Source organism: Drosophila tropicalis, unplaced genomic scaffold (assembly GCF_018151085.1).
Source record: "Drosophila tropicalis isolate 14030-0801.00 unplaced genomic scaffold, ASM1815108v1 contig_845, whole genome shotgun sequence".
NCBI lineage: Eukaryota > Metazoa > Arthropoda > Insecta > Diptera > Drosophilidae > Drosophila > Drosophila tropicalis.
In genome coordinates this window covers 29,444-317,801 of record NW_027173338.1, presented here as the reverse complement: position 1 = coordinate 317,801, position 288,358 = coordinate 29,444, and the positions used below count along the sequence as shown (strand labels likewise).

Below are 288,358 nucleotides of genomic sequence, written 5' to 3'. Positions count from 1 at the left end.
AGTTCCTTACCAATTAAAAATCGCGATCAGTTTCATGTTCCATTTGGCCTGTTATAGTAATGTAAAGACGGTTCTTATGTCAGCCAATTAGGATTTACAATCCTTTGTCCATGCAAAGAATGCAAAGGGTTCCATAACCGCCGGGGAATTAAGACCTACAGGCCTGGATATAGTTCGTCAATATAGTTAAATATTTCACTATGTGTTGTTTTCATAAACATTTAAATTATCCAACAAAGTTGTTCTATGAATTAATTGTTGCCAGTTGTTGTTTTAGTTTGCTGTTCTCGTTGGTTTTAATTAGGAAGCTTCCTGCACTCCCCGCTGTCATTTTTGACAACTTTTTGCAAATTTCTATTGGCTTAAATGGGTATTTAACATATATTATCCAATTTATCTCTTGACTGAAATGACAATATTATCTGTTGCACAAAAATTCAATGGTAAACATTGACAGCTGCACATTTCAATTTGTCGCACAAAGGGAAATAAAAACGGCAAATTTCAAATTGATTTGCATATGAAATTCGTTTAATTTTGATTGGTGGCAACAATTCTGTTTAGAATTTTTGGTAGAATCGGCCCAAAAATGGCAAAGTTTAATTTAAGCATAATTATCTTCATTTTATGTTAATTATCGAGCCAACAGAACACAAATAAAGTAACTTTGGATATTTACATATATTTCTGACAATGGTTCAGAGAAACAATAACGATTTTATCCATTTGGATCCATATGGGATCATCTAATATAATGACCATGACGGTATGGAATAAAGTAACAAGCATCGAGACGATTCCTTCTTTTGATTCAGACAGCTATCTGTTATATCCATTTGATTTTGATCAACTTAAGCATAATTACAAGATAAGTCGGAGCTAAAAATTATACACCTTCGATCTCTATAAAATGTTTTTAATGCGATTGCACTGATCCAGACAGCACCGAGCGGCTTTATACAACCACTTGGTTCACACATTCAGAGACTCTACAATACCCTTGTAATAGGGCTATCAATTTCAAAATTAAAATGCAACTACTGAGAATAAAGGAGAGGAAGAAAAACTAGTTACATACATATATCTTTCAACGAGTCGGACACGTTTCATCTCCAGCTGTGATTGAGTGTAGGCCACATGACTGTCAATCATCTTGGAATGAATGAATGAATGAATCCAAACGAAAAGACAACTCTATGCTATGAATTCTTGATGTGGGACCCATGACAATGACGAGCAATAAAAACTAACAACAACAACAGCAATGCGAAAAGGCTCTATGAACAAGAGAGATTTTCCTTCTTTAGACGATTTCTCGACCCACCGTTGTGCTCTTTTTTCATGGCTTCATGGTAATTTAGGCACTTCCGCTTCTGCACACACATGTACCTACATACATCCTTATATGCACACAGAGATACACTTATACACATGCTGTCTCTATCTTTTGGGGTTTTTGTTGTTGAATCACTCGCCTGGGTCGCATTAATTTCGCGCTGTGCCAATTGGCATATAAATTTCAACAAGGTTGCCATTTTTTCTCCTTTTTTTTGTGGTTTCCTCGGGTCAATTTGCATATGAAATGTGTGTCTAAATATGGAAATTTTCTCGGGTACTTGAACGTAAAGCGCTTTTCCTTCTGGAGTGAGCTGCAAAAATTGTTTAGACAAAACGGCATACATACATATGTATATATGGATGTGTGTAGCTGTGTGTGTGTGTGTGTTGCAAGCTTTTAGTCAGCCACTTAAGGTGCAACATTATTTGGAATTTTATATGAGATGCCAACAAAAAAAAATTAACACAAATGTTGATAACATGCTGAGAAAATAATAATTTAAGCTTGGTATATGGTATGATGGGTATTATGGGGTATGATTGAGTTTCAATCCTAGTACAATACTACCTACTGTAGAGCTTAAAGTTCAAACTATTGCAGTTTCAAAGACCAACGCTAAGACTGAAGACACAATAAGAAGACGACGATTTCAATAGGGTCCTAAAGTGATTTGGAAGACTTTGTAAAGTGAAGAAATCGTTTGCAAAGATACAATTGCTCTCTTACATGCCGTGACAAGTGAAGTGAAGTTGAGGCAAAGTCAAGCATCAGTTTAATTTTAGTTTCTAATAATTACATTCAGATGATATGATCCAGTCAGTTAGTTCTTTGCACAGTTGACTGACTTTTTATTGACTTGCACCAGAGCAAAACGACACAAAGGATTCAACATTTACTATTCCCCACTACCCGTTCGCCTTTTGCCATTTGCCATTTCTATTTCCATTTTATTTTTATCCAGACAAATATTTAAACATCTGACTTAATTGAATTGTCGCTGGCCAGGACAATCGTGACTCACTGACTGAGCGCAGTCATTGTTTGTTCTTTAAATTGTTTAGTATAATGCACTTTACTTATTACATAATTTTATTACGCATACGCACCGTTTGCTAATTACAAATAACAAAAAAAGGGAAGAAAAATAAGTTGGAAAGTTGAAGAAAAAATTAACTTTGCAAGCAAACTGAAATGTGAAACTTTGTCTTGCTAAAAAGTTTATAGAAATTTTCTTATCATCTGGCTCGACAAGAAGCCAGAAAGTTACGCTCGAGTGAAAGAGCCATGACAGATGCAGTTTTCTTGGACACACGAGGGCAGTTGAAAAACTAATCTATATAGAAAAACAAGAAAACAACAAAATGCCTTTGGGCAATATATATTTTATTTATTGTTTATTACTATATAGCAAATTTTATAATTCTGGATATATATTCTGATTTCATTGTATTCGTTTAGACAACTGCTTTAACTATTCATTGATTGAAAATCATTCTTTCTTTACTTTTTAGAGAGAAATCCATTTTCTTGCTTAAGAAACAAGCAACCAAAATAATCCATCATAATCTGAAATGTAAAGATTTCAACCTGCCTTCGTAGACGAATACTTACTTTACTTTTTATGGAATTTTTCGCTTATGTTAAATACTTACTTTAAGCTGAAACTTTGTAGAATTTTCTTCATACAAACATTTAGGAAGCGGTAATTATTTACAGCCTGAAAGAAAAAAAGAAAAGCCATAGGGAAATATGCAAAAGCAAAGCATTTTTGGTATTAGCATTAAATGAAAATGGAAGCAAAAGCCATCATCATCATCATCATTATCATGATGAATACAATCAGCATCAGCATCTTCATCATCATCATTATCGATTACAACAATTCAAGATCATACGAGGAAAGGATTCGTAGCCAAAAAAAGGAGATTTTGGATGGGATTAGTTAAAAAAAAAACACAAGCAATATTTTGGTTTTGTTTGTTAGTTTTTAGTCTTTTTTTTTTGTTTTTTTTTTTTTATAGAGAGGGTAGTTTTTCTCCGCTAAGGATTTTCAAAGTTTACTTTTATTTAGAGAAGTTCCTTTAATGATAATCATACTTATGGTTTTTGGATTTTTCTTTGCTTTTGTTTTTTGTTTTCTGTTTGCCTTTTGTTTTAAAAGTTGTTGTTTTTTCTTTGGTTTGTTTTGTTTTTGTTTGTTAAATAGTTGTTGTTTTAACAGCTAAATACATTATATGTTAATATATTTGAGTTAATGTTTTTGACCTTTGGTGTAGTTTGGTTTTTGCTGCGTTAAAATTCACTTACTAACTAGAATTTACTTTTTCTTCTAAATTGTAATTGTTTTTTTTTTTTTTTTTGTTAAGTTTGTTTTTTTTTTTTTGGTTTCTGTGGCCCTCGGATGTTGTTGGGGCACACTTTTTGGTTCGCATTTTGACAAGTTTAAGAATCAATCAATTTTCTATAATTATAATGTTAATATATTTATATGTATATAAATTTATGTCCATATACCTTAATAATTACGTCACTTAATACCCTAAATTGTAACAATAAAGTTTTTTTTATATTTTACTTGTAACTTTTACACACATATTTCAATAATACACATTTAGTAATATTTGAGTTATATAATCCATTAAACGTATGTATATTGTATATATATATATATTTATATATCATATTTGAATTTACTTTAGAATGAACTGTAACGCCATCTTATTTGCTATAGAGTATATATTTTTCGGTCTACTTCATTTGCCTTCTTTGCTTGTTGGCTTCAATGTTGGATTTCTGACGTGTGATTTAGGCCTCAGGTGTGTTAAACTTTTGGCACAGACTGTACAATGTACATACTTATGTCGTTTCGCAACACTTTCTTATTTGACTAGACTTTGGTAATTGAGTTTAAGATGTCCTTTTGTTTGTTTCATTGTAATATATAATAGATTTTCTCATTTATATAGATGTTATAATTATATATGTATGTATAAATGATTATTATTAATTTTTTTTTAACATTTATATAGGTTTCGCTTGCATAAATATTTTTTTTGTAAGGAAAAATCACTAATAATATTATAGAATATATATATTTTTTTTTTAATAATCCATTTCATTTTTTTTCTTCACATACTTTCAAATGACCCTCAACATTAAATATTTTTTGTTGTTTTTAATTTTAAGAAGAGTTTTTCACTTTTTTAATTAACATGTTGTTCGATTAAATACTGAAATTGTATTGCAAGTGCTTAAAGGAATATTCAAAAGAGACAATTACAGCCGTTTCATAATTTTAGTCCAGACAAAGTTGTATTGTGGCTGGAGAGGGGAAGAAAAAGTATGACTTTTCGGTTTTTTTGTTTTATTATGAGGAGACTTCTCAATTGGAAATCAGATTCAATTTCATTGGCACCCTCACACCCGTTTCAGATTCTGAACTCATTGCCAGAAGCTTACTCAGCGTGCTTAATGCGCTCTTGAATCGTCAAAGAATTTTTGGAAATTTTTCAAAAGTCACAACTCTGTCTGGACTAAATTTATTGAAACGATCCGAGCATGCTCAAATTGGTTATCCTCGCACTGCAACACATTTTTTTTTTACATCTAATAATTTATCTTGAACTTTATACTTTGATTTCCACGTTTCAATCAGACAATCAATCGTTTACTAGATTTGAAGACACAAGAGTGCAGCTATCTGGCAACGCTACTTGTGTTTCATATGCCATAACGTTTCTCTAATCGTCTGTTGAGAACTGGCCAGGCCTAGTGTCAGTCCTGGTCCAGTTTTCAATGCCTTTTTGATTATACGTTCCCTGGTTCTAATTTTCTGTGTTGCTAATCATTTTAATTTTTTTTTTTTTTTTAATTTAACCACCAATACCTTAATTTATATGTCTTCTGTGTAGGTAGCATATTCTTGTTTTCTTTTTTTTCGAAGTACAGCATTGTTTAGCTTCTTTAGTTGGTGTTTGTGCTTTCAGATAGCTAAACATCTTCCATGTAAGTCCAGAAAAATGGTTCGTTGTTGTCTCAGGACCTTTAACATTTCCACTACATAATATTAATTTAATCTTTTTTCAATTTGCTTGCTTTTTTGTTGTATTGAGTTCCCTAGACTTTGTTGTTGTTGTTGTTGTGTCCATAATGTTTCTTAAGATTTATCACTACTTGTTGTTCTATTTGATCTAAGTTCGTTTCGGGATTATGCCGCCGCATTAATTTCATCTTTTAGCTGAAATCATCTTGTTCCTTGCTTGTATTCCATCGTTCCATTGTATTAACGGTTCGTTCTATTCCATTCCATTCCACAATAATCGCGGCACTAGCGGGTTGAGTTTCGGCTGCTTAATTTTAAATACTTTTACTTCATTTATTGGAATTACTTATACATAATTAGCTTCTCGTCCTTTGTATCAATTTGCTACATAATTGTTGTTGTTGTTCTGAGAACTTAAGTTTAATGTGCTTTGCTTTGTCGCTAATTTCTTGATATTTTTTGTTTTGTTATTTCTTTATGTATTTTATGTGTGTTTATTCATTTGTTTGTGATGATTTTGTTCTTGTTTTTGGTAACCTCAGTGTTTGTTTTGTGTTAATGTGTGTGAGTTTTTTGTTTTGTTGTTGTCTTTTAGTTTTTCTTTTTTGCTAAAAACTAAATCACTATATGTTAATGAAAATTATATTTCTTGTAGTTTATTAATTGAACTTAGTATTTTATTAAACGTAAACCTGATTTTTACTCGTTTTCCATTTCAAAAGCAGCTGAACAGCGTCGTTATTATATTCATTTCTTTAAACGGCTACTTTCGGTTTTAGATCGCCGATTTTTTCGTCAATATAAGTACATATATAATAATAGTTAGTATATAGGTTTCTTTTATCGTTTGGTTTCCGGAAATCAGCTTCTCAAGTCCATTTTGCAGAGTTTTTATTTTGTGTATTCGGTTTTATATATAACATATAAAGTTTAAGCTGATTTCCATTTTCTTGTTTATATTGTTTCCTTTTTTTTTTTTTTTTTGGGTTTCTTGTTTCTAAAATATTTTCACTAAAGTTTTCAACTATTTTCCCATATAAATATGTATGTTTGCTACTTCAATAGTTAGTTGCTTATACTTGTTTGTTTGTTTTTTTTTTTAAATCGAGTGTGTATGTTTTTGTGTATTCTGTTCTTGTTGTTGTTGTTGTTGTTGGTGTTTGCGTATATAATAATATCTTTTACTAGGTAATCATAAAACTAAATAAATATTTATCATCAAGTAAACTACACAGCGTCTGCCTTTAAATAGTTTCATATTACGTTTTGGTATTCATTTTCGTATTTTTATTTTTCCTAACATATAATTACGCATATTTGTATATGCATGTTGTATATAAAATAAGTTAGTAATTTTAGTAACTGTTAACTAAAGCGAAAATTGTAAATTATTTTCCATATACGAGGATGCTGAATATTTCTATACAGATCGTATTGGTATGCAGCTTTTCTTTCGTTTCGATATTTCTGTTGGCTTTTGAGTCAAAAACTTATTTTCATTTTTTTGGCAAACTTAAAAACTGTTTGTGTGGTTCATTCGTTTCGATCCACATGGTGTGGATGTATGAGGGAAATCTTAATAAAGTAAAATTTGCTTGCTAGGGTTACCAAAAATTGGATGGTGGGTTACATTGATAGAGGCTTAGTACATTTAGAAAAGGTATTACTCATTTCTGGCTGAATGAATGATATATATGATTGACTAGTTTTCTGGTATGTGTTTTTGGAATAGGAAATAATGGCGATGATAATAATAATAATGATGATGATGGATGCTGAGAATGCTGGAAATGTTGTAGATGCCGAAAAAGGAAAATTGTGTTGTTGTTGAAATACAAGTAGATATGTCATGCAAGTTAAAGACTACGAACAATAGCTAGAAGAAAGAAACGTTGAGCTGAAATAGCGAGGAGCGAGAAGTAGAGAGATAGTGCGATATATATATGTATACAGAAGACGATACAAATAGAGTGTACGAGAGTTTACAAAGTTTAAGATAGACGATCAACGACAACGATGAGAGCGATGCTAGCGATAATGAAACGAGTTGATAGTAGCGAGTAATTTGTAGCTTCTAACGAGTAACGAGTACACGTTAGCTAAAGAAATTCTTATCCCAGAGTTAGAGTTTTTGTCATGCTGTTTTCATTGGTTTTTCTCATTTTTGTTTTGGTATTAAGCAGCATAAATTTTGATTAAATTTTATTAATGTGATTCAATTTTTTTTCGGTTCTTCTTTTCTGTTTCTCAACTTAAATTTAGATCGCAACCTGACCACGCCACGCCCATTCTTTCGTCTGCACTCCACTGGACAACGCGTCCCCATGAATTCCCATCATTGTCATCTCACTCAATGCCAACGTCTTCTATGCATCACTTGCTCGTTTACGATCTGCCAGAACTTGCCATGCAGCCAAACAACAAGAATCACCAATTGCATTAGCAATGGCCATTGTTGCAGTTCGTATTGGGTTCTTCGCTTCAATTGCTGCAGGCTACCAAACTTGAGAAGTCCAACGCCTCGGCCTCCTCCTCCGCATCCTCTGCTACTGCCTCTGAGATAGTAATCAGCTGGTGCATAGCTCAGATTATAATTGTAGTAGTAGTAATAGTTGTTGTTATAATGCTGCTGTTGTTCTTGTTGCAATTCTACTGGAACTAGTTCTAGGGAATTAATATTATTGTGGTTATAGTTGGAAGTTGATTGGCTGCTACATCGATTGTTGTTGTTGCTGCTGTTGTTTATATTGTTGTGGGAATTGGTAGTATTTAGACAAATCTCATTATGATTTTGGTATTGATCTGTTGCTGTAGTTGTTGTTGCTGTTGCTGCTGTGGTTGTTGAATTGGTTTTTATATTGCTGTTTGGCTGGTTATCATAGCTATTACGGTATTTCTGTGGTTTACGATAATATTACATGATAACACATTTGCCTTTTTCAGCCCACGGATTGTTCTTCTTATCCGGCGCATTTATCAACGGATCATTCTTTTCATTCTCCTCAATGAAGGAGCGCATTCTGTAAAAGTTGAACAAAAATCACAAAATTAAACAAATTCATTTTAATTTAGAAAATATTGTAGATAGAAAGATTGTTTTTTAAAATATTAAGTTGTACAAAAATCACAAAAATTTTCTTAAGGATTTGATAAGAATCTTTTTCAAATATGGATCATAAACGTAGCCTTTATGTAAATTGAAATGTTTAAAGGATGTCAGAGATGTTAGCTGAAACTGAAGAATGTCGAATAGCTAGTGATTTTTGATAGTTGAACTTATATTTAGTACAAAGAAACATATAATGAACACCTGCGTGCTGCGTGTCATTCGGAATATGACGAACCACTTAGAGGGTATCGTAAACCATTGTCCTCAGTTCGCTCATTAGTTAATCCTCCACTTTGTCATGAAATAAAACGTTGTAAGCTCCTCGGGACTAGCAACAGAAATCAAGCTATTTTGAGAAATTGCAAAGATGTTGCCCATTGTAGTTAAAGCTAAGCAGACATAAACCGACGCCCCACGTTCTTGGCTGGAAGGATCTCTCAGAAAGGGTCACAATTTTCAACCATCTCTCTCGTACAAGTACAATGTAAAGAAAAATAGAGAAACGTGGGAAATTCGCTGAAGTTGAAGCTTTTATGCTAATCCACACGGCAGATGGACATTAAAAATGTTGAACGCTTTACACGCGCCACAGACAAACTAAACCCGATATTCTCTCCCCACTCTTTATTTTATTCACCCCATTTCTATCTCTGTTTTCTTCCATTGCCTTTTCCCCATTCTATCGCTGTTGTTGTTGTTGCTGTAATACACTTATCCTTCGAGCCATAAAAATGGCTGTCCTGTCGTTTGCATTCTCCCCATTTCCATACTTTATTCGGTCTGCTCTATTCTGACTTGGTTTAGTCCTTTTCGTTTCTGTTGCTCAAGACAAAACATTCAGCACGTATATTTTTATATCTTTTTTTGCAAATTTTGCAAGAATTTATTCAATTTTTTTTTGTTTTTTTTGTTTTCAGTTCGTTTTTCAGTTCAGGCGAAGTAGCAGGAGAAACAAAGACACTCAGTCGAATAGACAGACAGACGTACAAGCTTTGCATTTCAATTTGTTTCATTTTGCTTTAGTTTTTACGCTCCTGACTCTTAAGTGTATTTATACACTTAAGAAAGAGGGTATACTAATTTACAACAGTTACTTTGCTAGGCACCTAATTGACTGATTCGAATTATATATATATATATATATATATATATATAGATCCTGTTCTTGATATTATTGACTGTCGAAGTAATTTTTCGAACATCATAATGCTTCTCATTTCATATAAACAAATGACAAATCGCAAGTTATAAGCAACTTATCAAAGAACTAACATTTTCTCCGGCAACGAAGAGATTACTGTCAAAGAACAGCTCATAAAAGTCTTAATTTAATTAGAAAGAGCAAAGATTTATTAAATACTCTATAATGCTCCTATAAATTATAAATTAGTTGATCACTAAGTTTAAAAGGCCGAAAAAAAGAGTTAGACAATAAAAAGTTTAGTTAATAACTTATGAATTTCTGTCCAACTTATTTCACTTTTCTTAAGTGAATGTAATTCAAAATTTTAGATTTGAATTTATTTATTGTTATTATTACACTTAACAAAACATTTTGTAAGTGAGAACTTGACCAACATTTATTTTATTGTTTTTAAAATTGAACAATCCAAAAAGATTTAAACCTTGAAACTTCATTTTGCATGTGTAAACAAAATTTATTTACTTGTGATCCTCAGATGGAAATAAAATTGTGTTGGTTGGTGTAATTTATTGAACAAATGTTTATTCGCCTTTCTACATTTGCGGGCTAGCCAATTGTTTGTATTGATTGCATTTGCCTTTGCTCTTTCATTTGTCTATTTGCTTTACAGTTTGCCGCAAAATTTGTTCAGAATAAAGTGTGTTGTTTGTTTGCGAATGAAATGAATTGTATAATAAGTATTTATTGAAATAAGTTTATGTACGTAGAGTGGAAGTTGTTTAGGTATACGTGACCCATAATGGATTGAAAATCTGTTGGGTTGAACCCTTTGTAATTGCCAGTTGGTTTCTCAATTATCACACGCAAAAGGTGTAGGCCCCAGTCACGCCTTATCCCACACATGTCTGTACTTTGTTGGCGGGGGGTCACTCCGGGAAAGTGGGGCTTGCCATTTATGCATAATTTAACTAACAAGACCTTGTCAACAGTGATGTCCTTGTTGCTTTGTGTGCATGAGCCTTTACTCTATTTCCATGCTCATTTTCCGCATCAACAGAGCAAAAGGCAATGTCATGCTGTTGCTGATGGGAGGAGAGAAAATTGTGGAGACTGAGCCGAAAACTGGCTAAAACAATACCTATGCCCCTTCTCTCTTACTTTTTGGGCCATGCTAAATGGGCTTATGACTTTGCGGTTTTTTACCGCAAAAAAGGAAAATAAGTGTACTATGTATATACAGAGATGTATGTGTGTGTTTGTGTGTGTATAGCTATATATTTTTGTAGTTCGAAAACAAAAGGCCAAGGGTTTTTATGTCCAAAAAAAAAAAAAAAAAAATTTTATAGATAAATTTTAAGTATCTTATAACCAAAAAGAGAATAAGAAATAAAAACAAAGACACCCAAAAAACCAAAAAAAAAGACACGAAAGCTTCAGTCACAAGACCAGACAGTAAGAAACAAAGAGAACGAGATAGAGATAGCTAAGAAAGAAGGATGGTCGGATAAATGGGGGGTAGAGCAAAAAGTGTTTGGCTTAGGGGGATTTACATTTTGGGTTTTCGTTTATTTTCTCGCTCTCTTCGTTTTCTTATTGCTGCGCTTCAAGTCATTGTATTTAAAATTTATTGCCTACATTTCAGGGCTTGTTTTTACTCTCTTTCGCTTATTCTGTCTTTAAAAAGGGTTTTCTGTTTGGCTTAGAGCTGTCAATCTGGAATTTATAAGTGAAAAGTTGGGTTAAGAGCTTGAATTATTTAAAACCAATGTGTTCAAGTTGAAACGCTTTGATGTAGAATTGTTTCTTAATCTCCAAATGATTACATCATTTCATCAAGTTTTCCAACTTTTGCCCATAGGAGAACAAAACTTTGGATGGCAGCAGCTGCAGCTTGATTGAAGTAGCCATTAAAATTGGAAAATGGTAAAAGAGATGCCCGCACAGCAACACATTGAAAACTAATTCAAAACCGTTAATTAAATATGTACACACACACACGCAGACATAATAAGAGCCACTCACCATCAACGAACCGCATACAAGGACCACCCTGTGCTTTTATGTGCTAATTAAAAGCATTTCCGTTAAACAGAGATGGCAAATACATGCCCTTACATATATTTTGTATACGTTTGAAGAGCAAGAGAGAAAGATGAAATGGAATTGTAAGTCATTTCAACGCCATCATCAAGTGGGCCTGACAACATTTTGCTTTTAGAGTTGGGTAATTTATTTCATAATGTTTTCAGACAAAAGTGGAAGTGTTAGAGGCGAAGTGTTACGCCCCTTTTCCTAATGGCAAACAAATGGAACATGTATAAATCTACCCGAAAAATGTATGCCAAATTTGAAATGAAAAATAAAATCAAGTCATTTAAACCAGATGCCTTTCTCACCAAAAAAAGTGCTAAACGATGAAAAATTCCAGCAAAAAGTTTAATTTAAATCGATATTTGAATTGTTTTAACTAGAGGAAAATAATCTAGGATCTAATACTCTAAACATCTTTTGAGGGCAATGAAAATGTACTTTTAAACTGAGAGTATGTTTATTATTGATCCTATTTAGATATAGACATAACTTTAGGGTAAGTTGTTTTGGGACAAGAAAATATTCGCAAAAGATGTTAAGCCAACAAACAAGGGAAATGTTTCTTACATAAACAATATCCTCTTTAATCAAAATCAAAATATCCTTATATCCAAACTAACTTTTGACTTTAAGCTTAATAACAAATTTACTGTACTTTCTTTTTGCCTGAGCCTCGGCAAATGCATTCGCTGTACTCATTTAATCTGCACAAACCAAGTAGGCAAAAAAATTTGCATATACCAGCACATGCAATTTATTTATGCTGAAAGCGAGAAAAAAGGGGAGGCAAACAATTTCAGTATGCCCTATCTCTAAAGGATGTTAGCACTTTATGCAGGATGCTTAAAACACAAACAAAATTATCCAAAGTATATATTTTATTGAGTACATGGCATGACAAAATTGGAACTTTCGTTGAAACTACAGAAAACTTTTGCTTATAGTAAAACAAGTGTGCAAGAAGTTTGCGGGACTTTCACAAACTATCCTTTTAGAACTCCTTTCTTGAGAAGTTGGTGTGAATTTAAAATGGCAAATTGTTATTTCAAAATCCAACGAAGGAATTAGTATTACTTTTACCATTTACTGACTAGAAAAGATGATTGAATTATTATTTACGGGTTTTTAAGGGTATTCAAATGATGACACACCTAAAGTTAGTTGACAGCGGGGAAATTTTTTTTGTTATGCATAATTCCTTGTGGAAAAGCTTCTTAAAGTATGCAATGGCCAGCTAAATAATGCGCATTAAAATGCAATTAGCTGGAAGCACCCATATATAATATGGGAGACAAAGCGAACGATAGTTAAGGTATTCACAACTTGGCAAGTGACGAGGAAAAAAGGAGGGAAAGAGATGGGGGGAGAGAGACACATATGTGTATGCAAATTATGGCAACTTGTGGCAAGGTCTTTAAGCTTTAAGTGGCCCAGTTGTTTTGTTGGTTGTTTTCTTCTTGTTTCAAGCTAAATTTAGCAAAGACAGAAGGCCGCGAAAACAGGCAAAGGCAGCAGGGGAAATGTGCAGAGATCGAGGGAGAGATGAGTTAGTTTTGTGGCTTATGTTTTGTGTGAAATGAGCTAGAAATTAGTTTATGACGAAGGTCAGATACAAATACATTCATACATATCTACATATATATATGCATACAGATGAGAAAAGCGGAAAATAATTTTTGGTATTGGATTTTGGGCCTTCGCTTTGTCCGCCCTGAAGCAATTATGTGCAAACAATTTTAATGGGCTCGAAATGAAATTTTAAGCCTTACCCATTTGTGACACATGAGCGCGACAAAGATAAGCCCCCAATTTCTTTACCTATATATAGAGACATATATGCACACAAATATATATATATATATAGCAAAGAGCATAGGGAGAGAAAGAAAATTGACATGCTGTCGCATTTTGTTTACACAAGTTGAATATGAAATTTATGTAGACTGCCACCTCCATCTAATGTCTAATGTTGCCATCGATAAATAATGCCTTCCAGCCAGCTTATGATTGCGTGTACACATGTGTGCGTGTGTGTGTGTGTGTGTGTATGTGTGTTTTTTTGTTGTCATAAATCAACATTTACATTGTGTTTATGTTTTCCTATTGTAGGTAGCCGACAGACCGGAAAAAGGTAGAACTAGGCACCTTAGCCTGCCGAAAAGGTAAATGATTGAACACACACATTCGAACATTCGTGATAATGGTTGAGTTGTGTTTGAATTAGTAAGTGCTTGGTGAAGGTATTTAATTATAAATATTTCCGTGTATTTTACCAATTAATCCATGACTCTTGAAAATCCTGCATGTTCACATTAGACTACAAGAATAAATTTTGTCATTACTTGATTAAATCTAAACGCAATTGGGTCAGCCATTTGGTTTAATATCTATATATATGATATATTACAATACAACTTGTATCTCTGCTTAATTGACTACATTTTCATTTTGATCAACTGCAATGAAAAGCAAAAGGTTAATGCCCTGAAAAACCTTGAATTCAATTGACCTCTTCGAGAGAACATTTATGGAATTCCAACAGAGTGAAACAATGATAAATACCTAAATCAATTATAAAGAAGTTAAGTCGTTGTTATTGAAATATATGTACAAAATCTTTGTCAACAGAATTTCCAGGTTTATTATTCTCTAAACTAGTGTTGCCTTGGCTATGAATTTTAATTAATTTTAAATTATATATTTCGGTGCTGTTTTCGCTAATGATCAAGAGGCAAAGTTTGCTGGATAGGAAAATCCTTTACCTTTGGCATTTAATCAAATATTTTAGCCTTGCTTGTTCTAATAAATTTCAAATTTGTTTTTCTCATTTGAAAAATTCATCTACATAACTGCCTTCTTAAAAAAGGGCAAATCACTTTCAACTGTAACCTTCCATCGTATTTATTATTTATGTTCATTTTCTGGTCGCCCGGTTCACTCTTGCTATCTGTGAGACCAGGCTGTCTCTCTCTATCTGTTTTGCATACTTGAATATCCTTGCAGTCCGGATGCTTGTCACACGTCATTTGATTTGCTACTTTTTCTATGTTTTTTCTTCTTTTTTCTGTGAAATGAACACTGAATTCTATGGCCAGCCTAACCTGAGGCTCAAACTTTGAGAAACACTTGAAAGGACTTGATGTCGTCGACGACTCAAACTGGAATTGGGACTGAGACTTATTCTGAGAGAACTGAGAAACTCAGGCTCAAGTGTTTTTTGCACAATTTCTTTTCAATTCAGCAAAAGTGGACCAGAAGATTCTGTGTGTAGTGCAACCAACCAACCTTTTGCCATGCTAAACATATTTTTTTTATTTTTTGTTGTTCTGCTTTTTGTTTTTAGGGTTTCATCATCATCGTCATCATCATCAACATCATCGTCATCAACGTAGTTGGTGTCGTTTTTTGTATGCATAGAACTTGCGGCTTTTGGCCGCCCTGACCCCACCACAACCGCCTCATCACTCACACCCCGCGCAGCAACCCAAGAGGCGCCTTCAACGACCAGACTGAGGGGATTTTGTCTTTTAGCCTGATTTGTTATTCATGAAAAAGGCAAAAGCAAAAGAATGCAAAACTAGTGTTTGGTGAGAAAGAAAAGAAGAGATAGAATAGACGAATAGTGGGTGAGACAAGAAAATGGTTAAGAAAATGCCAAGCACACTTTTGTGGTTAGAATGAAGGGGGATTGGGCCTAGAATGAGGGACTGCATAATAAAGATGTTTGCTTGTCTTTTGAGGGCATTTCTTTTTTTTTTTTCTTCCTTCTTCTTTCTTTCGGTGGGTTTTGTGGTCCATATTCTTGCCGGGCCTAACGATTAGCAGACTTTAGTTTTGGGTCAGGAATCTGCACTGATTCCCTTACCAATTGAAATGCAAACAAAAATCACTTTGCCACAAGACAGACAACTGCAAACAGAGCAGATTTCATTGCACAATTTGGGGATTTTTCACTTCCTTTTTATTCATTTTCATTTTATTTTTGTTGGATTTTTCTGATTGCAAGGGCGAAACTCACTTTCAGCTCGAGATGGTTTTTTCGATGTGTAAATTGAACTGATTTTCAGATTCTAAAAAGCACTAAAGTGTAAGGTAAAACAAAATGGTCAGCTCGATGGTTCGAGATTTAAAGCACTGAAAATAAAGCAATAAAATGTTTCATTTCCATTTCTCAAATTGTAAGCAATTTCTTCGGCTTAAAAGCTTAATTGAAGCATATTTAAAGATTGGAAAATATAAATTCAATACGTGTTGTAGAGTTGTCGACTTTGTGATACCCTATATGAACTATTACTGAGAGCAAAGCTATGTTTTGCTTGTCATATGAAATCTTAACAAATTTATAAGACTCAAAGTGAATAAGGCTTAGGCTAAGATTTTCTCGTTTTTCTTACCAAATATATCTTTTCCAACTCTTAGCCATCCAAACATACCCCATTTTGTGTTTATGTTTAGAGGGTAAAAGTAATATAAAATGCGAAATTTTCCATTGAAAAAATCAATGCAAAATGCAAACAAGCTTGCCACACGTATCATCATATTGAATAACGACACACGCACTTGGCGTAAAGGCCAAAGTTCTCCAGGGTTTAATCTATATATTTTCCGAATCCCCCCCCTCGCTTGCCTTCTACAAACTGCTGTTCCCCTTTGGGCCATGCCTAAGTCATTTGCTGGGGAAAAAAAAAACCAATTGAAAAATTTTTTTCTACTTACGTATGGAGAAATAAAAAAATAAATATATAAATGCTTAGCATATGAGTTGGCTGGATGTTTGCTTATTCATTACCGTATGCCAAGCACGCAGGATTCGTGACTCCTGCTCACCTTAAGCACATAATTCCCACAGCTCCATCACCCTGCCTTTTCTCTCGCCCTCTCCCTTTTTTGGGTCTGACTGCTTCTGCAATAATTACAGATCGGCAAAGGTTTTTGGAGCTAATGCAAATGCATATTGAATGGGTGGGGTAGAGGGGATGGTGGAGATAAATAAATGTGAGGCGGAAATTTAATGCCAGAAATTGCAAATTTCCTGCTATCAAAAACTTGTCGAGGATGTCGTAGGATGATGATGATGATGCCGTTGACTTCTGTATGAGCCATGCAGTCCCATCCACCTAGATACATACATAAGCACATACCTCCATGTACATAGAGGAATGAAGAACACATGGGTTTGAATGGATGGTTTTGATGGTTTGTCAAGTTGTTGCCGTTGTTGTTTGATATTTGCATATTTGATTTGCAGTTTGGCTTGAAGTTATGTTGTCCCTAGTTTATCTGTTTGCCTGCTGTGTGACACAGTTTTGCACTTTGCAATACAGTTGGTACAGCTGTGTTCGACTTTGGTGACTTGCCATAGGAAAGCTCATTAAAATGGCATAGCCTTGTAAATGGTTTAACCTCAAATTATGACATTCTCGGACTTCAAAACGCAGCTGGCAAAATGTTAACCGTCATTAGAGCACATACGAAATTTCATCATTAAAACATGCCCTTACATATTGTAGGACATCTCTCCGCCACCCTCTCTCTTTCTCTCTTTATATCTATCTCTGTCGCCTCATGTATATTTGATGGTGATTTTGGAAACTTGTGTTTATTAACTGCCAAGCGAATAGTGGATTAAAATTTAATTAAGCTGACATTTCCAATGTAAGAAGAGAAAATTAAACAATAGCTAGATGAATGATAAGTATGTAAATTTTCAACAAACCAAAACAAATTACGGAATAACTTTTAATGAACATTAAATACTTAGCGAGCGTCAGAGACAGTTAATTTATTAAAGAACTTGTGTATGTACACACAAATGCGTCATCAATTATAACAAATTGCAGAACAACCTAATTAATTGATGAAATAAATCACCGCAAATTCTGCAATGTCTCCAATTTAAATAGGGCTATCCGTAAGTTGGACCTAAACTTTAGTCAGGTCTTACGTGATAGATGAAGCCAACTATTAATCTATTTGAAAAAAAAAATCGATATCTGGCAAGGCAAGTGCACTTTTCAATAAACTTAAACCTGCAGCATCTCCCACTTTTGATATTAACTTAAAAAAGTTGTCAAAAGAATATTTAAGTTAACCACAAGAAACATTTTCCCACACTCACTCATTGCTATTCATTGAATAAATTTGCTCAACAATGTCAATTGGAATTCTCAAGACCTCCCACCGCATTTTGTTACAAGTTCAAAATGTTACACAATGTAAATACATTGGAATGTCTAGAATTCGTGAATATGGTTTTTCAACTATTCCTTGTTTCAATTAATACCTTAATGCTTGGTTTCGGATTTTATACAAGTTGGCAATTGTACAACAAAATGCAAACCTCTCAATAAGAAGGGGGAAGGAAAAAAATATCCATTGAAGAGCAATCGAACTCAAGTTGCCTTTTGTTTTTGGCCACACACTTGACTAGTCAGTCAGGCTTTTGCTTGTGTCGCCTGAAAGCCCAAAAAAGTAGGCTAAGCATTTTCTGCCAGCGACTGATTAATTGAAGTGGAAAATTGCAAAGCCAAGCAGCAAGTGGGCGTTCGGCCAGTCAGCCAGGCCCTATGATTGATAGTTTAAGTTGGGTTTAATGAGCCCTAGAGCTTACCCAGCACAAACACATACATATAAAATCAGACACAAGAGTCGTTCGTTTTCCATACCCTATACCCTACACTCAATGCACACACTATAAGAACATAAAAGTCTTTCAAAAGTGTGCATCTATTAAAATTTATATATTTTCCTGGCTAACCAAGTCATTCAGACTTTGCATTTCAAAATATAAACACAGAAAAAAAATTATTCCCTTTATCTATAACTATGGGCCTTAACCGCCCTGTTACCCCCAATCCCTCCTACTCTGATACTCGACTACTTCCTAGGTATACATAGTTAAACATCAATCTTGAAAGTTTGGCAAACTTTGTGAGTATCACATTTATAATCGGGAAACCGTTTTTGTGTTCCATCATCTTTCAAGCAAACAAAACGCAAATATTCAAGTAATTAAGTACAAACTTCGGGAAAAAGCAAACCAAGTCCAGTGCTTTGGGGTTTTTACCTTCTTTTTTTTTGCTAAACTTTAAGTTGGCCTTTTTGGTTTGTCTTAACGAGCCAACGTCACGTTCGGACTTTGTTATTAATATTTACATATTTAATTACATTCGCAACATCAAAAACTTAATTAAAGTTTTCTGGGAAACATCGTAAAACCAAAATCCAGTGGCAAAAACCAAAAAAAAAGGGGGACAGAACCGTAAATATGCTAATATTTATGCATGCAATGCGGTTGACAAATTGCTGGAGAGTTGGAGCAACGGAAAACCGAGCAAAAGGCAATTTTGCGGCAAAATTCCGAAATGCAATTTTTTGGGGTTATTTGTGACAATTAATTTGTGCAAACTGCAATGGCGGACATAACTGTACTTAGTTAGCATGGCAAATGACAAGAGCGTGAGTTTCTCTCCCTCTCTTACCCTCATTCTGATTCCCTCACACTACTCTTCTCCCACTCGCCCGCTTGTTGGCTATCTTTTCTGCGGTTGGCATGTTTAAACATTATATTTTTGCTCTAGATCCCAGCGCTTGAAAACTTTTTGCGTATCCTTTTAGCGTTAACTGTACTTTTTTGTTAGTTGTGTTGTTGTTGCTCTTGTTGCTTGTGCTCTAATTCGCCGTTAAGTGGCTTTTGGACATTTGTTGCAAAACTTTTCTACTCTCCTTCGACTTGCTAGCAAGCCCCACCACCGTACGCCCTGTTTCTTTATTGCCCTTGCTTTTGTCGATACTTTTAGCATTTGCGGTTTAGCCCAGTGTTGGTAAATATCAAGTGAGTGAGTCCTCTGGCAATAAACCAAATGATTGACAAATTAAAGTTGCGTTTAACGTTCTCGTTAATGGCTAGGACGGGCGGAGTAAGCAAAACTTAAATGCCACGTCCTGCGAGATTCCTTTTCCCACCATATCGGCCTAATTTCTTTACAATGCTTTTCTTTTTGTTTTCCTCTTTATATTATGCCAGCCTTTATCCGCTTTCGTAACTTGCACATTATCTGCAATCGCAATCACAGTTTGATGACCATTTCGTTTTCATAAATAAACCAATAATTTCATTTAAAGCCCCGCACATACAGGCAGGACCCATTGGATCAGTACCTGCACCTGAGCAAGCATTTCATGCTGGGGGCTATGAATGCCAAATTGCAAATGGCCAAAATGGAATGGTGGATGCTCTCTCTCTCTCTCTCTCCCTCACATCACAACAATCGTTCATTCATATATATGAATGTGTGGGGTTAGATGTATGTGAGTGTGTGTGTGTGGGTGTGGGAAAGTCGTAAAGGTTTACGAGCCAGGACGAAGACGATGACGACGAGTTTGCTTCATTGTTATGGACAATGATGCAGAAGACAGCGAATGCTGGAGATTTTATGACGCAAAATTTTGATGAGCAAAAGAAAGAAAAATAAGAAAAACAGGAGAAAATAAGAAACGAAGAAAAAGTTGTTTTAATTACACTCAGACACAGACGGACACACTCTCACTCACCTCGAATCCACACACATATGTTGGCAGCATCTTGTCCGTATAGGTGTCTATAGATAGCTACGTGTACAGTCCCAAAAAAAGCCTTGGCATGACCATTACGTATGCAAAATTTAATTTCACAAATGAAAATGTGGGCCGAAGTGGGCCAAAACGTTCTTCTTTACTATATGTCTGACTGTGACTGGCAAAAGTCAGAGCTTTGCACTTAAAATTAAAATCGCCTAGACCCCCACCCCTTTTGCCCCAGCCCCGAATCCTTAGCCCCTTCCATATGTGTTTGGTCTTTTCTCTTAGCTTTTCTTTCGACATTGTCTGCCTTGCAGCCCTTCATTTTCACTACAGTTTCTCTTTTTTTTTTCATTTATTTGGTGTGGGTGACGAACAGGCCAGACACAATTTAACAAATTAAAAAAAAGATAAAAAAAAAAGGAAAATGGCAAAAATGGAAAACGACTTTTCGACAAACGGACCAGGAAGACTACCAAACCGGAAGGGACACTGAAATGAAACGACCATGACGATTTGCCAGGCGTTGAAAATATCTGAATAAAAATGGGTCAGGAAGAGCAAAAATAACACCCACTTTTAGAGCTCAAATGCCTCTGAGTGAACATTTTTCTCTTTAACAAGTCCTTTAAAGGCTTTCAATTGGGTCGAGTAATCAGTTTTTTCTTGGTACAACTTACTTCATCGTTTATATTAGCATTCTAGTAGTTGTTTATTTCTTATACTCACCTGTAATAAAAAGAAGAAAAATAAAATATTTATGATTAATAAATTGTTGCCACATATTGCATCATTGTTTTTGCTTAGAAGTTTAATGCATTAGAAGTAGAATTTAAATGATTGGAGATTTAAATCTAAACAATTATTTGCATTTCAGCAATCCCTTAGTTTGTTTTTGGGGTCTTAAACAATAATTGATAATCTAATTGCACTTGAACAAAAGTTAACAAAGAAACATTTAATAATTATATCTTTATAATTACAACTGAACATCCGAAACGAAATATATTGAATTTCTTTCTACATTTATGTAAATAAACTCAAATATATTTGGTTTCAAAATAAATTATTATTCTCGACCTTCCTCACTGTAAATGGAAATTATGACTAAACCACTATCATCAGCGCTCATCATAAATTCCAAACCAGAGAAGAAAAACCCATTAACTAAATTCCCTGGACAATATTTTTCACCATTTCCTAACACACTGCAAACTTTTTGACCCTTTTTCCGGTCGTTCTTACGTTACATACACATGTTGTATATATGTATGTATATACAGATATAGATATAGTCGGACATCGAGGGGATTTAAACATGCTGGTGTATATTTCACTTTTTTTTTGGATTTTGTTGTTTCAGTGCATAATTCATTTGATCGGGGACATGGGCACATAACATCTGAGGGCTTTAATACGGTATTAAGTCATTTCATTTATTATTTAAGCCACGAACTGTGGGCTGTCAAAATGCAGCGGAGAAAAAGAACAAATGGCAGAGCTTTATACAGAATGTACTTGTATGCAGTGAAATTCAATTACGCTTCTGATGCTTGATATGTTGAAACGAAGCGGAAAGGGGTCGATTGGTTGCTAAAGAAGGGTCGATGCTGTGGGGCACCGGGTGGGGGTGCGGTAACGAGACGTAACCTTTGTTTGCACATAAACTGTTTGTAGTTATGTCAATAATGTGCGCCAATGCCGATGCTCGCGAACACACGGCAAATGGCAAACAGCGAGCAGCAGTCGACATTTTGCTGCCATGTGTCAATGCAAAAAAAAACAAACAAAACAAAACAAAAACATAAACAAGAACAACATAACTGGAAAAGAAAAATGAAATTTTTCAATAAAAATCATATGATTTATATAGTTCTCGACTCCACGATACCCTTTGCAAGGCAGTTTAAAATGTCCTAATCTCAATTTTATGTAGACCATTCCCCACTTTCTAAGTTTTAATTTCGCAATTTGTTTGTTAAGCAATATGGAGACAAAATATTGGAAAGTAGATAAGGAACTATTGAAAATTGCTCTTTCGGAAGTTCTAGAAATAAAAAAATTACTAAATTCATTACTAAAACGTTCAATAATATTTTACTATGATAATTCCATATATCAACTTAGATTTTCTTCAAAAGTTTTTCTATTAAAAGAACTCCTTTTACTCATTTACATTACGAAATAAAGGAGGATTTCTCTAAGCAGGATACAAGACATTCGAAAAGAGTCAGAGTCATAAAAACATTAACACTCAGATCAAGCAATTATATACATTCGTATATACCCGTTTCTGAATTCAAACAGAGTATGTCAAAAAAAGAATTGAAACACTGAAGCATCGCAATTTTCCAGGGCAATTTATGTATGCTCGTTTCTCCCTCTCTATCTCTTCTCCACGCACTCCAACTCTCCTCTAGCTCTCTTTCTCTGTCTTCCATATGTGTGTATGTGTTCATAATTTCTGTTTTTATTAACAACAATGCCAAGCGGTTGCAAGAGAGCATCGGGAGAAAAAAATGGCTGGCACCAGCAAAAAAAAATTGTATAACCAACAGAGAAAAAGAGAGAACGCAATAATATTGTACAAATAATGCCATAAATATTTGAAAAATATGGCGTAAGCACTGTGTTTGGCAAACCCAACGAGAGTGGTTCGAAAAGTACATCGAGTGGGTACTGTATGAAACTCGTTTGATTCTAAAAGATAGGTAAAGAAGTTTGTTAGTGCATCTTTACTCAAACTTCTTTTACACAAGTTGGATTACGAAATGTTGTAACTTATTTAAATAAGTTAATTATCACAGTTTCTTTTTGCTGTGTCTTTTCTTCAAGGAGCATACTTTCATTGTCAATGACCCTACTTTCGAGTGTCTAAGTTGTTCATAACTTTTTAATTAACGATGACGCATCCTTTATACTCGGTTTCACTCGCTCGTTCTTCATCTCCCGAAGCTTTTATCCACCATCCATAACCATCAACTAATTAACTGTCAATTTTAATGCACATTTTGCCAATAAGCACTTTACAATTGGCTTGCTAATTGCCACTTTATTACAATAAAAACAAAACATAATAAAAAGAAAAAAAAAAAACAACAAATTGGAAGAATTTATGACTCAATTGAAATCAAACAAAAACAGCAGCAGTATTTATTTTAATAACCCCAAAAGACTAAGAAGTAAGAGAATAAAAATGAAAAGGGAGAGGAAAAGAGAAGGAAACTTTTAATGAGCAGCAACTATTTGTCCCACCAATGCTTTTCTTGACAACCTGCTAATGTTTGCAACTTAATAGTTATTTTTCTCTCAGTGTCTTTTCTTCTTGTCTATTTGCTGCCATGCTGTCCCTTCCCTCTAGTCAATTGTTCAATCATTCACCTAATCAACGTTGAGCTAATGAAGAAGGCGCTTCACGTGGAGCAAGGGGGCGAATGAGCGGTTAACTGTAATTGCACTGGGGCCGATGGGCGTGGCATATTGGCGTGCAGCATGAGATTTCAGCTAGACTACTGCTTAATTGGCTTTTGCTGGTGCACACGAATCTGTAGCATAGCTCTGGGCGCTAATTGAATGTTTCTGGTTTGCTCATTGCTCCATGTCCCAGATGATGGTGGTTTGTGGAAGAAGAGGGCGATGGAATTCCTTAAGTGTTTTCCTGTGGCATGCAATGGCATGTTATTTATCAAAAGTTAACTTTGCTTTTGCTGCCCGAAACTGGAAACACCGTTTTGAGGTTGATTTTGATAAAAGCGCCGCCTCAAAGTATGCCACAACTAATTGAATGTGAATTCGGTCTGCCCTCGAAGAATGCCACAATAAGCTAAACTCAATTTAATACACTTTACGTGCGACAAGATATTTTCATCTAATTCAATTTGTTAGTATAATTCCAAGGCAGCATTATAAGCAATTTACTGAAATTCAAATTTACATTTCGATTCATGCAGTCTGGAATGGACAGTAAGTTGATTTGAATGAAATCAAAGAAGAGTAAAGAAACAGCTCTTAATAAAAATAAATCAACAGTTACCTAAGCCATCAGAATACAAATTACGCTTAAAATAACTTCACTTAATCTATTGGAAATGCAATAACAGATTGAACTTTAAAGAAGAAGAAGGATATTTCAAACTTCATTTACCGACTCTATCATCGAATGTCTGAATCAACATTGAAATGGAAACTAAGCTCCACGGTTATTCCTGTTCCTTTTTTCAAAACTGTCGCTGAGCTGTGGCTACAATAAATGGGAATAGACTAAACATATTTTGAAGTGAAATTTTGTATGCCCAAAGAATGCTTTCGCCTTGATGCCTGTCAACATTTGCCATAGCAATTAAAGTACATACAACCACACGGATAAAAGTATGACAAACACCTGCTGATTGCTTTATGTTCTAACTTCCACTCACTCCAGATCCATCAACATCGCCTTCACCTTCTTCTTTTTTCATAAACTCATCCTTCATCTTATTTTTCCTGCTTCCCATATACCCAATCACCATTTGCCGCTGTCTTGCGAAGCTATTTATGAGCTCTTTTTCGCTTTTTATTTTGCATACGCCAAGGCGCTTGGAACGTTTCATTTCGTTGTTGCTTTTGCTGTTGTCGTTATTGTTGTTGTGTTGTGTTGTGGTTGTTGCTTTTGTTGCTGTTGACACTTTTAATGCTGATTAATGGCTGGCCGTGCTGTTCTGCCAAGTAAGTATGCCATAAAGTATGCAATGCCATGCCACATATAAATGAATTGTAATGTGGCAATTCAAGAGATGGCAACAAAATGTATTCTATATATATAAAAGAGCACATAGTTTGCTTATCAGCTGTTTGTGTGTCCGTCTGTCTCATGTTTGTGTCTGTACGGGTGTGTGTCTGTGCGTGTGTATGCTAGTGGACACATTAATCTTTTGGTATATGTGAGCTACTATGAATTATGAGACTAAAGTCTAAACGTAGGCTTGCGAGCCTTTTTTATAAATACCTCTAAAAAAAAATACGAGCATATTAAATGATAACGAAGAAGACTTCACTTCAGAGTAAGGTATTACGACTTAACAAGCAATTTAAAGCATACTTTTGGGCGAGAGAAAATGTTTGCAGTCATACAAAATGTTTATTTTCAAGATTACTTAATAAGTTTGGACAAAATGTTAAAAAAATTTAAACAATCTGTTTCATTTTTTGAAAAGTTTTCCTCAATGAAACGCATTCTTCGACTTTTGAATCTAGGATTAGAATCTCTTCACAATTGATAGAATAAAAATTTAAGACCTTTCCGCATAGTATGAATATGGAATCGTAGGAACGTTCTCACTAAAGTGTTATTAAGCACCAAAATTGTCCTTTTCTTTTTATAAATTTTCTTACATGAATGAAAAACTTCTTTACTTAACTAATTGCGACACTAAAAAAAAAGCTTTAAGAAATTTCAATTATGAGAAGTACTTAAACTATATATTTACTTTATTAAATAAAACATTATCCACTGTTGCTGACGTTCTGTTTAAAATTTTATGCTTATGACAAATTCCAGTGAATTTTTTTCAACAAAAGACTCATTTTTTTCACAGGGTATTTGAAAGTCAGTGACTCGGCATGACGTCTTCCGTTTTGGTTATACAACGCAGAGTCAGCGATTTACAAAATGTTTTGCATTTAAATTAAATTGAATAAACCGCTAATCCAATTCACTGGCCACACACTCATCCACAGCTTCGTTCTCTCTCCGCCCACTTAGAGCTCTGGCAATAAGCCCGAGACAGGAGCATTACACACAAAGGCCAAACCGAAAGCCAAGGGTATAACAGAAACAAGAACAATCACCATTTTCCTGTTCTGTTTCCCATTGTTTGGCCAAGCCATGGCAATTAATTTGCATACGAATCAATTTTAAAGACATTCACTGAAAACGCATTTTCAACGATTTTTCGCTAGCCAAAAATTCTTTAAAATGCCAATCAGCTGTGTGTGTTTAATGCTCCATGACAACAAAAGGATTGAGAGCAATTCCTTTTTAGCCATTTCGACTGCACTCACACAGACACACAAGCAGAGAAAAGAGTGAAAATGAAACAGAGAGAGAGAGAGAGAGAATGGCTAGATGGTAGATAGAGAGAATGTCAGCCTGAAAGTTAATCAAACTTGATTGTTCTCCATTGTTGTTGAGCATTTTGGCGAGCATTTCTTCTCGATTTCATTCAAGGAAAGCTTCTTGGGCAAGTGGCCAAAATGAAACAGAATTGAAAGGAAACTGAGAAGCCATCTTTATCGCAGAGATAAGTGCACAGAAAAAGTGAAAAAATGTCAACTACCATCAGGTTCTTAAGACGAGCGAAAAAATAAATAAAATTTAAAGTATTCATTAAATTAAATCACTCCATTTTATTTGTCAAGCCAGCCTAAATCTATTCAAATTGTATTTAATCTAAAACGCATAAAATTTATGGCGATTGCAATAATGCCACAGGGATGCATTAATTTAAAAATTAGTTTCAAATTATAAATCGATAATACACATAAATTTTGATAATTTATTTTTAGATAGCTCAAATTAATGAAAAACAAAACGCAATTGTCCTTGGCATTTACCCATTTAAGACTTTTATACGATTGGCTTAGAAAATTGGCTTTAGATTAGAGATTTAAAACATTGCAGAGGACATCTCTTTGCATAAGCTTAAATAAAAGAAGGTCCTGTGCTAGTTCCATGATATCAATAAATTGGAAATGGAAACGCATTTGGAAGTATCAGAAGAGATCTTAATCACAGTTGATGATAGATTCTTAAGCCTGTATGTATTTTTATCGTAATGTTTAATCCTGGCAATATTTTTGCCCATTTCAAAGAACATGTTGTTAAATTTATTATAGGGGGTCTATGTTCAATCTAAATGACCTGTTGGGGTTTTTATTTTGCATTTAAAATACTTTTTGATTAGAATGTGTTCATATTCCTTTTGAATATTTTAGCTCGAATAAGTACATACATGAAAGCAACAGACTCATCAATATCATAATATTATATTTTGAGTATGCAAAGATACTTGAAAAACAAAATATTATTCGAGAAATGTGAAATAAATCTGCTTCGGACTCAATCAAGGGGACAATTGATGCTTGTACGTACACACACACACACGCACTCACACACACACACACTCACACATAAATTGCAAGTCTCTTTTGTATACAGAAAATTTCTCATCAAAATGTATGCACTTTATAACCAGACATAAAATATGAAACACCATAAAGATGTACAAAAAAAAATATATATATACATATATATACAGGCCAGACCAGGACGAGGCAGCAAAAAAGCCACAAAAGTAACATAATTTTCTGCCTGAAATGGCGAGGACGGGGCGAAGGTGAGAAGATGGGAGGAATATGTAAGTACATATACAATACATACATAAATTCACAGTAAAATTAAAATGCACAACAAAAAGAAACAGATTTATATGCAGGAACTCAAGGAGTTGAAATTTATTTGATGTTGGTTAGGTAAAGTAAAAGTTTCCGTGTGGTCGGCCACCTGGGGCTCCCAAGAGAAAGTTTTGCGCCTTCAGGTAGGCAACATTTTGTGGTCGAAATCTGAAGGGCTCGCATCGCCCATTGCAGGATATGTGGTGTGGACACACAAACGGAGACGAAAGTCAGGAAAAAGGAGAGATGGCACACACACACACACAAAGGTTGTCAATCAATCAAGGATAACAGCAAAAAGTGGGAAGTGTGTGTTGGTTGAGTTTCGGTTTACGGTTTTCGGTCCTCCATTTCAACGTTTCGCTCGGCTGCAACAAATCGTCGTAATGTGCGGTGTTTGCTGCACTTAACGAGTACACACTACCCATCAGATACACAATCGGACAACCACCACCCACCACCTCCCCAATCACCCGTCACCGCCAGTTCATCCGTTTCACCCATTCATCTGGCCAGTACAATTCGACCATCAATCATTGGCTCGGCAGCATTCCGTTTGTGCCTCCCAAAATTTAATTGACTTCGATTTTGTAAAGTTTATCTATGTGTGTGTAATTTGCTTGCCTTTTGTAGTACTCCTGGCTGATTGAGTGACAAATGTTTCAGTTTTGTTGAAATTGAATCGATGCTTGTGCGAATCAAAAACGACAAAAAAAGGAAATCAAACTACTAACAAATCTCATTTGTCATGCTTTCATTTTGTAGTTTTATATCGTTATCGATACGTTTGTGAATCTGTCCATATGCTTGTTGATTAGTCCTGATTTTCATTACAGATTTTGCACAACTTTTGTGAGCTTTATTATGCAATTAAGACCAAAATTTGTGTTAACCTTTCAGTTTTCACATGAAACATTTATTGCATACAATGGTAAAGATATTCATGTATATTTAAAGTTTATATTTTATTCAATTTATTCATAAATCCTCTTTTTATGTCAATGCAAATGGCTTGTGCAAAATGACACACAATAATGCAATCAAAGAAGGCAATAAATTCATGATGGATGGGTTAATTGGTTTTGGGCCAATAAAACTGTCTAAAAGTGAAATAAGATGAACTTAAGAATTGTTCTTAGAGTGTTGTATTATATTTCATAATCTACATACATGAGATATATATATGTATAATAAATTGAGAGATTTATTTTCGATAAAAAAAAGAATTAAATCATAAATTGGAAAACCAATTTGTTTTACTAGAATAGAATTTTCCGCTACGTTTTTAAATTGAACAAAAGTAAATTAACAATTAGTTTTCTCTTTCTCTCTCTCTCTCTCTTTCTCTCTCCCTCACTCTCCCTCTCTTTCCCTCTCTCTCTATCTCTGACAGATTTAAGTCACTTGTCTTTATCATTGCGCACAAGGTTTAAAAGAGTTTTCTCTCGAGATCTTCTTGTTTGAGGAAATTTAAGTATATTTAAATTTTGTTGTGTAACAGTTTGTAAAGACATTTGTTCATTAGGAACTTTTTAACTTCATTTACTGGAAACTTTTTTGCCAATTTCTCATTTTCCATTTAATAAGACACTTACTACGCCTCTGACTGTATCTCACGTTGGCATCTTTATCATGAGCATTATATGTAATTATGATAAACACATTTGCCTTTTAGTAATTAACACCTGCAACTTTTAAGCCCAGCCCAGCCAAGCCCAGGCTCTGATTCAGTTTGTGCCTCCGTTTGCCCTAAACCTAAACCAAGAGACCTGAGCGAGTTAAGACCGAGAGAGAGAAAGATGGGTGAGAGAGATGAAAGAGAATGAGAGAATGCGTTTGGGGGCGATGTCTCGTCGGCGTGTTGCTAATTAGTAAACAGAATCCCAACTGCACATTGGCACAATCTGTGTGGGTGGTGACGGAACAGGAGGGGGGGGAAGGGGTCAGAATCTGGGGTGTTAAATAATTTATGAAATCTGCCGCCGGCTCATACACATTTGAGCCATGTTGAGCTTCGAGGTGAGCCACCAAGTTGCCAGAGCAAGAACGAGAAGTGCCCTGTTTCATTTGTGTGCCAATTAATTATTCATAATTAGCTGCTGACTAAATGTTTAACTAAATCGCTGGACGCGTTTTTTTTCCTTTGGGCCTCTCTCGACTTTACTGTATTTATTTCAAAAAAAAAAATCGCTTTAGAAAACTAATGACAACGACACTGAAACTTTGGTGGGAGAACGACCAAGACCATGAAGGCCACATGTCATGACAATGTTAAACGAGTCTCTGGATAAGATGACTAGAGCCATCATAACCACATCCAGGGTCTAATCATGGCAAAGCATTTTGTTTGAATTTTCGCTTGAAACTAAATTAAATCGTTGGTCATTACCCGAGTCAAGCATTAATTGTGATTTATGTGGGCGCTGTGAACATTTGGGCTAACCACAATATTATAAATATAAATAGGTAAACATTAACACAGCCACGTCCAGGACTGACAATTACTTCGCGTTTTTTAGATAAATTTTTACATTAGGAATTTGGCCTTTCATTGGTATTAATGATCGAACTTACACTCTTATGCTATACCACATATTGGTCCCAACTGTGGGAAAAGCCAATAGTCAACTCTTAAGAATGAAGAATGGAGACCGACTGTGTTCTATACAGCTCAAAGCTATGGTAAATTGAATTGAGCTCTTATTTTTATATTTACCTTATTACCACAAACATTGCTTAAATAAATGAAACATTTTCTTAATGGTTTGCAAGATGCTTTAATAGAAAAGTGAAGGGAAACTCAACGGTTGCTTCAATGCCATGAGTTACAAGAAGTTTTCTTACGACAAAATGAAGCGTCACTCAAACTGTTTAGGCGTTATCGAGATAGAACCGCGAACTAAGTAGTTTTACTACTATAGCAAAACGGTTAGTAGCTCATCGCTACTTGCTAAACAATGTTTTACCAACTGAAGGGCTATAACTCCAGATTCTAGCACAGATGAAAACAGGTAAACATGAAAAATAAGACCGAGCATCTAGAAACACTCCCAAATAGCCGATTTGAACCCATCTTCTACATTTAGTTCAAGTTTCATTCTTAATTGTTAGTCAATTAAGTGTAAGTATAAATTTCCTTGACTGTTGTGACTAGAAAAATGGAACCTTTGCGTTCAGTCGGATAGCATCCCTCCATCAAAGAAGTAAAAACTTACAGTTTTGGAATTTTTAAATATTAATTTATAATGTGAGAGGTATACAAGATTAATTAAGCCCCAAATGTAAGTATTTGTCGGGACTATTAGCTATAATTAACAAAATGAAATGCCAGGTAAAAAGGATTCCAATCCGTTTTTTTAAGAGATGAATATCCTTAGTACACAGCTTTACATAAATGTAAGGAACATTCCTTTTCAGTTGAAACCTTTGACAAGTCAACCGAAAACCATTTTGTATGTTCGGACTTTAGTTTAAGCCACAATGTCAGTAATATAATTGGTTAGATAAATATATCCAGTTATTTTTATCTCAATTTTGACAACCACAACTCATTGTTACTTTAATATTAAGGGGAATTGTGTTTCTTAAGTAATTCGAATATAATTACATTTTCCATTTGTCCTTTTTCCACTCTAACGCCCATGTCCTTACGGTGAGTTAAGCTATTTTTGGAATTGACAACATCAAAATTAATTGCCATTCAAGAAATTTTCATTCTCGCAAAATCAATTTGCCGCCGGCAGCAATTTATTTTGTGAAAGTTCTTTGCACCTTTTTTAGGAAATATGTTGAAAGGATAAACCTCAAACAAATTGCTCGAGAGAGTAATTTTCATCGGCAAGATGTGAAATTTGTTCACTGTTTTCTTTTCTATAAACTGTTTCTTTATTTTGGAACGGAACCAAGTCTAGTCGATGTCTACACACAGACACTCAACACACACACACACACACACGCACACAAAGAACGCGAGTCACTCCTTGAAAGGATGGGCAACAACCACCAAGAGCAGCAACTTCATATTTATGCAAATATTTTCCAAACAAACAAAGGTAAGGCATAAACTGGGGTTGAGTCAGCTTACGGAGGTTTCGCATAGAGAGGATGGTGCGAGGTGGATGGTTGGACGGATGGATGAGTGGCCAACAGAAAGGGGTGTGTGTGTGTTGGCTTTAAGAGTCTGCTGGGCCATTTTGGACACGTGTATGAATATTTTACTTAGGCACTGTCAACTTGAATTCATACTTGCACTTGAGACAGTCAAGTCGGATAATCAAAATCAGAACGGGGTCACAGGTCACGGCACATGTTTTTCGTTTTTTGCATTTATTTTAAAAATTTTTTTCTCATTTTCTCTCATTAAACACTTTTTATAAGAATTAAACTTTTTGTTTTAATATTTCTTTTTTTTTTGAATTTTTAGTTTCAGTTTTTTTTTTTAACAAATGTTTTGTACTCACTCTGCAATGCTTTTAGATAACGGCCAGCGCTCCATGGAGGCCTGATATTTCATATTCTCGATTTGCTTTTTTAATGCGTCTCTATCCATGTTTTGAAGAGCACTGGGATCCATTGCCGCTAAAATTTATCCACATGCCACCCCTGCAAAGTCAAAGCCAAAGAAATCAGTTAACAGAGATACAGAGACTGAGAGAGAGAAATTATATGGGAGATAGAGAGAGTTTTGCTATAAAAACTGTAATGCTGCAAAAGTAGTTCTCGCTCTCTCTCTCTCTCTCTCTATTCTTTTTGTGTGCTAATTTCACAAACACACAGAGATGGATCAGGTTAGAGGTGCAAAACAGGGTGTTCGAAGAGTGAGAGAGATTGAGTGTGAGAGTGAGAAAGATGGAGAGTCTGTAAGTTACCCCGTTCTATAAGTTTCCCGGTCAGTTTTCTGCATCTGCGCTTTACTGCCAAAACAAATCAATACTGAGAGAGTTTGAGAGAGACAGAGAGATAAAGAGAGCGAGAGAAAGTTTGCGAGAAAGTTGACTTAACAGAGCCGCCATAAAACGCTGACTTCTGTTAACTGTTTTGTTTACAACTGTCTGGCCAACAAGAATGGCAAGAGGCTATAGCATATACCCCAAAATAGGCTAGGCAAATCGGGCTCTCAATATAAAAAAGGGCGCGCCCCAAAAACTTAAAAATGCAAATCAAAAGCAAAATAACATAACAAAGAAAATACTATAGAAAAAACAGCTGAGTTAGACTAAATTCTCTTTCAATCTCTTTCGCTCTCTTTCTCCCTCTATCGCTCTTTAAATGCTCTCTCTCTCTCTCTCACTTTCTTGAAGCCGGCTTATGGACAGCAAATTTATTAAACCTTATTCTCCTTTTATTATGTTTATTTAGTCACAATCGTTCTTTTCGCTTCCCTGTTTGTCTATCCTTCCTCTTGGACGTTTTGCTTTCTCTTCCATTTTTTGTGCGTGCTTTGAAGCAATTAGTTAGTTTTTTTCGGGTCCCGATCTTTGTGTGCGCTTACTTCTTAGCCAAGTTAACGAAATGTTTAACTAAGCGTATTTATTGCTTGTTTCTGTCTTTGTAGATAAATTAAAGGGCATTACAAGGCAATGTTTTGTTACGGCGAGACGAGGGTTGAACAAACAAAAAGGAGGCGTGAACGTTTACAAGATATATTGGGTGATATAAAACGCTTCCAAGTTAAGATAGTTAATTGGCTCATAATCTAATAAGCAGCCAGGCGGTAGAAACTGAGAGTACGAAACTTTTTGCTAAGGAAAAGTAATTGGCAAAAAGAATAACAGGGTCATTTGGAAAAATTAATTATAAACCAAGTGGTCCGTAAAAATAAGGAAACTTACTCTTCTACGCATTTTTCAATTGTCAAAGGAGGCGGACATAATTTTATTTATTATTTTAAGCCATTAAATTTAAAATTTTGATCCAACTTTTGATAGGATTCGGTTCTTCGAAAGGAGCGTCTAATATTTACCTTCCAGTTGACTTCTTATTAATCATTTTTGAATATGAAATAGTTTTAATTAAATTTAAAAGGTCATAACGATCTAAATGTTATTAAATTTTGAGTACTTGATTAAATAAAATTATATTAACTAATAACAAAAGACTTTCTGCTAGTCGCTAGAAGAAAAACGATTCTGTTTTACCACATAAGAGTTAACAGAGCTCTGTTATGAACAGAATCTCCCACTGTTACTTGTAGCCCAGACACAAACCATGGGCCGATGAACAGCGTTAATTTATCGCATGCTAGAAATGTAACAGAGTAAAGGACAATCAGAAACTAAAAGAGAATGTGGCCATACATATGAAGAACTAAATAACCACAAGAGGTTTAGTTGACAAGGATAAAAACCGCAAATGATTTCCTCCGCCCCCGAACACAAGAAAAAAAATGAAAATGGGCAGCAGCCAGCAGTATGCCAATGATCAGAACGAAACATGACAAGCAAACGATGAGAATGAATAAGGTTGTGGCAATAAGGGAAGCGATGAGAATGAGTATGCAGCACAGCTGTCGCTTTTGTAGGTGTAACTTTAAATACAAAAAGGACGAAGCGAACTTGTCGTCCTGCGACCCACCCACCTCCTGTCCACTTTGATACATCATTTTTTGTCGCTTCGCTGGTCAAGTCTGACAAAGGTCCCACAGCCTTTCACCGCCCACACACACTCACACACACAGAAACAAACAAACTCACACACAGCTGTCAGGATGTTAAAGGATTTTTCAGGCTTTAACCGACAGTTGCTACTTTTTGGTCAGCTTAAAGCTTGTGCGACACTTTTTGCTGGCCCAAATGTGCTAATGGCAACATTTTGTTGTATAAAAATACAACAAAAAATACATTTGGGCTCTTCCCCTTTAAGCATGTTGAGCATGTGTCCTGTGTTATCCTTGCTAGCCATGTCATCAGTCGGGCCAGCCATGAGTTGACCAGCTCAGTCACCAGGAGAAGCTTAAAGTTGGTTTAATTAAAACTTTCTTTATATGCGGACCTTTTGAAATTGTAATATTCTCTGCTCTAACTAGTTTCACCCGTTTTTGCTTTGGCCAATAAAGCAAATATGTTTTATGGCTAACTAACCATGTTGAAAACTTGTTCTAAGGAATTAAATGTAAAATATTCGAGTGTAAATTAAATGAAATAAATATAAAACATTTTAGTATAAAGTAACCATAAAAAGTTATAAATTATTCTAATCAGAGTTAAACAGAGTTAATAAAGACCCAAGGATTAAATAAATAACATATAAAGTAGCTAAAGATAGTATAGAAAAGAAAGTCACTTAAATAGTGTACTTTCAAATGATTCACTTACTTTAAAAGGAAAAACATATTAAAGCTTTCGTAATAAAGAAATTTATAAAATTATTTGCTCATTCAATAATCAATAATTTAATATTTCTGTCATTGTATTGGTCTGTGGGAAAGGATACCTTTTTATCTTGTCTCAGACCAATTTATCAATTGCTGTTTGCCAAGAGCCTTTTAAAGTGCATTTCATCCCCTTAAGAGACAGAATCTTTCCTACACGCTTCCCCACTTAACATCGACTAATCCCTGTCATCATCGTCCGCAGATGTTAAAGGGGGCCCAGGCTACGCTGTCTTCAACTTGAAACTGCATAGCCAAACAAGAAAAGCGTTTCCATTTAACCTCCGTGGGTAAGACTCTGCAACATGGAACTAAACTAATTGCTTGAAGCAATTGCCGGGTTGTCTAGTTAGAGGAAAAGAAGCCATCGACATTGACTGCAGGAGCAGAAGCTGCAGGATTTGCCATCGCTGCTGTTGCTGTTGCTGTTACTGAAACCCAATATGAAAGCGATGCACCATTAAGCACACCATGCAACAGAAACTCAACTGGCTGAAAAAGTGGCAGGAATTTATCTCTCTAAGCGGACAGCATGAGGAAGATCCGAAGAAGTACATAGAAGAAGGTGGGGAAAGAAGGAGAACAACATGCAACGGACATAAATCGTTAGCAAAATGTTTTTGGCGGTTACAAGCAGAAGCCACAAACCGAAGAATGGCGGCATGTTGCCCATTCCCATTCCCCAGTCTCAACCCCGCCACCCGAGTGTATCGCGTGTGTGCGTAGGGGTGTGTGTGTGTGTGTGTGTCAACAGGCATACAAGTTTTTCGTTCCCCTTCATTCCTCTCCACCCCGGAATCCACTAAACCAAAAGTAAGCTCACTCATAAAGCTCAGGCTCTTTCTGCTGCAGACAAGGACAACTAGCAAAAGTCAAGTGATTTTGCTTTCTTTTTCTGTCAGCTTCACACTCAAAACAACAAAAGCAACAACAATAGTCACCAACGAAAAAACACAACAAAAAAGTTACAAATTGTCAACCAAGTCAATCTTTTAGCGTTATATATATACATTTTTTTATGGATACATATCTATGTACTTATTTCTGCCTTAATACACATCCAAGCATTTGAAATTTGATGGTCTAACAATTTTTCAGCAATTTACTTTGAAGTATTTTTTTTTTTTCCTTTTTAGTAACATTTTGATTATGTTGTTACCATAATTGGCATTGGCCAAAATGCTTCTCAAATGTTGTTAGCCTAATTGACAAAAACAATTTACGCTTCAGACATTAGAAATATTTGTTAAATTTTTGTTTTTTGAATGAAATAACAAATAGAATGAGATAGATTTCTTTGGAAATTATGAATAAATTCATTTAAATAGAAATTCAATTTAACAACTTTGATTAATTACAAATTACCAACAATTTGTTTAGTTTGTTTTAAAATTAAAATTCTCGCTTCTTGTTTAACTCCTTTTAAAGAGCATCAGAATCATGGGATTCAAAAACTTAATGGCAAGCCGATGTACACAAATTATTTGACATCTGTTTATAGTCTCATTCACATAAAGTCAAAACACCGATTAGATTGAGTGTTGACTCGTTTTTACTTTCAATCATTTTCTCTCTGTTGCTCTTTCAATCCCAACTTGGCCTTGTCTCTGTTTCCAAATGTTTTCTTCCTTTTTCTTATTCTCTGTTCATTGAAGCAGTTAACAGTTATCTCGTTTTTTTCCCCCTTTTTTTGACTTTCCCTCACACTGTGCTAACTATTCATCATTGTCTTCGGCATCGGTTCGATTCAGTTCAATCTACCTCAACCTAGACATTATGCAATTTATATCCTAGAGGGAGGAGGCACAGAGCAAATAGATCTCTGGTCGGGCAAATAGAGGCAAGAGAAAACTGAAAAGTGGAGCCTGAAATGTCACACGAAACGATTTTAATTGCATTTTTGTAGTCTCGTTTTACACTTGGCATCGAACACAGTGAGCAAACGAGCCAAACAAACAAACAAGCAAACAAACAAATAAAACGAAACGAGCGATAAATAAATAAAAGGGACAAAAAAGAACTGAAATGATTTCATTGCAACGTCGTAAATTTCATAGCCATTGGCTATGGAAGAAAATGTGAGGGAAGAACTTCTGAACCTTCAAAGTATTATCAAATTGTCATTTAGTCTATCCATGCACACACACACACACACACAGACATGAAGAGAGACATCTGTTCTAAACATAAATCACGCATACGCCGTGTTTTGTGCGTGCCAGTGTAAAATGCGGTTATTCTCTCCATTTCCATGGCCTCCCATTCGAGCACTAATGATACATTTCAGACTCTGCTATTTAGATGGGTGAATTGCTTACATTTTTGTGGCCAAATAGGTGCATAAGCAGATTGCCTAATTATTGTTTCTCAGAGTTAAGTATATTGCTACCAAAACGTTTATGTAAATGGGCTTTCAGTTTACTTTCTCTTTGGCTTTGGCTTGTAATTGTTTGTTTTTTGCAGGTCAATTTGATCTAGTGCACGCCAAATCAATTACAAGCCTGCTGATCTCAGCAAGATATATAAAATTTGTCTCCACTGTGAAATAATTTATTTGCGCTATTTTCTGGGATTTTGGTAAACATTTTTAGATAAATAAATTTGTAAGTTTTGCCAACAGTTGGAAGTTTTTAGTTTGAATGATTTCGCGCACAACTTCGCTGCCAATTGAGTTAGCTAGAGTCAGTTAACAAAATTATTTTTATATAATTATCAAATTTGAAATTGTTGCCGTTTCCTCTTTGGCTGCGTGATCCAGTTTAAAGTTTTGCAATCAAGTTTCTTCATAAACTGTTTCAACAAGTTATTTAACAACAAATAAATACAGCCTAAGTTGTCATGCCAAATGTCTTCAGTGTAAAGAATTCAAATCTAAATAAGTTTGAATAAGTCTTAGTATTATTTATATATTTAACGAAATTTTATTTTTTTTGGCACTGTTTTTTTAATAAGATGCGCAGTGGACACCTAACACTGGAAGCCATAGACTCCTTATAGTGTCTATGACTTGTCTCCAAGAAATGACCAAATTAGACCAATAGAAATAGTGTCGAACCGTAGGCAACACGGTTTATAGATTCACATACACACATCCTTTAAAATCTTTTTAAAAATTAAAGTGAGCTTTTTCCTGAGCCTTGCCTGAGCAAATAAAGAGCCACCAGGGGGACATCGAATAGATAATAGGAGCATCATTCCTATGACTCTTAAAAAACAAAGACAAAATTAAATGTAATGCCAGGACACAAAACCCCATTAAATTTGCATTAAAATATTCAATTCAAACTTAAGAAAGAGATAGGGCAGGAGAAGAAATGGAGCACTGGAGAAAGGAGTGGGACCAAGTCATTTGCACATTTCATAGAAGGAAGTTTTTGCTACTGTGGCACCGACAGGGTTGAGGAATAGAGAGAAAGAGGAGACTCGTGTGCTTGAGTGTGAGCTTCATCAAAGGGAAACCAGCAGACAACGGCAACTTTTATGAGATGACACATGGCTGCTCAGCTCGCTGGTTTCCTGTTCCTCTCTCGTGATCCTCTCCAGCGGCTGTCTATAGCGTCGCTTCTTTTATGCTTTAATTATTTGCAGAATGCAAAGTTAAGCCCCCCACACTCGCGCACACACACACACCCACACACACCAAGCAGAGACAAACATTGGGCAAGGTATTAAGTTGTAAATATGTACGAGTAAAAACAGCAGCTGAGCTTCAGTTGCATCTGCAGCTTTTACTTCCATGTCTTCAACGACGGCGCCATCATCTTCATCTCCATCGTCATCGTCTTTCTGCAGCTATGTGCGTGTGTCAAAAATGAATTACATTGCAGTATTTTCCTCTGACTCTGCTTGCCTGGCTGCGTACATGTGTGTCTGCATATTTAAGTGCGCCACAAAGTATGCACCAAAGTACAACAAACAGCTGCCTTTCAGACACAAGCGTAGGGCAAAAAGGGAAAAACATTTCGAGTTCAGTAAGATTATTCAAGTTTTTTCTTCTTTTTGTTCTGTTTAGACGATGTCACTGTTTCTAGAATGCATTTCAACAGCCATCATTTAGGTTCAGTTCTATTTTGTGACTTTATTAAGTTGTACTAAGTTATCCTTGAACGATTTCGTAAGCAAACCAATTACTTGACCTGTCCAAAACACACCTTTTCGAATTGAGTAAGAAGATAGGTCTTCTTGAAGATGAAACAAATTGTTTTAATGCACAAACTGCTTTTGTCAGTTGAGTTTGGATTAATAAGAAGAAGAAAGCATTGAGTACTGGGAATAAGTTAAAAAAGAAAACAAATATTTATCCAAGATAGATAATAGGATATGAATAGTAGTCTAAGTACTCTGACAAAAATTCTTGAACATTTTCAAACATCCATCCTTACCTACAAGAATATTTTTAGTCAACTTTTGTATTATTTTGTAAGTATTTTAATAGGAATTAGATCTAATGAATAAGACCCCCACTTTCACGGGACTACGCCCAAGTCTTAAGTGCAGCATTGGCTCCTTGTGCAGTTTGCTTTTCAGATTTAGTTGTGTTTCTCTTACCAGCACACACACACACAGACACATACATATAATGTCTATCTCGCTCATTGCCATTTAGTTAGTGGTCTGCTGGCCGCTTCTTGAAGTGCTTAGACTAAAATCCTATATACTTTACTTAAAGCTTTTACCATAAATTTTAGCATATCACCCGCACAGACACACACGCACACCCACACCCACACCCACATAGAAAAACATCAACACACTTTTTGTAAATTTTTCATTAAGTGTCGGATATTGTTTTCTATCCTGTGTGCGTATGTGTTTCCATTAGAGTAAAAGTTCTGTAAGCAATTGTTGTTTTAATTAAACTAGCAATCTTTTATAAAAGTGCATCTGAGATCTAGGAACTTATTTTTAAGCCTAATCTTTAGTTGATTAAAAGAGAACAATTTCATTTCATATTATTTTCCATTCTTTGGTTTTCCTGAATGTAAAAATATAAATTCATTTTTATTACTTTTAAAACTTTCAAAGGCTTACTGTGAAATTTTTAAAATGATTATCAACTGATTGAAAACTTATTGTGAATTCGGCTTGAATATTTGAATTAATTTAGTGCAAATAAAGTAAATCGACTCCTTAAAAAAGGTTTAGATTTGCTATTAGTCGAAGTCTAGCGTGAACAGGTCGCATTCAGTTTTAGAAACTAAGTAGAAATGAACTGAACAACTTGTTTTTTTAACACTACAAAAGTTTTGCTTGGTTTTTAACAACTTTTTAGTCTGTTGTTAATAGTTTCCATTACTAAACTGCGATAGAGATTAAAAATTTAAATAGATTCAGTTAACGAAACAATTTTTGAAACAGTGATTCAGTTTATACAACTACCTTAAGATATTTATTATCTGATAAACGTCTAGTGCACATCATAGTCATAGTTCATTTTCTATACTCTTTCATAAAGAGTGATCTCAGTGCTAAGAGTAGCAAAACGTCAAACTTTAAACTAATAAATTCTTTGATCTACAGAAAATCTTACAACTAGTTATTATTATTCGTTTCTATGTTGACATCTAAAGTAAATATAAAGTCAGAAAGGTTTATAAAACAACTTAGAAGTTTAATGATTCGTTAAGATCATACTTTGATTAACTGTTGACAGATGGTTTCAGTCAAATCTATCCATTTATTTTGAAAACCCATCGATGTAAAAAAACTGAAATCCTAAAAAGCTCATTTGATCACTAATCAATTACTGTGTTTTCTCATTCGTTTACTAAAATTTATAGAAACCTTTCCGTTGAAATGGCCAAAAGACAATATTAAACAACCACAGAATAATAAATCGTTTCCGCTTTAGCCCTCTCTAATTAAAACGATAAATTTCGTTGGGCTTAAATCCATTTGCCATTTGTGTTTTTTCGTGTTTTTTTCCTCTTCGGCCTTCTTTTCTCATTTATTCAACTGCATTTGTAATTGCCATTTGTGCAACATATTAAAACGATCCAAATGTACCACCAAAAGCAACTGCAAAAATAAAATTCCTAAAAACCATAATTTAGCATCAACAACGCCTTCTTCACCCAAAAGAAGGACGAAAAGGCAAATACATAATCAGGGGGCGTGTAAAGAAAAAAAGCGCCAGATATTGCACCAAATAAAAGAGAAATGATTGTAAAAATGTAAAGAAAAGGAAAATCCGCCAACTAGTTGCAAAATTATACGACACACATACACAGAGAGATCCATGCAGATACATGAATGTGGGCGAAAGGTTGTGGGTGGCCTTGCCACTGCTGCTGGTCCAGGTGGGCATGGCTGCCGCATACATTCATATTATGTATAGAATGTTCCTATGTGTGCATGCTGCCTCTGTCTGCCTCGACAGTCTATAGATAATTTCCTTGCCTTTTCTACAACATTGCAACGAGCAGTTTTCCCAATGTATTTTTCGCAAAGTTTCCGGTACGCTCGGCAGCTAAATTTATTGAACCATGAAATGTTTGTGTACGTGTCTGGGTCCAGGATAAATTCCGTCTAAAGAAGGCGCCACCGGGCGGAGGTGGTGGTGCTGCTTGAATGAAGTTGGTTTCGCCAACCTGAACTGTGTGTGGGCGGAAGGATATTACTTGTTATTTGCTGCCCCCTCTCATGTGTACCCTAGAAATGTAGACTAAGAGACTTTTGGGTATGCCTCAAAGTTCTCAAAACCTTGATCCCATTGGCATATGTAAAAACTTTCAACATTACTTGTTAATGCAGTTTTAAGAAATATATATTTTTTTTTGTATTTGTCTTAAGACTGACACCTAATTCTCACCCATCTCAAGGTTGTCTTGGCAGGTTTCCAGAAAAAAACATTGGAATTTCCACATAAAAGCAAAATGTAAGATATGTTTAAACGAATCTTCTTGAAGACCAAAGAAAATAACTTTTCAGTTGCACAACATGTCGTATGAGCAATTTTGTGATGTCATATGGTTTACATCAAAAAATGTGGTACATAAACTTTGGAAAACAGTTTTTATAGACCCAAAAGATGATTTGGTTTCCAAATTCTCAAAAATAAATTTAATAATCATAAAATTTTACTCATTGGCAGATTTATATGTTATTTAGTTTTTCTTCACACTTGTTTTTCAAATGCATTATAAAGTCAAATATTAAACAATTTCTAAATATACTGAGTAATGTTAATAAAATTTGTTCACTTTGATAGAGTAACATTTGAATCAGTTGGTTCATGTGTTCGGTAAAACCAATATTTTTTTAATATTCAAACATTTACCTCAAAATGGAAATAACACAGTTATTAATTCTATAACTACTTTTGGACCCAATTGATATTTCATTAGGTAAAACTATATTGGGCTATCAAGGAGTTTAAGTCTAGGTGGTCGACCATTATTACCTCTATTAGGCTTTTGTTAAAACTCCCTAAAAATCCGTAACATTTTTAACTACTACATCTATTTCTCACCTGTAAGTTGATCTTACTGCAAAGGAAAGCTTTTTGAGCTTATTTGCTCAATCAATCTAATGCATTTGGGTAGCAATCTTACAAGGAAAACTTTCTTAAGAAGCTATCCAAGCAGGGTATTGCATATTCGACTACAATTCACAGCGAGTTTCTTTCAATAAGTTTTCACTTGTTGGTTCTTGCTGTTGGATTGAGCTTATTTGCTCAATTTTCTCCACCTAGATTCGGTTCCCCCTCTTTTGTGTATGTAAACTTTGCATTACATTTGCCATATCCACCTTCTCTCCTTCTGGATGGTGAGCATCAGCTTTGTTTTTAGCTTTGGAAAATATTTAGTTGAACTTTTTATTTAACGCATCAATGGCCACTTGGCCCCATAGTCGGTAGCCATTCTGTCAGTTGGTTCGATTGTCGATTGGAAAAGCCAAAAGGGGTTGGCCGCACTTTTATTTGTTATTGTTATAGTTGTTGTTGTTGTTGGTGTTGCCTGTTACTGCCACATGGCTCATAATTTTTCATTGCTATCTGAGTTGCTTTTTATGGTGGTTTTCTTTTACCCCACTTTCTCTCACCCTTTGCCTTTTCTTTTCCCTACTTTTTTTTTGGTTATATTTTTTACTTCTAGCTGCTTTTACTTCTGTTGCTTCTGTTCACCATGAAAAATTGATGCCGGTTTCGATTTGATTGGATTTGAAATGCTATCGAAGTATATTAAATTGCTTTGCCAATACAGAAATAGAGAGAGAGTGAGATAGAGAAGGGACAAACGTAAGGAGAAGAGGGCAGACCGTTGCATTCATGGGTTAATAGCTATCCGCTGACGTTTAAAATTCTCAGATTTTTCGTACATTCCCAGCTGGCGAAGGGCGAAGGGTTTAGCAATTGCATTTAAATTTACATTCCCGCTTAAAGCCTTTGAGCTAAATTGTTGCATACTTTTAGGTGATTAATATTCTTGCACAAGACAATTGATTGAATTTGTTGCTTCTGCTGAGTAATAAATTGAGGTGCAAAAAGGAATGGTGTGTGTTTGTGTGTCTATGAACATGCAAATTGTGTTTATGCAGGGAATTCCAATATCGATGAGAAATTGATGATGTGTTGGGGGCGTAACAGCAAGTGTATGTGTGTGTGTGTGTGTAAATGTGTACTTGGAATATTTTGTGACAAGGTGTCACAAGTTCAAGAAGGTGAAACAAATTGATTTTGATAAACGGGGTAAAATCCATTGAAGTGTAAAGGAAATGAGATAAATTGTAATAGAAATATGTAAGTATGTTTATACACTTGAAATAAAGGCTAAAACTAAATATACCCTAATCAAATTGAAATCGGAAGGTAAATATAACCTTAATAAGCATGACATAAGGAATTGAAATAATTTATTCCTGATCACTTTCTCGCTCAGTACTCAATTCAGTTTCTGCTTGCCCTAGGACTCTAGTAGACTTTTTTTTATTATCCTTCTCTGAATAACCGTAGACTGGGGTCCTGCTTTAACCTGATTCTTAAAACAGAAGGCACATCATAGAGAAAGTACTCAATGGTTTCTCTGAGTGTAGGACAGCACTTAACATATCTTGATTTAAGTCAATTGATGGAGGGGAATTCCAAATCAATTTGCATAGCAACATCAATGTTCATCGCTTCTGCCAAACAACAACAACAACAACTGCTGACAACAAGAGCTATTTGGAAAATCTCAACTAACTTTTTAGCAACTATTTGAGCGCCATTTATTCCCGACTAACCCCGACTAATTGAATTAAATGGCTTTTTTTTTCTGCCCGCGCGCTTTTTATAATTGAGTTTTAGACTCGTTCACCTATTGATCGCTCATTTAATTATTTGCCATGGCATTCAGCCGTAAATTGGAAGCTTTCTCTCACTTTGGCCCTCACCATTTTCCTCTCCGTCGGTCTTGGCCAAAAAATGCCAGACAAAGGCGCCAGTCGAACCCCTGCAAAGCTGTAAAAAAAAAATTCGGAAAAATAGAAGCAACCATTTGGATGATGCAACTCGGCATTTCTATGGATGCCTCGACTAGGTTTTCGTGGCATAGCTTGGCACCGCTTGGCCACCTTCATTCCCCTCCTCCTGTACAAGCACCCACCCACCGGTTCCGTCCACTTTGCAGTGCGTTGCGCTTTTGGTGTGCTCCAATTTTCCAATGCGTGGGTACAGAGAAGTGCAGATGAAAAGCCGAAGCTTGGCCAAGGGCCGAAAAGTGCCGTAAACTAAATTCAATTAGAATTTTCTCTCGTGTGTGTGTGTGTGTATGTGTTTTTTTCTCCGGTTCATTTTTCTTCTGTTGGCTCGTCCATTTGCTGTCACAATGGATTTGCATAGTCCAATGGTCGTGGAATTGCTTCCAAACATTTTCCAACATGTGTAAAAGAGAAAAATTGATTTGATTAAATGTTGCCGCAAGTGAATGACTGACTTTCCGGATCATGGAGTAGACGAGGCAGCGGTCCTAAACTGTCCAAATTGGGCGTGGCTGTCTGATGACTGCTTATGCAATGATTTCCATTTCAAGGGAACAGAATTTTTGTGCGTGACAATCAGTTTGATGATAATGAGAGGCAGAAGCCGAGCCATTTGTTAAGCAATTTGCCCCCAAATAGAAACCAAAAGATAGAAGAATATCAGCAATTTGATGTGGCACTTGTACGAGAACAAGAATTGAATAGAAGAACCAAATCAAATCAAGTCTGACAATAATAATTTGACTTCGATGTAAGTATTCCCCTCTATTCTAAATGTTAAAACAAATAGTCGATGGGTTTTTGAGAATATAATCATTATAAATAAGCAGAATTAGTTAGGTGGGAATCTCTCTAAATGATCTAGCTTGGTCCTAATGACTAGACCATGGCCGCAACAGCTTGGTCCTTATACTAAAATCATTGTTATACCATATTCAACGCTTTTTCCTGGATCACAATGTTAAGCATGAGCAATTAAAGCCACTTTTGGACTTCATTATCACAGAATAACTAGAATCTATGTTCATTTATTTTAAAGAAAATAAGTGTAATGGACAGAACTTGGCTTCAAATATCGAAAAAAATTTGAATCTGTTTTCATATTTCTTACAAGCAATAAAAAGCGAGATGGTTTACTGAAGCTAGCCTTAGCCTTGGGCAGGATTGGTCTCTTTGGTATCGAAACCTAAAAAGTTCTTTTGGATTGTATTACCATATCATTACCATTCAGCTAGAAAACTTTTTAACCAAAGACGTCATTACATTAATCTAAGAAAATCATTAAATTATTAGTGAAAGTCTAATCTGAATGCTGCATATTAAAAAATATTCTTTTTTACAACAAGTAAAATAAGAATTTTTAGCATAGATCTATAAACCCGTGCGGCGCTTTATTGTCAGCTAACAATGACTAGAACCTATTTATTAATGTATTACATTTTGGAATCTAATATTCTGGCACTTTCATTTTGGTACGTTCCATTAAAATTCTCATAACTTTCTATTTGTTCGAATGGTCATCCGCCTATTAAATAATTCATTATTATATATCTAATAGTTGGCTGGCAAAACAAAAAGTTACCATAAAATTGTGCTTTTAAGACTTGGTACTAAAATTTAATTTATCAAACTTCTGCTACGTTGCACACAGAATACACACACTTACACCCACACACACTCATGGACACAGGGGCGTAGATATGTATGTACACAAATAGAAAAGGACATTTAGCGGGAAAGCGACACCGCACGGAAACCGGAAGGAGAGAGCAAATTTCGTGCCTGCACTTCCGCTTAGAGGCACATTTGTGGATTGCGGAATAGTTGGGTATTCTGTGGGTGGCCCAGAAGATATCTATGCACTAAAATGTATACGGTATATATACACGTATGTATTTATATATGTATAGTAATGCAGGGACATGTTTTGTCTGTTATTTATAATGCGACAGGCCAACTAAAGTATTCAAGTTTATTAGGCAGCGAAATTTACGATGTGCCGTGCATCACAAATTTTACAATTGAGCAAGAGCAGAGCTTTCACTCCGACAGCAAATGTAATTTATAAAATGAACAAGTGTCCATATGTGTGTGTGTTTGTGTGTTTTGTTGTTACTGAATAGATAAAAATCATTTTGAAAATTCCACATGAGATTTTGAAAGCGGATAAGAACTAGCTAACTAATTAGTTTCCAATTTAAATTAATATCTGAATAATTATTCCCACATAGTGATTGATTAATTGGAAATTAAGATATTGAAGTTGACTTTTGATTAACTAAATTGATTTGATTAATTTAATTGGTAATTACTTATTGTAGTATGAAAGTTTTAAAATTGATTTCCGAACATCCTTATTGCTTGGGGTTTAGACAAGGATAAGTCAATGCTTATGTAAACTTAAGTAAAACAAATACTAAACTTTAAATGTGAACGAAGTGACAAATTCTTAACAACTTTTATGGCAATAAATTTCTTTTTCTTACATTCAAATTTTAACCAACTAAAATACGAAAAAAGCAAAGCATTAAAAAGAATTTTCAAAGAGTTTTCTACAAATTAACGTAGAAAGTCTATTAGTTAAAGGTTTAAACTAAGGATAAACTTAAAAATAAATAACTATCGATCTAAGTAGTCTACTCTCATAAATCCCTACAAAATTTTTCATTTTATTGGCATGAACAGGATTACACCATTTAGCCAATACATTTTGCAGGCTATATTATGTGCACTTTAATAAAATCTTGTCAGAAGAAAAGAAAAATGGAAAAAAGGAAAACTCATACATAATTTAATGGAATATTTTGCAAAGCTAGCAGATGGCCATTGGGCAGACTACCTTCTGGAAAATGCAGTGCTAGGTTGAAATCTCGTTTCTCCTGCTTATCGTCGCTCTGTCAGTGCAATGGAGAAAATGTGCAATTTTTTCCATATACATTTATATATATTTCCTTAGCATCAACAAATTATAATTGTAGAGGCTTCAGTTGGTTGAGTTTGGGATGGCAAGAAGAGGGAGGTGCAATTTTAGCGTGCGTTGGCGAATGTCATAAAAGGCTTTGGGCCCTACTCTGCTCTTCCAAATCCTCCCTGCCATTTATTCCTGCTGAATCGTTGTCGAGTGCTGGACAAGTTGACGTTTGCTGTGGGCGGGTGGGTTTACTTCTTGGTTGGAGCTGCTCGTTGAGAAAGTATGTTAATAAAAATTTTAATTTATCGCCAAGCATAAAAAAGTGGTAAAGTGCTGGACATGCGCCCCTTTCCTATGGCCCAGCAGAAGCTCCGCTAAGTATGCTATGAGTTTTTTTTCAAATATATATATTTTACGTCCTTTTTTTTTTTTTTTCTGTGTGCTTTCACACGCACAAAACGCGTTCCTTGAGAACTCAATGGCCTTCCCCCGTTTGCCATGCGGATGGTGTCAGCGACGCCCTTGTCCACATTGGACGCTGCTTACTTCTGTTTCCACCTCTTCCGCTTCTCTCGTCTCCATCTTTTTCCACTCCTTCTCTCACTACGCTCATCAATAATAGTTTCAAGTGTTTTTTGGCCAAGCCAAATAGAAATGCACGCCATGCTATGTGCCGGCTGCAGTAGCACCAAAGTTGAACCCTTGGCTTTCGCCTTTATCCTCCCGTTGTCACGCCCCTGTTAACCCCACGCCCCCGACCCCTGTGCACCATTCTGGTCCCTTAGTGGAGGCGTCCACTTCAAAGTTCGATTTTCTGTATTGAAAATTGGCGTGCATTAGTTTCAATCAATGGAAGGGGAATAAACGTTAGTAGATGAGGGAAACAGAGAGGGAGAGAGCGTATTTATGTATCTGTTTCTGAGTGAGTGTGCGTGTAAATGTATCTGTATAGGTTTTGTGACTGATACATACCCATTCACTTGGCTTTAATTAGTAGCAAAAGATACAAGTTTCAATAGCAAATGGTTTAACTAAGCTAATCAAATGGTTGACTTGAACTTAAAGCTATACTTGTTTGATATTCAGGAATATTTCTATCGTTTTGTTAACATAAATATCTTTAAACTTAAACAATGAATGCATAGATAAAGTTCCAATGTTAAAAATAAAGAGATGAATTGTGACTAGTAGAAATAAATGATGTTAAATTACGCTGACTTTTAGCCGGAGGACAACGACAAACTATGATAGAGATAAGATAATAGAATATCGGGATAAAAATTAGCAATGTTTTAATTTAACGCGTAATAATTCAAAAGAAATAGTTATTTATTGAACATAGAGCAAAAAATATCAATTTAAATGTGAAAAAGGAGTAAAAATTACATCGAATGAACCTTTAAATTGACTTTGAGATCGGTCGGTTCTCCCCAAACTACATAGGTATAATTTTTAGTATTCTTTGTATGCTAATTAAAAAGTCACTTAATCACTTAATCAATTATTGGCAGCCCAGCCCAAAATGGCTTAAACCAACCCATTTCTAAAGATCGTAAAACTATACAATTACTAGTCAAGTCACAACAAATTTTTAAAGTAAAAGAATAAAGTAACCTCCTTTTTTTAATCGATTCTATAATATTTGGTACTTATACCCAAAACAAATCTTTTAAATATGCGATGCAGAGTTATTGAAAGAAAAGCTAATTCTCTCAAACAATTCTTGGAATCTTGGAAGTATAGCATACTCTTTGGTTCAAATTTACCTCATTATGAAACTATATCCAAAGTGTAAAATATAATGCAATACAACATAGAAATAACTCTTTGATATTTTGTTAATTTCTTTTAAATCAGACCTAATATATTAATAGGTTAAAATAATAATATTTTTAGTACAATGTTTTGCTTATGTTATGCATTAAAATGTTGCAAATGAGGTCATTGAATATAATAAACGTTCATTTTTTACGAAATTCCTGACATAATGGACGAAAACTAACTACAGGGCCGTGATCAGCACACCAAATTACTATAGGAGACCTTAAAAATGTGTTATTTTCTCATACCTTTAGAATAGAATCTTTGCCAATTCTTTAGATATTTAAATCAACTACAAATGACTTATCCTGTCTGATCGCATTAAACACATCACATTTCACAATATTTAAATTTCACTTGTTAAATTCGAATGAATATTTATGTAAATACATACATACAAAATGTATGATACTGATAGCCTCACCAAATCCCCCCAATCTCATCTAAAATGCCATCAATTATTATGCATTGCAGCAATAAAAATGAAATTCAAACAATTTAATAAAAAATCACGAGCATTTAATTAAAAATTAAATGAAATATAGACGTTTAATTCCATTTGGCCTATTTAAACAAAGACAATGGAATATGGACATGGGAAAAAAATATGAAATTGGCAAGCCAGGTAATACCCATCTTCCACCCAAAGGACCTGGCCATGCCATTGCGTAAAATCTGTCAAATGGCACGTAGGGGAAGCTTTGCAAATATTTTGCGTAATAATTGAAGCGCGACAAATGCGAATTGTGAATGCAAATTCAATCATCACTTGGCTAAAAGCACACACACACAAACACACGCACGCAAATGTTCAATCAATTTCCAATGCAAATATATAAAAAACAAAAAATTTACTAGACTCGGAGAGGGAGACAAAAACCAAATAACGAAATCATTTTTAATTAAACAGAAAAAATTAAAAATAACAAAAAAAAAAAAAAAACATAATTGCTTGAATGGGCGTGGCCGCAAATGGATGGGCGGTAAATGACAGTAAATTGCACTTGCGGTCAAAATGCTTGGACATTAACCGCAGATGCGGATATTGAACTCGATTCTAGGCCAGAATAAATTTCTGTCTGAGTAAATGACAATTTCATTATTGCTGCTTGATCCAACCATTCATGCAACCAGGTCTGGGCGGTGGTTGTGGGTGAAGGGCTTAAAAATAACGTATTAAGTGGACAAAAGCCCAGTCGCCACGCAGCTTCATGTTAATATTTTCAATATCAACGAATTACAATGGGATATTGAAAATTGAAAAGTGCCATTAAATGCGCTTTCGCATAAAGGAAAATGCGAACGACCCGTGAGAGACAAAAACCGCAGTGAAGTTCTTAACACTGAAATCTACTTACTTGTACTTACGATACTTACAAATTGTAAATAAAAATGCCAATTTTAATAGTTAAATAAAAATGCCAGTGCATTAAAACAGTTTGCCGACTTGTAGATACCCTACAACAAAAATGGAAGCTATCGATATCCTGTTAGTTGTGTGTAGAAGTAGATCTTATTAACCCAAAGAGGAACTTTGTTAATTAATATTTTGCTCTTTACTGTCTTAATTAAGTTTGGGCTGGTTAGATATACCCTTTTTTCAGCTGTGACTTTAGGGTATTAATCCATTTCGTTGGTCTCACTTAGCAGTCTTCAAATGGTGTTTCAGTATTACAATCTTCCAACTAAAATTTAAAGGATCATATAAACTGCTGAAACAACCGTGTGGAATTCAATTTTGATGAACCCTGTTTACACGGTGTCAAAGTCTTCTTTAAGCCTATAAATTTGTACCTAAAAAGCTGTGCCGAAGTTTTTTTTTGAACAATTTACTAAAACAATTTGACTAAGCGTATTTCTCACTTGTTCATTCAGTGACTCACACTAACTCGGTGACTAAGTTAGCTAATGACCCATTTGTTTATTGACTTACCAGTTCAGTTTTTCTCACACAATGCAAACATGATTATCGGAAATTTTTGTTTAAAATAAAATATAGATAAGTACATGAACCGACCGCTTTTTCATGTGTCTATCTAACAATTCTTCATTGATAACAAGCTGACTAATTGATTTCCGAATTCTATAACAATTGTATTTTCAATTTGGGCTCGTAAGCTCTATCTCTAGTCGAAGATATCTTAATCGTTGTTACTTTTGACTCCTGATAATACATCCTTTTCACAAGAAATTAAGAACCAATAAATTAAGTACAGATTGAAAACATTAGCGAGTCAATGGAACAAATGAATCACTGAGTCAGTTAGTCATCGAGTCGAGTGAATCAAGTGATTAAATTTTTTGTTTATACTTTTACATTTACATTTATGTAGCTGATACTGAACTAAAAGATTAGGTAAATTCCTAAAACTCGGTTGAAAAAATATATGTTGATATTGATAACTGGAACCTACATCCTAATACTAGCAACCCTTGGAAATAACTTTTTAAAAAGTCCTATTATAATGTATATTAAGATAAACTATATAATTAATTAGGGTATCATTAGTCATATGTTTGTAATGCAGTGAAGGAAACGTTTCGGACTTTATATACTTTATCTTTATATCTTGGTCACCGTGAGAAAACGATTCGATATAGCTCAAGTCTTAACCATAGGACTTCAATTAGAATGTCATTGGAATTAAATTTGATATTTAAGCTCTTTATTACCTAATTGGGATCTAGTTCAGCAATACTTCGAAAAGGGGCACTATAAAATATTTGTATATCGCTGCCTATCTTCTTGAGCTAAATAATGCTAAGTAATTAATAAGAAAATGTGAATTTTGTGAACTTTAACATTTCATTTTACTTAAAAAAAATTAATCCAAACAATATAATATACATATTATAATTATGTATTATTTGATTAGCTGAGACTGAACTATCACATCTTACTAACTAAAATTTTGTAGTTAAGAAAAAGAAAAACCCAATTACAGTTTTAACAACATTCCATCTCGCCAGATACAATAAGGATAACATTGTTTGTGTTGCTTAATCTAACTATAACTTACCAGACAGAAAATTTATGAAATTTTGTTGTCCTCCTTTCGCTAAGAGCAAAATGGACAAACCGTCTGTCAATTAACCGAAAACCGAAGAACGTTTTTATTTTTATATTTTTTGCGTTGTTTCCTTTCTTTTTTGTTGCCTGTTTCAATTTATCGAGAAGCGCGCGCGCCCGCCAAAATGTATGCAATGCGGCACAAACTATGAATGTCTTCTGGGTCTTCGGTTTGGCTCTGGGTTGAATGGATCTGGTAATGTGATTAGTTTGACTTGTCGTCTATATCGATGGTTCTTCGTGGTATATGTGTGTGGGTGGGTGTGTGTGTGTGTGTTTGAGTAAATTTTAATTTAATTATGTCGTCGTTGCTTCTTGCCTGTTTCTCAACGAAAAAACGGCTCAAAGCGGACACAACGAGAGGCAACTAAAGACACGCACTAATAAACAAAGGCCAAACACAATAAACAGAAAAGCAAACTAACCGACAGACCGACGGATGACGACAATGACGACAACAACCTCGACGATGACGATACGAAAAACTAAGCGAGAGCGAATATGAGTATGAGTATGAATGTGAGTGTTGTTGAATGGTTAGTTGGGTGGTGGTGGGTGTGGATGTGTGCGAACGAGCGATGCAAAGAAACGGAACGAAAAGTCCGCTCTTTTTTAACAATTTGCGTCTGGTTCTTCTGTGTCCCTCGAATCCGACTTATGGACTGCTGGAATAAATGCAACTGTTGTCGCTGCTTGCTATGAGCGACTGGCATTGCCGTATTGCATACGCCGGGGCGCAAAGGACATGCCAGTCGTGGAACGACTTGGAATCGAAATCCATGTTGCATGAGTGAAACTTTGAGTGCATTTGCTGCACAATTTGAGTGAAACGAAACGAACTGAAAAGGAACAACTAGCTCACCTGTGCAAGAACCTCAAAAAAAAGCCAATGGGTCAGTCGAAATTTAATTGGAACTACTTTAGTAGACCAACAATTCAATACTTTCGGCTCATTAGTGTGAAGAGGGTAGTTTCATTTTTGGTTGTACTTTTGATAAAGGGATGAAATCATATTAAAAAGCCATAAAATTGTAATGATTACTTGGGGTAGTAAGCGACCAAATTCATAAAAAAAAACCAGAAACAATAAGTTATAAATTATGTTTTCACTACTGTTTCTGCTCTATGCTGTATACAGTGGAACTTCCCTTTGATGGAGTGATACTTTATCACAATAAAAATAAACTTTATAATATCACATCTATGATTATGTTTATATCAAGTTATTAAGCGCTTTAACTTTATAGAATCGCTGATATTCGTTCCATTATGTAAACATCCACTTAAGTGTAACAAAGTTTATCATAACCATGTTTTACTGTAACTATATATGGGGCAAAAATAAAACAGAAGAAAAGAGAAGACTCGATCCATTCAATGTCCCTTTGTACATACGTATGTGAGATAACATTTTTAATCAGTATTCGAGATAAATGTATCATAAAGTATTTAGAAAATTAATTATGGGTCCACAACGTATTTAAATTGGCAATTACTTTCATGTACTTAAAAAATGTTACTCCAAAATTTAACAAATTTTTCATTGAATTGAGTGTTATTAAATTTTTTCTTTTCTGGACTTCAAATAATTAAAACTTAATTCCCTTCCTGTGACGGCCTAATCATCATTTGGGCGAACGTTAGGGATATTGTATAGTTCCATTCGCTCCAAGTTCCCCACGCAATGCCATTATGGTTTGAAGAAATACCATCTTTATCATACTTTCCATTCAAACGACTGCAAATGGAAAATGAATTAATTATCTGTATATTTCAGAAAGCAATATTCATTTACCTGTAGGCACAGTCTTCATACCACCATCCACCCGCTTCCTCGGCAGCACAATTACTGTCGCTAGACACATCGTTATCCTTGTCTTTGGTTGTAAACATATGGCCCACATGATCTGTGAGTGAATCGCCAGCTGTTCCTGTATATTTTCCAAGCGATTTAAGTCTATAGTTGTCCTTCTCACCAGCTACGACCAAATTATCATAGCGAGCATATTTTGTTTCTCCTGTAAGATCTCTCAGCTGGATATACAACTCATGAGGCTGGGATAGAGTAAGCAAATGCAGTTTCTCAAGTCCAATGAAATAGTTTCCTTGCATGTCACCGAATCCATTTTTATAGTCAATCCAATCCCGATTAAAACTAACTTCTCCATCAATGCGTCTTTGAATCACTGTCCAACCGGATAATGGCGAAGTATAGGGCACTTCAAACGATGCGTGACCTGCAATTTGCAATCGTCGGATTCCATCGACAGAGATGGGGGAGATCTCCTCTTGCTGCTTACATTTCTTCAGTTCCAAGTCTTTATCTTCAATAATCACCGTGTACTTAATGATTTGTGCACTTAAGCTCATAATTTGTTCTTCCTTGGCGTCGAGTAAAGTCTTTTGGGCTTCAAGTTTCTCATCCTTTGCCTTAAGTTGTTGTTTGAGTTCTGCAGTATTTTCATTGAGTAATGCATCCTTAGCTTTCAGTTGATTCTCCCGATCCTCCACCACTTTCTCTAGATTATTGATCCTTTTCCTCAGTTCGTCACTGTCCTCCACTTTAGTAAAATAATTTATCATGGGCTTAACAATTCGGAAGCAATTTATTTCCCACTGATAATTGTCCTAGAATGAGGATTTAATGTAATCCCCTATAATTACCCGAATCGCTCATACTCACCTTACTTTCAAGATCAATTGAAATCAAAGTTGCAGTTGTCCATCGGAAAAGTATACAGAGTAAAACGGAGGCAAACAGAACTTTCATCGTTCAGTTTTTCTATTGACTATTCAAATTGAATTAAAATTGACTAGTTCAATTCGAAAGGCTTTTATAGCACATTTCAATCATCGAATTAAGAAATTTATTTGTTAGAAATATTACTCATGTGGGTGAAGGGCCACTTCATGATCAGCTTAACCTTGAGCAAGTGTTATCAGTTTTTCTCAGAAATTAATAAATTGAATCTACAATTGTATATGCTTATAATATATCACAATGTGCCACTAGGGCAGCAAAGTGTTATATTGTCCCATAGGCTACACAGAGTTCTCTACTGTTTTTCGGGTATTTCGGCTTGCCTTCGTTTTACGCCACTTACGAATTTTCCTTAAGCTCCGAAGAAATAAATAAATTTTTTCATCGATTGAGCCATTTGTTAAATTTGGATAAAATTTAGTTCGATTTCATCGTGTTATGTTTTTGCGACCCTTCTCAGAGTATTCCCACTCTTGTCCCCACTGTCGGATCTACCCTGATGTAAACAGGCAACTTAACTTAAAATGCAATATATAGGCGAGATTACAGAATTACGTATTGTCTCTGTTGCCTATAAATATTTAAAAAGCCATATACATATATGCCAATTTACAGCTACATTGCTATCAGTAAAATTTCTCTGGAATCTTATTTACAAAAAAAAAAAAAAATTAATACAAAAACTCGTCTGATTCTTCATCTTGTCTTTGCATTGTGTTTCTAGACTTCTTTGTCAAAGAAAGTACAAAACTTTCCCCTAGACTAATCAACATAATTGCATGTATTTGCCGTAAGTCAATAATGATATTTAAACGCTTTTTATGAGCAATCTCTAATAGTTTAAATTTTAAAAATGACAGACATGTCATATATACATTATTCAATATAGTTAGAAATGTTAAGTCACAAATCAAAACATCTTCTTTTGGCTTCTCCGCCAGAATAAAGGGAAGGAGACAAAATCTGGGGGAGCGAAAGTAATGTATTGAAAATTCATTACTATTATGATTGAGAACTCGCCAAAAACTTATAAGACTTCATAATTAGAAGTAGTCAAAGAAGTAACTTTTACGAACTTTTATACAATGATTTAAGCGTACAAACATTTCATTACCTAATTCATGGTGGGATATGGAATCGTCTTTAATTTTGAGAGGACTTTTTCCAAGCACTTGAAATAACTTTCCAACCAGTCATTATTGACGTTTGCGTATTAGGTATCTTCCTTTATCTCAAAGTTTATTAGTTCTTTGGCTATTTTTTTATTAATGAACTTGCCAACTAAAATAAATGCAATGAAATTGGGAAAAATATAAATTCTATTCATTTCATTGATCAATTTTATTTAACTTCCTTCACTTTTTATCTAAATTCTATATTTCTAATTAGGTAAAAATTTAAAGCTTACAGGATTAGCATTTTTAATGAAGTAACATTTTTAATTTTGAAACATAAATGATTTATTCAAGAATTTTCATATTATGACACATGAATGTGTGAAGGAGTATATATAATATAAATTAGATAGATATTTAGTTAGTGTTAACAAAAAGTTTTTCGATTCAAAGTGTTGGCCGTATCATCATTTGAGAGACTGTCAATGATATTGAATAGTCCCATTTTGCAAAACTACCCCAGGAAATTCCACAATGATCAGAGGCGATACCATCTTCTTGATATTTACCATTTAAATGGCTGCAATTAAAAAAAATAAATTAACTTCATATCGAATACATGTTATTTTTAAGAATTTACCTAAAGCCGCATCCATCTAGATACCACCAACCGCCTCGACCAGCATCAGCGCAATTTCTGATGTGTATTTTATGATCGCGATCGCGAGTTGAAAACATATAGCCAACATGCTTATCCAATGAATCGCCGGCATTTCCCGTATATTCACCTATTGATATTAGTTTATAGTTTTCCTTATCGCTAGCCACATTGAAATTGTCATAGCGAGCATATTTGTTTTTTCCATTGGCATCTTGTAGTTGGATATATAATTCATGAGGTCGAGACTGAGTGAGCAAATGCAGCTTTTCGAGGCCAAGAAAGAAGTCTCCTCTGATGTCACCGAAACCATTCTTATAGTCATCCCAATCGCGATCAAAACTCACACTTCCATCAACACGCCGTTGAATCACAATCCAGTCCGAAGAATGCGAAACGTATGACACTTCGAAAGGGGGTAAATTTGGAATTTTCTTCTTCTGGATGCCATCGTAATAGAGGCCCGAGACGGTGCGATTCCCCTGTTGCTCCTTGCACTGGTTTAACTGTTGATCTCTCTCTTTTATAGCCAACGAATCTTTATTGCCTTGGACCATTAGATTCTTAATTTGCTCATCCTTTGCCTTGATAAGGTCATCCTTGTCTTTTACTTGAATTTCCCGCTCATTGAGTTTTATTTTAAAGTTTTCCACCTGCTTTTCTAAGTCATTGATTTTCTCCTTCATTTCATCATGAGCATCAATTTGTTCTTTTATTATGGTTAAATGATTAATCATGGGTCTCACAACTCCCAAACAATAACTATCGCACTGATCCTTGCTCCAGACGAGTTCATCCTGAAAAATGAATTCGATAATTTGTAGTTTGATTGATTGATTAAAATGACATTGTTTGTACTCACTGCATTTCGAGCTTGAATATCCAAAGAGTCGACTGTTACTTTTTGAAAAACTATGTAAAATGTAAGTATAGTCAGGCTGGCCTTCATTCTCAACTTTGCTCTTCAACTGCCTTAAGTAAAATAAAAGCAAAATATTCCAATTACTTTAGATTATTGTAGTCTGAGCAGAGCTTTATACATGGGGTGGACTCACGATATTGTCGGGGCTCTCCCTCCTAAAGACAGTTCTTTAAGTTGTCAGAACAACAAAGTTAAAGCGATTAGGAGAAAATTTTGCATCTACTATAAACCATCAATGCCTGGGCGCCACACATGTAAATCCCTCCCTGTTAATGAGTTATCAAGAGACTTGAAATTCCTCAGTGATAAACTTACATATGTATGTATGTATATATGTTTTGCATATTGTATCTTTAGTATTATGTCAGCATTTAATAAATTGTGAAATATGTTTGTGAATTACGAAGATCATTTGAAATCACGTACTCTCTCTCTCCCATACTATTATTGTCTATCGCTCTACTTTCTTTATTAGAACAGATAATAGATATACATCAATCTCGTTTACTGCATTTTAACCATCTACCAATTTACTATTAAATTAACTAACCACGCTTCAAAGTATATAAGGATGTCATTCAAATATGTAGCTTTTGATAGGTGTAAAAAGGAATTGTGATCTCGAGAAAAAGGAAACAAGCATGTGGGGAAAAAGAGAACGCCTCTCCTTCCTATCCTGTTCTTATCAAAGAAACATAAAAAAATTCTTGAATCTAATAGCCTTTAGCCAGTTAATGAATATTATATGTATATACGAGAGAGCTGCAGGAATGCATTCAAATCTTAAAATTTGAAACAGAACTAGCCTAATATATATAAGGTAAATAGAAATACTGTTTATTTGTTCAATGCTCAATTAGTTGGCATTTCTGATAGGAAAAGTAATAGGCAGACACTCTTCAAATGAAACATTCAAATCAACTGACTTATCTAGCTATATTTCAAAGTTTGAATTTGAGTCCCTCTGGTTTAGTTAACTGAAATTAACTCAATTTTTGAATACAAAGAGTCAGAAATGTTTAGCTTTTTATACTTCAATCTAGTTAGAAGTGCTCTTGAATGATTCTTTTATTGGGTTGTACTGATATCTCTGTTTCAATATTCCAAAAAATTTATTCAAATGAGTATTTTCGTATTCGTGGAGCCCTTTAATCCATGCAGACTTACATACATTCAAGTAGATTTAGCTTAAATGACTGGACAGTCATGGACATGACAATATTAAATGAAATGTCCAAGCAGAAACCCTTTAAATGACTTATCATCTCGTTCTTAGTCATACATTTCATTTCATTTCTTAATTAGGAAGATATTTTCGTGCTGCAATAGTTTCAAATTCAATTGCATGGTGTCACTGTGACTTTCATGTATAAAATTTATTATGATGTAGTGTTGATTTAATATACGTTAAAATTGCATTAAAATTGGGAGTGAAATATGCAATTCTTATTTCATATGCAAAACTGTTTGTCTGATGATTGCATTACAATTTAATTCAATTTATTTCTCTAGAACAATTCCAAGTGTGTGAGGCTTAAAGAGCGTTCACATAGTTCTACCTTAAAGTGGGTTAATTCAAAAATGTATTTATTTACAACAATTGCGCTACAATAAGTTTAACTTTTGGAGGTAATTTGAAATCTTCAAATAGAGTCATTTTTAAAACAACTTTTAAAAATCATCTTGAGATTGATTCTGAAAAATTTGACTATTTAGAATGACTGTTCTTGCTTCATTCGATTCCTTTTCATGGATCATTTGCATCGAGATGGTGATAAATATTTTCTAGCCTTACTCTAGTAATGTAATTAGATGTAATTATGTAAAAAGATTTGATAGAACTGCAAAGTTCTAGCCTTCTTCTTGGCCCAGAGTGAAAGAAAGAAAAGGAATATTCCTAAACAATACAAACACATTTTTTGGTTTAGTAATTTTTGAGTTGAAATTGAAAATTATTTAGTGTTAATTATAGATTCTGAAACGGCTTATTAAAACCTTATTTGGAATTCCCTATGTAAAATGTATTCTAATCAAAAGTATTTAGTTTAAAAGGCGGAACGAAGTCGATCGCATCAGAATGCTTGGTTTAATTGCAAATTATGTGGTAATTAGCTTCATTTACCTCATAGCTACTAAAGATTCCTATAAAGGTTCTCGTATTGTTTGGATCAGGTAATACAAAATGAAGTTCTTATCCGGACTAGTCGTTATCATTGTTGGTCTCATGATTCTGGGACAGTCTTCAGCTATCATGTTATACCAAACAAGGGTGCCGCCGGCATCAGAATAATGAAAATCGATGATTATTGTATTCGTCAAGTAAAGAAGTAAAAAAAAAAACCGTTAAAACGAATATATCTCAAGTTGTTTTCATTTCTAATTCAAAAGTAAGTAAAGGCGCCTTAATGTCTTCTTTTTTTTATAGATTAAGTAAGTATGTATAATAAGTATAATAAGTATGTATTGGCAAAGTAAACTATTGGCCTTTATTTCGTAATAGGACTTGATGTTTGGAGAGTAGTTGTGGCATTTCATTAGAGTATCTGAGCATTCGCTGGGATCATATTTGAAAACACTTTTACTTACTACACATCGCCCACAAAGCACTCCACGGAATGCATTTGCGAGAACTCAAAAACTCAGGGCTCGAAGCATTCCCAAAAGATGTCACTGTCTGTCGGTTTGTCGGTTCTGGCTCATGTCTATGGTGGCTCTTTGTCTGGCTTTCGCTCGCATGTCTGGCCGAGAAAATGTAACGATGCTGCCAGCCATATCCCATTCCTGTTCCATATGTATGTAGGTGTAGATGTAGGTGTTTCCATTTATCTCTAGCATAAACATCAACTGGCAGCGGGAACAGGATGGGGAAACGCCATCATCCAGGACAATAAAAGCTTCGCACGCACTGTGCGCTATGAATGCAACAGTTTCGAACGTACAATGAGGAAAGTCAGGAGTCGGAATGGTTGACAGACGCACCTTATGGCAAAGGAGTTGTGTAATCTATCCAAGGCAAGCTTCCGTTTTTGCATTTCATAAGCTTAACGCATCGTTGTGCCAGGCACAAAATTGAGTTTCTGTGTGTTGTTCTTGCAATGTTTTTGCCCACTCACACACACACGCACAGCAACACACACTTTATTCCTTTTGACACATCCATCAATATAATATCCTTTGTCACATGCATTTTGTGGCCTTCACTGTAGCCAATTAAAACTTTCTCTCTCGTCCCATATCTGGCACTCCCTTGGGCAATTTAATTATGAAAATTATTCAGCAAAATTCTATTTCCAATTGTCAGCTAAAGAATATTCTGTATAAAGATTTGAAGTACCTCTATGAAAAAAACACCTTTGCCATCATGCAAAGGCAATCTGATGTGGCTATGGACTTCAGTTAGGCAATGCCCAAGGGCCGTTTATTGAAATGGCTTTCTATAGAGGTGAAGACAAAAAGTTTTAGGTTGACAGGGACGATCAATCAAGACGAATTAGAAATATTTGAAAATTTTGTATCATAGAGAAATCCTCGAATTCGAGGACAATCAATCTTCTTTTACACTTTTCAACTGTAAAGGTTTTTGAATAGTCAAGAATTATTTATTTTATAAACAAAATTTAAAACAATTTTCGAAATTTTTTCAGATTAATTAAAGACCTAGGGAATTGCAAAACAAAACTTAAATACATTTTTTTGAAAAATTAAGGTAAATACGTAATCCGTAGGGGAGTCTAGGCTAAAAAAAAGGGGGAAATTCGCTCCCAACAGTATGCAAAAGTATCTTGGACTTCTTCAGTTTTTTAAACATAAAAAGAAGTTTTTGAACTTTCAGTGGATAAAACAAATGCTTTCGAAGCAAAGATTGATTGAACACAATTTTCTACTAACAAGGCATATGAAATGTTAAAGACTGTTGTAAATACTAAATACTTTAAGTCTATTGCATACTTAAAGGGGTAAATTTTATCCATTTCACAGTCTCTATGACTATCCGTCTATGCCTAATCATAACTAGATCATTTTAGATTATTTAGTCAAGTTTTGTAAGGACATTTTAAAATATTTCTTCCCCATAAAATGAAATACTTTTCTTTTGGATAAGAATCGGCTTGATTTAGATAACAATAGATATGGTTTTTTCACATTAAAACCATAAAAGCAAATATTAATATTGAAATTTTAGTAAGGCCAACAAATTTTCAATGCAATTGACAAAAATTTTCAGAACTTCGATGTTTAGAGATTTTACATTTTTCTTTCCTGGGCCTGCTTAGGCGAACTCATGCATTCCGCCAGCCAAAGTCCAAATGGGTGTTGCCCCAACACATCCACCCACTCACTCACACACACACACACACACGCATCTGGCTTAGGAGAAATGTGTGTGCATGCTTTGGGGGCAAGTCCTAAAGGCGGCAAAAATAGGAAGTTAGATAGACAAACAGTAGCAATGACAACCACAAAATGCAATTTATGCATAGGGTGGGACACACTGTTAAGATGGAGTGAGTAGAGTTAGGGCCTAATAGGATTGTGGTTGTAATTTTTGGAACACGACACTTTTTGCAATCTTGAAATATGTACCACTTGCCAAAATGCACTTTTCCCTCCCTTTGTCTATCATTGGGTGATGATGGTAGAAAGTCCACTTAAGACTATAAAGATACAAACATTTTATCAAAATAAAATATTTGTTTGATTTTCTCGATAACAAACTAATTTGATCAAAGGAATTTTCAGGTTAAAAATTCATCTTAGCGAATATTTAACTTTTTTTTAATTGATACTAAATTGTTTAAAAGTTTTATAATCCACAAAAGAAATTAAATGAAATTCCCACAGGAAATTTTAGTCTAAAAACTCACAAGAGAATTTGTTAGGTGACACTTTTTAAGATCTTTTAAGAAGATAAAAAGTAATATTCGAAAAACTTTTTTAAGCGTTTTATGGATTTTAAAAGTATTTAGCTTATTTTTAATTTGCTGATTTTTTAATTTTTAGTTTAACATTAAATTCAATATAACGACCATTCAGCTCAATGTGCAGTTTGAGAGTTGCCACCTATAAGAATTTGACACAGTGGCGCCATCTGGTCGAAAAACGACCGATGGTCACACTTTATCCAGTTATAGGGGGACAAACACGCAAATACGGGGAATATTTATCCAAGAAGCAAGCAGCACAACAACACACACGACGCCAGAAAATAGGCGGAAAAACTCAAAAGAAGAAACAAAAAACGAAGCCGCTTGCTTGCCAAAGAATTTTTTAGGAAAAAGAAGAGCAGAAATTAAAAAAAAAACTATATATAAATATTTGGTAAATACATTCAAAATGCCACGAACAAAAGTGACAAAGAACTCAAAACGGAATCGAGAGGTATCGAATCTCGAGGAAAAAATAAACAATTTCGAAAGGAAAGTGGACGTCGTCTTCAACGATATGGACGAACTGGAAATGCAATTCATTAGCACCCTGGACAATCGGATCAAATCGCTAACATTGTGCATGCAGAGCGATATACGGGAAATGAAAATGCCCGATTTTATGGACGTGATCGTGGATCTTGTGCGATTTTCAGACTTCAAGGCCAGCGATCACACTCAGATGATTGCCTCGATGTCCGTCAGCCAGAACACAACCGATGGACACAGTTTGGGTGTGGGCATGGGAGGCACTGTGGTTTCTGGCAATCGCAACGATGAAGGTTAGTAACGATCACACAAATACACTCAAACATAATTATTACTTTTACATACAAACATGTACATGTATACATACACATATACATATGTATCTTCTATTTTGCTTTGGTGTGCGGTTTACGGTAACTAACGCTTTAATTTTCCCCCCTAAATCACCACATTCCCCTCTCACTGCACCATCCTTCACGTCCACATCCCTATGTTTTGATCCCTGGCTCGCTTGGTGACTGTATCTAGGCTACCTTACAGAGGACAGCAGTTTGGGGGGACTGAGCTCGGCCAGCACTCTGTCGGCATTCGGAGGAGCCGGTTCCATGCTGAGATCGGCCAAGACCCTGCGAACACCAGGACCCCTACATTCGGCCCGGGCGCGTCGTGCTCGTCGCAGTCGTTCTGCCTGCGGTGACATGAGCGCTTTGCACTCCGCCAGACCGCCAGCTGTAGTTCCATCATCCTCTGCGTCCAGCAACTCCTCCAGTCGCGTGTCCCGCAACAAATTGCGCACACCCATGGCCACCAGACCAAAGGCATTCAGTGCCGACCGCAACACACCTATGGGCAAGAAAAAGTCACGCAACTCATCGCCCTCAACACCGCCTGTGGCCTTCCTGCGCTATCCAAAGCCCGGCGAGATGGCCCTCTCCAAATTCGGCAGTCCCATGGTGGTTCAAGCGTAAGTAGAAAATTAAACTTAACTACATTTTAATTAGAGATTAGATACACTTACCTAGATAGGAATGGAATACCAGAAATAAAAAGATGTGTTTGTAATATTCTCATTTTTATATCCTTGTGGAGGGTATAATAAAATTAGTCAAATGTTTGCAAGAGCAGGAGAGGTCCCGACTCCATTAAGTAAATTTATATTCTCGATCAGCATTAAAAGATGAATCGATATAACTATTTCTGTTAGTGCGAATCAACTTCAAGTCTTTAATATAAAAGCTGTAGTGTTTAAGCCTTTTGTAGAGTTTGACAATCAGCCGGAACTGATTTATACTTTTTATACAGAAAACTCTGATTGGAATCAAATTATTTGAGAAATCAAACTTGATCGAGAAATTTGATTGAAGAATTCAAAGGTTTTGAAATGGTTTCACGGTGCAGACAAAAATGGCTTCTTTAATATTTTTTGCATTTTTGTTTGAGTGTATTTCACAAATTGTGAAATACTAATGCCATTCGTTTTTAAAATGTAATCTAATCTTTGAAAATGACTCGACCCATTAAAAACGGTCTAGAATTGAATATTCACAATCAAAAATTACCCTTCTTAAAAAACAGTTGACAGTTTTTCTAACTGAGAAGAATTACAAAGATGAATTATTAGAAAAGGCGATTGCAAAGCAATGATAATAAATATTGCAAAATCAGAGGATTTCTAGAACGAACATTTGATAATGGATCGGGATTGATAGTTTTGGAAAATGTTGATAATCTATGATAGGAATTGCCACGTCCGCAGTCCTCGGCTGTCTAACTGGCTCAGTCATTTAGGCAACTGACCAACAAGGATCCAAGTGCGAATCCCAGGAAACTGTATAGATGTCGCCTAAGCCAGTCCCGGTTAAATATAGTTAGGTTGATAGTCTTTAACTGTATCGCGTTACCCTGTCAAGTTTTACCCGATTCGGGAAGTATTATATAAAATTTACCAACAAATGTCATGTCAAACTAGAAGATTTTAGCAATGTTAAATGATAAACATAATCTGCTTATCAATGGAAACAATTCGACCTATGGATTGCAAAGAGATTTCGACTAAAATTTCGATTACAAATCCATTTACGATTTAGTTTTCAAATACTGTTCTATTTACCTAGGTTGAATACAATATTTAACACAGATTCGGGATAGCCGAAATAGCTGAAATATTTTATATCACAAAGTTCTTTTAAAGTCCTACTTTCCACGCAGCTTTTGGAAGATTCTAAAATATTCCTCCTTCCTGAGATCCTTTGTTCTTTAGCTAAATGTTACCTTTATAATTCAATAGTCTCAAATTTGAAAAGTGCTTTTAGAATCGCAAAAAGATGTTCAAAGATTTCTGGCAACTTCTGATAAATAATTATCCTTTTATTAATTCCAAATAAATTTCAAAGCATTTTGAGATTCTAATGATTTTTTTCACTTTTAGCATGCCCGATAAATTCGCCAATGTCAATATACCCATTCGTAATGGTGTTTTAAGTCTGAGACCTAAGAGGCTTGCCGCCGATGAAGTCGAAACGGATCTGCTGCAAGCTCTTGACGAGGATACATTAAATCAAATAAAAACATTGCATGCCAATTTGCAAGTGATTGTCAATACGGCCAACAAGGCGGGTTTAAAGTAACCCCGAGTCATAATAAATCCAATATACACTTACCTTATATAGTAAATATACCACATATATATCATATATAATCATCTATTTTTAATATGTATGTCCCGTTCGCTAGTTTAAGTTTTCATAACCTTCAATTGTTCAAGATTTAAAGTGAATAAAACAAAAATTATGTTCATCCAAGAGGCAGACTAGATATTTGTCATTTGTGATTAAATAAAACAAATTGTAAAAATGCCTCGCACTAAGATTGTCAAACGTAAACGACAGTGGGTCAAAGAGGACGATTCCAAAGAGTTGCTCCGTTTGGCCCACTTAAAAGTGGAGTCATCAATGGCCATGTTCAATGCATTGGAGAGGCAATACAACAAACTGGTGAACAGGCAAATTAAATTTATTTTATTACATTATACCAAAAATTTATTATCCACCAAAATGTCATATATTTTGAACCAAGGACCAGAGGGTAAGTGGGTGAAGTATTTCAAAGATGTTGATCTAATAATTCCCTTTGCAGATCACCAAACTTCCAGGCCTTTGACACGGAGTCAGTCAATTATCAAAAAATGGGTATCCATCGCACAGCCCAAGCCAAAAAGTCCTGTGGAATCACTCGATAGAGAGACCGTGGAGCAGCTACCCGAAACGAAGTCACAACCACCTTTCGCATTGATGCGCTGGCCCAAGGCAGATGAGGCAATAATTTCCCTTAAAGGCAGTCCATTGGCCATTCAAACATTGCCCAATACATCCATTAATATTCATATACCCACCAAAAGGGGAGTAATCAAAATGAAACCCCGTAAAATGGATGAGGTAAAGAGCGAAGTGATGGAACAGCTCAATGGTCAAGCCCTCAGTGAGATTAAAAGTCTTATGGGTAATCTAAGTGAAATTGTCAAAGTTTGTTCAAACAGTTGAGAAGCAGGGATATGGAAGAAGTAATCGCAAATTGTTTACGCTTATTTCGTTAATATTTTATTTAGTCTTTTTCATTTTCTCATTTTCAATGTGTTTTTTCCATTTTGCCATTCAAACTTCTGTGTGAGAGTGTGTGTGTGTGTGTGTGTGTATTTGGTTTGTGTTATTTTGTATAATTAATTAATAAATTTAATTATCATTTTATATATGTATATATATATATCGTTTTTTAAGTACAAACATAGCGTACAGAATTTTGTTTTGTTTTGCTTCTTTTTTTTTGTTAAATTTAATTGTTTAAACATTTTGCTATTGTGTTTCTGTGTGAGTTGCAAATTTCTTTTTGTTTATTTATTCTTATTATTTTGTTTGTTTGTTAAATTAATTGTTTAATGTAAATTCAATGAAAGTGCGTTTTTTTATGTAAGTGTTTTATGTATTTTGTTTTGTTTTTTTTTTTTTTTTTCTCGAATTTTGTAAATTCAGAAAAAATCAATTTAATATTCTTATTTGTTTGGTTTTTTTCTCTTCTGTATTAGTTTTTACATTTACACATCATATACAATTGTTTGGTTTAAAAATTATTCTCAAAGTTTGTGTGAGTGTGTGTGTGTGTGTGTGTTTGCATATTGTATATGTATATATATAATAGTGACATAAAAATACAAATATGTATATATATATATAGTATATATATATATACACATATATAGAAAAAAGGTACATATATAGAGACTTAAAATATGCTTGATTTAGATTTACTTCTCAAGTTATACAAGATACAGAGAATGAGAGAGAGAGATAGAGACATACATGTATATATAACATATAAAGACAAATCCGACAAATTGTTACATGTAGCAACAGTGACAGTGACAGTGAACGAACAGTGACAGTGAGACAACACAAACATAACATTTAGTATTCTTTGGAGTTTCTCTTTTCAATATTTTTGTAACATTTATTTTTCTTCATTTTTCATTTTTGGTTTTGTTTCAATGATGTGAAATAAAACGAACTCGGGTTCTATTTTATGATCAAATTCAATCCTCAGTAATTGCATTTACTTTATCGATCATTGAGAAATCACCCAAATTTGAAAATAACAAATTAACATTCGACTTAGGTAAACTTAAATACTTAATTTAATAAATAAATGTATGTGTGTTTGCATATGTGAGAATTTGAACTGAAGTTGTTAATATTTTGTTTTGTTATCTTATCATCATCTTATGCAAAACTGCCTAACCTATTGAAATTTATCAGTTTACTTTAAGCGTTCCCTGAACGCATCTAACTAACCCTATACCTATACCATATCTTATCGCATTGAAACGATATTAACCAATCAACTCCATTTACTTCTTCGACTGCTAATCGCAGAAAATGTTAATTCTTTCTGGTCATCCTTGTTTTTTGTTTTTTTAATATTTTGTCTTTATGCCTATTTCGTCGTACGCTTTGTATTCGGTCTTTCATCAAATTTTAACACAGCCAATCAATCGATCCTTCAAACTAACTTTCTTTTTCATTCCACTCAGAACTCAAAATTAAAGAAAAAGAGAATAATAATGTTACCAACACTCCGGGATAAGTGTCTAACACCAATTCATGTCACCAACTTTAACTCAAAGCTAATCTGATTCTACTTTAATATTGTTGTCAAATCTCTAGCTTTGCAATTCTTATCTAATCATGCCTCTATTTTGGGCCTAGATAAACATTGCTATCTTGACTATTTAAATTAAGGCTAAGTTTGAGATATGCCCTGACTCTATTAATGTGAAACGCAATGTTAATATTAAGCTTTTTCTAGACCACATGCAAAAGTAATTCTGAAACCATTTTGGAACTGCATAGTTCAAGAAGGCTTTAGAATGTCGACAGAAGCTGTCTTTTTGATTAAAGTCATAGGCATCATGATGAAAAGAGTTTAGGCAGACCTAGGATTATGAAATAGGGTATCTTAGCCCCTTAAAGTATGCATTAGCCTGAAAAGTATTCTCGCTTCATATAGTAATCGCTTAAAGCCGATTCGACTTTTATTTTGAAATAAAAAAGAATAATAGGAATTGATATTGACTTTTTTAAATCTTAATTTTTTGTACCATCAAATTTAGTGTCATTTTGTCTTAAAATATGAAAATTAATGTCGTGAAAATGACTTTGAATCTGATATTCAAATTGTTCAAAAGGGACTTTGAGGTAGTAAGAAACCTTAAAACCATTTTCTGGATGTCAATTAAGATTGCGTTTTCAGACTTAAACTAGTTTCAGTTTTTTGTTAAGACATGAGAAAGTCTACAATGAAAAAAGAAGACTAATTGATGGTAAATAAATTTGTTTTAGATTGTTATAAACTGTGTTTTTAGTTCAGTAAATGTCTTTGACAGCTTTTTTGTAGCTTTTTTTGCTTTTCACTGTTTTTCAATATAGAAATTTTTGGTTCAGTTTACACGATTTTGTCAAACTTTTAAATCAGGGAACATAACTTATCAGTTTTATCCACAGGACATATTAAAATTTGCTGTCAGTTTCAATAATTATGTATTTGTATTGCATATTTTAGGGGGGCTATGATCTACTGATTTGCTTTGCTTTCTCCTTTCTCTTTAATCAATAATTGCATAAAGTAAAATACATTAGAAATGAACTTTGAGTTATTTGCATTGAAATTGAGTGCATAAAAAGTGATGTTAGTCGTTTATCCCGGAGTGTATTTTCAAGTTGCAATTTCAATTGTATTCCATTGTTGAATGTGTGTGTGTGTATGTGTGTGTATATGAGTGTGTTTAACAGTTTCTATTTCGTACAAAATTGTGCTATTTTATTAATTATATATATTATCTTTTGTCATTGCTATAACTATTTTCATTTGTTTTTTTTTTTTTTTTTTTAGGCTGCAGTTTTTAGAATTTGTTATAATTTTTATTCTCTTGGTTTTGTTTATTCTTTGTTGTTGTTTAAATGCTAGTTAATATATTTGTTCTTTGTGGTTTTTTGTATTTGTTTCTTATATTTTTTGTTTTTTTTTTTTCTGTTTTGGGCACTACTCATTACGATTCAGGGCTTTCATTTATATTGTTAGTAAATAGTATTTGTATGTGTGTGTGTGTGTGTATGTCTGTGTTTGTGTGTGAGTGTTAATATATTAATTGTTTAAATTTTTATTAATTTTAACAAACTTTTAGGCTTTATGCACGGGTACAGGGCGTTGCATTTTTGTGTTTTGTTACGATTTCATTTGTTTTTTTTTTTTTTTTTTTTTTTTGGTACAAATTTATGGTACTAGGTTTCAATTAAAGAATAAATACAATTAAATCATTTATATACAAATGAAATTGAGAAAGAAAAAGTTAATTAAAATTTGTTTTATTTTGTTAGGTTTTCCATTTGTTTTATGTACAATTAAGCTTAACTTATAGATGATATATGTAACTCTATAAGAAGTGTGCCTGAAACTTATTTGATATTTGTATGTTTAATTAATTAAGAAACTTATCTTATGAAAATATTAAAAAAAATAAAATAAGTCAAATTAATGCTTAAGAAAGAGAACGAGACAAGAAGGACATTTGTTTTTTGTCCTTCTTCTTCTTCTATCTCTCCATAATTCGTAGCTAGCTGTAATAAATATTCCTAACTTACTTGTTTTTATTTTATAATGTTAATTAATATTAATATTTTTCTTGTTTTTCTTTATTTTTTGTAAATATATATAGAATTTGTTTTTGTTTTTGTTTTGTTTTGTTAGGCTTATAAATTAATTAATTTTTTCATTAAATGCTTAAATTCATTAATGCACTTTATATATGTACTTTTTGTGTTGCTGTGTGTGTGAAATTTTTGCTATAATCTTAATTATAATATAAATATATATATATATATATATATGTATGTATGTATATATGTATGCATGTATGTATATACTTAAATATATTTATATATATATATATAGATATAATGCTAAATGCAGTATACTTGTGTATATTCATTTATCTTGTTCTTGTTGAGGTTTTGTTAGTATTCGTTTTCAAAAAGTTAAACAAAAACAAAACCATAAGCACAAACTATTACAAAAAGTACGTCTTTTTTTGTAAGTTTTACATTAATTCTAATTTAATTTCATTAAATGTTAGCCTCTTAAAAAAAAACTGCGTGAGAATATGGCAATTTTAGCTAGGCAGCATCTGTCATCAATTAATGAAAAATTTTGTAACATTTTATACCTTTGCATTGGAGTACATTTAACCACTGTGCAATTAAAGCACTTGTACCACTGTGTATCCAATCTAATCTTCATTTATAGATTTGAAATTTATAGATTCAAATGGTCGTTTATATCTAACAGAGACGGATTTAAAGAAGGAACCGCACAGGGCCGGACTAAGCCATCGCGGGGCCTGTTCGAAGCGAAATATAAGATTTTGGGGTTTTAATGCAAATTAGAAAATCATCCAACCAAGGATAATTTTTAAGTGAAAATTGGAAAAACTTGTAAATATATTTTTGGAATTTTTTAAACAATTTGGTCTGCCTTTTTTTTGGCTAATTTTCAACGGATTTATCGATTTTTTATTTCAATTAAATCCAAATTTAGCATGTTTTCAAACAGCTTGTACATTTGAAATACATAATCAACTTTGAACCGATTTTAAATTTTTTTTTAAGTTTTTAAGTAAATTGTCATAAATATTTATTTTGTGAAGACTTCTGAAATATTTCAAGAACTATATAAATTAAATATTCGGAATAATTTGCTGTTGGCATTTTCTGTCTGTCGAAAAGGTAACTTAAAAAGTTAACATTACAATTTAAAATTAACTTTAAAATAATGAAAAATAAATGTTATGTTCGAAAATTGTTAATTTTTTTGTATGTTACATTTTCGCATAGTTAAAAGTTTTTGTAAAAACTTTTAGGTTTACTCATTTTAAAGTGTTTGTATTTTGGTAAATGAATGAACCATAAAAACTTAAAGGTTCAAAAACTCACAAGTAAGTTCCCTACGATCGCCCAACTTTCTATATAACCCGATTTATTACAACTCCACATGATTGAATATAACGTTTTAACGTTTAAGCAAACCATGATATCTACGATTTTAATATAGAGAGTCGTACAGAAAAGAGTCGAATTCAATAGAATGTAAAGCGCGATTCAAATTAAACCTTTCCAACTACCGATCCAGTATTTTATACAATTTCTGATCATACAAAAATATTTTTCGAATTTCCTTTCTAATGAGTTTGATTTCTGATCATAATTGAAAGCAAATGATATGCTTATCCAAACTCCCTCAAATGAGTTCGATATGTTACCATTCATTCATTAACTTTGATTCTTTTTAGAGTTATACTTTTAATCATACACGATCATAGCCTATGTATGGGTCAATTTTGGATCATTTCAGTGTAAGTAAGAAAATAATAACTAGTTATTCAACAGAGAGGTCACAAAATAGACTCACCAAAGTGATTTTCGATAAAACAATCTTCCAATAAAAACGATTGCTAGGATGATCTGTTCTATAAGCTCTTTTATAAAATGAATTGTTTTAAAGTTATAAGATTTCAAGTAGAAAATTTAGATTTCTATAAAATAATGTGACAAAGATGGTTAATTTAAAGAGATAAGGGAATTGCTGAGGAACAGATTACAAATTAAGATAGATAGATAGATTTAATTAGACTTAATAGAATCTTATCCTATTCATCATCCCCTTGAAATGAAAGTGCTTATTGGGGACCTATCAAAATTGTTGAAACCTGATGATAATTTAAACAAAAATATTCAAAAATCTGCAAAGGTATAGAAAATTCGGAATACCGAAATTACTCATCGGGTTATGTTTGTTTATCAATTTGTGTTGTTTGCCATTATTTACAGATTTATAATTCATACATTTAATATTTATTATTTAGCTTTAGTTTGAACTTAACGAGAGGTATTTTTATATTCCCAAGTATTTAATATCGCCATTTTTTAAATATATATGTATTTATTGAATCGATCGGTCGTTGTTGTCGTTGTTGTTGTGAAATTCTCTCAGTATTCCAATTTGTTAAATGAAGCAAAAACTACAAAATCAACGAAATTAAAAAAAGAAACAAAAATAAACTCATTTCAGTTTGTTTTTTTTTTTTTTTGTAATTTATATATTTGTATTGTAAAATTTTTATTTAGCTTTCGTTTTTTGTGTGTCGTTTTTTGTTTGTTTTGTTTTTTTTTTTTTTTTTTTTGCAATTTAAACAGTAATTTAATAAAAATTATAAACTAAAATTTATGTCATATTTGTATAGCATTGTTTAATAATTATAATAATAATAATAATAATAGATAATAATAATAATAATATTTATAACGATCGAACCCAAAAACTTATAGACAATAAAAAATTACACAATAGAAAACGTTGATAAGTTTCTCGCTGAAATTGTGATACATTAAAATCAATACATATATATAAAATTAAGGTAGATAATATAAAAAATGGTTTAAATGTTAAAAATTAGTTTAAACAAAACCTGTAAAAATAGCCTTCACATGAATTGCAACGCCAGTTTCCATTATTTTTCCTTCTTCTCTCTTTTCTTTTAAATATATATATATATAATTTCTCTCTTTAGCATTTTGCGCGCTTTTCGTTTTACGTTTTAGAAAATTGTTGGATTAATTTAAGTTAATTAAACTAAACAAATTAAAAAATAGGCGAATATGGTAGAATAAGAAGAGAAAAGGCTCCTAATATATGTATATTTATATATGTACAAATCCAATACGCGAAAGTGGGGGAAGGATGAAGAGAAAGCAAGGACTATATAGAATAAACTGATTAAACATCAGAAAGAACAGAAAGATATTTTGTGAGAGTTGTTTTTTTTTTTTAGGAGCAACAAATTAGCAACACATTTAGTTAATATAAAATTTAACAAATTATCACACTGAAAAAAATTCAACACTAATTTTAAATACATATATATTTAATTGAAATATATATATTGTATATTATGTGTGTATTGGTATTTTCTTTTAGTTTTCGCTTCGTTTAAATTTTATTTCTTATGCCAGTTGAATTTAAAGCCTAGCCAACTGCTGCCATTACCACATGCCACGCCCTTCTTTTTATATTTAATTTTTTTAAATATATTTGTTGTTGTTGTTGAAAAGCTCTGCCAGCTTAAATATGGTTTATGCTTTTCTCCCCTTTCTGTATAACTTAAATCTATTTTCTTTTCAATTTTCTTCTTTTTTTTTTTTTTGTAATCGATTTTTATAATTAAAAAGTAATAAATATTTTTTATTTGTTTTGTATAATTGTTAGCATTTTTTTTGTTTTGTTTTGTTTTTCTTGAAAATATTTAACTATATGTGTCTGGTAATTCTTTTATAATTGTTCTCCTTTTTTTGAGGGGGGTTTCCCTTCTCTTTTTGTTTTGTTGGTTGTTTTTGTTTTTTGTCCTTTTTAATAATGTCTGTTTTACAATTAATATTTGCTAGTTTTTTATTTATAATATATATATATATTCTTGCATATATATTTTTAATTTTTTTAAATAGTGCTGCTATTTAATATTAAATTAATTTTACATTTTACACGTTTTTTACTTTTTTGCAGGAGTTTTCTCCTCCTTTCCTTCTTCGTCTGTCAATCCACTTTCCTTGTTGTTGTTGTTTGGGACAAATGTTGAAAATAGAATATTTTTTTTTTAGATCCATAAATGCGTTTAGCAAGCAAAGTTAATTTGTTTGCCATTAGTTAGCAGTTTTGTTGTTCTTCTTCTTGATTTTAATCCTGATGCCATCCAATCAATTGGACACCTTAGGGTCACCTAGTAGCGCTGCTTGTAAAGAAATCCGCTGTGAAAATAGAGGAGAGAAAGCATTTGTATTAATTAATAAACTCAATTTTAGTCCTTATAAAAATTTAGACTAATTCACTTTTGATCTCTCTTAGAACTTTGAGTCTATAAAACTCAACAATAATGCTTTTTGTTTCTAAATGTCTTCTCAATTTGTTCACAATTGTCCTCTTTGACTTTCTATAGCTTATCATGGTCATTGTATTTTAGCCGTTTAAGGCATAAGAGAGACAGTTTGAAGTTATGGGCCATATTAGCTTACACTTTGCCATGGACAATAATGGTTAAAATGAATCAAAATATGTGTCTAGCCATTTTGCTATCTGACAACAAACTGTTAAGAATGCTTATACAAAATATTTCTGAATATTTTCGAGATGAAAGTATCCTAATTTTATTCCAAACTGTTTCTATTGCAAATTTGCATTAATTTAATCATTGTTTCGCCATTAGAAATCCTTGATGGCTTAATTAAAGGCTTACAATGCAATCCAAAGGAGGGAATGTCCAGCAAATGTCAAGCAGAAAGATGCCTCTATGTGTTTGTAAAGTAAAGACAATGATAAGTCCAAGCGACAATTGTTGGAAAAAGACAAACCAAGAACATGAAGATGTCTACTAAAAGCTACAAAAATAGTTTTACATTGATTTTTGTAACTGTTTACTTTATTCTTTAATAAAACAAAGTTTGAATTCATAATCACGATAAATGATACAACAAAGGGAAAGTGTTTTCTTCTTTTAGACCTTTTTAGGATTCTAGGTTCTAAAAATTTGTTTAAAAACAACAACCCATGCCGTAAATGAATATCTAAACACCTTGACTCTAATAACAAAGTAGATTCAAAGTGAAATGTTGTTCTAAAAGTGAATTTAGAATCAGGGCAGAAATCAGTTTGATATGATAAGTGACTATTACTCATTTTAGTTAGTTAAAATAAAAGGGTATTAATAAAATGCTTGCAAGAAGCGTCCATTCACTTGTGACATTTCGGCAAACCTATTTACTAAAGGGGCTATAGTGATCAAAGATCAAACATTTCTTTGACGTTTTTCACAAATTTTAACTTACGCGTCTCGAAGCTGAAACCCAACGTTGGATCTGGTGGCGTATTGAGCATTGCATTATTGCCATTGCCGCTTCCCGTGGGCGTGGCATTGCCCATGATATTTGTACTATTTGCACTGCCGCCGCCACCGCCTCCAATCATTGGTCCTTGTTGCAATGGACTTTGCGGTGTCTGTCCACGTTGAACCACACCGCCACCGCCAATGACACCCACCGCACCGCCAGGGCCACCAGTAGCCGCTGCCGCAGCTTGCTGGGCCCGGACACTGACCACGGCTCTCAGTTCCTGTTTGACAAACTCCGAATTGGCATTGCCACCACCAGCGCCGCCGCCGCCACCACCTCCTCCAGGGCCACCGCCGCCACCACCATTGCCTGCTGAAATAGAAGATTTATTTAAGGCATGTTTAGTCGAAAATTCCACAAAAATCGAATTTAGATTTACAGATAGAGAGAGAGACTTTTAGCCCACAACATAAAATCAATAATTAGTCACAAATAGTTTGTTTAGATTTTCGCTTCTGACTTTTCACTCGAAATCTAGACAACATAAGACATTAAAACAAAAACATTTAATAATAATAATAATAAGAAGAATTATAGTAAAACAGACAACAGATACACAACATAGAAACAACAAAAAAGAACACAAATCGAAATTAATATTCTTTAATATCTTAAAAATACACAACAAATAATAATAATGTCCTGTGGGGTAAGTAAATGGGGTTGAGTAAGGTAGGGGTCAGGGGTAGCCCGGGGAATTACTTTATACAATTTTTTTGATCTTAACAAGTTGGCCAAGTCGACTTTTAAAACTCCTAACAAGGCTAAATTAGTTTTCATCTTATTTTTCTTATATTCCTTAGAAAGTTTTTAATTTAAATTTTATTATATGTACTTAATTTCAAGATTATAAATTTCTTATGAAATTTGAAGTTCTTTTTATAAATTTCAGATGTAATTTAAAGTCGTGTTTCATTATTCAACTTAAGTCAAACTTTAAGTTTAAACATTTATTTCCAGTTTGATTCAGTCGTATTAATAGTCATATTGATTACAAAATTAAAGCAAATCAAAGTTGCTTTCTTTCAGATCATAATCTGAATCATAATGAAATTTTTATTTGCCATCTTGAGAAAGGTTTGGATGAAAATGAAAGTTTTATAATGGCAAATAGAATTAAACGATATTGTTTATATACTCCGATCTAGAGAAAGTTTTAATATCTGATCTACATGTTTGACTTCATTAATTTTTTGGCCAACTTGCTTGAGTCAATTCAAATTTGCACAATTAATAAACAAACAATCGCAGCTTATAGTTACCCGTTTTTAAATAGTATGTAAGTCTCCCTTGCTAATTTAGTTAATGAGTTTTTCTTTATGATATTTGCTTAAAATTATACAATTGGCATTAGTAGATGGTTTTCGTTTTTTGTTTTGATTTGCGGGAAAAGGAAGTGCAGCGCCTAAAAACTAAGCTAAGTTATGACATATATACATTTAGACCTATACATACATATATAATGTGTGTGTGTGTGTGTGAGTCTGTGTAGTTGTTGTTGTGTGGGTGTGTGAGTGTGTGTGGTTCTTATCTTGGGAATCAGGGCAGGGTTATATACAATGATTATACAGTAGTTATACACGCAAAATGTTTTTGACTTTGTTAGGAATTGAAATGTTTCCGATGTACATATATACAGAATGTGTCCCAAATGTATAATACAGTTATCTATACATATATATACACACATTTATGCAGATATGGATATGGAGAAGAGGTGTGTGAGTGTGTGTGTGACAGTGAGAGAGAGAGAGAGAGAGAGAGAGCACACGGGCTTACCACTCTGGGCTCGACCATAGAAATTGTTCGCCTGAAGCTGTTGTTGCCCATAGTCAGCCAGGGCTGCAGCATAATTGTTGCCGTTGTTGTTGTTGTTGCCGCCGCCACCACCACCGAGTCCAATGATGCCATTGCCTCCAGCACTGCCCAAGCTGCCAATTCCCATCATGGCTGGATGTGGATGTGGATGCGGGGACATGCTAAGGCCATTCATTAGCTGTTGATGATGTTGTTGGTGCTGTTGTTGTTGTTGCTGATTGCTGGCAGCGGAGGCGGCATTATCTGTATGGTTGCTGCTATTGTTGTTGTTGTTGTTGCCGGTATTCGTGCCAGGAGATGCACCAAAGCGCGGCGAGCCTGTGTCGGTTAAGCGTTTTTTGTTTTGTTTTGGCTTTTGGTTATCGCTAATCATAATTAAGGTATTTTGTGTGTGTGTGTGTGTATGTCTTTCTGTGTGTATATGTGTGTGTGTGTGTGCGAAGCTGTCTAAGTGTGTGTTTTGTGTGTTTAATGTTTAGTATATGGGCAGTGTGGGGAGCTATCTGTCCTATCTAATAATTTTTTGGTAAACATTTTTTTTTGAGGAATTTCTTTAAGAACTAGTTCCAAAACTTGTCCTAGCTTTTCATAAGTTTTCAGGGCTTTTAAATAATTTTCTTCTATCCCTTTTTTATTTACTTATAACGGTTATCAATTGCAACTAGCTGAGTTCGAGGTGACAATTAAATTTACATAATTTTGACATATTCACAAATGATGTGAAATCGAAATCTTAATTAATAAAACTCAACGACTATCCAGTGACTCATTTTCTAATCCCTTTGGACAGATTCCCGATCAGTGTGCAACCACTCACCTGGTAAATGTTGCGTTGCCTGCGGCACACTGCCCTGTCGTGGCAATCTCTGTAGATTCTGCTGCTGGAATACATTGACATTGCCACCGTAGGGCGACTGAGGTCCACCACTGAAGCCAACATTTGGTCCACTTGTGCCATCTGGAGTGGTGGCCCCACCGCCCGCCTGTGATTGGAACGAGTTCTGTCGCTGTAAGCCTGCTGGATTGCCACCAACTGCTCCGGGAGAGTTGAGACCACGACGTTGTTGATTCTGTTGATATTGACGTGGATTGTAAGGACTCACACCCTGATGTCACACAAAAACACAAAGGCATTGGCATTACAGTCGAGTTACTTGATGTACTTGATTGGAGCATACCTGGAGTTGGGCTATCAACATGGGGTTATGTTGCTGCAGGGTGCGTCCAGAATTGCCGCCTGGCAATGGGCCACCTGGTCCAGGTCCTCCACCACCGCCAGCGCCACTACCGCTGCCAGTCCATTGCTGAGGACTATTCTGCATGCCTGGCGATTGTAGACCGGAATTGGAACCAAATGGCGTATTGCAACGACCGCCATCACCCACTTGCTGCTGCTGTTGCTGTTGTTGATAGGCCAACTGTTGCTGTTGGACATTATTTTGCTGCTGGCTCAACTGTTGCTGTTGCTGCGGTGATAGACGTTGGCCTGTCTGCGGGAACTGTGGATAGCCTGCAAAAAAGGAATCGAGTTTGGGAAGTTAAGACTTTCCTAGTTTTAGAAATTTAAGATGTTCTCTCACCTTGATTGGGCTGCGGACTGAAGGGAGCACTGCGTCCAGGGCTCAATTGCTGTTGTATCAGAGTCTGAGCAAAGTTCGGACTCAATTGGGCATCTGATGACAAATTGGTGCGAGAGAGTGAGACATTGGGTGCCACAGTGGCATTTAGCAGAGAGCTAATATTATTGATTCCCGCATTGATGCCAGCTGTTGAAAAGAAATGAACAAGAATTAGTTTCCAATTTCTAATGAATGAATGATTGAATTGGTTAATCGATTGATTATCTCATGGCCCATACTCACTGGCATTCTCGGGCACAAGCATCTGTTGCTTCTGTTGCTGTTGCAGAAGGCGCTCTTTTTGCTGGGCAGCAGCCAGTTGCTGTTGCTGTCGCAAATTGCGCAATTGCTGCTGGGCGGGCAAAACCACGCCACCGCTTGGCGTGGCCACAGCATTCATGGGTCCCCGGCCCCGAACTGGATACATTGGAGGTGGACGTTGGAACCCTTGATTGCGCATAGCCTCCAGGCGTTGCTGCTGTTGCATTTGCTGCTGCTGTTGCTGCTGAAGGCTAAGCATGCCTGCATGATAGGCTGGAGGTTGTTGAAGATGCTGCTGCTGCTGCTGTTGTTGTTGTCGCTGTTGAAGTTGCAATTGTTGTTGGGCCATTAATTGATGATGTTGTTGTTGATGTTGCTGCTGGTGTTGCTGATGCTGTTGATGGTGTTGCTGATGTTGCTGTTGCTGCTGTTGTTGGGCCATCAGCATTTGCTGTCCAATATCGTTGCTAAAGGAAACCGATTCCACATCTAGCATAAGGGATTTCTGTATATCGCTAATGGCAGAGGCTTCCGATGGAGCATTCGTTACAATTGGAGTATCATCGGGATAGTATTCCATTACACTATCGAGCAGTTTGGAGAGTTCTGTATCGCCATCAATCATAAGGCCGACACTAGCTGCCGCAACAGCCGCTGCTGCAGCGGATGAAGTGGAGGCCACTGTGGTAATTGAGGTAGTTGCTGTAGTGGCCAATTGCTGTTGGAAGGCCAACTGCTGCTGCTGCTGTTGTTGTTGTTGCTGCTGCTGTTGTTGGCTGAGGTAGACATCGTTTGGCTGCTGCTGGGAAGTATTGCTGGCGGCGGCAGCTGCTGCTGCTGCTGCGGCTGCTGCCTGCTGTTGTTGCTGCTGCTGCTGTTTGCGCTGACGATTGGCTGCTGCCTTTGGTCCTGCACTGCCAGCACTTATAAGGTTACCCGGTCCAGCCAGAGAACTACTTACATTGTTCACTGTCGAACTTGTAATGTCTGGCAACGTTTTCACCTGCAACGGTTGCTCTGGATTTGGGGCTTTTGGTATCTTTGGCGGATTTTGCAATAGCTTGGCCAGCATTTTATTCTGTACACATAGTTTGCTTGGCTTATCCTCGGATCGCTTGGCAGAAATATCATCGTCCGGCTCATTGAGTGAACGTTTGCGACTCATTTGTGGATCGGGTTGGATTTTCAGCATGGCCTTGAGATCTTCGTTACTCATATTGGCATTGGCTCCTGCACGCATCATGGAACCATGCGAACCACCATCGTCCTTTTGCAATTGACGCATCAGTTCACTTTGCCGGCTATTATTGAGACCTACTCCCGGATGGCCAGAGCCAATGCCGCCAACTCCACCGCCACCACCACCGATTCCGCTGCCATCGTCGTCTTCGCTTTTTTCATTGAGAAGCTGTGCCGAATAAAAAGAAGAACTTTTAGATTCAAAATTGCTCATTTCTTTTTCCCTTTTTACTTGTACCTTGAGCAACATGGGATTCTGTGAGTTGCCTGCCTTTTGCAATAGACCGACATTGCGTGCCATTGAAGACGTTGATCCAAACATGCTCATTGCTGCTGCCGTTTGGGCAGACATTTTCATGTTGCCGCCAGTGAGTTTTTCATCCTCGCTGCTCTCCGTCTTAAAGTACTAAACGAGGGGGAGGGATGGGGAAATAATTAGCAATGGAAATGGAAATTATTTTCCTCTTTACTTACCTTTTCTTCATCGCCTAGACCGCTGCCTCCGACGCCAGCACCCAAAGCACTAGCTAGACTCTGTGATTTAGTTAACAGGTGACGCAATCTCTCGGACGATTCTTGTTGTTGTGGTGGTGTTTGTTGTTGTTGTTGCTGCTGTTGCTGGGTAAGGAGTAAACTACCCACACCATTAGGTAAGCCACCACCACCAGGAATCATGCTGCCACTATTATTATTGTTGCTGGAGTGATCCTTCTCCTGTTTGGGCTCATTTGCCTCATAAGGGAAATTGAAACCATAACTGCCACCTGCACTGGCATTCGATTGGGGCGATGGTAGACTTGTGGCCGAATGTGAGGACAGCTGATAGGGCGTGGCCGGAGCCGGGCTAAAACCATGCCCTGAGGGCGGACGTGGCGTACTAACCGGTGTGGCCACTGAGGCTCGTGAATTTGGACGCGAATCTATCCAGCTACCAACAATGCCACTGGGATCCATGTCAAATGAGGAATGTGCTACATCAAATTCTAAAGTATCATTGCCATAGAAGCTATGCTCCCCGGGTGCCGGTGAGGCAGTGAACGCATTCACCAATGTCGCCGCCGATGAGCTGGCTGTGGAGGATGTGGAGCGTTGCTGTTGTTGTTGCTGCTGCTGCTGTTGTGATTGCGATTGCATGCCCGAGCCATTTACAATGGCACTGGTCATCAATGGTCCACCCACATTGGTGGTTTGAGTGTTGTTGTTGTTGCTGCTGCTATTATTGTTGCCATTACCACCGCCAACAAGGCCACCCAAAAGATGAGTAGGCAAGTGGGCAGCAATCGATGATGCTGATGATGAGGAACTGCCATGCAATGTATCCATAGTTAGTGTATTGACCAGAGTATTAGCCAATGAGGCACTTGGCGATATGGCACACAGCTGGCTAAGACTCAAGCTATTGTGTCCACTTCCAGGTCCACCATTCGCTCCAGATCCCGTATTGTTGCTATTCATATCGTTCTCCGAATTGAGCAATGTCTGCACGGACATTATGAAATCACTTTCGCCCGGTGTCTGATTGAGAAACAATCTCGAATTGGCCTTCACATGCACATAGACATCGGGGGCACCTAAACGCAAGCGAAATGGACGCGACACCACATTGGAAATGTGTGAATTGGGGCCGCCGCCACCAGCAGCACTGCCCGGTGAATGGACAGCGGCTGAATCTTGTATGTCACGCAAATGTGATTTCAGCATGGACAGATCATGCGGATGACATAGATCCTGCCAGAGGCGACCCACCCATGACTGCAAATGTTGTTTGAACGGTTCACGCAACGCTGTTGGATCCACAACGAGTATTTTGCCATCAATGTCCAGCTTGAAGGTCATCTGTTCGATTGGCTGCTCTCTGACATGCTGCTGTATATTCATATCCAGCGGCGATTCATCCTCGGGCCGTGTAATTAGACATAACACAGAACTGCTGGCATCGGCATCGTCTACATGGAAAGAGAGAATATTTTAGAGAATGTTGTCTTTCTCTTGGCTACAAATTCAACTTACCTTTGACTGGAGCCGCTATCAATACAACTTCCTCATATTTATCCTGCTGACCAGGTTGCCTCAATGGTTTCTGTTGATCTCCCATGCCAATGCCAATGCCATCACCACAATTCGATGATGTCTGGGTGGCAGTTCGCGTATCCTTGACTAGCATACGTACTTTGGTCGAAATGCTGCGTTTCGATTTGCCAGCATTTCCACCACCAGTTGAGCTGGAATTCGAGCCCTGCGATTGTTGTGATGCATTGCCATTGTTAAGCTCATCGAGATCACCCCAACCAGCGGGACCACCCAAACCACCGACACTGCCAATGCCACCAATGCCACCACCAAGACCACCGCCACCACTAGAACCTCCACCACCACCACTGTTGCTGCTATACATATTACTTATAATAGGCTCCAGTTTGGCGTGATCCCCCTGATACAGGTACATGCAGAGTGGCTGATGGTATAGCTCCTGTTTCTCATAGCCGATCAATTCGCGTATATTCTGCGTACAGGACTCAATGATGCCGTTTGCGTTCACCTGCAACAGGACCCAACCCACAGAGCTAATATAATGTTCAACTGCCTCAAAGTAAGCCGAAATTTCCGGCACTTGACCAATTAACAGAGATGGCTCTGGCAATGGTGGCTCTGTGGATGAGACTTCACCCTGTTGCACCGGATGGATGGAGCAATTGTCTGTGGCGCAGCGTGTGCAGCGTGTTGAGGTTGCTTGTGGTTTGCTGTTGTTGTTATTATTATTTGTATTATTATTATTATTATTGTTGTTATTATTATTATTATTACTGCTGCTGTGGTTATTATTGGTCGTTATCGTAGAGTTGTTATTATTCGTCGAGGTTGAGGATATATCACGGCTTTGGCCTTTGTCACAAATATCACGATACTGAAAAAATAGACAAAAGAAAAGATACCAAAATGTTTAGATTCGGTTTGATCAAATTAGATAAGCATTTTTTTCAGTCTTTTCCTTTTTTAATGATGCAGTTAAAAAGGTTTCAAAAGGTTGTATAAAGCCCAAGAGTCCACGCATATTATTAACCTATTGAATTAGATTTACTTGAAACACTTCACAGTGCATTTCTAACATAAAGATAACGATCGACAAGAAAAGTATTTCATAATTATCTGTAATTAAAACCAGCTAAACTTTCTTATTGATCTTTAGCTTGAAGATTCATTTTATAGGCAGTTAGATAAAGATCCTTTTTACCATAAATAAAAAAAGTAAACGATGACAAACCATATGAATCACACAGGTTGTTTATATATTTAAGGACATTTCGTTTAAGACTGTGCTTATCTTGTCGATATACAGCTTAATAAATGCAGATTGTTATCTACATATACATATATTATATATACTTCTAAAGGCTGCTCATGAATTTGTTTAAAATATTTGACCAACTAGATTCTCTTTAAGACAAAAATTTTCAATCCTATCTATTAATAAATCTCTTATAAGCTCTCTTGAGGTCGTTCTATATATTTAAACTTTGTAACAATAACAATTTTATACATTTCAGTTCGGTTAACTAACTAATCGCATTATAAATGAATAAATTTAGGTAAGTTTTAACTTTTCTTTAGGGACTCTAGTTATCACATTAGAGTCCAAAGATCATCTATAAGCTAGCGATATGTAGAAAAAACTAAAGAACCAACATTAAAGATGGCTCTTTTGAAAGAGGTTCTATATATTTTACGAAAGCTTTACAATTCTTTTTCAACTCGATATCCAACACGTAAACGATCTGGTCTGGAAAAGGGACTAAGAAAAGATAACATGTCCTCTATATAAGAGTATAATTGTTGACAGTTTTCCCAATAAATTGAGTTTCAAACATGCCCTACAAAGTAGGCAACGAAAATTCATTCGAATGACGTAAAGACAAACTATCCCACGATTTGGGTTTGTTGTTATTGTAAAAGATGTTTTGTTGTTGCATTCACATGTTTAAGGGCAATGAGTGAATTGTAATAAAGCGAATTATATGACAATATTTTTATTTCTCTTCCAACAATTTTATTCATATCGTGAGCACTTTATCTCACACATTTCGCATTCGCTGCTTAGTGCCGGGAGGAGAGTGGAGCATAAAAGAAAACTGGTGCAACAGTTTGTCATTGCGGAAGTAATTGAACGTCTTGCCTTTGTGAATGCATAATAACAACAACAATAAACGTCATTTTAGCTTAACACAGAGAATCGGCACACTTTGTAGTAGTAAAAATAAGTATGAAAATGAAAGAATGAGCAAGAAAAAAAAAACACAATTTCACTGGACATTTCATATCATTGTTTGCACAATGGAAGTGCAATAAACCGATGAGAAAAAAAAAAAACAAAACAAAAAAAAAAACAATTTTTAAACATTTTAACATGTGTGTTTGTGTGTGTGTGTGTTATTTTTGCGCGCGCGTTTGGGTCTGTTTTTTTTTTTTGTTTTGTTTTTTGGCTTGAGTCATTGACATACTCCACACACATTAACACACACAAATGCAAAAGACTCACACACACAGACACACACAGATGTTTATTTTTTAAGTATTTCACCAAAAAGGCTTTTCTTTGCCTTTTCCGTTTGATGAGTTTTCACTGCTCAATTTGATGTTACACGAAAATCAAGGTCAATCAACTTTAGCCTATTCCTTTTGACGGAGAAGTGTCAATGGCATTTCCATAACAAAATTTGTTCACCACGTTCGTTCACCATTTCTTTCACTTTCCGTACGATCTTATCGGTCAGGTAAGTTCCATGGTGTATCCTAGAAGTTTCGTTCATACATTTATGACTCAATTAGCGATTATTTGACTCACTTTTGGTTTTTTTTTTATTTTTTGGAGAAATCACAGTGCAAAAAGACGGCAAAAGCGTTCGCACAGTCACAAAGTTGCCGAAATACTAAACACACATTTTTTGAATGCAATTGCCAAAAAAAAAAAACAACACAATACAAATAAAAAAAAAAAAAAATAATAAAAACAATAACAACAATGACAAGCTCCCTCTCTCTGTCTGTCTCCCACTCTCTCACCCATCTGTCTCTGTCTCAATTCAGAAGCTTTACTCTCTCAAATTTACTACCGATTCTTTCTCACTTTTGTTTACCCGGCGGACTGAGAGTTTTGTGCTTTTTTGTTATTATTATATTTCTCTTTCGCCTTATGCTCTTCTGTTTCTACCCTTGGTCATAAGTTGGGGTATATTAGTTAAGGTAGACTCTGTGATCTTTTGCAGTTTGCCTATTAAGAACAAAACCAAGTTACAGACAATTTATTTTCTCCTTAAAAAATACTTTAAATTCTAAGTGCTTATGGTCTGAAAATGCTAATATTTCGAATATCTTTTAACTTAACTGAAAAGGTCGTGGGTCGATCTGTCTTTGTAAGAAGGATAATTGATTCCTCATATATCTCCTTTAAGTTTTCTACAGAAATCTTTCTTTGCTTTTCGTGTTTCTTCAAGTTTTCCCAAAATTGAAAGACTATTAGACCTCAAAGTACAAGGACTAATCGACATAAGGATACTTAAAGACAAATTTGTCCTTTGTGATAAAAAGTTAAATATACAATTGACCACTTTATGATATATATATATACTCTTGATCCTTGATGGCGCGAAGCTAAACCCCTCAAATTATCATGATGTTTTTATTGATATACAGTTATCCTTTTTGATAAATTAAAAACTCCTGTTTATCGATGGCCTTTTATAGGGTAATTTGGAGTCGGCTTTTCGATTTTGATTTGAAGAAGTTTTGTTTTCATTTTATTTGGCATTGTTTTTGTATTTTGTTATCACACTTTGCCTTTGCACCTTCACAGAAGTAAAGCAAAAACAGAAAGAAAGAAAAAAAATAAAGCCCAAATATAATCACAACAAAATGAAATTGAATTGTGAAACGTCATCGGCGAAAAGTATTTTAGTTCGTTGATCTGAGCCTAAGAGACAGAGAGAAATGTTGAGATAGAGAGAAAGAGAGCTTTTTCTGTGTGTGTGTGTGTGTGTGTGTGTGAGACCAGGAAAAGTTGCTCCCGGAGCAAAAACATTTTTTGGTGTATTTCGGGGTGAAGGCACTCCGAAAAAATATCAGTCAAATGATAAAATAAACACAAACGGCGCGTGCATGAGGCGAAATGTCTAAAACGTGTCTGATGGGCTTTTTTTTTTTTTGTTGTTTCTGTGTCCCTATCTCTCCTTACCGCCCACCCCCCAGTCTCTCTTTTCTCTCTTCTTTGAGATAGAATTCTATATTGCGAGTGAACTCCTTTATTTCTTTTCTCATTCTTTTTGGCGGGCTTCTTTCAAAATTGATCACATCAGGTAAAGGACGCTCGGCAGAGCAGATGCTACACAATTTTCGGAAGATGCGCAGAGAACAAAATCAAAGCGAAAAAAGGGGTTTGTCAATGCATTGCCGAAATGAAGGGCAATCAAATCACCTGGGCAATGGAACAATGCACATTTTTCTCGAGAATTGCTAATAAAGACCTTTTCGAAATGTGATATAGGCAACTACGTTATGAAACGGAAAAGTAATTGAAATGTATAAATTGGAGCAGACGATCTTGTCTGCCGAGCTTGAAATAAATTGATAATAATTTTGGACAAACATTTTCGAAAACAAGTTCTTATTAAATTGTCTTGTTTTTTATTTACCTATATAATTAAATAACTTGTTTTTCTACATAACTGATCATATTACCTAAAAAACAACTAAACTTATTCTTGCTCGAGTTCTCAATTTCGTTTCAGGAAATTCGTAATAAAATTCACTTTATAATAAAAAAAACAATTTTCGATTTTTTTAACCCGTTGTTAACCATGCAGCCTTTCTCCTATCTCACTAGGGCTAAGAAAATAAAGAAATTTGCCCCCTTAAGTATGCAATAATCAGCGTAAGAATCCGATATTTAAAGAAATTTTGTGGACATAAGGAATTCTTTGAAGCAAATATTGTTTATAGAGGCATTTAAAGTTGCGAAACATAGGAAAAGTTAAGAATTCTTTATAAACAATGAATACCTTACAGAATATTGGATACCTTAGGGGTTAAAGTTCCCCATTTTACAACCCTAGATTAGCGTATGTGATAATAATAGCTAAAATTTTAAATTTGTAAACTTCTTTCCATGATAAGCCATTAAAACATTAGTTTGACTTATGATACAGTTAAGAAGTAATGAAAATACGTCCCCTTTTTTTATTGAGCACTTTCAATGTGCCTTAGATAAATCAAATGGTTAGCAAGCCTAATAAAATAGAATTTAGAGAATTCAAATCAAGCAACTATTGTATAAAATCGATTATTTAGTTTCCAAAATAATTTTCTATTGACTAAAGCCCCCTGTTAGATTTTTGTGACCACCGACTGGCTTATGCATAGTGAAACGTTTCCTATGGACAACAACTAAACTAATTGAGTTAACTAAATAAATTGAAATTTGATTAATATTGCAAATGAGTTTGACCATTGGCAAGTGAACCCCATGATGGCCTTTGGCGGCTCTTGGGGATTTGCCACCAATCAGTTGTGTCGCATTTAATTGAATTTATTTTGGGGAATTTTGTGGACTTGGATGCGATGGATGAATTTAATTGCAATTTGGTTAGCCCTTTTGTTTAGTTTTCGCTTAACTGAATTGTAAAATAAAATTATGTATTATGTATGTTCATACTCTCTCTCTTTCTTCTCTCTCTCTCTATCTGTCTTTTTTTTTGGATGTGTCGGCGGCAGCCGCATTTTATTTAAAAACCCATTTGTTTTTGAAGTTCGGCAAAGCGTGGCGCTTGGCTTTAATAATAATTTGCATAATAAAGTGCTTAGGCTACCTGAAACCAATAAAAGAAATAAAAAAAAAAAAAAAAAAAGACACAAAAAAAAGAGAGAAAGAGAGGGAGAAAAAAAAACACAAAATACCCTAAAACAACATAAAAACCCGTGTGTTGGCGGCGGTGCCATTGAAACATAAATAAATTTATGTAAATTAAATAAAAATATTAATTAAATTTTAGCCAGACAGACGACAGTCAATCAATTTTAATCGCCGACTTTACGATACCCTAAAACAATTGGCAAATTGATTAAACTTTGTAAATTTGAGGTTGAGGACTAAATATTGCCAACTCGATGTGTTCCCATTCATGTTGCTTGTCTTGAAATGTTACTAACTAACTTTTTAGAACTTTAATCGTACGTTTTAACTAATTGTTTAATAAACCGTGTCGAGAGAATATTATCTGCCTACAATTTAAGAGACAGTCTCATAATTTTGTCTACCCTAGTGCCCACCCATGGCTACTGGGTATTAAAAGTAAAATTACGTCAGTCTTTACTCTTCTTCGGCTTTTTTTTTTTTTTTTGAGCTTTTTTAATTGCTTTTTAATTGAGACTGCGAAAAATAGAAAACTGCATGAAAATTACATGGGGGAATTTCGGTGTGCGCGGTCTTTTTTCGGTTTCTGTAATTGATCATCATCGTTAGTAATTCCAGGCAGGGACGCCGATTCCCATGGTATTTAGTTGTGTTTTTGATTAGTTTTCGCTTCTCGTCAATGTCTTCTCATCACTTACCGTTCGAACCACTTGATTTAATATTGCAGCCTTATCCGGTTTGGTTGAGGTCATATCTCCACGCTTATTAAGCTGTAAGAACTCGGAGAGTTGCTCAATATAATTGTTTTCCATTTCCCGACGTCGCTTCTCATTGTTGCATTTGTTGATTTGTGATTGGGGCTACAAATGGAAAAGAAAATGGGGGAAAAATATAAGAAAATTTCTTGAAAACAATCAAAGTCACTTTAGACTAAGTTTTTCCAGACTGTTATTTGGTCAATTTCTAGCTAAGTGGAAGAAGTTGTAAATCAATTTTAAAACGGGCCTTAAACACTTGGACATTTGGAACTTCATAATGAAAATTGAAAGACTTTGTCTCGTTTGAATATTAATAACTTTAAAATCAGGTTTAACCCCTTAAAATCTGGACTTTCACTTTTGCCTATTTCATACTACATTTCATGTGCTGAAAGATATTAAACTTTGAAAATTTGTGTCAAACAGTTTCAAAATCATTATTTTGTATTTTTTTAAATTTCAAAACTTTATATAAGAGTAGTGGAAATATTTCTCATTCTAAGAAGTAAAGATTTAGGCCAAAAAATATTCAACCACTAACCCAAAAACTTTGCTCAACTCTTTTAGTTAATTTGGTATTCCGATTTGCATGATCCACAATTGGAGATGAAAGATAATATTGCCTAATTTTCAAAGACTTACCAAATTAACCTTTGGATCCGTTTTGCGTCGTATCTTTCGTGCCGACGTCGCTGAGTTGGCTGAGATCGGCGATGCCACCGCATTCATATTGGCACCCGATCGCTGCAATGCAGCTGCAACTGCCGCTGCTTTGCTTTGGTGTGAATGATGAGAGTTAAGTTGTAGCTGCTGCTGCTGCTGCTGATTCAGTTGCTGTTGCTGATGATGATGAAGTTGTTGGTGCTGCTGATGCTGATGCTGTTGCTGGTGGTAAAGCAATTGCTGCTGGAGTGTTAAAGTAGTTGTTGCTGCTGATGCTGCTGCTGCTGCTCCTGCTGTTGCTGTTGTTGAGGCGCCTGCAACGCCTCCAGCACCACCAGAGCCGACGCCTCCACTCGCTGCCGTTGCGCGTTGCAATGGCGCGTTGCTGGGCGCCAAACCGTGATGCAGTCCACTCAGCAATAAATTATTGCTGCCGATGCCGCCAGCGGCTGATGAGATTGTAACGGCTGCAGTAGCCGCAGCCGGCGATGAGCGCGGCAGATTGCAAACTGTGTTGCTATCTCTGTGGCTGGTATTGATGGTGTTGATGCTGTATTTGCTGCTGCTGCTGTTGCTGCTACTACTGCTGCTGCTGTTCGATGTTGCTGTTGTGGAATTAGCTGTACCTGAGGCCCAATGATCTGGTAAGTCACCTGGGCTAAGCCTACAAATTAAAAATAGAGAAGAAAAAACACGCAAAATTAGATTTTCAATTAGTTGGGCAAGTTTTTGATTTTAAAATTAATTTCCTTTTCCTTATTTTCAAGTAGTTCTGCTCGCTTGCCCTCTTGATCCCCAACAAAATGCAAATTATTTCCCAGTCTATTACTTTTTTAATTCAGCTAATGTAGTGCCTCAATTACACTTTCTCCTTAGTGTCTAATTAATTTACATTTAAGCTGTTGCTGTGGTTACTGCTTCCTATCTAAGCTAAATTGAAGAGCAACAAAGTTACGTCGATTACACTGTACAAAATGAAACCAAAATATTTTTGGTATCAATAACGTTTTCCTAACATTGAAATAAGTTTCCTTAGTCATGTTGAAGTCGAGTATCAATAATTTGTCAAAATACTCATTAAATCAAAAGATAGTTGTACCTATTATAGCATTGCATGAATATCATAAAGCAAATTGTATTCATTAGACTCTTGAAATAAAACGAATGCTTTAAATTATAGTTACTCATATTCGTTACTTGAACGAAAGCGTATATAAGAGAGTTGAATTTATATGTCAACGAAACCAAGTTAAACTCTCACTCGTTCTATGAAAATATGAGTATTCGTTCCAGGTCATTCAAGTTCTCGCTTTAAGTAATTTGATAGAGAAACAAAAGAGTTAGAAGTAAGAATAAAACATAATTGTTTATGCCTGTAACGTCGAAGTAATGTCAAAGTAACGACTTTAGTCGACCATCATCCTTTGGTCTTTTCGACTAGTCGCTCAATTCAAAATTGTTTGCATCCTTAGTTAAAATCAAACGAAATAATAATATAAATAACTATATGTTAATGAATTTAATAACTTTATAAACATATATTTTCCTGTAATATATTGTTTTATTTTAATGTTTAGAATCGCTGAATGTTTAATAAACACCAATCACTACTCGGTTTTAATTCGGTATTCGTTTCATGAGTTGACAGAATGCATTGATTCATAAGTCACAAATTCAAAACGTAACTCTATTCGGTTTTCAATTTTGTTATCAGTAGAAAATATAAAATTGAAAATTAATCATAATCGTCTATGCACTTAATCTAAGGAATTCCATTCCCTTAATTTAGACATTTATAGTTTGGACTTTAGTTAATAATAGTAATTTGCAATTACAATTTAATTCATTTTATAAACAAATATAATATATTTGTAATCAAAAGACTTGTCCTGAGTTTGGCTGAGTAAAAATACATCTTAATATTTGGCTAAAACTTGTATTAAGCATAATATTTGCTTTAGCTTTTAAATATATAAGTACATATGACTGATCTCTGATAAAGTAGCTCTTGTAAAGCACGTGACTTGAAATTTGTTAAGCAGTTCGTTTAAAACTTAATTTTCTACTATCAACTATTTGGGAAATGGAATGGTTTTTGGCAAATTATTTTCAACACTAATGAAATGTGTGTGGTGGTAGGCAAGTTTTCCTTTGATTTGCCAACCTATTAGCCACTTCAAAGGCTCACTTCTGGTTGCCAAGGGATAAGCAGAGCTTACTTAAACCGCCCCCCACCCACCACACCTTTTTGTTGCGACCATTTTGAGCCATTTGTTAAATTTGAGATTTAACACAGTCAACATATTCCGTAGACTGCCTGCTGGTTTCTCTCGTGAAGATGGTTGAGTTGGGGTAGAGGGAACTGCCGCAATGTGAGTCAAATTAATGTTGTCAGTTTTTCTTCTTTTTTGTTTTTATGTTGTTTTTGTTTTAGCCTGCTTCCTTGTTTGCCATGTCAAGAGATGCAGGCCAACATACCAATATTTTTTGAGGCTTTCAAGTGGTCATCATCGTCATTATTCTTTTTGTCTCCTTTTTTTGTGGAGGGTGTTTCATTCTTATGTATTACGTGATATTTGGTTACGTGATTAATTGTTTACTTCATTTGCCTGAAGTGTGGCATTTTATTTATTTTTTTCTTCTTGTGAAATTTTTGCTTCAAAACTTATTTTGAAGAGGCAAAAATATGCTTGAAGAAATATATTCATAAATTAATTTTGTAATGTAAATTTTGACATGGCAAAGTTATTTTTCATTTTAAAATTGTTTTCAAATGTAAAGTGGCAAATTTTTCTATTGATTTCGGAATTATAATATAGAGACGATTTGGAAATGGGAGAAGAAGTAAAATCTAATTAGATTTCAATTTGAATTCTTTTCGTTGATTTTCAAATAAACTTTCCATGCAAAATATATCTCGAGATGTAAAACTTGGATTTAAGAAAATGTGCTAATCAAAAAATATTAACTTCTTTGTGCGATGAAACAAAGCGGCTAACTCCATTGAGAGCTCAACCAAGCAAGTCAGGCTTGAGAGAGCATATAGCCTAGAGTTCTTTTTTGTTTTTTGTTCTACCTTTTGTGGACCACCCAACTTTGCAACTTCTTTTTTTCTGTTTTTTTTTTTTGCGCTATTCGCTCTCAGTTTTTTCTTCGTACTATTCTTTTTTTTTTTTAATTACATTATATGCATAATGAAGGAGTGAGCTCTAGGGAGCTGCGAACTGCAAAAAAATAATTACAGACACTGGACGCTTTGGCATAGTCCCGAGATGTAATCAGCATAAAAGAAGAAGGAGGCAAACAGCAACAGCAACGAAACGGAAAAAAAGAAACTAAAAGAAACGGAAAAAAACTGGCAAAGACCGAAAAGCAAAAGCTTCAGCGAACTGAGAGAAGATGATGGCAGGGGAAATGAGGAGGTGTAGGGGCGGGCAGCTGGCCAAAATGTGAATGCAATGAGTGCTAAAATGAGTGACGTATAAGCAGGCCCTAACCCTGCACCCTGCGCCCCACTGAACCTCCTCCTCTTCAATGCTTGACAAGCGCAATAATTGTGCGGATTCTCTTTTCATACCCTATGAACATTGAATAAAACAAGGGCATATTAGGCTGCATATGTGACAGACTTTATTATAGAAGATGTGCCTATAAACTATTTGATTTAGAGAGTATCTAAACGTCGTCTATGACATTTTCCTTTATCTTTTTGTTTCTTTTTGGTGTTGTTGCCTATTTTGACAGGGCGACACTTCAATGTGCCAGCCTACTATAAGCTTCATCGTCATCTATTTCTCTGCTTTAGTTTTGGTGCCTTCCACTTCAACGTTGGTTGTTTAGTTTGCCATGCCACACGGGGCGTATGATTGACATGCTTAATTAAGGCAGCGCGTAAATTAATTAAATTACAATTAATGCAGTCAGTTAGTTTCATTCTTTCTTTCTCTTTAAGCCCCCATCTATTCGTAATTTACACCCCCCATTCAAAATCACCATGAGAAATAGATTTCCATTTCAACTTTCATCACTAAAGAAATAATAAAAAAAAACACTTTATTCACACATCGTTGACAATGGGCAACATTTGTTTGTTGGCTATAAAACTGAAATTTCAACTAATTTCACTTTTTCTCCCTCTCTCTCTCTTCCATTTCCTCTATTTTTATATTGAAACATTCTCTCTGTGGCGGATTTTCAATGTCAAAGCAAAATTCTTATGTTTTACTAAGCATTTGAAAAATGTGTGGATTAGTTTGTCGTTCAGAATGGTTCAAGGAACTATTAAGAAAAAAGTGAATCTGAATTATGTATTATCATTTGAGCACCCTCTATAGAATCTACAAAAATGTAGAAAATACCAAAGGAACTGAAAGCACTTACAAAAATTTAACTTAAATGAAATGAATTGTTTGCATAATAAAACAATTTATTAACACTATTTTGAACGACATCACAAATAACACAGGCCGACATGATTTTTTGCTGACGTTAACTTGAGAGATGTTCCTAACTAATTCGGGTACGCTGATTTTGACTGCATACTTGGTTTTTGTCCATCACGTCCAGATTTTGTGAAATCTGGAGATCTGGGGTTGGAAAATAGGCACCAAAAAGTATACTATAGAAAGTACAAACAAAAATTTTCTACTTTTTTAACAGATTTTAAAATATTCTGTATAAGAAAATTAGTTCTTTTTTGCACATAAAACTAATAAACAATATGTTACACGCAGTAGAGTTCCATAATTCTTTAAAATTAAAAAAGCAGACAATACTTGGAATCCCTATAGCATACTTTTTGGTTGAAATTTTACTCATTATAGAACTATATCCAGAGTGTAAGATATTATCCATTATAACAAAGAAATAACTCTTTGATATTTTGTAAATTTCTGTTAAACCAAGCCTAATATATTAATAGGATAAAATAATAATGTTTTTAGTACAATATTATGCCTATATCATGGAATAATATATTACAAATTAGGTCATTTTGAATAATTTGAACGCATTTTTTCGAAATCCTGACGTGATGGAGAAAAACTAAGTACAGGACCGTGATCAGCACCCCCCAATTACTATAGGAGACCTATTGAACTTCAAACACTTTTTCATGACCTCAAAAATGTCGGCCTGTGTAATTAATGTTGACTATTTCGAAATAAACTTCTCGGTGACTATAAAAGTTGCCAATCTGCTCGGTTAACAACCACAAAACATTGTTTATACTTTAAGACTTTTCAAACTTTTAGATTAAATCAGATAAAACTGATTAGATCAGCCTTTTAAAGGGAAATGTTCTAAGACTTAAGTGATAGATAAATTAAGCAAAATTAATTTCATTATTGTTTTTGAGCAGAAAGAAAACAGTATACAAAATAAATCATTTCCCGTTTGTCACTTTCTGGTTTTTCAGATTTAACTTCTCAATAACAAGTCTTTTAAATTTACAAAACAGTTTAAGCAGATTATTAAAAGAACCATTAGGATAAAGCATAATTACCCTATTGTTCAAGAAGGTGAAGTCATTAGCAATATTTTAAAGAATTATATAAAAAAAAAAGAACACAGAAGCTACCAAGATACTTAAAATGATTCAAAAATCCTACTTAGTAAAGCTTAAATCACCAGCAATGATAATTTTAAAGTTAATAAAATATATGAAAACTTTATTTTTTAATAATTAAAATGCCGACAAAATATTCTATTCAACATTGAGTGCACTAAAATAACATATAAATAATTGTTATGCGGTTTAGAAATCTGAATTGGGAATTAACTTCTCTTATGATTTATAAACCAAACGAAATGAAATGAAAACGCATTAAGAAGGTCGTTTGTTTTGTTTTCATCAATATGCGAAATTCCCCCGTGACACATGTGAAAATTATTCATTAAATTTAATGTTGATTATATCACTGCAGATGGGAGTAGAGTGGGGGCTGTACGAGTGAGAGGGGGTGACATTTTGGCCGGCATTTCGCAGAGAGACTAAAGGCCGGGCTTAGACAAAAATTGAGTCACGACTTCGTTTATGATGATGATGACGATGTTGATTATGATGAAGATATGCGGCAATCTGTAAAATATTTCAAGCCAAATCAAATTACTCATACGCACTGTCTGCCAGAAGGCAGTTTCAGTATTTTGCATTACCATTTGCCATCACCCAAGCCGGCTTTAAATTTTTTGTTTTGTTTTGATTTGTTTATCTTTTTTTGGATGTGGGGTTTCGTTTTTTTCTGGTCTACGTGATGTTTGGGTTGTGTCGCTTGTCAAGGGAGTCTCTGAATTGAAGCAAATTATGCTGAAATTGTGAAATCTCTTGATTTAATGGAATCAAGTCTAATGGGAAGTGTCTAAGCAATGCAACTGAATGTGAAATGGAAGAAACATATTTCTAGAAACATCTCAAAAAATCAAATCAGATTAGAGCCAAGTTTATTCTCATGCACTTCAATTGAAACACTAAACAACTTCACTTTGATTTAAAAAAAAAGCATCTGAAACTACAGAAAAGCAATGTTAAATTAAAGTCTGATTTGCTTTCTAATTGCCAGCTAATAGATTTTTCATTCGCTTAAAGTAATTAGACAAATGAAAGTCAAAAGTCTTGGCGTTAAATAATTAACCATAATTTCTATGAGCGATTGTTAAACTTTTGTCTTGTTTTAATATCAACTAATTAGTAAGTCGATTTTCTGCTTTCGCGATTACAATTGACAACAACAAATTGTCAAACTAAAGTAATTTCCATATGTCAATTTTGAGAAAATTTCAATGACAGAAAGTTGCAAACTCAACATTTCACTTGTCGCGAACTGTTGATATTGCGGTCCTACTTGTTGTTCTTCCAGTGGCTTTTGTTGCACTTACCACAATTTATATTGCACTTTGGCAGGAGGGAGATGGAGAAAGGGGAAAGCTTAAAACTTCTCATGCACACAAAGACGACATAGACATTTTGTATCTTTCACTTTGTATTTGCAGTTAATTTAAGAGAATGGCTACTTGTTTAATGGATAATAAAAGCTGTCAATTATTAGTGTTTTATTTTTTGCAAATATTTTATTACATATCTAGCTAATAATTCAATTTAAATTGGAATTCAATTCAATAAAATTTAAAAAAAAATAATTATAAGCCCACTTTAGTTTTGACGAATACTACATAAGTAAGAAATTGTATTTAGATGTGAAATTGATTAACAGAAAATTTCGTGATGTCAATTCTTTTTCTTTTTTAGTGAATTTCTGAAATTCTTGCCATCTGTTGAAAAAGTTTCCCTTCTAACTATTGTTCTTGAATAAATGTTTCTAAAAATTTCAATAAATTGTTGAAATATCCTTGACACATATTTGCATTATAAGTAAACACGTTTTGTTTGTTTTTTTATTAATTTTTTTTTTTTTTTTGGAGGTAAATTCTGTAGAATTTAAAATGTTTTTAAAACAAAAAGACTGAATGAGTCAGTAGGCAAAATGCGGGTTATTTCAGTGATAACATTTTAGCTTTAAATACCCTGTATACAAAAATGGTTGAGTGTTTATTAAGAAAGTAGATTCTTTGGTGGCATATAGAGTAAGGAATGATATGCAATACTAAAATTGAAAATTAGCTGCGTTTTTTTTTTCTGGAAGAAATTTTTAAATGAGTTCAGTTCTGACAGAAAGCATCTGGAAGTTGAATCTCATCGAATGTATATATTATTTTGTTTATTTGCAAATTTTTAGAGAATTGTTGTTCATTTTTGGTCAATAAATTTTGCAATTATCATGCGTAGTATATGAAATAAAGACACAAATTGCTTTAAATGTAAACAGTTTTGTTGTCACCTCGGTGTCTACTTATAAAGAAGTTGTCAGTTTGTGTTTTAAGTGTTTTTTTATATTGTTTCGATACTTGTTTTTGCCTGAAACTGACATTCACAGTTGGGGACAGTAGTGGACCGGCCCCACTTGTCTCACTGAGATGGATGGATGTGTTGGTATGAAAGCGGGGGGGAGGTTAACAAGGGGCTGAACTAACTTAGTTGCTTACCAGCATAGACTCAACCACAATTGAGTTGCTGTTGCTTCTCAGCTGTTTGATATTAAGTAAGCCTGCATTTTAGATACTAATTGTGTGAATACAACATATGCTCAGTTACCTCTAGCTCTCTCTCATTCTCTCTCTTTCTCTCAGTGTCTCTGTCTTTGTCTCAATGTATCTCTCTCCCGCTCTGGCTATGGCAATCATTGCTACAAATAATAAAGTGGGTCATGGATGAAAGAAAAAGCGTTTTATAAAGTGGGTCATGAATTTTGTTTCACTCACGTTCAAGTGTATTTCGATTGCCGCTTGTTTTTGTTTTTGCTGTTGTTGTCGTTGTGTTTTTTGCAAATAAAAAAATATATATAAATACAGAAAACAACAACAAATGGCATAAAAAAATATATATTTGATATATTGCATGATTCAGGTTTTTCTCTTCTGTCTGTTTTGTAGGTGTCTATTTAAGTTTTGACTTTGAATTTAGACAAAAAAAAAAAACAAACCAAAAAATGGTAAGCAATAAATTTGATAGATAATTAAAACATTTATTTAGTTTTTGGGGATTTTTTTTTTTTAATATTTTATATTAAGCGTTTTTATGTGCTTAATTAAAATACAACATTTCTTTCAACATTTTATTTTATATTTTTTTGGAAGAGAGAATTATATTTATACTGTTTTATATAGTTCTCACTAAATTATCAGAAATTTATATATTAAGATTTCAAGAAACGTTTTGTCTTGGGGTTTCTTTATTTCAATTTTGTAATTTTTTTTAGTTCCAATATATACTTTATATAGTTACATAAGTATATATCGATTTCAATAAATAATCCCATCTAAGCGAAAAATGTATTGATTATAAAATAAATCTTTTAAACAGAAAATCGCTCAAACCAAGTCCACTTGAGTACCCGCAACTCTCTGGTAGCTACTTTGTAGTTTCTCATTGTGAAATTAGTCAGATAATGAAATAAAAATTCCAGCTGTATGAATCAGTTTCGTTCAGTTGGCTCAATTAATTGGCATTGATTTATGTGTCACAATGAAGACTTTTCTCCAATTTTTTATAATAATCATTTTTTTCTTCATTTTTTGCGATTCGCCATTTTAATTGCTGCTGTTAAGCAAGTGTTGGAGGGAGATTGAAATTGCCACTTGCGCTACACTTTCACTGACTAATTGCTAAACCATGCGTTGACAGTTTTCACTTTTCATTTAACGCAATGTGAAAAAAAACATAAGCAAACAAAAAAGCGTTAACTCTTGGCAGTGGTAAATAAATGTTATAGAGAATGCAAAGTTTGGTATTTTTGTTGAGAAATATGCAGCCACACTATTCGAGAGTAAACTAAGCTTATAGATTCAAGCTAATTGATGCAATCACAAAACGATAATGTAGTTAAAAAAACAATTTCTTTATTATACATTTCCCACCAGGTTCTACTAAAAGATGACTAATAACTAGTGAGGGCATTGCATGATAGTTCACGTGACAAAAGGTGATAATAAACCCTTAAGGTGAAGAGCTAGAATCCTCTCCTAGAATCCTATGTATTACATTTGGGATTGTTAGTGAAATCAGTGCAACGAAACCAAAAACATAAGTCAGAATAGCAGAACGAACCAGTTAGAAGTAAGCACTTACTTGAACTTGGGAGTCGATTGCAAGTAGCTCTATTAATATAGCGATTATGTATTTGCATACGATCTGGCAAATAATCGCCATAATAGTTATTAGATCACAGAACGGTAACTGAATGATTCAATGGGGCGCAATTTGCAATGATCGTTGGAATGATAACATCAACAGCAAAAAAAAACGACTATTATAATTGTAAAGTCTCTCTTTCCGGCACTACTTCCTCTCTCAGTTCCCTAACTACTTACTAGACAACCCCAACCCACCTACCTGCCTGACTGACTAACTACCTGCCTCTCTCTCACTCTCTCCCTCTCTGTCAAGCTCTCTGACATTGTATAACCGGCCGCAAACACACACAAGTTTCACCTGCTGACTGAATGCAATTTTTGCTTAGTTTGTTGCTATCGTCGTAGTCGTCGTTGTTGCTGTTGCCGTTGCCGTTGTCGTCGTCTACGATGGAAATAATGTCAGTGGGTCAGAGTCGATTTAGCATTTTATTTTGTTTTTGTTATTGCGGTTGTTGTTGCTGTTGTTACTTAAGGTTAGACTCTTATGTACATACATATGTACATACATACATAGAAGAGAAGAAAAAAACAGCTGTTTGTAATACGGTCACACTGTAACTAAGCTTGGCTACCCCATAACTAGGCTAAGGCTAATTGAATATAAACCAACGATTTACCATGGATAATCAGCCAAACAATACATAAATCTAAATGCGATTCTTAAAGCCAATTTTCTAGGGCGTGGTCAGTTGCATTATTGCACGTGTCGGTGTTTAGAAAATTGCATATTTCGTTTTATTAATGTATGGATATGGTATAATTTAGGCATTTGTATGCTACAGATGGTCATATCCAAAAGAACCCCCATACATACAACGATTTCAAAAACTACATGTACTAACTTCTCGAAAGTTAATACATTTTAACCACTTTTGTTAACCTTTTTTCCTCTCTCTTTCTTTTTCTGACTTCCTCTCCACCTTTGTACGTTGGCAGTGATTCAATAAAATAAAATCTCTCTATCTCACTTTGTCGCAACACTGAAAACTTAATTTATGGATAAATACATTTTTTTGATATAGGCAACCTCGTTGATTTTGTTTTTCAATATTATTTTTGCTGATTTCGCACACTTTGCATTCTGTTTACCTGTTGATGTCTACCAAAGTAAGTTAAACGTGCAGTTTTCACAGTCTTTTTTATTTCTCCAATTCAATTACTCACCTGAAAATAAAAGAAAAAAAAAAAATTTAATTAATATTGCAAATTCTTGATATCATTCAAATTTCTGGAGATTTAGTAATTCAAATGTCATTTAAGTTGATTAAAAAGTTAGATTGTTAAGTAAATTCTTGAGAAATTTTATTCATGTTTCATTCAATAAATCAATAAATCAAGTCAGAATATAGAAAATATTTCGAAATATGCAAACAGTATAGTTTTATATGTATTTCTGCCTCGAACACTTTAATGTTGATAGTTTATACGGATTCTATTACAATATAAAGAAAGTGTCTGCTTACTGCATACTTTACAACCGTAGATCCTCCATGACAACCCTCAGATTGGCTTTTTGACTATATCTTAATATCAGTTTTCATCTCCAAAAGATATTAAGTTTTACGTCACTTAATACACGATTCGACCTTAAGTATAAGCCCATGTCATCCAAATGCTATAATTTTTGTTCTGTTTCCATCTGATAAGTTTCTATGGCAAACTAGTTTCATAATAAAGTCAAGAGCTTTTTGTCTGTATGATGTAAGCTCTTTGTATGTTTTCTCTTATTCCTAAGTACCAAGATTGTGTAGACACTTTAATTTTTGTGTGCAATATGATATTACATTTCACTCCCCATTTGGGTCTTTCAGTAGGTACACTCCAGTTTGGTTTGTTAGGCCTAGTATCTGAGTGGTATGTAGTATCTGGCTGGCTTTTCAGTTTTGTCCTTTCGCCTCCTTTTGTGCCTCTGCCACTTGCATTGCCTGTGATTTTTCTACCGGATTACAATTGTTTACACACACGACTGCACATTGTCACAGTTTCCACGATGGCGGCTGGTTGCAATTGTTATGGGGCGGCGGCACCTTCCTTCACATTCTTGTTACCCTTCTCGTCCAAGGAATAGCATACATAGCTGCTGTCTTCTTCAATGTAACCATGGTAAATCCTTAATAGTGGGTTAGGAGATGAGGGAGATGACGCCCACGTGCAATTGTGCGTCTTCATATGTGACAAACTCTGGCAACTCTGATGTCGTCTGCCTTCGTTTCTTGTTTGCACAAAGTATAAGTTTACAACGGAGGCAAAACGCTTTGCATATGTCCAAATGAATGTGAGCGTCTGTATGTGTGTCTGCATGTGTGTCTGTGTGTGTGTTCTGCCACTTTGTCTAACATTTCACTTTATATGCCACACTCCCCATATTCAGCCCTGTTTTAACCATCGCCCACCACAATTGCCCAGCATTTTGTATGCTTTTCACTTTACCATTGCCAGTCAGAAAAATTTTATTCCACTTTTCCTTCTTGTCGACACACACACACACACACACAGGCAAAAAATACAATATACATACATAGACATGTATGTATGAATGTATGTGCATAATACCTACAGTGTTTTTCCAGAGTTTTTTCCAATTTTCCGCTCATGTGGCTTCCTGCTGAGTGTGTCTGTGTGTTTCAGTCTGTTGGCTTGTATTGTTGACCGATATGGAAGGGAAGCGGAGTTTGCTTCTTGCCCCATTATCAGTTCGAAGCATTCGTATTGGTTTCAATATACATACATAGTTTTTGACATTCTGTTTGACTTGATTGCAATCAGAGAATCAGACAGACACCACCAACCAGCTAGCAGGTGCAATAATCTGACCATATTGAAGAGGGTAAATATTAAATCGTGAAGAATTTTTTTTTTCGATTGGTTTAAGAGTGCCAAGATAAACAAGAATGATATCAAACACAATTCAGCATTTCAAAATGGCGACTTTATGCTAAGCAAATAAAGTTTAGCAACTTCTTTTTGTTAAGATAAGGCCATGTTTATATGAATCATGTTTTGTCAAAGAAAAGTAACTAAAACGGGTTGAAATTTGACAATTATTAAAGAACATTACACAATTGTAATGATTATTTAATACATTATATCATTTTTATTTGATTTGCATGAGACAACTTTTAAAATAGTTTCCAAGGGCCAAATTTACATACTAGAATGGGATTCGATGGCAAATCAAACCCAAAATACTCTTTTAGTATATGTATATTGATTAAAACTATTAGCACACTGTTAAAACTTTTTGCAGTGTACCGACTACTAGAAAATATTAAAGAATAAAGGAAAATAATACAATTCTACCGTCTTTTGTAAACGGACATCGGTTGATCGACGATGGCGGCGGCCTTTAGAAACGGTAGACAAAAGGGCTACCCAATACAAAGGACGTCAAGCTCAAAGGTACAAAACAAAATATGAAAAAAAGAAGCAAAACACAGCCACAACAACAACGTTTCACAAGGCACCGTAATAGACCTACAAACCTACAGCTATGCAAAATCCAGTTTGTAAAGATGCAAAGCCCAAAAAATAAAGCCAGTTTAAAGCTCTATTTTTCTCTCATTCTCTCACTATCTCGTTCTCTGCTCTGTATGTGTTTGAGTATGTCTCCTTTTCATTTTAATCTGAATCTGGTCCGCTTTAACCCTTTTTTGGGATTTTAAATGGGCGTTGGTTTTATTTCAGCTTTATTTGCCTACCAGTCGGCTAGCCGGTCTTCCCCTTGCCTTACTGTTGGTTGTTGTTCTTTCTCCACTCTTCCTCTTCTGCTCGCACAGTATTCTGTGCGTTGGTGCAGCGCTCTGTAATTAATTTGGCAGCTCTACTTATACACACACACACACAGACACACAGTTTTACACACACTCCCACACATGTAAACATACAAACTGAGCGAAAAAGAGAATATTTAAAACACGGCGTAATATCGAATTACCTATTGGCAACGCTGAGATGCCGTTTCCGCTTTTTTCCCGTCAGATTCAGCTTTTATTCTAGAGTCTGATTGCAGGAGAAATTATAAAAGAGCCAGAAGCAATAGTTTTGACATTATCATTTAGCGGTTTCCATTGTGAGTTTGAAAGTTTAAGCTCAGTTCGTGTAAAAACTATTAATACTATTAGCAGTCCTTAAAGGACACTCTAGGATTTCGTTTTTTGAAAGTGAAACATTTGCTAGCCTTTTTTTGACATCACTGATTGACATGAGTGAGAACAACAGACAAAGAGAAAAAGAGGAAGCTTGACAGCCTGAGCCCACCATTTAGGGTGTCACTTAACTCACTTAAAGCTAAAACTTTCGGTAAACAATTAATAATTAAATTTTCGAAAAGTTTTTTGAAAAAAAGATTGTAAATCTAACTTAAGTTCTTTAGGCAAAAACCCCATCGTTCTTTTTTTTGGCTTTCCAACTTAATTAACTTTACTTTCTGCTTTTGCTGTCTGCCTCAGCAGCTCGACTTACAAATAAAACAGAATTGAAATAAAAAAAGAGGAAAAAAACAGTCCATTTAATTAAATGTGCATGAAGCAGCAGCAGAAACAACAACAACAACAACATCAGGGAACATGCAACACAGAAAATCAGCAAACCTGCAAATGCAATCTGAGCGACAGCGTCAATGCCAGTGCTTGTCAAACTGTGACAGCTCAGTAGAATGGTAAAAGGAGTGTACTGTAGAAATTGGCGAGACATAAGGGGCGACAGACAGGACAAAAAAAGGGGAGAGTAAATGGGAATGGTTTCAGTGAGTGGAAAAGCGATTTCAAAGTTGCCATGTGATTTGCAATGAAACAAAATATTCAATTGAATGCATGAACATTTTCATCTTTTAAAATTTAATGTTAGATCTAAACCTTTTTATCACATAATAGGGAAAAATACTGAAAACAGTCGATGGTTATAACAAAACCGTTTATTTCGCTTATAACGAAGGAATGTTTGATAACAAAAATCGACTTCAACAAAGATACATTTCTTCTTACATGTCAAAATCCTGTTGAAAGTGTCCTTAAGTGAGTTTAGAAAAGATTTCATAAAGAAAACAATCGTCTTTCGAAGGGCTAATTTCACTGTTAATTCATTTCATAGTGTTTTGTTAAATGTTAAGGTACTTAACTATTATACTATTCAAAACGAACCTGCTAACCTAAATTTGGAATTGAAATCTTTTAAATTTGCAGACAATGTTACTAAACACTAGAATGATGTTTCGTGTGACTGAATACAAATAAGTTTTATATTTGTATGTTCCCAAAAAGATATTTAATCAGAACATAGTATAGGTACATGTTCTAGTTCCTTCTCAAATATAAATTTCAATAAAAAAAATTTAAAAACATTCATTGGAAATATGAAGTTTTAGATAGTCTCTTGCCATTTAATATTTAATGTGCCTGTTCTTTCATTTGGTTTTCCAGCCATTCGTGAAAGAACTTTAGACACACACCATCATCAATTGCATCAAAAGGCCTCAAATGTCCCCCAACCCAAGTCGCACCCCTTCAGCTACCACAACTTTACTCAGAATATAAGCATATACAGAAAGAAATTTTAATCTTGGTGAAGTTTTTTAACATATTTTTGCATTTACGTCACATGAAATTACACTGTGCGTGACATGCTTTTATGTGTTGGTATGCTGCCCGTTTCTCTCCCCTGTGTGTGTGAACATAACCTCGCCTAACCCAAAGGCTGCCAGGGATGCATAAACTTCAACTTCAAAAACAACAAGAACAACAAGAACTGCATCAACGTTGACATATTTCCGCAATATTGCCGCAAGGCGAAGCCAAGCTCAAAGCACTGAACGGACAAGTTTTCACCATGGCATCAGAGAGAAAGAGGAGGAGTAGTGTCGTCTGTTGCACAATTAAGATTTTGTTATGCAAGTCCTTTCCCTCTCTTCTGCAACTGCAGCTGCAGCTGCTGCCGCCGGGTGCATTATGCTGCATTGAGTTGTTGGGGTAGGACGACCAAACCAAAAACAACCAAAGATCCTGGCAAAAAATTCATTACGCTGCATTTCTAATACCCTTGCTAACTCCATTTTAAACTTATTTCAGTTTTGACCTTATTTTAAAATGCTTATACTCAGAAACAAAACATATATGTATATATTGTTCTAATTTTCTCTTTTTTATATGTTTATATTAGAAGGCTTCTTAGACCTTGATTACGTTTGATTTTGATCTGATTTTGTGTGAATTGAGGTATGAACATATTTTAAAGTAAATTTCATTTTAAGTGAACTCTTTTATAAAAAATCAAAGCCTACTCCTTATTGTTGGTAAGTGTTTCTATATAAAATCACTTCCATTTTATAGGCTTCTTTTCTTTTTATTCAAGAATTATTCTCATGACGATTCAAAGATATGCCCTTAGAATAGTCAAGCTACCCCATTTTTTCGGAAAGTGTATTGAAATGAAGTGAAAAGTTTTTGAAGTCGGTGTTGCTTGATATCAAAGTGCAATATGAATCTGTGTTCCTACCCTTAAGCTAACATTGCATTCGATGGGGTCTGTCAAAACTTGTTGCTCTCTCTCTCATTGCTTGTTTCAGTTTTCTTTTCTTTTTTTGCCATTTTTTTTCCATTTCTTTTTGTCTTCTTCGCATTGCCAGTGAGAACTTAACGAAGCATAAAATTGCGTAATTTACTGCGCATTTAATTTCGTGTTGAGCTCTGCAAAAGAATAAAGTTCCAACAACAACAACAACAACAGCAACAAGAAAAACAACGGAACAAGGGAATATGAAATAAAGGTAATCGAAATAGATGTTTCAAGCTAAGCTTTCGTTATGGTTAAAGCTTGGTAGCAAAAATCAAAAACTTTTTATGGCGTCGTTAATTTTTTGGGGCCAAGTCGGGGCTAAAAGAGTGTGGGTGCTTTTTCGTAAATAACCAAAGTCATTACAACAAATTACGAAAAAGAAAAAAACAATAACAACAACGTTTTCTTTGTTAAACTTTGATAATTTGATGTAATATTCAATTTCTGGAATTAAAAAAAAAATGTACCACTAAACTACATACTTTAAAAAGTTTCAAAGACACTTTAGAATTTTAAGTGTCATTTGGAAGATTGCTAAACAAAAATTAACTTGCTAAATCTACTTTAAACTCTGTACTTATAAATTTTTAATTTAAAACTTGATTGTTTATGATTAAAGACATAACTCAAGGGTAGCTGGGATTGTTATCCTTTCGAATATCTCCGATGAAAATACTTTTCAGACCTGCCTCTGGAACTCCAGTTCAATAATTAAATTCTGACATCAGTTTAACTGTGAGTTTAAATTTAAATGTCCTTATTGGAAACTTATATTATAGTATTAGTTAAATAACATTAATTATTTCTTTACTCTTCTTTAAAAAAAGATTGCTTAGGAATGAAGAAAGGACAAAAGAATTCTTTTTCAATTCAATCAAGATAGAGATGGAAATGGCAAAAGTAAAACTTGTTAATTATAAACTGTATTAGCATCAATTTATGGCAATAAATATTAGGAAATGTGTCATTATGTTTCGATAAAACAAAACCTTCGAAAAAATGAATCAAAGTAAGCTTCATTAAAGTTAATCTGCCAGTTGAAAATTATATATTTTAAATTCGAGGTGTTGCCATAATTGTTATATCTAGATTTATGTATATCACATTATTCAAACTGAACAATTATCAAAAACAAGACATGCAATATAACTATTAAAAATGTTTTGTAATAAAAAACAAAGGAGACTCATTTTGGTAATATTAACCACAAAGTCCTCATCAAAAACAAGCCAATCTCATTTGATAAGCATAAATTAGACCGCGTCTAACGAGGCTCAACGAAACTCTATAAAAATTCACACAGCAAAGTGTCTTAATCGTAAATTTCGCAGTCAATCATCATCGCTCGGCGCTAGAAACTCACCGCAAAACCGCAAAGGCACACATAAAACAGAAACATCCAAAAACACCGAAATAACCCACAAGGAATACCGACTTTAAAATGCCGTGTGAATTTTACATCAACAACAAAACACATACGAAAAATTACAAAAAGAACGTCCAAAACCATTATGCAAATTGACTACGAAACGATGTAACTAACTTCGATGGTCTGGCCAAAGGGGAAATGAAAAACTTATCTCAGCCATCAAAAAAGCAGCAACATTTAAACAAAATAATAATATTAAAGATTAGAGTGGATAAGATGCCGCCGAAAGGGTGAGGTCAATCGGTGTATATATGTACATATATTTAATATAAAGAAGCGTGAGAACTTGCAAACAATGCAAATAAAAATCTTCATCCATGCATGTAAATTTGTCAACAAAGATATAATAAACAAATCTTATAATATCAAGAGCTATCTAAGAATCATAATTCGTAGATTTTTTAGCATAATAATTTTTCTAAAATATTAAAGAAAACAATTCACGATTGGCTTCTTCTTAATTACATTTTCTTAGACGCTTTCTTGATGAGTTAAGAACTTCAGCAGAATGAAGAAAATAGATTGAAACACTGGAAATCATTTTCTTTATAATATTCCTTTGCATATGATAAATCGAGTCCTTTATGGGAAATTTCCTATAAATGATGACATTAAGTAACATTAATTTGTCATATTAATACTTCAATAACATTTTTTCAACAGGGTCACAATGATCTTGTCCAATCTGCTGGCATTATAGGATTCGTCCTAGTGATTGGAAAACCAAAAACCCTTTATATACCCCAACAAACAATTTACAATTTGAGAAAGAAAATTATGGTACTTGAGGCAAATTTTCTAATAAATATTATTATTCTTTTTAACATTACCATTTTGATGGTAAGAAATAACAACAATGTTTCAATGTATGCATTTAAATACTGTGCCAATTTTGGGACACGCTTTATAATAATAATCATAATAATAAAATATGATATACAAATGCAATCAAAATCAATTGGAATACTTTGCCAGCTCATTTTGTGCGCCACAAACATTTTGTTTCTTAATTACAAACACACTTTTCAAATTATTTGGCATTCCTTGGACGTTGTAGAACGATAGGACCGAACCTATACCCTACAAGTATATATTAATATATGTTGAAGTATTGTAATAAGAGCAAAATCTACTCTCGATGGTCGGCTTATCGCGGACACAGGCCATACGAGTCAAAGTCAAGTGGAGAAGACCTTTTGCTATTTTTAAAATAAGAATATCAGTTTTTTTTTTTTTTTTTTTTTTTTTTTCATTATTTGATTTGATTTGAATTTGCACGGCCAAATAAATATTTAATTAACCGAGAGAGTTTACAACTTTGAAATAATAAAGCAGATCATATAAAATTTCACATTTATGTTTGTCTACACACATGAAGCCAATGAACCCAACATCTATGACTAATAAAAAAATGGGGCCAAAGAGGGGGAAAAAAGCTGCCTCATTGGCAAATATTTGCTTGTGAGCCGCATAAATAAAGAAAATTCTTTCCAAACCAAAAAAAAAACCCGACGATGTGTCTATATACCCCCAAAAACGGCGTAATGTGCAATAAGGAAATACTGCTCCGATTTAAATGTATAACGAATGAGTAATAAATTTTGCATTTAATTTATTCATATACAAAAATGTACAAGGGAACCCCACAAAACAATGTGTGTCCTATACCCTGCACTTATAATGTTAAGAATGGTATGCAATATGCAGGTTTTAAAACATAATTATTAACAAGCAATGACTTTAATATTAACAAATGTAAAACATAACAAAAACCACATTTGATTGATATTTAGTTAAATCGAAAAGAGAAACTGAAGAGCAGAGACTGGAATTTTACATATGTAGCCATCTAAAGATATAGCAAACAGATCCTAAAAGTATTTTGTTTCATAAACTTGATTCCTAAACATTTAGATACTTCATAACTTTAATAGGTTTTAGTTATATAAAACCGCCTAATAATATATCCATGGCACTTAGTCTTGTGTTGTTCCATAGTAATTCTGTCTGTTAACATTCTTTTTTCGTGTTTAGATGAATATGAGAATTTAAAATGCACTAAAATTAGATGAAATTCTATGGATTTTAGTAGAGTATCTGAAAGTCGTTGCAAGAAGTCTTGATTTGCTTCTTCCTTAAGCCTAAACATTCATTTGGTGGTCAACTCGTTTGGGTAATTAAATTTTTTTGTGAGCCATAAAAATATATAAAAAAAAAGAGCTGGCCAGCGGTTACCAAGAAAACGAAGGCGGAAAGTACTTCATCTCTCTCTCTCTCTTACCCTTTATTTAGCTAGAAATTGCTGGAAAAGAGCATTCAAAGTGCTCCACGTTCGACGAATTGCATTGGTCTATAAAAACAGCGTTGTTTAAAAAAAAAAAAACACATTTCCACAGACAGAAGAAGAGATGGCCAAAAGAGAAGTCGGCAAAGGAAAATAGCGCTATAAAAAGAAAACTGCCAATTGTTGAAAATGATGCGGGGGCAATGAAAAATTAGTAGCATCAAACGCGGTTAGCATAAATTTATGAAATTTATAAAAAATATAAATAGAAAATATTAAGAATAAGTTTTTCTTTAAGTTTCGTGAGTTTGTTTTTGATTCAAGTAGTTAAAAACGAATATCGAAAAACTTTATTTAAAGAAGACTTCTCATAAAGTAGTCCTATATTACCTAAGGACATTCTTTTGAGATTCCTTTCTTTTTGGTATTGCTTTCACTATAATCTACAAAGATATGAAAACTACAGAATTTATTCAACAATTGTCGTAAACATCTTAGACGACAAAATGTCAAATCAAAACCATTAGAGAGAAACAATAAAAGAAATTAATCTGTTGTGTAAACACTTATGCCTCATGTATTCCACCCACACGTTTGAAGTGACCTCACCAATTGCTGGCTGGCCCTTCGTCAAAAACTTGTCTTGGCGACATATTATACCAAGACAAACAATCTTCTAATGGCAAGGAGCAAAAAATAATAGAAATACCCATTATCGGACCAGCTACTGCTGTCTCTCTATGACCGCAATTAATTTTCATTACAAGGCAATAAGCAAAATTAAACACGAATCAAGGGGCACCCCGCCCCCCATACAAAAACCCAAGACCAGAGATGAGGTTCCTAGATAGGAGAAGGGGACGTTAGAGGATGTCAGACAAAGTTTGTGCACTGTTGCCTTTTGCCCACAATGTGTTGACATTAATAATTTATGAGAATTTTGATTTGAGCGGGGACGACAGAAGGACAAATGTTCACAGATTTGTCTTGGCCCGAAGGTCAAGATTTACTTACTTAAAATCCAATAGAAAATGTATTCAAATTATCTTACCTGCAAAGAAAGGTGAAAATAATAAAGATAAATTAGTAAATTGAATCTAAAATTGTTCTTAAAATAGTTGTAATTAATTGTAATCTACATCATTTATTTCTTTATTATTTAAAAAAACCAAAATCCCTTAATTCAAACATCGATAGGAAACAATTTTTACAAAAACAAAAAACAAACAATAATTATTTTAAGGTCATGTGGAAAATTTAAAGTTTAATTGGCTAAATAGAATTTGGTTTCATATTTGTATTATTTTCTGATTGTGAGTCACAAACTGGGCAAGACAAAGAGACGGGCAATTCGTTTTGGCCATCATTCAATTGTAATTTGGCAAAATTCAACAAAATTGCAATGAGGCATGTGATTATTTTATTTTGTTTTTGTGTGTTTGGTTTTTGTTTTCTTTTGGATTTTTTGGATGCGTGTGAAAGGCAAAAGACAACAATTCATTCAATTTGATTTCAAACAATTTTAAAAATAGATTTGTATCTAAGTGTTTCGTGTGTGTGTGTGTGTTTGTTTGCGTGTGATTTTTCAGGGTTAAGTTTATTTTGAGCTAATCGAGCGTGAATGAAATATGAATAAATAGAGAACAAAGTGCCCAACACACAAAAAAAGGAAATAAGAAATAAAAACAGAAATTAAAAAATATATAAATATGTTTACAAATTTACAATCAAGTAGGTAAACATATTTAAACTTAGGTTGATTATTGTAGACCATAGTCTATATTAGTCTTAAAACTCTTTCAAGTTAATTGTTTCATTTGATACTGATTTCCTTTGGTCGAGAACTAAACACAAAAGTGGGTTAATTCTTATTAGGAGTCTCTAACATTAATTAAACTGTATGTAACCAAAAAGTTGTCAAGACTTTATGATTGAGTAAGACGATTTCCTACACTCTCCCAAAACTTTTCAAATAGGTTCTTAGTGAATACCATTTCAATAAACTATGTACAAATAAACTAAGTTAGTCTTTGAGAAATATTTATATACTAACTATATTATTATATTTATTAAATTTGCATTGGAAAACTTTATGTTCTGTGGACTTTTTGACTCTTTTCCATAGAATGTTAGATAGTGCTTTTCAAAGGGATATTGAATATTAGTGATGTGTCTCAATTCCAAAGACTTTTCTTTATTAGCCAACAGCCTATGGAATTTGTAGTTGTTTTCTCAGGTTTTTAGTTTTGGCTAGGCCGATTACACTTTTCGACATGTTCAAGAAGTGGGTTTTTGTATAGAAGTGTCTTCGATTCGATGGCCAAGTCTTAACGGTTACCCACTAACTGGTTCCAGATGCGAGCATTTTTAATCTTCAACTGGAAAAAAGAAAACCAACTTGTCGCGTCATCCAATCAAATTGAAACAAAATGCGACACCTGCGGTAGCTTCTTCGTATCAGATTCCAATGAACCAAGAACCCATAGGCCAAAAAAAAGAAAAAGAAAAGGCTCTGAGTTATATTGTAAGAAACATATAATAGCACGTGTGAAGTGATAAGATAAGCATGAAGATACTATTTTAATACAAGGTAGCGGCTAACGGGCAGGCAGGGGTAATCAATTAGAAAAACTGCGTATGCGGTGAATGTCCTGTTAGTCATTTATTTTTTTTGGTAGTTCACTGAACTTGCCACTTGCCTGCTTGTGCTTGGCCTAATGAAGTGTACGAAAGAGTAAATAGAGAGCCACTCTGTCTCTTTCAGTCACTCTTACTTACTCGTTCTCCCTCTCCCTCTTCATACTACCTTGTTTTGTGGCAATTACAGGCAATTTTTTGGGTTAAGCAAAAAGCCAACCTACAATAAATGTCCAAAACATGCTTCACTTTTTTTTTATTTATTTAATTTTTTTCGCTTGAGTTATAAAAATAGTTAAATTTATGCGCTGACGTCATTTTACTGTGTTTTGTTGTTTGGTTATGGCCCTAGGAAATGCGAGCGAGTAGAGAACCAGAACAGAGAGATATATGAAGTGAGAGAGAGAGAGAAAAAGAGAAGAAGCAACCATTTGGTCTTGGACTGGTTTAGTTCTCCCCGGCCTACACGTCAGAGTCAATAAGCTCGATACAACTCTCCGGACACTCTCTAGCCACTCTTGGGCAATTTCTTGAGTTCCTGTTCGATTGCTTTAATTATGACTGCGTCATTTTTTATTTCATTATTATTATTATTATTGATATTCTGGTTGTCGATGAGTTAAGGCAATCAATATTGAGTGGTAATAGGCTATTTGCTATTAGCGGCAAGAGGGCTAGAAAGAGGGGATCTTAGTAAGTTGCCTCAAGTTCTAAGGGCTAAACACTTTCAGAGCAAGCAAAAGGGCTAATAGAGTATATGGCATGAGTACACATATTTGGGTTTTCCTTTCTCTTAAACAGATTTCTGCCTATTGACTTATAGTGAAGTTTAGTCAACAATTAAGACTTGACTATGTTTTTTCAGTGTAGAAGATCCAGATTGCCATATACTGAATGAAATATTGTTGCCTAGCAAAACACAATTTGTGATTTTAGACTTACATCTGCTTTGGGTGTAATCTCTTTCAATTACAATTAATTTGTTTGAAGGACTTTCCATGATTTTACTTGGAAACATTTAAGCTTTATTATGTCAGGCTAGCTAATCGGTTGCCTCAAATCACAACGATTTTGTTTTCATTTCGTTTTGCGGGCATTTGTCGACACGTGGCCGTAGGACACTAGAAATGATTCCCCACTGGCAGGCACGCGCAATCATAATTACACAATTGTCCCAGCAAAAAAAAAAAGGAAAAAAAATCTAGAGAATAACAAGAGAAATGACAAGCGACACAAATGAAATATAAAGCAAACAAAATATCAAATTTAACGCTAGAGACAAGAAGAAAGGGATATAAGGACTATCTAGGACATTGTCGCGCTTGTGATGAAACATGCCGCTCACATGTCACTGTGATAAATGAACAATTTATTAAATTACCTCGTAGCCAAATAGAAATCAAAGCAAATGGGGCCAACAGAGAATGAATGAGATGGATGGATGGTTGTATGGTTGGATGGTAGAGAATAAAAATGGCAAGTGACAGGAGACGTGAGTGTGTTTCTCTCTGTATATATGTGTGTGTGGACATTGAAGGCTTTGAAGGAAGTCTGTGTGCCTAGGCGTTGATTTATTGTCACAGGAAAGTGCTATAAAGCGTTGGCAAACTTGCACAGCAATCCGAAGTAAGTGTTTGTGTGTGTGTGTGTTGGTGTGCGTGGAGGGATTGTGGTCAGAAGATTGTTTCTCACAAAGAATTTGAGGTAAAGCCTGTCTAAAACCCCGGCTCAAATTTTGTTAGAATGTGGAACTTGATTCTTACAAATTGTTGACAACTCCTTTTTTATTTTAATGCTTTTACCTTTTTATAATGAATAAAATCTTGAAAGGTGTTAATTTGATTTCAAAGTAGTCTTTAAAAACTAATTACCTTGACTTTAGTTATACCATACCTAACTTAAAACATTCTAAAACCATTTTACAAATTACACAATCTTAAGCACACGCAAGACTCCTATGAAAAATGTAATCCAATAGTTGAGAACCTTATAAATCAAAGGCGAATCACATAAACCTTCGTCTATGGCCAAGTACTGTGCTCTGTGTGGCTTTTGTGTATATGTATTGTTAAAGTTTATTTACTTGCTTTTAGGCGCTGCGGCTTCTCTTTTGTGTGTTGAGCGGGACAATAGAGAGATAAGCCACAACTTTTTCTCAAAATGACAGTTGAATGGGGGTTTCTATGTATTTAGTGTATAAATTTGCATAATTCTAGTTAGAATCAAAAAATTGAAGTCAATATAATATTTTTTTGTGTGTTTTATCTGTGGTTGATGATGATGGACGCCTAAAAGCGGGCTACAGTCAAAACCGTGACCACCACCAGTGTGTGGGTGAGGTGGGGTGTGGTGAGGTCAATAAACTCGATAACTTTGGAGACCTCTTGTCCTTCGATATCTTCCTTTTTCGAGTGTTTGTTTATTGTATTTCTTTCGTTGTATTAATATTAACCCACTTCAAAAGCCTTCGCATACGCATTTTATTTGCATACATTTGTGCCACAAATGCTCTTATATTTCTCTCGCTGTCCCATTCCCACTCCCACTCCATCCCACCCACCATCTCTTGGTCACCTTCGGTCGCTAGCTCTCTTTCTCTCTCTCTCTCTCTGACTATCTCTCCCTCTCTGACGTATGAAAGTGCGTTAAAAGCTTTTGCGGCAAACCGAGTATTGTTCACTTTTTTTCACTGCGTTGCTCTTGTTGTGCCATTTGTTCTTATTTATTTTGTTGTATTATTTTTTACGTCTTTTTTTTGTATTTTGTATTTTGCTGTTGTTTCGGTTTCTGTTTCGACGTCTTACGTATGCAGGCGTCGCTGCCAACGTTCAGAGAGAGCGTCGCCGTTAACGTTTTGTATCTTGATTTTGGTTTCAACGGTGAATGAACTCAGGACTTGAGGACGTTCAACTGCCAAGCTGTGTGTCCCAAAAGCGTTTCTTCTTCGGTTTATACTCTCTTTCTTCTCTTTCTCAATTTTGGTCTGCTTCTTGCTGTAGTTGTTGTTTTTGTTAATGCTGCGTAACACATTTTTTGTTGAAGTGCTGTTTTTTTTTTCTTTATGTATATATATTTTGTTAACTGTTCTTTGGGTTGGAATATTGCAAATTATGCGCGTTGGTGTTTTCCAGCTTTTCCTTTTCTCTTTTTTTCTTTTTTGGTTTTTGTTAACGTTTTTTGTTCGTTGCGGCTTTGTGGCCTGTCTAACAATATATTTGACATTTTTCATAATCTATGTATGTATGTCTGTGTGGGTGTATGAGTGTGCGTAGGGTACGTGTCTTTGTCTCTCTCTGTGTGTGTGTGTGCATTTTAAATTAAAAATTGTGGTCGACATTTAGGCGCTTTTTCTATTTTTACTGTGATATATGCATTAAATGAAAAGACATGAAATTTAATGGAAAACAAACAAACTAAAATTTACATTTCTATTATTTTATGCAAAATCTAATGTAGCTCAAAAATAAATTAACTGAACAAGTTTAAACCAATTTTAAAACTTTGAGTTTTGATTTAAGTTTAAATTTTGTTGGTTTTTAATCATAATGTGTTTATTTATAAAATTGTTAATATTATTATATAATATGTATGTATTTCAAGATGGTGAACCATCTAAAAGACCTGTATAAGAAATATTCTTGATTTATTTGATCAACAACTTTTAAACTATGCAACTTTTCTTACATTTGCAATCTCTGGAACATAGAAGGATCTACTCTGTAAAATTTGGAAACTTTGCCCCTTAAAGTATGTGCCCCTTAAAAGTATTAATCGTTTGTAACAAATTCATATATTTTGGTATGCCTTGTAGCTCAAAGATTGTCTATAAAGAATATTTGCTTGGTGGATTATTTTTACCCAAAGACTTTTCAAAATTCTTAAGACCCCTATTCTTAGACTTTTAATTGCATAATTTAGGGTGCAAAATGCAATTCGTTTTGAACATTCCTTAAGATTAAGCGATAATGCTAAAGTAATTTTCATCTAATAATATGTCAATGCCACAATATGATATTCTAATGATACATATGATATCCATACTGATCTACGTATATACATACATAAATATAGTATGTTTATATTTCAGGGAAGACTATCATACTCACAGATTAGCAAATCTAAAATTGATTGGTCCTTCACAGTTTTCATGCTGAGCCTATAATTTTCCAATTTTATCTAATGTTTTGATTATTTTAATTTAAGAATAATTTCCCACATTGTAAAATCTTTTTCCCACACAAAAACTTCATCAATTTCTCATCATTTTTTAAGGGACAAGTGGCCTTTGAGTCTCTCTATCGATAAAGAATTTTTAATGGTATAAGATAGTAAATAAATATACATACATAAATATGATGAATGAGCTAATTGAGCTACTAAAAAACGATTATTTTTAGCTAATAGATTTTTAATAGCTCTCTGCAGAACAATCCCTCACACACACACACACATTCAAATGACCACAAAGCCTACCAAATAGCCAATCTATAAAAACCAAAACAAAATAAATGTTCCGAACAAAAACCCCTTAGAGTATCTTTTCACAGTCCAAATATCCCGAAAGAAAACAAGTGAAGAAGAAAAGGATTCAAAAGCAGCTGCTGTCAAAATACAACAAAACTTAAGCCCCGCCCACAATTTTCATAGGGGTCGCAACAACACAGAAAAATATATACATATGTATAAACGAAAATATGAAGAAAACTTCCAAGCAATAAAAATTCAAGTTCAACGAATTCTACGCTTTGGGTAAATAACCTGAACTCGGGCCGTGTTGTCGTCGTCGTCGTCGTCGTAGTCGACTGTTGGCGTCGTCATTGGCTTTGTCGCTGGCGTCGTCATCAGGGCGCCAACACCCCAAAAAAAAGAAGAAATATATATATAACAAAAACAACAAGTGCCACATGACATCCTCGAAAAATTCACGCCCCAAAACGAGAGACAGAGAGAGAAGGAAACACACAAAAATTGCAAAAAAAAAAAAAAAAAAGGCTGCAAGAGAACAGCAGCCGCCTCAACAACCTTGAACTTGAGAAGCCTGCACACACACACACTCAGAAGAGAGAAACCAAAGGACTAGACAGAGGGAAACCCCCTAACAAATACAAGAAAATTTTGTACAAGGCTTGAGCAGCAAATAGATTTTCCTAGCCTTTACACGCACACACACAAAAAAAAGGGAAAACTTATGCAAATTTTCATAGCCGTTCGTTTTTCTTTGCATTTTTTACGGGTTGACTGTTCATTTTGAAGGAATTACGCACGTACTTGAATCATTTAGTTTATTTGATAATGGAATATAACAAAAGAAGTAGCAGCAGCAGCAGCAGCAGCTGGGCGAGCAACAATTTAGTGTCCCCACCACTTTTGGGCACAACTGTACTTGAGAAAATTACTTCAACATGGCCATAAAAGTCAAGTGAAGTCAACACTTTGTGTGACTTTTAATGGGGTTTAGCATGTAATCAACAAATGCTCAAGCTCCAAATGAATAAAGTGTAAATTAAAGTTTAGGCTTTTCAAGAACAATTAATTTAGTTTAAAATGTATATGTATATGTATGTATATGAATATATCTCTCATTGCAATTCCTCCAAAAGTTTGCTTAGTACGGCACTATGATGAAAGTTATACCAAGCAATTGACACGTCACACTTTGGACATCGTGGCTCATTTTGATTAACGGTGGCAAGTGCCACAATACGAGTTGCACAATTGATGCATATTATGTGATGGTTGCTGCATTGATACATATTCACTGGATCCGGTACATTGAGGCAAACACAGCATTGCATAAGTTTACGTAAACGTTTCTTTAATAGCTGATCATTTTTCGATTCTTCATTTTTGTCGTCATCAGACATACGCATTCTCTTGCAGGGCATTTCGAATAAAATATTTATGTGTAGAAATATACTTAGATTGACTTTTCCTCGTTATGATTAGGAAGATATATGGAAATACAATGTAAAATTTTCAACTTAATAGTCAAGGAGTAACTGATTCTTTTAAATTTCATTGATTTTATTCCCCAAGTTTTTTTTTTTTTTTGCATATTATTCACATGTTTTACAATTTCTAAGTATTATTTCCTAGAATGTTTTTGCGCAGAACTTTTAATACAATCTCTCGATTTTATAATCTTCTCTTCGACCTAAAACCATTGCTCATTTTATAGTTCATGATAGTATATACTATTTAGTATACTTTTACTATCTTAATCAATTTGCTGAGTTGACTAATTACCCTCTCACTATGTTTAAACACACTATTATCTTTAATATAGAATGTGAATGTTGTTTTTGTTAATCTTACTTGTTGTTTACTATGCAAATTAGTTGAACCAACAGAAATATTGTTCAAATTTAATTCATCCTTTAGTCATTGTTATGAGTTACTTTTGGGAAACTATTTTCTAAATTTGAAATAAGTTTTTTTAACCCTTTTAGCAACATTTTGTGGACAGTTTAAGGATACGTATCAGGCACTATCTTAATGAGAAATAGGAGCTAATTAAACATCTTTTGCCAATGCTTGGCCGACCTCTAAGATCCTTTTTAAGTGACCAAAAGGACTCCCTAAGAATTGGGCACTAACTTGCTCCATCTTTAGTATAAGGTCAGCATTAAGATGTTAATTAAATGGATTTTATGTTTCTGGCCAAAAGGAAACCATTAAAAGAAATTAGTGGAATTTCATTGTAATTCTTTTGATTTGAACACTTTAAGTGTAAAGAAATAAATTTTAAAGTATTAATATTTCTTAAGAATTTCATAAAAGTTGACGAAGCATTTTCTAGCACATAAGTATTGTGTAATAATAATTAACTTTAAGCCTCATCACATCTCACCTCGTGTCATCATTTCACCATCATCGCACATCTAAGCTGCTTTAAAATTAATAACTTTAACGGTGCTAACCATAGAGTAAAAGAGAGTGAGAGAGAGAGAAAGGTACATTCTCCTAGGAAGGTAATAATATACTACTTCATGAACATGACACAGATTCTAAGCTAGCTAGCTAACTAACTAACTAACTCAACATTAATTAGTTTCATCTAATTACAGTCAAAACAAGTAAAAGGAGGAAAATTCAGTGAAGAGAAGAGCATAATGTTTGGGTCACTGGATACCAGTGGCAACATTTACATAGATGCATATATAATATATAGGTACATATGTACATATGTATGTATGTATGTATTTAGTTCGTGCAGTTATGTTTTATGCCATTAATGCCACAAATTATATGTCGAAGCATAACATATTGCTGATGATGTCGCCAGAGATTTGCGGTTAATTAAAGGAAAAAACATCTAGAGTGAAAGAGGAAAGATTGCAACAATTGTGGCTTACTGTTAGATGGAAAAGATTGATATGAGGGAGACAGAGAAAGAGATTACCACAACTGTTCACAGGGGGAGAAACTCGTTCGCTAATGACTTGTCAAACTGTACTTCTTTTTTCTATCGATAACAGTCGAATGTGTCAGTGAAGTTAGTGTTGGATAATATAGAGAAACAAAAGAATGTCTTGTATGCATAGAAATCGACACTGACAACAATTGCAACCAGTTTTTCTTTTTCTTTCAGTCTGTCTTTCTTTTATTTCCAGTATTCCATTAAAGGCCACCTTAAACTTTGGCTCACAAAACACGTAACACAAAAAAAAAAAAAAAAAAAACACAAAAAGCTTTTGAAGTTTAACTTTATCGACAGGAAACTTCATTATAAACGACATTGGCACACTCAAATACACATGCACGCACACTTGCTTATTGTCGTCTAACGGCAATTTGCTGGAGGTCCAACTCCCCCATACATCCCCTCTATTCCAACAGTGGGGCAACTCCACTGAGAGTGTGGTAATAGGCCGACTTCGCCGTCGTCATAGTCATCGTCATCAGTGCATTGTTTGTTGCCAAGGGGCCATCGTTGCTGGCTAAAAGAAAATAACTGTGTGAAACAAATTATGGTCTATGGGCGTGAAGTTGTGTTTTTTTCTCTCCCTCTCTCTCCGGATGGAGTGGGATACCTTGTGCAGGCAAGGTAAAAACACAACGAAAAAAAAAAATGTCTAACATTGCAACGTGACCATCGCGCGGCGTTTTGCCTTTGCACTTGTAACGTGTTTTCGTTGGCTTTTTGTTGCTTCTGTAGCTGTAAACTTGTTCGAGTTGCATGGCCAAAGCCAACTACCATTGAGAGGAGAAGAAAAACAACGCTACACAAAAACTGGATTAGAGGCCTGTGCGCTTTGGCAAAACACAAGCACAACAGCAAAAAAAAAAATACAATAACTGTGCAACTGCCAAAGACGAGTAGTTGGGCTCGTCGCTTGATGATCCCACTAGCCACAGTGGGGCAACAATTTCATATATAAAAATATTCCAACTATTGGTTTTCAAAGTGCAGTAAAGTCTTCAAGGAGTAAATAACTACTCTTTTCTTTGAATATTTTTATATTCCAGACATTCAAATGATTTCCGACGAAGGATCTATCGTTTTTTATCACTTTTGTCTTAGTTTGAATGTTTACAATAAATATATTAAATGTGATCTGTAGTATAACTTGATTACATAAAAAACGAGATTGGTCGATAAAAAATTAAGTTCTTTAGACTTTAGATAAAGTTACTAAGGGATCCTTTTAACGGTTGTTTTTTTATCGCTTCGAACAAAAAGAGCGATTTTTGAGTTTATCATTTGAAATGGGAGAAATTGAAATAAAATATGAATTATTCATGTTTATCTTTAGAAAAGCCTTTGATATCAATTTTAAAATTGGTTACTCGACAGATATGTAAAAGGTTCACAAAAATCGCACATTAACTCATATATTCAGGTAAGTTTGTTAAACATTTAATAAGGGAGCGTCTTTTGGAAAAGTTATAGGCGATTAACGATGACTAGATAAATATTTCTATCTATATACATATGTACATACATATGTAACACCCGATTACTTCGAAGATTCACTAGTTAGGGATATAAAGAGATAAACAAGTTACAAATTATTCGAAAGATTGACATTTTGGGATGTTTTGAGATCATAGCCTGCGACTCTCTCTCTCTCTCTCTCTCTTGTCCCCCCCTGGATCCGTCTATGATCTTAAAATGTTAGGACTATTTTAGTTATGTTTTAGTTATAACTTGAGTATTTACATCAATGAAGTTATCCAGTATGTTAAATTCATAAATTTTGAAAATTTAATGTTCAACAGCTTTAATACCACTGTGCGTGCGCACGTCATCGAATATGCATTTCGTTGTGTTGTGTTGTGTTGGGTGTTGCTGCATGTTTGGCATCGCATCCGTTGTTGGATGCAACGACGTCTCCATCACCGTCGCCACCAACTCCAAGTTGTTTTTTCTGTTATTGTTTTTTGTTTTTTCGTTGTTTTGTTATTGGCACGTTTTATGTGTTGTGGCAAACTGGCAGAGAGTGAGTGAGTGAGTGGTGGGCGAGGGGGATAGCTGACTGTTGTAAAATAGGCAAAAGTAGTGAAAACTCGTTTTTATTTTTCTTTTCTTTTCTTTTTTTTTTATTTTGCCTACGTTCGTTTGTCGGCTTTTTGAAGTTTAACTACTTTTGGAGGCAAAGTTGGCTGGTTGGTTAGAGCTGCTGGCCATATCCTTTTTGGGCCCCACCTTGCTAGGTTTCTATGGCAAGATTTGTGTGTGTGTGTGTGTATGTGTGTCTGGGACGACGATGCTTTGAAGTCAGTTGGGTAAAGTTGGCCCAGAGTAGGTCAGGAATGCAAAATGTTAGCGTTGTTGTTGCTGTTGTTGTAACTGGTTGTTGAACAAGGCTAAAACCAACGAGTCGCGCCTACTCTGCGACTGCACTTGCTACTGCTTCATTGTGTGTCTGAGTGTGTGTATGTGTGTGTGTGTGTGTGTGTGATTTTATGTACGGTATTTTCTCATATTTATATTTACCGTTAGAAGCCGCTAAAGTTTCTCGTTTGACTTTGCAAGTTGTTAACTTGACTTCACTGGCTTTTAGGCAAGGCATTTAGTTTGGCTTTTCAACTTATTTTCATTCGTTTAGAGGACTGACTGTGCCTATCGTTCTTTTTTTTATAGCTGTCATGTCATAAAATTAAATTAACACAAGGCTAAGTTATTTCTAGACTTGGTCCTCTTTTTGACGTCCTTTTTGTTAGATTCTTTTTTAATAGTTTTTAATGTTTTTGTCAGTTTGACAGTTTTTGAACAATAGCAGAAATTAGCTACCGATTTAGTTACATAACCAATCTATTAATACAAATCCTTTACTTTCGTTGCAAATACTTTAGTTTAAAGTTTTAAACGTTTAATTTTGGTATCACCAACTAATTAGTTACGGTAAAAATGTATTAAATCTGTTTTCTGTTTTATAATTGTCAACAGAATTAAGCAGAGTTTTTGTACATATGTATTTACTTATTCCAAAAACTTGTCCCTTGTCTAAATTTGTAGGTTATGATCGGTAAGGGTTGATCACGATAATTAAAAGTAAACTGTATTACAGGACGATGAGCCCTAACACTATCAATCTGCTAGTGGAAGGTTCCATGACGACTTTAAGAATTATGATCCCCTATAATGTCTTAATTCCAGTCAAATCGTACGTGTGGCGTAATAGATAGCGTTGGTGTAGACAGACAAATTGTTTTTTGAATTGTAAACAGATCAATGTGAGGCGACAAACTGAGACAGAGTAATCAAGACGGGAGAAAGGCAGCAGGGCAGCCCCAATGCAAAACAAGAAGAAAAAGAAATGTTGGGGAAAGAGTACGGAAAACAAGGAACATAGCATAAAATCCTGACACATTACATTTACAGTTGTGTAAGGACCAACAAACAACAAAAAAAAAAAAAAAAGAAACATAAAGAAAGCTAAGAAGGGTAACCCCTAACCCACTCATTTTATTCCACATCTATGCAGTAGCGCGACGCCAGCTTACATTTGTGTGTGTAGGTGTGTGTGTATGTGCGAGAGTGGGGATATATGTATGTATGTTTGTAGCTCGCCAACAAACTACGTCAACAATGAAACGTATTGGCATTGGAACAGACGACGACGACCCATTGCCATTTTGTTTGTGTTTGTTTTGCTCCAATTAGCAAAAGCGCGCTCTTCCCTACTCACTCTCGCTCTCTCACACTATCTCTCTCGTGCGCGCTTCTTAACGCGCTCTCTTTCTCTCGTGTTCTCATTGAAATGTTCTCTCTGTTTTGCTCTCTTGTCGTTTTGTAGCTTGCGTCATTTTTGCTTTGCAAATAAAATTTTTGGCTTTTCATTTCTTTCGGTCTTCATTTTATTTTTGTTTTATTTTGTGGTGAAAGCTTTTCTTTTTGGGAATCCAAACAGCTGCTCGCTGAAAATATTTCATTTTCTTCTCTTTTCATTTCTTTTCGTTTTGTTTTTGTATCTCTGTGGTACATGTTGTTCTGTAGCTTTGCCATGTGTTTGTTTCATTGTCATTCATGATGACGCCAAAAACAAAAACACAAAAAACAACAAAAACCAAACCAAAAAGAAATGCCGGTTGGGATAGGGTCACTACGCAAAGACACCATGTGGAATGCGGTTTACTGGATCCGTTGGAGAGGGTGGAGAATAAAATATATGGGAAGTCTCTTATTTCCAGCTTCCATCTCTGCATTCGTATTCTCAAGTGTCTGTTTGGATTTCTGTTTAAATAATATAAACCGAAATTGCTCTCACTTTAAGCCACGAGAAATCTCAGTGTGGGACAGATTTTAATTATAGCCAAAGTTCTCTCCTTTTTTCGTATTTTACAGTCACTTTCCGATGATTTTGATCTCAGTGGAAATTAGTTTTGTGGTTTTCCCTTTCTAACCTTACAAATATTTTCATGCATATGTTTAATTACAGGATTGACCATCAAACCACCAAAGTTTCAAGGGAATGTCCTAGAAAATAAATTAGTGGCACGAACGAAATCGAAATAAAAAAGGGTTTTGTCATTGAACGGCGAAAGTTTTTCAAGAGCCTTTTTTTATTGAAGCAAATGAAAGTTGCTGAAAATGGCAAAGAACTTGCAAATTTTAACTACAGACAAATAGCTTCTTAAAGTAATGATGTTTGCTGTGTCCTTAAAAGTAGATGTAATATTCAACTAATCATATATCATTTTATTTGTGACTCTAAATACTATTTGCTAGTTCATTTTCTAAGTAGATTCTGCTAATTTGCTTAGCAATATGTAAACATAAATTTGTAAGTGTACATAATCAAGCTAACAACTAATCAGTAAAATTTTCGTTGGTCTTCACCGACAATAACCAAAACGAACCAGCCAACAAGTCAGCAGCAGCAGCAACAGCAGCTGCGGCGATGTTTCTTATCGGAAATAAAAATAATTTAATCGACACAGCATAATCAACCATGAAATTTGAAATCAAGTTGAATAAGTTAAGGTTTTTGTAGCTATGCCATGCTATTAGCATTAATTAAAATGTTTTATGCCACAATCAAAATGTAATTAAAAAGTCTTGAAACAAAGTATAGAAGACTTCCGAATGCCATTCATAAATCTATCAATATGGCAATCAAATCAAGTAAAAGACTTTTTTAATGAAATTCGTAAGATTTATAGAGAGATAGTCTTTTTTTTTTTGGGCCACACTTTATAAAAACTTTCAACAAGTGCAGAAAAAAATAAAAAATCGGCATTCTTTTCGCCAATTGTGCTAGTTTTTCTTACAATATATTGTGTTCACACCAATTCATTAATTTTGTTTATTTTGTTTACAATTGGAAGAATTGAGAGGGGTAAAACAACAAAAACGGAAAAAAACAAAATTGGGCAGATTGCCAATTAATAATGGATCTTTGGGAGGTATTATAGAAATCATAAAAAGTAAAGTGAATCTCAAGAGGGTCTTAACTAACAAGCAACAAACATCTGGAAATTGGCCTAATACTATGTTTGTGTGCGTGTGTGTGTGTGTGTGTGACTGAAAATCACGCACCTTCTGCAAGAATCATAAAAATCATTTCCAAATACATAAAAAGAACATAGAGTATAAATTGTTAATACCCGTGGCTTAGTGTCAACTGCTTCCACACATACTCCATAAAACTGTCAAGATTTCTCAGAGTGACAACATGGAAACCCGCGCATTATCACAACTTTAATGAGTTCTATGGCAAAATGAAAAAGAACTGACAAAAAAAAAAAACAACTACATACTATGTGGTAAGACCCCAATGTTCTTTCCAACCGTTCGCGCTCATTTGTTCGTTCTCTCATTCTCACCCGCTCTTTTATCCGCTCACGTATCTAGCCATCTCTCTTGCTCTGTTGTTCTGAGCGTGAAACGAACGAAAAATGCTAACGAAACGAAAATGCAAAATGTCAATGTCCTCCTGTACAATTGCGTCGCAGTTTTTTGTTCGCGGAACATTGTGGCAAATGGAACAGTCAGCCAGCCAGCCAGCCAGCGCAGAAAAAACGTAACGTAGACCAGCAGCAGCTCGTATAAATGCATGTGTGTTGGTGTGTGTGTGTGTGGATTGGAGTATCTGGTTGGACGTTTGTGGAGCCACTGAATGGTTTGGAGGGGGTGTTAGGGTGGCGGGAGGGAACAGCAAGTGTGCGTAGTTTAAAGTTTCTTTTCGAGTTGTGTTGAGCGCGCGCGCCATAAATTCAAAGTAAATACAAACAATATCATTCTTCTTTTTCTTGAATCTCTTTCTTTTCATATTGGCTTTCAAACTGCACTCGCTATGAGAGCAAGTTTTTTTAATAAGTGTCAGTGGGAGTGGAATGAGGGGCAAAGAGTGGACTTTTCTTGTTGCCAATAATTTAATGAAAAACGGAAATGCCATTTTAGATTTATAGTTTGATAACAACAAACAAATAAGCAGCAGCAATTGGTCAGTTGGCGAAAAGTTGTTACATTCTGGTTTTGGCCAGATTCTGTTTTGCGGTGGAAGGGAGTTGCGAAGGAGGTAACAGATGTCGTAGGAAGTTCTGGCCGTTGGCAAAGTTTTTTGCCAACGTACTATTAAGAACAAAGTTTTCTATCATATTGTGTATCTGAAACGCGTTTCGGTGATTGTATATATTAAATTGTATCGGGCGATGTTTGTTAAAGGTTTTCTGATGCATTTTAGAATACATTGTTCTTTAAAACTTCATGAAAACATGTTGAAAATCTTCAAAGATGAATTTTAAACGTTGAATTATTCATTGGAACATTATTTCATTAGACAGCATATAGAAGGGAATAAAAAAAGGTATAATTTTTGAGTTCAGCAGATTTTGCTCAAACCTCCAGAGTTGCATTTGTCATACCTATTCAGTGATACTTAAACTAGTTGAGAATTACAACTGAATAAAAAGTAAAACTTGATCAAATTTGTAAAATTCAAAGAGAGATCTCTAAGATTGAGTAGAGTTTAAAACAATTTCTTTACTATACATGTAGGAATATGATGACGGCGATAAAGTGAACACTTATGATATCCAGTTTAGAACTACACTAACTAAATGAACTGAACAGCCTCCTAAAACGGGGAACATTTCAACAAAAAATGTTTGAATAATATTTCTTTCGACCTTTTCAAAATTGCTTGCATTCCTCTTATTAATTATTAAAAGACGAAAATGCATCATTCCTTACTTAGTTGGCCAACTGAAAAGTTAACACTTTTAAAGATTATGTTGTAAGTAATAGAACTTAACTATTATTAACGGATCGAGGGTATCTTTTTAATGTCATTGAAAGATTAACAAATGTGAGAATACCAACTGCTACTAACACCTGACTATTTCTTCACACTGTACTTCTCAAGTAGAAATAGTGCGTTTTTATTTATATTTGGCACTTGATTAGATTACAAGGGACTTTTACAGCTTTCATGGTTGTAATTAACTTATTGCCTTCAAAAAGTAGTTCTTTTTTTTTTGGATATAAGAGCCTATAGCCTTTTAGGCCCTGTGGAATGGACCATACTACTTCTAATTAATATTGTATTAAATCAAAAGTATTTTTTTAGTTTGCTTAACTTACGAATGGTAGATTTTTCCGTCAAATGTTTTGTAATACATACCTAAAAAGAGAGAGAGAGAGTAAAATAGAATAAGTTAAATTATTGATATTATCAAACAATTTTGTAAAAATAGAAACCTTTTCGCACAACCATCATGACCTTGCAGAATGAAAGGAAAACAGCGACAATAAGCCGGCAAATAGGTTGTACGCAGCCTGCTAAATGCTTTGTGATTTGTTATTTACACCTACACCTACACGTGTAATCAAACACAATAAGCCATAAAAAATTATCATAAAAAACGTATTGTGCTATAAAAAAGAAAAAAATAAAAATAAACGGCGGAAAAAATGGAATGCTGTAAACATAAAGTTGACAATGAGACTGAGCCTGAACCTGGCAAAGGCCACCACCAGTGGCGGGGGTAGAAAAAAAGGTGAGCCGTTTGCAAGAGAGGGAGGCGAGGGAAAATCCTTTGGCATACACAGACAAGGACAAAACGCTGGACGACCGAAGCTCTTGTCAATGGCATAAATTAAGGCTTTGGGCTCAACAACAATAACAACAACAACAACAACAATCCACAAGTGTCGACAACAGAGAGACCCATGGACTGTGTCAATTTGATGATGATGTCCTTGTTTGGCTTCGATATGCGACGACAGCGACAGCCCAACCCAACACCCACAACAACACCCTTCTTTCCGACCCTGCCCCTCTTCACCACCTTCTTTTATTCTGTGAGCTGTGTTTTTTTTCGTCCCTGTTCTATGTGTATACATCCTTAAAACATTTTACAGTGCGTGCCATTTCCAGTGAAACATGATGTTTTGCTAATTCAAAAGATTTACACACAACGCTTTCAATTTGATTTGCTAGTTTTGCACTAAAGAGATAGAGACAGACAACAACTATAGCAGAGAGAGAGAGAGAGAGAGAGAGAGAGAGAGAGAGAGAGAGAGAGAGATAAAGGCAAAGGCAAATGATGTTGCCATGTGGAAAATTTTCAAGCTACGTCTTGGTCTTGGTATCGCTCCCAGTCTCAGTCTTAGTGTCTTAGAGGCACACCCATCTGTGGCATGTCTGGTTAGTTGGTATTGCGGAAAACTTCACGAGAAATCGTTAAACGTAATTAGTGGGGGAAAAAAACAGCAAGAAACGAAAAACAAAACGCAAATTGTATATAATTTTGTGATTTAAGCAAAAGGATTGTCCCCGACAAACAAAGAACAAAACAAATAAAGAAATTAAAGGGAAAACGGAAGGAAATTAAATATTTTTTATTAATAAAGACATTGCCCTAAAAGCTATAAAAACAGACTGTAATAAATTACAAATTCTCAATAAAAACCCAGAAAAGAAATAACCTTAACACTGGCTTAAAATTCGATTTAATAACTGTTGGTCTCTTTGACGGATCCAGGAGGGAAATCGGAGTGTCTAGCCACCCCCTGAAGTATCAATATTTGGAATCAGTTTTTAAGTTTTCTCGTCTCTTTATACCCCCAACTTGTTCTGTTTTCAAAGATCTTTCTCTACTTCACATCATACATCAAGGTTTGGATATTCAGTACATTATGTTTGAAGTTCAGATGAGTTGTCGGGGTAATTTTAGCAAAATTTCAATTCTAATTTTCTCCGTGTGTTGTGATTATGGAATTCTTTTTTAATATGCTCAATTTGCCACCTTTAAGTCGCTTTATGAACTTGACAATGTAGAGGCAATACTTATGCTTGTTAATGGCTCCACGAAATGTATCTAGAAGATAAATATTATGATTACGTTGATGACGTCATTCGAGTGACGCTAAACAAAAACGCATCAACCCCTGACGAAAAAGTTCATTGTCTTTATTTTACAGTTTATTGCACTTAATTAACAACAACAACATCATCACAGCAGAGAGAGATAGAGAGAGAGAGCAAGGGAATGTGATAGAGACATACATATACTAGATGGGGCAAATTTTTGGCTTGGCAACACCTTTCAGATACAAAGATAATGAAATATTTGTATCTGCCGGATATTAGCGACAACATGTGTCGAGGGAGGAACTTCTTCTTCTGTTGCAGTTCTCTGGAAATTGAGTAGAAGCAAAAAAACACAAAAAATGGAACATTGAAGGCGGCAACTGAATCACGGACTTCTTCTTAATCATCATCATCATCGTCATTATCATTAACTTCTTGTGCTGCTTCTTTAATGTTGCATGGCAAATTTAATTTCTAAATTGCAGCTGTCGTCAGCAAAGAACATAAGAGTAGCCTCGAGAGCTGCTGCTGCTACTGCTTCTTTTGCACATTTGTCTTGGGTGTCTGTTGTAATCTTTCCAATAGAATCATAAATCATATATACAAAAACGAAGAAAATTGTGTATAACCATTTCATCAAAGGAAATAACAGGAGTGAGATTGCGTATACGCCATGTGTGTGTGTGTGCATGTGCCTTGTCACGAAATGAAGCATTGCTAGAACCTGTCAGTCTGGCGAATAACCAACAACATAGACAAAATGGCAATGAAAAGAACATTAAAAATAAATGAATTATTATTGCTCATTTTACCAGAAGGAAAAAAAGGTAAAATCAAACCTAATTTTTTTTTTTAAAAAAACGAGAAAGAATAAATTTGTTTTGCCATCAACATAATTTTTAGATCCTGGTAACAGTTTTAGTTCCTTCAGAAGATAACGCATGTTAAATAAACTGAAAATTATTGACTTTTGGCAGTGACTACTTATTTTTGAGAATTAACTTAGTATTGGTCTCTAATGCTATTGGATTTACTGGGATGTCAAACTGTAAACTGTTTCTTACACACAAATTAACATGTCTTTTATTTTTCTTAACAGAAAAAGACAAGCTAAGAACACAGTTTTTGCAATGACTTATAGGATTTGCCGTTGATTATGACAAGTTTTTACTATAAGATCATATGGGATATCAAAGAGAACTTTTGCCCTGGTAAAAGTAATGAATTGTGATCATATTTTAGCCCATTTTTTATTTGCCTCAAAGCTAAATCTCAAGGTCTTTCATTTGTGTATTTCCTTCCATTGAATGCAACCTCAAAATGCTTGCTTAATTACCCAATCCGGACAAGCTGCTCTTCATGGCGGCAGACGTCAGTTTTACTTCACTTCAAGTACTATAAGTATATACCTACATATTTACCTATGAATGTACATATATACATATGTATATATGTATCTACCTGCCTACCTCAATAACCAGACTTGAGAAGAGACTTCACCTTCAACGCAAATTTTTGCAAATCAAGTTTAAGCCCAAAAATAAAAGAAGAAAATGAAAAAAAAAACTTAAAAAAAAAAAAATCTTTTGCGATTTTTGTTGGTGTTTTTCATTTTTTTGTTTTTTGGTTTTGTGGCTTTTTGGTTTTAATTTTCGTTGTCGTTTCTTTACGCCGCATAGTTTTTGCTACGTTTGATGTCCATAAATGTTGGTTAAGGTTGGTTTAACTTTGAAATCAAGTTTAGATACACACAACAGCAGGGTTTTTGTTTTCAGTTTTTAAAGTAGTCATGATAGAGTGATGGAAAGGGGTTTGAGGAAGGTAACAAACATTAGTTACACTTCGCTTTCTGTCTCTGTGTGTGTGTGTGTGTTTGTGTGGTAATTTAATGCTTTTGTCTTTATGCTCTTGTGTGCTTTATTATGGCCAAGTTTGTTTGACGCTACGCCAAAGGTTTGTGTTATGCTCGTTTTCGGTATCATTGCTGGGGGGTATTAGATACGGTCTGATTATTTGATAAATTCATAGATATGCCATTAAAATAATGGCAAATTATGTTTAAGCCAGATGTATGTGGCATTGCAGTTAGCCAAGACAATTGCAATGGTCGGAACTATTTTGAAAACCAATTTCAATGCTTTTTCATCTATGTGATGATTTCAATTGACTGATAAACTGGTCATTAGAAGTTAATTTAACTGTTTTGTATGCCTAAAACACAGCTCAATTTGCGGATATAAAAAATAGTTTCCAATAGTATTTCCTTTAGTAAATTTTATTTTTGTACTTTTGCCTTTGAACTTCTTTAACTAAGTCATTATCTAACTCTAAATTTAAAAAAAGGATAGAAAATTGTAAAAATATTAATAAGCTTAATAGGAAATATATTTGAGCATCAACTCAAATCTAAAAAAACCATTTAAGTTTAAAGTTTGGTTACTAATTTCCAACTTTTATTTAAATTTATCGGGTTTTTTTTATTGGAAAATTGATTGGATTTCTTTTTTGGTTTTTTTGTTTTATTACTGAAGCCCTAAAAAACAACATTTTTATTTCAATATCTCCACATGGTGAGAGACACAACCCACCCACACAATCAATTGCCAGAGGGTGGAACGGAGATCTGCAAAGAGACTTTGGTCCCGCATTACTCATTTATGACTCGCTGCAGTTTGAAACAATGTGAAACTGTTTTTGGAATATGCCATGCATATATACAATTTTACTGCTTCATTTCGGTGTGTAATAAGACGAAAAGGCAAATATCTGATGCTATGTGTGGCCCCCAGCCCCAAAGCACAAGCCAGAGAGCAATAATAATAATAATAATAATACAACACAAAAAGGAAGAAAAAAAACCAAGAAATAATAATAATAATTTTTGCCTTGGGGTAGGTCATGCCCGTCTCTCTTTCTCGAATGCTGCTTGCACATTCTTATAAAGACCATTCACTCAGTGTGTGCTTTTGTCTGGTCTCCATTTACTACATACATATGTATATACCTACCTATATACAGGCTAAAATGTATATACAAACACATTCCCCACATATGTAAGTAATGAAAGCCAAGAAAAAGGGAGCTTCGAATTTGTATCTTTAGCTGTAGCTGTCTGTTCATATTTGCCATGTCTCATCAACGCATTGGACCACAAGAAAAATGTATCTATATCCTATATACAATAATCGAGCGTTTAAACTTTCTCTCTAAATGTTCAATTCTCTCTCAATTAGCAATTAAATCGCCTTATTTTGTTTGTCTTTTTTTTTTTTTTTTGTGTTGACTACTTTAATCTCAATTGAAATGTTTGCTTCAATTATGCAAATGGTTTTATTTCATTTTTTGCTTCTCATCGTTTCAACATAAAAACTGTCAATTATCGTAGGCCATCAATTAGATTAATAACTGCAACAATGAGTTTTTATTGCCGCATAAATTATTATTAAATAAATAAATTTTGAAATCGTAAAATAAAACATTTCAACTGTTTGCACAGTTTTCGCCATTTGTTCGGCTTTTGTTTTTTCCATTGACCATTTACTTTGTTGTATGTCGAGAATTTTAATGACTTGTGATAAAAACTGAAACAAATTATTCAATATAAATTGAATATGCTAATTGTTAGTGAAAAAAAAAAAAAAAAAAAAGATTTTTAAAGGCGTTTAAACCTGAGAAGCCAACATTAAACCAAAAATGAAAAAGTTACAACAAAATATAGTAATATTTAAAATGAAAACTTAATATGTAAATATGTGCAAACAATGTTTACTTAATTGACATAAATATTTTATTTTCGTTGTTATGGTTAAAGAACCATATTAAAAGAATAAAGATCGAAAATTAAATGAATTTATCTACATTTCCTGTTTCAATTATTATTTCTTTTGTGTTTTCTAAAGTATTTTACTTGTATTTTGAAGTTTTGACGACTTGTTCTTTCAGTACTTACTGATGAATAGAGTACTTAATTATTTACTTTCTTTTTATGAGCTAATTTGCCCCATTTAACTCTTACTGAAGATCTTTTGTCTTCTCTCTATTAACTGCATTAAGTTCTTTAAACCTTTAGTTCGACTTTTTGATAACTTTTTCTTTAACTACTTACAGATATATAAAATACTTGATTTAATTACTTTACGGGTACTTCAAAGTGACTTCCAAGTTTACTCTTGGCATTTCAGCGAATACCCTTTCAATAATGCCTGCACTTCGATATATTTATATACATATAACTTTGTAACTACCAAAATCACCTTTATGCGATCCTTCAAATCAAAGACTTTTCATGGCTGCTAAAGTAAACCTAACTTGTTTCCCATATATCGATAATTGTTGCTGTGCATTTTGCAGTTTTTTTTTTCCATTATTATTTCAATAATTTAATATTGAACAATTTTTTGTAGCTAGCATAAATTAGCTGGTAAAATAACCTCAACATTATATAATCGCAAATTTTTAATTATGGGCAAAAAGGGTATATTAAAAAGGGTATATTAATTTTGGTCAGAAGTGTGCAACGCATAGAACGAAGCATCTCCGACCATACAAAGTATATATATTCTTGATCAGCACGACGAGACGAGTTCAACTAGCCATGTCCGTCCGTCCGTCTGGATCAACGCAAACTCCTCCTAGACCGTAAGAGCTACAGAGCTGAAATTTTGCACGTAGGCTTGTATATACTGCAGGCGTTGTATATCTCGGATTCAGCCGGATCGGACCACTATATCATATAGCTCCCATACAAACCCCAAAGTCACGAACAGTGACTTTTCTCAATAACTTCGTTATTTTTTATGCTATTATCGTGAAACTTAATATTAGAGAGGTTACTACGCCTATAAGCGACTATGCCAAATTTGATCAAGATCAGGTGACTATATCATATAGCTCCCATACAAACGGCCAAGTCACAAACAGTGACTTTCTCAATAACTTCGTTATTTTCTGAGCTATTGTCGTGAAACTTAATATTAGAGAGTTTACTACGCCTATAAGCGACTATGCCAAATTTGATCAAGATCGGGTGACTATATAATATAGCTCCCATATAAACGAGCAAGTCACGAACAGTGACTTTCTCAATACCTTCGTTATTTTTTGAGCTATTGTCGTGAAACTTAATATTAGAGAGTTTACTACGCCTATAAGCGACTATGCCAAATTTGATCAAGATCAGGTGACTATATCATATAGCTCCCATAGGAACGATTGGTCGAAAACAGTGACTTTGATCAATATCTTCGTTATTTCCTATGATTGTAGGCCTTTCTTTCTCAAGCTTAAGCCTTTTTTAGATAAAACGTTCTTCCACATTGATGGCTAATAGGTAAGGATAGAGTTACCAAAAAAGTTGCAAGGGTATACAAACTTTGACGCGGTCGAAGTTAGCCCCAGCCCTCTGGTTTATTATTTATTTTAACATTTATGTTAATTAGAAGTGATTTCCGTTGGACATAGCTAAGTATATAGGCAACTTTAAGTAAACTTGTATCTGTTTTTTATTTTTTTAGTTTTAATTACCCTGCAGTCGTAAAGGGTATATTGGAATTAACTATTGAACAAACCGACTTTTTACTTCCCTTTTTTCCGTGGAGATGAAATTCCTACGGTTTTTTGTGCAAATCTGTTGTTGTTGCTACTAATTGTTGATTTTTAGACCAAAATGAATTAAGTTTTACCTCTAGCAATAGAGAAATTTTCTTTTGCAGGGTACATAAAAGTCGTAGTAGTGACTAAATTTTTCCTTTTGTAAGCCTCATTCATTAAACTTGCATTAAAAGTTAACTCAAGTTATTTATGACTCTTTAACATGTCACAATTGGTGGCTTATGGCTTCTTATAGCCTTTGGCTATAATTACGAAAAAAAAACTTAAAACGAACGAAAAATGAAAAAATCTCCTCTGATTAAACAGCGGGAGTTCCCTTTTGGCCATTCTCCGATTGTTTGTTTCCCATTTTCAATTTTCTTTCTGCACTATAATGCATTTCGTTTTGCATTTTCTCTCCTCTTTTTTTTTTTGGATTTTTTTTCTGCATTTTGTGTGTGCAGCTGTTTTGTGTCTTTCAGCTGTGCGAAAATTTAATGAAAATGTTTCTGTTTCTGGATATTTGAATGTAAATGTGTGTGTGTGTCTGTTTATACGGGCGGTCGAGTTTGTGTGTGTGTGTGTGTGTGTGTGTGTGTGTGTGTGTGTGTGGGCGTTGCAACTTTATTGCAATTAAACATGCAATTTGGGGCCAGGCCATAAAGCATACGAGGTGCAGCAGTCTGCTTATGTGGTGCAAAATGTATACGGAAGGGAGATATATATGGCTGAATGGTAGATATTTTTGTGTATGCTCATCCACGAATTTGTTTTTGCCCCCCCTTCAGTCTCCTCCACTCACCCCTTCACTCTCTTTCTTTCTTTATATGTTTCATCTTTCTTTTTGTCTTTCTTTCTTTTGGGTTTTCTATGAGTCAGAGTTATTTCTTTTTCACTTTCAATGGAAAAGTGGTTACTGGGGGCAAACTCATTAAACATTCATTAAAATAAGTAAAAAAGTTACTTTTAAAAAAAAAAGAAATGAAAAAAATTAAACTAAGATAAAGCTCAAAAACTTTAGAGGTTTTTTAGTACATATTTTTTGTGAGTTTAGTTAACTTTCTATATAGTAAAAATAAAAAAGTTATAAAAAAAAAGATATGAAAACTATAAATATTTTCATTAATATATATTTTATTTGTAAGATTAGTAAGGGCATCAAATTAGTTTAGAATCCTTTCTTGGAGGAAATTTATGTATAAAATATTAATATTGCTTTGTAAAGTTCAGCCACAATTTAAGTAAACTATTTTTTAATAGCTATATTTTGGTTAGTTAGTGGCTCTATTAGTTTCTGTTTTCTTTTTGAGGTCTGTCTATCAATATTTAATGAATTGAAACTAACCACACCAACAATTAATAATGCAAAATTGCCAAGAAGACACCAAAACTATAAAATGAAAGGACACCTAGTTTTTTGAGGTTTTCAGGCACAACAAATGGGGGCCAATTGCTAATAGTTTGTTGACTTAACTCTGAACAGGTGAAATATTGATGGGCTCCGCCTCTTCGGGTGAATGTGTTTGTGTGTGAACTCTGGCCACATGTTGACTTTACGTTTACATAAGAATCATTTAACAAAGTGGATTGAGCAGGGAGATGAAGGGCCAACAACCCGAACAAAACAAAAAAAATAGAGAAAACGAAGCAGAGAAAGAAATATAATATTGCCAACTTTGCCTCGAGTAATTAGCCACCGACGAGCGCCACATTCCCCTTTCTCTTGCTGCCTCATCATCAGTCTGTTCATCCTCTGGAAGTCATCTGGATCTTTGTCTACTGAATGTCTATGCCTCGACATGATGACTGGAATGGCTTGGTTGTTGGGTGATTTTTCTGAATTTTCTTTTGGTTCACATTACAAATTTGATGGTTGTCAGTAACAACAAACTGCCAAAAACTGTTTAGGTAAGCAGCATGTAATTAATATGTTGACGAGTTCAACAGGCAAAAGTGCGTGGTCGGACGGACCATTTGGTTATGTTTCAATTTACGGTTCGTACACCTAAAAATACAATAATATTCAAACAGGACAGTCTAATGACATAGACAGATTATGTATCAGGTTTTGTTTGTGATAAACATGTTGAATATTTATTTCAGAGTTTTTTGACATTGTCATTAGTTTATTTTTGACGCATCGATAAAAGTTCATATATGCAAAAAGCAATGAAATGTAATTAACATAAATTTTGAAATATTTGGAAAGCACAAAATTCAATTAGCTGACTGAAAACCTCAGCTAAAGGGTATTTCGAAATTGTCTAATTGGGTTTAAGTACATTCTTCCAAATGATTTCATTTCATTCTTTACTCAATTTTCGAAAGAAAATATACATAGACAGATATTTATTGCAAAACTTTGGACTGCACAAACAAGCCAGACAGTTTTTCATAAATTTTTAGCACTATAAAGAATTGAAAGCAATTTGCCATGCATACGCAAAAAGGAAAAGCCAACACAATGAATGAAAAGTATGAAAATTATTTTTCCACCAAAGAAAGTGTAGAAAGAAAACGCAAACTGCAGTTGCTCGTTGTCTGCATATAAATTATTGAGAAGAAAAACGGGAGAGAATATGACTGACAAGAAACTCGCTTTAAAAGCGTCTGTGATAAGGATGAAAATAGAATGCAATAATTTTTGCTTATATTTATACCCTTACAAAGAATCATACATTTGCTATGGAAGGAAGTTTACGACGGTTGGAAAAAACTCATTCAATACCATATAAAGTATAAAGTCTGAAATGGAGTTGAATATATTACCTATATTTAGAAAAGATCGGATAACTATAACATAGAGCTTCCACAGGAATAATTAGCTTAAAATAATTAAGGCCAGAGACCTTTTCTTGCTTCTGCTTATTAAATAGATACAGATAACTAATTACAATTTGGAAAAATTTGTTTAAAATCGGATAAGTATAAACAGACACCAAGCCCGAGCTTGCAAACCGTTCTTTGGCAGATATTTTAGATCAAAAGATAATCACTTTAACACTCGAAAATAGGAAAATCGTGATATAAAAACTTGCAAGGGTATACAAACTTCGGCATAACCGAAAAGAGCCCAGCACTTTTGGGACGATTTTTTCCCCCTGTTGCAACAACAACAACGCGACAATCGTAAAGCAAAACACAAAAAAAGGGAAAAAAGTTTTCCTAAGGGCGTCAGCGAGACGTACTTTTCCTTTCCCACCAATTTGTTGCTGCTCATGAAAATCTGTTTACGAGAAATAAGTATCTACGAGTATGTAATTTGTTTGCCACGCCCACGCACCAACGCCAGCACCACCTCCTACCCTGTCGTCAGACCAATTAGAGGAGGAAAATCTTAAAAAATTTACTCAAAAAAGTACAAAAGACAACGAAAAAAATTGACAAGCCTGTAGACTCTCAGACTTGGACTCATTCGGGGAATGATGTTATGTAAGCGGCTTATAATTTCTTTTATTTTGCTCAAAGATATAGAAAACTGATTTCGTTTTGTTGTTGGGCGTTGCCAAGTGCCGATTGCTGTTGTTTTTATGCGTGTGTGTGGGAGGTTGTGGTTGTTGTTTTTGTTGCAAATGGAAAATGTGTGTTTTTAGGCGCTTAAAAAACAAGTAAATTATACTTGGTCTTGTCCAATAGAAAAAAAATCATTTACTTGTGGCCTTTTTGCTATTAGTTGCAAAGAAAAGTTTTCAAACCGAGATAAAGTAGTTGGAAAAGTAGAAGAGACAAGAAAAGCGACAGAAAACCACAAATGTTTCAGTAACAATATAAATTATCGCGTAGAGCTAAATAATGGCAATGAAGTAGACTTTAAAGGTTAAAAAAAAGAAATGAATAGAAAATTTAATGAACCTAAAACTTCATCTAAGCTTATGAAGACTTGGTATTCAATTTGTTAGCGTTTTTTTGCAAATTAGAATATAAAAGAAAACTGTGAGACTTGGTAGAGTTTGCTAAAATGTAAAAAGCTTAGTTTAGACTTGTCAAAAGAGGTCAATAGATTGAGGAAATATATTGGACTTTAATCATAAAAGTCAGTAAACAAATGTATAAGTTAATAGAAAACATAGGATAGTTATAAGATTTTAGGCAGCACAAATGTTATCATATCTTCAACGCTAAAACCAATTGCGAATTACAAATAAATTATGAAAGAAATGAAAGGCAAACCAAAAAGAACATATGTATTAAGATTTAGAAGCTTTTGAATTTAGCTGTTGTATTGTGACCTGATAGATAATATATGTAAAAAACTTGTGATTAAAATTAAAGAATACTTCTATCAAAACTTTCCCCTTTTGTGGCTCTTTAAGTCTTTTGCTATTTGCCCAATAGGCTTATGACTGACAAAGCTCAATTTTGGAAATGCTATGAATAATAATGAGTGTTTTCAAACTAAAAGTTTGGTATAAACTTTTAAGAATTTCCCTCCTTCATCCTCCAGCTTTAATCAGCTTGAACCAGTGAGGCGCATCTAATGAAGCAGCGCCCCCCAAAAAAAAAAAAAACTACTTGTCTACATATTGTACAAATAATTATAAACTTTGATACTCAATTTGACACACAACAAACGAGCAACAACAAAAACAAATATAATAGCCAGACAGATGAGCCTCAACTAACAGTAATAACAATTAAAAGTACTTTTTTAAGCCTTTTGGTATAGTTGTGCAATTAAAATGAGAAACTCGATTCGTTCGGACAGACACACACACATACAAATTGTCATTGATAAAAGTGAAAGTAAGCGAAATAAGAGTGCAAGAAGCATTTTGTAGTCTAGTGTAAAAATCCCAACATAAATCTATGGCAATAGCAAAGAAGAAAAATTAATAAGTTTTTTTTTTTTTTTGCATAGACAAAGGAGAAAAATAATAATATTTATAATGATGGAGAGAAACAAAGAAACAGCAAACTTCATGAGTTATTTACAGACATTTTTCATATCAAACTTTGAGCCTAGTGGAAATAGTTTTTCGTTTCGGGGCCCGGTTCGGTTTGGGTTTAGTTTAGTTTGGCTTTGGTTTATTTTTCAGCGCATCAGCCATGAAATATGGAACAACTTTATTTCATTGTCAATGGAAAACCGGGTTGGTACAAACACACACACACACACACACAGTCACAAATAAACATTACGGGCTAGAAAATGAAAGTGAAAGTAGGCCAAACTCATCAGCGTGGCCGATTTCGACTTTGACTTCGAGTGGTTGTGCGAGTGTGTGTGTGTGTGTCTGTTTTAGGCCTAAACTCAACTTGTATCTCTCTAACGGTGGCTTTGTTTCATCGTAGCGATTTTAAGACTTTGCTTCACTTTCGTTTTCATTTCATCGGCGTTTTGCATGAAGAAAAGTGAAAATGTTGCCAGTGAAAAGTGGGAAAGTGACTCTACATTTTTGACTGTGGCCTTTGTGTAAGTGTGTGTGTGTGTGTGTGTGTTTCTTCATGTTCATTATGAAATCCAACCAAAATGGAAGAATCGGATTTCATTTTGGAAATTATGTAATCATTTGAGTGAGTTGAAAAGCTGTTTAACTGCATTTTACTTGGATCAGGTTCAATGGGCCTATGAAGAATGTTTTTAGAAATTTTTAGTTTCTATTCAGTAATTTAGTTAATTATATATTAAGAGTACTTTAAATAGATAGCAATGTGCTTAGTACTATTCATTTTCAGCCCTTTTTTTTAATAAGTGTATTGAAACGTTGAAATTTCACTTAATGATATTAAATTTGATACGTTGTTAATAATTAATTTTAACGATCTGTGTGACTAGCTTGTTCCTACACACAAATTCATAACAGAATTTTTCTAAACTAAATGTCAATATCATCTCCCTCACTTCATTATGTATATCTGAAACTAATTAGATTAGATAGATAGATGGATTAGTTTGTTAAAAAAAAATGTTAGCTTTAACACTTTTCATAAATTCTAGTAAACTTTTTATCATCGATCGTTTTAAAGGCTCTTTTCTATAGCCAAATTTTAAGCGTTTTCCATACGATGTGTTATCTACAGATAGCCAGATAACAGATAACCAATAAAACAATTTACCTCTTCTTTTCAAAACGTTACAGATCAAACGTCATTTGTTTCGAAACAAAGATATTAAAAACTTTCGTATTCTCTTAAGATTTATTAAATATTGGTTTAATAGTTATTGTCAACCACAATATGAATGATATAAACATATCAATTGGATTGAATTATAAGATCATTATTTAAAATACCCGAATTGTGCAACCCATTAAGCTATGTGTCATGAAACCAAAAGGAAATCAAATAATCTACCTTAAACCGCCTACATCAACGAACAAAAAGCAATAACATAAAAAAGCGCCACTGGGGCGAAAATAAACACATAAAATGTGCCACACAATTTGCTCCTACTCATGATATTCTGTTCGCTTTTTTTCCTTTTGTTTGAACTAATATAAAAAGTAATAAAATCAATTTCAATCAAAATACCAACTTGAGAAATTATGAGCATAGGAGAACTGAAACCGAACAAAAAACCAAAACCAAAATCAAAGCTAAAGAAAAAGCAATGACAATGTCGGCGGCACGAAATTGAAGATATTTACCTTGCCGCAAAAAGCAAATTGGTTGCTCATAAATCAAATGCCGAAATATGCGCAAAATGTGTGTTAGAACCAAATCAAAAATCAAACAGAAATCGACCAAAGATATATTTGGAATGGGTGGAAGAAGTCAGACCGACCTCAAGGAGGTGTTGTTTGTCGTTGTCGTTGTTGTTGTCCGGTTTGCGTGACTTGTGGGTAAGACAAATATTATAAATAGTTTGGAGATACAAACATACATAGTTACGGATACAGATACACCAACTAGAGACTATACAAATACAACAAAAACAACAATAATAATATGGCGAAGAGTAAGATACGCATATCTGTGAGAAATACTGGAACGTGTGCAATTAATGGTTTGCTTAGACTGACCAAACAGGCGTGATGTCGCAATATTCAATGAGCTACTAATGACTAGCACATGAGCTTCAGTTTTTTTTCTTTTCTGTACAGTTATACATGTATGTATACTCTATATATATACTACATCTGTCTAGGCAATCGGCATTAAGTGTGAGAATACGGGACGAAGGGGTCGGTGCAAAGGCGTATGGCGTATGTGATTAATGGAATTTTTCCAATTTACTCGAGAGTTTTGTTTTCTTTCATTTTGCAGATGCAAAAAAAAAAAAAAAATCCGAAATATTAACCCAACTGCACATTAAGATTAAAGAAATTTTGCACAAATTTTGGCCAGACATGTGAATTATAGTCCATTTGATTAAAACTATTTGGCACTTTTTGTCAACTAGTTGATTTACAGTTGCCCATTTCAACTGAAGGTATTTTATGCATACCAATGGCAGCCACACTATTTTTATACGAATATGCAGCCACACTTTTCATACATTTGTACATTTCTGTGAATTTTTAAAATTTTGTGAATTTACAGATTTACAGAAAAAATATTTAAATTTTGAATTGTATTTCAAGGACTTCAAGGCTAAACTCATTCCACACATTTTGCTACATTTACAGCTTTTTCTGTGCGACTCTTAGCATTTTTACTTTAAAAATATGCAGCCACACTATTTTATTGCTACTTAATCAGAGAAATATATTCTGTTTGATTGACTTTGATGAACTTACCCTGCATTTTCGGCTGCAGCAATTGACATCGGTTGTTGGGGCTCATCTGTTAGCTGCAGCGTTAGATGTGCCCGTCGTTGTTGCTGATGTTCTTATTCGTTTGCCCCTTCTGCTCGTTGATTTTGATGTCTACACACAAAAATATTCACAGACGCAAAAACAAACGCATACGTAACGCAAAACGAAACACTGCAAAGAAAGAAAAGCGTGAAGAAGGGGTAAGTCGACAATAAGACAGAAATGAAAGAAAGAAAGGAAAAAAAATTGAAAATTTTATTAACATGTTTTCTAGTATTATTTTTAACAAAACGCCAGGCTTGACTTAAGTTGCCAACACTCAAGAGAGGGGCCAAAGAGAGAAAAACATCTACACATATATGAGAAAAATATATGCACATAGAGGAAGAAAACTGGCAAAAGCAAATGCCAGCTGGCCACTTGAAGACTCAAGTTACACGAAACACTTAGAGGGACGGGGGCTCTCACTCCCCTACCCACCACATTTCTCATCATCAGCAACATCGTCAAAATAAAAGAAGAAAACCTTAGCTAACCTAAGGCAGTCCAAGCGAAATGAGTAAAAGGCGCCAAGTGTGTAAAGAAAGGAAAAAGAGGTGCATCAGGCGGCGTACAAGGCAGAAGGAAGAGAAGGAGGTTAGAACAACAAGAGGGCTCTTTTGTAGGGCCGAAGGCAAAGTGTAAGCACTTTTTCTTTTTCGGCAAAGAAAGGGTTAAGGTTTGAGCTTGGGGAGTAACCGAAAACGCTTTGATATGAAAATTTCCTTTTTTAAAGATTACTCAAAAAGTTCTCCAAAAAGATGCATCACTTCACAGTCTTCTTCAAGTTCTGCAAGTATCTTTGCGACAAGCTTTTTGCTTGGCCTCGAGCAATGCAATATTTTTTTAAGCCACATTTTCTTTTAATCAATCACAAAAGATGTGAAAAAGGGAAAAACAGATAGAAAATTTAATTTGAACTCTTTGCACATGAAATATAATGTATCTACAATGTATCTTGCAGATACACAGAAATGTATCTTGTAGCTGAAGCCTACACACAAAAAGCAACAATTATAAACAATGACAAGAACAGCAACAGCAACAGCAACAGCAACAACAACAACAACAGCAACAACAAAAACAACAACAATGAAATGCATTATTATTATCAGCAAAAATACATGACAAAAGAATGGATAGAAAAAGCAAGACAGAGAAAAAGTATACATATGTCGGAATGGGAGGGATAGATTATGCTTCTGCTTTTGTGCCACGCGTACAGGAAATTATATAAAACAAGTTTCTAGGGGAGAGAGAAGAGGGTTTTTGGGAGAGTTGAGTGTAGAGGACAGACTTGATGGCATGTAAGGGGAGGGAGTCGGGCAGTTGGGGATCAAAAACAATGAGAAAAACGCAATGCAGTTGCTGCAGTTGTTGTTGTTGCTGTTGTGCGTGCGTGTGTGTGTGTGTGTGTGTGTGTGTGAGAGAGAATCTCGTATGGCAACAGAAAATGTTGTTGATGTTTAAAAAGCAAATACAATAAAGCATTCTCCTCACATACAAATATCTTTATCTGTATGCGAATATGTATGTACACACATACATACATACATACATACATATACATAATGCAATATGCATCTCTTACACACTGGCTCTTTCTCACTCACACATATTTTCACTGTCCCTCTCTCGATGTGTCTCTGTGTGAGGTTGGAAAAGTCTTTGGGTGGTGGCTGGGTGTAACCGCCCTGAATTAAGTATACGACACATTGGATGGAAAGCCATAAAAGCAACCTCAAAAAAGTAAACAACTAAAAGGATCAACCAGGACAAGCAGAAAATAATACGTAAATCCCTTTGAGAAATCTGACTGTTTTAAAGCTAGAATTTATCACTTATATCTGTTTAAAACTTTTAGAAAGTTTCCAAGTTGCATTGATTGAAAATTTTACCGAAATAAGTTTTCAATTATGATTTTCAAATATAATTTAGCAAAATTTGTCCAAGATTGGAATAGAAGTTAATACATTTGATTCAAATTGGACTTTTGAATTTATAAGTCTCAATTATGTATATAAATATGTTTTTTATTTCGACAGCCTAAAAATTTAAATTTAAAAAATATATTTTTATCAAAATTAAGTATCTTTTTTATCAAAATTAAGTATATTTTTATCAAATCAGCTAAATTTGCCGTTCAGTATCATTATACAAAGTTATCACAACTTGGGAAATTAGATTCGCATAAAAAGGAATTCATCCTGCAGAAAAGTTCTCTAAATTGGCCTCTAATAATCAATATTGAAAAACTTTTAATTCTATCCGGCGATATATATTTATTATATTCAACATTTCATTTTATTCAATTGCAACAAATACAATAAAAACGTAACCCTAACGAAATCAGCTGATTTAGCCCAGTTAATATCACAATTTGCGTTTAGATCAAGATCCGAAACGGTTTTTATATATTCCCAGTTTGCTTTCTTATCTTGAAACAAAATCATTTGGATCAAATTATTTTCCAAACGTCTTGAACTGAAACTCGTCACTTTATTAAACGAAATACACTCGAGAAGATTTTCACAAAAGTGTGTTAATTAAAAAGCGACGAAAAAAAACACACACTCGTACATCTATTTCCTTCTCTGCGTGTGTGTGTGTGTGTGTGCGTCTGAGTGTGTGTTTGAGTGTGCGTTTTGTATCTTTTTGAGCGCTTGAAATAGTTTCAACAAGTCGCAGACGCGTCTCAAAAATACAATTTCAGTTTTTGTTTATTTTATTGTCGCGTCTTCGTTTGCCACAGAAAAATGTTTATATATGGGATTTTATTTTTATCAGTGAAGCGAGAGAGAGAGATAGAAATAACAACGTAAACAAAAAATTACGAAAGAGGGGACGGGGTGGCAAAATCAGTATCAGATATCGACTTTGACATACTCATTATTGACGATTTACTGAGACATTATGACTATGAAAATGCATCAACATTTCCTCAACTTCAGTTAACTTTTGATCTACTCTATATATAGAGTATATAGGGTACAAAACTTTAAGGAATCAAAACAAAATTTCTTTAAAAGACATCAATATGCTTCTTTGAAACATATTTTCGCGGGGTATACAAAACAAATGCATGTTGATAAAGTAGTTTTTGTCTTGGACTTTGTTTCTTCACTTTACTTCTTTTTTCCAGCGTGTTATCCTTTGTATTTATTTATTGCGTGTAAATTTCGGAAGTAAACAAATATCCGAAATACACAGGCTTATTTGTAAATGAATGAGCTCGCTGCTTGGTTTGGGTTCTTTCTTTCGTTTGGGTTTTTCCCGCGCTTGCATAACTAACAAATTAGGCTTTGGTCTGGGTTACAAAACCCGCTTAGAACATGGCCAAAGACCACAGACGACTTGGCCAAGCCAAGCCATGCCAAGAGCAATTCAATATGCTAGTTATGCAACCAAACTGAAAGAAACCAAAAGAACAAGAAACAAATGAAGAAGAAGCACTTGAACAAAGCAAAGACCACAAAATGAGGACGCTTGCCGGCAGACTGGCTTTAACTTCATCTTCATCTTCAGTTCTACATCTCTGTCTCGTTTTTTGAAGCCGGTTTTTTGTGTTAGCTTGAACAAAAATCCATTTCGCTTTGGCCGAGAGATTCTGCACATTTTACCGTTAACATAATGGCTAAATCACCGTTTAGAAAAAAAAAAGTAAAGAGTAAAAACAAAAAGCCGCCAAGACGACAACGAATCTTGGGTATATGAGATGAGCCCAAAACGATCGCGAAGGAGTTGCAAGATTTCAACAGAAGAATTCTTCTTTGGTCTTGCCATTTTTCTCTGTTTCTTTTCGCATAATTGCAGTTTTTTTTTTTTGTGGCTTTTTCTTGTTTATAAGTCTATAGTTATATATGTATGTATATATAAATTTTGTTGCTGAAACGTGCTTAGAATTAAATTAAATTAAAATTACAGTGAGTGGGGGCCACAATTGTTGTTGATGGGAAAACATGTGAAATATGTAATTTTCTTCCATTTGATAGAGCTTTTTTATATTATTTCAAACAAATTTATATAATGCCCAAAACAAATTGATAAGTTACGAGAATGGCTAACAGCCATAGGCATAGTATATACTTCACACGATTTAAGCCAAGTTTTTTCAAGGCGGATTAAGCAATCTTCCTAATAAGTTAAATAGGTAAAAAGATATTTTCCATCAAAAAGAGATTTAACATTACATAAAAAATGTTCAATCACTAGACAAAACAAAACTCTTAAAATACAATATTAATTAATCTAATTTGTTGTTTTTATCTATGTACAAATCTTTTTCAAGTTTATTATATATATTTTCAAGAACTTCGACTTCATTACAATTTAAAATTTCTTTTTTTTTAACTCTTTTTCGTTTCTTTTTATAGAAACTTGCTAAATACCTTCTTTTCTTATCGCTGGCAATTTAACTCATTTGAAATGTATTTCTTCAACCCAAAAAGATAGCAAAATGTTGCTCATTGTTGTTATTTCGTTTTACATTTTGTTCCTGTATTTACTTAGCGTTATTAAGCGTTTCTCTGTTGCTGTTGTTGTTGCTTTTTTGTATACTCCTTATTTGGGCCACACATTTTTGTACGTTTTCTTGCGTACGCGACAATAAAACAATTTTTATTTTTTTTTTTTTTTTTTTTTTTTTTTTTGTTTATTGTTAGTGGTTAAGCGAAAAAAATGAGTTTATGTATTTTAAACTGACCTCATTATGGTATAATTTAGCTCGTTGCCGGATTTTGCAAAAGTGGCAACTTTGTTGTCGTTGTTTTTCCCTCAATTCTATATATGACTTTAATCATCAGTTGGTTTGTTCTGTTCTGTTCTTTCCTTCATTTTTCAAGGAGACCTGATAAAGACGGGAGAGTGAACCATTTGGCTTATCTTGGACCGATTTTAATCAGTTGTAAAAAGTAGAAGAGGAAGAAAAGGAAAAACAGAACGACAAAAAAAAAAAACCATCGAAAAACCTTCAATGGCAATTTGTTTCATACTCTCTAGAGTGCACTTAGCATTTGTTGTGTACCTTTTTGTGATGGTTTTGGTACCTGTCCCGTAACTCAAACTAAAAGCCAATTAATCAAGTGGTTAAGAAATTTCGACTTTACCCACTGAAAGATATATAATTTACGCATAATTTACGGTTCAAGTCTTTTCCGTTGATTGCTTAAGTAAAAAACAAGAGTTTTTTAGGTGTTGAAAATTTTGGTGTATATATGTATTTTGATTTTTGGATATTATTGACAAAATTGTCACGTAATTTTCATAATTTTTTTTGGGTGGAGCCTTCATTCAAGTGTAAGAAGAATCATATATTAAACAGAGGATAAATAAAATACTTTTGATATCTTTATATACATCTTCGAGACAATCCTATGACAGCTTGGCCCTATATTATATACATGAAGGCAGATTTAACTTTAGTTTATTTCACTACAATTCTAATTAAATCAAAATGACTTCGTTTAATATGAACTTTGAATATTTTGGTTTTTCTTATTCTTTTTCTGAAATTAGACTGCCCAGTCTCCTATCCAGTTCATAAAACCTTGTTAGTGTGGCCATATATGGTTATCAATGGAAAAACCAAACAAGGAGTTGAGAATTATACGACTTTTTAAATGGGTTCTAATTAAAAAAAAATAAAACAAAATTCAAATTAAATAGAAACGATTTATTGATAGATTGTGTTTTTTGGGCATATTTTATACTTAAGACTTACTAATTTTGAAATTGAACTTGTTTCTGCTGTAACTTGATGAGCATTTAATCTGCTTATACATAGAAATTTAAAAATTGTGAAAAAAGAACTATGAAATCCTCATATACTACGTGCTTTTTGTTTGTTCACTAAAAATGCCACCCTGTGCTTCTTATCATGGATTTTATTCTTTGAGTAAAGCCATCAAACAGGATATGACTACCCAACAGCAGTAACATACGAAATAACACTTCTTAGAGCCCATTAAAATTGCAAAAGACATTCTAACCGATTGAAGAAGAACGAACACTGTGTTTTGTGATAGACTGTGTAGTGCTAACACTGAATGCATAACAATGGGCCATGTCTCTCCCTCTCTCTAGTCTAGTGGCTTGAAAGAACTTCAAATAATTTGTCGTCTTTGTCGTGAACTTTATCAGCGACAATAAGTTGAGCTGACTGTCGGGCTGGTGGCTTCCGCATAGCCCTACGGGCTCAGGGGCACTCAAGAATTAAGAAGAGAGTGGGCAGAAAGGTCTCTTCTATAGGGGCACAACCAGCCAGGCAGGCACATGTTTTGCATATCGGATAAATACTGTTAGCTCGTAACTCTTTCAATAGCCACGACGATAGCAACAAGTAGTCAAAAAGACAAAAACAACAAATTAAATGCATGAAAGAGTCACTATACGAGATATGCGTTCGGGGTTTACGTGCCTGGAATTTTGCTTCTAAACATTTGAATTTAGTGAGTATTGTCTTCGCTTGTAACTGTTTTTTTTGTGTATGTACACACAAACCGCAGCTGTTTAAATTTAACTGATAAGCCAAAAAAAAAAAAAGAAACAAAATCGAGAAACCGTCAAAAAAAGGTGTTTCGAAAAATGTTTAATACAAAAACTGGTACAACACACAAAAACGCATGGGGCCAACAAAAAGGCTTTTGTACTTGCGCAAATGGTTATTTGGCATTAAAAATGTGTTAAGTAAATACAAATGCTGGGCTTTACCCAAGGCAAAAACAAAACAGCCACAATTTAAAAACCAAAGACCAAAAAGTGTAAAAGAAGCATAAATCAATGTAATATTAATTCTCACAAAAGTAGCCTCCGCTCGCTGTCTCACCGCCATTTAGTTCGTATATTTTTTTTGGTAAAACGAGCAGCATTAATTTTCATATAGAGAGCGAGCCAAACTGCTTATTAGCATGCGAACAAAAACAGAACCCAAAAACGAATCATTAACAATAATGCAGGATGGAAAAAAGACAGGCAACAAAAGAAAGACCTAGGGATACTCTATCTACAACTCACCCTACCCTAAAATATTGGAGCGACACTTCTGAAGATTAAAATAGGAAGAAATCTATCCTCGAATTTACACAGAGAAACCCAAGTAGACTGTTAGATCTTTGGTTTTATATATTTTGGGATGATGAAAGGGAAATGTTTGCACTGACTCTAGAGTGGAAATATTCTGTCTAAGAAATCTTGAAACAGTCCTCCTCCAAGTTCCTTATAGTTAAGGTTTTATATTTCTCACACCACTTTTAAATGCCTCGCTTAAAGAATCTTCTGCTATAAAGTGTCTAACAATTTGGTCAATATGGTAAACGGGTTACAGAGCTTTGTAAGGCAAAAGTAGCAGACCTTAAAAAAACATAATATTATCTTATTTTCTTATAAATCTTTTCAGAATAATGGGGAAAATCCTAAGGGTAATGCACATTCGACTCAAAATTGGAAAAGTCATGCCCGGAAGCAGTTTTGTTCTGGATTTTTGGGTTATATTTGGACTTTTTGTTTTTCGAACGCATTGGCAAGTGTTTCTACTGATAAAAACAACAACAGAATGTCCAACAAAATTGTTCTTTTGTCGGGTGTTCATGATTCGGTTGTCAATCAATTCATTAATCACTCAAAAAGTTTTGGAATGAACGAAAATGGAATGGTATAAAAGGACGGGACGGGAAAAACAGAATCTCAATTCTGTTGGCCAACTCAGTTAGTTTAGTGGCTGTTGTTGTTGCTTTTATCTGCGCTTCTGGTTCATTTGTGCCAAAACGTGTTTATGTCAAATTTCAGTAATTAATCAAATTGAAAAGAGGCAAAACGATAAAGACAACGAATGGCTGGCCATTGACGACTATGTTGGTATAATATGCCTACAGATTCAGCTAATTTTCCAATATTCTTTGCCTGTTCTCCCGTTCTCTCTTTCTCCCTCACACACTCTGTCTGCTCGTTGTTTGCTTCCTGTTTCTGGCCAAGTTGGCAGCAATTGACTTGTTTTCCCCTCATCCATTTGGCCGCGAGCTGTCAATGAGTGTGTTGACATTTTTGGTTAGTGTGAAAATGTATTTTCTTCCTTTTTCTTTTTTCTTTTTTTTTTGGTTGTTGTTGTTGTTGGACCAACCATTAAAATGGGGTTCATTTTCATGATGATGAACAACTCCAAGAAAATATTTAGTATTTTATTTTAGTCCTCTTCAGTTTTTATCTCAGAGATCGCACGCATTTTTTGGTTTTATGACTTTTCAGTATGTTTTCTCATCCATTTTTATTTTTCGTTGGCCATTAAATTATGAGTCAGTGGCGAAGACTTGTAATAGACTCACGCAGGATAAGCACCAAGTTATAAACATTCCAAAGTACTTGAGAGTCATAAAACTTAATTAGTTTGACAAAACACACATTCGACATGGCTTCAAGAAGTCAGCGAGTGAGTATAGGAAGAAAATTATTTTAAATTACACACAAATCAGATAATATTAACTTTTGTTTTACGACTCTGATATTTTCTACAACCATTAAAACAATTTTACGAATAGGATACAGGTTTTGAAACCTCAATGTACAAATTCAATTAGCCATTCCATCAAAAAACCAAAAAAGACCTTTTAAAATTTATTCAACAAAATCATTGATTAGCTTTAATTGCTTAGGAAGATCACAATCTGAAAGTAAATGTGAATTACTTAAAACAGGAGTAAAATTAGAGAGTTCTTCTTATTAAATGGTTGAAAGACTTTATTTTACTTTACTATAACATTTTTCTTGATTACATTGAAATGGGTGACCCCGACGTTGAAGTGCTGGTTGAATCATGCTGTTAGTTTCCAACAGAGGCAAAAAAGAATCTTGATTTAGTCTTGGGTTGCTTCTAAGCAGTAAAATATACGGCAGTAACAGAGAGGTGACCTCGACGTTGAAGTAATTAAACAAATGAAAAGTGAAAGTTGAATATTTTTAATTATATAAAAAAGATATGTTAAAGATCAGAATGTATATATCTCCTAATACATCCTGTGTAGGTATCGCAGTTGATACTTCTTGATTATTAAATATATAATTCAACACAGTAACTATAGATTGATAGTTTGTTGATAACGGATTTGCAGACATGTCTATCTTTTCTATTGATGTATGCCTGCCATGATAATGGCTCAATTCAGTTTAACATTAAACAAGCCAATAAAATAACCTCTGACATCAGTTTCCTTTCACCTTCACCTACATCTTAACTTACATCGACCCGTCTTTTACTTACAATAGAGCATTAAAAATCCATTTGTTTTCTTCTTAACCACGTCTGGACATGAACAACAACTTCTTTACAGATCAAGCCCTATACATACATACATATATAAAAGAAGGCACTGCTAAATGTCAAATTTACGCACCATAATTTATGAAGGGAGCCACAACAAGAGGAAATCTAAGAAGCAATCGAAACGAATTTACATAAAAGCCAAATAAATAACAGAACTCAGATAAATACAGGCATGCATATAAGTAAAAATATGGGCTAAAAGCAGCAAAAAATAGCCTAAAGATGAAGAAAAATATATATGTATAAGTATATATTTGTATCTATAAGTAAGAATCTATTGTATAATCAAGTGGGTGAGTAATTATGATAGAAATAAACAAGTCTGACAGCAGTCGCAATGACAAATAATGAATGAAAAACCGTTTTAAATATAATGATGGATATCTGAATAGTTGCAGAATGTATAAAAAGTGTTTCAATTTCTGTTTTTTTTTTTCCTTACTTCTCTTTTTCGTTGTTGTTGTTGCTGTTGCTCTGTCATTGCCTTGTTTGTTGTTTACACTTGGATGCAAATTAGATTATGTGCCTAGAAATGGCGCAGAAACCAAAAATTCCTATCCATTCTGCATATTTTACTATTCACAGAACTCAAACGAATTGGATAGAAGCGTATTCAAATGCAATTGCCAATCGAATGAATGTGTGCCTAAGTGTGGACTATTTGATTATGGTAAAAATGGAAATTAGATCTACCAAAAATGGTCCAACAATATTTATATACATACATACATATATGTATATGGTTGGGTACACAACACCATCATACCATACAATCAATATCATCATCAATAAAAATATTTCTCTTGTTCTATTGTTATAAATACCCTAATCTAAGAAAGGGTATATTCGCTTTTTTCAAAATATTGAAGGGAGAAAGCAGTTGCATCAAAATGTTTAGATTATATTTGGATTTTACATCTCTCATTCGATCAAAATAATCAGTGAAAATGTTTCTTTTGCATCTTTTAACACCAAATTTATAATCTAGTCGCATTTTTTATACCCTTGCAGAGGGTATTATAAAATTGGTCAGATGTTTGTAACGCACAGAAGGAGACGTTTCCGACCCCATAAAGTATATATATTCTTGATCAGCATGAGAAGCTAAGTCGATATAGCCATGTCCGTCTGTCCGTCTGTCCGTCGGTGCGTACGCGTTTTACTCAGCCATCTTAAGAGCTATCGGGATGAAATTTTTTTGGGAGCTTTTTTTTACCCGGGTGAGATAAAGTATGAAAATCTTTGGGATCGGACTACTATATCATATAGCTCTGGAACAAAAATTTTTGCAAAAATTGGAGTATCCCCATGAAATTCACCAATATAATAGAATTTGATATAAAATCTCAGATCCCAAAATTTGACCCTGATCGGATAAATAGAACACAAGTTACAGTCTATATAAATCGGTTCAATCGCTGCCGGCAGCTCTGCTTGCTGCCTACTACGTCATCATCAAATCAACAGAGCACATGCATACACACACAGACGCAACGCTACATAAACTGTATGTGTATGCGTGCGTTGCTTTGCTTAGGGAATGAGGGAAGAAGAAGAACAAATTGTACATAGTATGAAGAGTAAAATTGTTTTGTTTGTATATTAATGAATTGAGTTGCAGAAAACAAATTTTGAACATGTGAAATTATTATTGTCAAGGACTGCAAGGGTATATAAACTTCGGCATAGCCGAATTTAACTTTTTTGATATTTATCAGTATCATATGCTAAAACTATTAAAGAAAGAGTTAGTTAGTATGGCTCACTCAACCAATAACCTAAAGAGCATAAAAATGTCGATTGATAGATGATTTTTTGGAAGAATATATTCCCATATATGTACATATCTATGTATAAACATTATCTATATTAAATATGTAAGTGTATAGACTGCTTTGGTGAATTTGTATTTGTCTGTTTATAAATTTTAATTGACTTTCAATGTACTGAGATGGCATTCCTTTTCAATCAACTGAAATCAAAAGGTTAGTTTTGCAAAATCTAACAGGTGTTATATAGTATTAAATTTTCAATTTCAATTTGTTTGCATTTTTTGTTCTTCTAAATTCAATTAAATGTCTAGATGTCTAAGAATTTTTCATGGCGATTGTCACACACAACAAAAAAAAGTAATTGTATACTTTGAGGCGCCATAACATCATGGATCAATGGAGACCCGAAAAACCAATGAGAACAACTCATGTGTAAAACTGATTTGTCTGCAAAATATTTTCATGGAAAATTCTTTACTCTAAGGGAATATGTTAAATTTGTAGGTTGATTTTTTACTAGATATGACTTTAATGTAAGCCAACAAACTAGAACGCTGCTAAAATTTACTCAAAGCATAGTAAATTCAATTACACTTCAACTCATTCTCTTGGCCATTGCAGTGGAAGTTCTTTCGAACAAAATTCTTCCTTTTTTTTTTGTTTTAAAAAAAAAAAACCGGCTCACTTAAAACAGCTGCAAACAAAAAAATATAAATGCCAAAACAAAAAATATAGGTATATATACATTTTGCTCATGCCAAAATAATGTGGAAAAAAAAGGAGAACCACAACAAAACTCGTCTGTCTAATAAAATTTCTAAAGACACTTGGTGAGGAGGCTGGTTGTAGGCCCTCCTCTTGTTCATTGTCTCGAGATTTGAATACATAAATCTTGTTTTGATTTATTTATTTATTTGTCAGAGGAGACGACATAGTTTTCAATTAAATAAAAGCGTCGCTCTAATAATGAACACAAAAAATATGCCAAGAAAGATTTAAAAAAAAAAGAGAAGAACAACTACAAAACAAACCCAAACTCAGAGAGTTGATGGAATTTATTTAATGAAGAAGTTTTAATGCTCTTGAAATAAGTTTACTTGATTCAACAGTTTTGAGAATTAGTCAATTTTATTGAAATTCTTTATAACTTTTAATTAAACATAATTCGTTTAATTGTTTGGCTTAGACAAAAACTGCTTAGTAAAGGTTTTCATATGATTATTAGGGAGACAGATTATTAAACATTGAAAAGGAACTTTAAAGAGTTTTTATTTTAAATTTCTGAAAGATATTTAAATCATTTAATGTACGATATTGAATTATAAACCTTTTTGTTGTGGTTTTTCTTAATCTGCTCAATGTAAAGGCAGAATTGACCGATGTTGATGAAACTACAGAGAAATTTCCCAAGTTCCTATACTAAGAAACCATTTAAACATCATTTCTCATACTTTAATCATCTGCTCGTGCAAAATCATGGTATCTTTCAAATCTTTCACTGAAACTACCATACTCTATTTAGAGTAGAGTATAATAATAATCAGAGACAAGCGTATAGCTCAAATTTCGGCAAAATGCAAAACCCAACACACTCACATACATACATATCAAGTAAAAGAAGAACGCGCCCTATGGTCATGGTTCCTGGGTCCGTTCGGGGTTCGTTTTAGAGGATTCTTCTTTTACACACACACTAGCACAATCATCTCTTCTTCTCTCTAGTTGTAGTTTGGTCTCGTTCTGGCTCTTGGGCTTTTGGGAAGCTGTTAGAAGCGGCAGCGAACCGCGCGCGTTTTCTGTTGCCTTTTTTCTCAGAGTATGTGTGCGTTTTTTGGTATGTTTCGGTCGTTTTTTCGTTGATGACCTTGAAAAAGCTTTATCTAAAAATCGAGTGCAATCAACTTTATAAAACGCTCACACACACACACACACACACACATTTCCCCTACATTTCAAAACACACACACACACACACACACACTGAGACCCATTGGAGAGCCAGAATGTTAGGTAGTGTGTCTTTTGAAGCCCCCCCAAAACAAAAAACTGAAATCTTGTTCTCTTTCTCGCTCTTTTTTTTGGTTTTTTGATACTGGAAGTTGTATTGGTTAACCACATACAATAATAATTATTCTAGATTCTCAAAATTATATAGTATGCGTGTGCTTATACACACATACACACATCCAAACATATTCTTGAAAGGTGGTCGCTCTGATGTTTGTTCATTTCGTTGGTCATTTGCCGCTCTTGTGCTTTTTGTTGGCTGTGGTTTTAGCCTTGTTATATGAAAACCAAGCGTTTAAATGGTGCTTAGTTTTTTTTCAGTTCCCAAAGACTGTGAAAACAGGTAGATAGATATTATACAGCCAATGAATGGCCATACACTTTTGATTGGCACTGTGCATATGAAGAAAAGAATATGTTTTATTTAGAAATTAAAGACCGATTCTTGACGACATTTAAAATATATATGTATGTGTTTATATACTTATGGGAATTCCTAATCAGCAGTTATAGACACGTCGATCTAGACATATTCAGCTTTTGTCTTTATATTTGAATGAATGAATGACATTTTTCACCGAGAATCCGGAGTCTGAAGGAGATACCAATATGTGAAATCTACAAACTAGACCAGTAATCACTATGAATAGAATGCGTTTTTCTTCCAGTGCATTATGTAATCATATGAATCCGATAAGTGATCTTCGAATTGGCAAAAGGAAGTCCCAGAAAGTTTCACTATAACCTTTACCAAACTAAACTAAATCTTAAGTCAATTTTAAAAGAATAGAATTTAATAGGATGTTCTGAAATCCCTTGGATTCAAAGGATTAAAGAATGATTTTAAAATAATTATAAAAGAGCAACATTGTTGATGAGTTGAATTCAAATACAAACAGATGTTTTACCACAAAAGACTTCCGCTTAAGAGAAATTAAATACTTCCGGAACATACATATATTAGAGAGGGAATTACTTCGTTTTTATTTTTAACTTTAATTAATGAACTGCAACTAACGACTAAGACACTCGTAATCAAGTTGTGATGAGTTCTAAGCCATTCTTTGATATCCTCATCACCTGGAAAGGATAACTTATCAAGAGTAGTTTTGGTTACTTCTCTTTGCATTCCATTATTAATTAAGCTAAATGATGAAATTTAGCAATCATCTTTACCATATCAAATTCCATATCAAACTCATTCAACATTCTTATCGAGAAATCGAAAGTATTGCTTTTGCCATAGATGTGTGACTCTTGACGTGATTTGGATGAATGATTCTACTACAACTACTATCAGATCAGTGGGCACTCCTACAACAACTATAACTAGTATTTCCTCTACACCCTCACACACACACACACACCTATGTATGTGTGTATGTGCCCACATATTTTGTATATTGTTTTGTTTGATGCCCAACCCCCTTGAATCTGCCTCCACATACCGCCCCCCTTTGCCATCTTTCTACTGCCGGCGCATTTGAATTTCATTTTTAGATTTCAATTTATTTTCGGCGTAGTTTATGCCAATTTGGTTTTTTGGGTGCGATTTCTTTTAATATTATGTATGCCATATATTGTTGTTGTCCGCATATATATATGTACATATGTATTTTCAGTGTGTGTGCGTGTGTGTTTCTTCAAATGAATTTGATTTGATACTCAGTTTTGCAGCGCTGATGTTGGGTCCCGTGTTCTTTTTTTCTGTGATTATTGTTGTTGTATAATAGCTAAGCAACAATAACAAACAAAAAGTAAGGAAGGAAGGCAAACCATATCAAACAAACAACAAAAAATACAAAAATTAAATAAATAATAATAATACTGCAAGAGCTTGCGAATTTTTGAGCCGTACTGTACATGTGATTATGGATTCTCCTGCTCTGTCTAGCATTTGCTGTCACTCACTCACTCACTCACACGCTCTGGCTCTGTGTCATGTGTCTTGTTATTTAGTCATTGTCAAAATACTATAGAGATTTCTATGTCTCTCTCTCTTTCTCTCTCCCTATATATGTATGTGTGTGTGTCTTTAAAAGCATATTAACTAATTGACGTCTGTGTTTATCTATCCATACGCAAATGTGTTTCACTCCTCATTACTGTATGCTGCTCTGTTGAGGGCGACACGACCCTTTCATCCGTTCTTCCCCCTTTTTTCTCCCATATTGCTCTCTTTTTTCTCGCAGTGACCCACAAATGGTGTGATTGACATTTCGGACATGTTGAAAAGTTGCGGCTGGTTTGCGAATAAAAAAATGAAGAAGAAAATAACACAAAAACCAGGCGACTAAAAAAACAAATGTCTCAACTCATTCTAAAAAGGTTCATTCATACAATTGCTTCCCAATCTGTGTGTTAGAGATGAACAAGTTCTACGATATATTCCATCATTTAGTGGAAAAAAGTCTGAGAATTTCGGAATCTTAGATCTGATTTTTGAGCTTATCTATTATTGAAAGAGGTAAGACGTAAACAAGATAAAAGTATTGAAAAGTTGTAGCTTTTCAAAGAAAGAAATGTTAAGAAAGGTTTTGTAGTCAAATCCACAAAATCCTCAAGGAATGATCCTTTTTTCCTACTGACTAACCCAACAAACTTATATGAAATTCCCTTTCGCATTGGAATGTCCTAAGGGTGAAGAAAAGGAAATATCAACCTATCTAATAAATTTCCAAATGAGTTCATTTGCCTTTCTCGAAAGTTGGGTGTAAATACAAAAACGATAGCTAGTTATAAAAGGGTTTTAAGACAGGGCATTATTAGCAGAGTATGATGTCATTGATATCTGTCATTAACTCTCTGTCATGGAAAGACTCACTAGTTGGGGATAGAAAAAAATTAAATAACTCAAAAATTATATCCTTCATAATGGATCCGCCAATGCTTTCTGTTCTTTAACAAAATTTATTTAACTCCAAAAAATTGATTCATCGAGTTTCCGAATCAATAACTAGCTGCAAGGCTCTTTAAAGGATAAAGGCTTCTTTTTGTTATATGCTTCTTAATTTTTCACTTTTTGTACGTTCAGGAACACTTCGAAGCCCACATAAACAATCAGAGACTACTTCAAAAAATGATTAGAGTTTAACCGGAAAGTCAATTTATAGTTTTCCCCGAAAACGCATTTGCATTTTAATTATTATTTATCATTGCTGAAATGTTAAAATTTCAAAATACGAGGCAAATTATGATTATGAAATCTTTTCATGAAACCCTTTCAACATCTTAATTTGCCTCTACATTTCAGTAAAAACCTAAAGACCTTAGACAAAAGTGTATTCTCCCAAGTTGAAATCAGCAATGACCTTCCAGCAGGCTCGACAAATTGCTTACTAAGCATAGCAATGTCCATGTAAATAATCGTTTCATGAAATTCGACTGGTAGAAAACAAATTGGAACAATTTCATCTCTTGGGGTTACCAGCGTTCAGTCCAAATTGCCATTTGGTTCGTGCATCTATGTATAGTCATTTTTTCTCGGTGCTTTTTTTGTGCTCAAACTATAATTATCTTAATTAAAATCTAAAGTCAAAGTTTTGACAAAGTCAAGTCAAGTTGAATCGCAGTCCAAGTCCAAGCATAGCATAGCACATAATGTGATTAGCTCATCTGTTTTCTGAGGAATTAAGTAATCAGCGTTGTTTAAATGACCACCAGGTTAGCCGGTTGGATGGTTGAAAACCATTCGGTTGGTTGGTTCATTTGTTAGTTGGTTCTAAAAAAGGGAAAATTTTACACAGACCAAGAGGCAAAGACAGAGCCAGAGAAGGAGAGACAAAAACAAATCTCAGCTCTTAGTTAAGACTAGCTAGACCACCCTCTCCCCACTCAATCTTTTGGCCTGCACATTGCTCTATAGAAATTTGAATACAAATATAAATGTTTGTGTGTATATATATTTTGGCTGAAATAATGTTGATGTCATAGGTTCGGTTTGTTGGGCGTAAAAAATGTTTATGGTAGGCATTCAGTTTGAAACTTTGTGTGTGAGCTAATGCAAGCATTCAAATACAAAAAAAAGCAAAAAAAAAAAAACAACAAAATATACACAAAAGGCCAGAGAGGAATGCGAATGCCCATTATAAATGCCAAATATTTGTTTTGTCAACGCAATTTTCAGTTGTTATTTCTTCTTTTCGGAGTGCTTGTGTTTTTTTTTTTTTTTTTTCCTTTGCTAAACAAGTAGTAAAGGAAAAGTCATGCTGGCGAGCAAATGTATAAATTTTCAAACAAATGAATCATTTTTGTATACAATGATGACTAAGCTAAACTACATTTAATTAATTATGGAACAATGAAACGTTTTTCAAGTGTAGTATTAACTTTTAATTAAATTTAAGGAAAAAGTGTACGCTACTATGAATAGGAATTCATGTCTTTATAGTTTTGACATAAAATTTGTTAACACGGAAGAACTACCAGTCACCACAATCAGTGTGACCATGTTTTTCATTGGCGTAAGTCGTTACCCTCACTCCAAGCTGGTCTCTCTGTGAATTGCAGTGAAGACTTCTTAAGGCTCATAACGAAAAAGCGCAGGAAAGGGACCTAGACAAGACAAGAAGCTGTAGCAAGGGAGAAAAATGAGATAAAGCTGATATCCAGGATTCTCATTTTACTTTGCTTTACAAGAGTAAATTTTTAAAATTTGTTGGATACTTAATCTCTAAATCTCATTGTCTCCTTATCTACCTTTCTCTCTCTTTCTGTATCTCATTATCCCTTTCTAATAAAGATATTAGAAAGGGATAATGAGATACAGAAAGAGAGAGAAAGGTAGATAAGGAGACAATGAGATTTAGAGATTAAGTATCCAACAAATTTTTAAAAATTTCAGATAAATTGCACAAATGTTTTAATGGTAATATAGATGTTAAATCATCATTAAAAGAATATTTCACAGGAAATGCAAATTTATTAAGGATTAATTAAGAAAAGGATCTTTAAAAATAAACTAAAAACTGGGTAAAATTTCTTTTATTTTTATATAAACAATTCTTTGTCTTAGTTCTTACTTTTTTTCATGTCTGCTTGAGAATTTGAGATACTCGAAAAATGATTTAACTACTATTTAAATACCAGTCCAAGAAAAAAAAAAAAAAAAAAAAAAAGACCTTCAACACATTTGCGCAGAACTTCAAAAAGAAATTAAAATTATAGCAAAACTCGCAGCGGGCAACAACAAAAACAAACCGCGATGCTGAAGAAGAACAAAAAACAGAAAAAAGGGGTATATGGAAACCAGTTTTTTACTGGGGAAACAGCAAAAAACACAAAGTCGAGAAAAAATTGGTATGATATTGGTACGTAAGCAGTAATTGAAGTTAACGTAATTATAAACGTACCACAACAACAACAACAGCAATTTATATGGCCAAGAAGAAAGAATGATGGCAAGGATGTGGATCCTTATTCGCCGGCCACGCTTAATTTCCCAATTAACATGGGAAAACTTCAAAAGAAGCTCAAGGAAAATGAAAAAAAATAAATAAAAATTGTAGGACAAACTCATTTACGCTTCACAGCGAATTCAGCAATAAATGTAAGTCGAAAAACGTGCGCTTTATTTTCCACTTGTACTATTTAATTCCTTACACAAGTGACTGACTGACTGACTGAATGAGTGAGTGAGAATGAGAGACAGAAAATATTATTATAAAGACAACGTTCAAGGTTCTGAGGACATTGACAACGCAAAGGTCAAACATGATGAGAAGAAACAACAAGTTTTTTTTATAGCCATATGCAATCGTATCTGAATTTTATTTATATTTTTATAGATATTCATGTAAAAAATAAAAAAAAGAGAAAACAGAACAAAAATGACCAACTGCCATCAACACAGAGCACACCAGAGAAGAGTAGCTATCAAAAAGTTAAAGTTGTAAAACTGAATATCAATTTTATGACTAAATATGTAAATTTTTGAATTTTTGTTTAAGGCATTACAAAAATTGGCAAAAGACTTCCCCAAAGTATTTTGGGTTTCCTTTGTCACAACAAAGTAAGGGATTTATTTCACAAGTTTATCCAAGTTAATCTATTCACCTGGAACCTTAAAACAACATTCCAGTTACTAAATATTTACTAGTAAATGAAAGTGAATCTTGTGGTGATTAAAATTTTATTTGCAGTCAAATTCCTTTCATTGAATGAAGAATAATGTGCAGCCTTATCTAAGAATGTCCTTAATACAGCACCTCTCTATTAATCCTTTACAACCCTTAACCCTTAACAACTCTAAGATCCTATTCATGAAACAATTTAAACAAGGAGTCATTTTTTATCTTATCTTATTTAAACAATTGACAACAGAAATGTAAATTTATTAAGAACAAAGTATGAATAACCTTCTCTAACTATCTCATATCTATAATCTACATTTTAAAAGACAAATAGAGCCAAAAATAAACTAGCTTCAGGCCTAAGTATAGTTGATTAGATTAATCTTTCTTAAAATACATTTTTACAAAGTCTGAGCTCTGAAAAAACTAAATTTGTTGAAAACATTTAAGAAAACATTTCAAAAAGCTAATCCAAGTTAAGTTAAGAAGTTGGATTAATAACTTGACTAAATTTAAATATTATTGAAAACAATTAAGCTGCTTTAGTTTTGGATGCAATTGCCTTGATGAGCTCCTTTTGGAAACATAACAAAAAATAGTTTTTTAAGTTATATTTAATCAATTGAAATTCACCTTTAACTAAATTCGTATACCATTTGTGTCTAAGAGCCATGAAAAAAAGTGAAATTTATTTTTATATATTCCGTGACGTGCATTTGGCAAAGCATTTCATTAACATCATCAGCAGCCAAAAAAAAAGTGAGAGAAAGAGAGAGCCAGGCAACAAATTCTCTCTTTTCATATACAATTTCTTCAAGTCTCACTATCTCTTTGGATTTGTTTGGCGATGTGTGTGTTTCTCTCGTTTTACGTTCAGTTTGGTGTTATCAGTTTTTGCCTTTTTTCAAAACAAAGTCCATTTTTATTGTTGGTCATTTTTCATGTGTCTACTGTACAGTAGAGACATTATTTAAAATGCTATTATCTAATCGTTGACTGGAGGTCTTCTCTCTTCCCTCTCTTTAAGTATTTTTGAGTGTGTGTGTGTGAGAGAGAGAGAGGAGAGAACTGCGATAAGCCTAAGCGCTGAGTATAAATTATATTAAATTATGAGCAGGCCGATTTAGCTAAGGGGCACCCAAATATGTATAAGTATATAAGAAATAAAACTATAAAGTAATTTGATTTTTTTCGTTAAGAACGTTAAAATAAAACAAAAAAAACAAAACTGGTTTAACCTGTCCAAAAAAAAGAGCCAAGACAACAGCAACAAATAAACTAATTAAATCGAAGCAAAATATAAGTCGCAAAAAAAAAAAAAAAAGATTCTCTTTTTGTAATCTAAGAGAAATCACTTGGATTCAAACTTGAAATAGAATATTATATATTTATACACCGATGAAGAAGAAAAATCTAAAAAATTCTAAAAATGTTTATCTTCCATCAAATCATCATCAAATGCAAAAAAAAAAAAGAAAATGAAAACGAAAAAAAATATAAAAATAAATTTGTTGTATTTAGAGATATCAAACAAACAAACAAAAATAAAAAAAAAAACAGACAGAGGCAAAGAGGCAAACAAACCATTTTGGACACGCTCGTGCGACAAAATGTATCTCTGAGAGCGTTGACGAAAGAGTTAGAACACATAAACACACATGCACATGTATCTGTATCTGTATCTGTATCCGTATTTGTATCTGTATTTGTTAGTTTGTGTGTGAGGTTTGTTTAGGCATGTTTGCCTATGTATTAGCTAACTAAAAACGAAGAAACAAACCAAACGAATTATAAAAAAAAAAAACTGAATTGAGCGACTCATGCTAGTTATGTAATCGACAGGGGTCTCAACTTTGTCTCTCTCTGTGTGTGTGTGTGTGTGAGCATTTCTAGAATAGAATTATATTTAGTTGCATTGGAGGGCTTTGAAATTACTTATCAATGGTCTTGCAAAAACGAAAAGAAAACCGGACAAAACCAAAGAAAACCCACACAATTGATAAAGATATAGATATGCACACACACACATACATGTACATATATTTATAAGCTGAGCCAATTTGTAATTGGCTAATGGAAATAATGATCAATGTCTAATTAGTTGGGTGACACATCGACAGAGACTTTCACAATGTTTGGTAAATAAAAATCGCAATAATCTTTTAATTAGATACGTCAGTTAACTTTAATGCAACATTAACAGATAGAGTGTAATAACTTAAGCTTTGTAACTTAAAATTTGTTTATAAACAATATTTGTTTAATAAAATTTTTTTGCTTTTAGAAATTTTTTGAATTTTTAAACTGCTTTTTGCATACTTTAGGGGCCAAAATTTCTTTCCCTTTCACAGACCTATGCAGCAATATAGATTAGTCCTTTGAATTAAGTCTTTTTATCCAGCAATTTAGATTAGTCCTTTGAATTAAGTCTTTTTTATATATCGAAATTAAAAAACACATAATTAAGAGTATAAAAATTATACAAATATTATGTTTAAGAGAAAAACAAACACAAAAAAAGAAAAGTAATTTGTATTTCAAATATCAATTTAAGAAAAGGATCCTTCAGCCAAACCCTCTGTGCTTCTTTGATGGCTTCTATTTAACAAAAACAAATCGAATTGCTCAAAAGAAACAAATAAGAAAACATTTTAACTTTAAAAAGAATGCAGGTTAACATATTTTACCAGGTAAATTCCAGTGAAAACTTATCAAAAAATATTTGTAACAACCATAAAACTTTACGAAATAAACAATAATTAACATAAATATCTGCATATAAAGCAATCCTTATGTTAAAATTATATTAAACTCCCATCTGAGCAAAAGAAGGGCATATAAAAAAACCGATGTGCAAATGTTTATAATAATGGGGGTCCTCTCTGTTGTCCATTTCTCTGAATCACTCATATCCCTGATCTATGTATGTATAAAACTCACTCGTGTACATTCAACCATAAATTTCCTGTGTAAAAATTTAATTTACAACCATTAAATGCCATAAAAATATATTTTTGAAAAAACACTCAATACACTCTGAATAGAGTCTTCGATAAAAGAACTTTACAACCTTTTAGATATAGGAATATTGTTAATTTTTACACTCTTATACAGAGATATGAATCGTTTATGTCTGTGTATGTTGCCAACAACAACACTTTATCAGTTTTGTGCATTACTCATCAATAAGGCGATCATTGAATCACAATTTCATACATTTGAAGCGAGAAATTCATTCACAAAAACTCTATATTCTAAAATTAAACTTTGGCAAACATTAAGGATTAAAGAATTCCTGACTTTTTGTAGTCTTTTCCTCTTTTGACCATCACATTTAGTAAGTAGTCTTGGGACAGGATAAGCCCTGCATATTTTGTTGTTTTCTTTTACCTTTGTATATCCGTTCAAGTGTCTCCTTGATATAAGAATATCGAAGTTATAATCCCAAGAGAGTTGTATATGGAAAATGCGTAGTTAATCCAACTTTAATTAGTGTAGTTAATTGCATATTTAATTATTAAATAACATTATTTTTCTTTAACTTGCACATTCATTTCAATAAACTTTTAAATAATTGTAAAATTTTTTTTTTATTTATTTATATATTATATTGATTTTTTTTTGTATACAACTTTGCAAAGTGAAACCGTTGTAGTGTGTATATATATTTTTAATTTATATATATGCTGTAGATATATTTTTTATATTTAAATTTTTTTTTTTCAATGATTTTTGTCAAGGCTAGAAAAGCTTTATTTTTTGTTTTGTTTATATATTCAGTTTATGTGAAATTTCTTTTTTTATTGAAATTTCGGATATATATAGTTGTTGTTTTTTTTAGTTTATTTTTTTGTTTTTTTTTTTTTTTGTTGTCAATTAAGACAAAACTGCTTAATGTAATTGGAGGGAAAAAAAGAGAAAAAAATCAAAAACTATTAAATTTTTTGAATAAATTTTAATTATATGAAGATGTAGGGCCGAAACGAATTGGAATCGAAACAAAATATAAATAAAGATACGCGGAATGCGAAACAAGCGAATCGAAACATACGAACATACGCGAGCCGACCGACAATTGGATTATGAAACGAAGCAAAACAGTGAAGAAGAGAGCGAGAGAGCAAAAAAAGAGCATGAGAGCACGCCGCGTAGGAGTTAAGCAAAGAGAGCGAAACAATGTGGCAAATGAAACACCATTTACAAAAATTCCATAAACCAAATAGAAAATTCCTTATCGCAAATGTTTCTACTTTGATTTTAGTTTTCACAAAATTATTATAATTAAAATTCAATTCAATTGCAGTTTGGGTTTTTTTTGTGTTTAGCACTTTTTGCTAAATTTGCGGAATCTGCGTTTTGATATTTATCGATGGAAACAAACGAAACTAGAACCTCTCACGCAAACACACAGTTAAACACGCACACACACACAAACACAGAGACACACGCGCACTTTGCTTTGCTTTTTGAATTATTTTTCTATTTTTCTTCTTCTTTTGGGCTACGCCAACTTTATTCAACTTTTTTGCGCACTTTGTGAAAGATTTGATAATAATTTAGCCACAAATTGTTGATTTAGTTATAAATTTGGCTTAGCCAAGAGCTGAGTGAGAGAGAGAGAGCGTGAACCAAAGAGAAGAGGTAGAGAGACACGCACGCAAGACACGTCGACAGAGTGGGGCGGCCAGCAAGAGACTTCTTTTTTTTTTTTTTTTTTATATGAGACTATCGAGCTCTTTGCGTACCCAAAAGGCAACCTCACCAAACGAAATACAAACTCGAACTCGAACTCGAACTCGAACTCGAAATACAAACTCCAGTCTCGCGCAGACACAACCGAACCGGATGACAATGATGCAAAAACTAAACTTTTTTTTTTTTATCGCGGTAGTTTTTGCCGTAAATTTCTGCCCTCTCGCCGTAAATTTCGCCCTCTCGCCGTAAATTCTTGCCCTCTCGCCGTAAATTTTTGCCCTCTCGCCGTAAATTTCTGCCCTCTCGCAAAGCAATCCAAAAGATACACCAGCTGTGTGAGATCTCTCTCGACTGCGGTTCTCTCTTCTTAGGGAGCGCGGGCGAGCACAAGTGACGGATTGTCGTGCTTGTATCTTTACTCTAGCATCTGTTGGTAGTCCAATTAGAGCGAGACGTCTAGATATTCCCCCCCAGTTACTAAACTGCCGGCATTTTTTGCGTAGCTCCACAATTAGCGTATCTCTCAGATACTCGCGGCGCTTAACGACAGCCAACAGCAGCCAACACAACAGACGACAGCGACGAAACGAATACGTCAAGAGAACGAAAGAAAACGAAAAAAAAAACAGAGTTTTGTTTTTGTGTTGTGCTTTTGCAGAAATTTAATGGCGGCACAACACAACAACAAAACCAACAAGAAAAAAACACACAGCACACAGAATAGAAATAGAATTAGAATGACCAAAAATCGTTTTTTTTTTTCATTAAAAGATTTTCAACGCTTCTTCGGAAACGACTCTAACGGTTAAATATAAGTTCCGGTTCGGTTTCCATAAGCTTATTAGAATCAATCAAATAGCCAAATATGTATGATCAAACCCTATAAACTATCCTTAAACCGCAGTTACAGTTACTAACCCTGCTAAGATGAAACGGATATCCAATTGGACTACATATGTACAAGTTGACCAACTTGCAATTCCAACTATATAGAAATTGTAACGACTTTCGTTTGGTTGTTTTTTTTTTATTAATTTTTTTGTGTTTGCCGGCTCAAGGTCGATAGAAAACAGCCAAAGGTTTAATCCCTTTTTGTTTTCTTTTTTCCCCTTAATATATTTCGATATGCTTTCCAGATCATCTTCAGGGACCATACCGATTGGAGTTTATGTAGAATTTCGCATGATATCCAAAAAAATCAATAGACCATTTCTAGTTTATAGATAAAGTTCTTTGCATAGATCAATTGTCATAGATAATCCATAATGAAGAAGACACACACAAAGAAACTACTTAAAACCCCGTGACCTGCAAGGAATATGAAATTTTGTGGGTGTCCGGAAATCTAGACCACCCCACTATATCTTGAAATTCATTTTCTGGCAGAATCAAACTTTATAAGTTTTAACTATTTTAACTTTCCAATATATATTAATATTTATTGGAGATCGTCTTCAATATGTTTGTAACTGTTTAATCTAGACTCTAGATTCTAGAGACTTAAAACTTATAATTTAAAAAAAAGGTTACACATTTTTATACTTTGGCCATAATGTAAACCTAATTTAAACAAACATTAAACTGGAAATTTACTGCATGAAGTTGGCAATGCTTCTTCTCTTTGTTTTCAACAAATTTACAGTTTTAAAAATAGTTTTTACAACCATACTAAACCTACATCTGCGGTAAATGTTTGGTTTAAATGCTAGAACTTTGTTGCAACTTGTCTTTTTTTTCTCTTTTTGTTTCAATTTATTCAATATGCAGTTTTTATTTCTATTTTTTTGTCTCTCTAGTTATTACAACCAATTAAATATTTTAAATAAGTTTAGAAAATTGGTCTCTAATTGCTGAACCGGTTTATTATTATGCATTCATGACTTCAACTCAAAAGAGAACTTTTATTTAAACAAAAACTACATTAATATGCGACTTTACAAACTTCTTACAAAGAGTATAAAATAATAAGAGCATCTAAGTGATCAGTCGTAGCGGATTAAGCATTGGTTCTAAGCTACTTTAAACCTTCTTAGTTTGCATTACTTGAAATATTGAGATATTCTAAACTTTATTAGGTGATCCATTACTATGCAATGCACTGGAAAAGTATTTTTGTCGTTCAAATTATTTGTTTCTTTTAAATTATCTATAAACAATGTTTTCTAAATCTTTTGACGGATTAGGTTGATTTTTAATTCTTACAGTAAACTTTTTTTTTGTAGTTCTATTTAAAATATTAAAGAAAAACTGAAGCATAGGATATTAATTAATGGGTCAACTTATTAAACGTTACTAAAACCATTAAGAGTATATACTATTTACAAGCCTTTTTAAATATTATTTTAAAATTCTGAGAATAAATACGTATCTACATGGAGAGTTAAGTACAAAGGATCAAAAATTTTATCAACAATAAAAGTATTTTCTACAGAATCTGGAACTGGCCAAGGAAAAGCACAAAAAATGACTCTGGTAAGATTTTTTTCGCTTCATTTCGTTGTAATTCTCAACTAGTTCTAGCGATAGTCTGGCTTAAAAAGTAAATGGAAACTGAACAACTTATTTAGTTTCTGCTTTTCCTAAGAGTCAATCTTCAAATGCATTAAAAATATTCTATAGTCTCTCTACTACTAAAAGTTCCGAATCCATTTTAATGGTTAAATCTTAAAACTGAAAAAATTGACTAAACTCTTAACATTCCCAAAATTAATTTTATATGAAAAATGTTCAATTCAAATTTAATTTTCAAAAAAAAAAAAAACGGAGGAAAACCTTTGAAAAAACGTAAGAAAAAAAGTTTCTCCCATCAAAACACAAACGAAAATGCAACAAAAACAAATTTGATGACGAAACACATGTTGTGTTTATAAAAAAAGAGAGAGAGGGCGAGAGAGTATATGTGAATGCGGGAGAGTGAGAGAAGCTAAACAGAGAGAGTGAGAAAAAGAGCGAAAGGAACTTCCCTCTCAATTGTAGTTTTGTAGCTGGGGGCAAAAATACTCTCTTGGGTCTCTCATCTCTTCGCCCTCCTCACTCATGACCAACAAAAAATTAAGCACAAAAATAAACAAAAAAAAAAAAAGAAAAAAAAAAAAAAAATGGAAAAGCTCTTGGAACGTTGTCGTCGTCGCCGTTGTCGCCTTCAATTTCAATAACAGCCAGTTGCTAGAGCTGTTCCTATACAAATACATATATGTATATATACATATGTACATACATATACTCACTTATATAGTAGCAGCTATTTGGCAGCTTTTTTATGGCATTACTTTTTGTCTAATGCATTTCATTTGATTCAACAAATATCAACTAGCATCGTATCGAACGGATCATAACATTAAAGTCCATCTGATAAGGTTTTTCCTATGGAAATCTAGTTAGAATATGCCACATTCCTCATACATAAATCAATGTAATGGCTGTCACTTTGAATAAAGTTTCCAATTCCCTACAAATTCACCTGCAAAGATACCAGCTCGTCTTGGGGGTCTTGGCAGGTGACAGGTGGGCTGGAAGAGCATTACCTTGTGCTCTCAAAATATGAAAAGATGATGTATGTATGTATATGTATATGTACATATGTATATGAAAAGACTCAAAACTAAATGGCTAAAATTCAAAATAAGATTCATTTTCAAAACTTCTTAAAGAAAAGAATAAAATAAATTTCGAAATGATCCATTTGTTTTCATTTAAGTGTAAAAAATAATGTAAAAACAATTCGGAAAATTCTGAATTTGCTTAGGACCAGAATTCCGCTTCGGCTTTGCTTTCATTCAAATTGGTTTAGAATAACATCAAAAATAGAATAAATTCAAAAAATGAAAATGACATATCGGAAAAATTGCTTCACAAGAAAATTCATACCTTTTGAATTTCAAAAACCCTTTTTAGAGCGATATAAAAATAAAAAGTCCACCAGATATCGCTTTCCGCATTATTTTTGGGATGTCCCTTACAAAGAAAGTCTTTAACTATAACTTTGACACTACTTTTACTCATTTCTACTGTATGCTGTATTACAGTCGATACATTAAGTTTAAATGTAAAATTTAGAATCAACACTTTCAGGAACTTACCCTTAAAAAGGAGTTAACTTGTTATTGTATCTGTAAAAGAAAGAAAAATAGGATTTTGATTATTAAAATTTAAAATGTTAGCTTTAAATAATTAATAAAAATCGTTCAAAACTATTTTTGCTATTAAACATTTATTATTTTGTCAATTCAAACAGCTAAATTCCAATTCAAACATTGTCTTGATCGTACAGATTTGAAGAAGATTAATTTTGGCTTTATAGAAGATATATGTATGTATATCTTTTATGCCAAGGCAGGACTTAAGTAAGAGATTTGCAATAACTAACAAAATTAGGAACAACACGAAGAATAGTAATATTTAAAACTTCGTTTATAATATTGGAATGTTTATTAACTAAGGTTCTTTTACATACTTATAATTACTCTACAAAAAGGAAGTAACTTTTGGTTCGCATTTGCCTAATAAAAGAGCTGATGACGTCACATATTAAAGTTTTTTTTAGTACTTTGATGCAGTTTCTAATTCTTAATTGATTTAAGCATGAGAAGTCACTCCTCTCAAAAAGCGCCGAAAGCCCACCAGCCAAATTTTTATAAAAGAATGAGCTAAAAACTGTTTTAATTTTGAAATTAAAAGTGATTCATTTATTTAGATTTGAATCACCCAAATCATGTATTCTCTACAGACATCTCATTTTCTTTCTTATCTTAAAAAGTTAATGCAATTTTGCATGTTTTGGAATAAGTTGCATTCCAAATTTGAAATCAGGGTTTCCATCTAAGATGGGTATCTAGTTCTGCACATATGTATGTATAGATATATGTATATCTATATATTTGTATGTATGTATGTGTTTACTTTTTGTAAGTTCATAGTATGTACATCTTCATTTTCAAACATTGCCGTTAACTCTCTGTCAACACTTAAGATTTTTGCTTAGATTTTCCAAGCCGTAATTATGCATGACAATTGTACATTTAGATGTTGTTGTTGTTGCTGCTGTTGTTGTTGTTCGTTGATAATTTTATGCACATAATTGCCACCACAGAAAACAACAACATCAACAACAACAAAAACTGTTGCCAAACTACCCAATGTGCCACTTTAATTGCTGACAGTTTGAAAACTTTATTTCTGTCATTTTCTTATTCGCTGCTTCTTTTCTTCTCTCTCTCTCTCTCTCTCTAGCGCACTCTTTCTCTCTCTCTCTCTCTGTCTATTCATTTTGTATTCTTTTTTATTTGTATTTTTCCCTCTGTAGTTTTAATGTTACAAACAATTAGAAGCCAAATGACAGAAAAACTGCAGAAACGAACGAAAAAGAGGCGAAAAAAACACAAAAAAAGTCGCCGGAGACGACAACAACAACAACTACAACACACAACTTTGATGACCAACCAGAAATATGTTTGTCTTTGCAAATTGTCAAATTTGAGCCAAGAATAAAGAAAGAAAAACACCGATTTTCCACTTGGCCCTGAAGTTTGCTAGAAGTTTTACCTGTATCCAAAAAAAGAGTGGATACAAAAACAGCCAAACACAAACTATTAATAGAAAATGAAGAAATAAAAATTAAAAATAAAAAAGGAAAAAAAAAAACCCGAAAGCCCATAAAGTAAATGTTAAACCAAAGCATAAAAACGCAAACACTAAAAACCAGTAGTTGGCAACGTGACGCCATAGATTTTGGCTTCAAACCCCCTCCCCGCCCCAGTCCAAACAACAGTCAACCAACAGGGCCAAGTGGTGTCTCTCTATCAAGCGCCAAAATCAAAGTCGGGAACCCTAACAAACATCACATCACACAGGCCAACAAAATTTGGAGAGAAAATTTTGTTTATACCCTGTACTCAAAAAGTAAAAAGGTATATCCAGTCAAGAGCCATGAACATTTGATACTTATATAATGACATTGTTTAATATCTGGGGTTTATTATTACTTTAAAGTAGTTAAACACAGATTAAACCAATCTATAGACAACGACAATGACGAATTCCTAGTTCTAATCTGATTCTAATACCTCATCCAAGCCTCTGCAGAATAATGTGTTTTTTTAAAGGCCATAAAATATGGTGAATTTCAAGCTCTGATACTGAAAAACGTGTTGAAAATGTCTAAATTGATTTCATCTAGATAGGAATCTATCGAGTTTAAAAGGCTTTCTCAAACAACGCTAACAACATACAACTGTGTTGTTCTTTATTTTGACCATAACACATGCCCCACCAGCAAAATTGAAGCTAGAAGAGAGTTCAATTACTGGGATCAACAACATTAAAAATTACCTTAAGTTTCTATACTCAACAAATCATTAAAAAATGGAGGCAAATAAGATTGACTAAACTGTAATAAGACTTAGTAATCGAATTCATCAACATGTTAATTGAATTGGCAAACCGGGTATGCTACTTTAAAAGAACCTACTAGTTAATGAATTCTTAACTTAAATATTCCTTTCATTTCCATATGAGGTATGCCCAGATCGGTCCTCTAACTCCATAACCGCAGCTTTTGTCTTGTTGCTAGGCTGTGTTTTTACCAACTTTAGGTTGTCTTTCTCGACAATTTCTTATGGACAGGCTTACTAAAAATGCTTGATTGTATTATGGAATTAGAAGTACTAAAAATAAACAAAATTATGAATTGAAGAAGATAGAGACATAAATTGTTGTACCTTGATTATAAATAAAGAAATTGAGCCTCCTTTCAAATTGACCAAAACTATATATATAGAGTTTATACTGAAAGTCCCAATTTTATCCATATGAAATGCAACTTTATCAATCTGTATCAATTTACATTCAGTTAGGACTTTTGCACCAAAACAAGTACATCCATCTAAAATTGAATTTGACATTTTGCAGAGATATTAGTTTAAAACTATTTTCATGTTGGAAAAATCAATGGTAGATAAACAAAAAAATCCAGATAATCTTTTAATTATCTAAAAATATAATTGTTATCAAATTGTTCATTTACTCATCAAATTTAATTGGGTACTTAAACCTTTTCAACTGAAGCTGCTAACATGGGGGAATCTAATTAGAAATCAGCAAAATTCCTATAATTTTAGATTAAATTAAGCTTTAGGTTATTGCAAATTTCATTCAAAAAGGGATTTCTTGGTATAACGTGAGACAATTTTTAACTGTAAAGGGAAAACTTCAAACTTAAAACGCGCTTATCTGGAAACCACGTTTTTGAACATACAGAACATTCTTATTCTAATTTTAAAACCTCTAAAATTCTTTGAAAAACAATTTCCCAACCAAGAATACACCCTTAAATGCACTTAACCAAGTTTTTGATTAGATTTTTGTTGGTTTTTGCATTGTTCATGTTTAACTCATTAACCAATTCTTGGCCAATGTAGTTCTTAATAGATAGATTAATAGATGTAGTTCTTAATAGATACAACTTTTCTTTAAAAAGAATGTCATCAATGATGTAGAAATTTTTTTCAAGTTAAATATTTTCAGTACTTAGTTTCTTTTAAGTATACGAAACTTTAACAAAAAGTATTCGAAATTTAACAAAAACTTGATCAAAAATGAAACGATTTCATACCGATAAATATTTGAAATCCATTTTCTTTTTTTAGATGACTATCTCTTTTAGTGCTTCTCTCTCTCTCTCTCTCTCTCACTCACACTATGCCTTTCATTTTTACCATATTCAACATTTTAGACCTACTTTGGGTTAAAATGCATGAAACTTGCATACGGGTAGATTTCGCATACAAACCCAAACAATGTGAATACGATAAATTATTCAAAATATGCACTTTGTCCTCAAAAATGCAAAAAGAAGAAGAAACAAATTGTGTTATGGGCATTTGCGCATTTACTGTTATTATTATTGTTGTTGCTGTTGTTTCTGCTACTGTTGATTTTTTTCTGCACAAGTGAGCAATTATTTGTGCAACATAATTAAAATTTTATTAATTCATAAACAAGCCAAGTGCAGCAACAGCAGCAGCAGCTCAACTCAGGGCACTTCATCAACGCCAAATGTGTTTGGTTGGCTGGTTGAGTTACCGCTGTCGTTGCCACTGCCACTCCCACTGCCTTTTTGGCCCGCTGCTGCTGCTGCATCATTCATAAAAAATTCCATAAACGTGCAGACAGTGAGAAGACTTTTATCTCCCCTTTTCTTTACCTCTCAGTCAGTCTCTTACTCTCTCTTACGCCTACCTCTTCCTACCACCTCTCTATTTCTGTTTGCATATTTTGCACTGCATATACTCCATTTTTACACACACTCAAACACACACACACACACCTCTCTCTCTCTCTACTCTCTTAAACACTTTTTATGGTACCTTGTTTTTGGAATTTCCATCTGAAGGCACGTGTCGCAGCTCGTGTTGGTGATGGAAATTTCGTTCTTCTACTACTTGAGATGCAATCAGGACCGGAATTAAGGCAACGCATTATTTTAAGCTGGTTCGCTTTGTTGTTTAATCCAACATTCTAACTCAATAGAAGACCTAAATATAACATAAAGTGTAATTTGTAGAGCCTTTTCCTGATTTTCTTGCATTGAAATGGTTTGGATATCTAATGTTGCAAAATTAACAACCAGAGATCAAAGGTTTAATATATTCTTATAACCAGATCTGATTTTAAGAATTGCGTGATCACCAAAAACACTTTATATGAATCAACTGAAATCAATCTATATCAATATTTACTCCTCTGTTGATGGCGATTATATATGTACATATTGCCATTGGGACCATGGTATAATCTCAATAACTATCACTAAATTTATGTATATATCGCTCAGATAAATATCAGATCAGTTATTTCAAGATTTTGTAAAACTTTATTTATCAAATAGTAGGTGAACAATATTTGTTTCAAGTTTAGTTGGCATCCCCTGCGTATACGTTATTTACAGCTTTAAAAAGACATTGGACCCCCGTTCAACACTGGGATTGAACCGCCCCTGAGTGTACTAATTGAAACCAACTTTTTAGAGAATATGCAAAACTTAATCTTGTTAGCCATTAGACGGATGGAAACTTCACTTGAATTTCTTTCATGACTCTTTCGTTGGTTTTTCTCTAAATTTTGGTCTTCTCGTTTTTGACTTTTTGATTTGGCCTGGAACACCTGTGTCGGTGGTTCGAATTGTGACAGTCAGCATAAAATAGTCTTAAACAAATAATGTTGAAAAAAAATATACGCAAAATCGCGCACAATGCAAACAATATGAAATAAAATAGCACAAAATGCAAAAAAATAAAAAAAGAAAACAAATTTTTGTGTGCTTAAACTTGGGCAAATAGAAATTTAAATAAATATGCAAACAGTTTGTGGAAAATTTGGAATGAATTGTAAAAAAAAAAGAAGAAGAAATAGCGTAAAAATATATTAAATAATAATCATGCTAAAATCAATTTTATAAATTATTTAATTGCCAAAAAAAATAAAATAATACCTTTAAGGTCTATTACCATGAAAAAAGAGCCCAAAAGCTAAGCACCAAGAACAACACAAAAACCCAAACTTGAAAAGTTGAATAAAAAAATAATTTTCGAAACAAACAACAAAAACAAAAAGAATAAATTGCTAACAAAGCGTGGCATAAAAGAGGAAGAGAAACAAAAAGAAGCAGAAGGAGGAGAAGAAAACAAAGAGCAATAACAAAACGTCAAAAATGTTGAACAAAATGCCCCAGTACAGTCACAAGAGCCGTCAAAGAAGCAAATAAATATCCAACAAAAACAGAAACACAAACTCAATAGAGGTACAGTGAACACTCAGATAATTAAAATTCACATTCCCAGTCCTGTATATACTAAAGAACTAAAACTTTAAAGGTTTAACTACTATTAAAACCTTTCTAGATTCATTTTTGGGGTTCCTTTTAGTTTGCTTATCTCTTTTTGCTTTTAACTCAAATAACAAATTTTTCAAAGGCCTTTTTATAGCTAAAAGAAAAAAATTGTTCAAAAGATTTCTATATTTATATTCTTTCTTTATTTTTGTGAATTAGTTGCAAATTCTTTAAAGTTACTTTCTTTTTAGTAAAACGATAACGAATTTTCTTCACATTGATTGTTAATGTTTTAATGATAAGATTTAAGTTTTAAATTTCAAAAATTATTGAAAGATGAAAGTGAAGACCTAATGTATTCTAGTCTAATATAAAATATTGAACTTTAATGTTGTTCGACTAATAAATTATATTTCAACAACGATGTGTAAGTTGTTGTTGTTAAAGGATATTAAAAAGTTAATGTTTTTGTTCTACCAACGCCTACAAATATCCATTTTTAATACGCTGAATTAGAATATCAATAGGACGCATCATCATTTAACACTTCTGATAGGTAAAAGCAGTAAAAGTAAGCATAGGGAATATTTTATTTAATAGACGTTCTTTAAACATGTTCAATCCATTGAAAATTTCTAGAAATGAATTGTTTTTATCTTTTGTTTGAGCTCAGTTTAAGTGTTAAGTGTAGATTGCATTAAATCTATGAAATGGGCTAGAAGGGCTAAGTTTTCATGCCAAGATTTACTGTAATTTTAGTTCATAAACATCATAGATTTGCCAAACAGATTTGTGAGATCATGTCAATCATGGCTTTTAATTTTCTATAATTACTTATGCACAAAATGCAAAAAGTAAGAATTCTGCTCAATTGTTTAAATATAACTTACTGCAAGAGATAATTCCGCGTATTGAAGGCATCAAGTGACTGACTGACTGACTTGTATTTTACCATATATAGCCCCGAAAAAAAAAAGTTCTCATAAGCAACACACATAAGACCAGAATTATGTACAATGTGTCTTCAAATTACACATGGTCTTATCATTTATTAAAAATTCACAGAATTCATTAAGAGAGAGAGAAGAACGAGAAACGAAACGAGAGAGGAAGACCAAACGATGGACAAGCAGACGAGCAGAGAGAATCAACTACATACTACATATTTAAATATATCGAATTTCCTTAAGCCCAAAGTCCTAAGGCTAAATCAGAGAGAGATCCCCCGCAAAAGCAAATAAGCAAACTATTTTCTACCTAATGCTTGCAACAGCAACAACAAGAACAACAACAACAGCTCCAAAAATAATCGAAAATTCCTGGTAAAGCTCAAATCCTGTTTACTTCCTTTTGAGCTACCTAAGCAACCACTAAATCTTCTATTGGTAAGTTTTAGCCGATTCTTTCATGTCCGTGTGCATAAGTATGTGTGTATGTGTGTGTTTGTGTGTATCTGTGTGTGTGCGTAGGTATCCTACATAGTACATATGTACATTTTTTTGTTCCACATATTGTCTCGCCACTGATTTATTATTTACTTTATAAACTAAAGAGAATAAAAAGAGACTTTAAGACTCTGCAAGAAACGAATTTGTTTTACCCTGTACCAAGAGAGAGATACTCGACTAAATACTAACAAAAACTAATCTCTAACCTTAAAGGTTCTTTCTTAAACACTCATATGAATATTAACTAGTTTCTAACTGTCTTATGGCGTTCTTATTATCAGGTACCGAGAGTTTTAAAAAGCCGTTTCGAAATATTTTCATATGGAAAAATAAATTAAAAATCTTTTCCAAACTTCTAAATTTTTAATAATATTTCATACTTTTATATAAAAAAATGATTAACCCGAACATTTGTTATAGACTAGTCCTACATAAATACAATAGAGATACAGATTTTCGATGGTCAATATAAGATATAATAAGAGTCTATGTATGTATATAGATCTTGTTTTAAAACAAATAATAGTTTATTAATAAAGAATTTCTTTAAATTCCCGAAAAGTTAGTTAAAAGTCAAACTTAATTCCTAAGAATTTATTATATGTATATTTAAAATTAAAAAAAGGTGACCTCGATGAATGCTGGCAGCATTTTCCTTAAAGGGTATCCAAATGTTTCACTCAAACTTGAATTTTACTTAATTTGTGTCTGTGAGGAGGAACCAAGCATCTCTTCTATCCATTAAAACAGGATAGCAAGAAGTATCTATCTCACTCACTCATTCGGTTTCATTTTTTATTTTGATTTGATTTTGGGGAGCGCTTCACGGAAATCTTGTTAAATTTCGCTTGATTGAATTTGCCTGCATTTCTCAAGGCGGCGGCAGTCGGCATTTTTTTTTTTTTATGTTTCGTATATCAATTTTGTCAAGAATCTTTCAAATGACCACACAAACACATACACACTTGTCACACACAGGGCCAGAACCGTGTAGCATCGACGACAACATTAGCCACTCTTTGGGTGCTGAGGAAAATACTTCTTGTGTCATTCGTAGCTCGTAAATTGCCAATACCAACGCATATATCAACATTATAAAAACACACAATAAGAGTAGCTGCAGCGTAGTACCTAATATGTAATAGTAGTAGCTTTTCTTTTAACCGCACAATTTATGGCAAGGAAATGAAACATAAACAAAACACATGAAGGGGAGCCACTCAGAAAGAAGCGGAAAACGAATCTAATATACCCTTTAAGCTCCACTAGATTCGATCGCATTAAGTATACGCAATTTTCAGGATATCGCACCAATCACAAATCGCAATTAAAAATTTATTTTTAATTAGGTATTTAGATTAGCCAATTATAACATTTAGTATATTTTGAGATTAACATTAAATATCTTTATAACAAATATTGGTACAAAATCGTTTTTTAAAGATGGTTTTATAATTTTGCAATTTCTTATCGATTTCAAGTGTTTGTTATTAAAAAAATGTTAAATAGCATAAATGTTTAAAATAGGAATTTTGTTTTGTAATTAATTAAAATATTTAATATTAAATATTAAATATTAAAATTCAATGATTTTTTAGTTAAATTTGTTTAACGTTTTCTACCAATCTTTGCTTTATTTATTACTTTTACGCTGTTAGCATGTTAAAATATAGTTAACGAAATTTAATAGTTAAAGTTCTTTTTTATTATTTCTATTAAACATTTCTATTTAAACATTTTATTTACTTTTACTTTAAGTTATATTTTGGCTAATAGAAATTTTAGCTAATTAGAAAAAACGATTTTCTGAATACCTTAAAAAAAGGTTTTAAATCTTTTAGTTGATTGAAGATATGAATGTTTTCATTTTTAATGTTTTTAAATGTTATCTGTATTGTTTGGATTTTTGCTTCTTGGCTTATTGTTTTATTTTCCCTTAATATCCTTAAATTGATTTTTGTTTGTTTTTCTTTTCCTTTTATTGTTTATGTTTGTTCTTTATAAAATGTTATGTAACTTTTATTTAATTTAGCATATCCTAAATATGCTTAATGAATTGTGAATATATTTTTTTTGAATTTTCATTCTCAATTGTTGTTTTTTGTTCATCTTTAAGTAACTCCGCAAAGTTCTTAAAAATTGTAATATTTCTTTCTTGAGTAAGGGAATTGGCTTGGCTCAAAACTAGAAGCAAAAGCGTGTTAGCAATGCTGAGGATGTTTTAGCAAGATTGCAATGAAGTTCACAGCATGCTAGCTAGCCGGGCTACCTGGGTGGAGTCGCCATGGGCAACTCTTTCACCCACTTGCCTCGTCTTGCCACAACCCCTTCTCGTTTCCTTGGGAGGAGCATTGTACATCTCTAAGCTGAACCGATGTTAGCCTGGCTGCACAATGAGATTTATTTATCGTGATTGTGCGCTTAATTGAAAATTGTTTGAATGAGCGAATAGGTCTTGGGGGCCCCCCAATAACACTACTTGAGAGCGCAACAGGAGTCGGAATCGAGATGCCCATATATCACCCATGACCCATCTCTATAGCTTAACGGTATTTTTAAGCACACTGTTTACTTGTTTCTCTCCATTGGCATACATTTTTGGTGGGCTCCATTACTTTGACTTCATAGACAATTTGTCAATTTGACATTGCCACGACGAATGGGCTGAAGAAGATGGTATAAAAATTAAAATGTCAAGACATTGCCAACTCATGCTCAAGTTGAGTGGCTACAGAATGTGAATGGAAGGACGGGAGAAGGTTGGAGCATTGTGAATAGGAATCCATCAGCCGCCCATGGTGCAAAGACCTCCAACAGATGAGAGCGAACGGAATGGAATGGAAAGCCTTTTCACTCAGATTTCAAATGCATCAGCAGGATAACCACACTAAGTGCCTACATATATAGGGTGAAGTTCTCCTTCTTCTTATGCTTAACAGATCATATGTAGAAAGGATTAGGCTTAGAAAGCAATAAACATTTATTCTAATATTCTAAATTTAACTGCAGTCCCTCTGTTTAAGCTTCTTCTACTTTCAATCGGAAAGTTTACTATTGATTATATTTTATTATATTTTTCCAGCATTTCATCAATACATATGTGTGTATATATAATTATATATACACACATATGTTCACAGTCATCATTTGACGCAGAGGGACGAAGGACTCTTGCTTTCGTAATCTCCTTATGTGCCCCTCTTGGGCGGCACTTTACTTATTTTGCCAACTTCACGGGTGGTCTAGAAAAACAACAACTGAAACAACAGCAACAACAATTCCATTCCAATAGCTACAATAATAATAGGAAAAATACTTTACAGTATAAGCAGCGCTCTGTGGCAGGACCTCCTACACTCCTCCATGTCTCCATGTTGTCCTTAGATGGATTTTCTCCTAATGTGCGCCTCTTTCCCGTACGCACGCGGCCAACTTTGATCAAATTGTTTTCGCAGAGCTTCTGTTTTTGACTTGTTGCTTAGTGCTTTTAATGCTTTCTTTTTTATTTTTCTTGGGGTTTCTCATTTCTTTTGAAACGGGGGAAAATCAATTTTCATGTGAAGCGATAACCCATAAATATGCATCTAAGAGAACAAAAACAGAAAACTCATAAAATATAAGCAACAATAACTTTCCAAAATGATATTCATGAAGTCATATTAATGTAGCACAAAACTAAGTCCAGTCAAAAACATATGGAAAAGGTGACAAGAGAGAAGGTTTACAGTGGTTTATATTTTCGAAAAACTTTTCAATATAATACTTTAAAGGGGTCTAGTAGGTTTTTTGAGGTTCGCAATGATGGACAGTAGATTACACCTAGTGAAAACATTGGCCTTCATCTTATCAGTTGAGAGGAAAGGATAGCCAGAGGCCAAGATACCACCGGATCCATGTTCTGTCGACGCTCAGTAAACGACTTAGAGACTCCCTCAGACTGCTGAAGTCATGTCACGTTTGCACAGCTTTCTTATGTCCATTATTTAATGAAGGATATCCTCCATTATATCCTCCGATATACATATGTACATATATCTCGCATGCTTTTTTAAGACGCTTTCTTTAACTCGTTCACCTTTCTTTGACGCACTGCCAATATGATTTCGTGGATTTTTTGTTTCCTTTTAGGAAAAAACTGACACTAAAGCTTATATTATCGCCATCAAAGGAGACAAGTCACCGTACAGAGCGCCGCTTGTTCTATTTCCTGGTTCCTCACGTGGTCGAAATACACAGTTGTCGTCTATAAAGGTGTACTACATAATAGTAAATGGCTTTTAAGAGATAAACTCGCTTTGGATTCGATATAGTTTTAACAAAAATGAGCCAAAACATGGAAAGGCTTAACAAACCTGAAGGAATAAGTAGGAAATTCTCCGTTTAAGATCAAAAGAATAGAAGAATCCAGTGTCTATTAAGCTGCTTGTTATCTACAAACTACATTTTCAATATTCTACATACTTTTATTTTAGCTTGTGATCCTTAAGCAATAGGTTCGTGGTTGGTAATTTGAAATATGTAACTAGATGTGCATCCAAAACTCAATCTATATGATTAATAGAAAGAAATTATGCAAACCGTATTATAATCAAATTAATGGAAGTACAAATGCACAAACGTTTCATGGGCAAAACTTCTTAGTAATCATAAAAAAATATATATGTTTCTCAGTTTTTGAGATGTTCAGCTATAGAAGAATATTTGTTTTCCAAGAAACCAAATGCAATTAAAATGGTGAGGCATTTGGCAATGATTAAGTTAGCTTTTTTTATATTAACACATTAATAGAGATTAAAAGTAAAGATTATTGAATTCTTCAAAACGATTTTTAGATTTTAAAGTCTAAACTTGTGCACTACCGAATGACGTAATCCAAGAGCCGAAACCACTGTGCAAAAGGGAGACATATGAATCCATGGCTTTTAGATGTGTGAATTTTATGAGCTCGTTGAAATCTACATAAATGGACAATGCAACGGATCACATCAGAACTGCTGAAAAGAAGAATACATTTTTGCTAAAAGGAATGGAAGCAAAAAATGTGGAAAAAAATGTTGTTTTGGAGGCAGCGTCAAAAGTTTTCCGGTTTTACCTTTGGCCCAGCTGGTCGTCCAAGTGTCGTCTGCCTGCGTCAATTACTTAATTTTAATGGCTTTTATTATGCACACAACACTCACACACACACATGACTATCTCCCTTGCTCTTATTACCCATCGAGATCTTTCTCTCTCTCTCTTAGTGTTTCCCTCTCCAACGTGCACACGCAAATTGGAAAGTGTAAAACGCTCGCATTTACACACTCATAAACATTCCGAACGAGCTCACACGGAGCCATTAATACACAGTCGAATCAAGTTAAACCGTGGTTTTTTTTCGCATACCTCTTTGCATGTGCGGCCCAGCACTAGTTATTAAATGGATAAACCCAAGAATCCTTTTTTTATAGCTTTAAAATGCACTCACAACAGAGTTTAATCAATTTGTTTGAGATATTTGCCTAAGTGTTGAATATAGTCGCAGTTTGTTGATTATTGTTGTCACTATAAACTTTGTAGATTCTCGACCCACATCCAACTATGTACCAATATTCGATTTCGATTAATTTATTATGCATCACTCAAACAAATTCTGATCTTTACATACATACATATGTCCGTAGTTACTCGTCAAAAGTTCCTAGAGCTAGTTTTAGGGTTTTTAATATCTCCATATTATAGACCATAGAGATATGGCGTGCCTATTCTTCTGATCTCAACTTAATTGATAATGTCTGGAGAAGTCAATGAATTGGAATGAAATATTGTTGAATTCCATTATGAATCAGGGTGATTCACAGCAATTATGATATTATTTCGACCAATAATGGTTCCAAACACTTGTGAAATAATTTTAATAATAGCAAAAAGATGCCCCCTTCAAATGCGGGAAGAAAGTAGTCCTATTTCTGAGTATAGTATTAAAAACATGCTAGATAAAACCAGATAATAAAACATTGTTTCCAATTGTTTTGTTTGTTTCATTTTACTTAATAAGATACTTGATTGCTAAAAATATATTTGTCATTGTTTGTATGTTTGTTTTTGGTAATAAGGCGTCAATTCATAGAGAAAATCTTGTCTTTATTTAAGTGCATGGCGGTGTATACAGTGTTTGAAGAAATAATACAAACGGCAACTTTCTCTGCCTTAACTTTATAATACAACTTTTCGAAACAAACTAAACCTTACTTTGAGTTCGATTGAATAATCAATTGCTTTCTTTATTTGTCGATACCTCAAAGTTCATATATCCTTGTAGTAACGTCTTCAAAATATTTTTATATTACATACGATTTTTAAACATTTTTTATATTTCTCACTAAGCGGAATTATTTAAAATGCTTTTGCAAGTCCTTAAAAGACTTAGACGGCCAAGAATGTTGGGCGATAAAGAGTGACTAATTCTATACATTTTTTTAAGGATTCATTGAATTAAAGGTAAAGCTTTTTAAGATTGTTTTGAATAATTCATTTAAAGTAGATGTCCCATTTGATTTGTTTTATAAATTTAAATCAAAATGTATTTAAGAAAATTTTGTTAACACATGGTTAGTCTCCCCTAATACTTATAAACTCCGGCTCATTTATTGTGGCCTAATCCTTGACCTTGTGGGATAGAATATTAGATTCTCTTAGAACTACATAAGTTCTAGGTGAAAGATAATTTGAGAACTTCTTAAGCTTCACTTTCAATTAAAATTTATGAATCTTGTGATGGGACTTTGTTAGTGATTGTTGTCTTTTAAATTGTTGCTAATAAGAATTCTTTTAATAATAAATTAAATCTTACCTGGCATAGAAGACAATTTTGATTAATATATTTTTGATTTATATATCAATGGGTCACATATGTAAGTACATACATACATTAATGTATGTAAGGATGTATAGGTATTTTCATATGTGTGTATCTATTCCACTTGTTGCCAACTGATTGTTGTTGTTGTTGCTGGATACTTTTCGTTGTTGTTTCTTTTTGTTTATAATGCGTCTGCCGAGACGCCACAACGGCAACAACAAATAAACAAAAGACGAAGACCAAGAGCGATGGCAACTGCGACGGCAACGGCGACGCAGGTGTCGAGACTTGCGACTGAAAAAATTATTACCCGAAGACGAGAGACAAATCCAAATGCAACATATTTACATAGGCATAACAAACGCACATTTACCAACACACACACACACACACTCGCATACACTGAGTGTAACAGTAACAATTGTATCAATTATAAATTTGAAATATAAACTCAATTGTTTATAATAATAACAATAAACACAACAATTGCTTTTATTGTTTTTGTTTGTGTTTTCATTTCCCCTCTTATCATTTCTTGCCACGCCCTTTGTTCCATTGGGCCAAACATTGATTCAAATTATGCACAATATATTGGTCGAGATTTCCCGTTTGATTTAATCTAACGAAAAATAATTCATTAATTAGCAATTTCCACTTTTTTTTTAATAATCAAGAGCAGCAGGTCGCGATTTAAGGTCGGCATAAAAAACTAAGTAAGTTCTTTGACGTTTATCAGCACTGCAGTGCATTTGCCTTACAACACTGTCATCAAACAGCTGTGTAGGGATGAGCGGTGCCAAGCTGGCCGAAAAATGGAAAATTGCTTTCTGCCTAAAAATTATTATTTACCTACTAATTATTCTTTTAACATTAAGCACATATTTAACAAGCAGCAAAACAAAATTTTACAATAGTAATTCGTTAAAAAAAATATCTAATAATATAGAATATATATAAAAAAATATATAAAAATACAAAATATTAAAAAATAAAAACGAAACTTACTCATGAAAATTTATGTATGTAAAGTATATAAACTTGCAAAGTTTCCTTCTTTTTTGATAAATGTTATTTATTCAAATTATGAAGAAGTTAAAAATTATTGACAGTATGAAATATTACTAAATAATACGAGGATATTAATTTAAAAAAAAATATTGAATCAAAAAGTTTTGCATTTGGTTTATAAAATGGTTATATTCAGAGCAGCTATAGGGCATTTAAAAACAAAAATAAAAAACAAATTCAAATTACTCATAAATAAAATAAGAATTGGTATAGAAGTTTTTAGCAAGAATCACTTATTTATTTCATAGCTGTATGTTATAGCGATCGATTTATTTTTTGACGATTTTTTATAGCCTATAGCTACATATATTAAGTACCAGCTGCAGTTCTGGCGTATTAGCAAGCTAAATTGCCAGCACTATTCGCCCAGCTGTTCCATAAACATTTGGCAACACTGCTCTCTACACCAAATTATTAGTAGTTTTATTTTTTACCTTTTCTGGCTGATTTTTTGTAAATGAGCATTATAATTAATTAAACACGCAGCTGATCGAAATAAAATGAGCGCCAGCGCCGAGTTTCAAACGTGGCTGAACGAGCAACTGCGTCAGCTCAACACAGATGAAAATGTGTTCGGTTCGTATATTATCAGCATTCTGGAGGGCGAGGTAAGCCATGTGAAAGATGTCTGAATGGAGACTCGAGAGTTGTTTAATTAAAAAAATATTAATTTGCTTGCTCAGGAGACACAAGATGAGAAACTAGAAGCACTGGAAGATATTTTAAGTGAGACGGGGGGTGAGTTGGTGAAATTTCATTGATTGAGTAAATATCAAAAATCTCTATTTTAAGTCATCCGATATTGAGGAAATAGTTAAAACCATTCTACAAAAATGGCTACAAAGTCATCCATCGGCTGATGAGCCACCGAAAAAGGGTCTGGATATCGATGTAAATGCCCAATTAGCCAAATTGTTGGAGCAACAGAAGTTACTACCAACTATCAATCAGCGTGAATACACAGCGGAAGAACGCCGGATTAAGGAACAGATATTGGCACAATATTCACAGGTCTGAACTTAAAAATTTCATCATAATGCATAATGTCAAGCGTGTCACAACTAATTTCCATTTTAACTGAACTTGCTCTTTTCTAACGTGAGACTGGTTCAAGATTGAGGCCCTGTAGGCACTTGAAAGTTATTTATCTTGGGCAGCATTTACTTACAAGTAAATTAATAGTAAAGCTTTTAAAAGGAAAATTATACTTTCATAGTATTCTTTTTTATCTCAAGAGGTTGAGCTGTTCGAAAATTGTATACTAAATATACAAATGTCAATTGTGGTAAATGAAAGAATGAACGATATGTTATAGTTGAGTTGATAATGACTATGGAAAGTCTAAATTTCGTCTACATAGCGGCTAAAATGCAGAGGATAAGTTTTTGCCAGAAAGTAAATTAGCCTTTGTTTAATTTATATATATCCATATTAGAGTTCATTATCTTTATTAATGTTTTTGCATCCAATTTTATTCAAATTATTTACCTTACCCTTAAAAAAATGGCAATATGCTGTCATTAGGCAATTCAATTAAGAGTCTAATAGTCATCATAAATTTCGTCAGATGATGACGAAAAATGACTCATTCGACGAGGAATTTCAGTTTTACTCGAATTTCAAGAAAAATTAATCAATTCGAGACGTAAAATGACCCCAAGACGAAAGGCCACTAATAATTAGGAAATTTGTGGTTTACAATTTCACTTTGTTTTCGCCAAAGTGTGTCTAAAAGCAATAACAAATTTGCAATAGAGTTAACAAAATATGGTCAAAGCAAAGAAGATAAATTAATATACATATTTGTCGTTTCTTTTAAAATTTTTTGTAAATTCTTCAAAACTCTTAACTAATATCTAATATTTCAATTTCAAACATTAGAGAACTAATTTGTTTTGTCAATTTTCATGATTTTTCACAAAAATCAGATCCGAATTTTTTTTTTCAAATATCCTCGTGTTTTCTGCCATTTTAAAATATACTAAATTTAATCGATATACATATAACTATTAAATATCGATTAGAAATTGCTCAAAATACAGCAATAAGGCAGTTAGAGTCATTCTAGTTCTTGACCGATTTTTATTAATGTCCAAATCGCTTTAGGGCCCGCGCCTGACCTAATCCGTCAATGGTTTTATGAGATGAAGTGTAAGGAAGAATAACCCCAGGTTACACGTATGAATATCTTACATGATGTCATCTACTCGGTTAGAGAATCAATGCGTGATATTGGCAGTTAATAATATGATTTAATTCAACTGAAATGAATCTTATTTATTTGATGTCACACCAAAAAGAATCATTACAAATTAGTTAGAACATTTCGTAATAAACCAAAAGTTTCAATGATGGTCTGATGGAAAATTGTTACAAATTGTTTATGCAGTTGGTCGTATCATCATTTGTACAAATGTCAGGGATTGTAGATTCATTGATTGATTTGGATCAGCCCAAGTACCCCATGTAATGCCATTTTTGTGAGCTAAACCATTGATGTGAAACCATCCATTCAATTTGCTGTAAATGAAAAGTTTAATGAATAATATCTTATAGCAAGATCCTTTACTTTACCTTTCGCCACATGATGTATACCACCATCCACCAGATGCACCTAAAGCGCAATTATGCTGAACCACCAAATTGTTATGCCGATCATGAGTTGAAAAGAAAGCCCCAACATGGGAACTCAATGAATCGCCGGCAGTTCCTGTATAATTTCCAACCGACAAGAGTTGATAATTTTTCCCTTCGCCACTTATTTTGAAATTATCATAGCGTGCGTATCCAACTTTACCATTAATATCACCGAGTTGGATATACAACTCATAGGGTCTAGTTTTTAGAATCAAATACAGATTGTCGAGACCGACGAAAAAGTTTTCTTTTGCATTGCCGAAGCCCTTTTTGTAGTCATGCCAATTTCGATCGAAGTTAACTCTTGGATCAATACGCCTTTGAATAACAGTCCAACTGGATATAGGTGTTATATAAGGCACCTCAAAAGGTGGGTGTCCTGCCAATTGAATTCGTCGAACACCTTCAACATAGAGACCCTGATTGGGCAGATTCTCCTCCTGCTGAATAGACCCTAAATTGCCTCCCTCAAAGAACTTACTTACTTGGGCCTTTAAACTATTAAAAGCGCTTAGTAGAACAGTATTTGTTACCGTGTCCTTCTTTAACTGTGCCTTTAGTTCCTTGACTATTTCTTCCTTAGCCTCAAGTAAAGCCTTTTGTGCCGCAAGTTCTTGCATGACATTACCTCCTGCCACCTGATCATTGAGTTTAACTCTGCAAATCTGCAACTCTTTATCTAGGCGATTAATTTTCGCAATTGATTCATTAGGAGTCTCCTCAGATTGATTCATTCGAGCTATATGATTCGCCAAGGTAATAAGGTCACTAAAACAATATGTAACGCATTTGTCATCTTCGACTGTATTCTAGAATAATAATTAAATAAGAATAATAGTTAAACTAAGATTAAATTTAAGTAGGTAGGTCTATTACCCATTCTTTTGGCACCAAATTTCCCATCTGGGCAGTTATGCCCTGTAACAGGAATAAACAAATGATTCCTTTTAACACTTTTGTCATCTTTAAATTATAGCTTAGACTTTCGAAAATGAAATAAGACTGTCCCATTTAATCTACAGGCTTTATATTGTTTAAGAGTGTTCAGGAGTGGAGTGAAGTTTTAATATAAAGTGAGAAAAGAAAAGATCGATTATTTGATTTTACCAAATTTAAATTGAACATTTTCCACGACTTTTTCTGAAAACTAGTTTTTTTTTTCTTATTTGGATTACTAATTGATAGACAATATTGAGTCTGAAGGGACCATTTTTGAGGAAATAAGATCATCTTCGTGACCCTTAAATGCCTTAATCCGCCCCCAAGTTTTGTTATCTAACATTATTATAATGTGCATAGAAAAAATGCTGTACAAGCGTAACTTATTTGCAAATAATGTAACAAATCGCTCGGAAAATCCATTGTTGATTAAAATGTTACCACTTTTAACTTTAATTACCATATCCTTATCCAAATTGACGACTGTTTATGTCTCTGAGCTAAAAAATCTTTACCAATTTTTAACTCTTGTTCATAAACATTCTTCAGATAAGATTACACAGTACTTTACTCTCTGATTTTCAATGGATAAATTCCTTTAATTATTTTATTTGTCAGAAGTTGTACTTCGATCCCCTCATATTATTTAACAATATTATTAAATGTAACAGGTTAGGGCATCAAAATTGTTTATACCATGTCAAAATGGTGTTTAATATACGCCATATTCCATATTCTCATGGATGAATGTTTCTACGGAATTTTGTCTTTCCGCTATAAAGCTATTTGAATGCAACTCGAAGTTTTCTTTTGATATATGCGGCACATTCTTCAGATCGCACAACTAACAAATAAAATATAGAACAAAAAAAGCTGTATACATATTTATCGCCCATTGTTGCTATATTTGTAGAACTGTTAGACTATTAGAAATTTAGTTCTAAGGTAACCATCAGGGCCAGAGGACATTCTAGGACGTGTTAATAATAGTTTTTAATTCTAAACCCCCCGCAGGTTTCTTTTCCCCGATGTGGAGATAGCCAGGTAACAAAAGTAAGACAAGAACTGAATCAATGATGAATGAATCTAAGGCCTGATATATAAAAACAATAGCCCAATGTGAAAGCAATCTTTAGCCTTTACAGATAATAACGAATCAATTATCAGATCAGAATGATGTATATTTTGTCGCCCATATCCTTGAAAGTTTTCTGCCTTTAGCAGTAATCTGTTTTCTAATACAGTTTAATTATACAAATTTAATCAAAATGAGACACAAAAACGTCATGAAGAATGTCCTTACACGTTTTATTTTATAGAACCTAGCTCGATAAACCCAAAAAAGTTTTTAGTTAAAAATTAGAGAATGCAAGTTTTTAAGAAATTTTGTGACTATGTGTATAAAGACTACAATATTTAAAATATATTTAATGTAATTCTTATTGCAGACTGCTGTACCGGAGGAAGACGATGATGAATCGGACGCCGAGAGCACTGATGGCACTGGTGGAGGTGGCGGACTGGCGCCGAATACCAATAAGTCCGATGTCCAAGCCCTGGCCAAGGAGAAGCGAGAGCAAGCCCGTCTTGATAGTGCGGCCAAAAAGCAAAAGGATAAAGACGATCGTGAAAAGCAAAGACAACTCAGAGAGGAAAAGAAAGAGAAGCGCAAAACTGTCAAGGGCGAACGTCGTCGGTAACCGCGTCTAGTCTATGAAACTTATCTGAAGATTTTTTAAGGAACGCTCAGTGCAAATTGTTTAATGATTCTCCCAGAGAATGTTTTGCTTTATATTTGCCGCCCAATATCGAAATATTTGTAAGGAAAATGTATTGCGATTTATAAAACTGGCACACAAGTGTGTTTTCTTTCTTCTGTATAATTTAATTTACTAAATTAAATGTATATACCTATAGTTTTTACTTTGCAGCACATTTTTGTTAATCAGATATCAGAATTTAATTTTGTAATACTACAACTTGGCCAACTTAATCTTATGTTTCATAGTAATATAGATAGTTTATTTTGGAAAAATTCAAGCCTCATCGTCATCTTCATCATCATCATCATCGTCATTGTCATCATCGTCCTCGTCATCATCATCATCGTCATCATCAGCCGTGGTTTCCTTCTCTTCTACATCATTTTCGCCTTCGTTATTCTCATCACGGGCTACTGAAGATTTGTCAGTCTCCTCCGTTTGTAGTTCCAAAGAGATTTTCTTTACAGCCTCCAAATCATCCAGTTTAATACGTCGATTATTTGGATCCAAGCAATTAGCTTTTACATTAATAAAATCACTTATTTGCTGATCATCCCAACTGGAATACTGGAAAAGAATTGTAAAGTCGAAAATTTATTTAAAAGCATTCCAAGTAGACGATATTACAAAATTTAATCTGTTGACTGAAATGTCTATAGACTAAGCTTCCCTACTCAAAGACCTTTTTCTAAAATACTCTTCTTAGTCTTTCAGTCTTTGGGAGAGAAAGATAAACTTACCACCGAACTTGAGGTAAACAGCAATTGCTCCTCCACTGGTTTACCCTCTTCTGGTGTTGTCTTGACTCTCAAATATTTTTGTAATAGATTCGTTTGCTCATCCTTGCGCCACAGGCACAAGCGCTGATTCTTTAACCAATCCTTTTCGATTAAGTCATTCTTTTTGATTAATAAGTCCAATTGTTGGAGTTTCACAAATTGTTTTTTAGGCGGCAAATTTTGCGGTCGCTTTGACGATGAGGATGACGAAGTGCTCGCCGCTGGATACTCAAAATCGTCATCGGAGAGCTCCTCCGTATCTGGGTCATCATCATTGTCAGAATCATCATTGTCATCGCTGACTTTGGTCAGGCGACGTTTGGCCAATTTGGAAGCTGTTGGCGCTCTACGCTTGCGTCCTCCACCCTCGCGTGATTGTTGCTTTGGTGGTGGACGTTGTCGCTTCTTGTTGGGCCGCCAATCTTCCTCGGAATCGGAGTCATCTAAAGGACTAAAGTCCTCTTCATCGCTTTCCTCAAACGTTGTGGTCACCAGTTCGGTGCGACTTCGCATTATCCTTGCTGCTCCTTGATGGATTTTTTGTTTTGCTCTCTTGTTGCTATTTTCCTTACGAAATTTTCGTCTTTCGGCTGCTGCGTCTCAAAGCTGACTGAAAATTTTTTATTGTTGTTTCTACAAAAAGCCCTGGCCACCGCTTCTGCCTCCCCCTCGCCTGTTCCTTCATGAACCAGAACACATCTCAATACTATCCTTTCCGGGGTGAGTTTTTTGTTGCTTGTTTTTGTTGTGGATTATGTGATTTGTTCTCTCAGGAACTCTCAGTTGGCAAGCTTTGGGATGGAAAAGCTTCATTTTTGGGACAGCTTTCAGGTAACTAGGACTAACTTATGAATAGGAAAAGCGAATTTATTAGGACATTCCATCCGTTGGATACCAAAATCTATCTATAAATTTGTGTTAATAATTATATATAAAATAGATCAAGTAACTTTCATTATGCCCTACATTGCGATTAGGCATCAATAGATTGATTATAAAGAAAGTATTTGACTTTAGTTAAGTACTTACTTGGCTTGTTCTTATCAATACAAGATGTTTCTTAGTTTTGAACGCCTATGAAGTGATTTTAAAATTTAATTTTTGAGGGCTTCAAATCTCAGATTATTGAAATATTTCAAAAATATAGAAAGATTATAATCTTATAAATAATTATTTATACGAAACTATTGAATTGTTCTTTTCTACAATTTTAGGAAGTTTTATTTATTGTTTCCAAAAGCTACAAATGTAAATAAGAACATTTAGCTTAATTTAGTTTTAAATATGTAAATTCCAAAACATACGCACACCTTCCTAAATTTACGTAAGGTCTATAATTATTTCTGGTTTGAACTTAAAAAAATCAATTATTATCATCAACGTGCAAAAAATATAATATATGACCTTATATTAAAAGGAATTTGCTTGGAAAAATTGGCAGCAATTTTTACTCATATCTGGTCTTTTGTTGTAGCAACCAACGGAAGACAAAGGTCAATATACGAAATATATATGTAGATATTATATTATTTCAAATCATATGACTGAAGTTGCGGTTGGTCTTTGTCATGTCTCATTCTAAGGCAGAGTTAAAGATCTATTTGTGGAAAAACATATTATTAAACTTTTTGCCAATTTTTGCATATTTCTTAATTTCTGTAAATGAATGTATAAATTGACATAAAATCTAAAACAGCAAAACGTTTCATTTACTCACATTATAATCTACATTTTAAAGGAAAAAGCCTAAAAGTATGCAAAGAACCAAATTGTAATGTTTAAAAAAATCGGCAAATTTCCAATATCCAATTTAAAAAGAATTAATTTCATTTATCTTACTGCTGTGTTTTAGTTCTCTAGCATTCAAATTGTTAGAAAAATTAAATATAAAAATTAATTAATTCAATTAATCTAATTTCATCAACGAAATTCGTTTGGCTCCAGGAGATCCTCTGTAGCAAAAATACCATTAAGGATTCATATGCATGTATACAAATCTCTGAAATAACAAATTTAGAAGAATAAATGTTAAAATACATAATTTTTATGGCTTTAATCTAGATGTAAGAACTGGCTGTTCTAGACATGACTGTTGACTGTTTCTAAACAAAAGGACTCCAGCTATAATCTCAAAGAATTTAGTACTGAATATTTGTCGTGTTTGAAAAGTTGGAAAAATCTCAAACTCATTTGGAGAAATTTTTATTTCAATCTAGTGCATGGAAAGATTACTAAACACCGATTACAAAGGGGCTCTAATTGAAAATTAGAACCTTTCTGGACTTGATTCGATTTCTACCCTCTGCAAGGGTTATTCATTAATGTTTCTAGTACCAACTTATACATATTTAAAAGATCTCATGTCAGTCTCAATCTCGTAAAGCTTTTGTTAACTATAAAGAAGATTCTCAAGCAAATTTACTTAATATGTATCGTAAAATCTTTTCATTTCATTTCAAATTTTTATATTACAATATTATAACATCTTTAAATAACAATAACCAAGTTTTGCATTATCAAATCGATGAAGCGAAGGAGCAAACTTGGTCCTTAAGATATTTGTTTCTAAGAAACACGTTGCAACGACTTACTTACTTTTAGATAGAGTCACTTAATAGCCCAGTACATCTTATCTTATTTATTCAAATAAGATTCACATTTTTGGCCATGAGTCGGACTTCAGAGAAATCAAACTTTAGTTTTTTAAAGCTTAGTTTGGCATCGATGATAAAATATTAAATTAAATAAAACAGTTTTAAGAACCTAATAGATTCCGATATTTTTAAGTTCTTACCCAAGCATAGAATCAAATGCTTAAAAACATCAAAAAAGACAATAATTTGTATCTAATTTTATTGGATTTATTTTATTTAAACATTTACATAAAGCTGGACAATACATATACGTACATATATATAGCATATATATACTAACATCTAATTGAGAATTTAATTAAATATTTTGTTATCGAATTTATGATTATTTAATTGTTTAATAAGTCGTTGCTCTAGAAAGAATTGATTCACTTCATTTCTAAACTAATGGTAATGCATATTTAAAAGATTTGTCACTTAAACCTTTAAACGCTATACTCGTGTAGGCGTACCAAAAATGGGTGTGGCATTGTTTCGACGCTGGGCCAAAGGTGAGGCAGGCTGCGGCACAGTGGGTCCATTGTTATTGTTCAGTAGACGACGCTGTTGACTATCGGAATAGGCGCGTTCTACAAGGAATTTGTACAGATCACATAATAATATAGAATTATATATCTACATAGAATGCGTATGCGTGATATATCGAAATAACTAAGCCGATCTTAATCATGCAATTTATGTGGTGTATATGTTTCTTGGATTTATGGGTGATTGTTTCATGCTACATATATGATTTTTGTTGCATTTATTGTTCTATTCATTATTTACCACATATTCTCCGTCTCTTCTATAAATTTTTGTCATCATGCACATATAAAATTAAAAAGAAAAATAAATATAAATTATAAATAGATTTTAATATATACATAAATAATTAGATTATGACATGAAGTAAGAGGATAATGATGAGGATAATGAATCGAATGAAACAGATTAGTCTGCCAGTTCTTTATCGAATTTTTGAGACCTTTTTTATGACTCTCTTTCTGTTTACTATAATAAATCTTTATCGACTTCAAATCGGTTTAAAAAATTTTAAAATCAAACCAAGTGGATAACCTTTCTGGCCGAATATTCTAATCCTTTGTTATAGCTTTACATAATAGTAGATAGGGGCTATAAAAAGACTTTCGGACTTTATTGAGAAATGCTTTTAAAAAACACTTAATATACTTATTTGAAGATTTTGAAGTATTTTAGATTTTCAAATTAATTTTCAATGTTATCTTTCCTTCTAAATATTTTAATTTCAGCTTTGTTTAGAAACTATGATGACTAAAAAATATACGAAAATATATTTAAAAAATGTTAGAAACAAATCTTTCTTTAAAATCTCAAAGAGCCAACCAAAAAAAGGGAGGAAAACCCAAATATGATGATGAGAAAATAAGTGAAATGGAAATAACCGCATGCCAAATGATTAATCACAAAAATTGCCCAATTCCTGCGACCTACCTCGAAACTTTAGACCCTGCGCCTCATTGATGATGGCCGCCAACGCTGGATGTTGGTAGCGTTCCCGGAAAATGGCCGAACCATTCATGGTCGATTGGCCACCATTGCCATTTAGGGTACCATTTCCATTGCCATTGGCATGATACATCTTATGCTGTGGCGTGTGCTGGGGCGTTAGGGATATGGGTGGCGTGGCATTGCCATTTTTATAGTAACGATTCTGATTTGGGTCATAGGAGGGCTGTGGCTCATTGTGATTGAGACGATTGGCCAGTTTGATGGAGGCGCAACGATCCTCCTGATGGTCATTGTTGCGCATTTTGAGTATGCGCTGATCCTGAACAGAATAACGTGAGCCGTGTAGGGAATTCAATTGATTCAAATTGGTGACTTGAGGACTTAATTTCTTGCCGCGAAAACTGCCACCGGGGGATGAGGAGTTGTTCAGGAGAGTGCCACGAGATGAGCTTCCATTGGTTTCTGTGCTATCACGACTTGCCTCACGATAGCTAGACGGACGATGAGTCGAGGGTGGAGTGTCCAGGCCACTATCATGGGCAGAGCAATCCAATTCTGAGGTCTTGTTTGAAGGAGCCAGAGCAGCAGAGCTACCATTATTATGAATAGGTAGCATGGGTTGAACTGAAATGGATATGGGAATCATTAGGGATTACGTAGACATTTGAATTTAACGATTTCAACTCACCCGAATGGCGCATATCGGTGGGTGGTCGTGGCTTGCGGTATAGCCAATCTCTATCCAATTCATTACCATTATCCGGTGTGGCACTGACACCACGGAATAGTCTTGGTCGTCTAAGTTGAACTTCCGTCTCTTCGGTTTCCTCGTCGACCACTTGATTGGAGCCAAAGCTGCTGTTGATGAAGATGCGACGAGGTGATCCATAAAGACCACTCTGACCAGCACTATGAGCGGTAAAACTGTTCTGCGCTGAGACATAACCATTCGAGTAACGACTAAGATTGGCATTGCTGTGATGTGGAATCTTCTGGGGAGTCGAATGGTTAGTACTAATGCCGCTCAAGTGATGATTGTGATTCTCATTATTCAGGGCACTCAGATCCGGCACCGAATCGGAGAAGAAGGGATTGGCTCCGCCATAACCATTGAGGCTACCGGCCCCAATCTTATGCCGGGCCAGACCACCGCCGGTGCCATTTGTCATCAGCCAATCATCCAGGGCAGTCGAGTAAGTGCCGCCGAGACCAAAGTGTTGGAATTGTAACGAGGCATGGGAGACGGGTGCGGCTAGCGAGGCACGTGATCGCGGACCTTGGGCTATTTTCAAGGCACGTCGACGCTCTTTGGAGGTCAAAGTGCACTCCTGCAGATATAACCAAAAAATAATTTATTTAATTAATTTTATTTATTGATATTTAAATTGATTCCAGTGATCACTTACCTCCAGCAGCTCGAACCAATCCTCGAGGCCATCGTCACAGCGCAAAAGCACACGACCCTCACGACCCAAGAGCAATCCAATGGCGCTATACGAACGACGATTCAACCATTCCACCTTCTCCACATCGACCAGCTTGACCTGCAAAGCGAATAAAGACAATGATATTATAAAGTGTAAAGGTTAACCAAACTATGGAACTCCTCTAGACGGGGGGTCCATTTTTTTGAACAGAACTTTTTGCTTAACAATTGAATTTTAGACATAATAGCAAATTGATTGAAAAGATTGTTACGCCAACTTGGCATAGAAATCTTAGGAAAAGATTAATTGCCATTTTCCCATGCTCTTAAAATGCTTACTCACAAACTAAATTTAGTAGAATTTATTACCTTTGGTTACTAACTGTGTCTAGTTGTGCAATTTACTTGGCATTAGTCATATTTATGATTGTTTAAACATATGCTTTTGAAGGGATCACAATACTAACTCCTAATAGTTCTAGGTAACTTTGCTATCATTTATAATTTTGATTTGATAAGCTTTTCTTTAGATGGAAACCTAGACCTAAAATTGAGTTTATTGATCCACAATGCAAGTGAAAGAATTTGAAATTGCATTCCAAGTTCAACACTAATGAATATAAATAAAATGGACAAAGTATGTTTGATATATTTAGCAAAGTCAGCCGATGAAAGAATTCAGAGATTCTTCAAATAGCTATAGATACTTCAATCTGTTTACCTTTGCGGTGCCTAAAATTGGTTTGATCAAATTGTTTTCTTTAACAAGTAATTCTAGAGCTTTTTCTTACGCTGTAGCGATCACAAGTTGTGAAATTTTCGAGGGGGACGATCGTTTGACATAAAGACAGATGAAAAAGTTGATTAGAAATATCCATATTTGGAGTCCTGACTCCCTTGACCATAATGTGACTACTATCAAAAATAGGTTTAAATGTGTTTAGCTTTTAAGTTAGATACTATTTTGAAGATGGATATTGAAGTCGGCAAAATGTATATTTGCATATCAATGTACTGAGAAGAAGTTATCCCATTTAAGTAAAGAAGGTAAGAAGATAATCTGCAAATTCGTTTAATCTTCCTTCTTGCTTTCGAATAGTATCTTTAAGATACTTATACTTAGCACAGGTCTTGAAAAACAAAATAGTTTTACAACTAACAAACCAAACAACATGACAAAAACACAATGATTGGATGTTTATAGGTTAAAATAAAATGGATATATAAACAGATTATGCTTCCGAGCATGTTACAACCTACACATCTAATAATAATTATTTATATATTTTTTGAAGACGATTTCTCCATTAAATAAGAACTAGGTCCTATGATCGCGACACAAACAAATCTCATTCATTTATCACAGACAACTTCATGCATTTCTTCTGCTCTAGCATCCAAATTCTTTTTACAAATATAAATCTTACAACTGATCGGCGACTGCCCCCATATCCCCCACCCCATTACAGAAAGCTAAAAAGAACTTAATTATGTTGGTCATTTATAATACATAGATATACATACATATATACATTAAGAAAGGCAGAAAAAAGAAGGCAAAAGAAATTCCTGAATAAATCGCATAAGTTGGCTAATTGCCACACGCAGCCGAGACACCAGCAGCCGCTGACATATTTCCCTAATGGCCTCATCTACTCGTACTCCATATATAAGGTCGGCAGAATGAATCTCTCTCTCTCTCTCTCTCTCCCTTTGAAATTCTTAAAGTCCAACTCATAAACCTAAAGGGAAAAACAAGTTCAATAAAAAACTTGTGCATGGGGCTAACAAAGTTTTAGTTTAGAAGCCCTGGCCTAATGACTTTTAGCCGAGTTGCAGAATGCAAAACTAAAAAAAAAAAAAAACAAGTTTATGAGGGAAAAAGATGCCGAGAGGGAGTGACACTTAATTGTTGTATTATAGAGCAAAAGTTTTAGTTAGATGAAAAATAATTGAGATGCAATTTAAATTAGCCAAATAACATTGACAACATCTTTAAAATTGCAGAGAAAGAATAGAATAGAAAGATCATAAGGTCATAAGGAAATTAATCCTTAAGTTACTTCAATCCCTTAAATATACATAATTTGGGGGATATCGAAATTTAACTTAACGTATCAAATATTTACAACGAAATTATTGGTGGAATAGAAATTGAATTCCATTCCCTGAAAAATTCATTCATTTAGCAAAATACTTTAAAAAACTACTGGTCTGATAGAAGAGTGCTTAATAAAAATTGTTTAAGGTGGAACTATTGTTGTCGTTTAGTAAAATCTTCGAAAAAGTTGTTAAAAGTAAACTTAACTAAATGTAAAGACGATCACAAGATTGCCTATGAAATGAACATTTTTTGGAAAATCTTAAATTAAGAGTCTAAATTTTAGACTCAAATATACTTAACTAGGACCTGAATTGCTCGGAAAGAACGCCTACTAAAACTAAAAACTATAATATTAAAATTTAATAGATATGAGAACTATAACATAATTGCTTATATTCGGACTCTTAACTTTAAATTGTTTTGTGAATTAGTTAGTCGATCTTCAAAGAGCGTTGAATATGAAAAGTTCGGCTTAAAAAGGAGACCCAAATAAATAAAGTTTGAGATTAATCAGCATACCCGAGGAAATCAACTTATTAAGACGTGTTCGAAAACTTGTTTAAGATAATTTACGGATTGGGAATAACAACAAAAACAGATAACTTAAAAAAATCTATAAAATATTATAAGTTCTCAAAGCTCGAAGGGGTTTGATGATAAACATTGTATTTTGATTGCCAGAACATAAATTTAGAGAAAGTATTTTAATATAATAATAATTTTTAAATTATTTATTTTCTATTACAATTTACTACAACAACAGAACTATGTTTCCAAATCATATTAAGACCAAAGTCTGTCTGTTATATTATGATAAATTTAAGTTTTTGACTTTTACTTTAACCCCTTAGAAAGAGTATAAAAGTGGTGGAAAGGCTTTAATTGGCAATATCGAATTTTGAAAGTAAAATATGGAACGAACAAATATTAATATTTCAAGGTCGACATTGATTTGTTATTGTTGTCATTGTTAATAATAATAATTTTTTTTCTGTTCATATTTATGTTTGATATTTTGTCATAAGCTGTCAAAACTAACACAAAAAGCCTTAAAGCTTTGATTGATACAAATACAAACATTGCATTACCCACACAGAGATAGAGAGAGAGAGAAAGAGAAGGAGACAGACACAAATTCGATGATTGATTAATAAATAATTAACAGCCTACTTATGATACAACTATGTGTAAATTTTATATCACTTTTAATTATGCAAAAAGAAAAATAAATGAGTAAATGAGTTTCCCATCCAATGTCAATCAATTAATCATAATAATTATGCTTCGAGTGCAGAAATTGCAATTCCCCAGGCATCACTAGGACTCCCCCCGCCCCAAACCTTTCCTGTGCCCACCTGCAAAAGTATCACCTGATAAAAATCAATATTAATTTCAATCAGTAGATGAAAAACTTTACAATATTCTACTTGATTATTAAGCGCAATTGATTTTCCCTTTGGAATTGAGCACGAAACGAAATTTATGCAAAGAAATCAAATTATATAATTAGACTGATGGGACTTTTGGTAGTCAGTCACACCTAATTGATTAAGTTGATTACATTGTCGACGACATTAGAGTCGAATCAATACTATATGTAGGAATATTGTGGGAATGTGATATAAAGAAGCCGACAATCTAATGAGCTTGTCTCATTCAGCCTCGTACCCTCCCCTCCCTATGTTCAATGACTCGGCAAATGTTTATGGCTGATTGCCTTGGGTGGGTGGGTGTCCAGGCTACATCAATAGGTGGGTGGTTGTCTTTGATGATGTGAGGTGTTAACTACTTACAATTTTATTCTTCATTATATCTTTTGAGAAATATTTGGACTAGCTGATTCATATCATTAGATAAATATGCAAAATCTTAACTCTTAAATACTTCATTAATAATTGAAAAACTGATTCAATCACTTAGTTTACTTAGTCGTTTTCTAATCACTTGCCAATTGGACTGCACGTTAAGTGATCTGTTTCTTTGTTTTGGAAATGCATTTCTTTTTAAATATTGAAATGTTTGAAATTACATAATTTTATATATTTGATTTTTATGGCTTTCCATGGAGAGGAAAATTGTTTCAAAAAAACTTCTAGAATTTCACATATATAAATAGATATCCACTTAGAAATCTAGTTCTAAATCGTCAAGAATATATAATGGTAATTCAGTTTTCTACTGCTGCAAGTCACAGTACTGGGACTTAATGTTTTAAGTACTTGATTTGAGGATTGTTTGCTTTCATATCCAACTACATTCAACTTTTAAGCCAGTTGGAAATTATTTTCCTCAAAACATTGTACAATTTATTTTCATTGTAGCCAACTTAATTTCCCGCAGTTTTTTTTCACATTAAATTCCACCTTTAGTGATTACTTATTTCCCTCGTGCTGTTTTTCACTTTTTCTGTTTTCTGTATTTTCGGTTTTTCTTTTTTTCTTTTTTTTGCTTATTTACTTTGGGAAATTGCCCGCACAAGTTGTTTTTGTTGCTATTGCTGAGCACAAAAATTTATTTTAATTTAAAATTAAACTGTAAACAACAACCCGCTGGCTATTTATTGACATTTTCCTTTAGTTGAGCTTTTTAGTGGAAATGTGGAAAATCAGCAAACAAAATCGGTGAAAAAAAGGGTGAAAGAAAAGGAGAAAGAGGGAGATAAAAAGAGACAGACGTAATTTTCCCATGATCTCTTTGGTGAGTGCATGTTAAGTGGCTTTGTTGTTGTTGTTGCTAGCTTGCTAGCTGTGTGCATTTTCCTTATTTGTTTAAACAACTGCAACAACAATAACAATTTCATTGCAAATCGTGTTCCTGTTTGTGTTTCTTTTTTCTTCTTCTTCTTTCTTTTTATACTCTTTTATAGAAGGTATACTTAATTTAGTCACTGGCAATGAAAAAATTTGTTTACATAGATTTAAAATTAATATTAAGAGGATTTAAATGGAAGGCGTTAGACTCAATGATTTTGGCTGTTCTATCATAGAGTTACTTCAGTTGAAGATCTCTCAAAACATGTATTAATATTGGAACTATTGACTTTAGTGGCTGTTGCTAAGAAACACATATTTATTTGTTTTAATCATTATGAGTTGTTAAGAACCCATTCTTTTATCAATATCTTAATCTATCAGACTTTATCATGCCCTTAGCTTGCTGACTAGCTGTTTAAACATGGATAGTAAATCGTTATTAATATTAAATTAAGATGAGATTAAGAAATCTTCATTCTTTTTTAAATTTTGATGGTTTAGAATATTGAATATCATTCAATCGATGTTTCTTAACGTCAGTAAAGTAAATCTTTACTCCTTAATGAAATCGAATTAACTAAAGAGTATAAATTGATCGGCTTATTTAGGACTTTCATAGATTGGTTTTGGATTTGGTTTTTGCCAGTCTCCGCCTGTACGAGTATTTGCATTGTTTTAATGGCAATGTGGAGTTAGTTGGTATGGAAGGAGAGGAGCAGTTAGCCAGTTGGCTGCTTAGGTGGAGGAGTGGAGAAGGTCCAGTCTCATGTGGGGTGTAACTGGGCGCGTAGTTAGGCAAATTAACATGCAGTAGCTGGCAAGTTGGTTTGGGTTGTGTGTGTGTGTGTTTTTTTCCTCCTCTTTTTAGCCAATTAGCTGAGTTTCGCCAAAGTTAGCATGGCGGATTAGTTGCGATTGGAGGAAGTAGGTGAATTTTAATGAGAAACTTTTATATAGTTGTTAGATCTTTTTTTTCGATTCGAATTTAGAATCGGTTTTAATCAAATAGTTTTTTAACGTTTGCTTATTTAAAGATTTCTATCTCGGGAAGTCAAGACTCAATTACGAAACGTGATTTCGAGTGTCGGGCCAAAATGCACTCGGTCTTAATTTATTTCATTTCAGCGTATTTTCGTTTGTATACTTCAAGGTGTGTCCTAGCAATTGTCAATGGCAACATGACCAATGGCTTAGTCGTTTTCCACGAGTATGTGATCATAACCATTAGCCATAAATCTGTTCCAGGGGAGGGTAATATAATTCTGTAATGTCTCGTAAATAAATGTGCTATATATGAAGGTTTTTCTAAGTGCGCAGTTTTAAGGTGAAGTTGTAAGCGACAACAGCAACAAAATTCACGTTCTGTTGAATACAATCATCTTAATAGTTTTCATAATGAAACTTTATTACAGAAATGGAAATATTCAGATTACTAATCACAATTGGATTGGATTTTTGTAAGTAGATTTTTAAAATAACATCTCGAAAACAGTTTATATCTATCAATTGCAATATTTTTTTAATGTTAATGCGATAGTTGTCATATGAATAGTTTAGAACCACTTAAAAACCTTAGAGTTTTTAAAGATTATGTGAGAAATATTTTATTGGCAAGATTCTACTTAAAACTGTTACGATTCAGATCGAATAAACTCATTGAAAATTGTTAGGCAAGTGAGAAAAATGAAATGGTTTAAGTACATAGCTTTAGCTATCAACTATTTGAAACAGAAACATTCTAAGAGAATCATAGATAAATCTATGAAAATATTTTTTCCATCAATTGCCAGTACTTGAAGTAATTATGTTTTTAGTTGACATGAGTGATATGATTTTGACTACCCCAAAAAAGATATTATTATTATTTAGAAGAAACATCAGAACTTACCTTAAAAATAAATTGTCCCATATCGGAGGCACGTTCATTGGCCGAGCCCGAAGCTCTCTTGAAGCAATGCAAATAGTCACGAGTAAGCACAAAGTATCTGAAATGAAATGAAAACAAAAATAAATAAGAAAAACTCTTTCGACAAAAAAAAAAAAACATTATGCAAATGACCTTTAAAATCTCAAACATCTTTACCAATTTTAAAGGTCAAAAGAGCCACTCAAAATATGATTTAAGATACATCAAGCAAAAAAGAAATAAAAGTAATATAAAAGCTTTCAATTATTTTTGGCAACAATTTGCCACTGCAACAATTGGCCGAGAAATATCATTAATAAATAATAAATTATGCGCAAAAGAGAAAAGAGCAAAAAAAATGAAATATGAAAACAAATTATATAAAAGAAGCCACAAATACCAAATACTCAAATGTATCGACTTCAATACAAATTTTATGACTTTGCCAGAGATGATAAAGATTTCAGGCATTTGGCATTCTGTTTTCTGCATATGAAACGATAAATTTTATGTTAAATTAATAATGTAGATGAAAAGTGGGAGAATTGAGGGGAGGATAAGGACAGTCTAGGCAAAGTTTTATTTATGGCAAAAGTTCTTTGAGATTTTGTGATAAATTTTAAAGGCAACAAATTGCTCACTTCCCTGATGGAAATTCTCAGCTTATTTCAGATTTTTTTTCTCGCTTCTTTCATATACCCTGTATGAAGTTCACAAAGTGGGTATGTTCGACCATAAGATTATAAGGTATAGACTTGAAGGTAATGAAGTAAGAGATTCGATCAGCCATTATATGGAATATATAAAATGTATCCGATGATTTCACAAATCTTACAGGGTAATAGAACTCTCTTTACTTTTAAGTCGGGTTCCATAATCTGGCTGTAGCTTATTAACGTGGTCAGGCAAATTGAGCAGGAAAATTGTTGCTTTGTGCCAGAGTCGAAAAAAGATAAATGTTTTGTTAGTTTGTAAGATGTTTGATGATTGCCACGCTCGGTTCGGGTCGGGTGGTTGGTTGGTTGGTTGAGTGGGTGGGTGGGTGTTTGGTTGTCTGGTTGGTTGTATGGTTAAGTGGAGAAGGAGAGATAATGATGGAGGTGCAGTTATTAGTTGAGCTTTGGTAAATGCTTTAAGCCATGCCATGAAATAATGGGTGCGGAAACGAAGAACAAAATATTACAAGTACAAGACTTAGTTAGAGATAATGAGAAAACTCAATGAAGGAAAATGTGGTTAGTATTTGCACTTTTCCCAAATGTAATTACAATGAAATTGAGTGGCTTGTTATACGTTTTTTAACTTTTTGTTTAAACTAAACTAATTTATTTACTACATACATCTACCTAACTTACGTTGTAAACAATTATAATTAAATTCTTTATCCTAAATTGTTTTTTATATAAATTTTGATGGCTTTAATATTAATTTGTTACCCCAAAGGGCCATTATTTATAATCATAATTTGTTTTTTGATTATCGGCCAAAATTCATTAGGATCCATTGGCCTTTTTCGATTTCTGTGGTCGAAAAATCAAATATTCTGTATTTATAGCCAGAATCCGTTAGTTGGCCATTAACTGCCAATTAAAATGGCATTTATCGACAGTTCAAAGAGCCCACGAAATATGCGACGAAACATAATTAAAATTCAATTAAATGCAATCGCAGTAAAAACAAAAGAGCACAAACGAGGCCCAACCCGAAATATGTATGGGTAGAGATTTATATATACAATATATTTATACCCCTCAAACATTATCTGTCGCCTATCAGGGGAAGCTGTTGGAGGTCCACAATTTCCTCCTCGTTGTTTTTCTTTTTTTGGGCTCTGCCAACCCCAATGTCAGCCACTGTCAATTATGCGCTTTTTGCAATTAACAATCCCCTCGTAAAGGAGCTAAGGAAAAGGATGTGGTGAATGAAAAAAAAAAAAGGTTGGGAAAATATTTTTGCATATTGCGGAAAAATATATTTTTGCTGGCCAGGTAAATTTAAAAGCGCTTAATATTTATGCATACATATACATATGTATGTACGGTACGTACCTTTCCTTCCAGCGTGAGAAGAGGCGGTCCCGCTGCTGCCAGAGAAGACCACGTTTAATAGGTCCTGTCATGGAGGCCACTGGTATACGTCCTGCTAGCAGGGATTGCTGTAAACGATAAAGCAGAGTAGACGATAAAGTATATTATTTAGTGTTATGCTGATTTTGCATTTGTTCAATTTCAATTAAAAACGAAATATTCCCACATGGGTTATATAAGCACATCGCGTTGCACTCTCGCTAGTTGGTCATGATAAATGTTGTCTTAAAAACCATGCCACTTGCGCCACTTTTTCAACTCCAGAGTGCCTTCAGTGTCTGCCTCCACGATTTCTGCCCCAACTTTGTTCCCTTGGCAAACGTAGCATCCTTCGACCATAAATTCTGTTTGTGCGGTTTGTTGTTATTGTTGGGCATTATGAGCATTAAGGCAATTTATTATCAACTCATACCCAAAGTGTTATAATGTTTTACATTAACAAATGTTGCCATTGCAATGCTGGGATAATGATATTCTGTATAATTATTATGTACATTGTGGTTTAAAGATTAAATTGCCGCACAAAATAATATCAATAGAGTTAAAATTAAATGAAGTGAAATATTCAAAATTATATTTTGGGTTGCCGAATAGGAAACCATTTTAATTGCAGAGTTTCAATAACTTTTATGGCTTATCTTTAATATAAATGTTAAAGAGAATAGAAGTTGAATTGAAATACTTCCAACATTGATAAAAATAAACATTAAAAAGTTAAGCAGACTACAATCGCTTCAAAGTTTTATGGCAAAAGTCTTTATAGTAGATATATAGAAATAGTGTGCCTGCATTTTGTCAAAGGTTAGTGCAATTCAAGTGAAAAAGAAAAGTGTGGCTGCAGATTTTTAGTAAAATTTTACTTCTAATTTAATTGTATACTCTCATAAGTTGTTAAGTTGTTTTTTACTACAACCTTTTTGATATATTTATAAGGTTTTATAAAGTTGGCATTCTTCAGGATTAGTTCTGCATTTTTGGAATTCATAATGGATAAGTATAATAATTGGATTGGTTGAAAATAATAGAATTATGGCAACACTTATAAGATTAACTCTAAAGAAACGCGATTAGAGTAAGGAACACAATTGAAATGAATACAAATTTGTTTTACTTTTTTTGTTTCTACGTTTTTGCATTATTATGACTTTTTTTTTTTAATTAACAATCAATTTCACTTTCTTTTCGCATTTTCTAAGGTTCATAAATTATGCATTCCAGCTTAATGTTTACAGCTCAATTTTAGCTTAGCATTTCTCATTCAATCGGCAAACTCATCATACCGCGAAAAGAGACTCATTCATTATAAAGCTATAAAATTTGCCTATGGAGATGAGTTTTGAAAATCGCACAAAAGCCACAGTTAATGATATGCCTAATGCTTCCAGGCAGCGGCAAAACCAACCGAAAAAATCAATCAAATCGTTGACCCAAGCGCTAACGGGCTGTTTTATTTCTGAATTGACAAAATCGTGAAATACCAAATACCGAATCGAATTCGCCACCAAATAGGTAGCAAAACCAAAAACGACTCTGAGATGATATACAAAAACAGAGAGAAAAAAAAATCATAGTGTATATACGAAATGATATCATCATTTAGTACGAAATGCGATTCGATAAATCTTTTTAGGCTTTCTGCCTTTTTGGCCTTTTCGCTGAAAACGCTTTCGCGCCAGCTTGTGTCTTACTTATCTTCGGTGGGCAATCTATTTTAGCCAGTGTAAAAGATGTGGAGAGCAGTGAGTTCTTCTTCGTTTGGCCAAATTAACGGTAGTCACGACCAGCAGAGAACAAAAGCTATAGCCATGGCCGACTTCAAATTCAATATGGCACACGAATTGCTGCTGGGGGTAATTTTTTGTCCAACTTCAAGTAGAAGAAGAAACTCGCAAAACTTAATTTGGCGCATTAAAAACTATTGTTGGCATAGAAAATGAAAGAGTAAAGGAAACAAAAAAGAAAGGCTAACGGAAAGGGAGAGGAAGAAGGGGGAAGAATTGTGCACTAGCCGTTGCATCTAAATCGAGTTTGCTTTTCTTTTCCTTTTCCATTTTAGTTTGTTTTTTCCTGCTTTATTTAATTGAAAATTGAACTGAACTTTATTAACTTTCCAACAGCAAAGTAATTGAAATTAAAAATGTGATAAAAAATTTATAAGTAAAATAAACTTTTTAAAAGATTGCATTAATCTCTGACACAGGTTACATATCATTTTGTATAATGTATTAAATGCCAAAACTCCACTGACTAGTAAGTTACTATTATGAATTAGTTTGGTCTAAGTTTAAAGAGAAAATAACTAATCTTAAGCAGCTAATACTCTGTTCTATGAAACATTTAATTTGATAACTTTTATCGTAATTATAATAATAATAATAAACTACAAAGGAAACTTTTGATACTCAATGAAAATTATCACGGAAATCAGTTTTTTTGTATTCCGAATATATTTCATCTCTAGATGAGGATTGTATAACTTTCAAAAACTGAAAATGACCTCATTTTTAATGCATTTTATGTCATTATACCCTTGCAAAAAGGGTATATTAATTTTGGTCAGAAGTGTGCAACGCATAGAACGAAGCATCTCCGACCATACAAAGTATATATATTCTTGATCAGCACGACGAGACGAGTTCAACTAGCCATGTCCGTCCGTCCGTCCGTCCGTCCGTCCGTCCGTCCGTCCGTCCGTCCGTCCGTCCGTCCGTCCGTCCGTCCGTCTGGATCAACGCAAACTCCTCCTAGACCGTAAGAGCTACAGAGCTGAAATTTTGCACGTAGGCTTGTATATACTGCAGGCGTTGTATATCTCGGATTCAGCCGGATCGGACCACTATATCATATAGCTCCCATACAAACCCCAAAGTCACGAACAGTGACTTTTCTTAATAACTTCGTTATTTTCTATGCTATTATCGTGAAACTTAATATTAGAGAGTTTACTACGCCTATAAGCGACTATGCCAAATTTGATCAAGATCGGGTGACTATATCATATAGCTTCCATACAAACGGCCAAGTCACGAACAGTGACTTTCTCAATAACTTCGTTATTTTCTGAGCTATTGTCGTGAAACTTAATATTAGAGAGTTTACTACGCCTATAAGCGACTATGCCAAATTTGATCAAGATCGGGTGACTATATAATATAGCTCCCATACAAACGGCCAAGTCACGAACAGTGACTTTCTCGATACCTTCGTTATTTTCTGAGCTATTGTCGTGAAACTTAATATTAGAGAGTTTACTACGCCTATAAGCGACTATGCCAAATTTGATCAAGATCAGGTGACTATATCATATAGCTCCCATAGGAACGATTGGTCGAAAACAGTGACTTTGATCAATATCTTCGTTATTTCCTATGATTGTAGGCCTTTCTTTCTCAAGCTTAAGTTTTTTTAGATAAAACGTTCTTCCACATTGATGGCTAATAGGTAAGGATAGAGTTACCAAAAAAGTTGCAAGGGTATACAAACTTTGACGCGGTCGAAGTTAGCCCCGGCCCTCTGGTTTTTTTTTTATTTTTTTTTGTGAATGTGAGAAAATTTCATTCAACCAAAAGGAAACTCTCAACTTTTGTGTCTGTCTGATATTTTTCTTTTGCATTTTTTGTATGCTGTTTTTTTTGCTCAATGATGATGAATTTGTGCAGCAGCTAAAGTTGGCATTTTGTTTGTTGTTGTTGCTTGTCTGGCTTACATAATTACCGGCTCAGGTTTTTGGGCCTTTTATGGCATTTAATTGGGTTGTCTGACTGGGTACATACATACATACATAAGCATACAGACATTTGTGGAGAGGAGAGGCTTCTATCGGAATCTGTTGAACACTTCAGATTTGAATTATATTTCTGATTTCAAATTTGAAACGAGACGCCAACACAGAGAACATAAATCTTTGATTTCCGCTTATTCAATCCATAGAGTCACATCAAAATCATCATCATAACATCATTGTGATCATCTGCTACGTCTCATCTCGTTTTCAATTTGTATGAAAATTTTTACTTGGCAATTTGATTGATTTGTGCCAAACCGAATTCAAAAGCTACATTTGGCACACTTTTGATCCAACAAAAACGGGAAACAAAATCTCACACATTGTCATAAATGACACCAATTCTAAGAAACCCTTATGCAAACATAGAAATCATACAAATGTAGATATGTACATAGATTTATCTATATATGTATATGCTTGGATACTCAACAATTATACGCTTTATTTCCGTTCGGCTGTGCCAACATAGCGCCTTCTCCTCCCCCTATCATCAATTTGGGACATGCTGCCGCGATGGAGCTGGGGGTAAACATAGACTCCCAAATGGTGAACACCAAAACGACAAGAAAATTTAACGTGCTCTGGCCATAATTTACATGCACAAAACGTGACGAAAATTTAATTTGATAAACAATTTTTTTTCAGATTTTTGTTTTTAGATTTTTTGCCTTTTTGTAATATTTTTAAATGTCGTAATTTTCAGAGAGTATATATTTTCAGATAAATATAAAAAAGAAACGATAAATGTAGTTAAAAGCATCAAAGTGCAAAAAGTGTGGCTGCATTTTTTTGTAGACAAAATGCCAAAATTTACAAAATTTCAGAGGACAAATGTCAAAGGACTTTTAAACCTGAGAATGAGATGGAAATTAGAGCAAAGTGTAAATAAAGATGAAAAGACTAGAAATAGAACAGATAACAAATTCAGTTTTGGCATAAGATTCGATTGGATGATTTATAATTTAAGAACACCAATACACTAATTAAATAAATTTTAAGAAATTAAAATGGAAAAACCATATCTTATAAATAACATATCAACATATCTTTTAACACTTTTTAGACGTCCATAAATATATTTTTTAGGTGTGGTTTCGCCAATTTGACATTTTATTACATCAACAATAAGACATTAAAGTTTTATTACAAGTGTCAACAACTTTCAAGGAACACATAAATATTTTGTTTACTCTTTTATGACATAATTTTGTATAGACTATGGTCACAATTTATATATTCTTTAAGTAGATTTTAGATCTTAAGAAGAGTCTTAGACCTTTTTGGTAAAAATAGAAAAAAATTTAACTCCATATTAGTAGAAAGAAAATAAATTTCATAACTATTACGGATTTATTCTTCGTTTTCTTTAATTTTTCACAATTTGTTTTCATTTCTTCTAAATTAAAAACAAAAATTACATTAACTAACACACCAGCGATTAATAACAAAGACAGAAACAATTGCTCACTTCAAAAACCAACTCATCTCAAGCGCTAAAAGTCAATGACTTTTAAAATAAAAAACCAAAAGTTTTTTAATTTAATTATAGCCCAACAAAACTATACACCCACATATATACATACACAGCATAAACGTTGAAAATCGGTGAAAAGAACGCACATACATATATACAAAAAGTCAGTTAAGTGAAAATAACAAAGTGTAGGAGAGCAAAGTTAAGCCAAGGGAAAAGGCAACAACCAATGGGAAAAGGGGCCATTGGCAACTCAAAGGTAAAACAGAAGTTGGCTTCTTTTTTTTTCATAAATAAATATATTAAATTTTTTTCTCTTGTTTGCTGTTTTATTTTTTCTTTTGCCACTTGAGAGCACAGCAAGTATTTATGACGCTGCTTATGGATTGGATGAGTTAACATCAAAAAACAAAGAAAAAAAAAAAAAAATAGAAAATACCCGGCTAAGAAAAAAATATATACACATTTTTATGGCCATTATGAAAAGTCAAAATGTATAAAAAATGAGAGAAAAATCTACAATGAAAATGAAAATTCAATTTGGCAACAAGTCATGTTGAAAGCAGTGAACACAAAAATTACAAATGTGTAGGAAAATATTTGCCAGTTTTTAATTGAAAGTCAACCGCATTAAAAAGTCAGAGGGCCAACTAAACATTGGCTCAAATGGAATGAACATATTCCTAGACGAATTTATATTTTTGAGCAATTTTCTAATAGTTATGAAAAGACCTTGGCTTAATCGTTTTAAGTTGTTAGTGTTTGCTTTAAACTTATTTGAAAAAAAGTGGAAAAGTTCTGAAAAAGTGGTTCACTCAAAAATTTTTAAAGGTCATCGCTTATTTCGATTTATGCCCAGCTAACATCTAACTAGGATGTTAATATTCGTTTACAGATATCGACTTTAAATTCTTTAAATAAATTACTTTTATGAATAAATATCTGTTTCTGTTTATAAAAAATCCCTTGGGGATTTTTTTACATCTTTGAAGAAGATTTTAAGGTTTCCCAAGGCTTATTTAGCTTACCCAATAGAAATCCGGAGATAAAATCATGTTACGTTTTCGTTTAGGATTTCTATTTGTGGATTTATTTGATAGATATATTTCACTTGCACTAAGCTAAAGCTTTAAATTTAGCCAATACACTATCTTCGATTTAGTTAGTATAACGGAGAAGGCAACCGACGCGTAGCAACTTCCATTGACGACTATTCAAAAATAAAAAGAATTCTGTTTTCTGTTTTTCTAAAATAAACGATTTTCATCATCACAAGACGCCTAAACATTTTTGCTCACATATGGCAAAAACAAGCCCACTTCATTGTGTGTTAGTGTGTGTGTGTGTGTGTGAGTTTGTTCTACTCATATGAGCACAGGCAAAATGTAAATGTATCTGTATCTTTTGCGGCGCATTGTCGTCTGCCGTGACGTGACACACATGTGGGCAATTCTAAGCAGGCAAGCAGTAACATTTTTTTCTTGTTTTTTAACCAAACATGTGCCTACGGTTTTTGGCTTTTATGGTTTATGTGTTAATAAGGCGACCTTCAAGAGAGCGAACAGAGATTTCTGTTTATTTTTGGTCTACAGCACCGGCTAAGACGACTTAAGCCAATAGGCGTGTCCCAGTGAATCACAAAATGAAGGCATTATCACTATATACATCAATGAGATGATACGTTCGCTTTAGTTATTTGGAATCTTTGGATCTAGTGACATAGTGAAAGGCCATAATAAACAAATATGGTTTAAAATTTAAGCAATCACCAAATGGGAAAGTCACAAGGTGCCCTTCGCTGGTCTAAGAGGTAAGGGATCTACATTTCTTACAAATTTTAACCATTTTATTTAAGTCTTAACTAAAATTTATAACCTTATGGATAAGAATCCATAGAATTTCTCTAAAATTATTTCCGAATTGACATTTTTGTCTCTGAATTTCAACACTTTCTAATTGTTCAAACTTCAAAAGGTGATAGAGGGATTTTATAACTTCTGAAAGTCTCATTGAGGTTTCGCTATAAATTTGAACGTTGTTTAGTCAAAGGCGAATGTAAGTACTTAATTGTTTAGTTCTTTAAAGTAAATTTTATTCAAGTTCCTGAATGATTTGCATTACACAAAAATATATACCTATATTTATGGGGTATAGCTAACAATCTCCTCGATAAATTACTTAAATGACCTTCGTTTTGGCTTTCAAAATCCACTCACTCACTATCACAATGCTATGTCTTTCAACCCATTTAACTTATGCACACACACACATACACACTCACACAGCATGTATGAAAAGAGCCATTAGGCAAGCGCAATATTTTCGGGGCATGTCAGGAAATTGCAAGCTGCGTTCATTTTCTGGCACATTGAGCCCATAAGCCCATTCATATACCAAAAACCATTTCAAAAGTCATCTCAAATGCAATAGAATATGTTGAAAAATTCGTTCGCACAGTGGGACAGCATCAGCAACAATTCAAAAGGATTCTGCCGACAGCAAGCAAAAGAAGAAATGAAAAGAAAAAAATGAAGAGCAAGCAGAACAAGAATTTTGCTTGTTCTTGTGGTTTCTCAGAAAACAAGAAAATACATCATCATCATCAACATCATCATAATCGTCATTTCGACTGTTAGATGCGAATGTGGCCAGGGTCGAGGCGTCCGCAGGTCTGCCAAAAAAAAACACAAAAAGTCTTGGGAATTTATGTGCCATGTGTGAGGAGCACCGAGGAAGGGAAGCAAAAAGGTAGCAGTCCTTGAACTTGCTCAAAAGGAAGTGTTGGTCGGTCCATTGGCTAAGAGCCTAAAAATTCACATTCAAGAAATATTCACTGAATTTGGGGCATAATCATTATGACATTAAGTTGCCAATAATTTATATTTATTCTGTTTCTAATTATGGTTGTCACTTTTGATTTGTATATTTCTTTCGTATTTTTGTTTTTGTCTTCATCGGAATTTCAAAGACTATTGTTTTGGCGAGTATTTTAAATTCTAAAATAATAATGTAGGAATGTGAATTTCAATTTTATATATGTTTTTCATTAATGTCATATCTGTTTATATACTATATTTATTTCTTTATACAGAATTTGAAACGTTTTTGTTCGCCATTGTTGTGCAGTTTTATTGTATTTACTTATATTATGATAAGAATTTGAAATGTTTTTTGAATTTATTTTAACTTTGCTTAATTCCAATTTATTGATAAAATTACTAACTCATAACTGTTATCACATTCCGAAAATATTTAATCTTTTTCGAAATAGGAAGTGTAATTTTTAGTTCACTCAATGAACCGAATCCAAGGAAAATCCATTTACTCTTTCCCTTTTGCAGTTTGCCCTTCGGTTTATTTAAAAATTCTATGCATATTTTGGCCAACACTCGACAATTTGGTTCAGTGGTGGCTCGACTGTCATCTCTCAGCTCAACTCGACTCGATTCTCTGGTGTGCTGTGTGTCGATGTCGATGGCGTCATGCGGGCTACGATAAAAGTCATGACGTTTTTTTTTTGGAATTTTTTGTTTGTTTTGTGTATTCCATATGCCCATTTTTGGGGCAGGGTTAGGGAAGAAGAACTCGTTGCATAAATCTGTGACAGAAAATTATGGTGAGATGCAACTGCGACTGCAATTGATGGGGAAGAAGGCTAAAACGAAACTAGCTTTTCGACTTGAAGTTGTGGATGTACATATCTCAGCCATGTATCTATTAGCCACAACTAAGTAAGGTCACGCCCCCCCCAAACTATCACCCGCCTAGAAAAAGAGGCAAAGAAGATGAAAAAGAGAAACATTTCGCATGCTGTTTACATTTATGCAGCATGTCAGGGGGCGTGGCAACTTTGTATCTACTAGATACATTTTGGTGTGTGCGTCTGATTATGACATTTAACATGAACACGTAGCGAGTTCAGCACATGCAAGAGACAGCTTTGGTATTTTTTTGTTTGCTGCTGTTGGTATTTTTGCTAGACACGCACAGCCCAGCATGACAGCATGACTGCACTTTAGTTTCTTCTTTCTTCCACACACTCACACACTCGCACACTCACTCACTTGCTTATTCGTTTTATTCCCTTTTTTGCCTACATTGTCAATTCATTTATTTCCCTTCTCTTCCCTTTTTTTGTTGGCGTTTCTGTGGCTCTTATCGTTTGAGAGAAAAAAAATAACAGAAATTGGCAAATATTTGATGGGCCAACAGAGAGCCGACTGCTTCTGTCCATGGCCAACTAAATTGGCTTGTTAAAATGTATCTTGATAAGAACTTCGATGGGGCATATAGGCTGTGGCATAATATTTATAAGACTTGCCTGACTAGTGTGCAATGTTTTCATGTGAATAGTAAAACTCACCTGGAAAGAGAGAAAAAAATTGCAAAATTCAATTAACTATTTATTTATGTATATAATAAATGAAAAACTATATAAAAAATCAAATTTACAATAAATACGTTTTTGTTTAAATTGATTGAGTTTTTCTTTAACAATTGAGTTATAAAGGTTTACAAAGTTCGCTATACAATATAATTTTGTGAAAATTCGTTGTATTTAAATATATCAAAAACAATTTCAAGACATCACCGGGTTCTGGACAGCTAGGGGGTAGGGTAGCCACAAATGGTAGGATTTCCCTTGAATACTTTCAGCAGTAGCTGTAAGGACACACCTCTTGCTTCTATAAGGGCTAAAACATAGTCTCTAATGGCAAACCAAGTCACTCTGATGGAGAATCGCTGAATTTCTAATATAAAATAAGATATTGGATCATTTTGAATAAAAAGGAGCAAAGAAGCGTCTCCACTTCTATACATCTGTAGATCGAAATAATTCTTGACTACTTTAATTAGGTATTACAACAAGTTACTCGGTAAGTTACTTAGCTTTATTGATATACAAAATATTTCGTATCTGGTATTATAAGAACATGAGAGAGAACTCATGTTGAAAAAATGTTGATAAAAACTTTGGCAGTTGTTGAAACAGATGTGAAGGCACTTCATGATATCTTATAAAACCAATCTTGGATATTTATAGTGCTAGGTTCGACTCAAATCGCAGTTTTTGTTTAGTTCATTGGATAGTTGTAAATATCAATCAGCTATTTTATTTTTAAATTATTTATTGTGGCATTTTTCGGCACAAAGTAAATATTTAACTCTATTGGCTTAAAGTATTCCATTTACACTCTTAACTTATCTATAGGTAACTTTGTTCTAAGTTCTGCCTTCTTGCCTGAAATCTTTAGTAACCTTCTTGTCTATGATGTGACCTCAATCTTCCAACATTAATATGTTTACTACCAAAGACTTAAGGTATAAAGTTGCATTAAAAATGTTCATTAAAAGCTGTTAAAATAGTTATTAAATTTCAGTTTTGTGTTTATTCTTATCTTTTTTCATATTTCTATCAAATTTTCGAAACTTTCTTCAAAATGTTTTAAAAGTTCATAATAAAACTAGACCTAACTAAAAACTAACCTTGCCAAATTAACATATTTTGAAATTATTTCATTTGAATTCACTTTCAATAATCGGTTTAAAGTCTGTTAACATTTTGCAAAATAATAAAGATTATAAAAAAAATGTGCAAAAAAATGTTTAACAAATGTGGCATAAAAAAAAAAAAAATAAACAAGTTCTATAAAAACAACAATCAGGCACACATTCACACAAACAACTCGAGTTCAACCACAAGCCGAGACAAGTGTGCCAACGACTTATTTGTCACTAGATTGTGGTTAAGTATGAGATACACTCACACACACACAGACATACACAGACAGACAAGCACACTCACAGTTCACAGAGTGTGTGGGCGATGCTAAGAGCGTAAGGTCAGGCGTTCACCACTGCGTATGAGTAATAATGCGGTTATTTTTTTGCTTCTTTTTTTTGTATTCAAATTTTGTTAAATTTTTAAAATAAATTAAGTGAAAATATGCGTTGTTGATTTTGCTCGTTTTCTCGTTACACTTGGTTGGGCTTTAATTGTTTATGTAAATTAGAATTGTATAAAGGAAGTGAGTGCGGTGATTGCGAATGCGAGGCATCTGTATCTTAAGCAAATAAAGGTGTGAATTCCATTAACAATTTGATGTTCAGTTGTTGTCATAATATTGCTAAAAATATCAATGAGGCTTGGCTGAGCATGACAAATAACTAGCGAGATGCTCTTCAATCTAAATTGGCTGCCACATTGACAAGTGCGAACAACAGACACAGGTTGGGAAAGTTGCTGGCCAAAGTTCAGGGGGGTCATCAATCTGGCCATCTTCATATGTGTCCCCACGAACTCTTGACTCTTGGTCTATTCAGTTGCAATGCAGTAGCTCCAGGTGTGCTGTTAACTGTCAGTTAACTTCGAACATGCAACTTCAATTTAAGCCTCAACTCTGTCATTGTTCATCGTCATCCTCCAGTACGTGGTGTTCGATGACAATCTCCCATTTGGTTAGACTGGACTGGTATGGTCTGGTCTGATCTACGCTGGTCTGATGTGGAAAGGACTCTGCTCTCTTCTGGTTCAATTAAATTTGCTGTCAATCATTTCATTTTTTGTTCCTTTCTACCTTTCACTCACTTTATGGTTTGTTATGATTAGCCAAAGTGCTGGTTGGGGGGAACACTGTGTCGAATTGGAGAGATAAATTGAGGTTCCTCTTCTTGACTGAACTGTGAGTGGTGGCGTGCTTAAAGTTGTAAGGTATTGAAGCATAAACACTTTTTCAATGGGAATATTTCAATGAAAGATCTATCACCCACTTCGAAATACCACTCAATGGAATAAATCGATTTGCTCATTCGATATAATCGTTCTTAAGACGTGTCTAATCACTTTAGCTTAAGTTTAAGTTGTTCTGCAGTTTATGTAGTTCTTTTTTCCCCACTTTTACGAAGTTCAACTATAAGGAAAGACAAATCCTGTAAAAAATTATACTAACTACTTGAATCTTTCTTCAGATATATCTATCGGAGATTTCTTAATTGATTACCCTTAAAATTGGTCTAAAGTAATACTTTCTGTTCCCATTAGATTTTAATTTCTTGTACTTTCGTCGATATTAGTTCACCCGTCTGTGATTTTCACTTCTTTTGTCTTAAAAAAGGTTCACTTGAATGCCATTCTCTAAAATTTAAATTCGCTTTAGAGCAAATTTTCCCGCTTAAAGTTTTCACTCGTCTTAACTTTGATCAATTTCGCTTTCTAAAGGGAGACAGATTTTTAAATTTTGACTCTTAGACACATTTTATCAGATCTTGTTCATATATAGCAAAGTTTACACCTCTTTCTTTCACAATTCGTACATGGAAACGCAAGTTTGTTTAGTTCGCTGTCTGCCCACAAGATTTCTTTCATCTATTGCGGTGAGAATTGTGAGAACTGTGCCAGGTGAATGAATGCCTTGCCATTGTTCTTGTTTTCTTGTTGTTTGCCGTTGTCAACGCTAGTTGTAGTTGTAGTTGTATTTGTAGCAAAGAAACTTTTGCCTCGTATTTTTACCTATTTTTCTTGTGCAATTATTTATAATAGCGCCCGGTTCTCATTTACCTCACTCTTCCGACTCTTTAATGGCCGTGACAGGTTGGCGCGTAAAAATAAAAACACATTTTATGCAGGTAGAACTCAGAGTTCATTAAGGGTAATGCATGCCAAAATGGGTAAGAGATTGAAAAGAAAGACAAACTGTCTGACGAAAAATACACTCACACACATACAACCACAGCCATTTACGTGTATCCTATAGATACTCGGATACATAACAAATGACAGATACCTGGGCGCCAGGAGGCTCTGCTCTGGTCTCTGTTCAGTTTCTTAATGACGCCGAGCACCTGCTGCAGTTCTTAAGAAAATTTCCCTTCATTTGCTCACAGGTAGGCGAAGTGATTTTCTGCCAACAACCAACGACCAGGTTCGGATCGGTCAAAGGTTTGTAAATAATTAAATTTTTCGTTTTGCCCTAACAAACTTTCAAGCTAAACAACGTCCTACCAAGCCGAAGTATTGATTTTACAAAACTTTGAAATGGCGGCAAGTGGAGGGAACTTCGTGTTGTTATTAAGCAAGTTCATTGTACTGACCCATTAAAACAATTTTCAAAAGAGAGCTTGCCTTTTAAAGGCTTCATTTAATAATCAAAGAATCAAATATGTGTGTATTAGAGTCTTCCTAAGAAGAAAGGGTGGAACCAGGTAATAACATAAATATTTTTAACAGGCTACACGGTGAGATATGATTTCATAGGACGATAGGACCAAGACAACATTTGATTTTTTCACGGGTTAAAAGAAAACACTTTTAATTAAAAAGGGTTAAAAATCATTATCACTACATCTTGATCTTGATTTTAACACAGTGAGAGACGTAATTGATACAAAACTCTATATTTTCCTGTGCGTCCCTTATCCAAACTAATATTCAAGGTATCAAACACATAAAACACCAAAATGATTTCTAAAATATTATCTTGCTTGCAAGAATGTAAAATTTATTTGTTCCAGAATAGAAAATGTGCGATTTTTGTGTTTATGATGTCCAAGTTTTGAATGAGAACGGATTCAATATGGAACCCATTAAACCTCTGTTTTTACAGATTCTAACCAATATCGATTGGTTTGGATTGAAAAGTCCAAAATGAGTTAAAGAAAAACTAATTACCTACTATATATGTATTTCTAGTTCATGTTTTTTTGCACACATTTTTCGAATGGCCAATGAAATAAATTGAAGCTGCAGCAATATACGAAAGTTCTATGAAAAGAGACCACCTGAACAGAAATTGATTGCTTTATAAGATTCAGTTCCATAGAAAAGTAAACAGAAATACGTTGTATAGAAATTCCATTGTATTAAATTCCTATTTTTAGTAACAATTTAAGAGAGGTAGTTAATAACCCACACACATACATAAGGATGGAATGTCGCAAAGATAATAGATTTATATATTTGTGGATTCATTTTAGATAAACCCAAAATGAATTCTTGAAAGAATGTAAACATTAAACCAAACGTAAGGAGAGACTTTGAAGATATCAGATGTCTTTAACCTTTCCTCTTTACTTACGTTTGTATGTATCTGTTGCCAATTATTTACAAACTCAGAAAGAGGGGATGAATTGTTTAATAATTATGAACAATGTTTATCTATTCTTCAAGATCTCACACCTCTTTTTGCTGTACCTTAAGAAACCAGATGATGATGATTGTTTTGTTTTCAATTCTTGTATGTTTCCCTGACCCTGGCGATTTCCATTCCAGGGCTTCTCTCATGCCAAACAGAAGTCGTACATGTGTGTGTGTGCAACTGTCACATATGTCATAAGTGTATGTCTCATATTTCGCCAGCACAAAGCATTGCTTATTAGCATAGGTACTTGAAGGACTCTTAAGTATGTATGTATGTGTGTGGGAAAAAAACAAGAAAATGTGGGTACATGTCTTGTTTTTATGATGTGTTAATGGGCGGTAAATACTTTATAAGCTTCATTGATTTTTATGCATTTGTTTCTCTTTTTGTTCTTGTTGTTGCTTGAAGTGGGTCAAAGTAGTAAAAGATGCAATGATAAATGTGTGACAACTGTAGAAGAATATATGTATTAAATTTAAATGACAGGTGCGCTTGAACCTTATATCTTTTGTGACTACTTTCCTTTGATGTTTTTCGAATCGTTTTCGTATTTCCGGCAACTTGATCACAATTAACACGACCTGATATGGCCAACAAATTAATAATTAATATCTTTTCGTTTTCCGCAAAAATGAAAATGAAAAGTAAGAAAACTGGTCAAGTCAACTTAAAAGTGGCTAAAACAACTTGGCACAAAAAAAAAAAAAAAAATAATCGCCATCCTGACCAACGCCTAGAGAGTGAAATCATGTCTCGGAAAAGTGCAGGAACATGTGCTACAACAACTTGTATACATACACACATACACATGTACATATGTATATATGTATAAATGTGTATAGGCCAAAGATTTGGCCAACGGCACACGATGACACAGTCGTGATCATCATCATTAACAATGGACGAGGCAAGTCTTTTGTCATTTTTATCAGAGAGTTTTGGTTGGGGTTGAGGTTTCTGTATGATAAATGAAATTTTCTGCACTAAACATTACTTAAGGGGAAAACTTTTGTTGTCTTCTCCTTAAATGTGTGTGTGTGTGTGTGTAAGTGTGGGTTATTGTAATTTTTTTTGCCACAGGCATGTCTTTTTGGGGGAAAACATAAGACATGCTTCTATTTGCTCGTTTGACCAACATATGTGATTGATTGTAATTGAGGTTGGGTAAAAGTTGTATGTATGGTGTGTGTGCATGTGTGTGTGTGTGTGGCAATGTCAAGAGTCGAAAGAAAAAGAAATTTGACACTTTTGTGTGAAAACTAAACAAGTGGAAAACTTTTGACGACAAAAGCTTTTATATTAGTCAGCACAAAAATTCACCAACTAAATGGTCATTAAATGTTATTCACTTGGAAAATTTATTGTCAAGAAGATGATATTTATGTAAAAATTTCTAACAACATTAATTTGTTTACTCCTCTAGATGTTGATTATACATATACATATGTATACATCCGAGTGTGTATATTTCTAATCCGCTTGGTTAGTTAAGCCTAGCTAAAAATAGTTTTGTTTTTGTTTATCGGTTTAGTTTTTAATCAGTGAAATTGACCATGAAAATGAAAATATAATTTTTTAGAGTCATAAAATTCTGAAAAATACTTCGTTTCCTGTCTGCTTCATAATATAACTTTGAGTTTTATGACCCTGTTGGTGAGTAATCAAACAAGTTAACTTAATATACCAATCCCCTTTTCATTGGGATTAAGTGTTTATTTAGTCAATATACTATAAAAAGTAAATCAAACAGCTAATTATCATACTTGAATTTGATTTCTTTGTTGTTATAGGCAGGTTCTAAGTTTAGCTTACTTTTGGCTTCTTTTGGAAACAAATTATCCTCATTTCCCCATTGTAACTCGACTAAATCCAATATGATATATGAAAATTGGATAGCAAATACCAGACCTTTGATTAGGATAGTAAACAACTAAAGAACTTTGATGCATTCCAGGTAAATAAGCCATTTAGACTAACTCTGATTGATTAAGCTGCAAATATTTGAGAGTACAACAAATTCGGTTAGCCCATAAGCTTATTATTTTGTATTTTTTGGGTACCACCAATTAAGTTAATTGAATTTACGCTTTTGAGTTCCCCTGCACTTGGGTGAAATTTTCAACAACAAACTACTTGAAGAAAACGACAAAAAAGTATCTTCAAGATATAAAACAAACAAACCAACAGGCAAACATCACGACAAGTTTAATATTCATAAGGCCGCAACTGACAATTGCATAAGATCTTTTCAAGTCGAGTAGGGGAGTAGGGAGTATAAAAGTACATCTCCACATCGTTTCTTTTCTTACAATTATTTCTTTTTTTTTTTTTTTTTTTTGATATCAAGTTAAAGTTGAGCATTGTTTCTTTATTTCATTCATTAATTTTGTTTTTGCCGCTGACACATTTTCAGATACGAGTATCTCAACGGAAACTTTCCCAAGTTTTGTTTTCATTTTGGTTTGCTTTTGGTATTGTTGTTGTTGTTTTCATAATTTGGCAACTGATTTTTGTTGTTTTTGTTGTTGTTTGTTTCAACTCATTTTGTCTTTTTCCGTAAAGTTCATTTTGAAATGTGTTAATGTTTATGTCAGAGCTTCTTTGCTGAACATTACGAAATGGCCCTCGAAACTTTAAACTTTTTCACTTTAATTGTGACCGTCAAACTTTCGCAAGTGAAATGGTTTGGTTTGCCAACTTTAAAAGACAAACCCAACCAAAATTAACAACAAAATAAGAAAGACAACAACAACAGCAACATAAATTTGAGTTTAATGCTGGAGGTTTTTTTCTTACTTCTTTTTCTTTTCTTTTTTCTTTTTTTTGTGTGTTAATTTGATTAGACTGTGAAGAGGGTCAAAAGGGTGAAGGAGAACTAACTAATTATAAAATTAGAGTAAAGCTGTAAAAAAAGAAGAACACATTCTAACAAGATATGGCCAGAAGAGTTGGTGTACTTAGCTGACTGACTTTTTCTATGGTGCTTATAAAGCCATTTTTAACATCTTTATGAAGTTTTCTATCCATTCCACTAACTAATTATCATAAAATTCAATAAGCCACATTGTAAACATTGCATAACTCAAACGCTTCGATTGTTATGCCAAAGCAAACGTCAGACAACCGTTAAACCAAACCAAACAATGACAACAGATTCATGTATCCGAATATCCAAATATATATATCTTCATCATCTTCTTTTCTCTCTCCTCTCTAGTTGACCACATTTAACGATTGGCCACATTAATGAAATTTATGCACTCACAGATATTGTGGCATATAGAGGGGATATCGGAGAGACAAACTTTGTATGTTTAACAACGAATCATAAAATACACTTGCCAAAGGCAAAAACCCTAGAAAGGAAAAGATATAAAAGTATCTATTACATAAATACTCTTCTAATTGTATAGTTAATTTGAATATGATTGGAAACTATTATTGATAACTTCTTTCGTTAGCAGATATGCCCACTTTGTAAGTGTATAAACATAAAAACACAAACCACAGGCATTTTAATTTTTATGTTTAAGCATGAAAAATGCTTACCAATGTCATACAGCATTGCTGGCGTAATAATTTGCATCCATCAGATACAAGTTCTGTTGCGGTGGTTCCGGCAAAAAATTTACATACAACTCACGTTCATGAGTTTAAAAATACGTTTCTATATACAAAAAATTTACGTTAAAATTCAAAAATAATAAAAAAGCAAAAGCAAATTTCTTGAATGAACTTGCGTCAATAATTGGAAAACATTTGTTAATATATTATTATATGTCTCAAAGTGACTCACACCATCTGTCTCCCTCTCTCTCTGTCTCTCTCTGGCGCTGGGTATATCTGTCTGGCATGAGTAAGCAAATATGTAGATGGCGCGTGTTGAGATCTGAGGCTTTATAGAAATTTATTGGCAAAAATGTAAAAAAAAACCGTCACTTTCGCTTAAGTGGAGAACATTTTTTTATATCTGTTTGTTGCATCTAATTGCTCAAATACAGAAAGAGAGAGAGAGAGAGATAGAGACATTAATTAGTCATAGTTTGAGGGGCGTGGTTGTTAATTGCTTAAGAGATTTTTGTTGTGGGAGTTGTCAACTTATAAAGATGATAAGAAAAATTTATAATCGCGGAAACTATTTCCACAAATATTGTATACATTCCATTTAGGACAGATATTTATATACTCTTAGTTGAAATTGAGTTGTTGAATGTTTCCATTTGGATTTATCTGCCTACGTGCATCTTTGGAATTGCTTAGTGTTAGTTACAAAATAAAAAAAAAAAAAAAAATAACTCAAACGAGTTTTTATATAAAACTAATTGAAAATGTGTTTATCGTTGAACAAAAACAGTTGTAAAACAATGTTTGGAACTTTTTCACAACTTTCACAGAAATTTACTAAATAAATCTTAAATCTTAAAGATTTCAAAACTGATTAATAAAATACCTAAAACATATTTTTATATTTTAAGCCAAAATATATAAAAGTTAAGTTAATAGTTTATAACTATATCAAGAATAATAATAATATTTCGACTTCTATTTGGGATAAAGGAAACTTAATCATTCAAACCAAATACCAAAACAGTTCAATATTAAAAACAGTTTTTGAACTTTTTAAACTAAACTTAGAAGCACTAGGATATGACTTTATAACCATAGTTTTAAGGTAATGTATTAACATTCATTGTTCTGTTATATATTTCAAATCATTTTTTCCTATATTCTCGATTTAGCTGCTGGGCCACAATCAACAAAATTGGAAAGTACTACAAAATTTTTGAAAAGTTTTTCCTTTCAACTTTACCTAAGTTTACATAAACTCGCAGCTATATAATGCCAAAACAATTCAGTAATAATTCTCTTTAAAGGTATTTACATAGGAGATAATCTTAAAAATTAAGTTTTGAAATATTAAATTTGTTTTTTTTAGGTTGTTTAGCAAAAGTTTGCTTGGTATTTATTCAAATATGTAGGTATTTGCAAACTGGATTGTTTCAATCAATATCCGCTATAGAAATTCATGTCAAATATTTTATTTTTAAACTGGTTAACAGCTTATACTTGATACTAATATTGGCTGTTTGACCTTTAAGAAAGTTTAAATACTTCTATAAAAATACAAAAATTGTTTTATTTAGATAAACTAATTTCTAAGGCACTCAAATATTTAAGCTTGAGATTAGATTCAAATAAAATTGGTAAGAAAAATAACCAGTTCGTGTGACACTTTCATATTTCTGTATTTTCTTTGAGTCTTGTTATCCATATCTCATTAGACTCTATTTATATATATGTATGTACTTGTCTCTTTTTTCATTTTAATTAAACACCCAAACCAGATGTCCCCAATTTTCCAAGCTCTCAAGACTTAAGCTCTTAAGCTAACCAACTGAACTGAACTGAACTAAATGAACCAAAAACAGAGTTTTTTTTATTTTCATTCAAGTTAATTTCATTAGTGGTTGTCGCGTCTTAGTCTTGGTCTCCACTCATTGTGCAGACTAAGTGGCTGGGAGCCAGACGCTTTGGACACACTTTCGTTGATGCGTCGAAATGACGCGCCAAAAGCCGGTGAATCCGATCTGCTAGCGACCTGCTACGACTTTCACATGTGTATCTGAGTGTGTATACTATACGGGCCATATCTTATATTCATTGACTTTATTTACCAGCCACACACGATCTTTGGCTGTGTGTCTGTGTGCGTTTGATTGAAGAAGACGCTTCGTGGTTGATGGTTTTCTTTCTATTTCTTATTTATTTTTTTTGCAAATTACTTTCATTTTCTGTGTTTGTATCTCTCTTTTCTCTAGTCTTTTATTTTTTTGTTTTGCTTTAGAAACTTTGCAGTGAAAATTTCTTTACTTGGCTAACAAGTCATTGACAAACTGCCAACTTTAAAAGCCAAACTTGTGGACAGCTCAGGATTTAAGACAACCAACGGCAACCAAACGACGAATGCGACAACGACCAAGACCAAGACCACGACCACTCCCTGGGTCTGGCTTAAGTGTGTCATGCAAATTGCTGTATGTTGCTGTTCGTTCTCTCAGTCTGTCTGTAATTTGATATTGTCATTAGTTTCATGTGCGCACTCGACTGTGGCCCCTAGTAACTCGGACAAGGAAGTATCTTTGTATCTTTTACACATGCGACTCGCTGCACTTGACAGCAGCGATTATGTTTCCCTTGTGTGGGTGGGTGGATGGATGTGTGGTTGGGGCATGGGCATGAGGACATTTCCATTCCCTATGCATTATGCATGCCATGACGCTCATTAGTGTGGCTTGTTGACTAACAAAAACAAAAAAAATAAAGGAGGCAAAAATAGAGCAGGCAATGTGAAGGAGACGTCACAAGGCGGAAGACCTTTTAATGGGCCAAAAAGAACAATAGGCTGAAATTGCACTCGAGGCTACTTTAACTTGGCCTTTTTCACATCTATGTAGTTCTCATCTCGTTTCACTCTACTAAATTAGTTCGAAAATCTCAACAAATTGTCACTTCTCAATGACAAAACTTTTCAGAGATTACATCAAGTTTCGGCGCTAAAAAAGCACTTAACTCTTAATGTCAAATGTCAGTTTAGTGAATATATTTTTAAATAAATTTTTATTTTCAAGCTTTTCCAATGATTTCGCAAAAACCCCAAAATATATATAAATAAACGAAGTAGCCGTAGAAATTAGGTTTTTTTTTTTTAATGAAGAATGACACTTTTAGTGCCCCAACGAAAGCCAACAATTGTCCGTTCAATTGGGTTGAGATATGCGAAGAGAAAAAAGTGTTGACAGTTTGGTTAATGACGTTGAAATGTGAAAATGACAGAAAAACGAAAGATATTGTTATGATAGATGCCAGACTATAGGTTGATTAGGTTGTCATTTTAAATCCAAATGGCTCAGAGAAGTAGAGAATATAGATTACTGGTTAAATATAACCATAGAATTAACTTAATATAGTAATCTTAGTTTTGGAATTGAATTTCAAGTAGCTTAGACTTATATTTAAACATTCTTCTCAAAGAAAATTGAACTTGTTCCATTACAATATCCTAAAAGAAAACTATTGGAAACTGATCAATGAGTATGGTATTCGACTAAAACTAAGACTCGGATTCGGTTGGTATCCCAATTTCTACATATCTAAGTTTTATAAGCAAAGGAATCTCAAAGTTTAGTTTAGTATTTAGTTTTGAGTTTAATTTTTTTATTATTCGAGAAACTAACAGATCAAAAATAACAGAGTTTATTTCACTTTAACAAATGAGGTTTATATTTTGTACCTTAAAGGGCACTTTTTCGTATTGCTTTTCAAACTTTTGCTTTATAAACTAATTTCATATCAAACTAAAAGCTGAAAGCAAGTCATCATCTTAGTGTGACTGAAAATTGATTGAAATATATTTGGCAAGCTCAAAAAACATTATGTAATTGAAACTTGGTTATTTAAATTATATTAAAATTGGTGGCCAAACTACTTCAAATCGTATTCTCTAATGTATGGAATCGAACACTCCATTAAGAGAATCATTTTTCACCAAACAACCTATCATTTGCTCTTTAATCATTTCCTCTTCTCATTATTACCTTTTTAAGGTCTGAGCTTTGTTGGACCGGTGCATGTTAGCCACACCAATGAAATACTCGTATCAAAACCCAAAATGACTTCCTGCATACTTATCTCACATGCGCCCCACCCCAGACAATTAATCAAAACCTGGAAGAAGAAACAACATTCACGCGATCGCCGACTAACATGAATTCATGGGGAAAGGAGACCCATTAATGCATTCCCATTGATAGCTTCAAGAGCTTCCTTTACCGAAAATGCTTAGATACTTGTGCCAATTACTCACTGCTAATCGATGATAAGGTAATCAAAACTTACTGACGTCACTCAAGACATTGAAGAATGCACTTTTTTCCTTTTTGTATTTCAAGTGTTGTGAACTTACCTGGAAAGAGAAAGGAATAATATGTATGCATTATTTATAAGGAAATGAGTCGAAATGAGTATCGGAACTAAGTATAGTAAATTAGTCTACAAGGCCCAAGATCACCAAGTGGCACCCGCGTCATTCATTCATCCATATGTGTGATATATGTATATGAGTGTGTATGTATATAGTATATATGAACGTATTGGACATTTAATTAAGTGCGAACAAAATGTTGTTTCTGTTAAATACAGAAATATATATGTATATACAACGTATGTACATATATACATAGATAGATATAGAGGCCAGCGAACTCTTTGCGCGTCAGAGAGCAAAATGAGAGGCCTTAATTACCCAACACAGACACTTCCGCTGCATTAAGCCCAGAGCAATAAAATAGTGATGAAAGGAGAATTTTATTACGAATTGGAATATATATAACAGATCCCATTAATAATAAACAAATAAAAAAGTGTCCTTACAAGGAATTGAGGGTCTACATAAGTTACTCGTGAACCTCCTCTCTTTGTTCAAGCTAAACAAGATAAGTTCCTTGGAGAAATATTACAACAATTCATAATATGACTAACTTTCATCACTTTTGATTTAGCATTAATTTCGATTTCGATATCATTTAAAGATTCAAATCGAAACCTTGAAATTTCGGTTAAAATTCAGTTACCTAAGTTTGTTGAGAAAAACTACAAACAAACTTTGAAGTTGAAACACTTTGAAAATAATACAAACAACAATAAACTTTATTTCGATGCTCGAGGGAAATAAACTTCATTCAAGATATTTATTTGCTTTGTATTTAATATTAAAGATATAAATATTTTATGAAATCTTTTAGATGTTTTTTCTTTATGAAATTTATTGCACTTTGGTTTTGTTTCTTTTCAAATAATTCTATTCTTACTGCCTTTGGGATATTTGATAAATAGACTTTAATCGCTGTTTTAACACGTCTTTTAAAAGTGATTAAAATCGATCTTAGAGCAAGTTGTTTCATTCAAACTCCAGTTAAGAAATGCCTAAAATATTTTAACCTGTTTTTTTCTAATCTAAAGTTATATCATTATATCATGGTTTCCGATATGCAAGTTCTCAATATTCAAAGGCATTGCAACTTTATTACTTTCAATCTCTTTGTGTCTGGCAGCTGTCTGTTTTGCTGCTGTTTGAATTGTGGCAATGTCTGGTTGCATGGTGTAAGATAACATGCAACACATTGACTCTGAGTGTAATATAAATCCATACAAAGCAAAGGCATTGTCTGCCTAGTGCCACCTTTTGTTGTTGTCTCTGCATCTTTGAAGTTTGAAACCATAAATAATAATAAAAAGAAAATATGTGTCTCTTCTTAAAAGCGGAAGATGGAACTAGCGCACCTTCTTCTGTTTCCATCTTCTACCCACCCAAAAAATCTATGCAAGGTCTCTAATATAACATCCATTAATCTCTAAATAATTTTCATTGACAGCCGCAACATGTAAAATGTCACCTCCAAAACCAAAAAAATGAACAACCTACAAACCAAAAACGAAACTTGAAATATTTTTCAAGTCATTTTTAGCCAAATTTGGCCAACAACCAAAAATGGTTAAACAATTTTTTGGTTAAACCAGCGCGTGGACAACAAGAAGAAGAAAAAAACAACTAAAAACACTTTAATTTGCTTAAAATTTTGGTTTCATTTTCGTGTCCATATATTAAAGTTTCCACTTGCCAGTTGCTCGTTGGCTTTGGCATTAGAAGAAAACCAAATGGAATCGAATCAACATGAATAAGTTTATCAGGCGATCTTTATCTTATCTGGGTTAGACAATGTTGCTTGGCTTTATTTGTTTTTGGTTTCTCAGCTGTTGATGTAATTTTTTTTAATTTATGCCTTAAATTTGTGTGTGTTAATTGCGTCACTGGAAAAAATTGAACAAAAGTTTTCATTAGCGCCATGCTGGGTCGCTCGGCTGGAGACGGGAAGGGGGCCGTGTGGGAGTTGCAGCACATTGGGAGAGTAGGCTTTTAAGTGATTAAGGTCAGACCTCCAATTAGAAGACCAATAAATGAAAGTGGGTGAACTGTTTGCCTTAAGTAAAGAGGAAAATGGAAATTACTTTGGCGGCAATCTTTGTAGTTCTATTACAGAGCAATAGAAATTTCAAATGAAGTTGGCCAAAAAACACATGAATGATAATTTCCTTAGAACTGCTAATTAGAAATCCAACTAAAACAATATACTTAATGTAATAAGAAACATTAGTTTTATGTTAATCACAGCCAAGGCATCTTTAGTTTAAAGTCAAGGGGCTCTAAGTCTAGTCTCCAACGAAGACATTATAGAATTCTAAGGAGCTTTACGAGCTTTTGGATATTTTCTGACTATTTTTATTCTATTTACAATGGAAAGAAGAGTTTTGTTTTAAAGAATACTTATTTCTGACTAGCATGATGATTGAAATAAATAAAGTAATTTTAATTTAACTAAAGAACTATATTGAATATAGTATCTTAATAGTATCTCTCTGGCCTTGCAGAGAGTAATTCAATTTAAAGTGTGATTCCATTGTATGCCTACTGTTAAAACATGAAACATATTTCTTTCCTATCAGTTTCAATTAAATATTCACAACTATTTGCAACATATGGCCGGCCACAAATTTAATGGAATCTGCTACCTATATCCCGGATGAGAATTGACTGAAGTCATCAAAATCAACAAGCGCAAAAAAATGGAAGAAAAAAAGTACAAAAATATTTAAAATTAATATCAGTTGTTGGCCCAACCAACCAACTGTCACATGTTGTCTTAAAACACAACAAAAACGACAAGCCAAAAGCAAAAAAAAATGGAAATAATCGAGTAAACGGAAAAAAGAAAAATATTTGCCTGACCCTAACGAACCATATCGAAAAGGCAACAAAAGGAATTCGCCATTCCAATATTCGGTGGAAAAACAAGTGGAAATGCCCATTGCCAATACCATGGCCCATAACAGGCCATGGCACGCTGGGCCAGGATGTGAATATGCCATTGTTTTCTGTTCGAATTGAAAACGAAACGGAAAAAAAAAAAAAACCAAACTGACATCTGCCTAGGATTTCTGTTTAGACAAAAGTCCTTTCTTTTAAATCTTAAAATTTTACTTCCGCTCTTTTGGATATGATTTATCAGTCCCACTGGCTATATCAAATCCATTGCATATTAAATATGATTTTAAGGCCGACAAAAAATGTACATACATATAATAAAAATGGCTAAAGAAAAATGGCATTCAATTGAATTTTATGTCGCAGTGGTTTACTTACGGTCTTCTCTTCATCTTGCCACCCTGTAAGCATGGGTTGAAATAGTATATTTGGGGGTAATTAGAATGTGACATGAAGAATAAATTTTCATTTATCTTTCTTTGTTTCAGAGATGATTTCCAAAGGGAACAATATCTTTTAGAGTCTACGTAGATCTTGCTTACTAAAAACTAAGACAGATTCGGTTTATGAAATTGACAAATTGTCCTCCACTCACCTTTGACCTAGTCAAACCAAAGACTTCTATTGATTGGATTCTGATCTAAACTAAAAAACATTTACTACCAATAAGTGAAAGTAACTACCTGAAGGCAAACAAAAGTCAGTAATAAAACATCATGTAGAAAAACAAAATTGAAATGACTATGATTCCAAAATGTTCAGCTATAAATCTGATACTCATTGTAAAGGGTATTGGAAAAACGGTGCTGAGTTTCAATGGTTGTTCTTTATTTTTACTGCACCCAACAATAAATTGCCTTTATATATAGATTTTGCTGATGCTGCGGCTGCATTTATCCCCTTACCCTCATTTAAGTCAGTCTCAGTCTCTCTCCATCTCTCTCTGTCTATCTTTTACCATCCTCCACTTGTGACTTTTGCCATTTTTCGTTGCCTTGCGGCAGTTTAAGTCTGTCTGAGGGAGGAACCTGTTTTGCCCCGAAGTCTTCCTTTTCTTGTGTTTTGCTTCAGAAATCGAATTTTATAGAAGAAATAGCATAAAAAATAAAAAGAAAAAAACGAAACGAAAACGAAGGAAATTTGATTGATATCGTTTAGGCTTTTTATGTAACTCAAAATGCTTTGGAACCGCAAATTTCATTAACTTTTAGCAGCTGGCCCCCTTGTCCTCCTCTAACCGCTTCTCTGTCGTTTGGCCAACAGATGCCATAATTAATAGCCATGTGGAGTTGTTGTTTTTTCTCTTTACTTCTACTTTTTTTGGTATATAGACAAGCTGCCCCGAAGGCTTCGAAAAAAAAATGTGTAATTACATCAACAATTTACAACACATGGCTGGTTTGATCATCAGCTTAAAAAGAAACCTGCGATTTTTAATTAAACATTTTATAGACTCTTAGAACAAATCTTGTTTTCATCTTATTCAAAACCACAGTTTTGACTACAATTTTGGAGTCTCTTTTTGTTGTCAGTCTTTTGAGAATGAATTTGAAATAACTTTAGTTTTCTTTGTGCTCTATCACCGATCTAAAACCACGCTTATTATGGCAATTTAAAGTGAATAGTAAATATTTTTAGATCTAGATTTTGTTAATGCCATTTTTTTCATATATTTTTTGTGGTATTTTGCCATTTTGAGGTCAACAAAGCCGCAACTCCTTTCTTTTTAGTGTGGCAAATTGCTGACTAATCTTGCCAAATAGTTTCGAAAGGGTACAAAAATAGTGCCAAAGTGACCTTATTAAATCAGAGCTTAAACTTTTCAGTACTCTATCTTGAAAGGTTCCTACCGATATACATACATATAAGATAATATCTTTGTAAAACCCACAAAAAAAAGGAATAAAATACTTTGCTAGGTCTTTAAAGTGCAAAAATAACCAAATAAAACTTAAACTTAAACTATTTTAAATGAATTTTAGTGAGATATCAAATGTTAATATATTTTCAGTTGTCCACATAAAATTCTCTATCTCTGTTATGTAAAACTGACTTTTGTATGGATTTAATGGCCAGCAAATAGATTTAAAGTTGTCAAAGTTAAAAAAGTATCTACTTTTTCATATAAATGTTTTATTTTACTAAAGGAAAATTGAATATTCGATTTTAGTTTGGCAGGGAAAGCTTCCTGGCTATATTTTTTCATATCTGTTTTAATACTTGACTCATTATTTATGCCATTTTACTAGCCTCATGCATGGAAAACAACTCTCTAACCACTTTATGGCTTCAAAAAATAAAAAAAAAAAACTTTTTTTTTCCTCCGCTACACAGTTATCGTATCAAATAATATTTTTCTCATATCATTTATGTGTTTATTTTTTGCAGCAGCTTTTTGACTGCCCATTAAGCCAGACAGACACTCTATCACGCAATGTTCTACTTCGTTTGCCATACAATTTGCTCTGCACTGTCAAATCAAAAAGACAACAGAACAGAGACGGGAAAACAGAAAACAGCAACCGTCAAAGCATTTCAAAATGAAATTGAAAATTACAAACGAAAGATCTGCAAAACCAAACCGAAACCAAGACCCAAGAGTATCTGCCAGATACTTTACAACTGTAAACCGGTTCACATGGCTGAGCTCGACTCTTTTTGGTGGAGGCGCGGAAAACCTGTCCAGCGATTTGCTCTGCTCTCCGAAGACAATAATATAATGGCTCGACAAGTCCAAGCTGCCAGCCTCAATGGCGCATCAATTATGTTAATGAAGCTTAAAATGTGTCTTGATATTGAAAACTCAAAAACTACCAAAGTAAAAAAAAAAACTCGAAACAAAACAAAATACAAAAAAACTTGCCTAGTCGGCCGGCAGCCGGTTTTTCTTTTGTCAGCTGCCGATCTCTGGAACAATGAACAGAAATAATAAAAAAAAAAAAAAAAAAAAACTTCTTTAGCTGCAATTTGCATATGTCGACCTTTACCTAGCTTGAAAACTCTTTTGAGTCACACTCTAGGCGGTATTTGTCATTTTCCCATCGATTACATTCTAGAGCGACCAAGCTTTGTTTCATTATGTTTCTAGCTCAAAGACAACCTAATGTACCTAAAGCCTAAGTCTGACCCTGAGCTGATTTATCTTAGGTAGTCTATGGCCTGCTTGTATTATAGAGCAATCTAAAGTGGATTTTTCTTTGACTTTTTCAAAAAGTGGCAATGGAAAACATTACAGCGATACTTTAAGTACTTTTGAAATGAATGAAGCCTTTATTTAAACTAGATTTTAGAATATTGTCAATGTCGTATGTACAGTATATTAGCCACTTCTGATACAGTTCGAAATTTAAGCTTGATAGCCAGGACTCTAATGAGAAAACATTTAGATTCTACATCCTAGAGATATTTTGCAAGAGGAAGGTATATATCAAACATTTTTGGTATGTAGATCTTTAAAATTGACTCAAATCTATATAATGGAACTGTATTTTTAATTGGATATAAATTGCAAGCCAAGGATTAAAGAAAAAGTTACAAATTAATACGAAACTATCTATTTCAGAACTTTTCCTGATTTGGAGCTCACTCAATGTGTTTGAAATACTTACTATGGTGCAAACTAACTAATGATATGACTAACTTTAAAATTGTGTCAGTGTAATGTTTAGAACTGACTCAAATCAGGCCATATGAAGATATATACCTGAATATTCAAATCTAATGTTCATTCTAATGTTCATTCTTCTGACCTGCAAATGACTCTTGGCTCTCCTAAAATGCATTAAATTTTTGAATAGAAAAATTATGCTTTTAAAGAAAATGTTTTCTTAGTTCTCATTCAAGGTTTTCTGCTTAAAAGCTTCCACTGTATTTCACGTTTTCAAAGATTTCATATACATACATACTATGTACATACATATGTAGTACATACATAGCTAACCCCCCACATAAAGTGCAATGTTTTTTTGCATGCTCAAGTTATGCTTGGTGGATTTTATTGGTGCAGTTGCTCTTGTGACGAGGGGTGGATGGATGGATGGTTGGTTGGTTGCCTTGGCAAAGTCAATTGCTGGCATTTAGCTATAGAAGAAGGTTTACGATTATGATTGCGATTATGATTATTATAATGATGATGATGTTTATAACATTTTATTTGCAGCGCTGAGCTTTCAAAACGGTGCATTAAAAGTGTGTGTGTGTGTGTAGATATTTTGGCTTATAACAAGTATCCATAACCAAAACTAAACCAACAAAATATTTAGGGGGAAAAAGCAAAATGAAAAAAAAATACATTTTATATGTAAAATGTTCATTCACTAAGTAGTCCGAAACCTTTTTTAAAAACTACCAAAACCATGCCAAAGAGAACAATAGAACCAAAAAACAAAGAGGTAACAGAAGTAAGCGAATTCTATATAGTGGAATCATGTCATATATAGCCTACCATATCGGGCCTGAAGTAGACTTGTTGCGTGTACATGGAACTTTTCAGCGAAGATGTTTTATCCGGAAAGAGAATGCATTTGCCGGGCATGGTCGATGTTCCATTTGGTGTGGCTGTTATTGTTCCTGCTTGTCCAGCTGTTCCTGGATGATGATGATGGCCAACACCCAGATCGGTTTTCTGGGCTGTCAGACTGCTGGTGGAATTGACTTTGGAGGCGTGTGAAAGGCGTTTCATATGTGTCCACATCTGATGCCAAGGCGCCGACGAAGTTTCTTTCTAAATGGTTTTTTTTTTTTTTTTTTTTTTTAGGTTGGCGATCGGATGGTGTATTTGTGGTAGAGGGGGACAGTTGGTTGGAAAGAGTATTGAGTATTCGGTTTGTTTGTTTTTTGTTTGAGAGAAAAGTGTTTGTTGTTTGTATGTTTTGTTGTTTGGTTTATGGTTTTTTTTTTTTGTTTTGGTTTTTGGTGGAGTGTACAAAAAGAACAGAAATAAATGGAATTTTTCTTTATTGATTGTAATTGCCAATTTGAAAATAATTTATAAGAACTAAAATATATGTACCTAAGTTTATAATTTATTCGAAATAAAATTTCAAGACTTAAAACTTTTGTTTCATTGTCAAATGTGTTTCTTGTAAATTTCTTTTCTTATAGATTTAAATTTATAAGGTTAAGAAAATATATTTTGAATAAGATTTATTGCCCTTTAAGGGCTGATAAATTTTTTGTTTACAAAAATCCATCAATCAAGTTTTAACTCAATTAAAATTAAAATTTATTTTTGAATTTAAATATAACAATTTCTATTCCTAAGTTACTTTTAAGAACAAATTTTATAAAACTTTTTGGGAAAGTTTTAATAAAAATAATAAGATAAATTTCCAGAAGAAATAACCCATGAGTTTGTTATGAAAAAATAGTTTTTTCTCGTTTCTCAATCGGACAAATCTGTTAATATAGGATCGGATCCCCTTAACGATATCGCTTAATTACTTTTACTTGAGGTCAAATAGTTTCTGTATGACAAATTTTTCTATAAGGCAATAGTCCATTCCATATTCTAAATGACTTTCTTTGTCAACAAAATGTTTAGGTTATAGTAACTCGATCTATCTGATTAATATAAATATACACGCAGATTAATTAAGCTAAGTGATAAGGAATACATACATATACATATACTCATATTTACTTCCTCTATAGGGTTTAAGATTTGCTGGGAACTTGAATCATAATCTATTTATAATAAATGCAAAGTTTTCAACTTTTTCCATATCATTTCGTTGAAAGGAAAACCTTTGAATTATTCGATGACATTTTTTTCCTCTTCTAATACTTAAAAAGTGTTTCTTTTACTTAATATTACAAAAAAAAAGAAGATCTTTTTGGTATGCATCTCATTTTTGTTAGCAACATATTTGCTTAAACATTTTATCTCTCTATTTTTATAAGAATTTTCTAACCACAAATCATATTTGTGTATGCCTGATTCGCCCCCATTAGACTTCTCTTGGCTTGGGGTGGCTAAGTAGTTTCATACATAAAGCTCACGCACTTAGCACTCACTCAACACCCGGTGCCCGGCACCCGGCACCCTGTCTGCGCCCAAGAACTCCCCCACCCTGTTTCACAAATCCCCATATGTACATTGTACATGTGTTGTATATACATACAGACTATGTGCATGTTTGTATATAAGCATTTCCTTAACCACCTTATGATGTCATCATACCAAACGCCAACGCTTTACCAATTTTAATTTTATTTGCGTTAACTGTAATTTGGTTTTTAGTAAGTACAGGGTATGATGTCAACAGTCTGGCGGGTGGTTGGCGTCTCATTGACGGCCGTTTGTGTTTAAAACACACACACAAAAAAAAAAAAGCAAAAACAAAAACTGCTGTTTCAAGATAAGGTGGCATTCTTTTGTATGTTCCATGATAAGCTTTCGTTATAATTATAACAATTTGCTTGATAGTCATTGACTAATTTAAAGAACTGCTGCCTGATTTGAAAGAACAATTTATGAGCAAGCATTCGCTTGTTGAGGTAGGTGAGCTATTTTTATATATGTACATACATAGGTTTGTTTCATTAGATGAGACTATCACAGTGAGTCATCTTGAATTGAACTTGAAGAGCCACAAAGATTTCAAGGTAAAGAGACGTTCGATTTGAAAGGCATTTAAATACACTCTGAGAAATGAATACTTTCAAATATGATCTTAGCAATACATACTAACAATTTCTCTAATTATCGATTGATTTTTGTTTGAAATCGGAATGGGCAAACGATTGTCACATTGGCCATAAAGGGATCTAGAACCAGAAATGGCGAATTCCTTAATAAGGAGGAATAACCTATTCAAATACTGTCAAAAGTCACAAATCGAATCGAAATAGAGAGTTATATATAGTGTTACCAGATAATGGTTCTTCCCCTGTTTCTCTGAGCAATGTTAATGGATATTTCTTATGGCGTACCGAAAGGTATTTCAATCCTATCATTAAGTTTGTTTACCATCTTGCGATTTGGCTTTAAGCAGCTTCCTCATACAAAAATCTCGAAAAGCAGAAGAAGAAAAATTTCTTAAGAAAAACAACAATGCATAAAATTTGCATATTACATCAAGACATGTTGCATGCCACAGTCAACGAGATGTTGCATATGCAATTGAGTTAAGCGCATCTCAACTCTGCCAGCATGGTTTCACTCCTCCCATTCCCATTCCCCTTCTCCCTTTTGCCACTTTGCCAGCAAAAGTTAAACGAGGCATGCCCAGCAACAAGATGATATAAAGGAAACTGAAAGACTTGCAATCAGTGTTTGTAGTTGATGTTGTTGTTGTTGTGGCTGCTGCTGCTGTTGCTGTTGCTGCATGTTGCAAGTTGCCAAGCAAATGCGTGAGTAAGGCAAGCATTTGTTTCACATGGCAACTTGTAGCAGTAACTATAGCAATAACTATGTGGGGGGTGGTTGATGGTTTGATGGTTGCATGCCACTTGCAATCTTTCAACTTGTTGTTGTTTCTGTTTCTTTTCTGTTTTGATAAATATTCAAAAATCTTGAAAGTTCGCTTAGGTCTGGGAACTTCCTTTCATAAAATTGATGCATTGCCCTTTATTTTCTGTGTATAATTTCTATATAATTGCCGTTTCCCGTTTTAATGAATTGTTTATTTGTATGTAATCATATTAAAACCGAGAATTGCAGCCAGCTGCTGGCAAACGCAAGGGGTGTGTGGAGGGGGTGCCTAAGGGCGTGGGGGTCATGGTAACTGCAACAACAACAACAACAACAATACATATACATAATAACAGCAATTACAACAACAACAACAACAGAAAACCCACACAAAAACCAAATATACACGGATGAACTAAATATCGAAAGGCACAGTGATTCAAGTCAAAGAGAAAAAGTAAAGCAGAAATTGGATAGATTTTTATAAGTTTTACATGGCAGGAAAAGATGTCTGTATATTTAGGTAGTAATGTTAACTACAAAGTAAAAGTTTTTATACAAAACAAACTTATAAGCTTAAGAATAATGTTTAGAAAACTGTTTAGTCTGAATTAAATTCTTTCTTTCTTCCTTATGATTTGATTGTGTGGGATTGAACATTTATTTTCAACATATATCCTAGGGAATATCTATCTCTCATTCACAGTGAAGTACTTAGAAGGGTTCACTCATGAAATCTAAGTTCTTTCTACTTATGTAACTACACAGAAGTATCTTAACAGAATTCATTTTGAGTTTATGGTAATCATCACCACTGTTTGTTTGGGGGCCAATTTTCATTACTTCCGTTCTCCACTTGCACTTTACATTTGTCCAGTTTTTTTTCGTGTCGCTTTTTTTGGGGGGGGTAAGTCAGTTGCATGACAAACGGAAATTGTTTTCATTTGATTAGCGAGCGTAAAGGTGTGTGTGAGTGTGTGTGGCATGGGGGTTGATTCCAAACTGGCCGTGAATGGGTTTTTGGGTAATTCCCCTAAACCAAAAGTGAAATTCATCATACAAGGGCATGACCGCAAAATAAATTGGACTCCTAGCTGCTCTCAATAAATGGGTACTTAAGATTCGATATGAATTTTAGTTTGGTATAGTTTCATTTTTATTAATTTTTTTTTAAGTTCCACAAATTTCACACTTTTGCCAACTTAATGGGTAAATAAATAGTAAATAAATTTTAGGGGGTTAAAGTCAGAAACTGCAACTGGGCAATTTCAGACATATTGCCACTTTTGTTGAATTGCCTATAGACACGCAGTGCCACCGACCATCCCTCCACCTCGTTTCGATCCACTCCCCACAGCCCACAGCCCACAGCCTTATGGGTCCAACCCCACCCAAAAACAAAAACTGGCATCGTTGAATAAACAAGAACGACAAGTGAGCTAGGCGCGCACCGCACACGCTTTTCTTATCTGCGAAAGCATAGAAGAAAATAGAGCGCCACCACCCACTATCTGCCACCCATTATCCACCTCATTCCGCCCCACAAAACTAAAAGTAAACTAAACGAAATAAGACAGAGAAACAGATAGAGTGAGAGGGAAAGACAAAGGCAATGCCAGAACGACACGCAAGAAATGCGTAAAAATAAAAATGAGCCAAAAGAAAAATAAAACAGAAACAAAAAAAAACATACATATATATACATACAAAGAGAAAATCATTTTCTTGTTTTCCCCCTTTTATTTCGGTGCTTTTGGCCACCTTCCCCGTCCACACACTTCAGCCCCAACTCCTCAAAATGATTTCATTCATAAAGCGAGCCAAAAATTGAGGCAAAAAAATCAAAATTACATTTAGTACAGAAAGAAGTCGTTATATAGATACCCTTTAGCATTTATTCAAAGGAGAATGAATTGAATTTTTCAGGGATTTTTAGGAAGGATGCTTCCGTAACATGAAGGAAACCTTAATGAAATTGATTAATGCAGAATAAGAATGGTATTCAGGGCTCTACCAGCGATGCATTATGATATCATATCCTTGAATCCTTTTGATTTGTTTATAAACTTCACATAAATCGTTTAGGAGTTTTTGTCTTATGCTACTTTGATATCCCACTAGAGTCCCTTATAGTATAGGGTATACAAGAAGAAGAAGAAAACTTTAGCGGGAAATATGCGCCCACAATAAAATATACAAATAAATGGCTGGGCTTAATGCAAATAAAAGGGAGTGAGGGAGGTGGAAATGTGGAGTAAGAGAAAGCGAGAAGAGGGGCGAAGTTGAAGTTGGAGGCCGGGGTTGTTAGGCAGATGCTGCCCACGAGTGTGGCAAGGGAATTTCCAAAAACCAAATGGCACACAGAAGTGCAATTTTTTTTGGGCCGAAGGGTAGGGGCGCAGTAAAGTCTGTGACTTGAAGCCAAATCCTGTTCTGTCTGTTTTGTTTTTGCTTTTGGTTATTGCATATGGTGGATGTCGCTGTCTTTTGAAGTTTTTTAAATTGTTGTGGTTTCTATCTTCTTCCCCCTTCAATGCCGCTCCCATTGCTTCATTCTCTCTCGTATTCTGTGATAAAGTGATACATCACAATTACGTTTTTTTTTCACTTTGACCCACAAAAGGAAATGCAGCTGTAATACTTTTGTTTCAGTTTTTAATGCATTTTGATAGATTGCATTAACAGATTCAGCAGCCAGACTAAAAGGCTGCCCATGATATGTATATATATATATATAGAGCAGGGTGTTCATTGTAAATTGAGTGAAATTGAAATATATATTTCACACTTGTTTGCCGAGGGGGCAAATCTAAAGTGGGTGAAACAAAAGTGTGGGTAGAACGGTGGTAGAGTGGGTGCGAAAAGGGTCGACCTCGGCACGAGATCATGGAGCAAATTAAGTTTGGATTGCCCTTATTGAGCTGTGGCTCAAATAGATAAGTTCATTAAGGTTAAGTGATTTTAATATTCCATCTTAGACAATTTAAAAATATATATGTACGAAGATCGGGAGCAGCAAAGAAGAAGTGTGACTTGAGAGATCATGAAACGAAAGTTAAGAAATTGTGACACAAATATGAAATCAAATATTATACTAAGAATAAGTAGTGAAAATAAGGAAAATTAAGAGAAATTTTTAATGTAATTTATTCTTTGGGATGTGGATGAACATTGTCCATAAAACTATTATAGATTGATTTGAGATTTAACAAAGTTTTCATAAATTTTACCAACAGATTAACGATTCAAATTTCACAATTAACGATTCATCTTTTACATTTTTGAGTTTAAAAAGCAAAATATATGAATTGCTAGGGTAAAAAAATTTATTGAAACAGGAATTTATTTATGTACATTATTATATAAATTAATCATATATAAAACGATTTGTGGTTTGGACTATAGTGCCATAAAGGTCGTTTGCCTTTTAGAGATCTTTATCTCAAGAAACAGTTTCTGAATTGTGAATTATAAGCACAATTAGTTGACTCATTGATAAATTATAGAATCGAAGTATTAGTAATCGGTTTTTTAGATCAAACCATACTTACAATTGTTAAATGTACATAGAAATTTTGAAAGTTCGCATTAAGTTGTATTATGGTTTTACGTATACGCATTTTTTTTGATAAATCCAGCCATAAGCAATCGATGAATCAATTCGATATATTTACTTCTTGCTAAAACCCAATGAGTAAGACTTTCCCCTGTCTGATCTTACATTGTCTTGCCTCATTGCCCTACCTTTCTCTAACACTCTCATTCGCTCATCTGACTCATCAGCCATCACCCAGACCCCAACATCATCATCATAAACATCCTCCTCACCATCGAACCATTGCATGGCTTGTCATAGCACTGACTGACCACTTCTAAGGCCTCTGTGTGTACTCAACCATGTAAAAAATATTTTTCATTTTTCATTTTTGTTGCTGTGTTTTTAATTTGTTGCAAAAACACAGAATATTTCACATCTCTGGCACATGTGTGTGTGTGTGTGTGGTGTGGGTTGTGTGTATTTAGTTTGTGTTTCTGCCGTTAAATTGAAACGCGCGCCAAACAACACAAAATAAATTGACATTGAACGTAAAATTTATTGAAATTGTTTACGTGGGGTCGGACATTGTTTGCTGCGAGGGTCGTTTTGAAAATATTTATGGTCTTGTAAAAAAAGAAAGAAAAATCTGAGCAACATAGATAGCACATAAAGAAATAGATTTCTTTATGCATTTCGTTGGACTTTTCTGCTCTAGATACCAACGGATGGGGCCCTTTGGCAACTGCAGCCGAGTGCAACGAGGCTTGGCATAGGAGAGAAAAGATGCCCCAAGTCCCGTTTCTCTGATTCTTTTATTGTTTGCACTAGCCCTGAGTGTGTCTATATGTGTGTTGTGTGTGTGTGTGTGTAGTTAGTGTGTGTGGGTCAAACACTGAAAGTCCAGCTAGTTGGTAAACGAGCACGTACCAAAAAGTTTTCTATTTCGGTATAAAAGGACAAACTTCAATGGGTATATCAGTTTACTGAATAAGCGAAACACAATAGCAAATAAGGTAGAGAAGGTTATATGCCATAAACCGGAGTGGAATTATAAGATATGGTATAATCAAAAGATTATAGAAGTGAAGTCTACTTTTACTATATCTATTTCAACTTTAAAGATTTTGACATATTGGCTTTCTTCTTAGTCGAACAACCTGAGTCTATCTTCAGGCTTATAAAAGTCATAAAATATATAGTTAACAAAGTATCGATAAGAAGATTATTGCAAATACGATATCTTCTTCTTGGCTTGTGCGGTATTTTAAAGTCCAGAAAGGAACATATTACAGTTCCATGTAGGGTTCTTCATATACATATTTGCTTACCAATTGTAGCTTTGGAGTTTCCTACTACTCATAATTCCATGTCTCTGGTTACCCGTTTGGGTTTGTCTTTTTAAAGTCTCTTTTCTCTTTACTTTTGCTCATATTTCGCTTTATAAAAGAAAGAAGTAAAAGAAAAAGGTAAAAAAGAGACTTTAGGCCAATGGCTTTTTAAGTGTGACTAATTATGACTCCAGAGTTCGGACTTAACTTGGCATAAAAGTCACTTGAAGTCTTCTTCTCATGTTGGTTACCTCTTCGTTTTGTTTTTTGGGTTCAATGCACTAAAGCGCCGGCTTGGATGGGTCTCTTTTGCAAACTGACCCGAAAACTTATGCAACCGGCATCGATTTTAGGTAACCCACCGAAAAGTTGTCTTCAATCCCAGTTAAAGACTGAAAAATAAGAAGGTTGAAAGGCAGACCTCTAGACGCCGCCCTCTTTTTCATCTGTTTTTTCTCCCTCTTCGTTTCCAACTCTTTGGTCTATTGACAGTTTGGTACATGTGAGAGGGCAAACTGCATAACAACTGCGCAAATATTTTGGCAAAGGCTGAAATTATGCAGGCAATTTGGATCCAAAAAGAAACACTTACAAACAATTTGTTACGACAAGTTGAGAAGGAATGGCAAGGATGCCAACGAGAAGAACGACGGAGGACATGGAGGATGTATCAGGTAATCAGTCTTGACTTGAGCTAAGATGTGCAAAAACTGGCTAGCAGCCAAGAGGATTGATGAAGTGATATAAGTGAACTAAGAGCAGAAAGCAAATATAAAGAAATGTAGTCTAAAAAAGGACTCAACTCACATCCAGCTTGTTCCAAATATTTCGAGCATAATATGTCATAAGTTTTTGTTTTCTTTATCTACTGTCTAATGACTGCTTGGATATGTCTTCATAGTATTTTAATTTCAGGTAGTCGTTGTTTGCTTTGCTGCGATAAGATTTTTATCTAAATTCTCAACACTCATGGAAGTTGTGCTATCTATTATCTTACCCAAAACTAGCCATGTTTGTATCTTTTGCAATTCATTATCGCAGTTTATGTGGCGTTCTACCTGCCCCATGGCATATACGCCAAACACATTTATAACACTGAAAGACCGTCCAGTTCCTCTTGACTAAGCTTTAAAAACCCATAGCCAGAGCCTAAAGAGGCTTTACCACACTGCTTTTTTTTTTCTCCTTCTTGATGATGAGTCGAGATAAAACCCAACCAGATAAGAGCGTTAACAAAATAATAACCAAATAAAAAGCATTTACATATATAGCCGAAAAAAAAACAGACAGTGTCAGAGAAAGAGGAGAAGAGCACAAAAAAAAGACTGAAAGGCAAAGAGGAAGGTAGTCTCTCAACTAAGGGAAGTCAGCCCCATTAGTGAAATGGCTCTGTCAGAATGTGGCTCTCAAAATAAAAACAACAAAAAATGTTAATATGGCTTATTTGGCTTTTTTGTTTTGCCTTTGAGTCTCTCTCACATTCTATGAGGATCTGTGTGTGTCTGTGTGTTTGGAGTCAGCCTTCGACTAATTTGAAATGTGGCCAAGACATTTCTTTTTTGGCAGAGTTTAAGGATAATTTCAAGAGAAGTTTGATTACGATTTGTGTGTGTGCCTCAATGAAAATACATGAAATGCTTTAAGACCAAAAAATAACTTTAGAAAAGTTTCTAAATATTCTATGCAGAAATGTATAAAGCATTTTTTTTGTGTAATACTTTAAAGTTTATTTAGAATTTTGCAATTTATGGAGTTTAAATTTGAAAAGAATGAAATTTAGTTTTGCAATTTGACCTCTCATTAACCTGTTATCCAATTGGCTAAGTGCCGATCTAGATGAGAGATGTATACTCCAACCAATTCTCTTGGCTATCTAAGCTTGAGATAGTTTTTTTTCTTAGATTTAGTTGGAGGATTGGTTGAAAGACTTTGGTTACTTTTAACACAGTGTCTTATCAATTAAATCAATGTGATATTCTGATATATTCTTATCATATCTTAGACGTTAACTTAATTGTAATTTATAAGCCATGTATGTATGTATGTGGGGACTATCATTGTAGCCATCAACATGCATGATAATGTTTAACTCACCTTGGGATCCAATATGCTACGCTCCAGGCTATCCTCACGATTCATAGTTGTGGCCGTGCTGCCAGTGCCAGTGCTGCTGCCACCTCCTCCAACTCCGATGCCACCTATTCCACCACCACCAATGACTCCACCTAGACTACTTCTGTCGCGTTCCCTCTCCTGCTGTTCGAGACGAAGACGTGCGCGTTCTACACGCGCCAGAGTTGGACTATCTAGAATGGATGGAGCCCTTGATGGTGGTCGGGAATTGGAATTGTTTGTTGTATTTGTATGCAATTGCTGCAATTGTTGGTGGAGCTGTTGTTGCTGCTGCTGCTGTTGGTGGTGCAGCGTCTCCAGAGTGGCACTATTGTTCGATGATGTTGAGCCTGGAGTGGGCGTGGCCGATGACGATGAGTTGGTCATGGTGGCCGTTGATGTCGACGATGTGGATGTGGTGTGCATTAGCATTATAACAATTGGTTTTTCTCCTGGTTTTTGTTTTTGCTTAGTCTAATTGTAATTTGGTGACTGAAGAAATCACCTTCAGAGTGTTGATGGGTTTGCTTATTTCTTATTTTTAGATTTTTGGGGTCTTTAACTGTGTGGGGACAAGAAGGTTTGGTCGTATTATTAGCAAATATTCAAAATGAGCAAGATTTAGGATCTCGCACTTGATCGATCTATTAACACCACAAACTAACTAGCTTTACATTTAAATGCCCATCAATTATGGGTAAGTTAATGCTACTATCTAGAGTCTAGTCGATGCCTCCCATTTCGCACACTTTATTTATGATTCGTCTATCGGGTTTTATTTTCTGCTTCCTTTTTTGTTTGCAGCCAATTGAACGATTTTATATCTTTGCTTTTCAACAGAAGCAGAGAAAGAGGAAAGAAAAATGCACCAGACATGGGCCAAAAATGTGTGTGCATGGTGGGAAGGTATCGGGCTCGGGAAGGGGTATAAAGAGACCATCAACACAGAAGTAACAGCCAATAATTTTCACAAAAACTGGTTTTCGGATATTTCGATATGCAGGTAGTTTTTACTTTCGCACAATAAAAGCAAGTTGCAGCAGATACAAATACAATAAACCAAAGCAAAACAAAGCAAAAAAATACAGAAAAAAACAACAAATAAATAAAAAGTATCTGTATCTTTTGATTCTTGCTTAAAATTTCATTTGCCTGCTGACGTTCGTTTAATTTGCCTCTCTGCCTCTGAACATGGTTAATGGTGGGTGGGACGACTGAAGGGGGGTATTGGGTCGAATTTGATTATTATTTTTTTGATTTTTCTTGGCGCGTAGCCTATACAAGATGCCAAACACGTTTGTTTTCATTTATATATATCCGCTGACCATTTTGTTTCAAGCACATACTTTATTTTGAATTTCAATATTTATTTTTCTGATTGTGATTCTCGATATCGCGTCGCGTCGCTTCGCATTTCTTTTGCCGATTGTGTTGTAACCAACTTTTGAAAAAACCAATTTTGCGAATTCTCAAAATTTTATTTTCAAAAATTTGTTTCTCTGTTTTCCGCAAAGCAAACGTGCGACGATCGTCGTGATTTTATCTGGGTCCGAGTTAAGGCGCGAACGGCTGCCAACTGCGAACTGTTCACGCTTGCTGCCCGTCGAAGACTGACGGCAAAAAGATACGGAAAACTGGTTTGCTGCTGCTGCTGCCTTAGCCAGCGCAACGAAAAAGTATCCGTCAGATACAAAGTCGTCGCTTGGCCATGCATCGGCATGCGAACATGTTCGAGTTGTATATGAATTTCCCAGTATTTATATTATTTTCCTAATACATTTGCAGTTGACTGTGCGTTTAGTCAGCGTTCAATGGGAATGCAATCAAAATTCATCGGAATGCCAGCATATTAATACGATTAACATAAATAACAAATAGTTTCAGTTGGGGGGGTTTTTTTTATCGTAAGGGGTAATATTGAAAAACTTAATTTAATTTAATTTGAAATGGGAATTCGCGGCAAAGTACATTACTTCGGAGGAATATCATTTTAATTAGATTAATGAATACTCGTCAGACGAAAACGATTTAATGGGTAGAACAAAGTATTTAAAAATTGTTTTAAGAAAGCTAAACAGACTCATTATACAATAATTAGAACTTTTTGAAAGAACTTAGAACTTTTTGAAAGAAGTTTCAGTTTAAAATTTACTGAACATATCCTTATTCCTTTAGGAGTCGATGTCATTTATAAGACAAAGTGCATCTAAGACAAGTTCCCTGACAATTGCTTAAAGGACAAAGAATGTAATTTGGGAAAACCATTAAGACTTACTAAAGAATTATATAATAATTGGATCGATATTAAAAAGAAATGAAAAAAGAGATATGCATAACTACATTTAAAATATACTTTATACCTCTGTAGTCAAAAAATTGTATAGAACTTGAAAGTAATCAAAAATAAATAAGGGCAAATCTCTCCTATGCACTTTATTAGCTACTACTTACGATTTTAATATTAATTCAAGTCTTTTAAGTTAAAAATTTCTTAAATGTCGCCGACTGACTTTATTGCATTCTTTACATCCATTATTCTGTTAACCTGTTTGTCTTTATAAACTTATACGATAACTTTTTTATTGATCTTACGTTTGTTTTCGAACTTTTTGAATTATGATATATACATAAGTCTTAGTAAAGGTTTCCATATTAGTTTGCAGTTTGTTCATGAACGACAAAGCTTTATAAAAAAAGAGTATCTGTTCATAAATACCAAACATTAAGTACTTTTTAAGTTATTGAAATTGGACTAGAGAGTCTATGTATTCGCATTATGCATTTAATTTAAAGTCAAATTGATTGATAGATATCATGAGATCATATTATTACCTTATACAAAATATATTGATTAAACTTATATAGTTGTCGTAAATATCGTGAATGCTTCTTTTGAATCTTCTAATGTACAAGTCACCAGGTAAATCTTATCTTATCATAATTTGAATATGTTTCATCCATCCCAAAATAGATATCATTCATCATCTTCTCTTTCTTTTTCTTGCCATTGCAAATGTCTACTTGTAAGTTAGTTTAAGCCAAAAATTTGGAATTCATTGATGGAAAGTATTTCAAGGGAAATTAAATTACCCAAAACAAATTCATTTGCAACACAGTCAAACTCAAACCGAGGAAATGCCTTCAGATATCAGAATTTTGTTTCTTTTGGTTTGAATCAAAAATGCTTCATACATTTTCTTCTCCCCTCACCTCCCTCTTACTTACTTACTCGTTCACTCTTCCACCCTCCCCACATTTACTTTGATATTCTTGATGGAAAAACAGGTTGTTCCCTTTGGGTTTGATATTCTTGTTCAAGTGATTTATAAATCAAGTGAGGCAAAAGGGAGGAAAAATAATTATGATAATAGTTCAATGGCCGTGTGACAAGTTGTAAGTAGAAGTAATGCATGTCTATTCAATGTTCAATGAGATGAGTTAATCAAACACTTGACTCACATGCGGGGTCTTTTCCAATAAAAATTCCAAAATCCCATTGACAAAAGATGAGACAACTCTTAGAACCGAAATGATTCATAGATCGTTTCACTGCTTCTTTTGTGTCATTTTGTGGCATGCGAATCACGCAATTATGCAAATCATTGCCATATCGTCATATCATTCTATATATATGTACATATATCTTTGGATATAGTAGGTACGTGCCATTTTCAGTTAGACAAACTATTCCAAAATGGGCCTCTCTATAGTTTTAATGGCACATGCCGGCTTTATTTTTGTTTTTGGTAGTTTCCAATTACAAAATAGACATTCATTTTGATGCCTTTTTTTGTTTTTTGTTGAGGCGCTGGCGCCAACAGCATTTTTTTCTTCTTCCATTTCGTTCTTTTTGAGAGATTTTTGGTATCATTAACTCAATGAAAATTTGTCGCTTCTCGCGTTTGTCTTTGGCTTCCTCTATTTCACTTCGTTTTTTTTTTGGTGATTTTCTCAGAATTTAACGTGTTGCTTGTCTCTCTGTCGGATACTCAAGAGGTTTGATAACTTTATTATAGGTACATATTTTGTGTTCCCAAGTTTTGGTTTTTATTGGGGTTAGCCTCTATAATTTGTAGTGATTATCGGAAATTGATTGGGGGATTTGTTGTATGAAAGGGGATATGATAGCTAGAAAGTGATTAGGCAGGCCAGTCAAGTACATAAATTCTATTTTTGATGGAAAAAAAAACACTTACGGACTAGAGTTTGAAACTAACGAAATACTTTGTCTAAGATGTTAATTTAGTTATTTTTAGCATTAAGAATCAATTACATTACTTCAAATTTCATTAATTAAGCTTTTGTTTGTTGCTATAATGGTTTTAATTTATAACTTTGTATAAACAATGAGACGATTTTATTTTTAACTTTTACCAGGTCAATTATATGCAAGAACTTACTTCTAATGGGACTCTCAAGACTTTTCATTACGGGAAGCCATCTAAATATAATAAATAGGTTTTGATTTTATTCAGAAAAACTACAACTTCTACTTTCGGCAAGATTGTAGAATATAAATTTTTAATAAACCTATCGATTTTTAGATAACAAGAGTAATTAATGACACTAAAGTCAACTTTCATTACTATAAAAAGCAACAGAAAATGTAAGCCTTTGTACCACTTTTAATAAGAGATAAAGGAACTTATTTCCTTTGGTGATATTTCAATATATAACTTATAATTCATTTGAGTATAAATTATGCCAGACAAGGGACAATTGTGAAATTTAACAGCTTCGAGTTATGTTCACTTTGGTTAAAGGATCCTATTACCTTTTATATTAGTCAACCAATCTTAACAATATCTAAAATCGACTAGACTGAAGAATATAAAATATTTATTATATCTTTAAATAATTCAATACTTTTATTGTTTGGTCCACTAAAAGCATGAGATTTGTAGCTATTTATATTTTGTCTAATAATAGGATTGAAAATGAATTTGATGTATATGTATATACCTTGATTATCATTCAGAACGTGATCTTTATTAGCTAATGTTCATATTGTCCATTGGTCTGCCATATAAAGACACAATTGCCTGCTCGCTCCCAACCCATTTGTGGATTCTGTGCCGCACTTCCGTTCCGTATAGAAACAACAACAATGTGTTTACATACATACATACAGATGTACTTATACATATATACATATGTACACATAGAAGCTTCAACTACTGTGTATTTCATCTATCAAAGAAAAACTAACGCCAACTTGTCTGGCGGCCATTTGGAAACTAAAGTCTCGTTTTTTTTTTGTTCTTTCTTATTATATACAATATATCTTTAATAGTTATTCCATCTTTCTCCTTCTCCCTTGTAGATTTTTTAAACGTTTTTCATGCACATTGCATACGTCCACAGAAAAATGTATCTACTGGCAAGTGTTCGTATGTATGTATGTATGAGGGCTTTGCCCATATCTTTTGTATGCACTCGACGCATTCGAGAAGTTCTTTCTCTTCGTTTTTTATCGCAAAAAAAAAGTTAAGCAGTAGCAGGAAAAGGCGCGTTCGGACTTTAATTTCTCATTCATCAGGCATAAAACAATGCGAAACTGACATTTCCTCAAAGAGTGGAATAATCTCTCTTATCAGCACGACGAGCAATTCAAAACCCGGACGGACTGTTGTCAGGCAGTTGGCAGTGTCTGCATGGTTAGCAATGGACAGACTCTTTGCTTTGACTTCCAGATAAGCCGAGCCAAGTCAAAGAGCAAACTGCGCTCTGATTGCCAACAACAGATTGCGTCCGATTGCTGGGGGACTGAATAGAAACAGCAAACAGCTGATGAGGTAAACTGCATCATTCTGCATCATACCAATCAATTTGCACGGGGTATATGGACTATATCAATAAAACTCGGATTTCTTAGTTCCTTAATCAAATCAAAATCTGAAACGACTTATATTATAATTTTAATCAGTGCTCAAATGGAAGCAGCTTAGATTAAAAGTCTTATCAGCATTGTTAAAGTATTCCTCTGTTTGTAGCTTTATTTTTAGAGTCATAAATTAACGCTAGGTTTACTATGAATCACATTACTATATCATTCAACTTCTATTATTAACATGAAGTAGACGGCGATTTCTATTAAATTTCTTTAAATAAAAAGTAAATTTATATTTAGGGCAAATGTTTTTTGGCAGTTTTTGTATTTCAAAATAAATACAAATAATATGTGTATGGCTATATATGATATTTATCGTATAATACCCATTAAAATCTTTAATTTGTAGAGTATTTCTCCTTGGAATGTTGTTTTCTTAAATATTTTGTAAACATTTTATTGCCATTTATGCGTTTATTTTTTCTTTACTGATTGCAATTCATTGTTCCTAGGCGCTTTGTTTTGCTTACTTTAAACAGTCATCATAAATCATTGATAAAAGATGAATTTTTTATAGCATATATTTGCAATTTATATTCATTTATCAGCTTCCGTAGGCTTTGGCCATGAACTGACCATGGGTAATGGGTAATTAGTCGACGCAAGCCAAAGCAAGCGTTTCTTGTAATAGAAACTAATGGTATACTGCCCCCGGGTCGCTGTACACATTCCTAGAAACATTTTTGTGTTTTTTTTTCGTGACGATTGCAACCGCTCAAAAGAAGCCGTCACAGAGAGTGGCTGGAGAGACATGGGAATGGGGATGGAGTGAGAGAAGAGAACTCTTAGTTTTAATTAGATGTGTAAATTGGCCTACAAAAATTAAATTAATTAATCTCGGCAATGTTAATAACTTTATCGTTGTCGTTGACAACTTTATTGGTCATCATCTAGCCAGAGACAATCTTTGTAGTTGTCGGAATCGAGAAATCTTTTAATTTGAATTGCATAATGATAAACTTAGTTCTGGCAATCAGTTTGAGGTTCCATACAGAGTAAAAATGGTAAAATCCTTTGAAGTTGGTCTTATCGCATTGTTGTTAAGAACAAAAAAAAAAAACAGCCGCATTCCTGCATACCTCAATAGCCTTGACTTCTTCTCCACTCTTGATCCCCTACACTATAAACTGTTTTTCTCTTTTATTCCATTCCGATGTTCATTCTTTCACTGTGTGTCTACCTGCTTCATTTGGGCCACATCTCAGGTAGTCCCAACTCTTCACTACAACCATAATCTTATTAGAATTCATTTGCAAACGCCGTGCCTCATTAGAATTGTAAAAGGGTTTCTCTTTCAAAATTCTTCCACTTGATTTGATTAAAATTGTCTCTATGTTGTCTGATTTGTCGGATGTGCCGGCACCTTTTGCTCTGTCATTCTGACGCCCGACTGTCTAAATAATAAAATGCAAAAACCAAAAACAAGTATGAGGATGAAATATATAAAAGTATGTATACAAAAGTTTATGGTCAGTGACTGGAACTGGTTTGCTTGAGTCATCGAATAAGTTCCCTGAAAAAGGTATGAAGGTAAAGAATAAGAATCAATCTGACAGATTATGTTTCAAATGACTGATTAACCGCAATTGATTGGTTAAATGATAGTGAATTAAAGTTCGTTATGTCTTGCCAAAATACTCACATATATAAAATATTGGTTTTATCCACTTCTGCAGAGCTCTGTCTGGCCATAAATTCTAATTTTTCATTGCATACTTTTAAGTGCGCATAAATATTCGATGATAAAATGGCTTGGCATACTTTAGTTTGTTAGTTGCAAAGACCGTCTAGTGGGCGTGGCTCAACTGTAGGCGCGTGCTTAAGTGCAGCTGGTCTAGACTGGTCCGACCAAAACTCCAAAGACGAAAAGTCAACTGAAATAAATTTCAATTGCTTCTTTTTATCAACAAAAATAAAAAAGACAGCATGACAAGAAGGAGTCAGCAAGGTAAATATTGGTTGGGAGTAATTGAAGTGGTTAGGCGAAATGGCCGATGGGAGCGAGGTGACAGCTGATGTGGTTAAATGCCAGTCATTATTGCTTGTTGTGGCTGCATTATAATAAAAGAGAGTTCACCTTAAAAATTATAAGGATGAAGAAGAAAAATTTGCCCTAGCCAGACGTTACCATTGGGAATTACCGAAGCAAATCATAAGGAACAAACAAAACATCAAGACAACAAACAATGAATTCGAAACACTCTTTCCTTCAGATCATAATATCATTTAAGTTTTGAAAAAATATTGATTAACCCTCATAGTGTTCTCTTTTGGCCAAAAAAAGACGAATACTATTTGAAAGTGTGACTTGTATTCTTTCTTTAGTCATTCATTGCTTTAAATGTTTTAAGAAACAATTCTTAGTGTAGTTATTGCATACTTTAGGGGACAAAAGTTCCCCGATTTTACAGCCTTGGGTCTTTCAGTGTATTAGCAATAAATATGATAATCAAAACAATTATATTATTATATTTAAGTTGTAATAATTTGCTTCTGTATAATTTGGTTGTAATATTATCCTATTCTTAATATTAATAGTTAGTCGGAAACAACACCAAAAGAAAAAATCTGTATACCCACTTATCAAAGAGTGTGTAAAACAAAACTTTCTATGCGTCTGGGATCTTAAAAAATCCATTTTGGCATTCCTTCCTGGCTGCGCGCCTTCTTCGGCTTAACCATCACTCAATGGCCTCTGCCACATTTGGCGTTAATTAGTTTGGCAACGCTGCGGGCGTGTGACTTCCACCAATCATTTACAACAGTTTTCCGCCCTTCCACCGCCTGTCGGCCTTCTCTGTCTATGTGAAACTTACCCTTTAACAGGCGTTTTCTGCATATTTTTTCCACAACCAAAAACAATTTTCATTAACAGTCCGTCGTCATCTTCATCGTCGACGGCCCATTCGACAGTTGCTGACATGACGCCCTGTCGCCCCACTTTTTCCCAACTGCTGATCCCTTATTTTTTTCGTGTCGTTTTCTCTGATTACACATTTTAACGCCATTTTTGGCGCAACTTTCTTTTTTTTTTTTCCTTTTTGGCCTGGTAAACCCCTTCAGGCTACATCAAGAAAAAGTTTTTTTTTTTTTTTTTTTGACAACAGCAAAAAGCAAGAAAATAAAGGGGCAGGGCAAAGATGAAGAGAAGAAAAGAATCTCAATGAAGGGGTTAACAAGTAAAATTTGATTTATTTGATGAGTTTTTCTTGTTGTTGACGGCGAACTCTGGAAGAAGCATTTAATGAGCATGAAAATAAAGTTTCAGCGGTCTTTGAATGGCAAATGAATTGCATAAAACGAAAGATGGCCAATAGAATTAAAGAAATAAGGGCGAGAGGAAGATTGAGTGGAGTTGGATTCTGGCTGAATAAGTTTTCAAAACATTCTTGCAAATGTACAAAAGGAAAAAAAAGACTGAGTTTGAGTTTTGTTTTGCTTTAGCTAATTTTTCACAATTGTAAAGGTCCTTTATACGCTTTAAGCTGCTATAAGGAGACCAAAATTGGTTTCGAAGTAAAATTTGCTAAAATTCAAATAAAACATTCATTTATAAAGATGATTTGAATTGAAGAGCAGATCAAATCCATTCGGTTCTTAATATATCTAACATTAGTTTTTGTTTTCTTAATATTTAAGTGTTGCGTTTCTTTCTTTTAAATTGCCACGTATTTAATATTTAATGTCCTAATGTTCTTACTAAAAAAGGCAAACTTTTAACTAAATAATAAATTGTTGAAAAAGTTTTTCATCTTTTCTATTTCTATCTATTGTTTCGGGCATTGTTTATGTATGTCACATTATTGGCATGTCCTCCCTCCATCTACAGTTCTGTATTTCTTTTAGCTGCTTTTCGCTAAAGTGGCAGCAATGGAATTTCAATTTTTGCCCCTGCTTCGTTACCAATCTATTCCCTTTTGCCCGTTGTCTGCCCGTTGAAGACCCGCAGGCTAACTTTCTAATAAACAAGCGTAACATTTTGCTACACTCTGCTCTAAATTCAATAAAAGAAAAAGGCGAAACTTTTCCAGCCGCTGATTATCTGTTACTTCATGTTCCTTCCTACTTTCATTTGAGGCGTTTTCATTGTTGTCAAACAAGTGACATGAATAATTCCCCCCAAGTGTTAGGACATATCCATTGCATGGGCATGGCAAAACCTTTATTGTAATCACATTCTGTAAGCCAAATGGAAACTGTAGTCAAGTTGTAAATTCAATTAGATTTAATTTACGCAACTTTGCCATGCTTCCCTTTTATAGACAGCGCAAACTTCTAGATGTGTTGGCTCAGGCAAAAGTTTCCTTCAGGTTGCATAATTAACCGTCAGGTCTTAAAGTAAACTTTAAATTTTCGTAAAAATAAAAATAATAAAAGTTTGCTTTGTGCTGGCAACATCAAATGTCAAGTGAAGTGTCCTGATATTAAATGTGCAAAAATTGCAAAACTTTTCTCATATAAAAAGCATATTAAATCATTTTTATGGCCGGCATTCTCCTAGAGTTCAACGCAAATTTGCTGCCTCATACATTTACCTTTGAGATTTTTCATATTTTCAAGATTTTTTTTGTTAGTTTGACGGAAAACTTCGGTTAGCAGGTTTTCCATAGGAATCCACCTGTTCTTTTTTATGCTTCTTCATTATTACTGTGATTTTTGTGTGTTGTTTTAATACTCTTAAACAAAGAATACAGAATTTTTGTCAAGGACCTTGGAATTTAAGGAAACTAAGAATACAAAGAACTTATATTTTGCAGTCTATTTAAATCTTATTGTTGGATGAGGTCTATGAGGTCATCAGTTTTAAAGTAAGAGGCAAATGTGAAGCGAGGTTTTCAAATAATTATAAATTTGAATGAAAAATAAGAGTATAAAAGCTTCATCATGGCCATGGCTAGTGTCGCAGTGTGGTTTGCTTTTATGGCTATATAGGCATTCAAAGTTCTCAATGTTTTTAGTGCTATTCGGTGTTAACAGTGCGTATGAGTGATATTTTATGACTAGTATTTGCATTTAGATGTTTTGTTATCTCTTTTACGAGATAAATAAACAGAGTGATATACCATTTTAGTGGGACATCAAAATGATCTGGCTAAGATTTCTATTATTTTATTGTGCAATTTTTTTATTTACTTTTTTATACACATCCTTAAACATAAACTTTTATATGTAGTTGCTTTTTTGAAGAAGATTTTGTCCTCTCAAATTTAAGCTGCATAAATTAACTTTCAACCATTTTCATAGCTCAAAAAAAGTTTGTCATGCTGCATTTTCCATTCCCTTGTATACTTTTTATGCATTTGCTTTTTGTTTCGATTTTCATTTCGTTTGCTTGACTCGTTGGATGGTTGTTTGTTTGCCATGTAAATCAAGTCATCTTTTTGCAGAGAGAAGCGACAGTTGCTGGAATTATCATAAGCAAAGTGTGTTGGCAACTGCTGCAGTAATTTTTGGCCTGACTGCAATATAATCGGAATGCAAAATAGTTTTCAGCAGCTGCGAATTTTCCACCCCAAAAAGAAAACTTGACATTTGACATGTGACAGCCAGACAATAAACAAATACAAAATCAAAATCAGGGTGATAAATAAATATATATACATATATGAAGAGTTGACAGCTGGCAGCCTCAGACATTTCATAATTTGACTGAGAGAAGTTTTCAACAAATAACAAAACTTTGCGATTGAATGACTGTCCATTTCAAGGTTGGCCAACGCCAACATTAGCTAATTGGAATAGCGTGACACGAAAATATTTGTCTTGGCAAATGTAACGATGATATGCCAGATAAGAGTTGGCTTTCTGTTAAAGTAACAATATAAAATTTAAATTAGAATTGAAATGTTAAAAAGCCAGGCTCCTGATGGCCATAATCCACCCTGGAGACTAAACAGACTCAGCTGAAGACACACAAAATGAAGGCAGACAGCAACCAACAACAACAACAACGACAACAAAAAAAGTGTCAAACAGGCAAAGCAGACACAACCAGCCATTTGAGCCAACACCGACGTTCGTTCTGGGTTGTGTTGGACAAGTTAGACAGCAAAGAAAAACATAATAAATATGTAAAGAGGCAAAGCTTAAGAATAAGTAAACCGCACAATAATCAAATTGGAATAATGCACAAAAGGCAAAACGAGTAGCTAAAGAATTGACAGTGAGTAGATTGAATTTAATTTTAAGAGACGAATCCATCGAATTAGCTGACAAGAACATAGATAAGCAATATTTAGTCTGATACCTTTCGGTAAAATAATTAAACAAAGAGTGAAAAGGTATCTAATAAAGAAAGGAATTACATATGTATGTTCCATCAAGTAAAAGTATTTACATACAAAAACGTATTTAAAATTTAAACCTTGCATGTTATGAGCTACGTGGGTGTAATTAGGGATTAGAAACTATCCTTATAGTCATTTATCTTTTAAATAATGTACTAGCAACTAAGATAAGCGGCATTACTTTCCTTTGAAAAAACCTCTTTTTATTCCTAGTTAGCTTTTAACTAGCTTTAGTTAATATATTTAAATGTGTTTGTCTGTTTTATTGTTTCAATGTCTCACTTTTTAAGACCCCAAGCAAACAAAAGATATCCAAAATGTTTCTATTTAAGTGTCAATAGATTGAAACAATTTCTTTTGGCTTTAAGGTTAAACAACTTTGTAGTTGTAGCTTAAACAAACTTGGTCAAAACCTGCATACCTAAGCCGAGTAAATTTTGCCCAAGGGTTTCTAAAAGGGAATGCAACGTTCTGGCATTGTTTCAGTTTCACGTATGTACATAGAGAACCAACTTTGCATACCTTTGGTCAATTGCTATTGGACCTGCAGTTCGAATGTGACACATTCAACGATGTCTGCAAATGAAACTGCAAAACACAATTTGCCCCCATAATTCCTACTGGGACCCACTCAATACACTCAGTCTCTGGACATGGTCGGTCCCGCACATACTCATTGGCATTCATAAATCGCTTAGCAAACTTGCAATCTTAATCTGATTTGTGCAACATTTCGAATTTGGAATTGCATTCTCTTTGGCAGAGTTTTCTTACTCTACCTGGCCATAAATTGCAATTTAACCAAATGGCCGTCGATGGCGAGGAGAATAATTGTTTCATTATACTCTATTTGTTGCTGATGTCGATTGATATGCATTTCATGGCTAACTAATTTAATTAGCCATGCTTTCAACTCGACAAACATTGAGCACTCATATGCAATCGAAAGGAACTATTTAGCTAGTTAATTAAATTTGATTTCTGGCCTAACCAAATGGCAGCCACTTTGACTTGAATTATGCAAAAGGTTTAGTTTCAATTACACTTGAAATGCCTTGCCAATTGGCAATTGACATTTGGCCATGACCAAAATGTTTAAGAAATTCCTGCTAATTCCGCTTGGAATATTCTGGTCAAGGCAAGATAGTGTGGCAAAAACTTTTCCAATTTTTCTCTGTTTCTCTGCCATTGGGTCAATGTTGAAAATGTTTTCCTTGGGTGTGACAATAATTTATGATTAGCAACGGGTTCCGCCCCATTTGACCCTTTTCTCAATTTGGGCACTTTTGTGCTGAAATTCTTTTGAGTTTTGGTTGGATGAAAATAGTTTGTATTTGGGACTGGTTTGGGGAAACTGTCTGTCTATTTAGCAATGTGAAAAATCGATGATGGCAAACGCATGAAAATGTCTCTTCAATTTCCCTAATCAGCGTTTACTTTCACTTGAGCTAAGCCCCCCCCCTTTTCTTTTCTGATTGCGAAATTGACTTTAATTTCAGACTTTTTTCCTTTTGCTTGATATGCCTCACACACACACACACACACTCACGTAGCAGGAGTGGAGCTACAATAGAAATCGCTTGACGAGCCTCCTTCAGGCATTGTCTGGCTGCTGTTTAATGGAATTTATTTCGACTCCTACTCCACCATCCGCCATTTTCCATGACTTGCGCTCGTTTTTACTGCATACTTTTTGGCGTTGAGGCTGAGAAAAAACGCTGATGCGACAATTATAGTTATTGTCTGGCCTAACCAGGAAGATGAGCCAGTGGGAGTAGACTGAGACGTGAGCTCTGTCACACACACACACACAAGCCAAGGATCGAGAATATGGATGGGTGGATTCTTTGGCAGGGGCATACCAGATGCTCTGTACTCCCATTTTATTGCTAATGTAAACATGTTGTTGGCTCTGTCAAATGTCTTTGACGCCAAATTGACACATTCTGACTGGATGGTAGATTTTGTGTTTTTTTTTCCATCTTAAATAGTGTGCTAAAATGTGCTACGTGAGCCACGAGAAGCCAGCAGCTTATCTCTAAAGGAGCAGAACAGAAGGCAGCTTCAAATTTATCGGAATCCGAAATCAATTTACGCCCTAAAGTCAAAACTCTGCTTGAATTTTACTCAAGTTGGAGCCTTTAGCTTAGTATCTAATGAGGCTGACTATATATTTGAACCCTTTTATGCAGCACACTTTCATTCAGATTCGGTTAGTTTTACTTCAAGCTACTCTCAGTCCATATCATACTTTACGTTTATTTTATGCGTTTCATTCAAAATATTGTGTACGTGTTGAAATTTTTAATACTTTTTGCTTATTCTGCTTCTATTTTATTTTTATTTTTATTTTTATTTTATTTTTTCTTTGCTTTCATCTATTTGTTGACATTTGACTTAGGGTTCTGGACATGGGACAGTTTTGTAGGAGTTGTTGATCCGATGGTATGACTTTTTCAACATTTCTTGGGCTTTTTTTTGTATTCTTTTGCGAGGGTTGAAGAATTTAGGTCAAGCGGTCAAGTGCTTTATACAGTTGAAGACTTTAGGGGTTCAAGGGTTTTATGATATCTGACTGCAATGAGGGAAAAAGCACATTGAGGGTTGTCTCTGTCAATATGAGCTTTCAGACGTTTCAACTAAGAAATGAGTCAACAGAGTTAACTTACATATATGTATCTTCAAGATTGTTTAAATAAACCGAAAACAAAAATTTTGTATTTTTTGTAAGAAGTTAGAAATAACTTTGCTAAAGAACGTTCATGAAAAGTTAACCAAATGTATTTGACTAGGATTTGAACGTGTTGTATAGAATTTTTTCTATAAATTAACTTCTTAGAGTTCTACTTAAATCAGCATCTACGATAATTAGTCAACTATTCCAAGTAAACTTTAAATAAAATATGTTTGATTACTCTTCTTTAAGAGAATCGACACAAAATTCTCCCTTTAACTTTCGGTCCTGAGGGCAAAGTTTACTTTTTGCCTTACGCTTATATAAACAAGTAAGTTTCCAATTTCAAACATTAATTAACTAACAAAGTAAATGCGAACCAAGTGCTTCTTCTAGACTCTGAACCATTTGTATGTAAGTTCCCCCTGTCTTTGTGTTTCTTTTGTAGCTCGGCCACATTTGGACAATGTTTATTTTACGAGAACATTTTAATCTAATTTAACACACTTTAGATTTATATTTGCTTAAATAGAAGTTATCTAAATGGCACGTGACAGGCATAATAATAACAACAATGAGAACAGTGGAAACAGGAAGGTAGACAGCCAAGTCCAACAAAGAAGAGAGCAATTTTTATTATAGTTTATTTCCTGGTTTTGTTCTTCTCACTTTTGGGATGTCTTTTCTTTTATTTTTGTGTTTTTTTTTTCCTTTGGACGTGGTCAAAACCAAATTGCATTTGCTTTCTTTTCATTCCAAATTTTTAGCTTAAATGCAATCAATTGTTGCAATTGCTTGCAATCGGGGTGGACAAAGGATAGGATAATGGTTTAGGGTAAGGGATCTTTTAAGCAAACGTTCCCTTAGCCATAAATGCGACGCAGCAGTGTGAAGAAGGAGTAGATGACGTTGAGCAGGGACTGCAGCATTCTTAGATTCATGGGGTAGACACCGCCAACAAGTATCTGCAAAGGAAGACATACATATGTATAATGGTCAATGTAAAATACATAAAAGCAATAAAAATTCTTATCTCTCTACAATGTCTTACTGCCAAAGGCTTTTGTGAACGCATTATAAGAAATTTTAAAGTCTTTTGTGTATCCACATCAAAGTCCATCCAATTGCTCTCATACGCAGCTATCGAGATGTAAAAGCTCTGAAGGGAAAAAACAACGCTTTTATCTTGCGATTAGATTTAGTTACGGGTTGGCTTACACTTACCTGAAAGTAAAGCTCATTGGCCACATAGTAAAGAACCACACTGTTGGCGAAAATCATTACCATATAAGCAAGCACTATGACAGTTTGGCCAATTGTTTGAGCCTGAGATTTCGAATAACATACATATTATTATTATTATAGTATTAAAAAAGGCAATTGGTATGCTTAAAAAGAATTATATTATATAGATAATCTGTTTACAAGTTTTTGTAATCCAAATTTGTGTCTAATTGTTCTAAGTGCATATATTTTCTAGATAAATACTTACAATGATCAACGAAAAGAGCAAAACACAAAGCATCGCTCCAAAGCACAGAAACTCGACCAAATGTAAATGTGTATTCAAGGTATTCATGCCCTCTACAAGGCTAAATGCAGAAAGGGAGAGAAAATGCAGCTCCATTTAATTAATTTAATTGAATTAAAAGGTCTGACTCGAACTTACCCGGCCAACTTCAGTTGATATCTAATGCAACCTATTATTTCCTGACGCACCTCCAGTGAAGACCCACGCAACTTCTCCAGAGTGCGCAACTTGTGTTGGAGCACACGGCACATGAGAATGGCGAATAGGGTAAAGGTCACCACCAGATTCGTATATGGTATGTACATGCAACAGCCCATGGGTGCCATTATGGCCTGAACCGCAAAGAAGAACTCGTAATAGGGACTGGCATACTTGTACTCCTCAATGCCAAATAAATACATGCCATAGGGTAAAACTGCAGCAGCAAAAAACGAAGAAACGACCATTTCAACACAATTAACTATAAATTATTCAGATGAAATGCAAAAGCAATTTAGAGCTCTTTACCCCGCTCCGAACCAAAAAGGGGATAGGTCACAAAGCCAATGCAGGTGCAAGTGCCCATTAGTAGATTAATGCGGCCAATGGTAATGGAAAGTCTGGTAGCTTCTTTGACCAATTGCTCAATATGGGGATCAGTCGATTGCTAAAAAAACATAAAACAATTTTATAATCGTTAAGACTGAGAATGTTTTGGTATAGTGTCGTAAAAGTAGACGACAATAAAGAAAGAATCAGTTAAATCAGTTACTTTTCATAACTCACCAGCAATTCGATGTAATAGTTCTTGATTATTGCAATAAATCTCTCATAACTTCCTCGCTGTACACATAGTAAGACTCCTCTTACAACTGTGTTGGTGAAAAGGACTGCCAGGTAGACATTTCTAATAACAAAGTCCAATGGCTCCGTACTCAAATATATATCCACATATTGCGTTATGTTGATTAGAGTGTAGGGTGTCATTGCGACATATCGTCGCCAGTTGTGGACAAATAGATAGGACCAAAATTTCATTAATTTGAGAGTATTGCCAAATATAGGCATTTCCACAGTTTCCATTGTCTTTACGTTCATGTTGTGGAGTATATTCACTATCACCTTTCACTATCTGCACTGGTATAACTTCTGATTAAAGTGTCTTTAAGGTTTATATACCGGTGTCCAATTTAGGGCATAAAGAGAACTTGTCACGTTGTCATTATTGGTTGACGCCTAATTACCGAGGACTCCAGCCGATTTCAGGTGGGCAGATGTGTTAATTATAGTGTCAAGGTGTTATTACTCAATGTAAAAGGGTGAGATTTCAAACAGACGAATTTGTGGCTAATTAACTGAGGTAGCTGGTGGATGGGAGTACTTTAAACTTATTTGGATATGAAGTAGGCTACTTTCATTTAGTTAGTTCATAATTGACCGTGGATTGTTGCTAAACAACAAATTTTAATATATGTATATTAGAGTGCTTGAGAGTTCTCAAAACAAAATCGATTTGTTCTATAGTTGTAGAACTAATAATTAAATTACACTCGTGGCATTCAGTGTGACCTTTTATTTAATCCTGTAATCAACTTAAAGTCTGAGTCTTGCGGCTTACGGAGCTTGCTTCATTTAGCCCAACATCTTCATTTATCATGTGGCTCGGCAGGATAAAAAATCTTAATCGTCGGCAATTTGTCTGACGGCGGCTAAACATGGCTCCGAAACCGAAAGGAAACAAAACCAAAACCAACTAAAAAAAAAAAAAAAGAAGTCAAGTCCCAAATTCAATCCCCAGCAAACAAAAAGAGATGGGCAACCTTTTTCCAACTACACATGATTCTGTGGGTAGCAGCAACCAAGACCTAGTGTTCAATCTGTGTGCCAATTACAGCTGTGGACCCACAAGAAACCCGCCGTGAACTTTGAACTTGCAGCCTGCTTTTATTTATGACCCTTCGAGAGAATGAGAAGACCAAAACGAAGAGAAGAACATCTCCAAGCATTTGTTATTAACTTGAGTCCAAAGAACTTTAGGTATTTTCCTTTTATTGCCCGATAAGAAATCTTAATTGAGTTGCAATTGGAAAAATATTTGCTCAGGCAGGCACACACACATTGCAGCTCTTCATCATCAATCACACACAATTATGTCAGTTGGATGAAGTAATTTCTCAACAGAAAGTTCCTTTATAGTTTAATTACAATTTGAAGCACCTCGATATAGAGGATGAGGAAAATTATCAAGTATACGCAACAGAGGAGAATTCATACAATCCCTAGTTTATCAGTAGATGTTTCTTAGCTGCTAACCTGTCAGATAAACTTAATGCCAAGGTGTGGCCCTGACTTGCATTACTTACACCTGATTTGGTTTATGATGCATGTGACTTACCATTCCCATGCCCCTTCTCTATCTGACCTCTGTTTCCTTAATATGAAACTTTGTTTTTCTCGCCTGTCAAATGCAGTCTGGAAAACTCTCCCTAAATGCACTGAGAAAACTTTAGGGAACTCTTCAATTTCACCCTCTATATGGATGTCTGTCTCACACTTTTTTCTCTGTTTATTTCGGCAGTTAGTTTTTATAGTGGGCAATTAGAATTTTAATTGGTTGAACGTGGCCATTAACTGTAGGAAAACTCGAAAAAGGCATAAAGACAATAGATGCAAAAATTTTCAACTTGAATATGTTTGGTAATATTATATATCTCAATATGCAGCTTTAAAGTTCAAAGTTTTTAGTTCTTTACCCGTTTCCGCACAACCAGCTTGAGGGCTCACCTTTTTGCAGAAAGATGAAACTAAAAGGTTGGAAAAAAGGGAGTAGGTAAAACAGGAAACAGTTGAACTTGTATCTTGTATCTTGCATCTACGTTAGGGAAGCACTTAATACACGTTATGAGTTGTAGTGAGAAGTGCCAGGGGTTCAAGAAGTGTTGGCGAAAATGCAAGAAACTTGCAACTTTTGCTAGCTGCTAAGTAAGAAAATCGCTCCAAGACAAGACGAAAAAGGGCAAAAAGGCCAGACTAGACTCCTCTGGTTAAGCAGTAGAGAAAATGCCAGAGAATCTGTATGTGTGTGCAGATATGGAATAAGTACGTGTCATATGACAAGTGAAATGTGCACAAAATTACTTGTTTAGCTGCGGTTAAGACGCTTTTCTTGCAACTTGTGTATACACAGAAACTAGTGATGGCTAAATAAGAAGTAGAATATATTATCATATGCATATCGTATTTTTCAATCGAATAATTCAATAAACTAATTGAAAAATGAAACCATTAAATAAATATTTTCAGTTTTAAATGCTTTATATAATAAATTGGTTACAATCCATTTGTGTTTTAGTGTTTTAGTGTTCGGTTAAAGTTGTAACTAACAAAGACTACTTAAAAATTTTGGTCGATAAATTTATGCAGTTATGTAGGAAAATGGTCTCAGCAGGTAAATTCTTTCCTTTATCACTAAAGGTTGAAAATTGAAAGATCCTGGTCTGCATTCGTTTGGACATCAATATGAACACCTATTTCTACTCCATCGGCCGTCATGTAGACCCATAACACAGTTCAAAGGGTGTAAGATTGAGTTTTAGAGCGTGTTTAAAGAGACAACTTGGCAAATTGGGAGTGTTAAAAGAGTCCGTGTTAAGCGAGGGAGACAGTGTATAAGAAAAGGGAAGTTCTGTTAGTTATGTCATCTCTAGAACTGGATCTGCTTGCTTACCATTTGGGTATTTGTATCTCTTGAGGTTTGCTTTATGAATTGCGCCTTTGGATATGCAACGAGAAATGTTTGTACATATAGTATATAGAATTTGAAAGCAAAACATTTGCATATTTTCTCTTCAAAAATAATTGTAGACATTTCCGGCAAAACACACCAAATTATTTGAAAAGACAAGCCCCAGTCCACAACCAACAAAAAAAAAGAGGCAGAAAAAATAGATTTCATTAGGTTTTCTTTTATGCCTTTCACGTGGCCTCAACAATTTACATTCAGCGCGGGGCCAAATAAGGAAAAAAAAGTTTGTCTTTTACTTACCCCAAGGCAGAAATGGAAACTTTGTTCCACATTTTTTGTTTTTGTCCTCTGATACCTCGGGGGATGTCATTTAGAGGCGGCAAGTGTAAAAATTAAGCAGCTGAGAATGCTTTCAAGTTAGATGAAGGCAATAAGTGAGATAAAATGACATGGCTCATTGAGAGAGGGGAGCGGATATATGTACATACATACGTACCTACATATCAAAAAGTAATGCTTCTCAAGAGAGACTACAAGAACAATGGGCAAAAATGTGGAACAAGGTTGATTTGGCAAGCTGGCAACATTTCTTGCCTGCATATGGGTAATTAGTGAAATGAATTCTCTAAGATAAGCTTTAAAAGGTTTGTTTAAACAAATTCTAACTTTCCCCCAGACGTACAAAACGAAAACTTTTTCAATCAAAAATTATCAAAGTAAATATCAAAGTTGACTCCCAGTCAAAAAAAAAAAAAAAGGAGAAAAAGGTACGGCAAAAGAGGCGTCAACAAATTAGCAAATATTACACAAAAAGAAACACAAGAAAATGTCAACAGAGAGATTGAGAGAAAGAGGATGAAAAAACTGAGTCTAAAAGGGACGACAAGGAGATGAAAAGGAAAATAAAAAAAAATGTTGTTCTCGCCTCATGTGTGGAATTTAAATTTCCTTTCCATCGAGGTGAAAATTTCATATCAATTTCGTTTCGGGATTAAGTTATATTTTAGTGCTCGGCAAAAGGTGTTTACGACAAGTTGTTCTTGCTCTTTTTTGTTATTGCTGTTGTTGTTGGTGTTGTTCTTCCTCTTGTTGATATTTTACCTGGAGTGTGTGTACTTTCAGTGCTGAGATTTTGAGCACGTGCTACTCCTTAAGGGTTTTATGTTTTGTGTGTGTTTCGTATGTTGAAAGAGGATTTTGGCCAAAGGACAAAATATTGATAGAGCCTTGAGAGTTTCCAACACAGCCAATGGGTAAAATTTAAAAAGCAAAAGAAAAACAAGAAAAATAAACTTACTTTACGTTTAGATAAATATGGAAACTTGTTTGGTTAGGCCCAAGTTTAACGGTTGGAACAACGTCTAGGATAGATTTTCGGCACTTTAGGATATTTAATTGCTTAAAGTTAACTTTGATGAGTCCGAGTTGAATCCATTTCTAGGTAGAAAATATTTGATGAAAGAAACATTCGAAAATGACTCTCTTAAAATCTGACTTATACAATGTACAACAACAATATTTAAAAATTTAATAGATATAAAAATTTGATATATGCTCTAAAAATGACTCTTTAGATTTGGACTCTCTATATTTAGATGTAATTAAATTAGAGTCATTTATTAAATCATGAGTCTTAACATCCAATTCGAGAATTCTGTCGTAATACATTCTCCGCATTGCCATTTTGATCATTTTGCTTAATTCAATGACTTTAGTGGCGGCAAAACTACACACATGCGAGTACTCACTCCGCCCACCACTTCAATTTCATGCTCAACATACAAATCATAAAAGTCATGACCCAGGCACTTCATAAAAAATGCGGCCCAGCGCAGCAATTGCCATACAAACAGGCGCATTACATCAGATGGACCCCATGCCAAGCCCAAATCCCGACTCATGGCATGACCGGCAAATAATTCAAACACGTCCCAATATGTAGGAGAGGTGCAACCTCCTGCCAAATGGAAAAGGGGCAGTGTATAGGGTGCAGGGTCCCAGACGGGAGACGGACGGTAATCAGGCAATTTCATATGAATAAGTTAGCAGGCAATGCCGCCTGAGTGTATGCAATAAATTTCGTTGTATTACGAATGCGATGCTGCTTATGAAAATTTTAAAAGCACCAAACTATGTGCCCAACTGTGATTGCTCCCCTCACTCCAGTGTCGAGATTTCAAGCCTCTAACTTCTAGCTACAAGCCACACCCACCAATAGCACCAACAAAATAGAAATTTATTACAACGAAACGTGGGCGGGGCTAAGAGAGGCCATGAAACGTACAGCAAGGTGTTTATTACTTATTTAGAACGGCATACGCCTTCTCAGCCAGGTGAGAAAGATAAGAAAACAAAGTAGGAAAAACTCACAATGTACGCTAGAAGGTACTCTTAATACACTTCTATGGCAAATGTAAAACTACTCGGATTGAAGAACTAACCTTGTTTGAATTTAAAAAAAATTAAATTACATTGTTAGTCGTAATCTTTACTTCGGCCTTTCAATTACAAATGTAAGGGAATTTTCTTTAAAGTGAAGCTTTACTTAAGAAAGAGATGAATGAGATTTAGTTAGAAGATTTTGTTTCAACTTTAAATATTCGCAGACCTAACAGAATAGCTATATTTTAATCCTTGATTTACTTAAAAATATATTAAAAAACAGCCAAAGAAGAGGAAACCTCAGATTCGGGGTACTCACCAACGACATCTTGTGATCTGTATACCTTCCGTCGCTTACATAACTCCTCATTCACCTCACAGCAGGTGAAGAATCGCAGCTACTTTCATTGAATACTTGGGGGAAACCCCATGGTGAGAAACGTGCCTGAGGCTTTTGCAGCCATCAAGTGGCAATCGACTGTACCTATACACTTATGTATGTACCTATATATGTATATTGTAGAGACTACAAGCGATGCACACTAAACGATTTAATTAGAAAATTTTGCCCACTCAGTTGAGCCGACCACAAATCCAATTATCAAGTAATTATGCATTTAATTTTGGCATAACAACGAAAAACTGTAATAGGTATGAGAGTGAAATTATTGAAGCCCATGTCCTGGCTAGCCATCAAATCAGCTCAACTTCACAACCATTCGCAATACTCCTCATCCTCATCCGTTCCACATGTGCAAAACTTTTTGCCACACAACTTTGTGGAAGGCTTGCAATATTTTCAATTTAGTGAGTCTGGCGCCCATGTCTACGACCTCTCTTCCGTGTTGCTGGGGTTTACTGTACTGTGTGTTACTGTCTATCTGCATGCATGCAATTAAAAGTTTTTTCTACCATCCTCCAGATGCTTATTACAAATGTCGGAGGACCACAATCAACGAGGTCAAGTGCAAGTCGGCAAAGACTGCAATTTATTGCCATGTTTCGTATGTTTTTATTTGCCATGTAATTGGCCTAGGTCTGGACAATATGAGCTTCCAAACTTGTTTCGCGTGTTTTTCAAGATTACTTTAATGTTTGTTTGGCCCTTTCATTCTGTTCTTATATTGTTTATCCGGTCACTTGGCAAGTTTCACGGCCTCCATCCAACATGGGCCATAAAACTGTCAACATGGTCAACTGCGGTCAATGTTTGCAGTGTCACTGGGTAAATATTTGCCACAGGAATAAGTATTTTTTAAATCCTTCTTTTCCGCAAACAAGTGCCAAAAAAAAAAAAAATGCGCTAAAATTTATGTGGTGACCTGGTTACAGCGAAAACACTTTTAAATATTGCACAACAACCTGAATTTGGTAGAATAACATTCTAAGTGATATTGATAAAAGCAATTATTATATTTTTTCTTTTAGTGTAGATTCAAAAAATATTGTGGAATAGATTAACTAGCAAGGAGTCAATGCATAAACAAATTTCACAAATCAAGTCTCTTCACTGAAAGATTGTTTCACTTAACTATGGTTCAACACTAACTATTTGAATCTTTAAATTATTTGAAAGTTCTTTCACATACATATGTATTTTGTATCTGTGATTGGTTTTTGTTAAAGGATTTCTCTGTTAAATATCTGGTAAGTTGAAAAACAATTATTTTACTGGTTCATAGGTCTTCAAGGTTTTATTTTCTTCAACTTCCAAAAATTACAAATGTGGAGATATTTTTTTAAGGGTCCACGTATGCCAGAACATAATTAATTTGTTTTAGAGACCGTATAAAATGAATATTTAACATTTACTACAAGAGTAAACGTTTCTTTGGGGAACCATTGCCATTTTTTTCGTGAGTCCGTCGCCCTTTACGCTTCTTGATCGGTGGTTTATCTCCATTTCCAGTCTCTGGTGGGATATTCTCCTTATTTTCTGATGGAAACGAAGGCAAGGGCAGATTGAGTTCAACAGATGGGGCTGGCTGATTACTGAAGTATGTCATTTCCAGTGCCTCACGGCAGGAGCAACGTTTGAGTGGATTCATAGCTAGTAAGCGACGAATCAACTTAATCATATCGCTGCCAGCATCTGAAAAGATGTCTCGCAATGGAGTACCAGGGAAATTGCGAAATTCATCGTAATTTTTAAGATGGTTTATATGGGGCCAGTCCGCTGCACTTGGAGAACCCAAAGTCTTGAAGATGCACTTCAATTGATTCAACTCCGAAGATCCAGGGAGAAAGGGAGCTCTTAGCAATAGCTCGGCTAAGATACATCCAAGAGCCCACATATCAATACCAATGCCATAATCACGTGCCCCGAAGAGCAGTTCGGGCGATCGATACCAACGGGATACCACATAGTGGACGTTAGAATGAATACCAAAGCGAAACTTTGTGGCCAAACCAAAGTCACAAATTTTTAAAATGCCTTTCACGTTTAAAAGCAAATTTTTGGGTTTCAGATCACGGTGCAGAATCCAATTCTGATGCAAATAATCCAGGCCACGCAATATCATTGAAGCATATGCCTTAATGTTCGCTGCAGATAAGATGATTGTTGGATTTTTTATAATCATCGACAGATCCGAGTCCATAAGCTCAAACACAAGTGAAACATTTGAGATTTCTCTAAAGATATCAATCAGACTGATGATGTTTTCATGCTTCAGTTCTTGAAGGATCTTTACCTCAAGCAGTGTTGCGATTTTGCTAGCCTCCTCATCGCTGCGTCTCTTTATCTTCTTGACAGCCACAATTCGTCGGGTAACCAAATCGCGGGCCTTGTACACAACTGCAAACTACATTAAGAACACGGCCAATTAGAATGTTTTTAGCTTAATCTATATCATTTGAAACTCACCGATCCTTCGCCCAGGACAGAGATCTTAGAATAGCGTTGATTATTGCTACTATAAGTATTCATTTTAGTTTTTTATTCTAACGTCTAAGCAAAGATTTAATGACTCAATCGATGTTAGCCCTTATCACTAAAAGCAAAGGTAACTAGTCTGAGCCAACGATCTCAATAACCTAGCCCAAAAGAAAATTCAGAAACAGATACATATGCAGTCAAGAATTCGCGTGTCTTACTTTTGCATGAAGCTTTTGGGTAAAATATGAACCAAAGATTGACTTTAATAGAATGTTAATAAAAACTGCTATTTTCCAAAATAGAAACTTTTCGTGAGGAAGAAAACTATGGCACTATTTTCGTATTAGCCTATGCTCTATGACACATCTAAATAAATTTGTCTATCGACAAATGTTGATGGAGTTAAGTAGATGCCATTTTTAAGCACATTCTTGCACACTAAAGTTTTTGTAGCTGCTCTGCACTCATAATATATCTTGTTTACGTAGACCATTCTTATGTTATAAATTATATAGCATACTTATGTGCACAAAATTGAAAACTAATGCTCGTTGCCATAAAAAATCTTCATTAAATGCCTTTTCGACTTCTTGTAATCAAATTTTAATAAAAACTATTGCTAACAATCGACTTATTACTTAATCAGCGTTTACATTTCGACAGTTTTAGTTGCCCGACTCTCGCGATAATACAACAAATACTTATAAGTCTAATGCTACGACAGATTTTGCCCTCCCATACATATTGAAATCACAATAATTCTAATTTTATTTCGCATGATAACTCTTTTTGCACTGTTCATAACAAAAACCATTTGGTTACCTCATGCTAAATCGATCGATATTGCGTATGGATGAAATTTGTATGCCCTTCAGACAATTCAGAAATCATGTTTATTTTAAGCCCACAATGCTTGTCTTGCCTTGACACGCTTAGTTTGCCCTGAAAGTCAATTTGGTCTAAACGAAAAGAAAACGAAAATGTTGTAGTCTAACGCCTTTTACGCATGCCAAACTCGGATAAGGTTGAGATTGATGTTTTTAGCCCACATAAACAATAAAAAAGATTGTCTTTGTTCAAAGACAGACTAAAAATATACCCTGCAACCATTAAGTATCTATCTAGTTAACAAACTAGTTAGAAAGTGGCAAACGCTTCTATCATTTTTATTATCAACTTCTTTTGGAAAATATTTTGTTCCGAAGGTTTATATTATTCCGTTCTTTTTGGCTTCACAGGTAGACATTTTTACTCTTTAGATACAGGGTAAACACTTAACAAAAAATGTAGACTATTTTTGGGAGCAACAAAAACAAATGTCTGTCTAGTCGATTAGGATAAAATGAAATTTAACGAGTTTTGTTACTATGTTTCGCATTTATGAAACACACAAAACTGTTATTTATTGTTTATTTTGTGTATTCGCAAATTAATTTGCATCATTTGCATCATTTGCATATTGGAAAAATTTCATAAAATATTTTATTCATATAATTTAATTAACAAAAAAAAAAAGAATAAATATAACAAAATCATAAAAATTGCATTGACTGTTTAATATGCGAAGCCGTAAATGTGTGTGCTTGTGTGAGTGTGAGTATGTGTGTGTGTGTGAGCTTGTCATGCATTTAAATTAGTTACATGAATATTTTATTAGTATGCGTCAAACGGTTTTTTTTTTTTTTTTTTTTTGTTGCAGATTGAACAATAAATTGTTTGATTTTGGGCAATTTTTTTTTTTTTTTTCAAATGAAGTGTGATATAAAGTTTCTCTACTCTTTTACTTTCTGCTGACATCAAGTCACAGTTGCTCAGTGACTCAGTCACTCAATCAATCAATAGCTATAATAGAAACCTCCCAGACAAGTGTCAAGCACTTTGGTTTTATTCCGCCTTGGCCCACTTTTATTTTTGTGCAACTATTTAGCCAGCCTAAATCCACAACAAAACCTCTCATCAATAAGCCAGTCCAATAAACAGGATGTATGCTTCAAGGCGCTGCCGCCGCCAGCAAGGATTTGCGCCCTTCCTTTCAGGGAAGTTATCCACCTACCCCCCCAGTATATCGGTGCTTTGCTCCACAGCAACTTTCGCTCAATCAGCGCGGCCAAGTGGAAAATGCCTTGGCGTAGCGCCCTCTGACACCTTGTTAAACCAGGAGTAGGATAGGAGCAACAAAATCAGAAGGAGACTTATTAACATTTAGATGAAATGCCAGCAAAACAGATTCTGCTTTGGTTTTTCTGATTTAATTTATATATATATAAAGTATATACACGGTTGAGCAAGGGTGGGTTAATGGATAGGTAGTCTGTTGGGCTGACTTTTTGTTTGATTGTCAAATAATTTGCATTGGACTAATGAAAGAAATTTCTGGTTTCCCTCACACAAGAAAAAACAAGTTTTGCTTTAAAATTGGCTCCAACAAACTTTTCACTTGATGCTGCATAACTTTTGTGTGCTTGCGGCAAATAGACAATTGCCGACTCAGACAAAGCCAATTGTCTCCGATTTCAGAATACAATGGATAGATGCAAATTTAATGCAAATTTGTTAGAGAAACACATACTTGATTGGTACTTGAAGTACAGTTAACTAAGAACCAAATAACCAAATGTTCATTACCCAACTACTCAACGTGCTAATGACCAGTTCAGGATCTTCATACACACTTAACTAGGCTCCTTCTACTCGCCTCCAAAACAGAAAGTGTAACAAAGTCTCAATGATTACTGGCCAAGAGCTTCCATAGAGCATAAACCAAAAGTGCTCAAATAGAAGCTTAGCTGTTGGGTTGAAGACCAAAAATAAACGAAATGAGAAGCACATAAAGGGCCACATGCTGTGGTCATTCGCAATGGCAGGATGATTCCTTAAATAAGCCGAAGGAACCGCAAAAGAAATTGCTTCAGATAGCAAAAACTATACACAATGAGAAAGAAATTGAGTTCAACTTGAGGCAGAATTGATTACAAAACAGTTTCGTAATATTAAAGTTAGTTTTAGTTTTTTTTTTATAGGGCAAATTTCATAGAAGTTGTTATTTGTGATTTGTTTAATATAAGTAATTAAAAATTTAAATTAAGAACTTGAGTTTTAAAAAGACGAGGTAAGCTTGGCTCTCGAAAACGATTTGACTAGTTACATGTCTTAGGATATGTTGGGTACTACGAACTGAACTAGGATATCGAAATCGTGCTGAGAAATGGAGTGTCTTTTTCCCCCAATTACTTCCCAGCTGAATATTTTAATACAGTAAACTTAAGTAAGTATATTGATGGAGAAAATAAATACAGTATGTCAGATAATCGAATTGTTGAAGTAAAATAATCGTAAATATTTTAGTGAAATATAACAAAAAAAAAGCAAACGATTTATCTCTGATGGGAGGGATATATTTGGACTTTGTTTTTTTTTTTTTTTTTTTTTATGAGAACTAAAGCAAAACGCTTGACTTAACTTTTGGGTTAAGCTGTACTCTTAAACTCTGTCCGACTGTTAATAAAAGTACAATAAATTCCACTTCCTTTTTGCCAAGAGATGAGAAAGAAATTACGCTCAAGTCATGCGTGTGCCACATAAACAAGTGGCGCATATTTACGCAATCTGTGTCTGTGTGTGTGTCTGTATTTGTTTACATTGTGGTTTCCTGTTTGTATATATTTATAAATGTATGTGTGTTTAAGAGTTCTCAGTCTCGCTGGTTTCCTTTGGCATACATACATATTTAAGAAAGCCTCCACCAATCAATCTTTATAAAGTGCGCTAATTATACGCATTAATAATGACAGACCAAAACATAAGGGTGTCGGAGAATAAGATGGAGAGAAGCAGATATAGCGCAAGGAGGGCAGAGTTGCGCTGCACGTACATACATGACACGCTGAGGAAGAGAACAAATGATGCCATACAACATGTCGTATACTTGATATGTGTCTGTTACTTAAATTTTAAAAAGGGTAACCATTTTTTGGGAAAACACAAAAATGATAAGGGTTCTTCATGAAACGTAACAAATTTCTCTTTTTGCTGTCTTTTGGAAAACTTATAAAAATTAAGGAGAAATATTAAGTAAAAAGAAGTATGAAAAGCAATAATACTTTTATTAAATATGGAATATAAATGTAAACTATCAATCTGACTAAATCACTAAGCAAATGTGGCCATTACATCTACCGACGACTGAAATTAATTTGAAATTTGAAAATTTAAAGATTAGAAATTGAGTATTATTTTAAAAGTTTATATACAATACCAATCTGATAGCCATAGATAAATAAATCTGACAATTACTTGGAGAGAAACGATAAATATTATCCTTTTTTAAAGGCATAAACAAAGTGGACATTGCAAAATATCATCTTGAACTTGACTACCCTTGATATCTGCTCATTCCACAAATTGATTGTACTGGTATTTGCTGTAGTGTCTCCTTTGCATTTGACTTGCCATTTGAATTTGGTCTTACTTATGTATTATTTAAATTTCAATCTTCAAGTCTTTGTTCTCGCCAAAAACACATTTATCAAACGGAAAAGGCAGCACAGCCAGAGGGGAGGGGAAAGATGGCGAGCATGCCAAATCGACTGCGTCTGTTGAAGTTGTCTTTTGGCTTTAAGTGTTCCAATTACATACATACACCAATATTTTCCACAGCGAATTATAAATAACCTTCAGCCCAGTCTTAATTTAATATTTTTTTTTTCTTGTCAAGTGTCGACAGAAGCGACGACAGCGAATTATTTCCAGCACAAAAGCGAGAGAAAGGGAACAAAAGAGAGTGAGAGAGACAGGCGAAAAGGTAAAAGCCACTCCAGACACAGTCCTAGCCCGGACTCAGACGGGCATGAGGTGAGAACATGGCAGGGCATAATGTAAAATTCAACCAACAAGGATGAAAATAACTTGCAATTAGTTGTTGTCAGTGTGGTTGAGGAAAATTGTGGAATTTAAAAAGAAAAAAATGAAGAAAAACAAACTAAATAAATACCAGAATAAATGTGCAAAATGTGGCTACGTGAGCTCTCTAAACTTGAACTTCAACTTGGCCCTGACATTGGCAAATGTTACGAATATTTGCTTGGGATAAAAAACGGAAACGGAAATTCTGTTTAGATAATGAAAATCAATGAAATTTTCTAAAGCGACAAGGATAGAGATCTGAAAAAATGTGTCTGGGATTAAATTGAGTCATCAAGTAGATATAAAAAACGTGCAGGGAAAGCCAAGAGCGCTTTTTACGAAAATATATTGAATTTGAAATATGATTTGATTAAAGCATTTACATATATACAATGAGAATAGGTAAAGACCAACTTTAGACAAACTTGAAATTAAAATTTTGTGTTTCCAAACTTACCGCAGAACGAAAAGTTTTCTTTAATCTTTAAGTAAACCTATTCATCCTCTAATAATTTGTTGTAAAAATATCATTCACTTGGTTTTACAAACACCCACACACGCACACCTGTGGTCTTTACAAGAAAAAGGCTTAAGGCCAAATGGAAACCTCAGACCATTTGCACATTCTCAATCTCATTATTATGCACAAGCTGTGCTCTAGCTGAAAATTACATTTTGATGTCCTACATCGTTGAGTTTTGTTGATATTTTAATGGATTTTGTATTGAGTTGATTTTCACATACACTTTTCTAACGGGCTTATCGATTTTTATATACACTTTTCAACAAGTAACTATGTTTATATTGAAAAAGGACAAGGTACTTCATTGTCTCATCAAGACAAGCTTTTTTTGTTCTGGCTTTAAATCATAAGATTAAAAAGTTTATAACTTGAATAGGTTTTGAACTCAGCTTTATCAGGTATAAGTCTCAACGAACTTAAACACTCTGGGGTTTTAAAGGCATTACACCGATTAAATATCCTTTAAATCGTTAGACTTAATATCGTCTAAACAAGCCCCAATGATCTTCCAAATCTAAAAGAAATTTACGAAACAGAAGAGACTTAGGAAAAAAAAAGACACACTTAGACTTTCTTAAGATTTCTCCTTAAAACTTATTAAAAGAATAAATTTTTACATACATACATATATAAGTAACAATTTGCTAGTTGGCTAATTTGAATAAGAACCTAAAAATTTGATTCACATTAGGGAAGGAACTTATTGGCAAGGGTGTAGAGTCTTCGACACAGTTCGAGTTACATTATTCGTTTTCTTTTCTTTGCCTAAAAAGGAAATTCCTTGAGGCTTTGCCATTTTGTTGTCATATTGAATTTGACTTTGACTGTGGTTAACCGCAGGTGAAGGCTTTCAAAAGTAATCTTAAATGCCATCATATCCATTTGAAAAGGATTGAAAAGAAGAATATAAATAGAAGTTAACAAATTTCTCCAGATGACTTTAACAAAACCTTAATCTAACCTCTGTTCTAACTTTACACGAAAATACATACCATGCCATTGCATAATCAAACTCTCAAGAGAGTCAGCGAACAAAACTGCACTCAACAAACAAAATAATGCAAGCAGATGCCAGCCAGGGATACTCCACCCACTTCATGACCAATCGCAGACCCAATCCCAAGCCACTCCTTGACTCAAACGATAGCTATTGCTGTTACTGCTGGTTTTGCCTTGGCATTTTGCGGCTGTTACTGGCAGCAATTGTTAATAAGATTTGCACATCATTTCACGTGTCTCGGCCAACTGTCTGGTGGGTTTTGTATACTATTTGCATGCAATATAAAGCCACAAGGAGCCATAGATCCTTGTGCACCCTTTCACCCGCTATGTATCTGGCATTCTCCCACAGGCTTCTTTCCCCCTTGCCATTATGGTATTGTCTAGCTTGAATTTTATGGCGTAGTTGGCACTACATTTTGCGGCCAGAACTTCTAGACTGACCTGGTCCTGCCTGATTGCATGACCATTATTGCATATTTTATGGCGTTTTTGGACACATTCTTAATGGAACATTTTTGAAGTCCTGAATGCTCTAAATTGAAATATTGATGAGCATTTCATTTTTCCTGCTTTGCGGTAACCTAATCAGGCAATTTGTTTTTAATAAATAATAAAGTAGATACCTAAATTTTTCTTTAAAAATTTATTGCACGAAAAAGTAAAATTAAATTGCCATAAAACAATGAACCAAACAAATAAGAAAAAAAACAGAAAACGACAAAAGCAAAACAGCAAAATGAGAACACAAAAAGGACTCAAAGCAGATAAAATACGACAAATTAATTGGAATTTATGGTCGAGAAGCGTGAGAAGATAAAGTGTAAATGGTAAAATTTTGGGAGGATTTGAACAGCAATTAGAGAGGTTTAGTGGGATTTCAAAGCAAACGAGAGAAAGTCCAAAAGAGTCTAAGCATTTTTATTTGATTTGTCAAGGTTGTATTTATTGTAGTTGCCCCTTTTTATGTTGTTGCTTAGTTTTATTTATGAGTTAGATATAAATCACGTAGGGGTCACTATGCTACAAATGGTAAGTCATAGCTCTGCATTTTAAAGAGGACATTCAAAAAACATCCTAGAAACCCTTCTGCCTATAAAATGAGATGTTTTTCGACTTTTCGGGGAAATTTTGCAATACGTTTGTGTTTCTTTTTAGGATATAGTATTGGGAACAAAATCTGGCTTAAGCCAATCACTGTTTTATAGCAGATTATCTAAGTGGGTATATCTTCTAATCTGGTTTAAATATTTTTACTTTACAGTAGAAACAAATAAAAATTTCAATTAACTTTTCTTTAGAATTTGGAGAATTTCTCAAGAATTATATTTCTATTCAACTGACATTGATTGCATGTCCACCTAATGCCACCTCCTGCCCCATCCACTTGATTTAATAATTTAGGAAAGCAACCCCAAAAGGATCCACCCTAGAGTCATCTATCTGTCCATGTGTTGCCTTTAACTAAAATCTAAATAAATAAATGCCCATTCACTGACACCTATGGAGCATCCACTGATGGTGGAGTGAAGTCCTTTCTCCTTCTGGCTGGCACCTTTGGGGCATGCCAGGCATTTCATGCGTTTACTTTAATAATGCGCATAAATTGTTAGACCTTTTGACTGCTTCATTCCTTGCCCCCAGCTCCAGCTCCAGCTCAAGCTCCATCTAGCCAACATTCTCCCCAATTTGTATGTATGTTGCGGCATGCCTTCATTTCATTTAGCTTTTGTTTGACTTGGTTGGTTCTTCTTCTCCATGCCCTGTCTGACGTGTCTAGTCGTCTATTGTTTTTTTTGCTCCTTTCCTCTTTTTATTTTGGTGGCTCTAGACTGACCCCTAGCATATTTTTGCAAGCATTTAATCTTTAATTTGCCACTACATTCTGCCCCCTCTACCAAAAAAACCTGTCTGTCTATCCAACTGTCGGATGTCTGCCCGCCTTCTTCTTCTATCTCTTATTCTCCCACACCCCACATGCTCCCCAAAATAGTAAAATGACATAAATAATGGAAGGGGATCCTGTCTAAGGACAACGACAGATTTAAGAATAAACTTTAAGTTGTAGAGTTTTAAAAATTTTTTTTACTCGTTGCTGAATTTTACTCGCCAATTGTCTATCTATAAAAGGGCCGTACTTATTTTTATAAATATAATTTTTATTAGAATTACGATACTTGAATTAAGCGAAGAACGGATATTATTTCATGTATATTTTCTTTCACTTGGTATTTAAATTTCATAGTCATCTTAAATTGTATCCTCAATTTCTATGCCAATCATTTTCAATGACTCTGACATCATCTGTTGCACAGTCTCTTTGCCCCCTCTACTGTAAATTCATTTCCTGTTTCAACCATTTGAGAAATATTTCACAATAAATTAAATTTCATTTACTCTTCGCCCACACTCACACTTACACTCACACATACACAAAAAAGGCCAAAAAAATTTAAATAGGTCAAATATGCATTTAATTTCCGCACGAATGAAATGAATTTGTCTGTGGGCCAAGAGTTTGGCAGAGTGGCAAGAGCCTACAGCTGTCAAATACATAAAATACAAATACAAAAAAGTGTGCAGATGGAAGCCAAGTGCTCTCCCTTCCCGTCGTCCTCCTTCTCCCCACTGGAAGTTCTTGTGAACACGTCTAAATGGTGGGCCACCTTTTGCGTATACTCAACTTGTTTGGCTCCATTAAAATCTTGCTAAATAAATATTTAATGCGTGAACAACAACCAACTTTGACTCCAACTTCAACTCAGACCCAGAGATGGAGCAACAGCCTGGCACAGGGCCAGATGATTTATGACCTTCAGTTGCCTTCAATGGTTTTGGCTTCTACGGTACGGGTCGCACTGGATCTCTCCTCCCCATTCTGTTCAGCTCTGTTGCTGGTCTCTGGCTAATGGCTCATAATTGATTTTTATGCCTATTGTTGGGCATTTTGCCTTTCTAATGGCGCGTTGGTAATGCGACGCATTGCAGCTAAGGGAAAGCAATGAGGCAAATGGGGGTAGAGTACATTAAAAACTTATAATTTTTGTTATTGGTGGTGTGCATAAATTAATTTTATTACCACAAATGAAGTTAGAGTTTAATGATGCAATAAGCTTACCAATATTATGAAGAAATTGAAGTCAGTAACTAGAACTTTTATGGAAACAGTTTCTTCCTGTTGGTTACAATTGGTTTCAATGGTCAATAAAGTCTGAAAATATGTTAGCTGTAGTTGATCAGCAACCTTTGTCTTGTAGATTGCAAATATTTTCTTTTACTTTTAGTATTCTATGTAGTATACTCAATCCCTTAATCTTTTATGTTGCGGCAGAATGAGTTGCTTTCCGTGATCTTTAAGTGATCATTCAATGAAAGATTAATTGGAGTTTAAGGTGGGCAAATAATAAGACACTATAGAAGATTAGGTTGGCATAGAGCCATTAGAGAAAATATATTCCAAAAAGAAATATCCATCTATCCAATATATGTAGACTCAAAATTCGCTCACTTATGAATACTTAATCTAGCCGTCTAACCCCGAACTATAACTGGACACTCTCCGTCACTTATGCTTTGACTGCAACTTCAATGAGGCCATGTCCAGATTTATAAGATTCGAAAGGCTGCTCAGACTAGTCCCATCCCTGGTAAGTGTTTTCTTTAATTCCTTGCATTATATATCCGGAAGTATTTTCTAGATCCCTTCATGTTTAAAATGTAAAATTTATAGGAATAAGATGTTGTTGACTTCCCATGTATACTAATAGCTAGTATCTCTTTTATTTGCCACTTAAGATGAATTGATAGTACCTATTCTTTAAAACGTTGATTAAGTGTCCTGTCTAAGAACCCTCAAACTTTCCGAAAGTTAATTCTCTAAATGGATTTCTTTTTGATGTATGCAAATAAAATTCGACTTTAAGCCGAATCGACTTACCTATTCTAAAGACTCGAAATTTGAAACATTGAACTTGGTTTAAAAAACGGAGAAGGGGCTCTCCCCTTGCCTTTTCCACCCTCTTCACCAGACCATAAATTTTAATTTATCTTAATTCTGGCAAGCCCAACCTTATATTACCTATTTAATTGGTCAGCCAACTCCCACAGCTTCAACCTCTCAAAACGAAGTTTCTACACCTGATCCCTCTTTTGCGGCTCCTCCGCCTACCATTACCATCGTATACTAAATTACCACAAGTTGCTCATTAACCATAAAAATAGTCACATCCATAGAAAGAGAAAGAGAGAAAGAAGCAGCGACCAAGTGGCAATTAAATGCCCGAAAAACAACATAATCAGTCATAAAAGTATCCCCCCAACTCTCCGCTCCAGCGCCATTTCACCCCACATACTAGAAGACCATAAAGACCATGCAACGTGAGCAGCAAGTTAAATTAGGTGGACGGGGTGGAGGAGCGAGTGGGTGTCTGAGGTGAGACGGAAGTGTCACATGACACAAACAAGACGACACAATAAAAATAGAAAGAAGTCAAATGGGGGAAATGTTTGACAACTTTTATGTTTGCTAATTAAGCTTCATACGCATATGTTTGTATATATTAGTGGCTGAGCCCGGAAAAGTAGGCAACACTTTAAGCATAAAACTTTAATCACAAAAAATAGATTCTAATTAGCAGTAAATTTGAGCTCCTTTTTTGCCTCGAGGGTCATAAATAAGAGTGTAAAGTAGACGAAAAGGCAAGAGAAAATGCAAATCCTTTTCCCAGACGAACTATAGCGTAATAATCCAAGCAGATTTTGGCCAAAAAGCTCATCATGATGGAAGGAAAAACAAAAATAAACAAAAAAAAACATAAACTTATTGTAGCCTCCGGACTGCAAAATTGCATGTCAAAAATTGGAAATGATGCCAGCGACTAGACGAGAATAAGAGAGACACTCACTCGCACATAAAATACTTGACAAATACTCACGGCTTTTGCAGAGAAGTCGAAACTCAGCTGTGTAGTTTTCAAATTATTTCAAACTCTTTGACTTAATGGTCGTCGCTCAGATTGGCAGCAAACAGACGTCTCCAAGTTGGATATAAGAAAACGCATTACTTGCAACTCGATGGGCAAAAAGGAAGTTCTTTCCAACTGAAATTATGCGTTTGCACATGGAATAAAAATAATATAAGTAAAAATTTAATAACATTTTCAAGTCAAATATTTAATGCTCTTTAAAGTGTATTTATAATGGATATTCAGTTAAAACTCATAATGATATTTATCCAAGTTCTTCCAATCGTCAATATCGCGTTCGTAGTAATCTTCATCTTCTTCCTCGTCTGTATCGACATATATCATATCATCCGCTTTCCCGTCATTATCAATTCTATTATCAATCTGATTGTTAACCTCTCGCTTAACGCGTTTCCGTTTGTATTTCTTTACACGGCAAACTTCAATGCATTCTTCCTTGGTATAGAAACGATTCGGATTGCCACCACATCCGCCGTAATGAAAGTAAATGCATCGATTTGTCATATAATCGAAACCCCAGACTTTAACCCAATCCGTACAAGGACCTGGATCAGCTACATACATGCATCGAGCTAAATTAATGTGGGGAAAGCAGAAAAAAAATAGCTATCAATATTCAACATTTAAAGTGTGGCAAATAGGTAAATTTTACGGTTTCAAAAGAACAAAGGAAGGAGAAAATTTATAAACCGATAGACCAAAGAACACCTAACTGAAGGAGCGAGCCATTTTTACAAAAAAATTCGTTGTTTAGTAACCTCACCCAGAATTGTATTTATCAGTTTTATACTTGAATTAAAAGTAATTACTTACGTTGTCTAAAGACGAAATCCTCTGCAATTGCAGATAATGGAAAATAAAGCAGAAGTAAGAAACTAGTAGTTATTTTTATCATAGTTATAAATACTTTTTAAGTTTGAATTTGAAATCTCAGTCTACTATCTTTCTCTATTTTGAGGTAAGGCAAACTGAATGAGGAATTCATGATGCCTAGTGGAAAATTCATAGAGATAAGTCAAGGCAAAGCTATGCCAGCAATGCCGCAATTCCCAGCTTCCATATCAGAGTGACGCCTTCTCTATCTCACTTACTCGCCCTGCAGTTGTGTCTTTCTTTCTCTTTCTCACTTTTAAGTATGTGGGCAAGACGAACTTACAACTCGCAGAGTACTTCATCATTTTTATTGCCAAGAGAGAAAGAGACTTGAGAAAAAGGAACTTCTGTTTTCGTTTTCTTATTTTCTTGCCGTATTTGACTAACGATTTGATGACGTTGATGGGGCTTTGAAATGCAACAGAAGAGAACAAAAGTGCAGCCATTCATTTGGTTTCCTTTTTCTAAAGCGGAAACGGAAATGAAAAAACCATAAAGTATATTTATATAAGCGATATACATATAGCATTTGCCTTCTTTGAACTTTAACTTCATGTTTTGCCTTATCGCTTAAAGAGAGATTCAGGGGTAAAAAAAATGATGAAAAATCGATTTAATTTCATTTGTGAAGCGATTTTCACTTAAAATGTGATTACGCAAATTTTCAATTTGAAAACGATAACGTAAATTGCTTGCCGAAAAATTTGTTGGGTCGGCGGAACGCGGGTAACCTAAGCCTCTCCTGAGACACGGCGAAAAGGAAGCCATTTGAAAATTGTTCCACAGGAGCTAACACAAGGGAACTGGAGTGAGAAAAATAATGGAGGAAGACGTAGAGATAAGCCCACATTGGGCTTTTTGTCTCGCGGGTATTAACTGTCTCTATATAATTTTTTATTATGTGTCAGACGAAGGAGTTTTCGTATAAGTACGACGATGTTTGCCAAGATGTTATCGAAATGGCTTTTAAATGAATTTTAATGTGGCAAAGGCAACAAGTAAATAATTTGGCATAACAAGCTGCGCGATATAGATAATGTGGTTCCGATAGTATTGTTCACATTTATGAGGACTGCCAAACACAAAGATGGAACTGTTTAAGCTCTTTTAATGGCACTTGATTCGATTTTGATACCGTGTACCCATTTGTCTTTGTCTTGAGAACATAGAGGAAGGAAAAGAATGTAAGAATTATGCGAAACTATAGACAATTCTACAGCACCACAAATTGTTTAATTTCTTCATTTGAAATGGGTGTTGTAACATTGTTTAACTCCTTTCATACTGTTTATAATATATCATAGACTAGCTGACCGTTTTTCAAAATTAAACATGAAAATGCGAAAATACTGACAATGATTCTAGAATAGTTATAAACAGGGGTTGATGGTTTCTTAAGACTTATAGCCTGTCAAATGCTTTGTCGAAGATTAGAGTTCAACAGATTAGCAAATTGTAAGGATTGCTGAAAAGGAGAATGAATCTTTGCCGATGTCATACAAAGGAGCAAGTCGCAAATCTACAAACTCCCAAAGTCTCTGATTTGACTGTAATCGAGATGGAATAAAATGTACACAGGTTTAAAGGCATATTTCCACTTTAACTTTGTCCAAATGATACAAAATTTTTATTCTTAACACCTTTAATATTGTTCACCAAAAATCAACTGGCAAGCAACTGAAGTGAGCAAAAACCAAAACTGTTAACACAGTAACCACTGAGTAACATTCCCCATACAGCCATCTCCCCTGTGAACTACTCATACACCTGCACTTAATTAAGTTTCAATATAACTCGATGTCCGTTGCTGTGCTGTGCTCCAATGCCATTCGCGTAATTTTATCGAATGGCCACCACAGCAAAGCTTAGTGACAACCACCACAGTGGTTTGTGCGTCCCATCCCACACTGACAGGAAACGGCAACAACAACTTGTCGTCCCACTGTAACTAAATTTTGTCAGTCGTTGATTTCAGTTCGTTGATTATGGTTTTGGTCTGCAAATTGTGGACACAATTTTAAAATTTCGCACAGTTGGGCCGAGGAATTTCGATGTTTTGCCGGAAATGTACCTTGTACCCTCATCAACGCCCATTACGGATTGTCAAAGTTCAGCGGTGTCACGCGGAGCCATTTTGAGCTGGTGTTTGTTATTCGGGTAGCTAGATTTAACCGTGCGCAAAAGTGTCAAAATGTTTAACATATGCCCACAGGGGACAACATGGCCTATTCCATGTAACATACGCATATACATAGTTGCGAGTAGTTTCAGAGGGCTCTTGTTTCCCAAAATTTGTTGCACTGACAGCGTTGATAACAATGACAATAACAAGCGGCTTAACTGAGTCTGGGGACTGGTTACCTCCATTCGTGATTAGATACCAGCTCCCTGAGCTGCGTTATGTGTGAGGAACGACTGTTGACCTCTGGGCCTGTAAGACAGGCAATGATTTAACCCGAATATCGAACAAGTGTTTGAGTCCTTGGATACCTCAAACCTATCACCGAGTTTTAAAAACTGCTATATATTAATATAAAGGTTTTAGCATTCTTTCTTTTGAAATATATATTTAGAACGCTTTTAAGCTTAAAATAAATCGACTAACTTATTGATAATAACAAAACTATAATCTACGAATTAAAGTTACAGCAGATTGTTTAATGGAAATCCATTTTGAATTGTCACTTTGTATTTCGATGATATCTCTTACCCATTCCCCATTTAAGGTTAATTAGCTCACAATTTTAGCTAAAGAATTTGCAACTTCCACCAGACTAGTTAAAATTTTTCATTAGCTTTCGTTCTTTCTTGGGGGTTTTCCCACTTTACGCTAATGCCCGAAGACTCTTTGTGGGAAAATTCTTAAAATTACATAAAATTTGATCGCCCATTTCGGGCCACACTCTTCTTAATGTTCAACTTAATTTAAACGAACGAGTTAACAAGCAACAAAAATTTGATTTATCGCTGGGCAAAAGGAAACTTTTTCCTTTCTTGATGAGCTTGAGGAAAAGTTTGAACATTTTCCAGGCGTCTGCTGCAATTCCCGTTTCATGCTTTCGTTCTCTCCATTTTCAGCACTTTCCTGTTTCCTCTTTCTTTCTTTAGTTCGCTGCGTGTGTTATGCAAAAATCGCCCACTAAACTTTAACGGCCTGACATTCAGGAGGCGCCTGCATGTCCGCCATTTCGGCGCCCAAAAAACAAAGGTTTGCCACATACACCAGGACGACGACGCTGCTGCTGCTGCTGGCGGCTTTAATTTGTCTTGCGTGTTTTAAGTACAGAAAATGTTTTCAGAATTGTTTTTGTATATTTCTTTGTTTGTTGGGTTGTAATGGGAAGTTTTACGGCTCCACGTGCTAACAATTTGGCCATTTCGTTTTGGTTCTTCGTATGCTTTTGGGGTTGGTCAGTTTTTCACATGATTTGAAGCATGACTTTTCATTTTGCATTGCCCCGTTAAACGTTTTGTTTGGAAAGCCTTTTGTCTAGACAAACACTTGAACACGCGCAGAGAAACAAAATAGTTTTAAGTGCAGCCGGAAAGTATGCAACAAATAATTATAGTGAAATTGTAAGGAAACTAGAGAACTAGAAAAGTTGTTGACAATCCACTCCAGAACAAAACGAAAATATATCTAGCTGTCAGTAATTGTAATAGAATTTAAAATTTTCAGCAATTTCTGAAAGACATTTCATCATGAATCCATTTTCATTTCCATTACAAAGCAAATCAAGCTATAGGAAATAGAAAAAAAGCTATCCAACTGAATATTACATGTAAGCATATCAATATGCAAACGAGCCTTATCCCAGGCCTTTGCCACACTAAGTGAATGTGAAGACACGAATTGAAACAGGCAGCTGAAGCTCAGGATACAAGTGGCTAAACGTGACGAGCATACATTACAGAAAAAAAATTTCCAACTCCTTGCCATCAAGACTGTCCGCATAAATTGTATAACATGCCACAGAAAAAGTGCTACGAACAGCAAAATATAAATTGGTAGACAAAAAAATAAAGCGAAAAAACGAAAAAAAGTGATTCAATCAACAATATACTAGTTTTAGTCTTGTTTATTAGAACTCTTCCACCAGCCATCACAGACTCATTATAATTGCCAAACAAATTATTATTAGTTCTTTCATAGCATTCGAGTATTTGGATCCATCACATGGACAATATCTGTGTTGAAGTAAAACTTTTCCTGTACATTTATCACAAGTGTAATTATTTGTTTTCTTATTATGAATAAAGGTGCAACCCATCTGTGGTGTCCAAAAGCAGCAAAAGGTGGCAACGCGATCTAAAATCTATTTGAATCATGTATCACAGATGAGGCAAATTAAATCACATCACCTTTGAAATTGAATTCCGGTGGTAGGCATTCACGTAAGTGGGCAGTCTCATCGCCAAGGCCATCGGCAATGGAAACCAGACTAAACTCATTCGACTCATATTCACCACATCGATATCCAGTGAGTTTAACTTTGCACTTTCGGTTGACGTACCCACAATTGCCGCATTCCAAAGCGGTCAAATTTGGTGGCACAATTTTCTCTGTTGTCTCAAGATATTTAACATTCGATTTTTGCATTTGTGTAACTTTCACAAGCTCAAAACTAATCAAAACCAAATGAATAACTAAATTCATTTTTAAGACACATATTTTTTTCTTCTGGTTGCTTTGTTAAGCACACTTGTTTGACAACATACAAACTTATACCAAATATTAGGGT

At 34.1% G+C, this 288,358-nt stretch overlaps 11 protein-coding genes and 1 long non-coding RNA gene across 20 annotated transcripts; 2 read left to right on the top strand and 10 right to left on the bottom strand.

Moving 5' to 3' along the window:
- Nucleotides 1-7,503: 7,503 nt before the first annotated feature.
- On the bottom strand, nucleotides 7,504-53,044 carry Ggamma30A (guanine nucleotide-binding protein subunit gamma-e). The gene is given in 4 exon segments (XM_068294188.1): nucleotides 7,504-8,401; nucleotides 32,176-32,317; nucleotides 52,296-52,538; nucleotides 52,771-53,044. Coding segments are annotated over 2 exon segments (783 nt in total). The 5' UTR covers nucleotides 32,289-32,317; nucleotides 52,296-52,538; nucleotides 52,771-53,044; the 3' UTR covers nucleotides 7,504-7,731.
- Nucleotides 53,045-53,725: 681 nt separating this feature from the next.
- Nucleotides 53,726-55,137, bottom strand: LOC137581131 (fibrinogen-like protein 1). The gene is made up of 3 exons (XM_068295308.1): nucleotides 55,029-55,137; nucleotides 54,141-54,973; nucleotides 53,726-54,083 (listed from the first exon to the last, which is right to left on the bottom strand). Exons 1-3 carry the CDS (start codon nucleotides 55,113-55,115, stop codon nucleotides 53,942-53,944), a joined length of 1,062 nt encoding a protein of 353 aa, XP_068151409.1. The 5' UTR covers nucleotides 55,116-55,137; the 3' UTR covers nucleotides 53,726-53,941.
- A 1,522-nt stretch (nucleotides 55,138-56,659) lies between these two features.
- LOC137581188 (microfibril-associated glycoprotein 4-like) lies at nucleotides 56,660-57,867 on the bottom strand. Its single transcript, XM_068295371.1, has 3 exons — nucleotides 57,742-57,867; nucleotides 56,862-57,676; nucleotides 56,660-56,801 (listed from the first exon to the last, which is right to left on the bottom strand). The coding sequence occupies exons 1-3, from the start codon at nucleotides 57,826-57,828 to the stop codon at nucleotides 56,669-56,671; spliced, it is 1,035 nt and encodes a 344-aa protein (XP_068151472.1). The 5' UTR covers nucleotides 57,829-57,867; the 3' UTR covers nucleotides 56,660-56,668.
- Nucleotides 57,868-62,986: 5,119 nt separating this feature from the next.
- On the top strand, nucleotides 62,987-66,016 carry LOC137580491 (borealin-like). Of its 2 annotated transcripts, none has more exons than XM_068294554.1 (3): nucleotides 62,987-63,508; nucleotides 63,756-64,179; nucleotides 65,644-66,016. In XM_068294554.1, exons 1-3 carry the CDS (start codon nucleotides 63,136-63,138, stop codon nucleotides 65,840-65,842), a joined length of 996 nt encoding a protein of 331 aa, XP_068150655.1. In that variant the 5' UTR covers nucleotides 62,987-63,135; the 3' UTR covers nucleotides 65,843-66,016. The 2 variants fall into 2 exon arrangements, with proteins under 2 accessions (XP_068150655.1, XP_068150654.1); XM_068294553.1 differs by having other exon boundaries at nucleotides 62,992-63,508; nucleotides 63,744-64,179.
- Nucleotides 66,017-74,240: 8,224 nt separating this feature from the next.
- On the bottom strand, nucleotides 74,241-165,447 carry tai (taiman). Of its 2 annotated transcripts, XM_068295701.1 has the most exons (14): nucleotides 165,294-165,447; nucleotides 142,687-142,875; nucleotides 89,989-90,673; nucleotides 89,287-89,448; nucleotides 82,699-83,593; nucleotides 81,163-82,634; nucleotides 80,927-81,094; nucleotides 79,432-80,857; nucleotides 79,150-79,335; nucleotides 78,748-79,079; nucleotides 78,387-78,675; nucleotides 77,531-77,887; nucleotides 75,689-76,063; nucleotides 74,241-74,614 (listed from the first exon to the last, which is right to left on the bottom strand). In XM_068295701.1, exons 2-14 carry the CDS (start codon nucleotides 142,713-142,715, stop codon nucleotides 74,583-74,585), a joined length of 6,408 nt encoding a protein of 2,135 aa, XP_068151802.1. In that variant the 5' UTR covers nucleotides 142,716-142,875; nucleotides 165,294-165,447; the 3' UTR covers nucleotides 74,241-74,582. The 2 variants fall into 2 exon arrangements, with proteins under 2 accessions (XP_068151802.1, XP_068151803.1); XM_068295702.1 differs by lacking the exon at nucleotides 77,531-77,887.
- Nucleotides 165,448-186,147: 20,700 nt separating this feature from the next.
- Nucleotides 186,148-191,270, top strand: LOC137580529 (coiled-coil domain-containing protein 43). Its single transcript, XM_068294608.1, has 4 exons — nucleotides 186,148-186,386; nucleotides 186,462-186,515; nucleotides 186,571-186,789; nucleotides 190,803-191,270. The coding sequence occupies exons 1-4, from the start codon at nucleotides 186,279-186,281 to the stop codon at nucleotides 191,052-191,054; spliced, it is 633 nt and encodes a 210-aa protein (XP_068150709.1). The 5' UTR covers nucleotides 186,148-186,278; the 3' UTR covers nucleotides 191,055-191,270.
- Nucleotides 188,103-189,392, bottom strand: LOC137581125 (ficolin-2-like). Its single transcript, XM_068295295.1, has 3 exons — nucleotides 189,292-189,392; nucleotides 188,353-189,224; nucleotides 188,103-188,298 (listed from the first exon to the last, which is right to left on the bottom strand). Exons 1-3 carry the CDS (start codon nucleotides 189,376-189,378, stop codon nucleotides 188,160-188,162), a joined length of 1,098 nt encoding a protein of 365 aa, XP_068151396.1. The 5' UTR covers nucleotides 189,379-189,392; the 3' UTR covers nucleotides 188,103-188,159.
- Nucleotides 191,162-192,597, bottom strand: LOC137580528 (nucleolar transcription factor 1). The gene is made up of 2 exons (XM_068294607.1): nucleotides 191,858-192,597; nucleotides 191,162-191,684 (listed from the first exon to the last, which is right to left on the bottom strand). The coding sequence occupies exons 1-2, from the start codon at nucleotides 192,407-192,409 to the stop codon at nucleotides 191,391-191,393; spliced, it is 846 nt and encodes a 281-aa protein (XP_068150708.1). The 5' UTR covers nucleotides 192,410-192,597; the 3' UTR covers nucleotides 191,162-191,390.
- A 2,138-nt stretch (nucleotides 192,598-194,735) lies between these two features.
- Nucleotides 194,736-247,566, bottom strand: LOC137580347 (uncharacterized). 7 transcript variants are annotated; one of them, XM_068294348.1, is made up of 10 exons: nucleotides 247,315-247,566; nucleotides 245,951-246,530; nucleotides 236,021-236,299; nucleotides 206,261-206,367; nucleotides 204,195-204,291; nucleotides 197,430-197,567; nucleotides 196,712-197,351; nucleotides 196,006-196,647; nucleotides 195,319-195,337; nucleotides 194,986-195,119 (listed from the first exon to the last, which is right to left on the bottom strand). In XM_068294348.1, coding segments are annotated over exons 2-10 (2,373 nt in total). In that variant the 5' UTR covers nucleotides 246,401-246,530; nucleotides 247,315-247,566; the 3' UTR covers nucleotides 194,986-195,118. The 7 variants fall into 7 exon arrangements, with proteins under 7 accessions (XP_068150447.1, XP_068150446.1, XP_068150450.1 ...); XM_068294346.1 differs by lacking the exon at nucleotides 195,319-195,337 and having other exon boundaries at nucleotides 194,736-195,119; nucleotides 247,294-247,566; XM_068294345.1 differs by lacking the exon at nucleotides 195,319-195,337 and having other exon boundaries at nucleotides 194,736-195,119.
- A 14,116-nt stretch (nucleotides 247,567-261,682) lies between these two features.
- Or30a (Odorant receptor 30a) lies at nucleotides 261,683-263,427 on the bottom strand. Its single transcript, XM_068295417.1, has 7 exons — nucleotides 263,116-263,427; nucleotides 262,858-262,996; nucleotides 262,489-262,765; nucleotides 262,312-262,411; nucleotides 262,044-262,145; nucleotides 261,871-261,978; nucleotides 261,683-261,784 (listed from the first exon to the last, which is right to left on the bottom strand). The coding sequence occupies exons 1-7, from the start codon at nucleotides 263,425-263,427 to the stop codon at nucleotides 261,683-261,685; spliced, it is 1,140 nt and encodes a 379-aa protein (XP_068151518.1).
- Nucleotides 263,428-270,125: 6,698 nt separating this feature from the next.
- LOC137581332 (cyclin-dependent kinase 7-like) lies at nucleotides 270,126-271,443 on the bottom strand. Its single transcript, XM_068295559.1, has 2 exons — nucleotides 271,323-271,443; nucleotides 270,126-271,260 (listed from the first exon to the last, which is right to left on the bottom strand). Exons 1-2 carry the CDS (start codon nucleotides 271,383-271,385, stop codon nucleotides 270,268-270,270), a joined length of 1,056 nt encoding a protein of 351 aa, XP_068151660.1. The 5' UTR covers nucleotides 271,386-271,443; the 3' UTR covers nucleotides 270,126-270,267.
- Nucleotides 271,444-287,677: 16,234 nt separating this feature from the next.
- LOC137581431 (uncharacterized) lies at nucleotides 287,678-288,295 on the bottom strand. The gene is made up of 2 exons (XR_011033154.1): nucleotides 287,979-288,295; nucleotides 287,678-287,925 (listed from the first exon to the last, which is right to left on the bottom strand). It is a non-coding gene; the product is annotated as an uncharacterized lncRNA (long non-coding RNA).
- Between the last annotated feature and the right edge of the window lie 63 nt (nucleotides 288,296-288,358).

Coding starts and splice junctions, on each gene's coding strand:
- LOC137581131 (XM_068295308.1), bottom strand. CDS start 55,115: ATGAAAGTTCTGTTTGCCTCCGTTTTACTCTGTATACTTTTCCGATGG. Junction 54,974..55,028: donor CAATTGATCTTGAAAGTAAG/GTGAGTATGAGC, acceptor TCCTCATTCTAG/GACAATTATCAGTGGGAAAT. Junction 54,084..54,140: donor TATGAAGACTGTGCCTACAG/GTAAATGAATAT, acceptor TTCCATTTGCAG/TCGTTTGAATGGAAAGTATG.
- LOC137581188 (XM_068295371.1), bottom strand. CDS start 57,828: ATGAAGGCCAGCCTGACTATACTTACATTTTACATAGTTTTTCAAAAA. Junction 57,677..57,741: donor ATATTCAAGCTCGAAATGCA/GTGAGTACAAAC, acceptor TTCATTTTTCAG/GATGAACTCGTCTGGAGCAA. Junction 56,802..56,861: donor CTAGATGGATGCGGCTTTAG/GTAAATTCTTAA, acceptor TTTTAATTGCAG/CCATTTAAATGGTAAATATC.
- LOC137580491 (XM_068294553.1), top strand. CDS start 63,136: ATGCCACGAACAAAAGTGACAAAGAACTCAAAACGGAATCGAGAGGTA. Junction 63,509..63,743: donor TGGCAATCGCAACGATGAAG/GTTAGTAACGAT, acceptor GACTGTATCTAG/GCTACCTTACAGAGGACAGC. Junction 64,180..65,643: donor AGTCCCATGGTGGTTCAAGC/GTAAGTAGAAAA, acceptor TTTCACTTTTAG/CATGCCCGATAAATTCGCCA.
- tai (XM_068295701.1), bottom strand. CDS start 142,715: ATGTCAATTGCTGCAGCCGAAAATGCAGG. Junction 77,888..78,386: donor GGCAACGCAACATTTACCAG/GTGAGTGGTTGC, acceptor TAACCGACACAG/GCTCGCCGCGCTTTGGTGCA. Junction 74,615..75,688: donor GGGTTTCAGCTTCGAGACGC/GTAAGTTAAAAT, acceptor CTATTTTCACAG/CGGATTTCTTTACAAGCAGC.
- LOC137580529 (XM_068294608.1), top strand. CDS start 186,279: ATGAGCGCCAGCGCCGAGTTTCAAACGTGGCTGAACGAGCAACTGCGT. Junction 186,516..186,570: donor ATATTTTAAGTGAGACGGGG/GGTGAGTTGGTG, acceptor CTCTATTTTAAG/TCATCCGATATTGAGGAAAT. Junction 186,790..190,802: donor TATTGGCACAATATTCACAG/GTCTGAACTTAA, acceptor TTCTTATTGCAG/ACTGCTGTACCGGAGGAAGA.
- LOC137581125 (XM_068295295.1), bottom strand. CDS start 189,378: ATGACAAAAGTGTTAAAAGGAATCATTTGTTTATTCCTGTTACAGGGC. Junction 189,225..189,291: donor ATTTGGTGCCAAAAGAATGG/GTAATAGACCTA, acceptor TTATTATTCTAG/AATACAGTCGAAGATGACAA. Junction 188,299..188,352: donor TATACATCATGTGGCGAAAG/GTAAAGTAAAGG, acceptor TTTCATTTACAG/CAAATTGAATGGATGGTTTC.
- LOC137580528 (XM_068294607.1), bottom strand. CDS start 192,409: ATGCGAAGTCGCACCGAACTGGTGACCACAACGTTTGAGGAAAGCGAT. Junction 191,685..191,857: donor TGTTTACCTCAAGTTCGGTG/GTAAGTTTATCT, acceptor ATTCTTTTCCAG/TATTCCAGTTGGGATGATCA.
- LOC137580347 (XM_068294346.1), bottom strand. CDS start 246,400: ATGCTAATGCACACCACATCCACATCGTCGACATCAACGGCCACCATG. Junction 196,648..196,711: donor CACCGATATGCGCCATTCGG/GTGAGTTGAAAT, acceptor TATCCATTTCAG/TTCAACCCATGCTACCTATT. Junction 195,120..196,005: donor GCAGGGTCTAAAGTTTCGAG/GTAGGTCGCAGG, acceptor AATTCCTTGTAG/AACGCGCCTATTCCGATAGT.
- Or30a (XM_068295417.1), bottom strand. CDS start 263,427: ATGAACGTAAAGACAATGGAAACTGTGGAAATGCCTATATTTGGCAAT. Junction 262,146..262,311: donor TGCTCTTTTCGTTGATCATT/GTAAGTATTTAT, acceptor TCGAAATCTCAG/GCTCAAACAATTGGCCAAAC. Junction 261,979..262,043: donor CCAATGAGCTTTACTTTCAG/GTAAGTGTAAGC, acceptor TTTTCCCTTCAG/AGCTTTTACATCTCGATAGC.
- LOC137581332 (XM_068295559.1), bottom strand. CDS start 271,385: ATGAATACTTATAGTAGCAATAATCAACGCTATTCTAAGATCTCTGTC. Junction 271,261..271,322: donor CTGTCCTGGGCGAAGGATCG/GTGAGTTTCAAA, acceptor TTCTTAATGTAG/TTTGCAGTTGTGTACAAGGC.